This window comes from Oryx dammah, unplaced genomic scaffold (assembly GCF_014754425.2).
Source record: "Oryx dammah isolate SB20612 unplaced genomic scaffold, SCBI_Odam_1.1 HiC_scaffold_5, whole genome shotgun sequence".
Taxonomy (NCBI): domain Eukaryota; kingdom Metazoa; phylum Chordata; class Mammalia; order Artiodactyla; family Bovidae; genus Oryx; species Oryx dammah.
This window is the reverse complement of record NW_024070189.1, coordinates 96,291,255-96,561,014: the sequence shown is the minus strand read 5'-3', so window position 1 is coordinate 96,561,014 and position 269,760 is coordinate 96,291,255. Positions and strand designations below refer to the sequence as shown.

Sequence of the window (269,760 nt, the reverse complement as noted above, 5' to 3'; positions counted from 1 at the left end):
GGACACCGGCCTCATAGCTCCCCACGTGAAGGTGAACGGGTACCTCCCACTCACCCTTCTACATCCGATCCCCTGAGTGAGCCCCCCTCTGCGATCTTCCCTTCTGTTGTCCTCTAGACTGAGCTGATGGCAGCTCCGACCTGCCAGATACTAAGGCTCCAAACTTGGGAGCATATTTAACCTCAATTTGGTATGACGGCAGGTCCCATCCACTTCAGAATCTGTCCGGAATTCGCCCACTTCTCACTGCCTCCTCTGTCCCGCACTTGGACATGGTCTCCATCATCTCCCACCTGAACTTGAGCACCTGAACCCCAGCTCCCGCCTCCTTCCTCCCCCAAATCTGTTCCCCGTACAGCCCCCAGAGAGCGCCTGTGAGGACCTGAGGCGGGGCACGCCCTTCCTCTGCTCCTCCCCGTTCAGGGATCCCATCTCAATCAAGAACAGCAAAAATATTCTCCCTGCAGCCCTTCAGGCCTCTCCCTGTCTGCTCCCATCACCTCCCCACACACCTCCAACCCCCACTCCCCACCCCCCATCCCCTACCCTCACCCCACCCCTCACACCCATCTCTTCACACTCTCTCCCGGTTTCTCACTGCCTCCAGTCACGCGGTGCTGTGCTCAGCCGCTCAGTCATGTCTGACCCTTTGCAACCCCATGGACTCCTTTTTGCAACCTGGCAGCCTCTTCTGTCCATGGGATTCTACAGGCAAGGATACTGGAATGGGTTGCCATGCCCTCCTCCAGGGGATCTTCCCGACCTAGGAACAGAATCCTGTCTCTTGCGTCTCCTGCAGTGCAGGTGGATTCTTTAAGGCACTCCGGATCTCTTTACTATTCTCTAGACTCACCAGGCATAATCCCATAATCCCACACAGCTGTACAGGGCTGCAACACTCTTCAAAGTTTCAACATGGAAAGAGAGCATTAAAAAAAAAAATGAAGTTAAGAAAATTCCACAAGGTGCTAACCTTTTGGGGAAGGACATTAATTTGCAGGTATTTGCACAGTAAAAAGAGCAGCAGGATTTTCCTGTTGGGGATGGGCATGTAAATAAGCACGATGGGGGGGGGGGAGCTTCATTTTAGAGTTTAAAAATTCAATGCAAAAAAATGCAAAGACAAAGATAGAGAAATACATACACGAAAGCAGCGAATACCTTTGTTCTGCCCCTTGTGTTTTCGTTTTGCTTTGCTTTTTTTTTTTCCTGGCTGCACAGTGCCCCATGAGTAATCTCAGCTCCCCAACCAGGGATTGACCCCGTGTCCCTGCAGTGGAAGCTCAGAGTCTTAACCACTGGACAGCCAGGTAGTCCTGCCCCTTGTTTTTTAAGTGAAGTATTGATATTTTGGACATTCAAACAAGTATAGATAAAAATAGATAAAATACATTATAGATATAGATAAATACATGGTAATATGTATATAATATAGGTAATATAAAAATAGAGTATATAGGGACGCCCCTGGTGGTCCAGGGGTTTCCCTAGTGGCTCCGTGGTAAACAACCCACCTGCCAATGCAGGAGACTCCGGCTCAGGCCCTGGGTTGGGAAAATCCCCGGAGAAGGAAATGGCCACCTACTCCAGTACTCTTGCCTGGGAAATGCCATGGACAGAAGTTCCTTACTGGGCTACAGTCCATGGGGTCACAAAGAGATGTGACTTATCGACTAAACAACAACAACAGTTGGTGGTCCAGTGGCTAAGACTCCTAGTTTCCAAGGCAGGGGGGCTGAGTTCGATCCCAGCAGCCACTACTGAAAGATCCCTCATGCCTCAAGGAAGATCGAAGATCCCATGTGGGGCAGCTAAGACCCAGTGCAGCCAAGTAAATACCTTATATATGGGGGGAGGGGAGAGAAAGAGATAAAAATACACCACCACTGTACTCATTACCCTGTACTCATTCGTTGGATCATAGAAAAAGCTAGGGAATTAAAAAAAAAAAAATCTATTTCTGCCTCATTCACTACGGTAACCTTTGACTGTGTGGATCACAACAAAACTGGAAAATTCTTAAAGAGATGGGAATACCAGACCACCTTACCTGTCTCCTGAGAAATCTGTATGCAGGTCAAGAAGCAACAGTCAGAACCTTACATGGAGCAACTGATTAGCTCAAAATTGGGAAAGGAATATGTCAAGGCTGTATATTGTCACCCTGCTTAACTTATATGCAGAGTACATCATGCAAAATGCCAAATGCCAGGCTGGATGACTCACAACCTGGAATCAAGATTGTTGGGAGAAGTATCAATAACCTCAGATATGCAGATGACACCACCTTAGTGGCAGAAACGGAAGAGGAACTAAAGAGCCTCTTGATGAGGGTGAAAGAGGAGAGTGAAAAAGCTGGCTTAAAACTCAATATTCAAAAAACTAAGATCATGGCATTCAGTCCCATCACTTCATGGCAAATAGATGGGGGAAAAGTGGAAACAGTGACAGATTTTATTTTCTTGGGCTCCAAAAGCACTGCAGATGGTGACTACAGCCACAAAACTAAAAAAAAAAACAAACACTTGCTTCTTGGAAGAAAAGCTATGACAAACCTAGATAGCATATTAAAAAGCAGACACATCACCTTGCTGACAAAGATCTGTGTAGTCAGAGCTATGGTTTCTCCAGTAGTCGTGGATGGATGTTAAGTTGGACCGTAAAGAAGGCTGAGCACCAAAGAATTGATGCTTTCAAACTGTGGTGCTGGGGAAGACTCTTGAGAGTCCCTTGGACAGAAAGGAGATCAAACCAGTCAGTCCTAAAGGAAATCAACCCTGAATATTCAGGACTGATGCTGAAGCTGAAGCTCCAATACTTTGGCCACCTGTTTTGAAGAGCTCACTTATTGGAAAAGATCCTGATGTTGGGAAAGGTTGAAGGCAGGAGGAGAAGGGGGAGACAGAGGATAAGACGGTTGGAATGGCATCACCAACTCAATGAACATGAATTTGAGCAAACTCCAGGAGATAGTGAAAGACAGGGAAAGCTGGCATGTTGCAGTTCATGGAGTCACAAAGAGTGACTTAGTGACTGAACAACAATTCATTACCCCAATTGAGAAATAAAAGGTTACAAATATGAGAGAAACTGGCTTTATACTTGTCCTTAAACCTTGAATTTGCCAATTTTAATCCCCAGGACTGGTATTCACAGTTTTACTATGTACCTGTCCATTCAGAAAAGATACATAAGATTGCTTTGTATAAAACAAAATATATGGTATATTAATGTATCCTTTTAACCTTCATTTGTCCTCCCCTTCATGTGCCTTCATTTTCACTGCTTAAGAGTATTTCACTGCACATATATACTCCCCAATTTTTTTCTCCATTATCCATTTTTTTAACCGTCACAAACCATCTTGCAAAGAATATTCTCAAAAGTGGTTCTTCTGCACCGGGCTTTTTGCACTTACTCTATCTGCAAGTTTGCTCCTTATCAGTGGTTCAAGTTCCTGCCTGCATGTTAGAGACACTTGTCCAGACTGTGCTGCAAATCAGTTACTACATTGGATTCCCAGCTTACAACTCAGCATGCATGCGTGTGTTCAGTCGTGTCTGACTCTTTGAGACCCCATGGACTGTAGCCTGCCAGGCTCCTCTGTCCTTGGAATTTTCCAGGCAAGGATACTGGAGTGGGTTGCCATTTCCTGCTCCGGGGGATCTTCCCAAACTAGGGATCAACTCCTGTGTCTCTTGCATCTCGTGCACTGGCAGGCAGATTCTTTACCACTAGCACCACCTGGGAAGCCCCTGGTCCCCAAATTTCCTGGTCTGGTAGCAAATCAGCTCAGAAATCCACACCTGTCTGCCTATCAGCCCCATCCAGGAACTTTCTTCCTGCTTCATCTCCACTGTAATTATTTGTACGTCTCACCCACAAGACTGAGGTGTTTGAGGTCAGGGACTGACCCTACTTCATTTTGTATGTCTTCAAAGTTCCAAGGGCTTCCCAGGCAGCGCTAGTGGTAAAGAACCCACCTGCCAATGCAGGAGACACGGGTTCCATCCTTGGGATGGGAAGATCTCCTGGAGGAGGAAATGGCTACCCATTTCCACTATTCTTGTCTGGAAAATTCCATGGACACAGGAACCTGGCAGGCAGTCCATGGGGTCAGAGAGTCAGATACAAGTGACTTAGCATGAACAAAGTTCCAAGAAGCCAGGGAGGTGTCTGCTGAGTCAAACCTGAATAACAAGCAATAGCCTACCATGGGGGCTTCCTTAGTAGCTCAGACAGTAAAGTATTTGCCTGTAAAGCAGGAGACCCAAATTTTGATCCCTGGGTTGGGAAGATTCCCTGGAGAAGGAAATGGCAACCCACTCCAGTATTCTTGTATGGAGAATTTCATAGAGAAAGGAGGCTGGTGGGCTACAGTCCATGGGGTCTCAAACAGTCAGATATGACTGAGCAACTAACACACACACACCATGAGACTTCCCTGGTGGTCCAGTGGTTAAGACACCACACTTCCCCTGCAGGGGACTCAGGTTCAATCCTCAGGGAATTAAGAATCTGCATGCCTCGAGGCATGGCCAAAAAAAACAGAAGAAAAAAAAGAGCCCACCAGGTGTAGATCCTGGGAGACAGTTCTAAGCTTGGCAGCAGGAAAAGTAATGCAAATGCCCTGAGGCCAGTGCAGGTCAGAGACCACCCTGGTACCCCTAATGGGTACTTCTACCTCCTAAATGCCCCTTCTACCTCCGAATGGGTCTTCCTGCTTCTCTACATTTTGCTCCATCACTGTTTTTTCTCTTCAGAAGCCAGAGGAGAATCATAAGTCATATTCATTACTGCTCTGCTCAGAGACCTCCCGTTGCTCCCCATTGTCCTTGGAATAAAACCAGAAACTCTTGCCCTGGCTTATATTTCCTGCATGGCTGACCACTACCTAACACTATTCACTTCACCTCCTCCTTCAATCCACTTCATTCACTGGACTTCAGCCACGCTGGTTATCTGTCCCTCAGCAAACCTTGGGGACAGACTTGTTTGAGCACCTCAAAGAAAGTTCCCTGAGTGGGCACATGGGGGGGACACAGTAAGGGCAGTTTACTGAAGCACCATTTCTCCAGTCAAGAAAAATTGGAAACAAATGTCCATCAAAACAGCATGACAGAAAAATTATAGTTTATTCATACTATGGACAATATCGAGTAGATACTTTATTTCATTTTTTAAATTATTTTCTCCATGTGGCATGCGTTCTTAATTCCCTGACCAGGGACTGAACTTGTGCACCCTGCAGTGAAAGCATAGAGTCCTAATCACTGGGCCACCAGGGAAGCTCCTGAGCAGACTTTTTTTCCCAACCTTTTTTAAAAATCACGAAACACAGTAAGAAATACATTTTACATTATGAACCAGAGGTAGCAGACTGTAGTTTCCAAAAAGGCCTCAATAATATGCCCTGGGACTTCTCCAGTAGCCCAGTGGTTAAGAATCCGCCTTGCAATGCAGGGAATGTGGGTTTGGCCCCTGGTCAGGCCAGTAAGATCCCATATGCCATGAACCAACTAAGCCTGAGCATCACAACTACTGAGTTTGAGTGCCACAATGAACGATGCTGAATGACACAATGAATATCCCACATGGTACAACTAAGGCCAGATGCAGCCAAATACAATAAATAAATAAATACTTGAAAAAATATGTCCTATCCTACATGTTCTACATACAATCCTTTGTATGTAATTGTGACAATGTGACCCTGAGACTCCTTTGAATGAAGAGGTCTCTGACCCTACCCTTGAACCTAGACAATGTTGGTGACTGGTGGGACCAACAGAGAGACCACTGGTGGCTGTTCCAGCCAACACTTCAGCTGAATATCCAGCCAGAAGCCACTGTAAGTCATGAATGAATAAAGATGGTATCTGATGATTCTAGCTGCCAGGTGTTAAGTCACTCAGCTTTCAATTATTCCCCTTGGGGCTGCAGACAGCATAGAACAGAGACAACCATCCCCACTGTGCCCTGCACCACTGGGGCAGGGCAAATTCCTGATCTACACAATCAATAAGCATAACAAAACAGTTGTTTGGGGAAGGTTTGTTACCATTGACGACAACTGCATCGCCAGTATATATCCATACATGCATATGTGACAGAAATAAATGGTTTACCAAATAATACTTACCGTTAGTACATGTGATACAACCTGACATTTTAATATTCTGTATTTTTCATTAATAATAACTATTATACCCATGTCCACAGGAGCATTATTCACAATAGCCAAAAAGTAGAAGCAGCCCAAATGCCCGTCAGTGGATGAACAGAAAAACACACGGTGGTGAATATCTGCAACGAAATATTACTCAGCCTTTAAAACGAAGTAAATTCTGACCCTTGAGGACATTATGCTCAGTGAAATAAGCCAGTCACAAAAGGACAAATACCATATGATTCCACTTACATGAAGTCCCAAGAGTAGTCACATTCACAGAGACAGAAATTAGAATGGGGATTACCAGGAGCTGAGGGAAGTGGAGAATGGAGAGTTAGTTAGTTGCTTAATGGGGAAAGAGTTTCTGTTTTACGAGATGACAAACTCCTGGAAATGGATGGTGGTAATGGTTGCACAACAATGTGAATGTGCTTAATACCACTGGATAGTAGTGGACCTTAAAATGGTTATGAGAATTTCCTTACTGATCCAACGGTTAAGAGTCCACCTGTCAATGCAGGGGACACAGGTTCAATGCCTAGTCTGGGAAGATCCCACATGCTGTAAGGCCACCAAGCCTTTGTGCTACAACTACTGAGCCCGCATGCCCCAGAACTGGTGCTCTGCACAAGAGAAGCCACCACAATGAGAAGCCCAAGCACCCAGCGAGAGAGTAGCCCCAGCTAGCCCTAGCTAGAGAAAGCCCTCAAGCAGCAACAAAGAAGCAGCAGAGCCAAAAAAAGTTACAACAGTAAGTTTTATGTGTGTTACGTCATTTTAAAAAATAAATAATTTTTAAAAATTAAAAGAAGTTTTCTATGAATCATTCTTCCCTTAACTGTAAACCTAGAGATAAATGCTGGTTGGAACGCAGTTCCCTGACTTCCCGAATCAATAATGGGCCCTGTGACCCACACTGTGAAAAACACAGCTACTGCTGCTGCTAAGTCGCTTCAGTCATGTCCGATTCTGTGCGATCCCATAGATGGCAGCCCACCAGGCTCCCCCATCCCTGGGATTCTCCAGGCAAGAATACTGGAGTGGGTTGCCATTTCCTTCTCCAATGCGTGAAAGTAAAGTCGCTCAGTCGTGTCCGACTCGTAGCGACGCCATGGACTGCAGCCCACCAGGCTCCTCCGCCCATGGGATTTTTACAGGCAAGAAGAGTACTGGAGTGGGGTGCCATTGCCTTCTCTAGAAAAGCACAGCTACACAGTAGAAATCTACCTGAATCCACTTGGAGATATCTGGAAACCAAGAGGCTGAGGGAAAAAAGTTGCAAACTAATATATTCAGGATACCATTTATGTAAACTGTTTAAAATATATTAATGCATTAATATTGCTCTCACACACTCTAGATAAGTAATGAATGCATAAAGACTGGTCTTGGAAGAATAAGCTGATTTCAAAGTAACTGTTAGTCCTGAGAAGGGTGATGGGTGCAGGGGATAAAGGGTGGAGGGAAGCCTGGCATCTGTAGGCAGAGGCCTTACTGTCACTGGAAACTTTTGTAATAGGGCTCGTTTTATTTAAAGAAATTAAAAACACAGACACACACACACACCCTGAAGCAAGGGAGCCAAAGCATGAGTATTTGTTAAACCTGGGTGATGACACAATGACTAATCTCTGTCCTTGTGAAATAAATAATCCATTAGCACTGTCAATAAGAAAGTATAGGGACTTCCCTGGTGGTCCAGTGGTTAAGCCCTTGCCTTCCAATGCAGAGGTTGTGGGTTTGATCCCTCATCAGTCAGGGGGTTAAGATCCCACATGCCTCAGGGGCCAAAAAAACCAAAAATACAAAAAGAAGCAATATTGTTAACAAATTCAATAAAAATTCAAAAAAACAATGTATAAACCAACTCTAGGATACATAAGAAACTAACACAAGTGATGGTGGAAGGGCTCCAAGGAAGCAGAGGATGAGAGACAGGTGGGAGTAGGACTTCTCACTGAAATCCTTTTTGTTGCGTGTATTTTCATTTTTCTAAATTGCAAAATATAATAAAGCTACAGGAAAGTGTACAACCCACACATATACAATTATATCCAACTGAAAGAATAATTATAACTCAGGCATTACTAAAGCCCGGATCAAGAAATAACACTGAATATAGTCCACTTAGAGAAAAGCTAACAGAATGGGAATGCCCAGCTCAGTAATCTGTTACAAAGCAAACCCCTCCCACATCTGCCACCTGACCACCACCCGGCTGCCTCCTTATCCCCACCAGAGGTGTACCATCCTGACTTCCAGAATGGTCACTGTTTGGCTTTTCTTTATCTTTTACCTCTTAAAGAGTGCAGCCATAATAACACTAGGATTTTTCAACTTTATATGAAAAGGACAATTTGTGTAAACTTTGTTTCTGTTGTTGAGTTGCTAAGTCATGTCAGACTGAAAAAGCCCTTGGACTATAGCCTGCCAGGCTCCTCTGTCCATGGGGTTCTCCAAGCAAGAATACTGGAGTGGGTTGCCATGCCCTCCTCCAGGGGAGCTTCCTGACCCAGGGATTGAAACCGAGTGTCTTGCCTTGGCAGGTGAATTCTTTACCACTGAGCCACTGGGGAAGCCCTTACATGATCAAAAACATTCCTTTCCGAAAAAGAATCATTTGGGCCCCACTTCCTTTGGTGCATAAGATGTTGATGAGAATCATCCACAAGGCAGTGAGCAGCTGTGAATGGTGTGTGGTATTCTGTTGGCTGAAACATCAACATTCAGGGATCCACTCGACTGCAGACAGACTCAGGTGCGAACTGTTTTCAGCCTGAGATTAATATATATGAAATAGATAGTACTGCTATGAACTATGAACATTCTTGTCCAGGTTCCCTGGGCAAATGGCATTTTTAAAAATACTAAAATATACGTAACATAATATTTACATTTTAACCATTTTCAAGTGTACTGCTCAGTGGCATTAAGCACATTCACAATGTTGTGAAACCACCATCACCACCCATCTCCAGAACTTTTTCATCATCCCAAACAGAAATTCTATACCTGTTGAGCACCTGTACTCAATACAGTAAATATCCACTGTGCCTACTGAGCAGTAACTCCCACTCACCAGGCCCCTGCCTCTCCCAGGCGCACTCCTACTTGCTGACTCTATGAATCTGACTCCTTTAGGGACCTCATGTAAGTGAAATCATATACCTTATGTCCTTTTCTGACTGCCTTATTTCGCTCACTATAATGGCTTTCAATTTCATCCATGCTGTAGCATGGGTCAGAATTTCCTTCCTTTTTAAGGTGGAAATCCTTTTTCAAAAATAGTATTTAGTTTCTACACCAGGATTGAATGTTTTAAACATTTTAACATACAGAAAATTAAAAGGCATAAAGTAACTATTTACAATATGATGTAAAGTAAAATTTCTATATAAATACAGTAAATAATATTTACATTCAAATTCAAGTGTTTTAGACAGAAATGTTAGTGTTGGTCCCTCAGTCATGTCCAACTCTTTGCAACCCCATAGACTGTAGCCCACCAGGTTCCTCTGTCCATGGAATTCTCCAGGCAAGAATAATACTAGAATGGGTAGCCATTCTCCTCTGTAGGGCATCTTCCCCACCCAGGGATCAAACCCAGGTCTCCTGCATTGCAGGCAGATTGTTTACCATCTGAGCCACCAGGGAAGGCCCACAAAATGTAAACACTTAAATAAATGTTAAGGAAAGTTTTAAGTAATTATTCAAAATTAAAATTTAAATAAATATATTAAAATCAAATGAAAAAGCATCATATAAATAATGTTATGAACAATGTTTAAATAAGTGTTTATATAAAATTTAAATATTTAGGACTTCCGCGGTGGTGCTGTGAGTAAGAAATCGTCTGCCAACACGGGACACGGCTTGTTCCCTGGTCCCGAAGATTCCACACGCTGAAGGGCAACTGAGTCCCTGGGCCACAAGTACTGAGCCAGCGTGCGGCAACTATGGAAGCCCATGGACCTAGAAAATAGCCAGGGGTTGCTTTCCCCTTGGTTCAGCGGGTAAAGAATCCTCCTGTAATGCATGAGACGTAGAAGACACTGGTTCGATCCCTGGGTCAGGAAGATCCCCTGGAGGAGGAAATGGCAATCCACTCCAATATTACTGCCTGGATTTTTAAAAAATTAAATACGTTGCATAATTTAAAAGTTAAAATAGAAAATAATACGTAGATTGAACTTAAAACGAAAATATTTCAGTTTTAAATAAATATTTAAATGATTGTTTAAATTTAAAACATTTAAATGTTAATATTTAAAATAAATGCTATTTTAACATAAAATTAAATCTTAAATATGAACAAAAAACTAAGAAAAAATTTAAATGTAATTTTAATAAATTAACTGCTACAGGAAAATTTATAATTATACTTGAAGATGTGTAAAAAATAAGACTACTCCCCTCTTCTCCCTGCGCGGAACTGAGGCAGCCAGGAAGCTCCTTGCCTCCTCCCGGCCCCCAGCGGACCTCAAGCGCAGGCAGCGCCTTGGCCAGCCCGGCCTGCTCGCGAGGACCTCGCACGGCCAAGATGGCTGCGCCCATGCGGCAGGCTCGCAGCCTGCTCGGACGGGTTTCGACCCTGGGCCCGGGCTCCCGCGGCTACCGAGCGCCGCCGCCTCCGCGCCGCTCACGGGACCCCTGGTGGCCCGACCCGGATGACCCACTGACCCCGCGCTGGCAGCTGGGGCCGCGCTACGCAGCTAAGCAGTTCGCACGGCATGGCGCCGCCTCCGGTGTTGACCCCGGTTGTCTGTGGCCGTCGCGGGAGCAGCTGCTCGAGCTGGAGGCTGAGGAGCGAGAATGGTACCCGAGCCTGGCGGTCATGCAGGAATCGCTGCGGGTGCAGCAGCTGGCGGAAGAGCAGAAGCGACAAGCCAGGTGCGTGCGTGCGGTCGGGCGGGAGCGGGACTGCGGCCGACAGTGAACTGTGCAGCAACAGTGCTTACTCCATCGGGCGGTTTATCGCCGGTTTTGCATGCAGTATTTACGTGCACGCTCACCTGGATGCGAAAAGACTTCTGGCTAACTTCATTTAGTCATCGGTCAACAAATCTTTACCTAGCGCCTACTATGCGCAAGGCCATGTCCCGGGTGCTGAGGGCATAGTAGGGAACAAAATGAATTTCAGATGGTGACCCAGAGTCATTAGGAAGATAAAATTGGGTGGAGCCTGCAGGCCTGAGGGCGACTTCGCCTTGGTAGGCCCCAGGCTTCTCTGAGAACTTGACATTTAAAATGTTTAAGCAGAGATCTGTTGGGCTTCCCTTGTGGCTCAGCTGGTAAAGAATCCACCTGCAACGCGGGAAACCTAGGTTCGATCCCTGGGTTGGGAAGATACCCTGGAGAAGGAAGGCTACCCACGCCAATATTCTGGCCTGGAGAATTCCATGGACTCTATAGTCTATGGGGTCACAAAGAGTTGGACATGACTGAGCAACTTAAGAGAGAGATGAATGATCGGCGGTAGCCATGGAAAGATCTTAGGGAGAGTGTTCTTGGTAAAGGGAACAGCCGGTGCAAAGGCCCCGAGGTAGGTATGTGCTTTATGAAACAGTCTGGACATTAGTGTGGCTGGGGAGGTGTGAGAGGTGATGGAGCATGGGATCAAGGGTACAGATCGGACTTGGGAGGCAGGTCTGAAGGATTTAGAGGTAAGAATGGAAGCAAGAGCGAAGATATTGATTGTGCCACTTACTGAAGAGAGGGGGCAGTGAAGGCAGGCGAGTGTGTGTTCCTGGTGTTTACTGTTCTTGTCCTCACAGCAGCTCTAAGAGGAAGAGGGAATCACCCTTATTTGAGAGATAGGAAACTGAGGCCAGGGAGGGTGAAGTCACTTGTCCAGTCGCCCAGTGAACAAACAAAGCTGAGAAGTGAACCTATGTCAAGTAAACCCCGTTATCCCAGCTGGCTGACCCTACCATGGGGCTTTCAGTTTCATGTTTCTAATCCTTAAAATGGCAACAGTGACTCACACCTTGCACCTATTGGAGGGAAAGGTCCGATTCATTTCTTGCCTCCACTCCTGTAACAAGAAGTGGGCCTGGCATAGAGTGAGTACTCATTGATGTTTGTAGGATGAAGGAATGTGCTATGGGAATAACACGTGGCACTTGGATGGCTCAGAAGACAGCTCAGGGAAATGCTGGGTTGACTTGGGGTCTGCTCCTAGAGTGACTGGGGCTTGCTCAAGGTTAAATACATATTTATGTCCCTGGTGGTTCAGATGGTAAAGAATCTGCAATGCAGGAGACCGGGGTTTGATCCCTGGGTTGGGAAGATCCCCTGGAGAAGAAAATAGCTACTCACTCCAGTATTCTTGCCTGGAGAATTCCATGGATAGAGGAGCCTGGCAGCTAGTCCATGGAGTCTCAGAGTCAGACACAATGAGTGACTAACACTGTCACTTTCACACTAGTTCCTCTCTCCTGCCTCTTGCTTCACTTCTCAAGGACTTTTCTTGACAGTTTTAATGACCACCATAAGCCTTCTCAATCTTTCCTCTCGAAATATAGGGGAGCTGGAAGAGGCAGGCTGTGGGCAGAGGCTTGAGGGTGGGAGGTGGGTGGATGGGTACTGCTCTGGCTGGGTGGGGCTGCCCTCACCAACTACCCTCCTGCACCGGCAGGGAGCAGCTCATTGAAGAGTGCATGGCCAAGATGCCACAGATGATTGAGAACTGGCGGCGGCAGCAGCAGGCACGCAGGGAGAAGGCACAAGCAGACAAGGAGCGGAGGGCCCGGCTGCAGGCGGAGGCCCAGGAGCGCCTGGGATACCACGTGGACCCGAGGAGTGCCCGCTTCCAGGAGCTGCTGCAGGACTTGGAGAAGCAGCATCGCAAGCGCCTCAAGGAGGAGAAACAAAGAAAGAAGAAGGAGGCACGAGCTGCTGCGATGGCCGCTGTTGCGGCCCAGGATCCAGCAGACTCTGAAACACCTGACTCCTGAGCTGGGTTCTTTCCCAATAAAACTTGCCCCACCCCTGAAGAGCTATGTCCTCTCTTATCACACCCCTCCCTGGGCACATTGGTTCCTTCTCCAACACCTGGAGCCAGGGAATGCCCCACCTTTCCCTGGCTCTGCTCACTCAGGGGACTCAAGACCATGCTGACCAACTCTGGGGCTTCAGGGGGAAAAAGGGGGGGCACAATGGGGAAATAATGGAGGAGCAGATGGCAGAGGAGAAGAAGGCTTCTGTTTACCAACATTAATCTCCAGTAATTAGCCAATTACCAGGGGGGAAGTGTAGCCAAAACAGACTGTGGTGATGATGGGGGGGTAGAAAGAGCAGCAGCCCTTCCAAGGCTGGGGCCCACTGCCTGGGAATAACACAGCTTGGCGGTGGGGGCGGGGTACACTAGGAGCCACAATCTGCAGAGGCAAGCAGGCAGACCCCCTCTGCCCCTTTCATGGCATTCCCCCATCTCCTGTGCCCAACTAGCCCCTAGACCCAGACCAGCTGGAGTGGGAAGCCCCAGTAGGGATGAACCACAGGACTGGCTTTTAAAACTTTATTCACTTCAAAACCTTTATCAGAGACAACAGTTCTCTTCTGGGGTGGGGGGGCTTGCCTCAAACTCCAGAGCGACTCTGATGTTTCCCCTTCCCCAAGCAGGACAAACCAGACCTTCCCCCCGCAGCAAAGGGATGCAGGATGGAAGCCTAGGCCAGACCACAGAGGAGTCCTTGGGCCTCTTGAGCGTTCACCCCAGATGGAAAGATGTGAGACACTCCTATGGAGGATCAAAAGTTTGGAGCTCCAGCTTCCCCTCACCCTGGAAGAGGGCGGGGGAGGTCTCGGGGGCTCTCTGGGAGGGTGGGGAAGCAAGCAGCCGCCTCTCCATCTGGCTGCAGGGAGCTGGGACACAGGCCAAGAGGGGCCCATCTGTCACCTCCAGTTCTGCCAGCTCCTTAGAGCAGGCTGAGCTGGGCTGGGGGATGGGGAGGGGGGGACAGCTGTCTGGCCCAGGTCTTTTCAGGCCAAGATGGGAATGAGGGACCACTTTAGGAGAGTGGGAAGTTGGGTCGGAGTTTCTTTTTTTTAGTTTTTGATTTTTTTTTCCACTTCTTAAATAAACATGAATATATATATATATTTTTTTCTTTTATAAAACTTTTGTGGAGAGGGGGTGGGAGGGTGGGGAGGAGGGGGCGGTGGGCAGCCTGGCCTCCCAGCATCACTCGTCATCAAAGTTCTGACTCAGGAGGAAGTTGGCAGCCAAGTTCTCGTTTTTTTCACAAGCGAAGTAGGCCTGGATCACCAGGCTCTCTGGGAAGCCCAGGGCCTTCAACTGTGGGAAGACGGGCAGGTATAAGCAAGAGATGAGGGCCCTGCCCACCCACGAGGTCACAGTCCTCTTGGCCAGGCCTCTTACCCTCTCTATAGCTTCTTTCTCCTGCGGCGTCACCTGGATGTAGTTCATCTGCGGGGCCTCTTCACCTATGGCGCCCACCTCGCCCTCCACGTCTGAGATGTCCACCAGCTCCCCGGGGGGCTCATTCAACATCTGGATGAACTGCTCCTGATGCCGGCTGATTTGCTGTGGGAGATAGAGGGAAGGGTGACCCACAGCCTTTGTCCCCCCTCCCCCAGGTCCCTATCACAGCCCTCTTCACTCACTCAGCAAACATTTACTGGGTTACCTACTCTGACCAGCCACAGTGGTGGACACCGGCCCTGTCCTAGAGAAGCTAATGTTCCAGGATGGGGAGATAGGCCTTACGCACGCAAATAAGTTGGCTATTATTTACAATGTAAATACTGACCCTGCCATACATCAGAGCAGATAGACCTTGGGCTGGGAAAGACACTTTAAGCCAGGAGGGAGAGGCCTGTGATCCACAGGATGGAGAAGAAAGTTTCCTTCCACATAGAGCCAACAGCAAGTGCAAAGGCCCAGGGATGGGAGTGTATTTGGAAAACTCCAGAAACAAAAAAATCCATATGGCAAAACTATAAACAAGAAAGGGAAGGAGGAAGCAAAAGATGAGATCAGAGGAGGCAGCAAGGTCTAAACCCCTTTCTTCTAGTGCCTTCTGGCATGATGAGACACCACAGTGTTGAGAATCAACTAGGAAAAGACATCTGTGTACTTTTTAAAAAGGTGAATTCATCTGGGTGTTACATATCTGGGGGGTTTTGATATGCCCCTATTTTTATGTACATTTGACAATTTTCACATCAAAGGAAAAAGCGCTTTTTCAGGAATCTGGATTCTGGTGGAGAATAACTACAGGGAAAGTGCCGAAGCAGAGGCCTAGATAGTGGCTGCCTGGGGACCCAGTAGAAGATGAGGTGGCAGCCACAGAGGTGGAGTGCAGGGATGGGCTGAGTGTTCTGCAGACAGAGCAAACAGGACAGGTGGGGTATAAGCCCAGCAGGCCCCCAGTGCCTGGGGCTCAAGCAAGCCCAGGTTGGTCCTGGCAGGGTTAGGGAAGGCTGGGGAGAATCTGTTCTGGTCTTGGATATGTAGAAAGCATTTTCATGGAGGCACCAAGTCAGTCATGGAGAACATGGCATCCAGAGGGTCCGGGCTGATCATACAAATTTAAGGGGGGAGGAGATTCCCTGGTGGCTCAAATAGTAAAGAACCTGCCTGCAATACAGGAAACCCAGGTTCAATCCCTGGATCGGGAAGATTCCCTGGAGAAGGGCATGGTAACCCACTCCAGTATTCTTGCTGAGAGAATTCTATGGACAGAGAAGGCTGGCGGGCTACAGTCCATAGGACTGCAGAGTCGGACATAACTGAGTGACTCACACACACATACACAGATTAAAGGCCCCAGGACTGACAGCAGATAAAGAATGAAGATGTGCAGCCCGGGCCCTCCAGCATCTGGAGGAGGTGAGCAGCAGGCAGCACAGGAGACTGAAACGTCTGGGGTAGAAGCAGCAGATGCCTGAATCAGGAGAGGCAAGCTTCACAGAGGACCCAGAGGACCCTGTCACACTCAGGGGTCACTGCTCCTCTGCCTCGGAACCTTCAAGGGCAGGATGGAGCTTTACTGAGCTTGGTGGTCTCAGAACCAACCAGGGCACAGCAGTCCTGCAACTCTAGGGGCGTTTATGAAGCAACAGCTAAATGTGGAGCCAAGTCAAAGTGCAGGCCCCAGAGGCTGGAAGCAGATAAACACTCCACCAGTTGCCAGGCTGCTCCAAACCTCTGGCGCCTCCCTCTGCAGGAGTGACAACAGCACCTACACCTCACAGGTGGTTGGGAGCATCATGAGGTCACCTCACAGGTGGTTGGGAGCATCATGAGGTCATCGAGTCACAGGGACCAGCAGGTGACTATCGTATCAGTCGTGCCTTCCAAGCTCAGACTCCTCTATCCACCATGCTTGGCTGGGCTCTCTCTCTGGGGGCTGTGGTACCCACAGGTAAGGGAGATGGGGCCTGCACCGACTCCCTCTGCCCCCAGGCCTGTACCTGTAAGAGCTGGGGGTTCTCCTGGCCCAGCTGCTGGAGCAGGGCTGGCAGCAGTGCAGGGTTCTGCTGAATCACCTGCCGCATGTTCTGGAACTGAGGCTGGTCTCGCAGAAATTCCAAGGGGTTCTCTCCTGCTGGCAGGAGAAAGGGGTGTGGTCAGACACCACCCTGGGCTCCCAGAAGTACGGGGTGGGTGTGAGTCAGGTGCGGCAACAGCAGGCACCCCAAGCACTCACCTCCCGATCACTCACCTGCTTCTGTGGATGGCTGCTCTGAAACTTGGCTCTCCTGGACAGAACCATGTTCTGGCTCGGGGCTCCCAGGAATTCCCTGTCAGGTGTCCTTTTTAGTTCCAAGCACAGACTGCCCACTGCCGCCCCTCCTGCATACTCAGCCCTGGTGGGAGACACAGGAGGCCTCCGCTCTGCCCTCCCAGGCCCACCCCACCGCTCTCGTCCTGGCTCCTGCAGGAGTTCTTTCCTGGCTAGAACCCTAACCCAAAGGTTTTGGGGGACAGATCTTGACCACCCTTCAGAGCACCGAAGTCTGCATGCTCCCTTGAGAACCCCCCGGGAGGCAGCAGCCCCACCTCACCGTGAGTAGATACTCCACGGCTCGGTGGGGGTTGTTGTAGCTGGCTCTCAGGGCGGCCACGACCCGCTCTCGCTCGTAGCCCATGGACATGATCTCCGTCAGCATTGTCTCATACTCAGAGCCCGTCACTGTGGAGGGAGCAGCAAAGGCTGGGTCACCGAGGAGAAGGAAGGGCAGCTTCCCGGCCCTCCCATGCCCACAGGAGGCCAGCTGATGCCTGGGGCATCCAGCCATTTTCAATTGGGGGACCACCCACCCACCTAGCGTGGAGGCCGCGTCTTCCTCTCGCCCGCTGCTACCTGAAGAGGGAACAGAGCTGCAAATTCAAGAGAGAGAAATCGGACCCTGGCTTCTGGCGGCTTGCCCTCCCCCCAGGTGTGTGGAACCATGACAGTGGGCACTGAAAGGGGCAGGGAAGACAGGGCCCAAACTGGGGCTGCGGCTCCTTGCCTTACCCTGACACAGACTCCGGGGACGTCGTGGGGGCAGATTCCTCCGATGGGCTTTTGTCTTCTCTGGCAGTAGGTGGGGGGTGGGACATGCCTGAGGCAGGGGCTGACGGGAAGGATGTGGAAGACTCCGGGGTGGCAGTGGGTGAGGCCTCTGAGGGTACTGAGGTGCCTGGGCTGGTTTTGGCCTATGACACCCAGAAAAAGGGAGCAGGCATCAGTTCCCCTATCTAGCCCCGACAACCCTCCACAGCTCCGCTCCGCCCTGTCCATGGCTAATCTCTCTTCGGCACAGGCTGTTTGCCAGTTCCCCAGCCAATCCACCCACCCTCCCAACCAGCAGACATCACCCACCTTGGTCACCATGACGACCACGAAGTTCTTCTCGTCAATGCGATAGTCCCTGATGGGGACATCGTCACTCAGGATCTTGCCAGCATAGATGAGTTTCTGTCCAGCCACGGGGAAAGCATCACGACCCTTCTCAGCTTCTATCTTCTCCTTTAGCACCTTCACCTGGAGGAAGGGGTAGATGATCATTGCAAACCCCCCCGATTCTCTCTTCCCTTCTAGTTTGGGGGCAGGCTGCAAGCCCTGATGGCCGAATTGCTAAGCTTCGTAATCAAGCACACTAGACCATTCTACTATTCAACAAAATATTTACTCAACACTGAATATGTGCCAGGTGCAGTTTTAGGCAGATGACAGAGCACAGACTCAACACGTGTCCCTGTTCTCATAGAGGACATTCACGTGGGAGAATAAAAAAACTAATACATATTTCAAATGACGTAAACATGATGAAATGCAATTCAAAATAAAGGGGAGACCTAAGGTTGCTGACAGTGGTGTTTACTGAATCCTAAGTTGATAGTGCTAAATGTATACGTCACAGGTTTAAAGCCTTGTAATAACTGAGTGGAATAGGTACTATGAGCCTCATTTTGTATTGTTTAAAAGTTATTTACTTATTTGGCTGCACAGGATCTTAGTTTTGGCATATGGGATCTAGTTCCCTAACCAGGGATTGAACCCAGGCCCCCTGTATTGAAAGTGCAGTCTCAGCCACTGCACCAGGAAGCAAGCTCCATATCCTTATTTTATATTTGAGAAAAATAGAGGCACAGGGATTACCTAACTTGCCCAAACAGCTGGATTGGTAAAAAAAAATCTGAGTTTGTTTCCTTTTTACAAAAAATGAACTTCAATATCTCCCTCATAGGGGAAATTGTGCAAAAAGTGCCAAATACACGTTTTTTAGGTCCTAAGTCACTTTCCGGCCAAAAGCACAGCATCATCTTTAGACCATGGGCTCTCGAGACTTGCGGCAAATCCGAACTGAAATCAGCTCCGCCACGCCTTGCTGTATGCATGTGCGACTATAGCAAAGTTCTTCAAGCTCAAAGTTTCCACATCTGTTAAGTGAGGACACGCAAGAGTGCCCAAATGACAAGCCTACTTTGCAAAGTTAGTAAAACATCATGAAAACGCTCAGCGACTGGTGAAAAACAAACACGGACCACTGAAACTCAGACCTTTTATTATCATTATCATCATAGCTGCTGTCATCACCCGGCATCTCCTGATCACTACTCCCAGATTTGGCCACCAATGTCCCGAGGCAAAGCCTACAAAAGTGGGAACTCGGAGGACCCATTCCAGAGAAAGCAGCCCGGCGGGCAATCTGAGCCTGCGGATCCCGCGCCCCGCGAGGGCGCCGACATTGGAGCCAGGACCTGGCGGGAGCCCCGGAGGTGGGGCTTCGCCTGGAGATCGACCCAAGAGCGCCGCCCGAGCCACCAGGGGCAGAGCCGGGGACCATCAGGGTATCTGGGAAAGTCAGGCCCGTAGGGAGAATGGGCAGGGCGCGACCCTGCGCCGTCTTCCCCGCTTCTGTCGTCGGGATCCCGGCCTCCCCCCCCCCCCCCCCCCCCCCGCCCCCCGCCCCCCCCCCCCCCGGCCCCCGCCGGGTCTGCCCCCGGGATCCCGGCCTCCCCGCCCCCACCCCACCCGCTGCACCCGTCGCTCCCGCTCCGGAGCTCCGGCCTGGCTCGCACCGTCTCATCAGGCTCCATGCGGATCTTGAAGGTCTGCTGCTGCAGTGTTTTGAGCGTGATCGTGACGGCCATGGTGGGACCCGAGCGACACGGAGGCCCCGGAATCCTCACACGACATGCAACTCACGCCGCCGCCATCTTAGCGCCCAGCCGCGCCGCACGCCGACAGCTTCCGGGGCAGGCAGTGCGCGCGCCGACCACCACAACACGTGACATGAGCGCGCCCCCTTGGCCATCGCGAGCATGCGCACGAGCGCGGCCTCGAGCAAAGCATGCGCAGACTAAATTCTGTTCCGTGAGGGGAGGGGGACTTCTTGCTCTACCATCAAGTGGCTTCCTGCGAGTGACGCCATGCCCGTTAGCGGTGACGTCATAGGCCACAAAATGGCTCCGAGACCCCCGGGTTCACGCCCAGGAGTTTGTTGACGTTTAACAAGCAATGTACTTGCTAAATTTTCATTTCTTAAAATGAAATCTTAATGTCTTTTTGCTCGTTCCAAATGAGCCTTACTCTGGTCTGGCCACCTGACAGGAAGCCTATCAAGCCCTGAAAGAACTAGAAAGGATACTTGAAAGGTCACCAGCAGTTAAACACGGAAATTGACCACGAACGTGGGGACACAATGCCATTCTGTGGCCTCATTAATCTCTAAAGGAAGTGCTGGATTTTCGGAATGAATCTTGACAGCTCCCTCCCTCTCTGCTGCTCCTCCCCTGATCACTTTGTTCACCCAACTATCTCCATCTGACTCCATCAAGTACTCCATCTGAGTACTTGAGGAAGATGTAATGTTCAAGATACAACAAACACAAAATTCTCTCCTTAAAACTTTCCCCGGATATGCCAATTCTGGAGGCCTCCCAGAAGGGTGGGGCTAGGCCCATGGAACAAGGAGTGGAAGGGTTGGTTAGCCAAACCTGAAGGTGCTTTGGCAAACAGGATGGAGGTGATGTACTTGTTTTCCATTTAGTGGGTGGACTTTGCACCCTACCCCCATCCTGAACTGACCATTACCTGCCATCTAACCAGCTCTTCTTACCATTCACATCTGAGAAAACACCAGGCCGTGGCCTGCCACCTCACTCCTTACCCAACTATTACCAGGTCCTGCAGCTTCTCCCTTCACAGCATATCCTGTGCTAGTAAACTTGCACAAGCCTAGGTCAGACCCAGCTGAGGAATTCTTTCTCTCCTGCAGTTAGACATCAGTTCCCAACCACCCGCTGGACATTAATGGCAGCCTTGTGGGGTGCAACAAAGTGGGCCTATGCCAATCTTACAGGCCCACAGGCTCTTCTGACCCTTTCACTCCCTCCCTTGGGGCCACCCCTTTCCCTTCAAGAGTTCAAACCCTGACTTGGCCAGTGAAGGCTATTGGGGTAGATCACATCTCTCAATCTATTTCCCTGACTATAAAAGGAATTAATTGCTTTTAACAATGGCTAGTAGTCAGAAAATGTGTTTAAAGCTAATAGCTGTGTAGTCTTGCTCCTTCACCAGCAAGAGATGTGTATGCGGTTCAATGTGAAAGAGTTCACATGAATTGGTGGCTAAGGTATGGGTTCAAACCCCACCTCTTCCTAAATCTGTCTTGAACTCAACTGATACTAGAACGAAAACTCACCAGTTTGATGAAAGGACTCCACAAGCTAATAAATGGAGTGTATTTGTAATGGCACTGGAAATGGTTACTCTTTTTCATTCACCTGAGGTTCTGGAGATAAACAAGGGCTCCTGTAACCTTATGGGGACATTCAGCCAACAATTCTAGTGGCTAAAAAGCGAATCTCACTAAACAATTACCTCTCCCAGGAGACACAGGAGGAAGACACAAAACTTAATTTAATAGAAATTTTGTTTGTAGTTCTTACATTCTCAGCATGAGCTGAGCTAGAACCTGCTGCCCCACTCAGAAGTGGCCCAGTCCTGGGAGCAGGGAGAAAGGGGAAGGGATCAGAGCTAAGGCCTTAGGAGCCCCATTCTTCCTCAGTGCTGGAGGGCTGGGGATGCCACCCTCTTCTCCTCCCCCACCCTCTGGGATCCAGGAAGAATAGATGGAATTTTGGGGCCGGGTCTTCTCCACACCACATCCCACCCTGAGTCCCCAAGCTGGAAGGGAACTTAGGGATCTGGAGTGAAGGGGACAGAAGAAAGCAAAGATGTCAATCAAGACAGATGAAGGCCGGGGGGAGGGCTTTAGAGAATCAGAGACAAAATGCCAGTAAAAAAAAAAATTAAAAAAGGGGGGGAGGGGGGAGCCAAAAACAAAATCCACCCCAAATTGGAACCCGCCTGGAAAAAAATGAAAGTTCTCCAGTCTCATAGAGACATTATTTGGCGCAGCCGGCTCTGCGGCAGGAGCGCTCAGGCCTCAGTCCAGCCCTGGAAGCGGAGGTGGCCCCTACAGCTCATCCTTGGCCTGGCCAGCGGCAGCATCTTCTTCCTCCTCCTCTTCCTTCTCATCTTCATCCTCCTCATCCTCATCCTTGTCCTCCTCATCATCTTTGTCTGCCTCTTCTTCCTCCTTGCCTTTCTTCTCCTCCTCCTCCTCGTGTAGCCTCTGCTCTTCATCCTGCTTGTCCTTCATTTGCTTTTCTGCTGCCTGTGTACAAACCACATACACACCCCTCAGGCCTAGACTCCCCTGCCAGCCCTGCCCACCCCCAAACCCAGGCTGGACCTTGGTCTCACCTTTGTAACACCCCACGTCTCCTTGCCAAACTCCTCAGCATACGCTTCATCATTGGTGATAAGGAAGTTGTCAAAGATGGTGCCAGATTTGACCTGTATATGGCCAGAATGGGTGGTCAGAAGGGATACCTGTTGGCCTTGGCCTTGGAAAGGTCTCCTGCCCATGCTCACATAACCACTACACAATACTACAGTCTAACATTGCAGTTGAAAAACAGGCTGCCTGGATTCAAACCTCAGCTCTGCTATTTACTATATATGATCTTGAGCTGGTGACTTCATCCCTTTGCACCTCGGTATCTTCACCTATAAAATGGGGTCTCATTCTCTTCTTCAAACTATCTTTCTAGTACATTCTATGTGCCAAACAGCATACTAGATGCAGAAAGTACATTGGCAAACAGGACAAAAATTCGGTCCTTGTGAAGCCAAGTTCTAATGGGGTTATCTACCTGCCTTTCTAGGCTGTTGGATGCAATTAAGTGAGTTACTTTCCACAAAAATACTTGGAAGTAGTATCTGGAACATATTAAGTACAAGCCAAAGCAGATGCTGTAAGACCCCGTAATGACAAACCAGGAATTTCTTAAAAGTAAAGGGGGGGGAGCCGCACCATTTTGGAGTCTGCCCGCCCTTGTCCCCTTTTCTCCTGGGTTGACCCTGAGCACCTGAGGTCCCCTAGGGAGCTGCCTCTTCCCTCCATGTCTCACCTGCCAAAGATCCAAGCCTAAAACAGCAAAGTTTTCGTAGGCGTAGATGTTGCTATCAGGGGAATACTCAGGGTTGTCAATCTCTGGATGGATCCAAACGCCCTTGTACTCTGGGTTGTCGATCTGCCTGGGCTTCCACTCCCCCTGCAGAAGTAAACTGATGGGTGAGCGAAGATCACTGCCTTCCCCATTGTGCACCACCCTCCTCAGAGTGCCAGACTCACCTTGTACTCTGGGTTCTGAATAACAGGTGGTTCCCACTCTCCGTCCATCTCTTCATCCCAGTCCTCAGGTTTCTTAGCATCAGGGTCAGGAATGTGCTCAGGCTTGTCCCAATCCTGACGATACATTAGGAGGTCAGAGTAGGTGCAGCTGTCCTCCACACCCTCCACGGTGGGGAGCCCCTGCCCAAGCACCAACCTCAGGCTTGGAGTCTGTGGGGTCATCAATCTTGGCACGATCATCCCAGTCTTCAGGCTTAGCGGCATCAGGATCCTTTATCTTCTTGGGTGGCAAGAAATCCCAATCGTCCTCCAAGGAGCCTGACTCCACCTGGCTGTTATCAATCTTCACCTCATACGTATTATCAGGCCGCACAATCAGCGTGTACAGGTGGGTGAATTCATCGTCCTAAAGAGAATGAAAGATGAGTGGCCCCGCCCACCAGCCTGGGCTCAAAGCCTCCCCTCAGAGCCATTTGTCACCACCCCCAAGGCACACCTTGCAGCGAATATCCTTGTTGATCAGCACATTCTTGCCCTTGTAGTTGAAGATGACATGAACCTTCTTGGTGCCGGGTCCACAGATGTCCGGGCCTTGGTGAAAAGCAGATCTGGTCAGAACTACAGTCTGTCCACCATTACAAGCCCTTGCCCACCCCATTACAAAAAGACAACTTGGTTCTTAAACTCAGGACTGTCAAGCTGAAAAAACAAAATTCAGACCTTCTCTCTAAGGAACTGGGGGAGAACACTTAAAAAAAAAAAACCACACATCAATGCTCCAGAACTCAGAATCTTCACTTGCACAACTAGGAACGAGGAAATACCTATATAGTAAAATTGCACGAATTAGTGTTAAGTCGATGATAAAAATGCAGTAAGTCGTTCCTAACTATTCCCTCACCTTCCCTATCAAAGAAATGTCTAAAGCATTTAAGTGTTTTCTGTGCTCTCAACACCCCGGGTTTCAAACTCCCTCTAAGTGACCAGAAATCAGCACCAGGGTGGAGTCCCCTCACCAAACATGATGTTGTATTCGGAGTCCCCGTGCATGTCTGTCTGATCCAAACCAGCTGGAAACAGCTTCACATAGCCACCCCCACAGTCGATGTTCTGCTCGTGTTTCACCGTGAACTGCACCACCAGCGTCTGACCCTTGTTGCTGAAGGGCTCAAATCTCGCCGACAGAGCGTAGAACCGGGCATCCTGGCTAGTCTGCAGGCCTACCGAGAGACTATAGTCAGATCAGGGCTCAGCACCAACCCCCCGGGGAACCCTAAGGATGTAAAATACAGACCAGTCCTCTTTCCTTCACCTGCCCTACTCCTAGGGATACCCAAACTCTGTCCTCCTGGATCTGAATGCCCACTCCTAAGTTCTTACCTTTATCTTTCTCCTGGTCACCATAGAACTTGCCGGAACTGAGAACGAATTTGCCAAAATCCGGTTTGTGTTTGGATTCGATCCAGCGCTCGGTCCACCCGTCTAGAGGATCAAAGAGGCAGGTAAGCGCGGCGGTGCTGATCAACTGCCCACCAAACATCTACCAGGAGCCACAAACTGCTGGGAGCAAGGAAGGAGATTCCCCCCTTCCCCCAGACCGTCCCCACCTCAACCTCTAGTTTGACATCTCTGGTGACTTAAAAGATCCTCGGGCAAACCCTAACTCCCGCTTCGGAAAGCCGCTGCTCCCTCCATGCTCCCCAGGGACGCCGAAAGAAGGCTCGCCTTCGGCTCCAGTCCCTGAAGGAAACCGTGTTGGCCCTCTGAGCGGTAATTACAAGCAACACGCAGATACGGGCCGGGGGGCCAGCCGCGTCGTTAGGACGATCTCGAGCGGGACTAGCCGTTACCTCCGTCTAGAAACTGCTCCTTGAAGTAAACGGTGGGATCAGCGGCGGCCAGGCCGAGAAGGCCGAGCAGCAGCGGCACGGGTAGCAGCATGGCGGGCCGAGGGGGCGGTGGCGCGCGGGCCCTTTAAGTCACTCGTCCGGCAGCAGCTCTGCAGTGGGGACGGACGCCGCCGCCGGCCGTGCCCTTTTATACCCCGCCTGCTCTCAAACCAGCCTGGTCCGGCCTCTTGGTCCGCCTCCCTCACTTTATCATTGGTCTGTGGCCATAGCCCTGCCTTTCCATTGGACCCTTCTAGGCTCAGCATGTTAGGCTGTGCCTCGGAACGCTGGGTTCCCAGATGGCCGATTTCTATTGGCCGCACCACTGGCCAATGAAGGTCGACCACGCGTTGTGGGGGACGCCCACCGGTGAAGTCGGGGGGGGCCTCGAGCCCCTCAGGCCAGGTCATGTGACCAGACCTCGGCCCAGCCCCGCCCTCCCCTGCGCGCGGCATTGGGGATCTAGGCGTTTAAAGAACACGCGCGAGCTGTGGTGCCGCGTGAAACTAGGGTCCGGCTCCATTCTAGACTCCGCTCAACCCTTCCAGGGTTGAGTGGGCAAGGTTTTCGTAGCGTCTTTCTACTCTGAGTTTGGGGAACCCCACCATTCCCACCTTCTCTTTCTCTTCCTTCCCACTCCTCTTCCCGTCCTCCACCCGCCCCCCCGGCCCCCCGGCCCCCTCCCCGCCTTCTTCCCCCCCTACACACCCCCCCTCCCGGGATGGGGCAGAGGGCACCGAGCCCTGGGGCTTCACTTCCTCCCAGCGCCGGAGCCCTGCAGGCCTGGGGGAAGAGTTCCTGTTCTCTTCTCCGTACGGCCCTCGTAGTGGCCTGGCAGCCTGTCAGATTGCTTCTGTGTGAGCTGGGGCAAGTCATTCAGCCTCTTTGAAATCGCAGGATCTCTTGAAAGGCCAGGAGGAGCGACCCCGGCCAGCTGCTTGCTGTCCGGCAGAAATGCTTTTGAAGCTTTTAGGGATTTTCTGGGACAGAGGGAAGGACCCTGACGGCTCAAAAGATGCGACGATAGGTTGTGTTCCTCTCGTTGCAGCCTGTCCTTTACCTCCCTCCCATGCCCGCCCCCCAGCCGGTAAATGAAAGGGGTCGCCGCCTTGTGGTCTCCCGCAAACGGCCTGGTTTTGCAATTAAACGGCTGAATATGAGCTGGCAGGGGGTTCCGTTGGGGAGGAGAAAAAAAAACAGATGGTGAGGAAGATAAGGTCCAAGAGAGGTGGGCAGGACCCCTGAGACTAGAGCCTTCTTCTGAGGCCACAGTCACATGACCGACAGTGACTGACACCAGCTCCATACCCCTAGGCTGCAGGAAGGAGGAAGGAGAACGGGGACTTTCCCAAACTGAGCAAATAGGCTCTGGACTTGGGAAGTAGGAATAAACTGGCGAAGGAGTTGGGGGCGGATTCTGGCAAAAGAGTGGGGAGGGGGTGCTTCCCCTCCAGTGGTGGGGACTCGGAAAGGAAGGTATGACGAGTTTTGAAGAAGTTGGGGTTCTACTTCTGCAAAACAGTATGGCGTATAACCTAAAGTGTTCCTCACTGATGAAGCCCACACCCACCAAGTCTGGGATGACCACACTAGGCTTTGCACTGACGTTCCTCCCACCTTCCCTCTCTTCCACCATGTCATGGACACAGGGGCTTGGTGCTTCTTTCTGGATATTAGAATCTGTGCCTGTCCTGTTCACCTTACCATTCCACAGTGTCTCCTATAGCACGAGGCACAGAACAAGCTTAAAACCTACTTGATATTAAAAAAAAAAAAAGTACCTGATATGTGACAGAAAGAAGGGACAAAGGACTCTTGCTAGAATTAAAAAAGCAAACGTGGAGAAAGTGCTTTTTGGAGGGCAGTACAGAGTCTTCATATCTGTGCAGGGGCCGGGGGGAGGCTTCTCAAGTTGTGAGCAGGGGCTACTCTCTAGTTGTGGTGGGCAGGCTTCTCCTTGTGCTGGCTTCTCTTGTTGCAGAGCAGGGGTTCTAGGGTGCAAGGGCTTAGTTTCAGTTACTCTGCAGTATGTGGAATCTTCCCAAACCAGGAGTTGAACCCTGGTCCCTCAGCATTGACAGGTGAATTCTTTTTTATTTTTATTTTTTATTGAAGGATAATTGCTTTGCAGAATTTTGTTGTCGTCTGTCAAACCTCAACATGAATCAGCCATAAGTGAAAGTGAAAGAAAGTGCAGTTGCTCAGTCATGTCCGACTCTTTGCGACCCCGTGGACTGTAGCCTACCAGGCTTCTCCGTCCATGGGATTCTCCAGGCAAGAATACTGGAGTGGGTTACCATTTCCTTCCTTCTCCAGGGGATCTTCCCGACCCAGGGATCGAACCTGAGTCTCTCGCATTGGAGGCAGACGCTTTAACCTCTTAGCCACCAGGGAATCAGCCATAGGTATACATATATCCACTCCCTTTTTAACCTCCCTCCCATCTCCTTCCCCATCCCACCCCTCTAGGTTGATACAGAGTCCCTGTTTGAGTTTCCTGAGCCATACAGCAAATTCCTGTTGATTATTTTACATATGGTAATGTAAGTTTCCATGTTACTCTTTCCATACATATTACCCTCTCCCCATGTCCATAAGTCTATTCTCTACGTCTGTTTCTCCATCACTGCCCTGTAAATAAATTCTTCAGTACCATTTTTCTATATTCTGTATATGTGTGTTAGAATACGATATTTATCTTTGTCTTTCTGACTCACTTCACTCTGTATAATAGGTTCTAGGTTCATCCATCTCATCAGAACTGACTCAGATGCATTCTTTTTATGGCTGAGTAATATTCCATTGTGTATATGTACCACAACTTCTTTATCCATTCATCTGTCAATGGACATCTCGGTTGTTTCCATATTCTAGCTATTGTAAATAATGCTGCAATGAACAACGGGATACATGTGTCTTTTTCAACCCTGGATTCGCCAGGTTATATGCCTTAGGAATGGAACTGCTGGGTCATATGGTGGTTTTATTTCTAATTTTTTAAGGAATCTCCATACTGTCTTCCACAGTGGCTGTATCAATTTACTTACATTGCCTCCAACAGTACAGAGCGTTCCCTTTTCTCCACATCCTTTCCAGTATTTATTGTTTGTAGGCTTTTTGATGATGGCCATTCTGACTGGTGTGAGGTGATATCGTGTAGTTTTGATAGTTTTGATTTGCATTTCTCTAATAATGAGCAATATTGAGCATCTTTTTGTGTGACTGTTATTATGTCTTCTTTGAAGAAATGTCTATTTAGGTCTTTTCCCCAGTTTTTGATTGGGGCGTTTGTTTTTCTGGTATTCAGTTGGCAGGTGAATTCTTAATCACTGGACCACCAGGGAAGTCCTGGGGGAAGTGCTTTGAAACTAAGACGAGACTTTGAGGAATGCATTCTGAATTTTTGTCAGGACCTCACTATATGTCCAGAATTGGGGGTATTAGTAACCCCATTTTCCAGGCTCAAGTAACAATTATGATGGCTGAATGAGTAAATACTGCTTCCCAGGTGGCCCAGTGGTGAAGAATCCACCTGTCAGTGCTGGAGATGGGAAGATCTCCTGCAGAAGGAAATGGCAACCCCGTCCAGTATTCTTACCTGGAAAATTCCATGGACAGAGGAGCCGGGTGGGCTCCATGGCCGGGGGGGCGGGGCGCGGGTCACAAAAAGTTGGACACAACTGAGCCACTAAACAACAAATGAATAAATGCATGCTGCTTAGACTAGCACCTGACTCAGAGTTCACACTCAATACCAGCAAATACTGCATACATGTGTGTACCAGCAAATACTGCATTAAGTACTATTGTACCTAATTCTCAGTTACCTGGGCTCATATCATTTCCATCCAAGGGAGGAAACAGGCACAGAAAGATGAAGTGATTTTGCTGGGTGACAAAAATGGCAGATCTGGGATTAGACTCTACTTGTGCTGCCTAATGTAGTCTCCACTATTGACTATAGCCACGTGTGACTATTGCCTTTTGAAATGTAGCTGCTCTTAACCGAGATGAGCTGTAAGTGTAAAATATACATCAGAATTTAAAGACTTAATATGAAAAAAAGAATGTAAAATATTTCACTAGTATTAAATATTGAAATGAAAATTTGAACATCTCAAGTTCTATAAATTCCTCAAATTAATACCACCCCCTTTAAATTTGTATTTATTTTGTTTTTATTTATTTTTGGCTGTGCTGGGTCTATCATGTGGCACACAGGCTTTCTCTGGTTTCAACGAGCAGGGGCTACTGTCTAGTTACAGCACCTGGGCTTCTTGTTGAAGTGGCTTCTCTGGCTCAGTAGTTGTGGTACACTGGCTCCAGGGCACATGAGCTTCATTGTGCAGCACAAAGGATTTAGCTGCTCTTCAGCGTGTGGAATGTTGCTAACCACTGGACTACCAGGGAAGTCCTGACCCCTTTTGTTTTAAACATCGATAATTAGAAAGGGTAAAATTATATTTGTATCTCAAATTACATTTCTTTGTTTTGGCCAGGCCCGAGGCATGCCAACCAGGGATCAAACCCATGCATTCTGCAGTGGAATTGTGGAGTTCTAACCACTGGAACGGAAAAGGTAATGGCAACCCACTCCAGTACTCTTGCCTGGAAAATCCCATGGACAGAGGAGCCTGCTAGGCTTCAGTCCATGGGGTCGCTAACAGTCGTACATGACTGAGTAACTTCACTTTCAGTTTTCACTTTCATGCATTGGAGAAGGAAATGGCAACCCACTCCAGTGTTCTTGCCTGGAGAATCCCAGGGATGGCAGAGCCTGGTGGGCTGCCGTCTGTGGGGTCGCACAGAGTCGGACACGACTAAAGCAACTTAGCAGCAGCAGCAGCAGCAGCAGCAGCAGCCACTGGAAAGTGAAGGGTCTGACTTTTTGCGACCATGTGGACTGTACCCTGCCAGGTTCCTGTCCATAGAATTGTCCAGGCAAGAATACTGGAGTGGTTGCCATTTCCTTCTCCAGGGGCTGTTTCTGATGCAGGAATTGAACCCAGATTTCCTGCATTGCAGACAGATTCTTTACTGTCTAAGCCAGCAGGTCGGACTCCCTAACCACTGGACCACCAGGGAACTCCCAGTATCTTGAATTGCTGATCTGCACTACAAATGATTTCCCTGACATTGATCTTCTTAGAGTTGGGGTGTGGGGGAGGGAGGGCAGGCTCTAGAGCGTTTATGATTTCTGACACTATCTCCAGCAATTCCTTGCAGAACCCTTGCGCAAAGCGTATCACCCAGCTTCAGTTTTCAGCAGTGAAGTGTAGATTATATCGGTATGTACAGCACACAGTTTGGAGGAGCGTGAAGTAAAGACCCCTGAAGCGCATAGCACTGGCCCCGGGACAGGGGAGAATGACCATACAAGTTAGCAGCTACTTTGACAATAGCTAGTCTTCTCCCTGTTTTTATAGGGTTGGTCCCTCCCCAGTCTCCCTTTGAAAATTTGAAAGTAGTTTACATCAGCAGTTTGACTGTGTCTGGAGTCAACCATCCAGAGCCCTCCTGTGGGGTAAGAAAGAATTCCTCCAAGGGCGGACTGTCTCAGGCCGAGAGAGAGAGAAGTCCAAGGTCACACAGCCCACTGCAGGTGGAGCTGTGTGAAGTTTAAAACAATGCTCAGAGTCTGCCTTTGAGGGCATTAATTTGACCTCTCTGGTGAACCAGACACCACTAGGGGGTCCCTAACCCCTCTGAAGTGCTTGTGACACGCTCAAAATGGCGGCACCCCGAGCCCTGCAACATTGTCCGCCACATTCAAGATGGCGACGCAAGCGCGCCCCACCCCCCAATCCTCGGGGCCGATTCCGGTTCCGGTGGTTCTGGTAGCCGGCAGGGACACGCGGAGCGCACTGGGAGCAACCATGGCGGATGGTCCTGTGGCGGAGGTGCTGCTGCGGCGGCTGGAGGCGGCCGATGGCGGCCTGGACAGCGCGGAACTGGCGACCGAGCTGGGCGTGGAGCACCAGACTGTGGTGGGCGCCGTGAAGAGCCTGCAGGCGCTGGGTCAGGTGAGCCGGGCGAGTGATACTGGGCTTCCTCGCTTTTGCATCTGCAATTCCTTCGCCAGGAGGGCTCTGCCTCCCCACCAGATTCTCTCAGTCCTGGTTAGGGGTGATTGTATCCGTGTGCAGCCTAGAGTGCGCAGGCGGGGAGTCAGGAAAGAGTGAAGACCCAGGCACGCGGACGCTCTCATGCAGTAAATGTCCATTGATTAATTTTGAGGGGGTGGGGGAGGATGGGGGACGAGAAAGACGCAACCGCTGCCTTCGCGCAGGTTGCGGTGTGATGGATATACTCAAGTGACCAGAGTGATGGAGGAAGCACAGGGAATTCAGAGGTGTTAACTGCCACAGCCTTGAGGATCAGGGAGAGCATCCCAAAGATGACAGCTGTATCCGGTTTCTGCACCGAGTACGAAAGCCATGGCACTTTAGGGATCAATGGGGTGGGAGTGGGGGACAGGTGGTGAGAGAGACGCAGCAGAGCCAGATTTTGCAAGGCCTTCTAGGTCTTTATTTCACAGGGGTACTAGGGGGCCGTGGCAGGAGCTGAAATCAGTCAGACGTGCTTACTGCCTACATCTGTCCTGGCAGGGGCAGGACGGGAGGCAAAGGGACAAGGGCAGAAACTGGCATATCCCCAAACTAGAGGGTAGCTGGACTGGAGAAGGGGTTCAGGTGAAGGAATGAAATTGGGTTCATGGCAAGGTAGGGAGAGCCAGAACAAAGCCCAGCCTTCTGACTTGGACAAGTGAAGGGTGATGGATCCGGAAGGAGAGGATGCTGATGGACTCCTGGGCCACCCAGCAGCCTGGATCCGTGAAGTTAGGACTCAGAAAACATAGCTGGACTGTTTTTTTCATCAAAACCATATAATGTGCCCTTTCTGGCCTCAGCTTTTTTTGGACTGAGTCAGGTCTTAGTTGCTGCATGTGGGATCTTTCCTCGTGGCCTCCAGACTCTGGTTGTAGCCCTTGAGCTTACTTGTTTTGAGACATATGGGATCTTAGTTCTCCGACCAGGGATTGAATTTCAGGGATTGACTCTGTGGTCCCTGCACAGCAAGGAAGATTCTTAACCACTGGAGCACCAGGGAAGTCCCTGACCTCAGCTTTATTTTTCATTCAATCTTTGACGGAACCTTAGATTTACATAAGAGTAAGGGGATATGTGGAGACAGAAATAGTAACCCATCCAGTATTCTTGCCTGGAAATCCCATGGACAGAGGAGCCTGGCGGGCTAAGTCCATGTGGTCGCAAAAGAGGCGGACACAACTTAGCGACTGAACAAACAAACAAGGCGATACGTAAGATGTAACTCTTATTTATTCCCAGGTTGAAGATGGGACACCTTCTAAGCATTGGTCAGAATCTTAATCAGTGTCACCAGAAGGAACAGGCAAACCTGTATTAGCAGTTAGGCCCCCAGGCTGCAGAGCCTGAGGTTATCAGTGCAAAAAGGGAGTGAAGCTATGGTGTGTGGGATGACAGTACCTTGATTGATGTGAAACTGACATTTGTGTAGGCTACAGAGGGTTAAGTAGTGGCAGTTTAGTGTGGTTCATTGTAAGAATGATGATATTAATCGATAGGTTTCTACGGCACTTGCTGCATACTAAGTGTTCTGCATCCTTTCTTTGTTTTTGTTTATTTGTTTGGCCCCAGTGGGCGGCATGCGGGATCTTAGTTCCTGGATTTGGGATTGAACTTGTGCCCCTTCACTGGGAGCTTGAGCTCTTAACCACTGGACTGCCAGGGAAGCCCTCTGCATCTTTTCTGTTTAGTTACACCTCAGAACAACTCTCTGAGCTAAAACCCACCACACCTTTTTCTCACGTATAAGAAATTTTGCTCAGGGAGGTTAAGCCGTTTTCAGCAAGGTCACACAGTAGGTGAGGAGCAGGCCTAGAAATTAGAATGACATGGGAGCCTAGGATTTCTGTGTGTAATGTGGATCCCTGGGGTTTTTCTCTGACATCTGAGTACTGAGATGCAAACACATAAATCATTTCATCTGAGACTTTAAAAATCTTTCCAGTGTTCAAAAGTGGTGGTCCAGTGGCTAAGACTCCATGCTCCCAGTTCAGGGCACCTGGGTTCGATCCGTGGTCAAGGACCTAGGTCCCACATGCTGAAACTAAAAGATGCCACATACCACAAGGAAGGACTTCCCAGGTGGTACTGGTGGTAAAGAACCCACCCGCCAATGCAGGAGACACAGGAGAGGCAGGTTCTATCCTTGGGTCGGGAAAATCCCCTGGAGGAGGAAATGACAACCCACTCCAGTATTCTTGCCTGGAGAATCCCATTGACAGAGGAGCCTGGCGGGCTGCTGTCTATGGGGTCACAAAGAGTTGGCACACACACATGCAGCATGAAAATGCTGCGTGCAGCAACTAAGACCCAGCACAGTTGAATAAATAAGTACTTTTTTTTTTTTAAAGTGATGGAATTTGTTCTTTTTCAGGCAGATAATGCTCTTAGTACTCTACCCTGCTCTCAGAGGTGTGAATCAGTTTTGTCATTATCCTCATGTCACAAAAGATCAACCAAGAGTCAGCAAAGGCAGATCACTTTGCTCGGGAGTGGTACAGCTGGGATGCGAAGCTGGCTTCAGAGGCTGTGCACCCCCAGTGCTGTGGCAAGGGGGTACCTGGATCTGAGCCCTGTCCCTGCCGTGCTCCCCTATTTTTCTACAGATCGTCGAGACTGAGCTGCGCTCCACCAAGCGCTGGGAGCTCACCGCTGAGGGTGAGGAGATTGCCCAGGAGGGCAGCCATGAGGCCCGGGTGTTTCGCAGCATCCCCCCAGAGGGCCTGCCCCAGAGTGAGCTCATGGTAGGAGCCTGAGGGGGCTGGGGCCTCAGGAGCTGTGTTGGGGTGACGGCAGCCCTCATGCCCGTGCCCCCCTCACTGCAGCCTTGTTCCCCCAGCGACTGCCCAGTGGCAAGGTGGGCTTCAGCAAGGCGATGTCCAACAAGTGGATCCGGGTGGACAAGAGTGCTGCTGACGGGCCCCGGGTGTTCCGAGTGGTGAGTCCCTGCTGGAGGGCGATGGGCCAGGTGGTCGGGCAGGTGGGCCGCGGCCCTCAGGGTCTCTCACACCCACCCCTGTGGCAGGTGGACAGCGTGGAGGATGAGGTGCAGCGCCGGCTCCAGCTGGTCCGGGGTGGGCAGGCTGAGAAGCTGGGAGAAAAGGAGCGGAGTGAGCTCCGGAAGCGGAAGCTGCTGACTGAAGTGTGAGTGGGTGCCACCCCCAGGCTCACACCTGGGTCATTTGCCTGGCCCTGGAGTTGGGGAGGGGACAGGGAGGCGTTCTGCCCATACTGGGCTGGTGTGCTCTCGGGCTCCTCCCCGCCCCTCTTTACACTGGGGTGGTCAAGTGCACTTGCCACACTCGCCCCGACAGGGCCTTTAGCTATGCTCTGCTTCTGCCCAGAAAGATCCTCTCACTGTTCTTCAAGGCAAGTTCTGACATCATATCTCTGTTCACACGTCAGCTTAGAGAGGCCACCACCCTTACACGCTTTCCTCCCTTCGACTTCTATAAAAGTTCCACACTCCTGGTCTCCAGCCCTTTTGCCCTCCCTGTTTACTTCCTCTACAGTCCTAAGCACTGCCTGGAATTTAAATATTTGTTTATTTACTGGTTTTTGGCTGTGCCGCACGGCATGTGGGATCTCACTTCCCCAACCAGGAACCAGAGCCATGCCCCCTGCATTGGAAGAGTGAAGTCGTAACCACTGGATGGCCAGGGAAGTGCCAGCACTGTCTGGACTTGATTGGGCTCGGGGCTCTGCTGTCACAGGGCCGATGTCTCCTCAAGCAGATGGAGCAGTTACAAGAATGCAGACTGGAGTGGGGCTGCCCAGTTCACCTCCCAGCTCTGCCATATGTTAGCTCTGTGACCTTGACTGAATTACCTGATCTTTCCAGGCCTCTGTTTACGCATATGTGAAGTGGTCCCTTTTCACACATGGTTATGGGGTGACTTTATAGAACAGAGCCTAGTGTAGAATAAGCTCTCTCAACTTGATCTATCAGGGGGCTTACCTGGCGGTGCAGTGCTTAAGATTCCCAGGCTTCCAGTGCAGGAGGCATGGGTTTGATCCCTGGTCAGGGAACTTAGATTCCGATGCCATGCAGCAAGGCAGAAAAGTTTTTGTTTTAATTTTTCATTTTTAAAAAGGGCTTCCCTGGTGGCTCAGCTGGTGAAGAATCCGCCTGCAGTGTGGGAGACCTGGGTTCGATCCTAGGGTTATAGGAAGATCCCCTGGAGAAGGAAATGGCAACCCACTCCAGTACTCTTGAGTGGAAAATCCCATGGACTGAGGAGCCTGGTAGGCTACAGTCCATGGGGTTGCAAAGAGTCGGACATGACTGAGCGACTTCACCTTCCCTGGTGGTCTTTGCTTAAGAATCCGTGCTTCCACTGTAGGGGACATGAGTTCCATCCCCGGTCGGGTAACTAAGATCCCCCATGCCACACGGCACAGCCAGAAAATTAATAAATAGGCTCATTTGACCTATTATCACTCATAGCTTTATGGTTAGTACCTTGAACAGGCCCTGGCACACAGTAGGGTCTTAATAAGTGTTTGTTGAATGAGTACGTGCATGAACATAGGGATGTAGGTGGGGCTAAATAAGGGTTTCGGGAGACGGTTAGTGTTGGAGAAAATGGCAGCAGAGTTGCTTGGCGGGTGAAGTGGGGGTCAGCATCAGCTGGGGGGTCAAGGGAAACGAAGGAGGTAACAGTAATGTCCCCTGGCCTCAGGACCCTGAAGACTTACTGGGTGAGCAAAGGTAGTGCCTTCAGCACCAGCATCTCCAAGCAGGAAACAGAGCTGAGCCCAGAGATGATCTCCAGGTAGGGGGCAGCCCCAGGGTTGGAGACTGGTTGGGGGAAGGTGGTAGGCAGCCCCCACCATGCCCACGTAGCCTGCACCGTGCCCCTCCATAGCGGCTCCTGGCGGGACCGGCCCTTCAAGCCCTACAATTTCTCGGCCCATGGCGTCCTCCCCGACAGCGGCCACCTGCACCCGCTGCTCAAGGTCCGCTCCCAGTTCCGGCAGATCTTCCTGGAGATGGGGTGAGCATGGGCCCAGGGGCGGGTCTAGCCCAGGCCCGGGGCACAGGCAGGGCAGTCAGGCTGTGTCTCCCACCAGGTTCACCGAGATGCCGACTGACAACTACATTGAGAGCTCCTTCTGGAACTTCGACGCACTCTTCCAGCCCCAGCAGCACCCGGCACGCGACCAGCATGACACCTTCTTCCTGCAAGGTGGGTGCGCTCTGCTGCCCCGTGCCACCCGAGGGCCTGGGCCTGGGCAGAGCCTTTCGGGGTAACCTACCATCTTACAGGATAAACTCCATCCTTCTCAGGGTGGCCAGCAAAGCCTGTGTGAGCTACTGTCGTCAGCTGTGATCTTCCACCTCCCCTCCTGTCACCTCAGGGTCTTTGCTGTGCGTTCTGCTGAGAAGTGTCTTCTCCCAGGTCTTCATGGCCACCTTTGGAATCAAATCTCTGCTCACATGTCATCTCAGAGAGGCCCCTGCCGACATGCCCTTGTCCCCCCAGGTTCCTTTTTTTTTTTTGGCTGCACCAGGTTTTCTTTTAACTATTCATTTGGCTGTGTTGGGGCTTCGTTGTGACATGTGGGATCTTCAGTTTTTTTGCAGCATGTTGGATCTAGTTCCCTGACCTGGGATTGAACCCAGGCCCCCTGCACTGGAAGCACAAAGTCTTAGCCACTGGACCACCTGGGAAATCCCTGCATCCGGTCTTAGTTGCAGCACATGGGATCTTCATTGTGGCATGCAGGATATAGTTCCCTGACCAGGGATCGAACCCGGGCCTCCTACATTAGGAGTGTGGAGTCCTAACTACTGGACCACCAGGGAAGTTCCCCTCTGCAACCAAGCTCTAAAAAGCTTCTCACTGCTAGTCTTCAAGTTTAGTTCCCATTTCTTTCTTCGACAGTCCTCAATGCTTTCTAAATTGCATGACTTTTCGGAATAGTCATTGTCTCCACACCACCAGGCGAGCAGACAAGGCTGTTGTGTGCCTGTTATCCAGCCAGGAGCAAAATGTCATTGTCATCGTCACGGCATCCAGAACTTACCAAGGACATCCATAGTGGTCCAGTGGTTAAAGTTTCCAGACTTCCACTGCAGGGGGTGTGGGTTCGATCCCTGGTCAGGGAAGTTGCAACAGCCAGAAAAACAAAACAAAACTTACTGGGCTGCCACTCTCCTAATCTTCCTACCAACTACAGGAAGTAGACTTTCAGCCCCCTTTTGCAGATTAGGAAACTGGGGCCCAGAGAGGAGACATCACTTGCCCAGGGTCACAGCTTGTAAGAGGTGGAGCTGGGAATGGATGTGTGGCTTTTTGGGTATGGTAAAATTGTATTTCAGGAAGGGAATCGTAAGAACTTGCATATTCATGTGCCATAGGGTCACTGAGCTCCTGTGACTTCTCTGTTAAACCTCTGAGTCACAGCCACAAATGAGACAGAAGTCCTTGCCCTGAGACCATCATGTCCTCGTTGGGCAAGATGTGCCTTAAATCCTGAGTAAGGAAATGGCAACCTACTCCAGTGTTCTTGCCTGGAAAATCCCATGGACAGCCTATGGGGTTAAAAGAATCAGACGTGACTTAGTGACAAAACAACAACAAGCTGTAAACATGGCGATGCAAGATGGCAGTAAATGAGATGGAGGAACTGACATTGTGTTGGGGGGTGTACACGGTCAATTTAAAGACTGCTAGGATTTGGGCTTCTTTGGAAGTCTGTTGGTTAAGACTTTGTACACTGTGCAGGGGGTGTGAGTTCAGTCCCTGGTAGACGAACTAAGATCTCACATGCTGTACAGCATGACCAAAAATTGTTTTTTAAAGTCTGCTTAAGCAAACATAGAAGGAGGTGAGGGAGGGGGCTACATCTGTGGAAAGAAAGTTCCAGGCAAAGGGAATGGCCAGTGCAAAGGCCCTGAGGCTGGCACATGCCCGCTTACAGATTGGCAGGGAAGCCCTGTGGCTCGAAGAAGTGATCAGTTAGGAGTGGGAGGAGGGAATTCTCTGGTGGTTCAGTGGTTCGCACTCCATGCTTTCACTGCCATGGACATGGGTTCAATACCCGAGTTGGAGAACTAAGTCCCACAAGCCCTGCAGCATAGCCAGAAAAAAAAGGGGAGGCAGTAGGACCAGGGAAGGTTCTGGCAGAGGAGGGGTGTGAGTGACTGCCTCAGGTGTTCCCAGGTGCCCTCCAGCAGTTACAGAGGGCAAGCGAGGGAGCTGCCTAAGCCACTGTCTGTTTTCCTTGTGGTGGCTATTTGAGTAATGCTCATTATTTATTTATTTGGCTGCGCCAGGTTTTAACTGTGGCATGTAGGATTTTTAGTTGCGGCAGGTGGGATTTAGTTCCCTGACCAGGGATCAAACCCAGGCCCCCCGTGCATTGGGAACTCGGAATCTTAACCACTGGACCACCAAAGAAGTCCCAAGAAATGCTCCTTGACTGACCAGATGTTGCTCTGTCCTGCCCAGATCCAGCCCAGGCCCAGCAACTCCCAATGGACTACGTCCACCGCGTGAAGCGGACCCACTCTCAGGGTGGCTATGGCTCACAGGGGTAAGGAAGGACCAGGACTTTGGGTGGGGAAGAGGCTGGGGACTGAGAGCGGCATCATGGACTTCCTTGCATGTTCCCCTGAAGGTACAAATACAACTGGAAACTGGACGAGGCTCGGAAAAACCTGCTGCGCACACACACCACGGCAGCCAGTGCCCGCGCCCTCTACCGCCTGGCCCAGAAGGTGTGGCCAGGCTCCGGCAGCATTGGAGGGAGGGGCTGGGCTGTCATACTGACCTCCTCACCCATGCCCGGGCCTGGCCTGCCTGTCACCCCCAGAAGCCCTTCACTCCGGCCAAATACTTCTCCATCGATCGAGTGTTCCGGAATGAGACCCTGGATGCCACTCATCTGGCCGAGTTCCACCAGATTGAGGGCGTCGTGGCTGACCATGGCCTCACGCTGGGCCACCTCATGGGTGTCCTGCGGGAGTTCTTCACCAAGCTGGGTGAGCAGACGGGCCAGAGTGGGCGGTGTTGGTGGGTAACAGGAAGACACCTTGGTCATTAGCCCGATTCTCCCCCCAACTCTGTTTGCCTGCCTCCCCACCAGGTATCACCCAGCTGCGTTTCAAGCCGGCTTACAACCCCTACACCGAGCCCAGCATGGAAATATTCAGCTACCACCAAGGTCAGGTGGAACCCAGTACTGGGGCAGGGAGGGAGGTCTCAGGCTGCCCACAGCTCAGCCCAGCTTCCTGTTCCTGAGGACCCCACCTCCTGAGCTCATTGCCATGCCCAGTATCACCCACGCAAGCCGCCCCATCGTTTTCCTGCCTCCACAGGTCTGAAGAAGTGGGTGGAGGTCGGAAACTCTGGGATCTTCCGCCCTGAGATGTTGCTGCCCATGGGGCTCCCTGAGAATGTGTCGGTCATTGCCTGGGGTCTCTCATTGGAGCGGTGAGTACCCAAGCCACATAGGGTGTTGGCTGCCTCACTCGGGTGACTTGCCAGGCATGGGGGCCTGTAGACTTGCAGCCCCCTCCATTGATTCATTCATTTGAGAAATCCTTAGTGAGCACCTGCTGTATGCCCATTCTGTGCTGTGATTACAACACACATCTCTGCTCTATGAAGCTAGGGTGTTAATGGACCAAGGAGGATGAGAATTGATAAGGTAAATAAGTAAATTCAACAAACCAAGCTTAGAGTATGTCCAAAAGCAGTGTTATGGGGCTTCCCTGGTGGCTCAGTGGTAACGAATCTGCCTGCCAGTGCAAGAGACATGGGAGACTCAGATTCAATCCCTGGGTCAGGACCATCCCCTGGAGAAGTAAGTGGCAACCCACTCTAGTATTCTTGCCTGGGAAATCTCACGGGTAGAGGAGCCTGGCGGGCTACAGTCCATGGGGTCCCAAAAGGGTCGAACCTGATTGAGCAACCAAACAACCACAACCTCAGAAGTAATGTTAGAGCAGGAACACAGCAGGGAGAGCTAAGGAGATGTCAGGGAAGGCCTCTCGGAGGAGGTGACATCTGAGCAACGAATAGAGGTGACTGAATTGGTAAGCTGTGAAGATATCTGGGGAAGGATGGTCCAGGCAGAGGGAATAACCAGTGCAAAGGCTCTGAGGCTGGAGCAGGCCTGCTGTATATGGAGAACATTGAGGAGGCCATTGTGACTGGTGGGAGGAGGGAGTGAGTGAAGGGGGAGAGTGGGAAGAGATGGGGTGAGGGAGGTGACAGGGCAGATGGTGTGGGGCCTTCTGAGCCCAAGGGAGGGCTGGGGCTTTTACTTATGGGAAGGTAGCAAGAGAGGTTGTGATCAGAAGAGAGCATGACCTGACCTTGTATTAAACCCTGTCCCCGCCCCCCTCCAAGCCTGACGATGATCAAATATGGCATCAACAATATCCGGGAGCTGGTGGGCCACAAGGTGAACCTTCAGATGGTGTACGACAGTCCCCTGTGCCGCCTGGACGCTGAACGGGGGCCCCCTTCGACTCAAGAGGCTGCGTGACATGAGCTGCCCCCCATAGGCCACCTTCCCCAAGACCTTGCTGCCCCCTTGCATCCCTGCCGGTGACCCCCTTGTATTTACGAGGCCTCTGTGAGGCCCATCCCCCTGCCCCAGTATCTCTTCCTGATCAGCCCCAGGGTCCCGGGGTCAGGGGAGCGGGTAGCAGGTTCATTCTGTTGTCCACCTGTGAGGGTGGGCCTTGGGGAGCCCTGCAGGCCAGCTGTTGGCTAATAAAGTGGGCACATGCCCTCATCTGGTGCCTTTCCTTAGGGGTGGAAGGTGCTGGAGTCCCGGGTGTAAGACACGATGAGTTGGAGGTCTTGGATCTTGGGGACCTCCTTGGCCAGCCTGAGCCATATCCCCGTCAGGGAAGACTAGCTCCATCAAGCATTCACCAGTTTACTTCCTGGTGCCAGGTCTCTTCTAAGTGAAGGGAATAACCCCTACCGGCTGTGGAAGCGGGGGAGGCCAGGGTGGTGTTGGGTCCCTGGGAGCCAGGATTCCCACCAATTGGGAGTCAGGCATTGGTGGGATGGGGTGGATAGCCTTATTTATTTATTTTTGGCTGTGCTGGGTCTTTATTGTGGCCTGAGGGTTTAGTTGCCCCAGGGCATGTAGGATCCCTGACCAGGGATTGAACCTAGGTCCTCTGCATTGGAAGGCAGATTCTTAACCACTGGACCACAAGGGAAGTCCCAAGCTGAGCCTTTAAAACTGCTTTTTGTTGTTATTGTTAAAGAGCAGTTTAGTTTTAGATTCATAGCAAAATTAAGTGACAGGTACAGAGATTTCTCAAACCCCCTGCGTTGATGCATCATAATCATCCACGGTCCATAGTTGACATTTTGGTTGACTCCCCATGTTGTATGTGGCTTTGGATAAATGTATGATGACATGTGGGATTCCCTGGTGGCTTATTGGTAAAGAATCCATTTTCTTGCCAGTGCAGGAATGCAGGTTCGATCCTTGGGTCGGGAAAATCCCCTGGAGGAGGAAATGGCAACCCACTCCAGTATTCTTGCCTGGAGAAATCTGCAGAGGAGCCTTGCAGGCTACAGTCCAGAGGATCACAGGGTCAGACACAATAGTGACTGAGCACAAACGCATGATGACCTATATTATGATATCCTGATGTTCCATAAATTTCACTGCCCTAAAAGTCCCCTGTGCTACACGAATTCATCCCTTTGTCCTCACCCTAAAAAGCTACTCTTAAAAAAAAATCATAAGGATTTCAAATGAGCCCAGAATAGAAACATGAGTGAATAGGATAAAGTTCCGGGAGCCTACCACTCACACTGAGGAGTGAGCACACCTGTTTCTGTGAAAATATTTCAAAGCAAACCCTAGGACTTCCCTGGTGGTCCAGGGGTTAAGCCTTCAAGCTTCCAGTGCAGGGGGTGCAGGTTAGATCCCTAGTTACGGAACTAAGATCCTGTGTGCCAATAGGCTTGGAAATCCCAGCAATCTTGTCACCCACCCCAGAGCAGTGCACTTTGGGAAACATGGGTGGTTTTTTATGTACCCATGAGGTCACTTTTATGCCCAGTGCAGTTAGCAGTCAGCTGGGTTCTTTTTGGTCTCAGGGCCTGTGGGCACCAGTCTTACAAGGGCTCCTCACTCAAATCTTTTATTTCAAAGAAAATAATCCAGTCATATAGAAAAATATTTCTTCATTCAATAAAGGTGCATCTCTTTAAGTGCCAGCAGTGGGCAAAGTTGTTTTAGGTCCCTGCCTTTAAGAGCTGACACTTAACCTGTGGATGAACAGATAAATATAGAAGCCATGTAAAAAGTAAAGGTTAGTGAGGATGAAACATATAATACAAAGCATAATAAACACCCAAGGATCCACCCCTAGTTCTTTTGAATCTGAACAGGTATTTGCACTGGAGCTTTCACTTCGATCTCTGTGACTAATGTTTTGAAGACCCTTATGAGCTTGTTCTAGTTTCTTTTGCCCCCCACCCCACTAAGATTGCCCCCTCCTGAATCTTGTATTTATCACTCTCTTTGCTTTTAAACTTTTGCTATTTACATGTTACTTTAACAAGACATGGTTTCATTTTGCATGTTTTCAAAAAAGTTACACAAACTGTGTACCATAAAAATCATCCTGCACCTTCCATGTTGCCTGTTTTGTTTTCTTAATTTTTGGCCACATGTAGGATGTTAGTTCCCCAACCAGGGGTCAAACCCATGTCCCCTGAAGTGGAAGCTCGGAGTCTCAGCCACTCGACCACCAGGGAAGTCCCTGTGTTGCCTTTGTCTTGATTTGGTCCTTGTGTTTGCGTGCACATGTGTGTGCATGTTTAGAAGTTAAGCCTGAGATTTTTCTCCGTAGATAATACTGGAATCTTCAGATCTGATGCTACAGGAAGATGTAACATCTTGTAGCTAGCTCTGCTACAAGATACTAATGTTAGCTACTGTTCACTAAACTCTGAATGTGTTCCAGATGTTTACCCCTGAAACCCTTAAAACAGTCTCATGTTTTAGATTTTATCACCTTGGTAGTAGACAAAGATGAGTTTTGTGAGTGAGTGGCAGTTTAATGATCACCCCTGTTATTGGTAAGAGACAGCCCAGATTCAAACCCCTCAGGCTCTCCAGAACATAGGTGTAAAAGGGGTGTGCTCTATTGTGTGTGGCCAGGGACAGAGCCCTGAACAGAAGGGCTGAGCTTGTGTGTGTGTGTGTGTGGGGGGGGTGATTCCAGCTGTCTGCCCCTCGTGGACACTGACATAAACACTGAAATGAGGGGTAGAAGCCATGTAAAAAGTGAGGGTGAAGCATATATGATACAAAGCATAAGAAACACCCATCTCCTCTCCAATCAGGACAAAGTCCCAAACCTTGACCTTGACTCAGCCCATCCCCCTACCAAACTCTATCCTTCACCCACTGCTTTCGCCAATCCCTGCTCTCCCCATCAGACCCGACTGCTGCTCAAACACACTGAGCTTGCTCAGAACTCCGGGCCTTTGCACACACCGTTTCGAATCATCTGTCTCCCTCCCGCCGCCCCCTTTATTTTTTCTGCCTTACTGAGTTCCAAGAGGTCTTTGTAGATACTGGATACAAGTTCTTAAATATTTTCTCCTCGTGTGCCAATAATGACTACTGTTGTCACTATTCAATGTTATTACTATTATCATTGAAGGGTATGGGCTCAAGGGTAAGGACCAGCGACGCCATTTCAAGGAGCTTCTGGTTTTGGAGGGCTGATTACTGATTCAAGGTGGTAATTACCTCAGCTTCTTTCAGTAAGGGCAGCAGGTCGTTATCAAATGACAGCAAAAGTCAGAATTTTTTATTGGCAAGATTTCTTTGGGCTGGGCAGATGAAAAATGAACTGAAACATAAGAATGAACACACAGTACAAGGTATTCCGCCGCTCACCTTGTGCCCTGGTGCCTCCTCACACATGCGCACACGCGAGCACAGAAACCACCGGCTCCTCCCGGCTGTGCAGGCTGCGCGCGCAGCGCCTGGACAGCCCAACCGACACTTAACGGCCGCCCCTGCCGCGCTGCGCGCGCAAGTTCGCGCCGCTATGCATGCGTGGGGGCGGAGCGTTCCGGGGGCGGAGCCAGCGTGTGCGCAGAGGGCACGAACAAGAAGGCGGGAAAAGACGAAATGGAGCGACAGGGAGTACGCTGCACTTGTTTCCTTCGCGCGGGCGACGGGCTGACGGGCAGGGAACGGCAGCGATCTTGGGCTTCCCCGACGAACCCGAGACCGGCCGCTTGTCTCCTGCCATCCAGGCCGCTCCTCGCCCGGCTGGGCCCCGATTTCCTGACTGACCTCCGGGGCTCTGACTAACTGACAGCCCTGGCCAGAAGGACCTACTTCCACCCATGGCGCGTGGGCAGGAGTAGGGTAGAGAAAGACTCAGACACCCACGCACCGCACCCGTTTCTCTTCTTTTTGACCTACTTCTCTCTCCTCGAAGGACTCGAGCCGACTCACACACCAATTAGGAGCCCAGGCACCCTAGCACCCCAGCTGGAGACCCAGGCCTCACCCCGTCCCCTCCAGGTCTCCCCACCTCACTCCTCCTGTCCAGGCACAGGGTCCCCCCAGTCCACGCCCCCGTCCTCGTGGTGCCCATCCCAGCCCTGCCCGTCTCTCCTGCAGGTCCGCAACATGCTGCAGCAGCACACAGAGGTGCTCAGGGTTGAAGGGGAGGGAAGAGGGGGACTTGACCACTTCCTGCCTTCCCTCCCTCCCTCCTTTGACCTCTCAAGCGCTAGCTGTGCTCACAGGTGGACATGCCCCACGTAGAGTTCAAGGACCAGGAGCCACAGCTGCTGGGAGAGAACCAGGAACAGCAGCAGGGTGAGGAGACCCGCGATGAGGAGGCTTGTCAAGGGCCAGCTAGGTGAGGAAGAACCCGGTCCATCGGACCCAAACAGACCCTGAGTCCCTCATTTACCCTTTTCTTCCTCCAGACCCTTCCAGTGTCTGCTCTTGGTGCATTTGTTGCACATACTCATCCACAATCTCCCATGTGCCTGGGATGGAAACACTGGAGACACAGTGATTCCAAAATCTTGGCTCTCTGTGCACTGATGCTGAACAGAAATAGAGTTATGGAGGAGAAAGAGTGGCTTTATTTCTTTGCCAGACAAAGAGGGAACACAGTAGATTAGCACCTCAAGAACTCTGCCCCCCTCTTTGGGAAAGGTCTTATAGACAGGGTTTGTGGTCAGGGTAGGTGATAAGGATCAATGTAATCACAGGCTTTCATTGTTCTGAGGGGTTGATGGCGAGGGAAGGAGTCAGCATCAACCTTCAAGTCCAGCTGGTCTAGGGTCTACCTGTTTGTGGGCAGCCTACATTAATCATTCTCCCACCTGGAAGGGGTGTCAGTATCTGCAGAAATAGCTCAAAGATACTGTGTATATCTCCTGGTGGGGAAATAGGACTTTGCCCCAAGGCTACTTTTGACTGTTTCTCCAAGATCTCCCATCCCTTCCTTTCCGTAACAACTGTTTGAATCAGCCCATTGGAACTAAGGGAAGCATGGAGTCTGAGTGAATGTTGTTTCCCGTAATCAAAGAAACGGGGGGGCCACAGAAAGGTCTTAAGCCCAGGAGCCCCACAGGGCCCTGCATGGTATCAATAGCATTGAGCTGACATTCTAGGAGAAATCGTCTATAAACTCAAGAATATATGGTAGTCAGGGGATGCTGAGTGTACTGGGGGAAAAATAGGGAGAGTAGCCAGTTTAGATCAGAGGGTCAGGGAAGGCTTCATGGAGGAGATGATAAGAGAACCATGAGGGTAGGGAGGACTACATTCCAAGCCAAGAAACAGCAGCTGCAAAGGCCCCAAGGGAGGACTGTGCTGGAGCAAGCATGGGTAAGAGGGAAATAGTAGATACAGTTAGAGAGGTGATAGAACTTTGGGTGATAGTTACCCATGAAAAGAAGTGGAATTAGAGGAGTGATAGGAATTGACTACTGCAGGGTGAGGCGCTTTTTTTTTGGCAGGGGGGAATGGGCTGTGACATGTGGGATCTTAGTTCCCTCACCAGGGATGGGACCTGTGCCCCCTACAATGGAAGCATGGAGTCTTAACCACTGGACCACCAGGGAAGTTCCAGGATTATTGTTAATAAAGTTTTATTAGGACAGGGCTGCTTCTCCAGAAGCAACCCAGACCATATGGCCTGCAAAGTGGAAAAGTGTTCCTGTCTGGTCCTTTTTAGAAATATAGTCCATTGGACTTCCCTGTAGCTCAATGGTAAAGAGTCTGCCTGCAGTCCATGTAGACCTGGGGCCTGGGGTTCAATTCCTGGGTCAGGAAGATCCCCTGGAGAAGGAAATGGCAACCCAGTACAGTATTTTTGCTTGGAGAATCCCATGGATAGAGGAACCTGGCAGGCTACAGTCCATGGGGTCACAAGAGTTGGACATGACTTAGTGACTAAACCATCATAGTCTGTTGTCGCAGGCTGGATTGAAAGCAGGGAGGCCAGTGATAAGGCAACTGGAATAATTTAGGTGCAAAATGACTGTGACTTGACCTAGGGTAGATCCATGGAGGTGATGAGAAGTAGTCAAATTTTGGATAGATTTAAGAAGATAAAACTAACAGAAATTGTGATGTTGGAGCAAGAGAAAGAATAGTGTTACAGATTACTTTAAAAAGACATTCTTGTCTTGCACATTTATTCACCAGATATTTATCAAGGGTCTCCTTTACCCAAACCCTGTTTTAGATGCTGAGGATACAATAGTGAACAAATCAGAATTCCTGCTCTCTTGGAGCTGACTTCCTTTCACCTATTGAAGGACATCTGGGTTGCTTTTAAGTTTCAGCAATTATGCTTCCAAGTTTTATCAATTTAGTTGTTTATATAGTTACAGTAACCGTTCGTGTGCAAGTTTTGTGTAGATGTAAATTTTCAACGCCTTTGGGTAAATACCAAGGAGCACAATTGCTAGATCATACAGTAAGAGTATTTTTAGTTTTGCCAAAATGTCTTCCAAAGTGGCTGAACCATTCTGCATTCCTTTTTTCAATGAATGAGTGTTCCTGTTCTACATCCTCACCAGCATTTGGTGTTGTCAGTGTTTTAGGTTTCCCTCATTCTAACAGGCAATGGTGGTATCATTGTTATGTTGATTTGAAACTTCACTATGAAGTATGTAGTTAAACATCTTTCCATATGTTTATTTGACATCTGCACATCTTTGGGTATGGTGTCCAGATCTTTGACTGTTTTTTAAATTGGATGTTTCTTTTCTTTCTTTTAATTTGGATTTTTTTTTCTTTTTTTTTTTTTTTTGCTGAGTTTCATGAGTTCTTTGAATATTTTGGATGTCAGGCCTTTATCAGATTTGCAGGGGTTTTTTTTTTTAGGCTTTTTTTTGTCTTTAAAAAATAATTTTATTTATTTATTTAGGCTATACTGGGTCTTCTTTGCTATGCGGGCTTTTCTCTAGTTGTGGTGACCAGGCTTCTCATTGTGGTGACTTCTCTTGTTGTGGAGCATGGGCTTGAGGGCACGCAGACTTCAGTAGTTGCAGCATGTGGGCTCAGTAGTTGTGGTGTACAGGCTTAGTTGCCCCAAGGCATGTGGAATCTTCTCAGACCAGGGATCAAACCTATGTCTCCTACACCGGCAGGCAATTCTTTACCACTGAGCCACCAGGGAAGCGCCAGGTTTGTGTTCTGTAAAGATTTGCCCCAGTCTGTGACGGGTCTTTTCATTCTCTTAATGGTGTCTTTTATAGAGTAGAAGGTTTAAATTTTAATGAAGTCCAATTTACCAGTTCTTTCTTTTGATATTGTATCTAAGAAGTCACCACCAACCCCAAAGCCACTTATATTTTCCCCTATGATGTCTTCTAGGAGTTTTATAGCTTTGTGTTTTACATTTCAGTTCAGTTCAGTCACTTAGTCGTGTCCGACTCTTGCAGCACGCCAGGCTTCCCTGTCCATCACCAACTCCCGGAGTTTGCTCAAACTCATGTCCATAGAGTCAGTGATGCCATCCAACCATCTCATCCTCTGTCGTCCCCTTCTCCTCCCGCCTTCCATCTTTCCCAGCATCAGGGTCTTTTCAAATGAGTCAGTTCTTTGCATCAGGTGGCCAAAGTATTGGAGTTTCAGCTTCAGCATCAGTCCTTCCAATGAATAATCAGGACTGATCTCCTTTAGGATGGAATGGTTGGATCTCCTTGCAGTCCAAGGAACTCTCAAGAGTCTTCTCCAACACCACAGTTCAAAAGCATCAATTCTTCAGCGCTCAGCTTTCTTTATAGCCCAACTCTCACATCCATACATGACTACTGGAAAAACCATAACTTTGACTAGATGGACATTTGTTGGCAAAGTAATGTGTCTGCTTTTGAATATGCTGTCTAGGTTGGTCATAGCTTTTCTTCCAAGGAGCAAGTGTCTTACTTTCATGGCTGCGGTCACCATCTACAGTGATTTTGGAGCCCCCCAAAATAAAGTCTGTCACTGTTTCCATTGTTTCCCTATTTGTCATGAAGTGATGGGACCAGATGCCATGATCTTAGTTTCCTGAATGTTGAGTTTTAAGTCAACTTTTTCACTCTCCTCTTTCACTTTCATCAAGAGACTCTTTAGTTCTTCTTCACTTTCTGCCATAGTTTTACATTTAGGGCTGTGATATCTATTTTGAGAAAATTTTTGTGAAATGTGCAAGATCTGTGTCTAACTTCACTTTTTTTGCATGTGGATGTCTAATTGTTACAGCTACATTTGTTGAAAAGATTCTCCTCTCTCCACTGAATTTTCTTCGTTCCTTTGTCAAAGATAAGTCGACTACATGTGTGTGGGTCTATTTCTGGGCTCTATTCTGTCCCACTGGCTTATTTTATATTCTTTCACTGGTATCACATCAAGTAGCATCAGTCCTCCTAATTTCATTCTTCTTCAATATTGTGTTGACCATGCTGGGTCTATTGCCAAGCTGACTTTATAACAGTCATGACCAACCTAGACAGCATATTAAAAGAAGAAAAGCTATGACCAACCTAGACAGCATATTAAAAAGAGACATCACCTTGTTGACAAAGATTCATGTAGTCAAGCTATGGTTTTTCCTGTAGTCATGTATGGATATGAGAGTTGGACCACAAAGAAGGCTGAGCACCGAAGAATAGATGCTTTCAAACTGTGGTGCTGGAGAAGACTCTTGAGAGTCCCGTGGACAGAAAGGAGATCAAACTAGTCAGTCCTAAAGGAAATCAACCCTGAATATTCATTGGAAGGACTGATGCTGAAGCTGAAGCTCCAGTACTTTGGCCAGCTGATGTGAAGAACTGACTCATTGGAAAAGACCCTGATGTTGGGAAAGATTGAAGGCAAGAGGAGAAGGGGATGACAGAGGATGAGATGGTTGGATGGCATCACCGACTCTATGAACATGAGTTTGAGCAAGCTCCAGCAGTTGGTGATGGACAGGGAAGCCTGGCGTGCTGCAGTCCATGAGGTTGCAAACAGTCGGACATGACTGAGCAACTGAACTGAATTTTCTAAAAGATAAGATAATTTTTTTAACGTCATTTCAATTGGTGGCAAGTGCTGTAAAGAAACAAAACCGAGAAGGAGCAACTAGAGTGACGGAGTTTGGAATAGTTGATCTCTAAGGAGGTCACATAAGGAGGAGCCAGCCAGGAGGCGTCCAGAGGCCCAAACAGTCCAAGCAGAGGGAGCTGAAAGTCTGAGGCAGGGGCAGGGAAGGCCAGTGTGTCAGGCTTCGTGATTGGTGGTAGTGATACCCTGGTTACACTGGACAGACAGGCTCATACATTCTCAGTGCTTCCATCTGATAAGAAAGGCATGTATTGAACGAGCACCGACATGAAAGAGGTCAAGTTGCTGGGAAAACGTATTCTCTGTAATCATGCATGTGTGTGCTCATTCAGTCATGTCTGACTCTTTGAGACCCCATGGACTATAGCCCATCAGGCTCCTCTGTCCATGGGATTCTCCAGGCAATTATACTGGAGTGGGTTGCCACGTTCTCCTCCAAGAGATCTTCCTGAAACATGGATTGAGCCTGCATCTCTTATGTCTCCTGTATTGGCAGGTAGGTTCTTTACCACTAGTGCCACCTGGCAAGCCCACATCCTTCCTAGTCCCTGGCAACAATTCTACTTTCCCTCTCTACACTTTGCCTCTGCTGGATATTTCATATAAATGAAATCATACAATTGTGTGATCCTTTGTGACTGGCTTCTTCCACTGAGCATAATGTCTTCAGGGTTCATCCATGTTGTAACATGTATCAGAACTTCATTCCTCTATATAGCTGAATAATATTCTAAACTATGGATGTACCACGTTTTATTTATCCATTCAGCAGCTGTTGGAAATTTAGATTGTTTCTGCTCTTTGGTTCTTGTGAATAAGGCTGCTGTGAACATCCGTGTACAAGTTTTTGCTTCTGTTAGGTAGATACCAAGGCGAGGAACGGCTGAAATCAGAGAAGTGACATGCTCAGGTTCCTGTTATAAAAAGACACCAGCTGTTCTGTGAAGAATGGGTGGTAAGGGGTGGGAGTGGATCTGGGAGATAGGTGGGAGGCTTCTGCAGGATATCTAGCAGGGCAGATGGAGAGAAGATGCAGGGGGGCATTTATTTATTGAGGCATGAGAAAAAGGATGAGCTGACGAGGTCTCCCAGCTGCGGTGTGCTAGAGGTGTGCTAGAGCCTGGAGCTGGCTCCTACCAGCGGGAGCCAGTTCTATACATCTCTTCCCAACCTGGCATTTAGCGACTTCATGTTGGTAGTTTGAAATTGGCTATAGTGGGAGTCTGTGCACTATGGAAATTGACAAATACTACAAATCAAGGTTTCCCCTGCCACCACCTCCTCCACCCCTAGAGAGCCAGTTGCTAAATGCTTACCAGCACAGAAGGGGCTGCCCGCTTTCTGGCTCGAGATGGTTTGGTTTCTAACTGGCAGAGGCATGAGTTACATTCTGCCCTTGCTGCGTTCGAGGTGGCCAGAGACATACACAATCTTGGAATCAAGATTGCCAGGAGAAATATCAATAACCTCAGATATGCAGATGACACCACCCTTGTGGCAGAAAGCAAAGAACTAAAGAGCCTCTTGATGAAAGTGAGAGAGGAGAGTCAAAAAGTTGGTTTAAAACTCAACATTCAGAAAACTAAGGTCTTGGCATCCAGTCCCATCAGTTCATGATAAATAGATGGAGAATCAATGGAAACAGTGAGAGACATTATCTTTTTGGGCTCCAAGATCACTGCAGATGGTGACTGCAGCCATGAAATTAAGACACTTGCTCCTTGGAAGAAAAGCTATGACCAACCTGGATAGCATATTCAAAAGCAGAGATATTAACATTACTTTGCCAACAAAGGTCCATTTAGTCAAAGTTAATGGTTTTTCCAGTAGTCATGTCTGGATGTGAGAGTTGAACTATAAAGAAACCTGAGCGCCAAAGAATTGATGCTTTTGAACTATGGTGTTGGAGAAGACTCTTGAGAGTTCCTTGGACTGCAAGGAGATCCAACCATTCCATCCTAAAGGAGATCAGTCCTGAATATTCATTGGAAGGACTGATGCTAGATGCTAAAGGTGAAACTCCAATACTTTGACCACCTGATGTGAAGAACTGACTCATTTGAAAAGACCCTGATGCTGGGAAAGAATGAAAGCTGGAGGAGAAGGGGACAGAGGATGAGATGGTTGGATGGCATCACTGACTCTATGGACATGAGTTTGAGCAAGCTTCGGGAGTTGATGATGGACAGGCAAGCCTGGCATGCTGCAGTCCGTAGGGTCACAGAGTTGGACATGACTGAGCGACTGAACTAAACTGAGAGACATACTCATGAATAAGTCCAGGACAAGGTTGGACTTTCTGACTGAGCAGTCGGTCAGAGTGCTCAGGATGGATGGGGCCAGGGGCCAGAGAGATGGCGCTGTGGGAGTCATTTTCTGTGAAGGAGCTCACCTGGGAATAGAAGGAGGCTCAGGACAGGGCCGCTGAGGACTGCAGGCAGAAAGCCAGCTTCCTCTTGCCTCCCAGGGGCCTCAGTTGTAAAACAGAGCACAGGGTGGAATCGTTTCCAAGTGTGTGCTATTTATTGGAGACCAGAAAAAAAGAGAACTAAAGTAGTTTGTTTGATAACACCTTCCTGCAAATAGTATGTTTAGACGGTGATCTAAGTGGTGAGGAGACACAGACAATTGCAAATGATTGAGAGACTTTGAGGAGTTCTAAAAGAGCTTTGGGTCGAGAAACATGGATTAGAACCAACGCAAGGGCCAGTTAACAGATCCCTCAGCAGACTGTCAGTGACATGATTAAAATGTGAACACATTTCACGGAGATGAGCAGAGGGTGAAAGGAGTGGGCTCTGCAGCTTCAATTCAAACCTTCCCCTTTCCTGGCTGTACTTCAGCAAAACATCATTTTGCCCAGGCGCCAGAGATGCTGTTGTGTTCTTCCTTGAATGTTTGATTAGCTCGCCTCCCCTCCTGGGACCACCGCCTGCGGTGGTCGTAAGTGGCTGGCGAATTGTTTACTTGTGTATCTGTTAGAGGCCCTCGGAGGGAGGGCCCCCACCAGCGGGGGGCTCTGGCTCTCACGCCTGCCAATCACAGCTTTACCTGGAGCGAACAGATGGTCTCTTTGCTTAGACCCATTTCCTCCACTGTTCCTGGGCCTCCTGCCAGCCTGGGCCCTGCTCGGAAACTAGGTCCTAATCCTCGAAGCTGAATTAGGGACTCCTTGGGACAGACCATCATAGATGAGCATAGGGATGTATTCACACCCCCCACCCCAGCCCCCCACTGCCCCACCCTGAGCACAGGCAGCCTGCTCTGTTGGGCCCACTTCCAGTCCCTGGCCTCCATCCAGGGTTGGGCAACAGAAGCAGGCCTGAGAACCAGGGAAGCCAGTGGAGAGGACACGGTGTGTTTTGTTTATTAAAGTTAATTGGTGAATGCAGGCCCAGGGAAGCCTATGATTCATTAGCATCCTGATTAATATGCAGCTGCTGAGTATTAAGAAAAATGAAATGGAAAGGAATAAAACCCCAAAGGGGAGGTTGGGGAAAATCAAGATGCTCTCTGCAGACATCTGATGCAGGCCTTTGTCCCACCACGAAATTTGAATGAGCCGATTTCAAGTGATTTTTCACCATTTGTGTAACTGCCACGGAGACCGTTCCAGCTCCATCCCTTGAGCCTGAGAAAGGAGCGACTTTGAACACTTAGCAGCTCAAGCAGGTTGTGAGCAATGACACAAAAAAGAAACACCTGGTTCTCTCATAGATTTTAATTTCAGAGCCCTTATACAGTGGGGACAACAAAGCAACTGTGGGTACAAAGTGGCTTAAGAGCAAGAATGTTACATCCATCTCAGATGGTAATTCTTTCATTTATGTGTTCGGGGAACAGTGGTGATGCCTCTGGAATGAATACAATGCACCCTCTGCCCAGAGTGCGTAGGGCGCCTGGAGGGAGGGAATCCAGCGTACAGACTGGCAGTGTTGTGATTAGTAAGCGATGGTGAGGTAGGGGTGCTCTGAATGCTGTCTCATGAAGTTGACAGAAAAGAAAAGTCATTTCAGGCAAAGGCTAATGGATTTGGTGAAATTGTGGAAGGTTCCAAATTGCTGGGAGTGGAGGGTGAAAAGGGAAGATGGAGGCCTTTCAACAGCCCTGGAAAGCCTTGTGTGCTGTACTAGGGAATTTACTTGATCCTGCAGCTGGTGGGGGGGTCTTGAAGGCTGTGGAGCAGAAATGGGATGTCTGATTGTGATTCAAAGGGCCCTAAGACCCAGGTGGGAACAGTAGGTATGGGGTTGCGAATGGTTGGTGGGGAAGAGATGATAGATTTGGGAGAAATTGGGAGATGAAAATGAAAGGATTTTGTGACAGGATTCTTTTCAACTTAGTTCATTTTAGGTTGTGCTGGGTCTTTGTTGCTTCACATAGGCTTTCTCTAGTTGTGGAGAGCAGAGGCTTCTCTTCATGTGGTGCTTGGCCTTCTCTTGTGTTGGAGCATGGGCTCTAGGTGAGCGGACTTAGTAGTTGTGGCCCTGGGGCTTTGTTACCCCAGGGCAGGAGGGATCTTCCTGAACCAGGGATCAAACCCTTGTCCCTGCATTGGCAGGCAGATTCTTAGGCACTGGAGCACCAGGCTAGTCTGATTTTGTGATGGGATTTGTTTCTGTTGGGTTTGGTTTTTTTTTTAATCTTTTTGTTTTTAAGAAATTTTCTTTATTTTATTATGGCTGCACTGGGTCTTCAGTGCTGCGTGCAGGCTCTCTCTAGTTGCAGTGAGCAAGGGCTACTGTTCATGTGGCGCTCTGGCTTCTCTTGTGGATCACGGGCTCTTCAGGTACGTGGGCTTCCGTAGTCGAGGCGCAGGAGCTTACTCGCCCCACGGTGTGTGAGATCTTCCAGAACCAGGGGTCGAATTCGTGTCCCCTGCATTGGCAGATTCTTAACCACCTGACCACCAGAGAAGTCTGAATTTGTGAGGGGATTTGGAAGGACAGAGAAGCCAGGCTCCAGGGTGGCTGCCAAGTTTCTGGCTTGGGTACCAGGTGACTTTTGGTGTTCTTCAATGACAGGAGGAGGGTGGACAACTTTGAGTTGGTGTGCAAATTTAGAGGAGTTTGAAATGCCTCTGGGACAGCCAAGTGCAGAGGGCCTGGGGGTAGTCAGGTACCTTACTGGGAGCTCAGAGGAGAGGTGTGGGTTGGGGGTAAGTGTGGGGAAACAAGGGAGCGTGGATGGTAATGAACGCCCTTCCTAATCACTCATTCATTTATTCAATGCACTTTTATTATTCTTCCCATGAAAGGCAGGTCAAGAGGACAGCAAAACCTTTTTTTACAGGAATGCCCAGGGAGCCTTTAGTTGGTCTTTGTTTTCTATCAGTAAGGTTTTGCTATAAAATATCTGCCTTGATCAGAGGCACACCTTCTCTTGTGTGACAGAACACAGAGCATCTGTGACAGATGCTCTGAACACGAGCATCTGGCTCTGCAGGCAGATGAACTTGCACGCTTTGTGTAAAGCTAGAATAGGGAGGACTATATCAGTGTCCTTCATTCATTCGTTTGTTAACAGCAGAGGACTCAAAATGTGCTGGGTGCTGGGAACGCAGAGATAAATGGGGAGATAAGAGCGGCATCAGGGACAAGCGCACAGTGGTAGAGGTAGGCAGGGGGTCATAGGCGGCGCTTCAAAAGAGGCATCAGGGGCTTCCCTGGTACCTCACTGGTTAAGAATACACCTGCCAATGCAGGGGACACGGGTTCAATCCCTGGTCCCGGAAGATCCCATGTGTCAGGGAACAACTCAGCCCATGTGCCACAATTACTGAGCCCATGAACCGCAAGTGTTGAAGCCCAAGTGCCTAGAGCTTGTGCTCTGCAATAAGAGAAGCCACCACAATGGGAAACCCACACACCACAACTAGAGAGTAGCCCCTGCTCACTGCAACTAGAGAAAGTCTACATGCAGCAGCAAAGACCCAGCACAGCCAAAAATAAAATAAGTAAAATTTAAAAACAAAAGAGGTAGTAGCCTAGGCTAGGTCTCACTTCCAGAGAGCAAGTGCAAAGGCCCAAGGGCAAAAAACTCATCTGGTAAGGAGAACCCGAGAACCAGGACACAGCCAGGGTCTCAGGCCTGAGGACTTCTGTGTCAATGAGAGCCTGGCCACCCTGGCTGTCATGCACTCAAGTTTCCCTGTGGTTATATCCTGAGCCAGAAGAAAGAGCTCAAGCAGTTGGAGAAAAGCCAAGAAAAATATTTGTATGGAGGAAGCATCCAAAAATGAAGATGTGTTTTTCTCAGTAGCTGTGTCTGGCTTGCACTCATGGCTTTATGGTTGTGTGTGAACTGGTATGTGGAAGAGCTGCTGTGTTGGCACCTCTGAGTCTCAGCTACTCAGAGCTGGAAGCACCTCAAGGTGAGGAGGAAAATGAGAACTTCGGGGGAAGCAGGGCCCGGGCCGGGGGTCAGGCCAGCTGGGTGCCACACCCAGCTCTGCACAGACTAGGGATCCTGACAAAGTGACACAGTTGTGCTGAGCCTGTGTCCTCAGCGATGAGGTAAAGATGATGGGGACAGACCCCAAAGTCTGGTTGTGAAGGTGTAGCAAGATGAAGCGGGTAGCTTAGCATGGTGCAGGACAGATTAAAAAATGGCCAAAAAAAAAAAAAGCATCTTACCTTAAACCCTTTATCTTTCTTTTAAAAAAAGATTTATTTATTTTTTGGCTGTGGTGGGTCTTCATTGCTGCATGAAGCCTTTCTCTAGTTGCAGTGAGTAGGGGCTACTCTCTAGTTGTGGTGTGTGGGTTTCCCATTGCAGTGGCTTCTTTTGTAGCAAAGCACCGGCTCTTGGGTGCACGGGCCTCCATAGTTTCAGCTCTTGGACTCTAGAGCACAAGCTCAATAGTTGGGGCCCTCAGGCTTAGTTGTTTGACAACATATGTGATCAAACTGGTGTTCCCCAGCATTGCCAAACTGATAATTACTGGCCACCAGGGAAGCCCTTTAAACATTTTATCTTAATTTAAAACACCAATGGATCTGTTGATCAGATCACAACTTTTTTTTTTTTTTTTGCATAAACCTCATTCATATGCATTACTCACAATTTCCACTTTTGTGTTTTTATTTATTTTACCGTCTTTTCTTTTAACTGTGCCGGGTCTTCGTTGTGGCTCTCAGGATCTTTTGTTGCAGCATGTGGCATCTATCAATAGTTCCCTGACCAGGGATCAAACCCAGCAATGCAAGCATTGGGGGCACCGAGTCTTAAACACTGGGCCACCAGGAAAGTCCCCCACTTTTGTTTTTCTAAAGCAGAGCAAAAGCTTACAGGCCTTGACAAAGCAATCTGTATGCAAATACTTCTAAATTTTTATGCTCTTGGCCCTAATATATCGTTGTTTGCCCACACTTGATTTAATAGTTATATTTTATTAGGTTCACCTTTGTTCATTCTATTTAGCTTTTTTAGACAGCTGACCTTTTTTCACCATTTCACTAACTAAGCATTTAGTCCAATTGCATAATTATAGTCACACGTACAGTACTACTTCCTAAGTGGCACTAGTGGTAGAGAACTTGCCTGCCAAGGCAAGAGATATAGAGACAGGGGTTGGATCCCTGGAAGATCCCCTGGAGGAGGGCATGGCAACCTACTCCAGTATTCTTGCCTGGAGAATCCCACGGACAGAGGAGCCTGGCAGGCTACAGTCCATGGGTCACAAAGAGTCAGATGTGACTGAAGTGACTTAGCACACACAGTGTGGAACAAACTTCTGGGGGTATTTTTTTTTAATTTTAATTTTTTTATTAAAAAATTATTTTTGGCTACGCTGGGTGTTGGTTGCTGTGCACAGGCTTTCTCTAATTGTGGAGAGGGAGGGCTACTTTCTAGCTGTGGTTCGAGGACTTCTTATTATGGTGGCTTCTCTTGTTGCGGAGCTCAGGCTCTAGGGTGCGTGGGCTTCAGTCGTTGTGTGCACGGGCTCGAGCCCAGGCTCAGTAGTTGTGGTGCACAGACTTAGTTGCTCCACAGAACGTGGAATCCTCTCAGAGCAGTGTCCCCCCTGCATTGGCAGGCAGACTCTTAAGCTGTCCCTTCCCCTCAGGGGCAGGGGAGGGGAGGGGGTGTGGATGAAATAAACAAGTGTCACCAACAGGAAACACAAGACGCAGGTTCTTCTCCCACCGCAGAGCTAATTCAGATCAGCCACTCTCAGGAAAGTTTGGTGCTGATCTCAAGTTTCCTATACTTTCAGAAGTCAGGTTTCTAGCCCCTCTGTCGCCACCTCCAGTGCCAACCGCCAGCTGATGATGCTGGAAGGAAAGTCAGGATCCTGCTTTTCCTCTCTCGACTCGAGCATCGACATCCTGAAGAAGAGGGCCCAGGAGCTGATCGAAAACATCAACGAGAGCAGGCAGAAGGACCATGCCCTCATGACCAACTTCAGAGACAGCCTCAAGATCAAGGTGACTGATTCTCCCCACGTACTGCAGAAGCCCAGGGAAAGGGAGGGGGTGCTCCTTCTGTGAAACATAAAGGGGAGGCGATGAGCTGCTCTTAGGTTCCCCACGTGTTCTAGACAGTTTGTGTATGGTGCCTCATTTCACCCTTAGAGCAGTCCTGCAGAGAAGAGCTTGGACCCATATTGCAGATGGGTAAAGTAAGGTTTGGAAATCATTTGCCTGAGTGAGAGAGCCAGGATGAGAAGCCAAGATTCACCTGTATCGCAGACTAGCCCCTTCCGTCATGCTGGGCTAATGGCTGTGGCAGGAGGAGACTGAGGCATAACCTGAGTTATCACACCCACTTGTCCTCCAGAAACCACAGGATTTGGGAAGGTGGAAGCCCCTGGAAATGGCCGGGGGTTACATCTAACAAAACCGAATGTTATGTTCAGGTCTGTTATTAATAGTTGTCCCCGATGCTTCTTCAGAATGTGTCCTGTAAGTCAGACAACTTGTGAATTCCACACATCATCTCTCAATGACAGGCTGACTTCCTCCCTCAGCTGCATTCCTACCTACCTGGTACATAGCAAATTTAGAGAAAAATATAACAAAGCAGAAAGAAAAAAAAAAAATTCAGATGATACCATCACCCAGAGGCCACTGTTCTAGATAACTTTTCTCCTAACCTGGCTGAGCTTATGTACATACTTTTGCACCTTTCTTTTTAAGAAGAAAAATGATCTGGGATAAGGTTACACTAACATATATATAAGCAATATATAATTATATATGTAATATATGATTATAATATATAATTTAATATTTATATATAAATTATAAAATTTATAATTATATAATTATATATAATATAAAATGATATTTATAATTACAAATACATAATTATATAATTATTATAAATTATACATGTAATATATAATAATATATATATGTAATATCACTTTCATGCATTGGAGAAGGAAATGGCAACCCACTCCACTGTTCTTGCCTGGAGAATCCCAGGGACGGGGAAGCCTGATGGGCTGCCGTCTATGGGGTCGCACAGAGTCAGACACGACTGAAGCGACTTAGCAGCAGCAGCAGCAGGATATATATGTAAAGTCACATTCTTCAACTTTATTTGACATAAACTTTTACTGTCCCTTGAATCATGTTTTTAATCACTCTTTGGAGATGAATAAAGTTGAAAATATTTCTCATAAAAAAAAAGAAAAGAAAATTTTAACATATAGGCCTTTTCACCCCCAGTCACCAGAGTTGTTTTTACCACTTTTATAAGATAAACTGCAGAAATCTTAAAGAGTCAGTCAGAACAAATGTCTCGTGACGCCTCTTGTTTGATTTTCTAAGAGCACCTCTTATTCTTTCAAAGGTTTCAGACCTGACAGAGAAGCTCGAGGAGAGGATGTATCAGATTTATAATTACCACAACAAGATCATCCAGGAAAAGCTCCAAGAGTTTACCCAAAAGATGGCAAAGATCAGTCACCTGGAAACAGAGCTCAAACAAGTGTGCTACACCGTGGAGACCGTGTACAAAGACCTGTGTGTCCAGCCTGAGGTATGAGAGTTGCAGGGGCTAAGATGAAAGTAAATGTCAGCAGGGACTTCCCTGGCTGTCCAGTGGTTAAGACTCCATGATCCCAATGCAGGGGGCATGGGTTCAATCTCTGGTGGGGGAACTAAGATCCCACATGCCATGAGGTATGGCCAGAAAAAAAATTTTTTTTAAGTAAATATCAACAGAGAGCAAGGATTTTAGCATCGCCTGGCCCTAAACCCCACAGGAGCCACTGTCTGTGCAAAGGCCCTGGTGCTCTGGCCATCCTACTCATGGCCCCGTGCTCCCGTTATGTGGTGTGTCTGAGCTGAGAAGCCAGACTGCTGTTTCCTACAATGTGTGTTAGCTCTGTGGTGGGTGACAAAAAGAACAAAGTCCCCTTTGCCCTCAGCCCCGAGCCCTGGCAGTGCCCACCTGGGTTTATTTATAACAGCCAAGCCCAAGACTCTGACATGGCCCAGATCACTTCTGGGCTGGGGAAATCCCTGCTGGGTCCCAGCGTGCTTCACAGCCCTTTCACATGTTCCTTTTTCCTGTTACTGATTACCAGAAAATGTGATCCAACACGGTGGGGTCAGACATGCATACTCTTTATTATTCTCTCTCTTTACCCCTCATTCTGCTCCAGCGTCCAGCATAAGGCACTTGCCCCCAGATGGGAGGGTCAGAGGGTGTAGAGTGAATGCTTGCCATGTGGATGCAGCAGTTCACTTAGACACTGGTGGGTCTCACAAGTTGCTTCCATGTCACTCTCCTCCTCTCTCCCTGCTCCCCTGTCGAGGAGCTTATGTTCCAAGGCAGGTAGAGTCCATGCCTGTCCACGGTCAAAACTGGATTGAGACACTCAGTACAGAAAGTCCCATCTTCTCTTTAAGGAACACATTTGAATAACTTCAAAAGGGAAATTTTGATATTTAAAAATCAGTGTCTCTCACTTCCCACCAGAAGACCTGGCTCCATCTGCCACCTTTTCAACTAAGCTCCAAGCCCTGTGTCTCCCTGGAGAGGGGTTTGGTGCCATCTGGGCTCCCAGGTGAAGTGGGTTCACTTGCCGGCCACGAACGCCTGGATCCCTGTGATAGCCCTTCCGAGGATCAGAGCGTGGATGTCATGAGTACCTGGACAAATAAATGCAGAGTCAGTTTGCAGTCTTAACAGCTCACGATTTCCCTTTATTATTTTTTTTTAATTTTGCTTATTTATTTTGGATGTGCCACATGGCATGTGGGATCTTAGTTCCCCAACCAGGGATCTTAATTCCCTGTGTCCCTTGCAGTGGAAGCACAGAGTCCTAACCACTGGCCCACCAGGGAAATCCCCCACAAATTCCTTTTAAAGTCAATCTTCATGTCCCCCCACAGGCTACTACTCTGGAAGAAGAACAGATTCACAAAGATGGCGAATGCTGACAGCTACCAGGAGAGTCACTCTTAGTGACAGCCACCAAGGAAGGCCACCGTTTGGGCCACGCTGAGAAAATTGTTTTTTCAGAGTTCTGCAATGCTTCTTTGGCAAAAACAAGCAAACAAAACCCAACGAATGCTCTTTGTGCTGGGCCTCAAAGCACAGCAGGTCCAGCCCCCACTACGGGCCCAGCTTTGGTACCCTCCCAGATTCACCCCACCCCAACCCCACACAGTTGATTAAATGTTTGATTTTCAACCCAGCCATGCTTTCTTCCTGCAAAGATGGAAAGAGCTAATGAGCTCTGCGGGAAATGGATCAGGCCCTTTCTTACCCACAGGAGGGACAGGAAAGCAAACATCAGACAATTAATTGCCTGTCCCAGCTGATCCCTGCCACTCCTCATCCTGGAGCCACTGCCCCAAGCCACACATCCCACATCCCACCTGACATCCACGAAGGGAACACTCTACAGCCCTCCATGTTCTCATCTATTCTTCCTTAGCCACCCAAGGCAGAAACCAGAGATTATGCCCTCCCTTTCATGGAGCAAAATAATTCTCTTTTCTTCCTAAAGTGCAAATCTGATCCCACCCCTCCCCTGCATGAAACCATCTGGAGGTCCCCTCAGTTTGTCCTCAGGGTCCGTCATGCCTGTAGAATCCCCTCCCCCTCCCCTTTGCTGTCTGAAACGCCCCACCCAGACAGCACTGGACGCTACTTCCGTCTCTGCCCGGGGAACTCCTACACCTCCCTCGAGGCTTAATATGGTTCCATTTTCTCCCTCAGAGACTGAGTCTTGTTACAGCTCCCTCTAGTCTGTGTGGCTCACACTAGAATTATATATCTCTCCTCTTTTTTTGGCCACACCTTGGCTTGTGGGATCTTAGTTCCCCAGCCAAGGACTAAACCCAAGCCACCGCAGTGGAAGCACCAAGTCCTAACCACGGGACCATCAGGGAAGTCCCCACATCTTTTTTCTTTTTAATTATCTTTTTCTATGTCTGTCTTCCTACGAGGCAAGGGGTTCTGGGCCCCTCGGGAGTCACAACCAGTTACCAGGTGCAAACACCACAGCCTGCCATTGATTTACCGTTTCTCTCTCTTTTTCTCACATAAAATGGAGTGCTGATTCCTGTGTGTAGCTGCACACTCACCTCCTTGAATTCGCCAGCCCACTGGGCGTTATGCCCCCATCTGGGGATGCCCGAGGAAGCTGTAAGCAGGCTTAGGAACATCCCTCCTCGAGCATAACGGGGAAAGGACTGGGAGTGTGTACTTCCATGGTCCCTGTGGGCCACTCCAGATGCGAGACCGAGGGTGGGACTTGCCCACGTCATGCTGCCAACTGGTGCCAGACAGCTGACAGCAGGAGTTAAGCCTGCTGCCCCTGCCCCTCCTTGCTGTCCCCTTCCCCAAATGTGAGGCCACTGTGAAGCCCCCCTACAGCCCCCAGGAATCCAGCCCCCACCTTCATAGGTGTTCACAGACTCCAGGTTCATGACATGCCGGATCACGTGATACTCATCAGAAATCCCATTCCCCCCCAGCATGTCTCGGGCCTGGCGAGCGATGTCCAGGGCCTTCCCACAGTTATTCCTCTTCAGCAAAGAGACCATCTCCGGGGCGGCCCTGGAAACAGCACAGACATCACAAACACTGGGTTACAAAGAGCTGACCCTGCTCTGGGCACCCAGGCATCCCTACCCCCTGCAAAGCCAGCCAGGGAGGAGGGTTATGTCACAGCAGCGGACATGGCTCCCAGTGAGGGAGAGGTAGGCAGGGCGGGGTCCTCAGGGGCCACCAGGCAGGAAAGTCTTCTCTCTCTCCAGGCCCAACCACCACCATGCCTGGAAGAGGCACTGGGTCCTGTCATAGCTGCCTGCCCCTTCCCACACGCAGAGCCCCTACTTGTCTTGATCCTTCAAGCGGCCGAGCTGCAGGCAGGCATGAAGGCCCAATGTGATCTCCGTGAGCATGTCCGCCAGCTTTTTCTGAATCAGTTGGTTCTTGGCCAGTGGGACACCAAACTGGATCCTATGCAGGCAAGGTCAAGGCAAATCTTACAGGGTGGAGAGCACTCCCCAGACCCATCCCAGGGCCTTTCCAGGCTGTCCCAGAGTGAGCTGTGTCCCCACTCAGCTCACTCTGGCCCTGCTGTTGACTGAGCCCCTCACTGCTCAGAAGGACTTCTTCGGCCAGTTCACAGAGCAGGGAACTTAGGTCTAGTGGCTGGGTGCCAAGGGTGGAGGGGTAAGTGATGGAGCCTGAGCCTCCCACCCCACACCCCTGGGGGTTGTCATGGTAGCCCCCACACACCTGTCCAGAGTGTACTGCCGGGCTGTGTGCAAACAGAACTCAGCGGCTCCAAGCACACCCCATGTGATGCCATAGCGGGCATTGTTTAGGCAGCCGAAGGGACCCTGTAGGGTTGAGACAGGGCCTCAGCCCCACCAAGAGATGAGAGAACCTGTAGAGAACTAACTTTTAAGTGCCCCCTCCCCAGACCCCCCTGATATGCAGTCAGTGTAAACCAGGGAGACTCAGGACGACTGCTGAAGTCACGCACAGCCTTGGCATCAAAGCCAACAATGCACATAGGTTTCGCTTCTCGCCTGCTCACTCTTGGTTTTCACATAGTTCTCCCCAGTCCAAGATCTGGACGGGAGGCTCAGATCTAGGGCCTGAGATAAGGAGACAGGAAGATGCACGTGCAAGCAGAATTAAGTTCGTTCAGGCCTCTACGCGTCCCAGGCCAAGCCAGCTTGAGTGAGATGGCCACCAAAATGGGGCAGTTCTGGGTTTCCCTTGTGGCTCAGTGGTAAAGAATCCACCTGCCAATGCAGGAGACACAGGTTTGATCTCTGGTCCAGGAAGATCCCACATTCCACAGAGCAACAAGCCAGTGCACAACTATTGAACCTGTGCTCTAGAACCCGGGAACCACAACTACAGAAGCTTACACACCGCAACTAGAGTAGCCCTCGCTCAACACTCAGCACAGCTAAAAATTAAAAAGGAGAGGGGGCAGTTTCAGCACACATCAGTGAGCTAGGCAGAGCCTCTCCAAGTCACTACCGTTTGGGCTCCATGGGTATCTCTTCCCTAGCTGGGTCCCTAGCAAGGGGCCTGCCCAAGAAAAGAGAAGCAGCAGGTGACTTGATATCAGTTCCCAAGGTGGCTGCTGCTTACCGCCAGACCAGACACCCCGGGCAGCACATTCTCCTCTGGCACCTCCACATCATCCATAATAATCATCCCTGTGGATGATGCCCGCAGAGAGAACTTGCCCTCAATCCTGGGGGTTGAGAGGCCCCGCATCCCCTTCTCCAGCAGGAAGCCCCGAATGCAGCTATCCTCACACCGAGCCCATACTATCAGCAAGTCGGCCACAGGCGAGTTGGTGATCCTGGAGGCAGGACAGGCAGTGAGGGGTCTGGCCATCACCCACTGCCCCTGCCCACCTGCCTGAGGACTCCAGGCTCCCGCCTCACCAGGTCTTGGACCCGTTGAGGATGTAGCTCCTGCTGGATGGGTTGTGGCGGGCTCTGGTCTCCATGCCGCTAGGGTCACTGCCGTGGTTGGGCTCCGTGAGCCCAAAGCAGCCCAGCAGCTCCCCCTTGGCTGCAGGCATGAGACGAGATCATGAGGCTGCTGGTCCCCCATCCAATCCCTCTACTGAAAACTGCAGGCCTTTCCACTGAGCCAGGCCAAGGCAGACCTGGCCCTGTCCTCACGGCACTCCCAGGAGGTAGGGGGAACAGATATTTCACCCAGGTCATAGTCACATGCCATAATGGGGGAAGGTCTAAACAGGAGTCGGGAAGGGGTTGGCTAAACTGTCTTGAAGGGCATTGAAAAGGAGTTAAGCAGGAAGAGGTATGCAGAAGAGCAGTCCTGGCAGTGAGACCAGGATGTGCAAAAGTCCAGGGGTACAGCTGCCAAGCCGCTGAGTGAGTCCAACTGCAAAGGAGCAGTTAAGGGAGTAGTCAAAGATGAGCTGGAAAGATCAGCAGAGGCCTGCCCACGTGGGGTCTTGTGGATCCAGTTGGGAAGTTAAGACTTTAAACTTTGGGCTGCAATGGGGAGCAGAGAAAGCAAATCACAGGGGATATGATGGTGGTGAGAAAGGGGCAGAGTCAAGAGAGACCTAGGAGAATCAGATGTGGGGTGGGGTCCAGGGTCTGGCAGGGGGCCCGAGGGGCCATTGGCAATACCCTTAGGGTGAGAACACAAGGCAGGTCTGAGGGACAGCCCTGGCCCTGAGTTTCAGATCATTGGGACCATCTTCTGTCCACCAGGCTCCCCAGGCAGCTACTCACCCAGCCGGGGCAGGTACTTCTGCTTTTGCTCCTCGCTGCCATATGCATAGATAGGGTGCATGACAAGGGAAGACTGGACACTCATTGCTGACCTGTAGCCGCTGTCCACTCGCTCCAGCTCTCGGGCCAGGAGCCCATAGGCCACCGATGAGACTCCAGCACAGCTATACCCTGGGTGGAGGGGGCACGGGCCGGGGATGGGCCGGGGGTAGGGGGAGGGGAGAGAAATAAAATAATGTGCAACAAAGCCCTGCCCATTTGAGACCAGTGATTACTGTTGCCCAAGAGACAGAGCCCCATAGGAGCACCCAAGGAGAAGGCACCAAGCTGGCTCTAGCTTGAGGGTTTATTAATTTTATCCCCACAGCTGCTTCAGACAGAGACATAACAGCCTCTCTTTGCAGACTGGGAAACTAGGCTCAGGGAAAGAAAGGGGCTTTTTAAGACACAGTGGAGGGCTGCAGAGTATGGAGAGAAATGTGTCCTTACCTTGGATGGTGGGGCCCAGCATACCGAGCTCCCCCATCTCTGAGATGATCTCCCGGTGAAAAACTGCAAAGGGATAGATGCCCCAACTTCAGGCCCAGCCTTGGCCCTCTGGAGCACTAGCCCAGAGCCAGAGGTGCTCTAAGGCCCAGCTAGAGCAGGCAGAGCTGGTGTGCATGATGGAGCGTGCAGGTTCAGGTGGCCGTGGGAGCTCCAGAGCGCCCACCCGCCTGCCTGAGCACCTTCGTTGCGATTGGCCAGCAGGATACGGGGCATGAGGCGCTCCTGGCAGTAGGTGCGGAAGGTATCCCTGATGAGGATCTCATCTGCTGTCAGCTGCTCCTCCAGCAACAGTGGGTCCCTCCAGTCAAACTCAGGCCGCGAAGCTGGGCGGGGTTGGAGGGAGTGGGACTCTACTCAGCCCTGTCCACCCGACCACCACGCCTTCCTCTCTCCAAGAATCCTCAGCCCTACCCCTCAACCCTCAACTAATGTCGGCTGCAAACAGGACTGGCAAAGTGGTCTTTCTCGGGAAACTCACTGCCTCTGGCCCTGGCCACAGCCCTGCCTCCCCGCCTGGGCAGCCCTTGGATTCTGGGACAGAACCCATCGGGGACAGACAGACAGTTGGACGAGGGGACTGTTGGACGAGGGGCGCAACCAGGGGTCCTTACGCTTGGCCGATCGACCCTGGGTCTTCTCGCCTTTCTCTGCAAACATAGGACGGGAAAAATCACCCCGAGTTCCCGACCCTCAAGTTTCTCCCTCCCCATTCCACCCCAGGTCCAGCACTGACCGGTCTGCGCTGTCGCCGAGCTCCATGAACGAAAGACTTGTAGGCCGGGTCCGCGGTTCAGTAGCCGCGCGTAGACGCCTCTCAGGGCCATATGCTCAGCGAGAGGGCAAGCAGAACAATCACAGGCGACCTGGAGAATTGGAGGCGTCTGAGCAGAGCGGCTCCCACCAAGTGCCCTGGCCCTTTGCACTCTTCGCCCCTCTCGCGAATCCTCACCTGGAGCCTCCGGGTTCACTGCACAGGCCACAGGGCCATAGAATGAGACTTTTGACCTCCGGGGGGATGGGCGGGGCAGAGGCTAAATGGAGCTTGTCATTGGTTCGTCCTAGGACCTGCGCTTTCACGGCTCTGCCTTTTAAAGGGGCTACGGCAGCCTTGCAGGTGAACGCGGCGCGTCTAGCGGAGATACCTTAACCCCCTTTAAGGAGCGGAAGTACCGGTAAGCGTGGGGGGGGAAGGCGAGCGGGTCAATCCGATTGGCTCGCTGTATTTCTGCTCTGATTGGCCCTAGGAGGGGGCTCGGCCCACTCTTGGTTGGCCAGTTGTAGGGGGCGAGTGCAGAGAGATTCTGGAGTTAAAAGAGGCAGCTGAGGCTCGAGAAAATGAGTACTAGAAATCACGAGCGCAGATCTCGAGGTCTCCTTTAATGGGGTTCTGTGAGAGGAGGTGGGCTCAGGTGGACGATCTCAGCTCAAACTGTTTGCCAGTTTGTCCCAGAAAGCTTGCTAACCAAGTTACTGTATGTGCGTGCGTGCGTGCCAAGTCGCTTCAGTTGTGTCCGACTCTGTGAGACCCTATGGACTGTAGCCCGCCAGGCTTCTTTGTCCATGGGGAATCTCCAGGCAAGAATACTGGAGTGGGTTGCTATGCCCTCCTCCAGGGAATCTTCTCAACCCAGGGATCGAACCTTGGTCTCTTTGACTCCTGCATTGGCAGGTTGGTTCTTTACCACTAGCGCCACCTGGGAAGCCCTACTATATGTGATTTCCCATGCTTTGTGATTCTGTGCGGTTGACTGAGCCTGTTTGACTATGTATCTGTATGTGAGTGGAGCTGTTTCTGTGACGTTGTGGGGCTGTTGACTATGAGCAGTTGTGTGTCTGTGACTGTGTCTGTGTGGCTGAATGACTTTATGGTTTCTTGTCTAACTGTAAGCTTGTGTAACAGTATTCTGTGTAATCACGTGTCTGTGTGGTACTATGTGCATGACTGTTTTGATGGCTTTCTTTCTGGCTGTTATCTTCGTGAGAATGTGACTAGATATTTGTGTGTGTGCATGTGGGATTGTCTATATGTATATGTGTCAGTGTGATTTTGTCTATGTGTTGTATGTGTTTCTGAGCTTGAGTGTCTGCCTGAGTGAGTGGCCATGCTTACCTAGATCACTTTTATGAGCATACGTGTGGTGTGCTTTTGCATCTGGATGCATCGTGCCTGACCATCTCTGACTGAAAGCTACTCACCTACTATGACCTGACCATGTTCCAGCTGTGGAAAGTGAGGTCCGGAAAGCAGAATGGTCTTGCTTAAGATAAAAATAGCCCAAGTGCAGGGGCTTCCCTGATGCCTTAGTGGTAAAGAGTGCACCTGCCAATGCAGGAAGACCCCACATGCCGCAGAGCAGCTAGGCCCTGCACATGCCACAGCTATTGAGCTTGTGCTCTAGAGTCCAGGGAACCACAACTACCAAGCACATACGCAGCAACTACTGAAGCCAGCACCCTCTAGAAACCGTGCTCCTCAACAGGAGAGGCTGCCTCAATGAGAAGCCTACACACCACAACAAAGAAGAGCCCCACTCGCCGCAACTGGAGAAAAGCCCCCACAGCAATGAAAACCCAGCACAGCCACAAGTAAATACATAAAATTATATTTTTATTTTATCTTTTTATTTTCAAAGCAGCAGTGAAGAGAAAGGCAGAGGGGGATAGAGAGGAGAAGGAAGCGCTCAGTTGTGTCTGACTCTTTGCGATCCCTATGGACTGTAGCCCACCAGGCTCCTCTGTCCATGGAATTTTCCAGGTAAGAATACTGGAGTGGGTTGCTACTTCCTATTCCATAAAATTATATATATATTTTTTTTATTTTTTAAAAATGGACCAAGTGCAGAACAAGGACCAAGCCTGGGATCCGGTCTTCCTGCTTCCCAGGACAGGCCCTTCCCTGCCCACCCAGGAACACCCCTTCCTACATGTCTGTGTGTAGAATGCTGTGTCTCACACATTTTCTCTGACTCTGATGGGAGTAACTGAGACTGTGTCTGAGTCTGATCACTAGCCTGTATATCCCCAAGGGGCTTGGGTGTATCTGGGCCCTTCTGGGCTCTAATATCCATAATTTGAACCCTCCTCCCCACTCAGTAGGGAGTAAATCATCACCCTGAAATGTCTGGGATTCTGCATAGCTCTTATTCTTTTGGACACCCCCCTCCACCTGGAGCCAGTGGCCTCCCTCCTTCTATCCTGTCATTTAACCAGTACTCCCTGCCCTGGAGTCATTGTGAGCACTGGAGTTCTCTGACGCACAGGGGATGTAGAGGCTGATGACAGCATGCACACTAGGAAGCCCAAATCTACACTTAGGCCTTGTCACCCTGGGAAGTCTGTCATCTGTACTGGCTGCATGCTCCCAGAGGACTGGTCTCCCAGCCACACACACCCCAACTCCCACCCTGGCCCCTCACCCTTTTGCCTCGCCTTCCAGAGCCAAACATGCCTGTTAGTCCTTATCCTAAATCAAGGAGATGTCTCCTCAAGAGAGATTGCTCTCCTCTCCAGGAAACTGCTCCAGGAAACCACTCTAATTTCAACCATTTTGTTTGAATAAAATGAAATTCACATAACATAAAATGAATTTTTTTTTTTTTTTGCAGCTGTGCCACATAGCTTGCAGAGTCTTTGTTCCCTAACCAGGCATTGAACCAGGGCCACAGCAGTGAAAGTGCCAAGACCTAACCACTGGAGCCAGGGAGTTCTCTAAAACGAACAATTTAAAGTGTACAATTCAGACTTCCTTGGTGGTCCGATGGTTAAGAATCCACCTGTCAATGTTGGGGACAAGGGTTCAATTCCTGGTCTGGGAAGATCCCACATGCCATAGAGCAATTAAGCCCGTGTACTGCTACTACTGAGCCTGCATGCTTTACAGCCTGTGCTCTGCAACAAGAGAAGCCACTGCAATGAGAAACCCATGCACCAAATAGAGAGAGCAGCCCCCACTTGCTGAAACTAACAAAAGCCTGAGTGCAGCAAGGAAGACCCAGAGCAGTCAAAAAAAAAAAGTGCACAATTCAGTGGCTTTTAGTACGTTCATTGTGTTGTGCAACCACCACCTTTAGACAGTTCCAGAACCCTTCCATCACCCCCAAAAGGAGACCTTATACCCATTAAGCAGTCACTCCCCACTTCCTCCTCCCCCCAGCCCTTGGCAACCACTAATCTGTCTCTGTGGATATGCTTACTCTGGATATTTCATATAAGTGGAATCACATAACGTGACCTCTCTTAACTGGCTTCTTTAACATAGTGTGCTTTTGAGGATCATCCATCTTGTAACATGTATTAGCACTTTATTACTTTTCTGGCTGAATAATATTCCATCCCACAGATGGGCCACTTTTTGTTTATCCATCTACTCATTAATGGACATTTGGGTTGTTTCCACCTTTTGGTGGTTGTCACTAATGCTGCTGTGAACACTACTGTACAATTATTTGTTCATGAGTGTGTGGGACGTTGCTTCAGTCGTGTCTGACTCTGTGTGACCTGCGAACTATAACCTGTGAGGTGCCTCTGTCCACGGGGCTCTCCAGAATACTGGAGCGGGTTGCCATGGAGTCCTCCAGGGGGTTTTCCCAACTCAGGGATCGAACCTACATCTCTTATGTCTCCTACATTGGCAGATGAGTTCTTTGCCACTAGCACCACCTGGGAAGCCCACTTGTTTCAGTTCAGTTCAGTTCATTTCAGTCGTTCAGTCGGGTCCGACTCTTTGCGACCCCATGAATCGCAGCAGGCCAGGCCTCCCTGTCCATCACCAACTCCTGGAGTTCACTCAGACTCATGTCCATTGAGTCGGTGATGCCATCCAGCCATCTATCTCATCCTCGGTCGTCCCCTTCTCCTCCTGCCCCCAATCCTTCCCAGCATCAGGGTCTTCCAATGAGTCAACTCTTCTCATGAGGTGGCCATAGTATTGGAGTTTCAGCTTCAGCGTTGGTCCTTCCAATGAACTGATTTCCTTTAGGAATTGGTGTCATTATACAATTGCATAATGTCTGTGTGCGACTGTGAACTATATGTCTGTGTCATCGCCTGGAATCCCTGGGCACCATGGTGGAAGTCTCTGTTGCAGAACCTAGATCTCTCCCCACTGTGAGGTAGAAAGTGAAAGTTGCTCAGTCAAGTCCGACTCTTTGCAACCCCATGGACTATACAGTCCATGGAATTCTCCAGGCCAGAATACTGGAGTGGGTAGCCTTTCCCTTCTCCAGGGGATCTTCCCAACCCAGGGATCAAACCCAGGTCTCCCACATTGCAGGCAGATTTTTCACCAGCTGAGCCACAAGGGAAGCAGTAATTGGGTCACCTCCCAATCAAATACTTCCTATGGCCTGATGCAACAGTCCCATCCCCCCACCCCAGGCGAGTAGGTAGCCTCCTCGTCCCAAGCCCCCCCCCCCGCCCCATCTAGAGCAGTTGTAGTTGCACCAGCCTCAGCCTCCCCATACCCCCTGCAAGTCGCCTGGGGTGGGGGGTGGGGCTGTCCATGGTAGACAGTGACCACTGATTGGCAGGGGCCTCTCCTGCCACTGGGCTCAGACCTGGGGAGCTCACAACCCAGGAAATTGAAAACCAAGTTAATCCCCAGCCCCCGGCCCTCCCACTCACCGGGGACAGAGCCTTGGCTGTTCTGGGCCCCCACCTGATAGCAGCCTCCAACGTCTGGGGAGTCTGATAATGCTTGACTTGGCAGGGAGTTCATGCCAAGTCCCGCCATCAGCATGGTAGCTGCTGTTTATGGGGAAGGGGAGAGCTGCAAGGCCCCGGTCAGGGGCAAGGGGGTCTTGAAGCTCCTTCCTAGAATCCCCATTGTGCCCATCACCTCTCCTCCAGGAAAGTAGCTGAGAACAGGCCTCCAAGTTTCTCCTTCTTTGGGAACACATTGCCTCACACTGCCCAACCCCTGAACCCCCATCTCCTGAACCCCTATCCCCTGAACCCTCAGACCTTGAACATCTGATTGGCTTCAGATACACGGTCAGTCTTCAAGACTCAGCCCTGAACAGGCCTGGGGTGAAGTCTGTTCCCCAGAAACGGTGACCCCCGCCTTCGCCTGGCCCTTATCAGGGGCTGCAGCCAATCAGCTGAGGGCAGAGAGGAGCCCTCCAAGGGGCCATCAGAGCCTCAGAGCCCACGAGGCCGCCAAGGGAGAGGAGGCCTGAGCCCCAGGGTGGGCACCAGCCAGCCATGGCTGCAGCGGAGACCGCCTTGCCCTCCATCAGCACGCTGACCGCCCTGGGCCCCTTCTCGGACACACAAGAAGACATCCTCAAGGTGGGGTCAGGTGGGGGTCTAGATGGGCTGGCAGGGGTTCTGGGCCCTGGCCACAGAATTGGGGGACCGGGTCTGCATCTTGCCCTGGAATTCACATCTTGCCCTGCTCAGGACCGGGAGTCCTCAGTACAGGCCAGGGGTCTGAACTTGGTCTAAGGTCTTATTTCTGTCATGGAAGACAGGCTGGGAACAGAACAACACAGGGATCTAGGCTCAGTGAGACACCCCCAGATATAAGAGGGAAATGACAGCTGTGGCTAGGGGACACCCAGGAATTAATCTTGTTAGGGAACCTGGAAGGGGAGGAAGATTCTTGGGGGAAACTGAGGCAAGGCTGAGCCTCCCCTAGCCTTCCATTCTTGGTTCTGCCAACCCTTCCCCCATGCCTGAGCGAGGCAGGAGACTCTAGATAATATAAGCCTTATCTCCTGTCTCCAGCCTGACCCGATAGACCGTCTCTGGAGCTGGGGGGGGGGGGGCTGAGGGGAGAGACGGACAAGTGTGAGGGAGTGGGACAGACTGGCATGACAGAGAAGCAAACAAGACCCCTTTACGGAGCCTCTGGCCAGCCTGCCCCCATCAGGGCATCCGGCCCCCACCGTCTATGGGCAGGATACCTTGGTGTCCGCTGAATCTCCATGTTACCGGCTCCTTCCCCCAGTGGTGGCGCTCTGAAGACGTGCAGGACTTGGGCCCGGGCCCCCCCGACCATACTGGACCACCCCTCCACGTGAGGCCTGAGCTGGAGGACGCACCTGGGGAGGACGAAGAGGATGACAGGGATGCAGCTACCCCCTGGGACCTGGATCTCCTCTTCACCAACTTCCCGTGCTCAGAGCCCGGCGGTGCGCCCCAGACCTGCGCGCCTCAGGCTTGCGCTCTGGCGCCCGCCGAGGGCTCCGGAGCGCAATTCCCACCGCCGCCCGAGACTCTGGGCGCGTATGCGGGCGGCCCGGGGCTGGTGGCTGGGCTCTTGGGCCCTGAGGAGCACCTGGGCTGGGCTCGCCCGGCCCCACGAACCCCGGCTCCCGATACCTTCGTGGGCCCATCCCTGATCCCGACCCCCGAGCCCAAAGCGCTGCCGTTGCAGTCGTTGTACCCGGGACCGGGCGCGGGTTCCTCCGGCAGCTACTTCCCGAGGACCGGGCTTTCAGTGCCTGCAGCGCCGGGCGCCCCCTACGGGCTGCTGTCCGGGTACCCCGCGCTGTACCCGATGCCGCAGTACCAAGGGCATTTCCAGCTCTTCCGCGGGCTCCAGGCGCCGGCACCTGGCCCCGCCTCGCCCCACTCCTTCCTGAGTTGTCTAGGGCCCGGGACGACGGGTGCAGGACTCGGGGGGACTACAGGAGACCCAGGAGGGACCGCGGAGGCCGCGCCATCCAAGCGCAGCCGGCGATCGTGGGCACGCAAGAGGCAGGCTGCGCACACGTGCACGCACCCGGGGTGCGGCAAGAGCTACACCAAAAGCTCGCACCTGAAGGCGCATCTACGCACGCACACTGGTGAGGGGCCGGCCCCGGTGCAGGGGCTGGGCGGGCTGGGCGGGGCCTTGGGAGCTGGGAGCTGTCGAGGAGCTAGAAACTGGAGCAAAGGGAGGGGCTAAAGCAAAGTCTCGAAGCAAAGGGCTACCCCGAGGGAGCTGGGGTGCTTGGAACTTCAGGAGTCGGCCGAAGAGCAGAGGGGAGGGCCGGTGGGGACAGAGAGAGAACCCGGAAAACATTTCAGGAAACCAACGGCTAAGACCTGGACCAAGGAAGTGCCGAAAAGCAGAGAGCCCTGCAAGCTGTGTAGGGGCGGGGCTAGAGGAGGGGCCGCAGGAGAGAAAGCCGGAATACCAAGGGCGGGGCCAAAGACGCAGGGTTCAGGTTTGGGGCAAGTGGGAGTAAGGGGTTCAGGGGCCGCAGTGCTCAGACGTATCCGACTCTTTGCCACCCAATGGACTGTACTCTCTGCGGGGGGGTCTCCCAGATCCAGGGATCGAACTCGCCTTTCCTGCGTCTCCTGCATCCGCAGGCGGATTCTTTACCACTGCGCCGCTTGGGGCTCGGTTGGTAAAGAATCTGCCTGCAATGCAGGAGACCCGGATTCGATCCCTGGCTCGGGAAGATCCCCTGGAGAAGGAAATGGCAACCCACTGCAATACTCCTGCCTGGAGAATTCCATGGACAGAGGAGCTGGGCAAGCTACAGTCCAGGGGACCGCAAAGACAAAAAGTGTGCCACTAACTCACTTTTCACCTGGGAAGCCATTCAGCGGCCGTAGCCAGGAATATAAAGAGGGAGTGGCTTAGCCAGACTGTAGGGGGCGTGCTGGAGCTCAGGAGGTTTAGTTTGAGCGGCCCAGATGCAGAGGCAGTTCCTGGAGTTTGAAGATAAATAGCTTGGAAACAGAGGAGGGTGGGCACAGGAGGAAAAGCCGGGGACCCAAGGAGCCAAAGAAGGGCGGGGACATGGAATAGAGGGCCAGGAGGAGGAGGAAGGAGGCCTGTGCCTAGGGGGATGGAGCCACGTGTACAGACCTATCCAGGAACGTAGGGAGGAGGGGCCAAATCTAGCTGAGGGAAAAAAGTACCCGGGAAAGGGCGTGGAACACGAATTGGATTTCGGGGCTCAAGGATCAAGGCCAACAACAGGACTGAACAGCAGCTGGAGGGTCCCCTGGTACAGTAAAGAGCCTGGAACACAGGGAGCAGTGCCAAAGGACAAAAACTGGGAGGGCATTAGTACGCTGGGGCAGGACGTGAGGACACAGGGAGCAGGGCCAGCAGCATAGACAGCGCGACTTGTGCCCGGGAAATGAAAAGGAGCCTGGTGCCAGCAGGTACAGAAGAGGTACAGAGGTCGCAGATGTCGGTTCTGGGTGTAGATTCAGGCCGTCCCTGAGAGTGAAAGCCTTCTTAAATTTCATGATCTTGGCGCCTCACGGGCCTCACCCTAGGCGCTAGTGATAAAGAACCTGCCTGCCAATGCAGACATAAGAGACTCAGGTTCAGTCCCTGGGTGGGGAAGATTCCCTGGAGGAGGGCATGGCAACCCACTCCACTATTCTTGCCTGGAGTATCCCATGGACAGAGGAACCTGGCAGGCTCCATGGGGTCGCAAAGAGTCCGACACAACTGAAGCGACTTAGCATGCACGCAGTCCCGGCCTAGGCTAGGAGGGAAGACCCTGGGACCAAGTATGGTGGATAGTGGCGCTCAAGGCTTCCTCATCTCCGCAGGGGAGAAGCCGTACGCCTGCACGTGGGACGGCTGTGGCTGGCGGTTCGCGCGCTCCGATGAGCTGACCCGTCACTACCGAAAACACACAGGACAGCGCCCCTTCCGCTGCCAGCTCTGTTCGCGTGCTTTTTCGCGCTCCGATCATCTGGCCTTGCACATGAAGCGTCATCTTTGAGCCCTGCCTCTGGCACTTGGACCTTCCTGGGGACTGGGGTTGGAACAAGAGTGGATCCACGCAGAGTGGCTTTCCCTCGGATGAATCCTCATCTGGACTCTAGGCCCCACGGATCCAGCAAAAGATCAAGGACTGACCCATAGACGCACCTGGGAGAGCCTCCAACATAAGCTCCCACAGGTCCTCAGCCACAGACAGCCACGATCATGTAGACCCAGCAAGACAGACCTCCAAATAAACGGACTCAAATGGATACTCAGATACTTCTGACAAAGAGACAGACTCTCAGAGAGCTGGACCATCAAACCAGCTCATAGGTGACCCTAGACAGTGAGCGGGTGAGGCATCCCAGAGACCCTGATTCTTGAAGGCTTCACACTGTGACACCTGAAACTCCACATAGAGGCTGGCATTGCTGTGAATGGTTATGGGTCCTGTAAAAATGCCCCTCCCAGATAAAACTTGTGTTGGCCTGAATTTGTGGATTTTGGCTGTGGTAGTTGGGAAGAAGCTGTAACCCCAGAACTGATATTGGGGGGCCATACACAAGACTTAGCGATTGAACAACACACATTTACACACTCATCTCCTAAAACTGGGCAACCTTCCTTGGGCACTGACTGCCTTGCAGCCCCCCTCCTTCCCCCACCCCAAGGTCAGGGTATATTGTCCTTGCTTCCTGTCTTGAAGCCCAGGGACATTCACAGGGGCCTTCTTTTCTACTTAAGAATCTTCTTCCTCCACCAAGAATCCTAAGGGAATTCCCTGATGGTCCGGTGGTTAGGACTCTGGGCTTCCATTGCAGGGAGCACGGATTCGATCTCTGGGGAACTAAGATCCCATATGCCCTGTGGAGTGGCCCAAATAAATACATAAATTTTTTTTTTTAAAGGAATCTTCAGCTCGGTCCCAGAGCCCCAGCATCCTTCGCCCTACCATGATCCAAAGTGACCCCTTGGCTAGCTCTTGTACGGTGGCGGAGTGGGGGTGGGGGGACATGCAGAATGAAAACGGGGAGGACCAACAGCACAAGCTCCCTGTAAAGGAGCAAATCACACGAGGTGGACCTCAGGCTGTAAGGCAGGAAAGGATAAAGTCCAAAATTGTCTCTGACGGGTAAACCGGGGAAAGAGTGCCGTTAAATAGAAGAGTGTTCATTGGGATTAGCCAGTAATGGGGCTTCCCTGGTGGCTTAGATGGTAAAGAATTCGCCTGCAATGCGGGAAACCTGGGTTCAATCCTGGGGTTCCATCCCTGGAGGAGGACATGGCAACCCACTCCAGTATTCTTGCCTGGAGAATCCTCATGGACAGAGGAGCCTGGCGGACTACAGTCCACGGAGTCTCAAAGCATCGGACACGCCTGAGCGACGAAGCACACACAGCCTGAATTGAAAGAGACGGAGGCAGGGCCTAGCAGAAGGACGTGAGCTGTGGTTGGTCAGGAGCAGAGTCGGAGGCAGGCGCTGGAAATCGCTTAGCCTTGAGAGGGCGTGTCTGGGCCGAGCCAGAGGGTGGAGCCTATCAGAGACTAGTCGGCCGGAAGCAGGAGGAGGCCCCAGGCTGGCCGGATCCGGGGCGGACTCAGGTGGGGCGGGGGCGGACTCCGATGGGTGTGACGGCCGGAAAGAAAGTCCAGCCCCTGGGAGGATCCTGGACTGCCTTTTAAAATCTCTGCTTCTCACCTCGCGGGCGGGGTCTCCATCCTCTTGATGTCTGGGGTTGGGTTCCCAGGCGGATTTGGGGAAGTGAAAGTCACCAGGGGCCGGGCCTGTCCCAGCTCGTGACCCCGCGCCTCGCCCTCTTGATACAAATTTCTAGACCCCAGCTCGATGGCCACGCTGAGCTCGCTGCTATTGACCGCGCTGCTCTGGGTCCCTGTAGGAACCCTGACCTGCTACGGGGACTCGGGGAAGCCTGTGGACTGGTGAGTGCGCGGGCGCCCACTATTCCTCAGAGCCGCACTGGGGCTTCCTGCACTCCTAGGAGAAAACAGGTGCCTTCCCGTCTTCCTCCATTCTGTCCGTCCCCCAACCTATAGGTTCGTCGTTTACAAGCTGCCAGCCCACACAGGGTCGGGAGATGCGACGCAGAACGGGCTGCGGTACAAGTACTTTGACGAACACTCAGAGGACTGGCAGGACGGCGTGGGGTTCATCAGTAGCACCACCGGCGCCGTGGGCCGCAGCCTGCTGCCGCTGTACCGAAACAACAGCCAGGTGATGACGCCTCCGGCCGAACCTGGGGTGGGACTCTAGGGTTGGGCCTGACCTGAGGGAACCTTCACGTTGTCCCTGTCCATCTTCCCCAGCTTGCCTTTGTGCTCTACAATGACCAACCGCCTAAATCCCGCGAGTCTAAGGACTCTTCCAGTCGTGGGCACACGAAGGGTGAGGCCACATTGGGGCCTGGGGGAGGGTTCTGGTTTCCCTATGCGTCTTCAGCTAATTCCTGTGTCTGAGGGTGAGCTGCTCTGGCAGGCCCTGGATATCTGTTTCCCTATCTTAAATCAACATGGTCCTTCTTCTGAACTATAAGAACTGATGGCTGTGGAAACTGAGCTCAGCAGTGGTCCAGACACTCACTGTCCACTGCCCGCTGGTCCTGCAGTCCGGGCCCCCTACAGACTGAGAGTGTTCCTGGTTACACATGTGCTTGTTGTGATGGCTCAAGCAGTCCCCTCCCCCCATCAACTCCAATTTCTGTTCAGGTGTGCTGCTCCTGGACCAAGAAGGGGGCTTCTGGTTGATCCACAGCGTTCCGAACTTCCCTCCACATGCCTCCTCTGCTGCGTACAGCTGGCCTCCTGGTGCCCAAAAATATGGGCAGACCCTGATCTGTGTATCTTTTCCTCTCACCCAGTTTCCGGATATCAGTGAGTAAAGACAGGGAGACAGGGTGAGTCCCTGATTCCCAGATCAGAATCTTAGAACAATCCCTCAGTTTCTTCTCCCTTGCTCTCCAGGCAAACAGCTGACCTATACCTACCCGCTGGTGTATGACCACAAGCTGGAAGGGGACTTCGCCCAGAAATTCCCCTACCTGGAGGAGGTAGTCAAGGGCCATCATGTTCTCCAGGGACCGTGGAACAGCAGTGTAACACTCACATCAAAGAAAGGAGCCACATTCCAGAGCTTTGCCAAATTTGGAAACTTTGGAGATGGTGAGGCCTGAGGCTGATGATTGGAGAACTCTTTCTCTGCAGAGGGACTGTCTGGTGTGTCCATGGCTATGGGCAGGTCATGGGTAGGGACTGGGACACATCTGAGTCATAATCACATGCGAGGTAAACAACCAACATACCTGTGTTCAAGTATTGGTTTCTGGCTGTGTGATACATGATTTAATCAGGGTTTCAACTTACCTGTCTGAAAAATGGGAATAGTAATGGTATCTGCTTGAAAGGGCTGCTGTGTGCAAAGTGATACATATAAAGCATTTAGTAAGGGCTATTACTCTTAATGTTATAATCCTCCACATCGCCAGGAACTGACAACTGAGGAAACAGCTCAGAGAGGGGAAGTGACCTAGGGAATCCCTAGCATTGATCCTGACCCTGTCCGTGCCCTCTTTCCATCTTCTGCAGACCTGTACTCTGGCTGGCTGGCGGAAGCCCTTGGCAGTACCCTGCAGGTACAATTCTGGCAAAGATCTTCCGGTATCCTGCCCTCCAACTGCTCTGGGGCCCAGCATGTATTTGACGTGACTCAGACAGCCTTCCCTGGGCCAGCTGGGCCAGCCTTCAATGCCACAGAAGACCATTCCAAGTGGTGTGTAACCCCAAAAGGGCCCTGGGCCTGTGTGGGTGACATGAATCGGAACCAAAGAGAGGAGCACCGGGGTGGGGGCACTCTGTGTGCCCAGATGCTCTGGAAGGCCTTCAAGCCTCTGGTGAAGGCCTGGGAGCCCTGTGAAAGCAAGAGCAGGGCCTTCTCTCTAGGAAGCCCAGCAGGACATATAAGAGCTAAGGTTCAGGGGCCAATGTGGACTTGAGTTTGAATCTATTTTGTCCCTTCCTATTTGTTTGGCCTTAATCATGCACCTTAATCTGTGACTCATCTGTACAATGGGAATCATAGTAATACAAAGAAATTGGTAAATGAGACAGTTATTCTTTCTTCAGCTGAGCACTGGGACTCTGAACAGCATTGCAACTTGCTCAGGGTCGGGGGGCAGCTGGCACATAGGTGAGACACAGAATAGGACCCCAAGTAAGGGTCCACCCAAGGCCTACCTCCCCTCTTTATGGTAACTAGGACTGGAGGAAGTTTCACCCCTTAACAAGCACACAGGCAAGGGGGTGGAAACAGGATGTCCTGCCTTGCTAGGGGAGGAGGGGCGAGCTCCAGAAAGCTCACACGGCAGGGGCGCACTTTATTTATATGTGTACATATGTATACAGGAGGCTGTACAGCACGGGGCCAGCGGCTCCCACTGCTATGGGCCTGGGGGCATGGGACAGGGCGCCCCTTTTTTGGTCGGGCCTACTGAGGGCACAGCTTCAGCAGGGCACCGAGAGGTTGGCCCCACCTCAGGCTTGGTGGTCGGGCCCGGCAGGGAAGCAGGTGGGGCTGGGGGCCCAGCACTGCTGGGCACATTTTTTGTTGAGGCTTGGGAGGGGGTCTGAGGGTCTGGGGAGAGCTTGGGAGAGGCAGGTTTGGAACGAGGCCCGCTCAGCGTGGTCCGCTCCTCTACCACCTCCAGCACCCAGCGCTCCCGGCCCCGGAGGGCCTCAGGTTGGGGAGGCGCCAGGGGTGCAGATTCGGGCAATGCCTTGGAGTCCGCACTCGGGGTATGCACACTCGGGGGCTGAGACACCTCGGCTTTCGCCCCAGGCCGTACGGGCTCTACGACAATGGGCACCGGGGGCGTTCCTGCTTCGCCGGAGCTGCTGCGCCGGCCGGTCTCGTGTTCCTGCACCGGGCTCAGCGCGGACTTGGCCACGGCCCTGGCCGTCCCGCCCGTACCGTCTTCGGTCTGCACGCTCTGGTGTCGCGCGCCGCTGGCGTCCCGCTCCAGGGTCCGACCCCCAGGGGTCGTCGCACGGGGCGGGGTGCAGGCCTCGGCGCCGCCCGGGGACTCTTTCTCCTTACTTGATGCCAGCGGCCTGGGGGCGCCCTCGGGCAGCAGCGGGTCCGCGCCCAGGCTCAGGGGCGACTCCTGGCGGCCCAGGCGGCGGACGGCGACCTGCCGGGGCGCGCCGGGACCCTCGATAGGGGGTGTCTCGCCGTCCGACTCTGCGAGGCTATGCAGTGCTAGCTCGCCGTGGAAGTCCTTGCGGAAATCCGGGTGGCCCACCTCGAGACTGTGTTTGCGTAGCGCGCCCTTCTTGTCGGCGCCCAGCGAGGCTCCCAGCTTCTCCGCCGACTGCACCCGTTTGAGGAGTGGGGAGCGCGGGGGCTCGGCACTTTTCGGGCGCGGGCGCACCACCGGCGGCGACGAGTGCAGCTTGGCCGGGAAGCTCTGCGTGGTGTGCGAGCTGCCCACCGTGTGGCCCGGCAGCGGCGGCGGCGACGCCTGTGTCGGGGACGGCGTGTGCGCCAGCGGCGACAGCGGGATGTTGCCTGCCGACTTGCAGCGCGCAGAGCGGTACTGGCGGTGCAGCTTCGGCGACAGGCCGTGCAGCGTGCTGGGCCGGATGTGGTGCGACGCTGACGACGCCGGCGAGTTGGGCGTGCTCGAGGCGGGCGAGCTACTCTGGGACGAGGCGCCTGCGGGCGGGCGAGAGAGGGCAAAGAACTGGGTGGGCGCCGCCAGGGCACTGCCCCGCCCGCACATACCGCCCGCCCCGCGCAGGCGCAGGGTCTACCTAGGTAGGCGGAGTCGGGCGTGGAGCGGTAGCTGTGGGTGGGCGAGCGCGCCGGCAGGCCGTGCGTGGGAGAGCCGGGCAAGCTGTCGCTGGACGACAGCGAGCGGTTCAACGACGACAGCGAGCGGCTAGTGTGCAGCAGGTTCGACTGCTTCGTGATCTTGCGGAAGAGGGAGCTGCGCTTCTTGCTAGAGGACAAGGAGGGAACCAGTTTCCCTGGACCAGACTCTAGAGCTTCAGGGCCTCAAGGCACCTCCTGGAACCACCCACCCAATCTGGACCCTCCCTCTTCAAAAACAACACTGTTGGAGACTGGAGACTCTCCTTATGGCTGACCCACTTGGCCTCTCCCACCAGGCCTACCCATTGCTTTTTGACCACTCACACTCCAAGCTAGAAACATCCTTCCAAACAGAACCAACCTATCCTGGCCCCGTCCACCTTTCTAGCCACCCCCTCTTCAGCTAAACCCACCTATTAGGGCAGGAAGAATTTCACTGGCCTCAGCCTGACGCATCTCACTCCAATCCCCACTCACTCTTTGTCCAGGCCAAACCCGCTGATCAAAACAGAAAACTCTCCTGGCTCCACCCACCTCTCCTAATTCTGCATTATTTGTAAGGGAAGAAATTATTTCTACTGGCCTGGTATGCTCCTCCCAGGTAGAAGTCTCTTCTCCTGGCCCCTCCCAGTCTCTTAAATGCATCCAGCAAAGCAGGGTCATCTCTTGGATGGTGCCCTCTTGGTCTGTATCCGCTGGCTCTGCTCTACTCCGAGTTTTGGAGCTTGGTATATCTTCTTTTCCCAACTCCTCCCACTTTCTCAGCACCCCCTTCTCTGTCCTCTCATTATTGCTCTTCATTCGGTGGCCCCCAGGTGGCGCGAGTGGTAAAGAACCCGCCTGCCAATGCAGGAGACGTGAGACTGGAGTTCTCTTATGTCTTCCTGATCCCTGGGTCGGGAAGATCCCCTTGAGAAGGGCATGGCAACCAACTCCAGTATTCTTGCCTGGAGAATCCCATGGACAGAGGAGCCTGGCGGGCTACAGTCCATAGGGTCCCAAAGAGTCAGACAAGACTGAAGCGACCTAGCACACACGCACAGTGGCCACGGCCACCTTTCCTGTGCACAACTTCCATTCCTGTGAATAGGCCTTCTCCTGTCCTCTCCTATCCCACATAATCCCTGGCCATGGCTCAAAAACGGGAATGCTCCAGAGGGCCTGCTGTTTATAGCCCCGCCCACTGCACTCGGCCCCACCCACCTCTCCTGACCCTCCTTGGCAGAGGGCCTCTTGTTCCTCCGAGCCATTTTGGCCTTGTAGCTGCTGCGCCGTGCAGGGCCGATTCGGATGGAGGTATTTTCGAAGGGCGTTGTGGTAACGGCCACTTTATTGCCACTCTAGGGTTAGAAAGGGGGAAAGTTCTCTGCTGGAGGCTGTTCTGGCAACTCCAGCTCCCCGGGACCTCCCTCACCCTTCACTCCCTTCCACTCCCCCGACAGTTCGCTTTTCCCCCATAGACTCACCTTAAGGATCAGCTCAACGACCTCAGGATGTACCATGCCATGCACCGGCTCCCCGTTCACGTGGGTGATGAGGTCCCCGGCACAGAGCCCTGCCTCCTGGGCTGGGCCCCCCTCCTCCACGTGCTGGGGACAGGTCACCCCACAGGGGCAGGATTAACAGGACTGGTAACAAGGAAGTCTCCCTAACCTTCTGTTCCAGACACCTAACTCTGTAGGCACAGTAATTAATCATAACACCGAGCAAAACAACAATCATTCTCGCCAGTTTACAAATGAAGAAACTGAGAGTCAGAGAGGAAAGTGACGGGGTGCGGGGGTGTCACAGAGGAGTCTCATTCAGGCTGCCTAGTTCCAGAGTTTGAGATGTCCCTCATCCCTTTGAGCGGGGTGAGGGGTGGCGGGGAGGGTGTGGAACTCTCTCTCCCCATCCCCACCGTAGAATACAGGCTCATCCATGACTGCTCACCCAGACAATGTGGTGTACACTGTAGACATCTGAGTCACCCATGTAGACGCGGATGGCACGCAGTGTGAAGCCATACTTCTTGCCCGAGCGTTGGATGGTGATAGGGGAGCGAAGCCCACTGACAGCCGGCGAGTAGTCCCGGCTGGGTGAGGAGTCCCGTGAGGATGGGTTGGAGGAGAGAGATCGCGGGGACATGGGGCTAGCCAAAGGTGAGCTCCCATGTGGGTCCACTGCAGACACAGACCCATGGTCAGAGGTCAGGGCGGACAGACACAGCTCTACCTGTATCTGCTCCTCCCTCCTCCCAAGTTTAAGTCCCAGGGCTCTCATTGGCCCATCCCAGAGCAAATCACGGTGGACCGGGAAAACGCACCAATGGGGGCAGCCCATCCCCTGCCAGGTTGGACCCAGCGTCACCTGCAGGGATCATGACGGACAAGGCAGTGGCCGAGGCTGACTTGATGACTTTGCCCCCGGTTCGAGAAGGCCGCTTCTCTACCGCGGGATCTCCTGATAGCTGCTGGTGCCGCGCTCGGCGCAAAACCAGGTCATTGGTGGCTCTGGGGCCTGATGGGTCCCCATCCTTAGAGGGTGGGCAGAGGTCGCCTGGGCGGTCAGCTGCAACATAGCAGGGGGGTTAGGGGGTCAGTTCAAGGTTATAATCCTCTTAAATGGTGTTCCCTCTGCATGCAATGCTCTTCCCACCTCTCTCCCTTGCTGGATTGTGAATTTCATAAGAGCAGGTACCCTATACATCTGGAACAGCTCCTGACACAGAGAAGTGCTTAAACACATTTGCTGACTGACTGAGCATGGAATAGGGGTCATTCTCATGTTGATGAGAATCCCAGGTTGGAGTGTGAAGAGTACAGGAGAACTTACATAAGCAGTAACCAGGCTCATTGAACGCTCATATATGGCCCCTGGGGAATTGGGGAAGGCGGCAGGAGGGGGCACTTACTAGCCTCCGAGTCCCCGGTGCTAGGGGTGCCATCCCCTGGAGGTGTCTCTTTGGCGGCCCGCGCATCCAGTGAGCCTGGGGGGTCGGAGCTGGGCCGGGGAGGCCTGCGCAGCCGAGCCTCATCCTCTTCCTCTTGCGGGGTACTGAAGCGGCTGGGCTCCAGCAGCGCCGAGAAACGGCGGCGGGCGCCCAACGGGGGACTGGCCTCCCCCTCCAAGAAGCTGGCCTCAGATGCCGAGAAGCGCTTGCTACACAAAGGGGGCGTTGTCAGAGGAGTTACTCCCCTTCGGGCCCCGCCCCCACCCAAACCCAGCTCTGCCCTTGCTCACATCTCCGGGGAGCCCCCTCTCCAGGTCTTCTCGCGCAGGGTCAGGCCACCCAGGCCCTCCCGCTTGCTGGTCACCTTCTCCTCTGGGCCCTTGGCGCTCGGCTCCCTCTTGCTGGTCCCCGCTGCGGCCACGGGGGTCTTGGGCTCGTGCTGCGACAGCTGCTCCATACTGCTGTACACCTGCAAGTGGTAGTGGAGGGAAGTCCAGCCCCCGGGTTCTGCCTTCCCTCCTGAACCAGTAAACTTCCCACCACTGTTGTTCAGTCGCTCAGTCGTGTCCAAGTATTTGCGACCCCATGGACTGCAGCACGCTAGGCTTCCCTGTCTCCTGGAGTTTGCTCAGACTCATGTTCATTGAGTCGATGATGCCAACCAACCATCTCATTCTCTACCTCGCTACTGGAGCCTGCCAAACTAAGCTCCACCCTAGTAAAGCTGGGTCCTGCCCATTCCTGGACCGAGCCCGACCACCCACAATTCTTCAGTTCTGGCCTCACCCCCACGAAATGAGGGTCTGATATATTCTAGATCCCGCCCTGCCCAAGCCGTAAAGAATCTCACCTCTCCAAGTCTCATGCAGTTATGCGTACCCTCTCCCAAGCTAGGTCGTGCACCCCCCTACATTGTATGTGTGCTCAGTCGTGTCCAACTCTTTGTGACCCCCGCCACATGCTGTTCCTCAAAATGAAATAGTGCCCAACCTCGCCACGGCCTAGCTCCACCCTCACTGCTCAATCTCTCCATTCCCAGGTCCTGACCCTGCCTGGTCCAGATTAGTCCGCTCCTCCTGTCGGTCATTTCCATACTGTTCAGGTTCCACTCAATGCCGAAGGCGTCCTCCCTGGTAGCTCAGACGGTAAAGCGTCTGCTTATAATGCGGGAGACCAGGAGATCCGGAAGATCTCCTGGAGAAGAAACCCACTCCAGTATTCTTGCCTGGAAAATCCCATGGGCGGAGGAACCTGGAAGGCTACAGTCCATGGGGTCGCAAAGAGTCGGACACGACTGAGCGACTTCACTCACTTTAATGCCAAAGGCCACTTCCAAGACTATGCTGCTTCCCCCCACCCCATCCCCTCTGCCACTAGCCTTATCACTCAGATCCTCACTCCCTCTGTAAATTCTCTCGTCTGAGACTTTAGGTCTGTGTGCCTGCTCCCCACAGCCTCCTGAGCCCCTGCCCACTTCAAGCCCACCTCCATTCCCTCCCTCAACACCTGCCCCGCCCTCCCCCGGACTCACCCCATCCCTGCCCCCCAGTTTGTCCCACCTTGCTGAAGCGCGGGGAGCAGGAGGAAAACTGACGGATCTCCACAGGCTCCTCCTCCGTGGTGTCATCCTCATCGTAGGAGTTCACGTGGTGATACCTGTCTGAGCGGGCTGGGGTGGAGGTGTGGATAGTGACCGCGCGCACGTCCACTCCTCAAATCACAACCCCACAAAAGTCAGGTCTAGGTCCTACAAGCCTGGCCACGCACGCCCCTTCTAACTAGTAACTGATTCAGACCCCGCCCCGACGCTGAGTCCCAGACCCACGTTCTCCAAGGCTACATGTAGCCCCGCCTCCATAAAGCCACACCCCCAGAGTCCACCTAAGGTGCTCTCCACCCTGGCTCCGCCTCCGCCAGCCAGGGCTCTTGCCTTGTTCTGGGTCCTAGCACCGCCTGGTAATCCAGGCTCACTCCCAGTTTTAGAGTTTACTCCGGTCCAGGCTCCATCCCTAGGAGAAGGCAATGGCACCCCACTCCAGTACTCTTGCCTGGAAAATCCCATGGACGGAGGAGCCTGGTAGGCAGCAGTCCATGAGGTCGCTAAGAGTCGGACCGACTGAGCGACTTCACGTTGACTTTTCACTTTCATGCATTGGAGAAGGAAATGGCAACCCACTCCAGTGTTCTTGCCTGGAGAATCCCAGGGACAGAGGAGCCTGGTGGGCTGCCGTCTATGGGGTTGCACAGAGTCGGACATGACTGAAGCGACTTAGCAGCAGCAGCAGCAGGCTCCATCCCTACCCCAACCTTCTTTCTTCTCTGAGCCCCGCCCCTCTGCCAAGCCACACCCCCGGCACGACCTCAGCCCTCTTCTCTGTTCTAGCGGGCTAGAACTGGGTTCCAGCCCAGGCCATACCCAAGGGCCCCCTCAAAGGATTCCACCCGCTGTCCCCGCTCACTGTCGAAGTAGCTGGTATCATCTTCGGACTCCAGATGGGGGATGAACTCGGCCTTCTGCCTCAGCAATCCTGTCCAATCCAGGTCTCGAAAGAAACTGTGCTGCTTCACCTCAAAGGCACCGCCTGGGGAGGACGAGGGGGCTGGATCAAGGAAGGAATTTAAGCGACAGCTATGGCTAGCTCAGGCTTCACTGGTGACTCAGACTGTAAAGAATCTGCCTGCAATGCAGGAGACCCAGGTTCAATCCCTGGATCGAGAAGATCTCCTGGAGAAGGGCATAGCTGCCCACTCCAGTATTCTTGCCTGGAGAATTCCATGAACAGAGGAGCCTGATGGGCCACAGTCCATGGGGTCGCAAAGAGTCGGACACGACTGCACAGCTAACACTTAAGGCTAGCCCAGTAGCCTAACAGCCCAGCTCACCCATTTTCCCGCCCAGGGACACAGCGCTGGAAGCCCTGCTACGGACAACAGACACCACTACCCACCCACCCCTGCCTCAACTCATATTCTCTGCACAGCAGATCCTCCCCTACCTGCACCTAGACGGATCAAGGGATTAGTCTGCAGGAGGCTGGATATCAGGTGCTGGGCATCCGTGGGTAGGGCCTCCTCCCCTTCGGGCCACAGGATGTCGTCTGCAGAGCAAGGTGTAGGGTAGGGTTCGCTTTTAGGTCCACGAGGCATTGGGCCCTCCCTCGTTTCCGTGCCCCCTGCCTGCCCACCGCGGAGGCACGCACCACTGATGACCTGTCCAAAGAGCTCTTCGGGAGTGTCTCCAAAGAAGGGCACACAGCCCACCAGGAACTCGTAGAGAATGATGCCCATGGCCCACCAGTCCACCGGCTTGCCGTATCCCTGACGCAGGATGACCTCGGGTGCGATGTACTCTGGGGTCCCACACACCTGGGGGCAGGTGGTCAGCCCATGCCCTGGCCACAGAAGGGGCCTCCTGGGGGAGCAGTGCCCCCCCCATGCCAGGCCCAGGGCCCACACAGTTCTGCTGGGTCACTCCACCCGTGGTGACCCCCACTCCCGCACACACACCTGTTTGTCCAGGAACTCCCGGGCATCCTTCTCGATGTGGCCTTCATAGAGGTTGGTGGTGAGGCTCATGAGCCCCATCTTTGAGAGGCCAAAATCCGTGAGTTTGATGTGCCCCATGGAGGTGATAAGGAGGCTGCAGAAGCAAACTGGGGTCTTAGAGGTGAGGACGGTCCTCCTCAATCCTGGCCCTTCTGTGCCAGGGCTCCCCCAACCCCTGAGGGACAGGGAAGGAGTGATGGCAGAGGTCAAGGCTCACTTGTCAGGCTTGAGGTCGCGGTGCACGATGCCGTAGTTATGCAAGTACTCCAGCGCCAGCACTGTCTCAGCAAAGTACATGCGAGCCATCTCCACAGGCAGTGCCCCAATGTTCTTCAGCAGGGTGGCGCAGTCCCCCCCTGGGAGTGAAGGAATGGATGCATGTGAAGAGGGAGGCAACCCTGGCCCAGAGCTGAGCACTCAGCAGGCAGCATAGCACCAAGTTCTCTTCTCACATGGCCCCCATTTTATAGCTAAGGAAAACTGAGGCTCAGAGAGGGGCCTTCCTCTCCCAGCTTCTGCTGGGAGTGCCCTCTGCCAGGCTTCTCTTGTTTTCTTAGCCATCCTCCAAAGTCAGCACAATCAGTTGATTTTACACAGGAAGGGACTGGTTTGCACCCAACCTCAGAGAGAGGTTGGGTCAGGCAGGGAGTTGATGGTGGAGGTAAAGTTTGGTTGGCACTGAAGCTGCCTGCTTATGAACTGAGTCTGGGAGAATGGACCCTAGTTTGCAGTCTGAACTTTGAGAGTCTGAGGTTTTAAAATGTAAATGACTTTGCCCCACCAGCTTTACTGTCAGCAGCATTCATATTTTAGTTCCTCAGCTTCCATTTCTCCTTTTTCTCACAAGGGTCAGATTTCCTTCCAGGTTTAGCTGCTGGGTCAGCATGTAGCCCAAGTTCAGTCAATGACTTTTCCCTTTTTTCACAAAGATTGCTAAGCTCATAGGATGTAAACTGGGATCTATTGGATGGTAACCTCACTATATCAAGGCCTGTTTCATTTTATTTATTTTTGGCTATGCCATGTGGCTTGTGAGATCTTAGTTCCCCCAGCAGGCACAAAGCCCATGCTGCTTGCAGTAGAAGTGTGGAGTCCTAACCATGGACGATCAGGGAATTCCCTATCAAGCCCTGTTTAGTGGGATGTCCACATGTGGGAGAATAGACCCAAGAGATGGAGAGACTACTAATGACATAATTTGAGCACCTAGATAAAGCCATTCCTGAAGTTTTTTTTTTTTTTTTAACCACAAGTTGATAAATTTCTCTCTTTCCTAATTTTCCCTGAAGCTAGATTTATCTCAGGGTCAGAAACTGATTAATCAGACTTTCTGAGGGTGGGCCCAGGAATCTGAATCTGGCCATAACCCCAGACAATCCCTACACACATTACGCGGGAAACAGAGTGTCCGTGGCCTCCTTGAGCTCTCTGTCCCTTGTTGCCATCCTCACTATATGAAACCACCTTTTCGCTTTTAGCTTATTTTTCTTGTTTATTGTATGTCTATACCATTTTATTGTATGTCTATTCCCTCTGTGAGGGAAAGGTGTATCTGTCCAGGTCTCCACTATGTCACCAGAAAAGCATGTGACATGAAGGAGATGATGAAGGGATATCTGTTGAGTGACTTAATGGTCAATTAAGACTTGGAGGTGGCACAGCTATAGCTCACAGAAGTACTATGGTTATACACAGGGTCTCAGAGTGATCATGTGTGTAACCATAGTACTTCTGTGTTTGGAAGATGGATGGATTAATATTTGGGATGGTTAGATAAACAGATGAAAAACATATATATTGGTGGTTGGATGCTTGGATGGATGGTAAAGGGATGGATAAACTGACGCATTAATTGTGAATAAGTAGACGGAGTTAGACTGCTAACTAGATAAAATGAGATAGCTGCTAGAGTGGAGGTTTGGATGAATGAATACAAATAAGAATAGTAAATAGATGGATGGAAAGAGGGATGGATGAATGACAGATTAATAAATGGGTAAATAGATATTGGTGGATAGATGGATGTCAAGTAGGTAGGTGAATAAACAGATGGATGAATGAATGCCTAGATATAGAAAAAGAGGGATGGATGGAAAACAGATGAACAACACAGTGAACCCTAATATAATTTAGTTAACAATAATGCAAAGTATTTGTTCTTCAATTGTAACCAATGTGTCACAAGATGTAAATAGCAGAGGAAACAGAGCAGGAGGGGAGTGAAGAGCTGGGAACTCTCTGAGCTTTCCATCACTTTTTCTATAAACCTAAAACTGCTCTAAAAAATGAAGTCTATTACTTTTTTTAAATAGATGTGGGGGCTTCCCTGGTGGTCCAGTGGTTAGGAGTCTGTCTGCCAATGCAGGGGACACGGGTTCAATCCTTGGTCTGGGAAAATCCCACATGCCATGGGGCAACTAAGCTGGTGTTCCACAACTACTGAGGCAGCGCTCTAGAGACCTCAAGCTGAAACTGCTGAAACCCAAATGCCACTGCTGAGACCCTAGTGCCTACAGCCCGTGCTCCGGAGAAGCGGCCCTGCAACGAGGAGCCAAAGCACTGCAGTAAGGAGTAGTCCCCACTTGCCCCAACCAGAGCAAGCCCACAGCCACGAAGACCAGCACAGAGACCCATAGGGAAGTCTTTAAAAATAAATGCGAGACAATATTATAAATCAACCACACTTGAATAAAATACATAAAGCTGTAATGTATAAACAGATACATGATGGACAAATAGACGGGTAACTGGATGGATAGATGGAGAGATGGCATGTAGGTATATGGATAGAAAAGTGGAAGGATTAGCAAATGAACAGATGAAAGGAAGGAGGATAGATGGATGGATAATGGGATGGATGTACCCATACTGAGAGAAATTAAAACAGATAAATCGGGCTTCCCTGGTGGTCCAGTGGTTAAAAATTCGCCTGCCAACGCAGGGGATGCATGTTTGAGCCCTGCAGGGAAGATCCCACATGGCAAAGAGCAACTAAGCTGGTGTGCCATAACTACTGAGCCTAGGCGCTCTAGAGTCTGTACCCCGCAAAAAAAGAAGCCACTCCAGTGAGAAGGTCATGCACTGCAACTAGAGAGTAGTCCCTGCTTGCTACAACTAGAGAAAACCCACACTCAGCAATGCAGAACCAGCCCAGCCACAAATAAGTAAAAATTTAAAAAAGAAAACAGATAAATCAATAGATGACTGGGTAGAAATAAACAGATGGAATGTTTGAACAATGGCTGGATGAATAAATGGGTGGATAAACTAAACACACAGGTGGATAGCCAACATGGTGGCTGGGGTTCGGGCAGGCTACCCCTAGCGGCCATACCCTCATCTTCCCCACAGCCCTGCAGGCACCCACACCTTCCACATATTCCATGACCATGCAGAGGTGGCGCCGGGTCTCGAACGAGCAGAACATCCCGACCACAAAGGGGTTCTCGGCAAACGTGAGAATGTCACGCTCCACGAAGGCCTGCTGGATTTGGTTGCGCAGGATCAGGTTTTGCTTGTTGATCTTCTTCATTGCGAAGCGCTGCCTCGTTTCCCGGTGCCGCACCAGGTAGACGGCGCTGCAGGGGGAGAGAGCGAGGACCGGCCGTCACCTCCGAGACACCCGGCCTCCGCCGCCCTCCCCCCGCCAGAGCCCCGGGTGGCTCACCCGTAGGCACCATTGCTTATGAGCTTTATGGTCTCAAAGTCATTCTCTCCAGGTGGTTTCTTAGCCTTGGTGCTGCGGCCCTGCAGAGGAAAGATGGAGACCAGGGCATCATCATCACCATCATGAGACTGAGACTCTTGGTATTCCACTTAACACATAGGGAAGTTGAGGCACAAAGTCGGTGAATGAGTCCTTCATCCAAGTGCCACAATGAGGGAGTAACAAAGTCAGAACTTAAACTCAAGACTGGCTGACAGTGAAGTCATATAACAAACTTCTCTTCATTAGGAAAGAAACCTACAAAATGGCTAGTCATCCTAATATATAAAGAGCTCCCAGAAATCAACAATAACATTAACAACTGAAGAGAAGTATGCAAGATATGTAAACTAGACTTAGAGCTGTTAACCATGTGAAAAAAATGTTGAAAATTACAAATAATGACAGATAGGCAAGCTAAAACTACTCCAAGATACCATTTTTCACACAGTAGATTGGCAGAAAAAATAATCCAAAAGCCTGGCACACTCTGTGGGCAAAGCTGTGCAGAAACAGATACTTCTATACCTTGCTGTTGGGAGTATAAATTGGTACAGTCTAAATTAAAGGTACTTGGTGTATATCAGAATTACAAATGCATGCTTCCTTTAATCCAGCAATTTTCACTTTAAAAAAGTTTTTTTTACACTTTTGAATTCATGCTATAGATATGCTTTCACATGTGAAAAATGACATACAGGTGCAGGGGCTGGAACGGGGAGCTCTGCTTCCGGTGGCAGGGTCTGGGGAAGGGGTGCAGGTGCCATGTCAGGCCGCAAAAGTGGCAAGAAGAAGCAGCCCAAGAAGCAAGCCAAGGAGATGGAGGAGGAAGATAAGGCATTCAGGCAGAAGCAGAAGGAAGAGCAGAAGAAACTTGGGGAGCTAAAAGCAAAGGCCGCAAGGAAAGGGCCCCTGGCCACCGGTGGAACTAAGAAATCTGGCAAAAAGCTGTTCTTTGTGCCTGAGGCAACGATGACCCTTAGCTCCATTCCTGTTTAAACACCTAGATTCCCTGCCATAATATCTATTGCCACCTATAGCAATAGGTGGCATTCTATAGCTAGAACGAAGTGTTGTCTTGGAACCTATTGTACATTTAAGAATAAATTTTTGTAAAAAAAAAAAATGACAGACACATATTTTCTTACTCATTATAAGACTGGAAATAATCCATACATAGGAAATTGGTTAAATAAAATATGAAGGGATATAATATAAAGGAATATTTTATTACTATTTTCTTATTTTTGGCCATACTGTGTGGCACACAGGATCTTAGTTCCTGAACCAGGGATTGAACCCATGCTCCCTGCAGTGGAAGCAGAGTGTTAACCACTGGACTGCCAGGGAAGTCCTTTACCACTGTTTTTTCTTTCTTTTTTTTAATGAAAAATATTTCTGTACACTTATTCAGAAAGTTCTCCAAAGTATTTTATTAAATGGGGAAAAAAACAAGGAGCAATATTTACTGTATGATTTTATGTAAAAAGAGGGGCAAAATATATTTGAGGCAATATGGGTATGGGGGACAAGAGTGGGTATAAGATTTTCCGCTGTATACCAGTTTTGAAAATAATTTTTATTTTTTATCGGGACAAGAGATTTATTACATTAACAGTTCACAAAAAGATCTATGAAGTTTAAAAATATTGAACTTCTATGTTCCTTAGAATGTAGCCCAAAAAAGTTGATAGAAATGTTGGCAGAACTATAAAGAGAAATTACTCAAGACAAACTTAACACATCTCTCTCAGAAACTATCAAATCAATCTGGCAAAAAAAGAAAAATGAATAGGAAGATGGAAGATTTGAATCACTCAATTAACAAGTTTGATTGAATGGCATTACAAAGGATCCTACAAACAACAATTAAAGATAAATACCTTTTTAGAGTTTTAGACTTTTGAGTGATGTCATTCCATTACCTATTCAAAAAATTAAATGGCATATAATGGTATGAGATTTTTTAAAATACAGGACAAATGTGTGTGTGTATGTATGTGAATTCATAGACATAATCTGAAACAAAGGACACAAACCCAAATGCTTTCAGGGACCAGGCATACCAGATGACAGTCAGGTGACCGGGGTGTAGGTAACCCCATATCATAGGCCAGCCCGCATTCAATGCCAGCTGGTTCCATCACAGTGTTGTTAGAACTTTTGATTCTTTTTAAAAAGGCACAAACCCAGATTTTAATTTTAATCTTCTGACTTCTATATTTTGTTTCACACTTTTGAAAACACTAGGCAGCTCAGAGAAAACACATGTATGGCCATTATGGTGGGTAACCTCCACCAGACAGGTGGAACATCTACCAGTGTGGTTGGCCTGTGGGTGGAATTCAGTAATTTTCTGTGTGAGTTGTTAACACACAGACACACTCAACCCATTCAAAAGTCCATACAGATTTCTTCAAGAAATTAAATATAGAGTTACCATGTGACCCAGAAATTCCACTCCTAGGTATATACCTAAAAGAACTGAGACAGTTGTTCAAACAAATACTTGTACACAAATATTCATAGCAGCACTATTACACAATAGCTAACAGATGTGGACCTAAAGGTCCATCGGTGAACAATGGATAAGCAAAACATGGCATATATTATTCAGCCACGAAAAGGAACGAAGCACTGATTCATCCATAGCATGGGTAAGCCTTGAAAACATTATGCCAGGCACCAAAGGCCACAGAGTGAATAATTCCATTTATATGAAATATCCAGACCCAGCAAATCCATAGAGACAGAAAGATCTGGAAAGCAGATCAGTGGTTGCCAGGGGCTGTGGGGGAGGAAGGGGACGGAGAGAAACTGCTTCATGGGTACAAGGTTTCCTTTTGGTATGATGAAAATGTTTAGGGGCTAGATGGTGGAAATGGCCTCACAAGAAATAACAATGAATTGTTCATTTAAAATTTGTTTTATGTTATGTGTATTTAATCATGAAAAGAAAACCTGCCTGTGGAGGAAGAGCTATTATTAACCCATTTTACAGGTGGGGAAAGTGAGGCTCAGAGCGGGGACCAAGAGATTTGCTCAGCCTGAGGGCAAAGAGGCCGGCGGTGAGCCCTGACCAGCAGGGCCGGACCAGCACGTTGCCCACGGGGCCTCTGGGCCTCACCTCAGAAAGGTCGTCCTGCTCAGACGTGTTAGAGCCGCCGCTGTCTTGCTCCTCCAGGTGCACCACATCTAGGAGGGGAACGGGATGAGTCAAGGCCTGGGTCCCAGTCCGCTCACCCAGAGCCCCCTGCACCGACCAGTCCGCACCTGGAAAGGGGTCACGGGTGAGGCCCAGCTGGCGGATGATGTAGCGGGGGATGTCTGTCTTGACAAGGTGGCCCTCCTTAGCATGGCCCTCAGCCGCCTCCAGCAAGTGGTAGAACTCCTCGGGGTTGAATTCCTAAGGCAAGGCAGGGTGAGTTCGGGGTGACCTCCAAGGGGCCCTAGCCAGCCCCCCACCCCAGCACCTCCTCCCCTGCCCATGCCCAGCCCCCTCACCAGGCATTCCAGCAGCCTGGCTGGACGTGAGATGATAATAAGCAGCTTCTTCACCAGCTGAGTGACGAAGGCCACCTCTAAGCTCTCGGAACGCTCATAGGCCTGGGATGTGGGCATAGTGCGGGTGGGGTTCACAGGCGCCTTTCCCGGCCAGGCTCCTCTTCCATCCCCACAGGAAAGGACAGTACTGCTGCTACTGTCCCATTTCACAGGTGAGAAAACTCAGGCCACATGGTAAAAATCATCATGATTGTGGTTATAGCAAACATGCTCCTAAAATGTTCAGTCATTCAATCTATCTTCAAAGCAACTCTACAATCCAGGCCAAGTTAAAAATCCCTCTGCCTAGCATCCTCTCTCCTCGAATCTCCCCATGGCTCCCTACTTCTCTTTTAAGTCTCTGCTCAGCTATCAACTCCTCGTGGAGGCTTGCCCTGACCCCCTCCAATTCAAAACTGCACCCTACCTACTGCTAGGACCCTCAATCGCCATTACTCTATGCTCATGTTCTCGTTTTCTATCGACAGGCGAGAAGACTCTACACATGGACATCACCAGATGGTCAACACCGAAATCAGATTGATTATATTCTTTGCAGCCAAAGACGGAGAAGCTCTATACAGTCAGCAAAAACAAGACCAGGAGCTGACTGTGGCTCAGATCATGAACTCCTTATTGTCAAATTCAGACTTAAATTGAAGAAAGTAGGGAAAACCGCTAGACCATTCAGATATGACCTAAATCAAATCCCTTATGATTATACAGTGGAAGTGAGAAATAGATTTAAGGGCCTAGATCTGATAGACAGAGTGCCTGATGAACTATGGAATGAGGCTCATGACATTGTACAGGAGACAGGGATCAAGACCATCCCCATGGAAAAGAAATGCAAAAAAGCAAAATGGCTGTCTGCGGAGGCCTTACAAATAGCTGTGAAAAGAAGAGAGGCGAAAAGCAAAGGAGAAAAGGAAAGATATAAGCATCTGAATGCAGAGTTCGAAAGAATAGCAAGAAGAGATAAGAAAGCCTTCTTCAGCGAACAATGCAAAGAAATAGAGGAAAACAACAGAATGGGAAAGACTAGAGATCTCTTCAAGAAAATTAGAGATACCAAGGGAACATTTCATGCAAAGATGGGCTCGATAAAGGACAGAAATGGTATGGACCTAACAGAAGCAGAAGATATTAAGAAGTGGTGGCAAGAATACATGGAAGAACTGTACAAAAAAGATCTTCACGACCCAAATAATCATGATGATGTGATCACTCATCTAGAGCCAGACATCTTGGAATGTGAAGTCAAGTGGGCCTTAGAAAGCATCACTACAAAGCTAGTGGAGGTGATGGCATTCCAGTTGAGCTGTTTCAAATCCTGAAAGATGATGCTGTGAAAGTGCTGCACTCAATATGCCAGCAAATTTAGAAAACTCAGCAGTGGCCACAGGACTGGAAAAGGTCAGTTTCCATTCCAATTCCAAAAAATGGCAATGCAAAAAAATGCTCAAACTACCGCACAATTGCACTCACCTCACATGCTAGTAAAGTAATGCTCAAAATTCTCCAAGCCAGGCTTCAGCAATACGTGAACTGTGAACTCCCTGATGTTCAAGCTGGTTTTAGAAAAGGCAGAGGAACCAGAGATCAAATTGCCAACATCCGCTGGATCATGGAAAAAGCAAGAGAGTTCCAGAAAAACATCTATTTCTGCTTTATTGACTAGGCCAAAGCCTTTGACTGTGTGGATCACAATAAACTGTGGAAAATTCTGAAAGAGATGGGAATACCAGACCACCTAACGTGCCTCTTGAGAAATCTGTATGCAGGTCAGGAAGCAATAGTTAGAACTGGCCATGGAACAACAGACTGGTTCCAAATAGGAAAAGGAGTACGTCAAGGCTGTATACTGTCACCCTGCTTATTTAACTTACATGCAGAGTACATCATGAGAAACTCTGGACTGGAAGAAAAACAAGCTGGAATCAAGATTGCCGGGAGAAATATCAATAACCTCAGATATGCAGATGACACCACCCTTATGGCAGAAAGTGAAGAGGAGCTAAAAAGCCTCTTGATGAAAGTGAAAGAGGAGATTGAAAAAGTTGGCTTAAAACTCAACATTCAGAAAATGAAGATCATGGCATCTGGTCCCATCACTTCATGGGAAATAGATGGGGAAACAGTGGAAACAGTGTCAGACTTTATTTTTTTGGGTTCCAAAATCACTGCAGATGGTGATTGCAGCCATGAAATTAAAAGATGCTTACTCCTTGGAAGAAAAGTTATGACCAACCGAGATAGTATATTCGGAAGCAGAGACATTACTTTGCGACTAAGGTCCGTATAGTCAAGGCTATGGTTTTTCCTGTGGTCATGTATGGATGTGAGAGTTGGACTGTGAAGAAGGCTGAGCGCCAAAGAATTGATGCTTTTGAACTGTGGTGTTGGAGAAGACTCTTGAGAGTCCCTTGGACTGCGAGGAGATCCAACCAGTCCATTCTGAAGGAGATCAACCCTGGGATTTCTTTGGAAGGAATGATGCTAAAGCTGAAATTCCAGTACTTTGGCCACCTCATGCGAAGAGTTGACTCATTGGAAAAGACTCTGATGCTGGGAGGGATTGGGGGCAGGAGGAGAGGGGGATGACAGAGGATGAGATGGCTGGATGGCATCACTGACTCAATGGACGTGAGTCTGAGTGAACTCTGGGAGATGGTGATGGACAGGGAGGCCTGGCGTGCTGCGATTCATGGGGTCGCACGACTGAGCGACTGAACTGAACTGAACTGAACTGAACTGAACCTACTGCTAGGACCCTCAATCGCCATTACTCTACGCTCATGTTCTCGTTTTCTATCGACAGGCCATATATTAATTTATCTATCATGACCATCAAAGTCAATACTACAACCAGAGATTGAACCCAGCTGGGTTCCAGCAGTGAACTTGGCGAGTTCTAACCACTGGCCTGCCAGGGAAGTCTCAGTAAAATTTAAATAAGGACAGGATCCCAGAGGGCTAAGCCAAGCCATACTGGAAACTGAATCAAAAGAAAGGGTTGGGGAACTAAGATCTCTCAAGCTGTGTGGTACAGCCAAAAAAAAAAAAAAAGGAAAAAGTGGGGCAATCTTTATGTGTTTTTATGGTTTTCAAATGATTAATGGTTTTAATAAAAATACTATTGATTAGCTTGTTTCCATTAAAACCAGGAAAGTAAAATTATAGAAAATTTTGGTTTAATTATATAAGTTTTAACGTATTTTCTTTTCGATTTATTCAATCATTAATGTTCTAAAGGGAAAAAAAAAATCACCTGCTTCATCGTACTCTCAGTAGGATGTCACCCAAGCAGGCAGCATTTGAGTAAAGAGCTGACAGAGGTGAGCAAAGTTAAATTCCTGCTTCCTGGGGGTGGGGTAGGGATAAATTGGGAGACTGGTACTGATGTGCTTGCTGTATGCTAGGTCACTTCAGTCGTGTCCAACTCTCTGCAACCCTGTGAACTGCAGCCCACCAGGATCCTCTGTCCATGGGATTCTCCAACCAAGAATGGTGGAATGGGTTGGCATGCCCTTCTCCATGGGATCCTCCCAACCCAGGGATAGAACTCGTCTCTTATGTCTGTTGCATTGGCAAGCAGGTTCTTTACCACTAGCGCCACCGGGGAAACCCCATATATAAAACAGATAACTAATAAGAACCTACTGTAGAGCACAGGGAACTCTACTCAATACTCTGTAATCACCTATATGGGAAAAGAATCTAAGAGTGTATATATGTATATGTATAACACATTCAACTTGCTGTACACCTGAAACTAACACAACATTGCAAATCAACTATACTCCAATAAAAATTAATTAAAACAGTGAGGAAAAAAAAAAATGAAAGAAACTTTGTTTGGCCGAGCCAAGCTGCCTGTGAGATCTTAATTCCCCAACCAGGGATCGAACCTGTGTCCCCTGCATTGGAAGCGGAGTCTTAACCACTGGACCGCCAGAGAAGTTCCAAGAAACTTAAATTATTAATAGTACTGTCAATATCACCATGTGATATTGTGAAAATGATGGTATAACAATATAGTGATTTTGATAAAGGCAAAAGGTGCATTTTGTGGGGAAAAAAAATAATTCCTACTTCCTCCATCAGATCTAGAGTCGGGATTTAGTCTTTCTCCTCCACTCTTCAGTCCTCGGCTCCACACCATCCATTTGGCACATGTTAGGCGCCCCGTGAATGGATGTGGCGTGAAGGAAAGGATATGGACATTGGGCCAGATTTGGGGGTTCAGAGCCCGACGTGGGGTTGGCCCCTCGGGGTACTCACGTCCTGCAGCAGCTTCTCCAGGTTTTCCTGCAGTTCGTAGAAGTAGACGGTGGTAATGAGGCCGTCGCGGGACTTGGTCAGGCAGTCTCGAGCCAGCTCGATGATCTGGTGGTGGATGAAGCTGAGAACGCCGTCGGCCAGCGGCAACACGCTGTCAGGTTCGTAGGCGCGGGCGAAGTCGCGCAGCTTCTCTTCCATCTGCGCGGTGGCCTGAGGGAGGGAGGGAGGCAAGGCGGGGATGCCCGCGCGGGGCTCGGCCCGGAGGTTGTTTCTGCCAAGAGCCTGCACGCCGCGACGCCGGCCACCAGGGGGCGCGCGGAGCTAAGGTGAGCGAGGGCTCCGGCCGCCCCGCTTCCCTGCGGCCGCCCCCGGCCCCGCCTCACCTTCGGAAACCTCTCCTTGTAGACATGGTTCATCATCACGATTTCGTTGTCGTAGGAGGAGGGGGATCGCCCGGGACTGCGGAGAAAGAAGCCCATTGCGTCCAGCTCCTTCCCTCCCAAACTGCAGACGAGCGTCTCGCAGGGCACCAGCCTCCAGATCCACCAGGTTGTTCACGGAGAGGGAGGCAGACCCACCTGAGACTCCGCGAGCGAGGCCGCACGGCAGGAGAGCGGCGGCCGCCATCCTCGTCTGTGATGCTCTCGGTGCTGCCGAAGTGTTTGGAGAGGAAATGGAGCTCATCCACAGTGGGCTGGTAGGGCAGCTGGTGCAGACGCTCCTGGGAGGAGCAGGAAGACTGGGGAGAGGGGCAGGGCCGGGGTCAGGTCACCACGGTCCCCCCACAGCTCGGGACCCTGGCCTGGGACTCCCGCGGCTGGCGGGCCACTGAGCAAGGCCAGAATCTGGACCTGGCTTATGATCCTTGGATCCCAAGGCTCAGCTTGGGATTCCTGGCGACAGACGGGAGCAGGGACACAGACATGAGTATGGCCCGAGAGAGCCTGTGAAAACCCAAGTCAAGTCACATACGCCTCCTCTGTTCAGAACTCTCCATGGCTCCCACCTTACTCCTGGTGAATGCCTAAGTCCTCTCCATAGCCCACAAGGTCTTGCAAGATCTAAACCCTGTCTGCCATCACCTCCTCCCACTCTCGCCACCCCGCCCGCTCCCCCCCCTTCCTCACACACACAGCCAACCTGCTCTGCTCCAGCTGCACAAGCCTCCTTGATGGTCTTTGAACAAGCAAGGCACAGTCCTGCTTCCAGGCCTTTGCACTGACTGTTCCCTCTGTCTCTCCCACATCTACTATGGATCACTCCTCCAAGTCTTTGCTTTAAAATCACATTTTAGGCATCCTCCTCTGACCACACCCATCATTCTCTCTCGTTTCCCCACCTTGCTTCTTGCTGACTTCTTGTCTCCTGACTTACTACTGTACATCTTATGACTTATTTGTTATTAATTTCTGCTCCTCCGGAGCAGGACCTTGGTTCTGCTTAGTCCCTGGTCTGGGCACAGCATGCAGTTGGGGCAATCACAGACCCAGACATCAGTGGAGAAACACAAGGACAGACACCTGATTCTGCTGGCAGAATAATATTTTTCCACATGACATCACTCACTTTCCTGCTTAAAACTCCCCATCCCATCATTACCTATTAAAATAATCTTCTCAGCGCATGACATAATCTATGACATGCGTGCCTGTGTGCTAGGCCACTTCAGTCGTGTCTGACTCTTTGTGACCCTATGGACTGTAGCCCACCTGGCTCCTCTGTCTTTGGGATTCTCCAGGCAAGAATACTGGAGTGGGTTGCTGTGCCCTCCTCCAGGGGATCTTCCTGTCCCAGGGATGGATTGCATCTCCAACACTGCAGGCAGATTCTTTATTGCCAAGCCACCGGGGAAGCCCAATATTTGACATTCAGAATCATAATTTCAAATATTAATAGTTCAGACTAAAAAACCTTTCTCTGGCTTCCCACCACATTTAGAATAAAATCCACCTTGCCATCCTGGCTAAGAACACAGCATGAGTGTTGCTGCCTGCGTCACCTCCAACCCAAAGCTCCAGTCACACAGGCTGTTTTCAACTTCCCCAGTGTGTGAAGTTCTCTGTTCCCGCTAAGAGTTTGCACATGCTGTTCCCCCTTCCTGGAACACTCTTCCCTCCCTTCTTCCATCTGCCAAACCCCTGCTGATCCTTTGTCTTGGCTTTAATGCCACCTCTTCCAGGAAACCTTCCTTGACCCTCCCTCCAGCGTAGTCAGGTGCCTCCCCTCTGCTGTCCTCACCTTGCCTTATGCTACCCTCATCACAGCTCTGCCCACCCCAGCATCCCAAGTTGTGAATGCCATCTTACATATCTGACTCCTCCCATGAGGGCTCTGTGAATCTTTGGGCCCTGGTCCAGCTTGTAGAGCCCCACCTGCCACATGAAAGTCATGTGATAAATGTCTGCTGAGCATCATATCAATGTATAGACAAGCGAACCAGAGAGACAGGTCTGAAAGGAGGCAGATGGAGAGAGAGACTTTGCATACTGCGGTGGATGAGCAAATGGTTCCAGGTGAAGGATGTGGCCTGGCCCTAGCCAGCTGCAGACACTTGGCCAACTGGCTTAACACGTGACCCTTAATGTCATTTATCTGTAAACTGAGTCCACAGTGAGTAGGATCCCCAAAAAGATATATTGAAGGTGGAGAACAGGACCTTGGAAGAGAGTTGGAACATGAAGAAATGGACAGGTGACACCTTTGGAAAACTAGAGAAACCCAAAGCTCTTCCTAAAGCCTGTCCAGTAGGCCCTCTGCAGCTCCCACCCACCGGCCCCGCCTGCCACACTCACCGAGACAGTGGAGCTGGGTGTGTTGGTGCCATAGCCAGATGAAGGGAGTGAAGCCAGAGACCAACGGCGTCCGTCTGCCCTGGAAACCAGCCAACTTGCTCAGAGGCTGCCAGGCCCCATCAGTGCCCCCACTCCTCAAGGTGTGAGAGAAGCCTCTGACCATGGCCAGGGTTGGGGGGCGGGAGGATACATCTATGCTCTGAGATTGCTGAAGGCCCTCAGGGTTAAGGAGGTAAAGAAGAAATCTACCAGCCAGGCACCCGGGACCTGGAGCAAAGATCAGTCTCCTCTGCTCCTTCCCATGACCCTCATCCTCAAGCCAAACAAGCCCCCAAAGTAAAAAGTCCACTCAAGAAAATCATCCCAGAGGGACCCCAAAAGATGACCCCTAGAGGATTCCCTCTGAGAAAATTCTCAGAGGAAGATCATTTGAGTCTTTTCAGAGAAGAAAGTTCCCTTCCTCATAAGCACTTACACACTGACACGGGATCCCATAGACACAATCACTCTTATGGCCACATCCAATCCTGTTACTAGTACGGCTGAGTTCACACACTGAAAGTCACACACATTCACCCCACATGACTCTTCAGCATAGATACTCACAGGCATTCACTAGCTTGTGTATGTGTGTGTGCGCGCGCGCTAAGTCGCTTCAGTCATGTCCAACTCTTTGCAGCCCCATGGGCTGTAGCCTGCCAGGCTCCTCTGTCCATGGGATTCTCTGGGCAGGAATACTGGCGGGGGTTGCCATTCTCTTCTCCAGGGGACCTTCCAGACCCAGGGATTGAATCTGGGTCTCTGGCATTGCAGGCAGATCTCTTACCGTCTGAGCCACCAGGGCAGCCCCTCACTGTCCCGTTTGTGGACCCAAATATCCCGTTTCCAGGCTAACACACAATCACACATGCAAAATGTGACATATACTCACAAAGACACAAACAGAAAGACCTGGTACTCACACTCTGACATATGCAGACACACTCCCCCACACACTCTAGTCTGTCACATTGACATGACACACGTTGAAGACACCCTCACACATTCAAATTCTCACAGAGCTACACACTCATTCACACTCCCACACAAATTACACATTCACATGGAGTCACGCATGGAGGTACATGTTTCCTCAGCTATTCACACACACATTTACAAACCTACCAGTACACAGTCACACACGTTCGCTCTCACACCCATGGATCCATGTGCAGGCGTGGGCTGCCTCACATATTCATGACCTCACAAACACACACACATCCACATCAGCACACAGATCACACCTTCACAGGGACACACACTCCCAGGCACTGGACTCCTCTCCTCAGGCAGTGTCCTGGCTCAGCTCACCCTCCATGTAGGTGACCACATCCGGTCCAATACTGGAACCCTATTCTGACTCCCCATTGCCCTCAGCTGAATTCCATGGTCGAGGGGAAACCCCCACCCTCCCAAAGGAAGCACCCTTTGTCCCCACAGTCTCCTGTGACTCCCCCCCACCACAACTGTCACCAGCCTTTGCAGTGATCTGTGTTGCCTGCCCAAACTCAACTCCGAGGATACAGAAGGGATGCGGTTCACCCCATACCCCAGTTCCCAGAACACAGTAGCTATTCAGACGTTTTTAGAATGAATAAATTTCGATGAAAAAGAGATCTGTAAAACACCCTGGTGAATCCTAGACGTTTCCCCCTCAAAATCAAAGATTCTCTCTTCCTCCCCCGATTTTGCCAAAGCTCCTCAGAAAATTCATCTCAGGGACGCTCCAGAAACCCACAGGACCTCCGGAGGGAAATCTGAGATTCCTCCTCTTGGGTCTTCGGGGGAAATAGCCCTAGGCGCCCTCCCCCACATCATGGACCTAGTCGTTCGATGGGTAGCAAGCAGTCTGAGCTTGCGCACTTCATCCCTGCTACCCTGTCCTGTTACTATGGGAACGCCTGGCCTGGAGAGCCAGGCTTGGGAGACTAAGACCCCGGGACCATAGCGCAAGCGCTTTCGCTCCGCGGCAATGGAAGCCCCACCCCTTCCCCATTCCGACCAGGCGGCTGGCCCCGCCTCCTTGTGGTTCCGCCCCTAATGCTGGGCGCCTGTTCCCGCCAGGACTTTGGGGGCACTCTGCCGGTCCTTCAGGCTCTGACTCAGATGCAGTGATGAGGGGAACAGATGGTGGCCCAGACGGTGGCTGGGGAGGGTATGGCCAGGGTTCTGGGGCCCTGGGGAGAGGGACTCACCTTCGGGAAGAGGCAAAGGAGAAATGGGCTGGGGTGCTGGGGGAGAAGTTGCGGGGGCTGTCCAAGGGGCTGCTACCTGTAGCAGAAAGAGGGGGATCTTCAGGCCTGGCGTGGGAGGCAATCCCGTCAGACCTCCTGATCCTCAAAGCGGGTTCCAAACAGCAGCTTGTCTCCTCCCTAGTCTAATCTCAGCCGTGATGAGTGGGCCACTTCCCTTAGCTGTGGCCCCTCCCCCAAAAATGTTTCGGCTACCAAGTCAGCCCAACCCCTCCCCGGGTCGATCCCGCCTTTTTCTGGGGAGCCCCGCCCCTTAAGGATGGCTCCTCCTTTCTGCCCCATCCCCTTTCCAAACAAGCTCCTCCTGGGTCTCCGCACACAAACGCCCGTCCCTTTGCGGAACCGCCAAGCCCACCCAAGGATGGCCCCGCCCCTTGTCCAGTCCAGGTCCTGTATCCAGACTCTGGGCCACCCTTCCTGTGGGTGGACACACTCCTCTCCTATGGCCCCGCCTCCGCTAGTCTGGCCGCAAACACATCACCTGTCTTACCCAGGTGTCCTGGCAGAGGGGAGTGGGGTCGCGGCAGCGTGGGCGAAGTGCTGGTCAGGATGAGGCTTTTCCGGTTACTGGTGCGGCAGCTGCGGGGAAGGCGAGGCAGGGAGCCGGACCCGGCCGTAGCCCAGTGAGTTTGAGGGTTCGACCCATCACCTTCCCATCTCAGATCCCTCCCACCTGTCTCCCAACCGAGTGGGTGCTCGAATGTGCCCCCAAAGGACTGCTCAGAGGAGGAGGCAGTGGAGGACTGTGTATGGGAGAGGATGCACATGTGATGTGTTGTTGGTGCAAGCCTCCTCGTGTGGACGGATCACGTGTGACCATGTATGGGGTGACGGTCATGTCCACGCGATGCCAATGGAGATTCTCGTGTCTACGTGTCTTTGGGTCTTTGCGTGACATGTGCTGTGTGGATCCAGGCGTGGCACCGGCTATGTGAGTTCAGCCCTGGGACCACTCGAGTGTGACATCATGTGTGACAGTCCTTGAGCTTATCTTGTGTGGCGTGACCTGTGGCTTTGTGTGTCTGTCTGGCAGTCTGTCTAGCCACTTGTCCATGACTAGATGTGCCACTGTGGGCTGTAAGTGTGCCTCATGCATGATTTCTGCTGCGTCTATTCTTCTGTGTAGCGATCTGAGTCTGTATGAGACACTGTCCTTGTGTCCGAGCGTGATACTCACCATGTGTGGCCACGTATGGCATCTATACGAGTGCGATACATCATATACCTCTATATGTGTGTGAGGTTAACATCCTGCGACACTGGGCACGTCTGAGCATGCCACCGTGTGGGATACAGATGAAAATGTGTGGAAACCTGTGGCACTGTGTGTGTCTCCGACTCTCGGGGTCATTCGGTCATCTGTGTGGCACAGCACGTGACATGTTAGGTGATATTGTATATTGTGACGTTGCACAGATGTCATTACCACATGTGTGTCTCTGTGCATCTCAGACGGCACAGTGATGTGTGTGTGTATCACCACACAAGTGACACCTTCCTGGGTGTACGCTGCACTGTGCCTGCAGACGTACTTGTCTGCGTGATTTGGGGAGTGTCCCTGTGTGTCTGTGCATGCCTCTGACCTATGGCCACTGTATGGCTGGGAACTCGCGGCGATTCCGGGGTGTATCTGGGACACTAGGGCTGTTGTGTGTGTATGTGTGTGTGACATCATGTCCTGCGTGACGCTGTGTGTCACTATTTTTCATATGAGGCTGTGTTCTTTGGGAGGGGCGGTTGGGCTATAATAAAAGCCCCCCCCCTTTCATTCTGCACCTCAGGATCCCAGCTTCCAAAGAGGGACCCTTCAGCCCCTCCACTCCCTTCACCCCCCCGCCCAGAGCAGTGACTGAGCATATTTGCGCGGCCAGAGCACGCGGCATGGCGGTGGGGGGAGGCCAGGCTGGGGCTATTGTTCTGAGGGTGCTAAGCCCCCCACCCTCCCCTTCTTCCCCTACTTTCGCCCTCCGGCTGCAGGAGCCCGCAGCACCCGCAGACAAAGGCGCGGCAATCCCCCACCAGGCGCAGCCCCCTCCCCCCGCGGCGGTCCTTTCTAGCGTGCAGTCCCCCCCAGTCTCGGCCCACACTGCCCCCCATTTAGCCTCAACCCCGGCAGGAAGGCTCAGCGCGGGCACCTCTGGCGCAGCTGGACCGGGTGCAGCATCCCGGGCCCCGCCCTGCACCAGCAGCAGGAGGGCGGCTTTGGGGGAAGGGCCGGGTCAGGGTCTGAGGGATCGGGGGTCTACCTCTTGGTCCGGCGGAACATACTGCCGCCAGGGAAGGAGGGCATCGAGAAATTGGAAAGCGCGATCCAGAGAGAGTCAGACATGACCCGGCGGCGGCGACATGGTGGCAGGTGCGGCAGCGGCAGCGGCGGCGCGGGGAGAGAGCGCGCGGGGCGGAGGCTGGAGCCGCAGCGGGCAGGGGAGGGCGGGGGAGGGGAAAGGCCTGCGGCTGCCGCCCGCCAGGAGGGGGCGCTGCTGGGCACCAACTCGCCTGGCCCCGCCCGCGCGCGCGCCTGGCGCCCCAACCCGAGCTGGAGAAAGGGCCATCAGCCCCGCGCATCTCTCCCCCAGGGCTCACCTGCTGCTTTTCCGGGGCAGGGGCAAATCTTTCTGGAAGGCAAAGGAGCAAAAGGATAGAGGTCAGCGAGGACCGACAGCCACTGCCCAAAAGCCCTGTCAGCCCCTTGGAGGGATAGAAGTCGGGTGGGACAGGTCCTTCATCAGCATCGTCACCAGCACCTCGGCCTTGGGTTGAGGGATGGGGTCCTGGGCAAAAAGTGCCAGGGTGATTCCTCTCCTGACCCCGAGAGACCAGCACAGGAGCGCCATATAGGACTCCTGAGTTGGCGTCTCAATGTGTGTTTGTGCAAATGAAACAGGAGTCGTTATCTGAAAAACATTCCTTGAGCACCTACTGTATGGCAGACCCTGGTGCTAGGCACTGGGGACACAGCAGTACATGAGACAAATAAAAACTTCTGCCCTTTTGGGACCAGTATTTAAAGGAGAGAAGCAGACAACATTAATGTAGAAGTGAATGAAATAATTTTAGACAGAAATAAATGTTATGAATAAAATTAAGCAAGGTGGAATTTCCCTGGTGTTCCAGTGGCTAAGACTCCACCCTCCCAATGCAGGGGGCCCAGGTTTGATCCCTGGCCAGAGAGAACTAGATCCCATGTTCCACAACTAAGACCCGGTGCAGCCAAATAAAATAATTTTTATTTTATTTTTTTAGTTAAGCAAGGTGATGTGATGGGAAATGGCTAGGAGGGGAACATGAGGGCTAGAGGGCTGCTCTGTAGAGGTGACTTTTAAGTTGGTTGCTGAAAAAATAAGTCAGTCATGGGAGGATCTGTGGAGAGAGCATTCCAAGTAGAGGCAGTTGCAAAGCCCTCGAGGCAGGAATAAACTTGGCATGCTCGAGCAGGAAAGGTTGAATGACTGGATGAATGAATGACCCCTCCGCATCTCAGTAGCTCTACCCCACTCTCAACCAGATTCACAGAGTTGGGGTGGGGGTCATTAGCGGGGCTCAAAACTGAGATCTGACATGGCATCAGGGGATTTCCCTGGTGGTCAGGCGGTTAAGGCTCCAGGCTTCCACTGCAGGAGATGCGGGTTTAATTCCTGATTGGGGAACTAAGATCCCACATGCCATGTGGTGAACAAAAAAAAAAAAAGGGAGGGGGAAATCAGGTGATGGCTGGGTAGTCTTTTTCAGTAATGGCAGTGATAAACATGATAACCATGGGTAGGTTTTAGCTCTGTCCACATTAGAAGACATTTGCATTCTGTTTGTCAAGCACACAGGAAGCCACCACTGGGACCAGAAATTAGAGATCTGGACCCTTTTCTGAGAGCACTGAAGAACAGAAGGGAGAAGCAACATCGTCTTCCAGCCAGTTCTGTGTCCACAGGCTATGGTGAATAGAAAGGACTGGGTAGGGCTTTAAGTAGAAAGATTCAGATGAGGGTTTCAAAACCTCTTTAGTGGGGACGCCAGCCAGGGATCTGCCTGGTGGCACAGACAGTAAAGAATCTGCCCACAGTGTGGGAGACCTGGTTTTGATCCCTGGGTCGGGAAGATACCCTGGAGAAGGGCACAGCAACCCACTCCAGTATTCCTGCGTGGAGAATCCCATGGACAGAGGAGTCTGGCGGGCTACAGTCCATAGGTCGCAAGGAGTCGAATGCAACTGAAGCCCACCAACCAGAGAGAATTGAGGAATGTTCTAGGATCTTTCTAGGATCTCTGATAGCAGAAAGTCCTGAGTTCGAATCCCAGCTTTACCACTTAAAACCTTGGCAAACGACCTTTCAAGAGTTCATGCCTTCTAGAGGATTCTGCAGATGATGCAGGTGCCTAGCACCTTAGTATGCTGCCTAGCACACATAGTAATTGCTCAGTAAATATTAGATCATAGGAACATTGTGGATGTATATGCTGTATGGCAGAAGATGAGCCAGAGGGACCTCGCAGTCCCAAGTACAGAGGACAGATGGATGGTTGGGGTCAAAGGGCACACTGTCCAGATTGGTAGCTCTGCCATCCCGAGCCAGGGATGACCAAAATTCTGTACCAGATTTTCCTTCTGTCTTTGCAGAATTAGCTTGAATGAGCCGCCCCTTGGACCAGCCTTGCCAGGCGACTGCAATGGCCCAGTCAAAACCAAGATCTGGATTTTCTGGCCATGGAGTCCGGCACTCAAAACTCAGAGACCCTGTGGCCTATGAGGCTGAGCCCCAGGGCTCTAGGTGCTCTAAGTGCCACCTAGGGAAGTTGTCGACTCCAGCCCCATCTACTGAGCATCCCTAAACATTTTAGCGTCGAGGAAAGGGAAAATGTGGAGAAGCAGAGGATTTGGACCTCGGTGTCAGTGTAAATAGAGGCCACTTCCATCGCTAGTTACAGAACTGCTTTGCCCAGCGGATTCTGCATCTCCTTGGGATTAAAGAAAGGAGGGCCCTGCGGACAGGGCATTTGAACTTAGATTGCTGCACGATCCGAATTCACACGCGGGAAACTTGGGCGCTCTACAGTTGTGGGACAGCTCCTAAGGGGTTGCACCAATGTGTGAGAGTGTAGTCAGGCTGCACAGTGGTTAACCGTGCCAGAAGGGAAGCGGTTTGGGCAGGATCTCGGCAGAGTACCTCGGCCAAGACAAGCTTTGGAAAGGATGGGTGGGTGAATGGGAGGATCCCGGGACAGGGGCGTGGTCTTGGCGGGGAGAACGAAATCCCGCGTGGCACTGAGCCAATGGGAGTCGGCGCCGACCCAGGGGGCGGGACACCTTAGGAAGGCTCCTCCCCTTTCCCCCTTATTCCAGGACCCGACGGCGCGGACCCTATCTGGCTGCTTCAGTACTTGTTCGGTCTTCGCGGCATCTCCCTTCCTTTTATTAGAACCCATTCTCCTAACCCAACCCAGGGATAAGAAGGGAATCAGAGGAAGACCTGAAGAGTCCATCTGGGCTGTGGTTAAAACTCAGGACTGGTTCCAGCATCATCCAGACGCCTGAGAAGTCCTTGCCCTCTGAAATGGCCCCTTCCAAAAATGGAAGAGGGCCCTGGGTGAGGGTTTGAATTCTCTCCTCATCCCAAGCTCCAGGCTAGGGATGCAGCCTGAGACTGGGCTCATTCTAGGCTTTACATAAACTCTTCCAGATTACCTAGCTCGGGGCTGTGCGTCAAGGAGACTCAGAAGAACCAGATGCCAGGCAGGCCTTAGGGTGAAGTGTTGATCAATTTTCGCTCTGGAGTTAGTTTGGAGGTAACACCGACCCCCCATATTAACCCTTAAAAGTGCATGCTGCGGACCAAATAGAACCCTTCTCAACTTCAGAATCCCCACCCATCTAGGAGGTGGGAGTTCCCCACACACCACAGCAAGCCTCAGTATCCCACTCCGTGCAGTGGACCCACATTTCCTGCGCCTGCGCAGCCTGGAGACCAACATCTAAGGCTGCAAGGAGCTAAAAATCGCTCCCGCCCACCCACAAGCTGGGCTGGACTTGAGAATCGCGGAGTGGGGGCGGGGGTAGGGTAGTGTTGTAGTGAAGAGGGGTGGAATGAAGGGTGAGGAGGAAGACTGTCTAGATCCCTGTCCAATTAGGGCAGTAGGAAGAATCTCGGTGGCCAAGCAGGTGCGTGCAGGTCGTAGGGGGTCCCCATGACTCAGAAAGGGACTCCTGGGGTAATGAGGGGCGAGGCTGCAACACAAACATGTTTACCGCTGCTGCGGCGCCTGCAGCCCCGGGGGGCGCGAGCCCTGGGGCAATAACTTTGCCCTGCACCCCCTCACCCCGAGCCTGGCCGAGCACCAGGGCAAAGATCTCAATCCCAGCCCCCTATCTCCGCTGAAGGGTCAGGCGCCCCTGGGCTATTCTCGAGGGGGAGCGCTAGGCTGCATGCCCCTCCGTTAGATCCCTGGGTCCCCGGGCAGAGCCTGAGGGGCGGGGTCCCCAGCGCGGCGGGACGCGCGGCCACCGCGTTCCCCCCGGGTAGCTTCCCGAGGCCGTGGGAGGGGTGCCTGGGCCCACCCCGGCGTTAAGTTCTCCCGCCTCCTGCCGGGCTCCGCCCCAGGGCGCCGACCCCTTCCCATCCACCCGGGGCCGCCGCATACCTGCAGCCTCCGGCGACGAATCAGGCCGGAATCGTCCATGGCGGCGGCGGCAGCGGCTTCGGCCCCCGGGAGGGAGGTGGGAGGCGGCGGTAGCGGCGGGAGGAGGGAGGCGGGAGGGAGTGAGAAGCCGCGGGGACCGCGGCGGCGGCGGCTGGGGCGGGGGGGCGGGGGGAGAACCGGAGGGAGGTGGCGGGGGCGGAGCAAAGTGGGGCGGACCCGGCACCGTCACTGCGTCTGGGCGCCCTAGCCCGGCCTTGGCCGAGGCTGCCCGCGCCGGGGGAAAGGGGGTAAGCGTGGGGGAGGAGCCTCCAGATGCCCCCAGTGAAGTCAAGCTACCGTGAGACCCCCGTAAGGAAAGACGTGCCAGGGGAGAGACATGCTCGTGGGTAGGCTCCCAACGCAAGAAACACCCCAAGGGAGACAAGCTCACTAAGATACATTCCCTATGCAGACAACTCCCTCCCCGCAGTGATCCCCTCAGAGAGACACATTCCCACGGGGAGGTAGTCCCCGCAGGGAGGTCCTCTCCAATCAGGAACTCCTTTCACCCTGACAATCATTTCTGAAACAGATGGTCTCTGAGAGGTGACACTTCCTTTCAAAAGCCCACCCTCCAAAGAAGAGACATTTCCGTAGAGAAGGATCCGCGGCAGGATATTTCACTTGGGGAGCCTGGTGAGGGTACCCTCAATGAAAGACCCCATAAAAGCCATAGTCTCTATGAGAAATTGCCCCTATCCATGAGACTTCATATCCCAAGGAGAGTCTCTTAGAGTCTATCTGCACTGAGGAGACCTGTCCTCATAGGAGATGCCCCCTCAGAAAAACATTTATAGGCATATACGAACCCCCTTCCCAAGCAGAGACTCCTCGGGGAACCCTGCCGCCCCCTCCCCCAGCGATCCCCTCCCTCATCGTCAGGATTAAGAAGCCAGGCTAGGCTGGGCTGTATTTATAGGAACGATTAGCTGGTAGTTGGGAAGGGGGGCAGCGGGAGCGATTTTCACCACTCCCCCGCAGTGTTCCTACTGCCGAGGCCAAGCCAACAACGCTTCCCAGAGTTGGAGTGGAAGCCCCCACCCCCAACGTTGACATTGGAGGGCATGGCGGGGTGGCGGCTTCCCAAGGGTCTCAGGCCAAAACTTTCTCGAAGGCCCTGGAGGGCGCGGTCACTGGGCCGGAGCGACCCCTGACAGTCAAAGGGAGCCACTTCGAAGTCTACTTCTTGGTGTTCCCCAGGCGCTTCTCTACTCATCTCTGCGCCTTTGCCTGAGTTGTCTTGATCTGTTTCTGTCTCTGTCGGCATGTTTGTGTTGCCATCTCGCCGAGTCTGTTCCTCGCACTTCTCTGTCCAAGGTCGGGACATTTCTCTTGCCCCGGATTCAGCCTGCAGCCTAGGGAACTCTCCGTGGTGCTGATCTGGAGCACTCCTGTCCGTCGTGCTGAAATATGAGCGCAGGGTTGAGGGCGAAGGTCAGGGGAAAGGAAGGGTTATCGGGAGGCACAGCTTAGAAGATGGACAGATATGACCCACGAACACCCTGGACTACCCCAAGATGGAGCGGGTGAGGGCTAAGTCCACTGGATACTGGTTGCTGAAGTCAACAGCGTGTACCCATGCAGCGGCCAGGAGACAGTGCCTCTTGATTCATTTATTCAACAGGTATTGAGCACCTACTGTGTGCAAAGAAGTGGTTTGGATTTTGGGAGTACATCTGTAAAAGAGACAGACAAAAACTCTGCACTAGTCTGAGACGAGAGGGAGAGAGATTGTGGTAGTGGTCATTGCTCACAAAAACACATGCACACTCTATGAGCACAGGCAAACACACACACACACACTGCAAACTTACACATGAACATAAACATACCAACGCATGTTCAACAAACAGACTCACATACACCTATTAACCCATTCTGGAAACACTCCACGAAACATACATTCTACAAACACACACACACACAAACATATATGAAGCAAACTCAGAAACACATATACAGACAAACTGACATTCTGCAAACATACATCCAAACACGTACTTAGAAAACACAGACATACACACACTCAGCAGTGCAGACACACACAACACATACAAACACAAGCATATGCAGGCATACACACAACCATAATCCAAACCAAGGGAAGCTCAGCTACACACTAAATACAGTATGCAAAATACAGACACATTATCCTCCCAGTACAAAACATGGACATGCATACACGTACTCATGCGCTCACTGGAAGGTTGTTTTTCTTTCTTTCTTTTAGTTTTAGTTTATTTTGGAGGGCTGTTTTACTTGCTGGACACTGCCACTAAACTGTCAGCTCTACGAGGATTGAGATTTTCATGTCTTAGTCAAAACATTGCATCCTCAGAAGCTGGTATACCATAAGTGCTCAATAAATGTTTGTTGAATGAATTGAGGGAATGTTTGCAGGGGACAAAAATTCACAGAAACTTCAGAGGGGGCGTGCACACACACATTTTACAGGGAGACACACACCATCTCCACACATGGTACCTTATTCACTCATCGTCAACATTCATAGTCAACAACTTTTATCCACCGACCTATTCACAGTATTTCTGCAGGATACCTACCCTCTTCCTACATCCCTCTCCCCAGCATTTATTATCTGACTCTTACTCAACTGGACACACTAGGCCTGGAACATTTACAGACACCTCCTTACCCAGATTTTGAACATACACACACACATGCACACAAACCCAAGAGATTTGCATAAGCATACCCTCACACAACAAACACATATAAACCCTCAGTACATACATACACACACACACACACACACACACACACACACACACTCTTCACACATTAGAGTTTGAGTCACAAGCTCCAGGTAAAGACGAACACAAGGATGTGTACACACCAGCCCCAGATCCTCTGGTCTTTGGTCCCCTGAGCAGAAGGAGGGGTTAGGGAAAACCACTCCCCTGCATCAAACCACGCCCCTTTCAGCCGTCGTTGTTTCCTGGATTTGAGCCTGAGGTGTCTCAGCAGCGGCCTAGACTCCAGTTCGACTAACAGGTGAGAGGTGGCCAGAAGTGGCCAGAGGAAGAAGAGAGGGGGAGAAAATTGCCTTGACTTCACAGACTCCCAGTTTCCCCTGTCCTGGGGACTTTGGATCCCAGGGGCAGAACCAGAGTCCTGCCACAGTCAAGGTTGGCTCCAAAGGTCTAGCCCTGGGTGGCAGTTCCTAAGCCGATTGTAGGCCGAGAGAGAGAAGGTGACCATGAAAGGGGCCAGCAGGGATCAAGTGGGAAGGAGGGAGGAGACTGGGCAGAGGAGAGGATGGAATTACTGGACAGAAGAGGGGACTGGAAAATCTGGGACGTCCCCTTAGAGAATGGAGGAGGTTACCTGGGGTCCTGTAGAGTGGGAGATTGTTTCAGGGGAGGGAGATGGGGAACCATGGTCAAACAGGAGTGAGGTCACTTGCACCTGAAGGGATGGCGGGGACATAAGCCCCCCATGGGGAGCTCCGGGGTCAGAGGCAGGCCTTGGTGGCCCCTGGGGAATTTAGAGTGTTTGGCTATTGCTTCCTCATCATCTGCCCATTCTTTTGTCTGCCTGACACTGTCTCCTGGCTGTGCATCAGGACAGTGCCACCCTGAGCTACCAGAAAGGGACAACTGAACCTCACCCGGCATCCCAGCTACCTCTCATCTCAGGCGGACATGGCCTGCAGGGGTCGCACTCGACCCAGGGCCTTGGCCTGGGCCCTGCAGCTGACCCTGGCATGGATGCTGCTGGGGGCTTGTGGAGGGAGCCACCCACTCCCAGCTAGATCACAGAGACACCGTAGGCTGGTGACCAATCTGGGCACAGACCAGCTGCACCTGGAAGGTAAGCATTCCAGATTATGCCTAAACTCTAACATCCAAAAACCTCAACTCAACCACAACAATGCCAGAATTTCCTTACCAGAGGGATTTAGGGTGACCAAAGGAGGCACGTGGGTCCAGTGGTGATTAAAGAGCACGGATTGCCTAGGTTCAAATCCCAACTGCCACTTCATAGCTGTGTGACCCTGGGCAAGTCACTCAAACTTTCTGAGCCTCATGTGGACCATTAAGAAAGGAGAAGAAATAACAGATCTACCTCATAGGGATGTTGTAAAGGAGTATATGTAACCATATGAGAACTTACATTGCTGCCAGGAATGTAATAAATGACAAGTTGATTTTGATTTGTGGTTATTACTAATTGAATACATCCTGCATTTACATCCCAAGCGAAGTGTCTTTAATTTTTATGTTTGGGAGGACTTACATAATTAGGGTTTCCCAGTTCGGAGGGACCCCAAGCCTTGGTTCGTCAGCTCTGAGGACACAAGACTGGAACTCTCTGGAGTCCCTTTCTCTGTGGCCCTCTTTTCCCTCAGAGATGAACCCACCAGAGGCATCGGATTCTGGGCTCGTCCCAGTGCGCTGTGGGGAGCTGAGCCCCAGGTGAGTACACCCACCTCGGGCGTGTCTCTCTGTGTTCTTTGCTCCGGTTGCCCAACTAGGGGCCAAAGCCCTTGCGCATCCTGACCTATCCGTCCTGTCTCTCTCGATGTCCAGGTGCGAATCCTTCCTGGTACACCTCCAGGCTGCCCTTCGCAGTCGTTTCCACCTGCTGCTCTTGGGGGTACGCCAGACGCAGCCGCTCTGCTCTGAGCTCTGCGATGCCTGGTAGGAGAGGCGGTGTCTGAGGGACGTGGCCTATAGTTTGGGCGGGGCCAAACGAGGGATCTGCCTCTTGATCCTCCGGGCACCTGAAGGGGCGTGGCCTGAGTCCAAAGCCTCCAAGTCTAAAGGACGAGGCATTCTAAGCCCTCTATGGGGTCGCACAGAGTCGGACACGACTGAAGCGACTTAGCAGCAGCAGCAGCAGCAGCAGCAGAAAGCGGCAGAGCTTGTGGAAACCCTGGCTTCTATAACTGGCAGTACGGAGGAGTAGCCGTCCGTGGAGCAAGACTTTTTTTTTTTTTTTTAAGGGTAGGGCCTCTTGATTGAGAAGAGGAGCCAAAAGGGTGGGACTGGCCTGGAACAGATAGTCTGAGGTGGGCAAGAATGAGTTCTCAAGTGACAGGGTCCTGGGTAAATGCAGAGAATATGGGGCGGGTTGAAATCTAGGGAATGGTTTTTGTAGGAGCGTGGTTCTAAGAGGCGGGGCCTGGATCTGGTAAGGGACATATGGGGCAAAGCCTTGAAGAGCAGGAATCCCACTAGCCTTTCTCCACCTTCTTCTCTCCACACACCATTCCCAGGTTTGCCACTTGCGAAAGTGATGTCATCTGCAGCCCGACTTGGCTCCCACTCCTAGAAAAGAGGGGCTGCGAGCCTGGCTGCACTACTTATGGGCAGGTGAGCATGAGGCAGAGGAACCAGGGAAGAGACTGACACCTACCCTTACTGTGTCCGGGGTCAACACGTCTAGGTCCCAGAGTCTGGACTGGCATGGCACACCGAAAACCCCCACTCCCACCCCTTCCCCTCCCACAGCCCAATCTCCGTAGCAGGATATATCTGTAGCATCCCTAAGGTCCACTGAGTCCAGATTTGCCCTCTCCCTAACCTCTGCTTATTTTGTGGCTCAGATGGTAAAGAAACAGCCTGTCAATATACGATACCTGGGTTCGATCCCTGGGTTGGGAAGATCCCCTGAAGAAGGGAATGGCAACCCACTCTAGTATTCTTGCCTGGAGAATTCCATGAGATAGAGGAGCCTGGCGGATCGCAGTCCGAGGGGTCACAAAAAGTCGGACATGACTAACGTGCAGCGACTAACACACACACACACACACACACACACACACACACAGAGGATGGTCTCTGCTCTAGGCCCATCCACAGTCCAGGGGAAGGGCCAGAAATCAGAGTCTCCTTCCCCAAGGCCTCAGTCTTAATCTGGTTCTCCTCCCTCTCAGGAGCCCCTTGAGACCCCCGTAAGAGCTCGTCCTCCCCATGGCCTCACCCCTCTATGGTCCTGCCCCCTAGACTCCCGGGAGGACCCAGCAGTGAGAATAGCCTGCCCTAAGATCTCGCCACAGCCCCCTGGGTCTCTGGACTCCACCCACTCAGGTCCTGAGTCCATTCCTTCGCCCCAGACTTTTGCAGACGGAGCGGAGCTTTGCCGCTCGCTTCTGGGCGACGCGCTACCAGTGGCGGATCCCGGCTCTGGTCACTGCCTCAACATTTCCGTGTCGATGTTGCCGCGTCCCAGACGTGCACGAAGGGCCCGGGGAACCATTGTCCGGCGCTCGCGCCGCTCTCGCACCGGGATCCTGGACTCCGCGAGCAGCGGGAGTGGCAGTGGAAGCGGCAGCGGCCCCTAGGGGGCGCCCGGCCCTAAACGGAAGATACGCTTCCTCTGCCCCATCCCCGACCCCGCCCCTCAAGACAGCCAGCGTCCCACCCTTGTCCCTCTCTGCCTTCTAGTTTCCAGAGTCCCATCCTTCCTCCCTAGGTCCCCAAAGACTCTCCCTTCCCGAGATTATTTGAGAAATAACCCAACTGTATTAATAGTTCATTTTTTCCCTCTACCCCCTAAATAAACTTTCCAGTTAGAGCACGTGATGTGGCTGCTTCTTGGGGGAAATGGGTGGGATAGTTGCCAGAAAGCGTCTCTTGAATCCTCAGGTCCTAAAGTTAGAGCGACTGATTCGTGCGAGCATGTAAGTGAGGGCTGGTCTATACCCTAGAGCATCTCACAACTTGGAATATTCGGATGCCAGAAATCGGGAGGGGTCCAGAAGGACTGACAGAAGAGGTGTGCTCGCCCGCCGGGTGCCACCAGTCCCACCAAGCTTCTTGATTTGTACAGACCTCCAGACACCCTTTTATGGTATTCACCTCTGATTAAGCAGCCCAAGAGGTGTCTTCGTTCCTTCCTCCATTTCTCCCAAATGCCATTCCTGGGGACTTCTCTCGTGGTGCAGTGGTTAAGACTCTGAGCTTCCATTGCAGGGGGGTCCACCCCTGGTCCGGGAACTAAGATCCTGCACGCTTGAGGTTCAGCCAAAACAAATGCAATTCCTGGCCCTAAAGCAAAGGACTGGACTCAAGACTCGGGGTTTGGGTTGTAAGCATTAGTCTTTAATCCTCCTCCTTATCCACAGGAGAGTTTCCTCATCTGGAAAATAGGGGCAATATCCCTTTTGTTGCTGTTCAGTCACCAGGATCCTGTTCAGTTGCATCTGACGCTTTTCGACCTTGTGGACTGTAGGTTGCCAGGCTCCACGGTTCTATCTCCCAGAGTTTGCTCAGATTCATGTCCATGGAGTCAGTGATGCTGTGTAACCATCTCATCTTCTGCCCCCACCTTCTCCTTTTGTCTTCAGTCTTTCCTAGTATCAGGGTCTTCTCCACTGAGTCTCTGCACCAGGTGAACAAAGTATTGGAGCTTCAGTTTCAGTTCTTCCAATGAATATTCAGGGTTGATTTCCTTTAGGATTGATATCCCTTTAGGTTATCTCTTTTACTTCTGTTCAATAGCACAGATTGGTGGATGCCTCGTGTGTCCAGGCACTGTGCTAAGATATATCAGGCCCATTCCTTGCCCTCAAGGAAGATGAAATAACGTAAGAAGCAAAGTGTCCTACTGAGAGAGTAGCATATTAGCATCTTTCAGATGCCAGAGACAAACTCAGTTCAAAGTGCCTTTAGGGACTTCCCTGGCCATCCAGTGGTTAAGACTCTGCACTTCCACTGCAGAAGGCACAGGTTTGATCCGATTGGGGAACTAAGATCCTGAGGCACGGCCAAAAACAAAACAAAAATCAAAGCCTTTAGCCAAGACAGTGATAAGTTTCAGGAATGGCTGTATCTGGCTTCTTAAATGATGTTAGGAATCTGTTTTTTTTTTTTTTTTCTTGGCTGTACTCTGAGATAGGATCTCCTCACATTAGCAAAGAGGGACCAGCAACTCCGTGATTTTAGTGAAAAATAAAAGGGGGGCTATCTCTCTGTAAAACCAACAAAGTTTCCAGGGCTGGCTCTCATTGATCCAATCTCCTCATAAGCCCATCACTAAAGTCAATAATTGCATCAGGAGAGGTGCTGTGCTCTCATTGGCCTGACCTGTTTTGTTTGTACCTAAAGTCTATGGTGAGATGAGTTCCATCTGAGCCACATGAACTGATGGATGGGGGAGCAGTTGCCTCCCCACTAAAGAAATTTATGGGCTAGAACCAGGAGAAGGGGAAGGAGTGCTGGTCAGGGAGTCATGGTATACTGACCACAGAGAATGGTGCCTATGACCTTGACTCTGTGTAGTATATTCATCTGGGTTCAAACCTCAGTTCTACCATTTACTCATTTTGTAACTTTGGGCATATTGCCCAGCATTTATGAGCCTCAGTTTCTTCATCTGTAAAATGGGGATCATAATTGTTCCTCTAATAGGGTTATTGGGAGAACTGAATGAGTTAAAACAAGTTGTTATGGTACACAATACTGTGTAACAAATAACTCCAAACTTAGTGGTGTAAAACAACATTATTATCTTTCATGATTCTGGACTTTCCCTGGGTTCAGCTGGGTGGCTCTCTCATTCAAGTTCTCTCATGCAACCTCAGATCGTGGATGGGACTGGAATCATATTCACACATCTGGTGGTTGGTGCTGGCCCTTGCCTTGAACCTCAGCTGGGGCTGTTAGCCAGAATAACTACACACGGTCCATCGCAGTGGCTTGGGCTTCCTCATAACAAGCCATTGGGTTCTACAGGTACATGTCCCAAGAAAGAGAGTCATGTGGAAGTTGTCTCACTTTTGATCAGCAAGTTGTAGAAGTCAGTGTTGGAATTCCCTGGCTGTCCAGTGGTTAGGACTCGGCACTTTTTCTGCCAGGGCCTGGGTTCGACCCCTGGTCAGGGAACTAAGATCTCAGAAGTCATGTAGTGTGGCAAAAAAAAAAAAAAAAAAGCCACACACTGTCACCTCTGCTTTCTATTCACTGAGTCACTAAAGACAGCTCTTATTTAAAAGGGAGGTGTTCTACGCTCCATCTCCTAATGGTAGGGATGTCAAACAAAATGCTTAGAAAATGCCTGGCATGTAATTAACACTCAATAAATGTAGACATCATCCATAATCACTGTTGTTGCTGATGTTTTATATATACTGCTATTGTGACAAAGAAGAGAAACAGGCATTTAAGGGAGGAGTGAGGTAAACCTTGGAAGGAGTGCCAGCCAGGCCATGGGGAAGAACATTTCAAGGAGGCCTCAGGGTTTCAGGTTCTGGGAACTCCCAGCTGCTCAGAAAGCCTGGAACAGAGCATGGAAGTTGAGGTCAGAACATGGAAGGCCCTGAAAGCTAGGCAAAGGCACTTGGACCAGTTAATGAGGGGGGTGACAGCCACAGAAGGTTTAAGTGGGGTGTTGGCGGGGGTGGGTGGGGAGTGACCCATCTGACTGACACTCTTGTGGGCCACCAGCAAGCAAGCCAGGGGGAGGGTGAGATTGGAGGACCTTGGGACAGGAACTGAAAAATGGGCAGAAGGGGATGAATGAGAGGGAATCAGAGGAAAAACCCACAAGGCTGTACTGAGGAGTGTGGGAGCAATCATCTGAAACTTTCAAGAAGCAAACATTGTTGTCAACTTCAGTTTAAATAAAACCTTGGGGATCTTAGGCAGGTCTGATGTGGGAACCTGAACTCCACATTTCTTTTTTTTTTTTTTTACTCACATATTTATTCTTTATTTTCCACCCAATTCCATCTTCTTTGTGATTCTCCTGGTTCTCTATCATGGTCTTAGGAAGGTTGTCTCAGTTCCAAACAGCTGGACTCCACATTTATAACTGCCTGGTGAACTTGATGCTGCTGGCCTTCCTCATGGGACACAGGCTTCTCAAGTTACGGTGCATGGGCTCTGGAGCTCACGGACTCAGTAGTTGTGATGCAAGGGTCTTAGTTGCGGCATGTGGGATCTTAGTTCCCCTGACCGGGGATCAAACCCGAGCTCCCTGCATTGGTAGCGTGGAGTCTTATCCCCTGGATCACCAGGGAAGTCCTACTAGACTTTTGTTAGAAGAAATATTTGTGAGTTACAGCTTGACAGTACCCCCTAGTTTCTGCTTGTCACCAGCTGGGAGGAAAAAGGGTAACAGTTTCTCCTTCTTAAGGGAAGTCGTGTCCAACTCTTTGGGACCCCATGGACTGTAGCCTACCAGGCTCCTCTGTCCATGGGATTTTCCAGGCAATAGTACTGGAGTGGATTGCCATTTCCTTCTCCAGCGGATCTTCCTGACCCAGGGATCGAACCAGGGTCTCCTGCATTGTAGATAGACGCTTTACCATCCGAGCCACCAGGGAAGTCTTTACGAGTCCATGGAATTCTCCAGGCCAGAATACTGGAGTTGGGTAGCCATTCCCTTCTCCAGGGGATCTTCCCGATCCAGGAATCGAACCATGGGCTCCTGCATTGCAGGCGGATTCTTTACCAATTGAGCTATCAGGGAAGCCATCAGAGGTCCAATAATTTCAAGATGAACTGTACTTTTAGTAATTCTGAGAGGGAAGGAGGCAAGTCTGAGATACTCAACATTTATGGCATAGAAAAGGGCAGAGTTACAAATGGAATCAGGTTGGGACTTCCCTGGTGGTCCAGTGGTTAAGATCCTGCGCTTCCACTGCAGAGGGCGTGGGTTTGATCCTTGGTCGGGGAACTAAAATCCCACAAGCCTTGCAGGTGAATTAAAACAAACAAAAAAAAAACCACACACAAACAAAAACAAATGGAATCAGGTTTTATATTTTGCAACTATAGTGATAGCCACAGGCAGAGGAGTAAACAGATGTCTTTAGGCAGAAAAACAGGTTGGTCACGGCTCTTCCCAAGGTCTGGCCTCATCACCTCTCCTCTGGGACCTTCTTGCAGCCAGGTCCTCTCATCTCAGGTCTCTGCACTTGCCACTCCCACTGCCCAGAACCACCTTTGCATGCACGTGTGCTTAGTCGCTCAGTCGGGTGCAACTCTGCGACCCCATGGACTGTAGCCCGCCAGGCTCCTCTGTCCATGGGATTCTCCAGGCAAGAATACTGGGGGGGGTGGCCACTCCCTTCTCCAGGGGATCTTCCCGACCCAGGGGATCGAACCTGGGTCTCCTGCATTGTGGGTGGATTCTTTATCACCTGCGCCACCAGAGAAGCCCAGAACCACTTTTACCCTTCTGTTATCTGTTTCATCCCTCTCACACTTCAGATCTCAGCCAGTCAGGTCTTCAGGCTCTAGGCCAGGAGCTCCAGGCTGGAGTTGGCCTCCCCATGTGCACTCCGGGAGCTCTCAGATCCTCAGTGGAGGCTTGTGACTGTGACTGGTCAGCCCTGGCTTCCCCATGTCCAGCTCAGGACTCACAGAGTGCAGGGGTGTTCTCTCAAGAACTGAATTGCACCCATCCGCCTGCAAAAATCATGCTGAAGCCCTAAGACTTGGTACCTCGGAATGTAAATATGTTTATAGATAAACCCTAAAAGAGGCAGTTAAGGGGTTTCCCTGATGGTCCAGTGGTTAAGAATCCACCTGCCAATGCAGGGGACACAGGTTCAATCCCTGCTTTGGGAAGATCCCACACACCATAAGGCAACTAAGCCCCTGAAACACAACTACTGAGCCAGTGCTCCACAACCCTCGAGCCACAACCGCTGAAGCCTGTACGTCCCAGAGCCCATGCTCTGCACCAAGAGAGTCCTGCAGACTGCAACTAGAGTAGCTCTTCTGTGCAGTGGCAGACACAGTGCAGCCAAAAATAAAATAAACCAACAAATAAACTTTAAAAAAAAAGAGACAGTTAGGTAAACTGAAGTCCTATGAGTGGGCCCTAATCTCATACAACTGGAGTCCTTTTAAGTAGAGATTAGGACACACACAGAGGGAGGGGATGACAGGGAAGAAGATGGCCGTCTACAAGTCAAGGAGAGAGATCTCAGAAGAAATCAACCCTGCCGATACTTTCATCCTGGATTCTGCCTCCAGACTGTGAGAAAATTAATTTCTGTTGGTTAAGTGTCCCAGTGTGAGATACTTTCCTATGGCAGCCTTGGCGGACGAATAATACACACTCCATAAATAATATTCCCACAATGCCCTGGTTTTTCTTTTTTTTGCCATCAGAGCATTTACTAAAAAGTGAAGAGCTGGGACTTGGCTGGTGGTCCATTGGCTAAGACTCCATACTCCCAATGCAGGAGGTCCGGGTATGACCCCTGGTCAAGGAACTAGATCTCACATGTCACAATCAAGAGTTCTCATGCTGGGACTAAAGATCCCACACGCTGGGACTTCCCTGAGGTCTAGTGGTTAAGAATCTGCCTGCCAATGCAGGGGGTGTGAGTTCGATGCCTGGTCATGGCTTGTGGGGTCTCAGTTCTCCGACCAGGGGGAGCTAAGATTCCACAGGCCATGGGGTAACTAAGCCCATGCACCACAACTACAGAAGTCCATATACTGTCAGATCTAGCACAGCCCTCCCAAAAAAGATCCCACACGCCACAACACAGAACTGGCACAGCAAAATATTCTCTCTCCTTCTCCGCTAAGATCTCACTGTTCAGGAGTCCCCTGGTGGTCTAGTAGTTGGGACTTGGTGCCTGCACTGCTGTGGCCTGGGTTCAATCGCTAGTCAGGGAACTGAGATCACACAGGCCATGTACCGCCCCACCCCCCAAAAAAAAACCCAAAAAGGTGAAATTAAAAAAGAGGGTGAAATAAAATCCTACTGTTCTAGTCATGGTGTGTGTCTGGGGATCAAGAGTTGGGGGAATGGGCAGATATGGAGTCTCTTCCTACCCCCAGGTATCAGTATTTAATCCTTTACCCCAGATATTCCATTCCCCTTGTAACAGATTGCTTCAGGGATAGACGTGTCCTACTTTCAGCCAGGAAGAGAAAAGGTGGCTGCTTGTAGATGAGGCCTTTGAAGGTTGGGATGTGATACCTTGAGCTGTGGCAGCCATCCTGGGATCATGAGAGGCAAAACCCACCTAAATTGGCAAAATAGAAGATGGACTAAAAGAACAGTATCTTTGCATCTTCCCTGGTGGTCCACTGGTCAAAAATATGCCTTCAAATGCAAGGTACATGGGTTCAATTCCTGGTCGGGGAACTAGGGTCCCACATACTGCACTCTAGGCCTGCACACTGCAGCCCTGTGCCACAGTGGGAGAAGCCTATGGGCCTCAGTAAAAGATCCCGCATGTCACAAGTAGGACCTGATGCAACAAAATAAATATTAAAAAAAAAAAAAAAAAAAACAGAAAAAACAAAGATAGTATTTAATGTTGGGCTCCTGACTTCCAAATTTCTCATGGTGTGAGATAAACCTATCCTGGTGCTGCTGGCACAGCTGTGAGGGAAACTAATGCTCACTTACATTGTTTGTGGGAGTGCCAATGAGCACAAGCCTTCACAGAGGGAATCTGGATATATCTCTTCAAATTAGATAATCCCTTTAACCCAGGAAACCTACCCCCAGAAATTTGTTCTTACAAACACAACAATGTGAGAAAATGATGGCAAACCTGTCATTCCCTGCTGTACAAGTTTAACCGAAAGCTGGGGTACAACTCAAGGTCTATTCAAGGTATTAAATAAACAACAGGACAGTCACACCACAGAGGAATCTGCAGCTATTATCAGAACAAGGAAGGCTTCTGGACACGTAGTTGAATTATCCTAAGATATATGTGGTAAAAAGAGCTATGCCTGAACTTCCCTGGTCGTCCACTGGTTAAGAATTCAGCTGCCAACGTGGGGGACATGGATCGATCCCTGGTGTGTGACGATTCCACACACCGCAGGGCAACTGGGCCCGAGAGCAGCAACTACCAAAGTCTATGTGTCCTAGAGTCTGTGCTCCACAACAAAAGAAGTCACTGCAATGAGAAGCACAAGCACTGTGACTAGAGAGCACCCTCTGATTGCCCCAACTAGAGAAAACCACAGTAAGGAAGACCCAGCCGCAGCTGAAACATAAATAGACAATTTATTTTAAAAACAGCTATGCAGACTATCTAAGGTATACTTTGTTTTCATTTGTTTAAAAAAGGGAACCTCAGTTACAATGTATCTGTGTATATACCTCTAACATGCCAGGGTATCTCCAGAAGGGCCTAAGAGGCACCTGCTATGGTCCAAATGTTTGTACAGTCCCCAAAAGACTCAGGCTGAAATCCTAACCCCCAAAGATGGTCTTAGGTGTAAGGAGGACACCTTACACCTTGGGAGGGGACAAGGTCACATGGGTGGAGCTCTCTCATGGGTGGGATTAGTGCCCTCATAAAAGGGACCCTGCAGAGATTCCTCACCCCTTCACGTGAGAACCCAGGAAGATGGCAGTCTGTGATCTGGATGAGGGCCTTCCCCGAAGCCAACTGGGTTGGTACCCTGATCTTGGATTTCCGGCCTCCAGAACTGTTAAATATAAGTATCTATTGTTTATAAAGCGCCCAGCCTGTGGTATTTTGTTACAACAGGCCACAAAGGACTGAGACACCCCATTAAGTTGACCAGGGTGCTGGGGGGTAGTATGGAAGGGGAGCTTCTCAGTGTGGTATGTGATGGGACCCTCAGTCACTTCAGTTGTGTCCAACTCCTTGTGACCTTATAGACTGTAGCCTACCAGGCTTCTCTGTCTATGGGATTTTCCAGGCAAGAACACTGGTGTGGGTTGCCATACCCTCTTCCAGGGGATCTTCCCGACCCAGGGATCGAACCCGTGTCTCTTATGTTGTCTTCACTGGCAGGCGGGTTCTTTGCCACTAGTGCCACCTGGGAAGCCCTTAGCTTCTCAGCGTACTGGTTCCTAATTCTGCATCAAACAAATCTACTAGGCATTTAAAAAATCAAATTAAATCAACCAATACCCATCCTGTTTAGGTTCCAGAAGTCAGTGACTGGGTCCAGATGCAGACAGAACATACTTCTATCCCAAAGTAGAATCCCCACACTTAGCTTTCCTTGAAGAATTTTAATCACAAACTGAGGGGGGACGGGTGTTGGGGCACAGGTAAATGGGGTCCAGGCTGGCTCCTAGAGGACAGTGGCTGACTCCAGGCCCCGCTCCTGGAAGTACCGATGGGGAAGGCGGGGGCAGGTTTGGGGGCTTTCACTGAAGTAGGACTTGATCTTCCCAGGCCCCTCCTGATCCCCAGTGTCCGAGTCCTCCCTGTGAGAGAGAGGTGGTGACTCCAATTTCTGGGAGATTGGTCCTCCAAGGCAGGGAGGAGCCCTGGCTTCTCACCCTCGCTTCCAGACACCTACCACTTCACGTCTTCCGCCTCAGTCTCCAGGATGCTCTGGGCTGTGCGCCAGCTGAAGCGGACAAACTGGGGAAAGCCGAACACAGGGTCCACATGCTTCCTCAACCAGGCTTTCGTCTTGGGATCTAGGGGCAGGGTAGGGTGGACAGTGGGAGAGCCCTGCCGTGATGTCTCAGCTTCTCAGCTTGGCATCTGAGGGCCCACCACCTCATCTCAGGCCTCTTCCTGAGTACCCGAGGGACTCATCACTGTCTGAGACATCTTCCTGTCTCCGGACCATTGCACAGGCTGTTCCCACTGATCCTCTGCCTGAGAACAGTTGCTCAAGGTGAAGTTCAGGGAGACTGCCTCTGGGTCATCTCACTTACCTCCCCAAGGACAACAGGCACTGAACTAGCATTTGTAGACCATTAGGTTAACACCCATTTTTCCCATGCAACCTCCAACTTAGTGGGCACAGGGAGGTCCCTGCTTGCCTTGCTCATGGCTAAATCCCCAGGGCTTGGCTCTGCAAGGCACATACGAAGTGCCCAGTAAGCAATGAACACTGCTCAAACTGTGTTTGGCCTAGACTTGGTTTTCCTCCCTTTGGCCTCACCTAAGTCCAGTTCCAGACTTGCTAGGTTGCCCCACCCTACTGCCAAAGGGTTCCTGGTACCCAGGCACTGAATCATCGCCTCTGGCCTTGTGTGTCTTCAGCAGAGTTTACTGGGGATAGGGCACAGTCATTTCCACCTTACAAACAGGGAGACTGAGCCTCCTAATGAAGAGAAACAATGAATTCAAGCTGGGATCACTGGACAGGAACTGGTATCCCTCACTCTGCCCCTTAGGTCCACCACGAGCCTCTGTGCTTCACTGGAGCTCCAGAGAGACAGCAGGGAGGGAGGGAGAAGGGAGGAGGGGCCTGCCAGCTGGAATACAGCGCTACCACACATAAGCAGGTGGCCCCCCTATCTGAGCCTCAGCCTCTTCTGCTGCAGAGTAGGCTGAGAGGAACAACTTAGAAAACCTCAGAAGCACGCCAAGCCCGCCTTGGTAGTTTACTGCGGCTGCCATCTGCTCACCATTAGGGTAGCCTGAGCCATAATCAGTATCCAGGTCCTGCAGTTTCTCCACAAACTTCCAGTTCTTCACGGCCTGGTCTCGGGCCACCTGTGGGCAAAACAGGCACGTGGGATCTCCAACAGGCACCGTGAAGCAGCCACGCCTGCCTCCTTGCCCAGGGGGATGCTGGGAGCTGGCCATGGCCAATGGGGCCCTAACCTTGGCACAGATACTGGCAGCACTGACCACGGGGTACAGGGCATCTGCCTTGGCCTTGACTGTCACCTCAATGCCAGGAAAGTGCTGCTGCAGTCGTTCCTGGTATGTCTCTGGGAGCCCCACGGTGTCCACAAACACCTGCCATGGTGAGAGCAATGTACTCAGTCAACAAACACCCAGAAAAAACAACTGGGCCAATGGCCCAGCTTCATGGTCCTGGCATTTGCTGCTCCCACTGCCTGGAATATTCTTCTCTCAGCTCATGACCAGGCCCAGGCTGCATCTTTCTCTCAGGGGTCTCAGCTCAAACATCACCTCCCAAAGAGGCTTTCCCTGATCACACTATATCCATTCTACATTTACGGAGCACCTACTGCATGCCACAGGCTGCTCTAGGTGTTGGAGACACAGCAGTGAACATGCCAAAGTAGACAATCTGATGAGGACCACAGGCAGGGAAGAAGATAAATAATAAATGATCGGGGAGACTGAGAAGAGGTTATAATTTTCAACAGTTCAGGGGTATTTTAGGAAAAGTCACTCTGATGTGGTGACAGCTGAATAAAGGCCTGAAGGAAATGAGGGAATGAGCCATGGGGAGATCAGAGAAAGAGTGTTCTAGGCAGAGGGAACAGCCAGTGCAAAGGTCCTGAGGCCAGAACATGCCAAGTACTCTGGACAGCAGTAGAGACCACATGGCTAGAACAGAAATACGGTCAGAAAAGTAACAGAACAAGGGATCACCATAGCTGTTATTATTCTCAAAACCACCTTTATTATTTGCTTACCAGCTGCCCATCCGTCTCCCCTGACTTGGTCATGAACCCCTGAGGGTAGGGTCCTTGTCTGTTTTCAGCATTGCATAGGCAGCTCCACATTCTTTGCATAGGCAAAGGTCCTTGTTTGTCTCCAAGGCATTGCACAGAGTCCTGGACCTGAGCCACCTCCTCAGCAAGGCCTCTCTTATTACATTCCCTATCTCAAGTGTACTTGCCCTTCTGATTCTCTCAAAACAGTCTGTTCTTTGCCTCAGAGCACTGGCTGCAATGCCAACTTCTATTTCTCTCTGGTGATTTAATCTGATTTCTCCACTTGCCTGTGAGTTTTCCTAATTCCCACGGTGCTCAGAAAATTAAATGTCAAGATTTACATTCCAAAAATATAAATGACTGTCTGCTGGTAGGGGAGGGGGCTGAGGGAGGATGGAGGCAAACATGTGGGATTTGTTCTAGACACTGAACTGTTAGGATAGAGACAGAGATTAGATGGGGGTGAGGCTGGGGGCTCCACAATGGTCTTCAGTGGAGCACACATTTGGGGTAGAAGAAACAGTTGGGGGAACTTCCCTAGTAGTCCAGTGGTTAAGACTCCATGCTTCCAAAGCAGGGGTGGGTGTGGGTTCAATCCCTGGTGGGAGAACTAAGATCCCACATGCCATGCAATGTGGCCAAAAAAAAAAAGAAAGACAATACAATAAAATAAAAACAGTAGGACATCAGCAGCAGTAACACACGTTTCTGATATTCTAGGTATGTCTGATGCAGAGTCACCCACTGCACTTCTACACTCCTATTTTATCCTGAGATGATCAAATGGGGGCAATCCAACAGTTAGCTCACCTGGGCCACGTTCACACCCTGGTCCAACGCAAACTGCACTAGCCCTGTGGCTGTATCATGAGAGAGGGCGTTCAGGTTGTATTTGACCCTGTGGTGGTGGACGGAAGCCAGTCAACTTCGTTCCAGCCACCCATCCTTTCCAACCCACTCTGGTTGCCCCTCCTTCCGGCCCCCTCCCCCACCCTCCGGGACCCCTCACCGCCCAAGCATGCTGGTAGAGATGAGGTTTGGAGACAGCACGTCCAGTGCCCAGCCCACAAAGTCCCCGTCCTCCTCCATTTTCGCAAAGAGCCTGTCCCGCTCGCTCTCCGACAGAGTCTTTGAGTCTGGGAGGAGGGTTGGGAGAGAAGGGGAGGGGCTGGATCCCGCAGTTCCTGCTTTCCCCCTCCAGTCTGCACCCACCAGTGCCCATGCCCAGGAACCCCCTCCCTAGACGCACCTCAGTGCTCACCTGCCACTTTCAGGGCCTCCAGATCCTCCAGGCGGGACAGAGGACAATAGCAGATAGCATAGACCATGGGGCCTGGGGAAGAGGGAGTCCAGTGAGCCCGTGAAAGCCGCCACCTCTAGTCCACCATCACCGCTTTTTTTTTCGGTGCCATCACCAGTCACCCCCCTCCTCGAATCTGGTGCAACCCCAGCTCCGGTTCCACTGCAACTTGCATCCCCCTTATCATGCCCCTCCCCCACCCAGCCCTGGGGGGCGCACCAAGCACCGGGCCCCGGCCCGCTTCATCAACGCCTAGGACGCAGGGCTCCTTGAGGCACACAGGAGGCACAGGCGAACTCAGGCGACAGCGGCCCGTATTGTCTCTTTCCAGCTCGCTGAGATCCATGCCGCCTCGGCCGCCGCCACCAGCCGTAGTAAGGAAGTCTGCAAGGAAAGGTCTCCCCCGGCGTTTTCCGCGGGCTCCGCAACAGTGCCAGCTCTCGACCTATCGGCACACAGGACACGCCCCCAACACGCCAGCCGCCGTTGACGTTTGCGCAGCCTTCGCCGACGCCGCTGCCGTGTGGCTTCCTGGGAATTGTAGTTTCCGAGGCTGACAAGCGAGCTCCGCGTTTGGGTAACCGGGTGGGCGGTGTCGCTTTCCAAGCTCCGCCCCGGTGTCTCTGGAGCTCCTCCCGCTGCGGCTAGTGGGCAGACAAGGGGAAATTGAGGGGGAGCCTTGAAGGACTCGACCTCATCAAAGCTTGCGCTGTACTTAGTCGCTCAGTCGTATCCGACTCTTTGCGACCCTTTGGACTGTAGGCTCTTCTGCCCACGGGATTCTCCAGGCAAGAATACTGGAGTGGGTTGCCACGCCCTCCTCCAGGGGATCTTCCCAACCCAGGGATCGAACCCAAGTCTCCCGCATTGCGGGAGGATTCTTTACCGTCTGAGCCACCTGGGAAGCCCCGTCAAAGCCCAGAAGGTCAAATACCACTAGACTCCGAGAATTCGGTGTCCGCGTCACTGAGTTCCCGGCCTCCATCTGGTTCCAGGCCCTCCTGTGTTCGAGGTCCCTGGAGCGCCACACAGTCTAAGCCCCCTATACTAGGAATTCTGGCTCCCACTGGACTCAAACCTTCGGACTTGGAACCCCCAACTCCCTTGTAGCTCACCGGAAGCGCCTCCCCCCCTACCGCCGCCCGCTTCGTATCCTCTTTCGGGCTAAGCCTCCTCTACCCCTGAACAGAGATCCCAGACTTCTTCAGAATCCGGCGTAAAGTCTTCATCCATCACGCAGGCTCCCTCCCCCTGCCAAACTCAGGGTTCAAGCCCTCGCCCTCTCCTCTGCTCTTTTCCCTCTTTTTCTCACGTCTTAGCGAGGAGCACGCCTCCTAGATTTGTTCCAACGAACGCATCTCTTTCTATGTTCTGCTTTCATCAGGGCTCACGCCCTCAGCTTGCGGGTTTCTGTTCCTCCATTTCCGTTTTCCCCTTCCCCACCCCCACCGTCTATCTTCCTTTCTCATCGGATCTCAGCGGGTCTCACATCTCCTAACTCAGCTCTCCCTTCCCACGCTCTGCTCAAGCCCCAGATTTAGTGTTCCTTTTCCCAATGCCCGCTTCGTACCCGCGCTCCCACGTCCAGCCCTTTCTCTCTCCCCTCCCATCCTGGGGACTCAGGGCCCCGGACAAGCCAGCCCCCCGAGGGTTGCGGGGTGCGGGGGGGGGCGCCTCCTCCACGCCCGCTGCTCACCCGGGCTCAGAGCCTCCAGTCGCAGTCGTTCGGCTCGCAGGATGAACAGTCCCGTTGCCGGCAGGGTCGCACCTGCACCAGATTCTCGCGGTCCATGAACACCGGGCCCGGCGACGTGCCCACCACCTCGCGGCTGCGCTCCTGCTTGCCCAGGTCGCAGAAACAGCGCCACTTTCCCCAAGGGCCAAGGACAGAGTCTTCCAATTCTAGGGATGGAAGGCCAGGTCGAGGGGGAACCTATATCTCCCCATTCTAAGGAGGGCGGAGGAGAAAGATACTAACAAATAACAGTTCCAGACTCCGGGAGATGGTGAAGAACAGGGAAGCCTGGAGTACTGCAGCCCATGGGTTCGCAAGGAGTCGGACACGACTGAGCGACTGAACAACAGCATATTCGCTCAGCTGTGTTTCTCTGCCACCTAGCCCGACACAGATGGTCTCTAATCTTCCCATTAGTCCCAGGTGGGGAAACTGAGACCTAAGAAGAGCAACCCACCTTTCCAAGCTCACACATCTGGTGAGTGGCCCAGAGGGGCTGCAAAATGATACATCCCATCTGTGCCTGCCTGTCCAGTTGGGGGTGTGGTACAACACACTTGGTGGCCACCGTCTAAAGGTGACTCCTCTCTACAAGGCTGTGATCACAAGCTGGTCCAACAAGTCCAGTGTCACCTGACCAGCGGCGTTACCAGGTGGCAAATTGAAGGACATAATTAGCATAATGAAGGTACTTAAAGCCCCTGGCTATGCACGGAATACAAAAACAATTATCTTGACCACTTTTAAAGCAGCTGCATTTATCAGACGCCCTCTACAACTGTTCTTTTACAGACTTCCCTACGGCCCTAGTTGACAGATCTTAGCTCAAGTCTGGGGCTCAGAAAGTCCTGACACCTCATGCCCTCATGAAGCCTCTGCCAGACAACACTGGCCTCTTTCCATCTTGGCACTTGCTGTTCTGACTCACTGGCGCGCTCCTCCCCTTAAATTTTCGCATTTGGGGCTTTTTGCTTGTTATTCCGGCTGCACTGGTTACCTATCTTCAGCCAGGAGGCCTTCTCTGACTTTCGAAGTTTACATGCGCCCTGCCTTCTCTATCTCTGCCTTTCTCAGCACTTATCCATGAATTTGTGGACACGTCTGCATTGCTATTTATTGCCTATCCACTCCCCTCTCCCCGTGTATACTGCTTAAAGACATTATCTTAATTTACAGATGAGAAAACTAAGCCAAAGTAACCAGCCCAAGAGGTAGCCCCAGGGCTCAGCAAGGCAGAAATTTGAAGTCCGTGGAGGAGGGTCTATCTGCAGCCAGATGGTGAGGTGGAGGCAAATGAGGCCCCTTTCTGCACTGTCATATCCGCGGCCTGCAGTTACCTTTCTCCTGATGCTGCAGCCGCAGCTGCTCCCAGGTGTCCCCTTCGCCCTGCTGGCCGAAGTACTGGTAGTCGGGGGAGACTTGGGAAGGGGTCACCACCAGCAGGAGCATCAGAGACGGCAGTAGTAGTGCCGCCCGGCTCCGGGCCATGCCGGACTCCAACCGACCCCGGCGCGCTCCAAAGAGGAGGCCCCGAGCATCACCCCCCGCGGTCGGGTGCAGTGGTCTGGGCCGGAGACTGCGCGTCTCCCCCCGCCACTCGCGGGCGCGTGGTCGCGGCCGGCTCTGCTTCCCCTCCCCTGCGCTTCTTGCAGTGGACCCGACCGTTCCGTAAGTCCGCCCACCTCCCCGCGCCCTAGGCTTCATGGTTCGGGCCGACTATAAAAGGCGCCGCTGGCCTGGGCTCGCTTGGCCCTGCGAAATCAAGTCCGTGCATCCGAGAGTCCGTGCGTCCCGCCCTTACTCACGCAGGTATGGACACCGAGAGTGCATCGGGCTGCGGGATGGGCCCCCTTGGAGCAGCTCAGGCCCAATCCAGACCTCAGCGCCGGCCGCCTTTGTTTTCTGCGCGCCGTAGCGGCTGCCTTTGTCCTTGCGGGAGTGGGAGTGGGGGTGGGGGGCGGGAAACCGAGGCCAGAACCTTGGAGTACCGGCCGCATCCCCATGCTTCCCGTCCCCAACTCGCGACATCTTCTGGGCGGGTGGGCTTGCGCGATCGCGCTACGGCCGACACGCTAGCTGGGGACCGGGCGGCCGCAGCCCGGCCGCCCTAGCTGTCCAGGTGGGCGGGTCTCCTAAAGTCTCCCGGCCGCGCCGACCTGGTCCCGGACAAGGTGCGGGGCAGGGCTGCAAGTGTCTCCGTCGCTCTGACTCGGTAACTCGGCCGGATATGCAGCGTGACCTTGGGAAGTGAAGACAAAGGGTCGTCCAGAGCACACTGACCCGGCATGGGTGGGGCGGGGGTGGCTCTCAGCTTTCAGTCATGGCCTGCGGCAAGGCGCACCTCGGAAAGCCCGCCCCGGAGTTCCAGGCCACCGCGGTTGTGGATGGCGCCTTCAAGGAGGTGAAGCTTTCCGACTACAAAGGTGAGGGCCTAGATGGGGGCCGCGGTGGGGGCGGGGCACAGGCCTTAGAGGGCCCGAGCGCCAACTCCTCGTCTCTTCCCATCCCTTTCCCTAGGGAAGTACGTGGTCCTCTTTTTCTACCCGCTGGACTTTACCTTTGTGTGCCCCACGGAGATCGTAGCTTTCAGCGACCGTGCTGCGGAGTTCCACAAGCTGAACTGCGAGGTGCTGGGCGTCTCCGTCGACTCTCAGTTCACCCACCTGGCTTGGTAGGAATGGAGATCACCAGCAAGGAGGGAGGGTACAGCTAAACCTACACCTCTCTAGGGCCCCAACTGTGTGTTCTCCTGGTCAGTGGGCAACCTCTGCGTATGCCTTTCCCAGCAAGAAAATAATGGAGAGGGTGATTCCCAAGTCCTTTACGATGATGACAGTAATTAGCCTTTGGAAAGTAGTTTCTGTGGCATAGGGCGTTGATAAATGTTTTATCTCAGTTAGGGCAATGCAGCCTCCCTCCCAAGAACTGTTTGAGCCAGGTGGAAACTCCAGTTTAAGAGTTCGAAAGAGGAGGATGAGGACTTCAGGGCAGGTTCTCTGCCTCCCGTTGCTGCTGCACACGTGAAGTTACTTTGCTAGAGTATTAACTTAGTCTTCCCAGTTGTGGGAAGCAGCCTCTGCACCCACTTCAGGGTGGGGTGGGTGGGGCTCCCTGAGACTTGCTTTCAGGCTGCTTATCTCTCACCTCCAGCACCCCCTTCTCCAGCCCTCATCGCACCCAGGCCCTTATCACAGGGTAAGGACCCTGCTGCACTGGCCATCCTGAGGTCCCAACTTTTTCTCCCCCACCCCCAGGATCAACACTCCCCGGAAGGAGGGAGGCTTGGGCCCACTGAACATCCCCCTGCTGGCTGATGTAACCAGAAAGTTGTCCAGTGATTATGGCGTGCTGAAGGAAGATGAGGGGGTCGCCTACAGGTACTGTGGGAACCTCGGGAAGCCCCTGTCCTCAGGGTGAGGGGACCACTCTCACCCTGTGGCTAGCAGGGAGTCTGTGCTCCCTCCCTGGGTCCTGACAGTGGGAGCCCCGGCTCCTCACTGTGAACTCCAATATCTCAGGGGCCTCTTTGTCATCGACGGCAAGGGTGTCCTTCGCCAGGTCACCGTCAATGACTTGCCTGTGGGACGCTCCGTGGATGAGGCTCTGAGGCTGGTCCAGGCTTTCCAGTACACAGATGAGCATGGGGAAGGTGAGCAGACACACCCATTCACATGTGTCCACATGTGGGTACATATGCAGCCCCTGTGTCATGCACACATATGTTCATGGCCTGCTCTATTGCTTGTGTGGAGTGGATGTGAGGGCCCTAGAGAAGATTCAGCTCAAGGTCTGCAAGAAATTTCTAGTCCGGTGGGGGAGATACTACCCCAATATAAGGGCAGACAACTGGGAAGGTAATAGAACTCCATAGAAGATATTTGAGAAGGCCTGTACCAAGGCAGGCTTGAATGTTAATTGGATCAGAGTTATCTTCTCCTGTGAAGGCCACTGGCCCTTCAAGTCCACTGGGACGGGGGCTAAGAGAGAAAGATATGATTAAAGGAGTCGGAAAGAAATTAAAATATCAGCCAGGGAATTTGCTGGCTGTCCAGTGCTTTCCAAACTTTTACTGCTAAGGGCCCAAGTTCAGTCCCTGATCAGGGAACTAAGATTCCATAAGCCACATGGCATGACCAAAAAATAAAATAGGGACTTCCCTGGCAGTCCAGTGGTTGAAACTTCCACTACAAGGGACACAGGTTCAAATCCCTGGTCGGAAAACTAAGATCCCACATGCCTTGAGGCACAGCCCCCCCAAAATGTCAGACGATCCTGCAGCTGAGCGTGGAGGGCTTCTTTCGTCATGTGGCATAGTCTTAGGCCTGGAGCACTTGGCTCTAGGCTTTTTCTTCTGCACCTCATGCTCTTGTGCCTCTCTTTGTCCCCTCACTACCGCTCTCCCTTGAACATGCACTCTAGCCTCTCCTGTGCATCCCTGTGTTTCCACAGTCTGCCCCGCCGGCTGGACACCAGGCAGTGATACAATCAAGCCCAATGTGGATGACAGCAAGGAATATTTCTCCAAACACAACTAGGCTGGCAGATGGTGGCAAGCCTGGGCTCTTGGCCTGCCTCTGGGCCCCTACCTGTGTGCCCTGTACTGACCCAGGAAATGCCAGACCTGCTCCTTCAGACTCCACAGTCCATGACCTCAGAAGGTTAGGCCAAGTCCTTCTCAAGCTCCCAGCTGCGAGCTGGTGAATGGTGACCCCCTCCTTGGAGCCCACATAACTGGGAACAGGCCTATAGGTGACTAATAAAGTATTAGGGACAGATCTAAGTCTTGTGTTTGTGTGGTTTGTCCTGGGGTGGTACCACCCGCGGCTGCTTTCTCCAGGCTGTGGCCTGGGAAACTGACACTCTGGTTACCAATCTCCACCACAAGGTGGCAGCCTTGCCTCATGCTCACTGCTTGCTTTCTCCGTGGCCTGAAGGGGGAGGTGGTTGGTGCTGTTGCCCCTTGCAGGGAGCAAGTCACAGGCTGCCTTATCACCTGAAACCTGGCCAGGCAGGGCAGCGCCTACACCTTAACAGCAGCCAGCCTGGGTTAAAAAGCCGCTTAGGAGCTGTGGTCTTCCCTGGGTCTTTTCAATAGCAAAACGGGAATAAAGACGACCAATGGGAATGAAGACAATACATGTTAAAAGAGATAAGTATGTGAAGATCAGGATTCTATTAATGGTTAATAGGACCAGGTTCCTGGGACTGGAAGAAGGTGGGGACCCAATCCTGAAAGTAGAACCAAGAGTGGGATGAGGTACATGCATAGTTCTGCTGCAAGTTCTGTACCACCAGAGGTTGGAAAGTCTGTCTTGCCCCTGAAATGGAAGGGTGAGGGTTAGACAAGAAGGCAAGTGTTAGGAGCAACACAGTGTTCTAAGGTGCAAAGTTTGATGCTGTACTTTTTCAGGCAAGTGGTGTTGCCATTCGTAGCCCTCATTTCCTTCCACAGCACTGACATGCTCATTTAATCCATAGACTCATTATTAAATTAAGCTTCCCTAGTGGCTTAGTAAAGAATTTGCCTACAATGCAGGAGTTGCAGGTTCGATCCCTGAGTCAAGAAGATCCCCTGGAGGAGGGAATGGCAACCCACTCCAGTATTCTTGGCCTGGAAAATCCCATGGACGGAGGATCCTGGCAGGCTACAGTCCATGGGGTCACTTAAGAGTCAGACACAGCTTAGTGACTAAACCACCACCACCATTAGTAGTACTCCCGCCTAATGCCCTCCAAAGTCACTCATCTCAGCCTTGGAGTTTTTATTCTATTGTTTTTAAATTTTTAAATTATTTTGACTGCACTAAGCCTTCATTGCTGAGTGGTGGCTTTCTCTAGTCACAGTGAATGGGGGCTGCTCTAGCTGCAGGGCAGGGGCTTCTCTGAAGCAGGAGCCCTGGAGCACTGGCTTGATCAGCAGTTGTGGCATACCACACTGGCTTAGTTGCTCCGCAGCATGTGGAATCTTCCCAAACCAGGAATCAAACTCGAGTCCCCTGCACCAGCAGGCGGATTCTTGGCCACTGGACCACAAGAGAAGTCCTCGGCCTTGGAATTTTATCTATACTCCTCCACAAGGCCCTACATGGTCTTCCCTGACCTCATCTCCACCTCGGTGGGTTCACTCCACTGAAGCATAGTGGCTTCTTGGTGTTCTTTAACAGGCTGATCTTGTTCTGGCCACAGAAACGTTGCCTATACTATTCTCTCTGGCAGAACTCTGTTACTGAGGATTTTCTCAGGGGTCAGCTGAAAAATCTCCTCATTAAAGTTCCGTGTTCCCAATTCATTCTCCAAAGCAGCTCACCTCCCCTGCTCCATCACGACCATTGTGACCAGTTTTTTTTTTTTCTCTCTCTTCCTGGCACTAACCACCATCTCCAAATCATGTTTGCTTGTTTATAGTCTGTCTGCCCTGGTCTAGCTAGTGACTCCAGGACCGGGTCGTTCAGTATTTTATAAACAAATTAATGGAGCGTCTGTTCTACCGCACCTAGGCCCTGTGGCCTGGTTTCTCAGTCTGTGTTTTTCTCTGCTGTTCGGGGGCTTCCAGCTCCGAAGCCTGCCAGATCCCCATCGGGGCTCGCCAGCCGCCCTCCCACCCGTCCTAGCTGCGGGGGAGGCAGCCCCGTGCGAGGGCGGCGGCGGCGCCCGGCGGCCCGAGCAGCCGCCCCGGCAGGACCAGACCTGGCAGTCGCCCCGCTCCCGGCCTGGCACCCGGGAGGGGAAACTGGCAGGCGGGCACCGCCCTTCCTGGCGGGGGTGGGGAGGGGATCGCGGTGGCAACGACGCGGAGGCAACTGCATCCCCCCGCCCGGGTCAGGTCAAATGCAGCGGGCGTGGGCTGGGCAGGACCCAGGGGCCAGCCCGATGGGGGAAACTCTGGGGTAGCTCTTGGGGCTCTGGAGCGCGGCCCGCTCACCGCGGACGCTCTGGACCCAGGCCTGGGGCTTTCCGGGCCTCGGTAGCCGCCAGCCTGGGAAAATCCCGGCCCCCTTCCCGGCGCCGCAGCCCTGCCCGGCAGAGCGGGGGAGGGGATTCCCGGAATCTGCCCGGAGACCGCCGTCGCGTCACTGGGCAGAATCAGCCCATGTTTGGACAGCGCTTCCGCATCGTCAGCGGGGAAAGCCCCTGCGCGCGCGGCTGGGCGGTGCCGCGCCTGCGCGCTGAGCGTTTCGCCCAAGGCATCCTGTCCCCTGGCCCTGGGCGGGCGGGGGGGGGGGGGGGGGGGGGGGGGGTGGCAGGACTGTGTACACACCCTGGACCTTCCAATCCGGGAGATCAGGAGACGCGAGAAGGGTTGGACACCCGGCTGAGGGCGCAAGATGCCTGAACAGAACTGGCGAGGTTGACACAGTTACAGGAGCAAGCCACAAACAGCCGTGGGGTGGGGGCTGCCCAGTACTCCCCTCCCTCCCCCCCGGCCGGCTTGAAAAAAAGACAACAGAAATTAATAAAGAACTTTTTTTTTTTTACTTAAATAGATTCAATAAAAAGTAAGGACAATAAACGAACTCACACATAAACACAGCTTAAAATAAATCCCTTAGAAACCGACTGGGTGTTTCTTCTCCACAGTACGGTGCAGAGGAGGGAGGGCAGGGGGCGGGGGTCCCCTCCCCAGTATCCCCGAGGGCTAGAGTACCGGGCGGCGGGGCCAGCTCCGCCGCAATCGCCCCCTCCTCCCCTCCCTGTTAAATACACAAATATATTATATTCAATATGAATTGAGTTCTGCAGGAAAAAAATAAAAAAAAATAGTGGAAGGGGGGCTTGTAAACGCTGAGGTGGAAGGACTGGGCGCAGAGCGGGCGGGCAGGAGTCCAGTGTGGTTTGTTGCGCCCTCAGGCCCCGGGGCCAGTGCCCACCGCCTGCCCCCTCGCCCCATGGGAGGCGTGCGCCCAGCCGTCCAGGTTGGGGAAATGTCCGTACGGGGGATAAGGGGGCGCTCAGAAGGCGTGTCCCTTGACCCCAAGCAGCAGTTGGCAGCCGTTGCTGACGTGGGTCATGACCTTCTGTTTGAGCTGGGCCACCTGCTCCCGGAGGAGGCCGGCAGTGTTGGACAGCCCGGCGTTCTCGGCCTTGAGTGTCTTCACCTTGTCCTCCAGGCGCGCGATGCGCTCCAGCTTCCGCTTCCGGCACTTGGTGGCCGCCAGCCGGTTTCGCAGCCGCTTGCGCTCTACTTTGATGCGCTCCTGGTCTTCCATGTTGATGGGGGACACCGGCGGCGTGGCATCGCGGCTGCGCGCCTCAGGCACGGTCTGCGGTTCCTCCTTGAAGGCGGAGGCGCCACGGCCCAGGCCCAGCTGCGCCGGGTGGCCGCCGGCGAAGGGCGGCGCGTGTGGGAGGTAGCTGATGGTGGCCGTCGGATACGAGCTGCCTGTCCCGACGGCGGCCCCGGCTCCTCCGGAGGGCGCAGAGGCCGGAGAATAGCTGCTGAGGTTGGTGTAGACTGGAGGAGGCTCCGGGCCGGCGTAGACGCCCCCGGGCCCGGCTGGGGGCCCCCCGCTGGCGCCCAGGGACACGTTGGGGGGCGTCACGTGGTTCATCTTGTGCAGGTCGTCCAGCGCTTTTACAAAGCCGTCGGCGAAGCCTTCCTGCTCCTCAGTGACGCCGCCCCCTGCGCCCCCCGCACCTCCACCGCTGCCACCCCCGCGGGGGTAAAAGTACTGTCCCGGGGGCGTGGGCGTCGTCGTGATCACGCCGTTGCTGTTGGGGACGATCAGGCGCTCCAGCTCCGATGAGGCGAGCTTGAGTGACGCGCCTGTGTCCGAACCCTGGCTAGAAAAGTAGCTGCCTCCGCCGTTGCCCTCTGGGCCGGGACCCCGCGCACCAGGTGCTTTGAGATTTCGGTAGGGGTCGGCCAGGTTGAGCGCCAGGCTGGGTTTCAGGAGTTTGTAGTCGTGTAGAGAGAGGCCGCCCGGGGTCCGGCCGTATCCCGCTGTTCCGTATGATTCGTCGTGGTAGAAGGGCTGTTCCATTTTAGTGCACATCCGGGCGGCCCGGGCGGTCTGAGGGGGTCCCTACGGGGCCGCCCCGGGCCTCGCTGCAGCGAGCCGCGCGCAGTCCGCGGCTGTGCCTGTATCTGGTGTCTGGACGAACGTTCCTGAGGGCTGGCACTGGTCGGGAGAGGTCGGTCGAAGGCTGTGCGAGGAAGCTCTGTGCGGCTTCTCGAGCCCCTTTGCCCCTCTCTAGCGCGCTCGTTTTCTTGGTGTCGCTTCCCCCTTGCTCCCTGCTCCCTGCTGGCTCCGGTGCTGGCCTGGCCGTGCTCAAGGTCCCGGCCGCTCCGCCAGAGCCACAAGCCTTTATACCGCGGTTGTCAGCCGCGGAAGTGCGCTCTGATTGGCTGTCGCCGGAGCCAGGCCCCCGCGCCCCCCTTCTGGAGCGTGGGGAAGGGGAGGAGGCGGCTCGCGTCATTGTCAGGAAGCGCGTGTCCTTGTAAACAGCGGCCACGGGCTGGGTGGCTCGGAGCGCCTGCAGGGGGAGGGGCCAGAGGACCCTAGGCTGCCTGAGGAAGGGGGTGCTGGGGCGATCCGAGGCATGCCGGGAGAGGTTTCGGGGAGGGTGATGATTTCCCTGGAGTACGCGATAAGGGATACGAGGAATTGGTACTGAGCAAGTGTGTGCGTGTTGGGGGGAGGGGGTGGTCCCGGGATGCACACGGAAAGGCCTGAGTGATCTGGAGTCTTTCAGAGGTGCTGGAGGGCTGAGAATACACTGAGAGACCCCGCAAAGGAGAGACAGGAAGGTTAAGCAAGGTAGATGGGGAAGCGGGAGAGGAGACATCTGACTCAGAAACTGAGTGGGGGTCCTGGGTACAGAAGGGTTGAGGGACTGGAATTTTCCCGGGAGGAGCTGAACCCAGGTAAAATAAGGAGGAGAGATCAAAAGTGTACCCGGGAGAGTTTGGAGGGTCCACTATGCAAAAAATGAGTCGGGGTCCTGGAGCCCACCGGAGAGAGACAGAGTCCCCCACAAGCGGGAAGGGGAAGGCATTGAAAGAAACTAGAAATGCATAAAGTGAGTGAGGGTCCTGGGGTACACTGAGGCAAGGAAAATACGTGGGGTAGAAGATTGGGATACTGTCAGAGGTTGGGGGTCACTGGGGTCATCTGCGAAGCCTCAATGAAGGAGAGAATTAGAAGGGTCGAGGCACCCTTTCAGAATTGAGATAACATTGATAGGGTCCCCTGTTGAGACCTGAGAGAAGGAGGGGTCTTTGAGGATCCCGGGGACCTTCCACGATCGGCTCCCTTCTCGTGGGTGCCTGTATACTCCCCACCCCAAAGCCCTCTCCTAGTGACCCTGAGGTTGACCGACACCGTGTCGGCTCCTAGACCCAGCCCGACGGCTGGGGCGCGGTCGCCCAACCCCACTCCTTCCTTAGAAACAGGCTGGGGAAAGAGCGCCGCGGCAGGAAGTGTGGCAACAGCCCCGGGGGACGGAGCCCGGCCCTGCCTCCGTCACTCGAATCCTAAGGGACCAGGGGCCCCGCCCTGTGTCCGGCGGGGTTCAGCGCCTCGGAAGAGGAACCTGAGCAGGCGACCCCCGAGGAAGCCAGGGGCGCTGAATAAGCCCAGCTGCCGAGGTCTCCAGTCACCGATCCCCACCCCAGTAATGGTTCAGTCCTCGGAGCCCGCTGGCAATGGCGGAGGCTGGCGGTCCCGGACGATTCCACTAGCCCGAGGAAGGGGGACCCACTGGGGAGCGGGGCCTGGTCGCCATGGCAACAGGCGGGAGTCCGCGGGCCGGACTGGGGGCGGGGCGGCCCCCGGAGTCTCGCCCCGACGCCCATATAAGGGCACAGGAAGGGGTGGGTCTAGCGCTGTCCCGGGGCCGAGGGCCCCGGTATCTGCCAGGTCCCAGGGCACGCCCGGGCCCCCGGACGGCTAGTCCCGACCAGCCCCGGCCGCCGCCCCCGGGGCCCCCACGGCCGCCTGGCCCGGCCCCACCCAGCCTCTCTGAGGCCGCGTCCTGCCAGGCCCTGCCTGGCCCGACCCAGCCTGGCAGGTCCCCGCCTGCCCGCGGGCCTGGTTCGGACTTCGCCCCCAGCCCGACGGCGAAGAGGGGGTGGGCCAATGCCTCCAGGCGACCCCGGCGCCTGGGCGGGCTGACACGGCTGCCTCTTACCTCGAGCTGGGTGCCCTTACTTTCTGCCAGAAGGTCTGGCACATCCATCCGTAAGGGCTGCGGTGCCCTCTTCTTCACTCATGTGGGTGAGGGGCCCTACTCCTGTTTTAGTATGGGGACGCCTCACCATCCAGAATACCTAAAGGGGGATCCATTCCCTCACCCTACGTGTCTCCTTCATCTGAGGGAACCCCTCCAGAGCCCCTTCCCCAGGAATAAGTGAAGGTTTAGATGGCGAGGCTTCGATTTAGACTTAAAGTGGAACTTCCAAGCAGATAGGATACCAGCCACTAGAACCAAAGTCTCTCAGAAAGTGAAGCCTCTATCTTTGGGGAGATAGGTTGAAGTTTCTTTAGGGCAGAGAGAGGCTGGGGGAGAGGAGCTAGCCAGCCTTTACAGGTCAAGCACAGAGTTCACCAAGTGTGGAGGAGAGAAGTAAAACGAAAGAAGGCAAAAGAGAAACTGAGCTCTGCGGGGGCTGGGGAAGTCCAGCAGAGCAGTGGCGCGTTGGGGAGGAAGGTCCCCTGAGAAGCTGGGGGTGTCCCCATCTTTGGAGGGTCCTTGTGACCCCTGGGTACCCCTCCCCTCCTCCCTTGCTTGAACTGCTCCCCTCCCCCGCCCTAGGCTCAAGGGAGATTCCAGTGGCCGCTGAGTCTGGCAGGCACGCTGCCAGGTCTGTGTCTCCCGCCCATGCTAATAACTGCAGCTGACATCTGGCTGGGCCCTGCGGGGGTGCATCGGGCAGCGTTGGGGGGCTGGGCAGGTCTGACCAGAGGGCAGCATCTCAGGAAGCCAACCTGCAGGTCCCACGGGCCAGGAGGCCACAGTGAGTCAGCCCTGACCAATGCTGAGGCTGGCCATGCCAGGGGAGTCCTGGAGAGAGGTGAGACTGTCCCAGTGAGGGTAGAGATGGAGGCCAAGGACCCAGCAAAGAAAAATGGATGTATGGGGGTGGGGGTTAGGGCAGGGAGAGCTGCAGGGTTGGAGTCATGCAGACAGACAGCACGACTCAGAGACACTTAAGACAAGCAGACAGAGAAATAATTACTATTTTAATAGCTAACACTTATATGGCTCTTCCCAGGAGAAGGAAATGGCAACCCACTCCAGTATTCTTGCCTGGAGAATTCCATGGACAGAGGAGCCTGGCCCAAAGAATCAGATACCACTGAGTGACTAACACACACACATATAGCTCTTACCATAGGCCAGGCACTCTTCTAAGTGGTTTACCTAGAATAACTCATTGCCTGCTTCCAACAACCCAGTGAAATGTATGCTATTTGCTATTAGCCCCCTTTAAGAGACCAGGCACAGCAAGATAAGGAACTTGCCTCCTGTCCCATAGCTCAAAGCCCTGGGGTTGACCTAAAACCTGAGCTGTCTGGCTCTAGAGTGTTAGCCAATTTTGCGTAGATAATCACAATCACAGAGGCATATATGCAGTACCAACTGCATGCTAAGCTCTGCAAGCCCTTTCATAAAGGGTCTCCTTTATGGGGGTTGGGGACAGGACAGAGGGGTGCTGGTGTGTTTGGGGGCAAGACCAGCATGCTCTCTGCACGAGTGTTTGAGCAGGGGGTGGGGACTGGGCCAGGAGGGAGGGTGGGGGCCCAGCTGAGCTGGTACAGCCGGTTCCAGGCCCCTGCCAGTCTCACCCTTGTGGCCTGGGCACCACCCCCTCATGCCGCCCCACTGGCGCCAAGGCCAGCCCCGTGAGGAGGGTGTGAGGAAAGCCCCCTCCTCTGTGCTGAGTGCCCAGACTAGCAGCCGGGTACTGCCCAGGCCATGGGCTTCAAACAAGCATCTAGCTAAGGAGACTGTGCCCAGGCTTTCCTCATGCCCAGGGGCCCGGGACCTGGGGGACTGGATAAGGAGGAAGTTTACCCACCCCCACCCATGGGTCTCTCTGGGGCTTTTGGCCTTGGCAGGAGGGACTTCTCCTTCTTATAAATAGCCTGGTGACCCCCCTCCACCCTGGCCCCACTGGCCGGCAGGGCCCTCACCAGGAAACTGGGCTGGGGGCTGCCTGTGAGTCAGCTAGTGGGCAGGCCAGGGCGAGAACCCGCAAGTCATAGCACCCAGGCTCCCTTGTCCCTGCCCCTGGGTGTGGACAGGCAGCTGGCAGGAAGAGGCTGAGAATCACGGAGGCCCTCCCCCAGGAACCCCTAGTTTGCCAGCTGCATCCCTCCCTCACCTCTGTGGTTTGGGGGTCCCTATCCCTCTCCTGGGGAGGAAGCGGCTCGGTTTTCTTGGAAGCAGGAAGGAGAGTCTGTCCTCAGGCTGACTAAGCTGGGCATGAGGGGAGTTTCCCACAAGACTGTTTCAGGTCCTGCCCCCCGCACTGCTGGAGAGGTCTTGGGGGGCCTGAGCATGGCTGAGATCCCGGGTGCCCCATTTATAGCGGATGTGCTGAGAAAACAGGCCCACACCCCACCAGGGACCTAGGCTGCTGAGCTGGGCCTCCTAGGGGAAGTGACAAAGAGCAGTCTGGGAGGGAGGTGGGGGGAGGTGTTTGGAGAGAGTAAGCACCAGGATCTCTGGGTGGGGGCAGAGAAGGGCTGGCCAGCCCAGAACCCCACAGTACCTCATCATGGTCCAGGGGCGCGCGCATGTCTGGCTGTCTGTGGGTTTGTGTGTGGCTGGCCTGTCAGGGCGTGTGAGAGTGTGTGTGAAGCCTGTCTTCTCAAGGCATGTGTCTGTGTGCTGGCCCAACCCTGCAGGGGTGTGTAGGGCCTGTCTGCTTTGGAGGGGGGTGAGTGTGTCTGTGTGTATGTGTACGGTCTATATGATATGTTGTATTGTGGCTGGCCTGTATACAAGAGTCTAGGGTGTACTGGAGTTCTTACTGCTAATCTATTCATGTCTGGTCTGTACGTGTATGTGTGTCTGTGTGTGAGGTCCATGGCTTGCCTGTGTGAGGTCTGTGTGTGACGTCCGTGGCTGGTGTGTGTCTGTGACTGTGTTTGTGTCCATGTGGGCTCTGTGGCTGGTGTGTATGTGTGCATGTGTTAGCCAACAGGTTCTGTCAGGGTGTCCTTGTGCCAGCGTGTTAATGAATATCCGACTGGGGCCTGTCCATGCTTCTCTGGGTTGGGTGTGACCATCTGGCCAGACCATGTCTGTGAATATGTCAGTCTGTCCACTTTCATATGCCCAGTCTGTCAGAGGGTCTGACGTGTGTGTTATCAGTGAGGCAGTGTGTATCTATAAGGCTGATTTCTGGTGTCCTCAGAGCTTGTCTGAGTATGTATGCAACTGTGTGTGTGTGCTGTTGGGGGGTGGCGGCTGGGGCTGTCTGTCATGGTCTGTATGTGTCCCTCCTGTCCTTCTCTCCATACATTTATGATTGTCTCTGTCACCTCTGAGCTATCTTTTCGAATTGATCTTGCTAGTGTGTGCGTGCGCGTGTATGCCTTTGTGGCCTTCTCCGGTGTGTCAGGATCTAACACTGTGTCTGAACATATCTTGTGCACCTCTTGGGGCACTTGCAGTGAAAGTGACCGTCCCTTATCTCTGAGTCTATCCACATGCCTGTGTTGCCCACTTGCATCTGTGTGTCCGTCTTGCCTGTTTCTGGCCTGTCACATTTGTCTCAGGGTGTCTGTGGACATGCGACTGTCTGCCAGGCTGTGCACTTCTCACCTGAACGTCAATATCCTTGTGTTTGTGCCTGTCAGTGTGTCCATCTTGCTTGTACGCTGAGTTCACCTATCTGTGTTACCTTTATGCTTCTGGCCTTTCAGTATCTTCATGTGTTTGGCAGCATTTCGGTCTTCCTCTTTGGCCTACCCTGTCACCTTTGACAGCTGTCTTTACCCAGATTTGTGTCTGACCCTGTCAGTGTGTCCCCGTTTGGCAATCCGTCTGTGGCCAGGGTGACAGGAGTTTTGTGTGTGTAGACTGGCTTTCTCTCGGGGTGACTGTATATGTGTATGCTCCTTGCCGCCCCTCCAAGTCTGGCTGCTCTGGGCCGTGTTTACTCTGCCCCCAGCCGACTGCTGTCCTGCCCGGGGAGGGGCTGACTCTCCCGTCTGTCCAGCCAGGAGTCCACAGGATGTTCCCGAGACGCTGTCTCCGCCGACATCCCCTCCCTTGGGCCACCCTCGGGTCAGGACCCAGGCATCCACGACGGTGGGGGTGGGGCTACAGCTTATGTTGGGGGGGCATGTCAGGGCCCCGGAATGAGGGTGGGGGGTGGGGTGGGGAGGCGACGGGCCCAACAGGTTCCGCCTCATTCCTGCCCCGCCTCTCACTTCCTGGGTGCCTGCCCCGGGCAGGGGGTGGACGGACGGGATGAACCCTATGGCCTCAGAGATCCTGGGTGGGGCATGGACTGCCCCACAAGGACTCACTTCTGCTGGGCACCCGGCACCCAGGCCTGGGAGACAGGAGGAGCCTGGGTCCTTTTTCCGACCAAGCTCCCTTCTCTGCTCCTGTGCCCAGCTCTGGAAACAAAGTGTCCCATCTATTACTCAGCTAATCTCACAATGCCACAATAAACTGCTCAAAATTATCCCCCATTTTCAGATGGGGAAACTTGAGAACCAGAGAGCAATGAGGGCAGAGGCAGGATTTGAACCCAACTCTGTACATGCCACCCAAGACCCTCCCCCCAGTCAGCTCACCAACAGCCTTCCCTCCCCTCTCTAAAAATGGTACGTGTGGGGAGTATGAACCCAGGTCCCCACGAGGCCCGGCTCAAGGGGGCGCCTGGCTCGCTCTGAGTCAAAAGGGGCCCCTGGATGAAATGAATAAGAAAACGGCTTTAACCGTTTCATCGCCAACGGGCTCTGCCAAAACTTCCTGTGGGCTTGAGGGGGAGGGGCTGGGGACTTGGTTCCCGGAGGGTTTTGAGGGGGTAGATACTGACAATTCAGGGGTGGGGGAAAACGCCTCTAGTGACCTTGATGAGAGATGGCTAAGCGAAAACACTAGACACCGACCCTCGCAGGAGGGAGAGCCCCACCCTTCGAGCTTCAGGTCCCCAGTACTGGGTTCTCAGCCCCCACTGCCTGGAAGGGGGTCTCAGAGTCCACAGCCCCCTCCCCAAGGGCTTGAGTCACGCACGGGGAAAAGCCGCGAGGGGTGAGTCACGGGGTGGAGAATGGGGAGCGAGGTCTGCTGTGGCCAGGGGACCCTCAAGCTGACCTGAGTCACGCACGCCCCGGGCTCGCTGACCCCAGCCCCTTCCCCGGAGATTAGGAGCGGGAAGCCCATTATCGGTGGACTGTGGAATTCAAGGAAGAGCTGGGAGGGGGAGGAAGCACGCGCCCAGCAGCGCGGGAAGCTCCGGTTCCCATGGTAACTGGAGGGGGGGGGGTCTGTCAGCTCGATGGCGGGGTTCCTCCCTCGTCAGGGACGGTCCCCGAGCACTGGGGAAGCCCCCGTGCGCTCTGTCGAGGGGCCACAAGTTTCAGGTCAGGCAGGAAGGGGTTAACGGCGCTGCGTCCCGCCCCACCTCCCCTGCCAGGGTTTCACCCGCGCCCAACTGTCCCGGGCAGGGTGGGGCTGCGCCCAGCGCTCCCCCGCGCGCCCAACCCCCGCGGCTGCCCACGCACGCACGCACGCACACACGCACGCACGCATGCACGCACGCAGCTAGCCTATTTCCACCCTCTCCCGGCGCTCGCAGGCACGACCGCGTCGGGCTCCACGCAGGCAGCGATCGCCGTCGTGCCTCACGTCACGCACGACGCACGCGCCCCCGCAGCGCAGGGAGCGGGGCCCAGCGGGGCCCAGAGCAGCAGAGCTCGGGGGTTTTTGACACCCCCGGAGCCTGTCACTGCCTCTGCCTCCGCTAAGTACGCTGTCTTGTGTGACTTTAACACCTCCCCACAAGGTCACAAACTCTGGATCTACAGTGGCACACGGACACAAGATAAACCTGCCACACGTTGGCACAAACCTTCACTAATCCAGCCAGCCCCGCAGCGAATGCGGGCAGGGTCACACTGTCACACACCGTTTGTGGTAGGGACACAGACAGAGCCATCTTCATATACAGGTGACATATACAGACACTGCTATAAAGCCACACCAACAACACAAAGTAAGACGCAAACAGATAAAGTCTTGGACCTCAGGAATCCAGTTGTCAAGCAGCCACTCCCCTCACATGGAGACTAGAGTTACAGACACATTGTGGGGACAGACTCGATGGTTATACTGTCCGCGTACATCACAGGGCACAGAAAGTAAGACAAACCCACAAGGCTGCATACAGGGACACCAGATTGTCTCGGGGACATGGGCAAACCAAGGCCACCCATGACAGCCTCATGCTATCCCAGGAAAACACATGACATAAAGTAGGACACGGTCACAGAAACAAAGGCATACTGAAGTACTGATTATCAGTCATTCACTACTTACACAAAGAATGACATAGGGATATAGACACAAAGGGTTTCCCTGGTAGCTCAGCTGGTAAAGAATCTGCCTGCAGTGCAGGAGACCCCAGTTCGATCCCTAGGTCAGGAAGAATCCCCTAGAGAAGGAAATGGCAACCCACTCCAGTATTCTTGTCTGGAAAAGCGTATGGACAGAGGAGCTTGGCGGGCTACAGTCCATGGGGGTCCCAAGAGCCCCACACGACTTAGCGACTAAACCAGTACCAAGGTCCCATAAAGAAAAACACGTGCCCTAGTCTCTGACAGCACACCCCTCCTCCAAAAAACCCCCACCAAATCACACACACAGCCTGTTGTGTAAATTCCCAGGGCCTCAAGACTCACCAAGACACAGGTCGAGGTAGACACAGGCCTGTGCACACACAATCACAGACCCACCATCTCTCAACATAGATATGAACACATTTCACATGGACTCAGAGATATATACACAGATACGAGGAGGAGAGGGGGTCAGGATGCGAGTCCTGGCAGAATGTCAGTGTCTGCAGTGTAGAAAACATGCCAGAGTCCCTCATGATATGGGGTGGGGCATGGTGTCCACCCTGAGGCTGTGATCACTTTCCTAGGGGAGCGGCACCATCTCCAAAAGTGTGAACTTAAGGGTCCCCATCCCAGCTCTCATGATTGGGTCTCTGCCCAGATGTGAAGGCCAGAGGGGGCGGGCGGGGGTCCAGCTGTGGCCACAGGGAGGGGTTGACTCACCCGCTTCCCAGCAGTACAGCCCAGGCTGGGCCCAGCTGTTCCTGGAAACAGAGGGGAAAGGAGGGGGTGGGGTCCCCAAACCGGCTGGGGGCTGCTGGCCCAGACCAGCATCTCTGTCCTTAATGGAGGCCTTCAGATCATTCCCCGATCTTTGGGGTTCTCTCCATCAAAATGGAGGCTTGAATCTTTTCTCCAAATAAAAGATCCCTGCTTCAGAATGAAGGTTTGTAACCGGTCTCCTTGGAGGGCACACGGATGCCTTCAACAGCGGGGTTCCGTGTCCCATTATTAGGGATTGCTGCTCTTCACCACCGTAGGGAACTCCCTCTCCCCTCCATGAGATTCCTTGTCGCCCCAAATGGAGGGTTGTGACTCCTTCAAAGTGAGGGTACCCAGACATTCCTTTAAATCTGGGGACTTTGGGGTCCCTGAATATCTATAACGCCTATAATATCACGGCAACGTTAAAACAATTCAAGTCCATGCTCCAGATATTTAGATCCCTCCTAAACATCAAGATCCCTGCAGATCTTGCAAATATTGGGGACCCCACTCCCAAATATTTGGCGGTCCCAGCACGTCCCCCGACATTGGGTGACTACATCCTCTCACAAATATTCCCAGCCTTGTCACAGCCGTGGTTCCAGGTCACCTTCCATTTCTGCCAGGTGGCAGCCCGCCCGACTCGTCCCCCCCGCCCCCCGTTTCTCCCTATTGGCAGCACCCTCTCCCTGACGGGTGCGGGATAGCGAATAAATGGCAGTTGTTCTCACGCCCGCCGGAAGAATCCCAGTCTGGAAGCCCGCACTGCCGGCCCTTGTCCCCTTCCTCCCTACTTCTTCCCTCGGCTCTGCTCCCAAGGGATGGAGACTGAAAACAACTCGGGAAGGGGATGTGGGTGTGTAGACGAGCCTCCAAGGTCCCTGCGTGTGTGCGGTCGCGCGTCTGAGTGGGCTGTAAGCTGGAGTCTGTGCTAGAGTGATTGTGTTCCTGCGATGCTGCGGGAAGACGGAATGCAGGGAGGGGGTGTTAAGAGGGAAGCTGTTATCATCCTGCCCAAACTGCTGGGGTCGGGCGGGGCGCGGGTAGGGGTCGCCAGAACCAGACTCTAGGTTGCAGGGAGCAGCTCTCCTTTCAGACCTAGACCCACCCCCAAAGCAGAGCCCGCGCCTCCCTCTGGGTACAGCTAATAACCTCTAATTACCACTCATTACCTCTCCCGTCCCGTGGGGGAGGGACTGCAGGGGAACTCAGGCGTCAGAGGACGCCGGCCGGGGCTTTACCCGCCTCCCAGCCCCCTAAGCCGGATCCGCCCAGAACCTCTTTCCTCGCCTGCGCACAGGGAATTACGAGAGCCCTTGCTACCTAGAGTCGTGGAGATTCCAACCAACTATATATTTAAATCGCTTAGCGCAGACCTGCATTCTGTAGGCACTCCATAAATAGTGACTGCGAGTTTATTGTTACGTAGTACTGTTAGCACTTTCCTTTTAAGCCTTCTTCACTGCCCAGGGGTCTCAGAGTAGGCCTGTCGTTTCCCCTCTAGGCTGCGTTCCTGCGGTCCGGGCGCCCCCTGGTGGGCCGAGGCGACCAGGCCGGCCCGGTAAGGGTTCTGAGGCGCAGGGCTCAGAGAGGGGAAAGGGCTGGGAAAGCTTAGTGAAGGACAGATCCAGGGTAGGCAAATATGTCTGTTCATTACCCAGGACTAACTGTCCTGCCGTTGACTTAGGACCCGAATCCCCTTGTCTACCCTTGGTCAAGAGTATCAAATCCCCTCCACTGGGAAGAAACTTTAGTGTTGCCTAAGTCCATAGAATATGTTATGGCCTGCCCTTCTCCCGCGCAAAGGCTCCGATCATAATGTGGTTAGATAGCAGAATTTCTTTCAGCTGAAGGGAAGGGACGTGAATGCGCCTGTATAACAGGGTGGGGCAACTCCACCTCGGTTGAGGAAAGACGGCGAGGTCTCCACTACCTCAAAAAGAGCTCGGGGAGGAAAAGGGGCGAGGCCACCCTTGGGATGCGCAAGGTTGGCCCAGACTGACCCCTAGCGGCAGTACAGGCGCCCAAACGGCTTCCCGGATCCAACATGGCGGGTCTGAAGGCCTGAGCTGGAGCCTGGAGGAGATCACGTGTCTAGGGCGGGGCCTGCGCCTAGGGGGCGGGGCGGCGCTCTAGGCCGAGCGGGAGGTCCGGGCTGCTGGCGCTCGCTGTTGGCTGATCTGGACGCCGCTGCGGTGGCGGGGCTGCACGGCCGGGGTCGAATCCGATCGGGAGCCATGAGCATGGACAAGGCCGAACTATGCGGGTCTCTGCTCACCTGGGTAGGTCGGGGGCGGGGCCAGGGACAGGTGTACGCCAACTTGGCTCTGTCCACCCCCTCCGTCCTGGGGCTGGGAGGAGGGGGTCGTCGGCCTGCTAGGTAGTTGGACTCTGGCCTGAGCACCTGCCCCGTCACGTGGCAGTTTTGCTGGAAAGAACAGGTGAGGCCACGCCCCTTTGTGGCTGGGTCTTGTAGAGGGGGAGGGCCCAGGTGAGCTGGCCTGGTCACGTGGTGCCTATGGGGACCAGGTGACTTGTGATTCTGCCCTCGCTTGGTTGCGCGGAGTTTGTTGGGCAGTGGTAGAGTGAGGCCACGCCCCCTCTGGTCGGTCCAGGTGAGCAGAGGCCACACCCCCACGGAGCTGGCTTGCTGGAGCAATTGGCCAGCAACTTCCGCCCAACCTTGCGAGGGTCCTGCTGACCGGAAAAATCTGCGAAAGGGGCGTGGTTCCTTGGTCCCGGCCCCTGATTCTGCTTGTTGTACTTTCCTCTCTTCCCTCAGCTGCAGACGTTCAATGTCCCGCCCCCCTGTACCAGCCCCCAGGACCTGAGCAGTGGCCTGGCAGTAGCCTTTGTGCTGAACCAGATGTGAGTGAGGCTGAGGGGGAGGGTCCCAAAGGAGTCCTCCAGTAGCTCATCCCACCTTCTCACCCCCAGAGACCCTTCCTGGTTCAACGAAGCGTGGCTCCAGGACATTTCAGAGGACCCAGGTCCCAACCGGAGGCTGAAGGTGACAGGTGGTCTCAGGAATGGGGGACAGACTGGTGAAGAGTTGATCAGGGACCAGTCAGTTAGACATATCCTGGGTGATGGACAGGAAGAGGGACAGATGTATGGGGACCAGCTAACTATGTATTTGTTCATTCGTTCTTGTATTAAGCAGGCCTGGGTGTGCAGCAAGGAGTAACACAGACAAAAAACTGCATACACAAGCATTAACATTGACTTCCAATAGCAGTTAGCTCTATGAAGCCAATAAAAGCTGGGTCGTGAGAGACAGCCAACTGAGAGTGGGTGGACAGCCAACTGAGAGTGGGTGGGTGGTTACTCTAGACGGGCTGATCTCCAATGTGAGATTTGGAGGAATGGGATTCCAGACCCCAGGAACAGCAAATGGAAAGGCTGTTGGGAAGAAACTTGGTGTGATCGAGGAATGGATGGCACGGAGGTTAGAACAGAAAGCAGGGGTGTAGGAATGGTAGATGAGGTCATCAGGGACCTGGCAGGCTGGAGCAGGGAGGTAGATTCTATTTTAAGCTGTGTAAAGTCAAGAAAGGATTTTAGTAGAGGAAAGACACAAACCTGGCTGGGGCTTTGAAAAGCTCCCCCTGGCTGTTTGTAGAGGAATGGAGGGAAAGCAGCAAGACTGGAAGCTGTTGTAACCATTCACGTGAAAGAAGATGATGGTTAGGGTCAAAGGGTAGTGGGGCAGGTGGTGAGAAGTGACTGGATCTCTGGGACATGTAAATAATATGGGCAGGTGGAGAAGAAGAGCAGGCAGTCAGACAGGTCAGTCCTAGGAGGGCAGACATTCAGACAGAGAATGGGACCAAACAGGATGAGACGACCAAGGATTAGGAGGTGAGGCAGAGAAGAAGAGGATGAGCTAGACACGTTCAGGGTGGGGTCTGACTGGCCCCTTCTGGGGGGCTTTCAGACCCTGGACACAACTCCTTTCCCTCCCCAGGTCAGCAATCTGAAGGCGATCTTACAGAGCCTAGTGGAGTACTCCCAGGATGTGAGTAACTGTAAAGGGACTTAGGTTAGGTTGGGAGGAGGTGGGGGGAAATCCTTGAGCCCCTGATACCCCTTCATCCCCCCATCCTCAGGTCCTGGGACATCCCATTTTGGAGCAGCACCTTCCAGATGTGAGCCTCATTGGCGAGTTCTCAGACCCAGAAGAGCTTGGCAAGCTGCTTCAGCTGGTTCTGGGCTGTGCCATCAGTTGCGAGAAAAAGCAGGGTATGGGAGGTTAGAGGTGGTCCCTAATGGGAAGACCCGAGAAAACCCTCATTGCCCCTCCGACCCTCGCCTCAGTCTCCCCCACCTTGACCCTCAGAGCACATCCAGAGAATCATGACACTAGAGGAATCCGTTCAGCATGTGGTGATGGAAGCCATCCAGGAGGTAGGTGGGGGTGCCCACTGTGGCAAGGAGCTTGAGGGCAGGGGACATTTCCAGGGCAGAGGCAGCTGGGCACAGGCTCTGCCCTGGTAAGGCCTGGGCTCTGTGTGGAACTCAATTGGCCAGATTTCTTTGTCTCATGTGTCTGCCAGGTCCTCCCAGCTCGAAGTCACAACCTACCATGCTAAAATGGCCAGGCCTCAGGAATTCTCAGGCGGTCCAGTAGTTAGGAATGAATGCTTCCACTGCCATGGCCTGGGTTCAGTTCCTTCTCTGGATCTAGGATCCCAAATACTTTGCAGTGCAGCTGGGGGCTGGGGGGAGGAAGGACCAGGACTCCCTGTTTGTTGGACACATGGGGCAGCCTCTGGACTGGGGTTGTTTTGAAGGACGAGAATTCTTAGGCTGGATTGTAGAAACTTTGGAGGCTGCCCTCAGAGGCCCCAGCTCATCTCAGTGTTCTCCCACTGCCCTCTCCCCTTCCTCCAGCTCATGACCAAAGACACCTCTGACTCCCTGTCACCAGAGACGTATGGGAACTTTGATAGCCAGGTAAGGGGTGGGGACCTTGTTAAAGTCCACCCCTATTACTGATTTTCCAGGGCTGCCTAAGGAGGAGGGGCTTGACCTTAAGCCTCTAAACCACTCCCATCCCCCAGGATCCTAGTCTCTTGCAGGTCCCCAGGGCTCTCGAATTGCCTTTCCTCCAGTCCCCTCAGGTCCCAGCTCTCTCTTAGACCCTGAGGGTTTGTCAGCTCCCTCCGCTCTGTCCCTGGAGATCCCAGCCTCCCTTTCCGCAACCTCCTCCCCTGGATCCCTGAGTTTTTTGCTTCTCCCCGTCCCTCCACTCCTCTCATCAGTCCCGCAGGTACTACTTCCTGAGTGAGGAGGCTGATGAGGGGGACGAGCTGCGGCAGCGCTGTTTGGATCTGGAGCGGCAGGTGGGGCCGAGATGGGGGTTCTCAGGTGCTCCCAGGGTAGGGTTGCCCGCACAGCCTCCCCTCCCAGCTCCAGCTTATCTGTATGCCCTGCCTGCCCGCAGCTGGTTCTTCTGTCAGAGGAGAAGCAGAGCCTGGCTCAGGAAAATTCACTTCTAAGGGAGCGGGTGGGCAGGCCCGAGGATGAGGGCGCCAGTGGCCTCACTGCCAAGAAGCTGCTGCTGCTGCAGACCCAGTTGGAGCAGCTGCAGGAAGAGAACTTCAGGTATGGCCAGGCAGGGACAGGGCCAGCAGACCAGGGGCCTGGGGCAGGTACAGACCCTTCATGTGACGCTTCTGCCATTCCTCAGGCTGGAGAGCGGCAGGGAGGACGAGCGCATGCGCTGCGTGGAGCTGGAGCGGGAGGTTGCAGAGCTGCAGCAGCGGAACCAAGCGCTGACCAGCCTGGCCCAGGAGGCGCAGGCTCTGAAGGATGAGATGGATGAGCTACGGTGAGTGGCAGGTCCCCACTGCCAGACTGCCCCTCTGACGTCACTGTACCTCTGTAACCCCCAAATTCCTAGTGAGCCCTCACAATGCCCCATAGACTCTAAAGTACTGTCCTGAACACTGCAACACTATCCTGGAACCCATCATGTCCTCTGGAGAACACCAAAGTCCCTGGATCCATGATGGCCCCCCAGGACCCCACGATGCAATAACTTTGCCCTTGGTGACACCTCTGACCCCCCATCACATGACTGTCCCTTCTTATGATGCCACAGCATCCCTGAAACCACAAACTGCATGTGGGCCCCCATAGCACCCACCCCTGAACCTCAGTGTGCCTTCTGTAGCCTCAAAGAGCTCCCTTGTGACCCCCATGACACCTCTGTATATGTTAAAAGTTCCTAGTGAGCCCCTACCATATCTTCAAGAACCCCATATTGCTGTGCCTCAAAGATCCCCCATGACCTCTCTATGGCCCCTGCACCCACAATGCCTTTATTGACCCCACAGCCATCTCATGAGCCCAGAGTGTCCAAGGAGGCTCCTCAGACCCTCTGGGCCCCATCATTCCTTCTGTAACCCCAGTCATTTTGTATCTCCCAGAAAACCCCTGATTTTGATCTTGGGGTAATCATTGATGTTTGGGGCTTCCCAGGTGGCTCGGTGGTAAAGAATCTGCCTGCCAATGTGGGAGACACATGAGATGTGGGTTCCATCCCTAGGTTGGGAAGATCCCCTGGAGAAGGAAATGGCAACCCACTCCAGTATTCTTGCCTAGAAAAATCGCATGGACAGAGGAGCCGTGGGGTCCCAAAGAATCAGACACGACTGGGCCACCGAGCACGAACACAACCGTTTATGTTTAGGTCTTTCTTTATGCTCCCTAATGATCCCCCAACATCACCAGGCCCCGCTGACCCTTGACCTTGGTGAACCAAATGCCCAAGGCTGACCTGACACCTTCCCCTGCCCTGAGGGCCTCGCATCCAAGCTGAACCCTTGCAGACCCAAGGAGAACCCCACCTCCTCTTCCCACTTGCCCCGGCCCCCCAGGCAGTCCTCCGAGCGCGCCGGGCAGCTGGAAGCCACGCTGAACAGCTGCAGGCGCCGCCTGGGCGAGCTGCGGGAGCTTCGGAGACAGGTGCGGCAGCTGGAGGAGTGCAACGCCGGCCACGCGGAGCGCACACGACAGCTGGAGGAAGAACTGCGCCGGGCCGGATCCCTGCGTGCCCAGCTAGAGGCGCAGAGGCGACAGGTGCGGGTGGGAGCCTGGACCCGGACTAGGGTGGGGGCTCCTCTCGGCTGGCTACTGACTTTGGCCTACCCTCAGCAAAGTGCTGAGCCCTTCCACCCAGAGCCCGCCCCCTCCTTTAGGTAGAGGCCATACCCTCTAGACAGGACAGCTCTGCTCTAGCTTTGCAAGCCCCGCCTTTTCACTTAAGCCCCTCCTCTTCCAAGTCTCTTTCTGCTGGTCCCTCTGGCCCCGCCCTTTCACCTTGTACTCAGTCCCTGTCCCTCCCTCCCACCCTGTAGTCCTCTTCCCTCGCCTCTGTTCAGGTTCAGGAACTGCAGGGCCAACGGCAAGAGGAGGCCATGAAGGCTGAGAAATGGCTATTTGAGTGCCACAATCTGGAGGAAAAGTATGAGTTGGTGACAAAGGAAAAGGAGGTGAGGCTGAGGTCCTACTGCCCAAGCCCCACCCTGCCCATCAAGGCAAAGCGCATTTCCTAGGAGGCCGATCCTGCCTCGAGTGGCCTGTTGCACCCTGTCCCTCCAGCGGCTGTTGGCAGAGCGGGACTCCCTGCGGGAGGCCAATGAGGAGCTGCGCTGCGCCCAGATGCAGCCTCGGGGGCTGGCCCAGGCCGGTGAGTTGGAGGTTCATCCCAGGGCCTGGGAGAGCGCTGACCTGGAGCCTTACCTGGCCGCATGTGCTGTTAGGGCAAGCAGAAAAGGCAGTGCCCAGGGCTTGTCTAGTTTGGGGTCGTAGAGTGAGGCCATACTGGAGGGAGTCTCAAGTGGAAAGAGGTGACGTGGGCCAATGAAAAGCAGCAAGAGCTGTCCTTCGGGGCTCTAAGAGGGTGAGCAAAGGCAAACTCAGGCCAAATATCATGGCTCCCTTTCAAGCTGGGTATGGGGTTTGTGTCAAGTCAGGCATTGGCCAAACTTGAGTCCCCAAAGATGCTTCATCCAAGGATCCTAGGGATGGGGACAGGAACTGTGGCACCACCTGAAGACTTTTCTCACATTCTCCAGACCCCTCACTGGATCCCACCTCACCGGCTGTGGGAAACTTAGCAGCCGAGATCCTACCTGCAGAGCTCAGGTATCCAGGGGTCAGTCACTCAGAGCTCTGGTCCCACTGGAGCCTGCCAGTTCCCACCCTCAACCCCATCCCCAAAGCAGGTTCTTACCACTAGCCAGATCTCAGCTTGGTTCCCAAGTCCTAGCCGAGCTTTTTTTCCCCGACCCTATGGACTGTAGTCCACCAGGCTTCTCCATCCATGGAATTCTCCAGGCAAGAATACTGGAATGGGTTGCCATTCCCTTCTCCAGGGGAATCTTCCTGACCCAGGGATCCAACCCATTGCAAGCAGATTCTTTACCATCTGAGCCACCAGGGAAGTCCTTTATGCTCACCCACTTCTAATTCTGCTTTTACCTGGCCGGGACTCTAGCCCTGTTGGTGGCTCACCTCACCTCTTTGGGATCCACCCTCATTGCACCAGTTAGGTCCAACTCATTTGTCTCCACTGCCCAGGCAAAAATCCTTTGCCCAGCGCCGCCCACATCGGGTTCTGCCCCCAGGACACAGCCCTGTTCTCAGTGTATTCCCTGCTGGGACCAGTGTCCTGTATCCTGCCCACATGAACTCCCAGTCCAGCTTTTCTCTTTGCAGTGTTTTCCTTTCCCGGAGCCCCATCTCAGTGTTCTAACTCTCTCGTGTAGCCCTGCCCTTCCCCGAATCCACCCCTAGACTGTACTCATGGCTCCGCCCACTTAGTGCCACCCCACCAGCGTTCCGCCCACCCACTCCTAGGCTCAGTCCCGGGTACTCTAACCCTAACCCAGGGTCTGACTGGGCCTTTCCCCTGGGCCCTGTCCCTCTCCCGGCCCCGTCTGCCCAGTTTCCCTCCTGGAGACCTGTAGGCCTGAGTGGTGACCCATCCCCAGTTCTGCTTACTCCTTCCCGGTCCGGTCCGCAGGGAAACACTCCTGCGACTTCAATTGGAGAACAAGCGCCTGTGCCAGCAGGAGGCGGCCGACAGGGAACGGCAGGAGGAGCTGCAGCGCCACCTGGAGGAGGCCAACCGTGCGCGCCACGGCCTGGAGACGCAGCACCGGTGAGGACCCACCCTGCCGAGGGGGGCCTCCCCCTTAAGCTTGGAGGGGGAGTGAGGAAGGGCGCAGGCACTGAGCGGGGCCCCCACCTCCGCAGGCTGAACCAGCAGCAGCTATCGGAGCTGAGGGCCCAGGTGGAGGACCTTCAGAAGGCCCTGCAGGAGCAGGGGGGCAAGACTGAGGACGTGAGTGCCCACCTCCTCCCTGCCTGGCCCTCCCCTGTGCCCACCACTAACCCTCCTTTCTCTCCCCCCTGCTGCCTGATGCCCCGTGAAGTCCATAGTAAGTACCTTGGGCTCAGAGTGCCACTCCTGACCCTCACCCGTCAAGAAGGTTGGGATCTCTGGACACCTCATCCCCACACTCACCCAGCGCCTCTTCTCTCCTCCAGTCAATCCTGCTGAAGAGGAAGTTGGAGGAACATCTGTGAGTCCGGTGGGGGGAAAGATTGGGGCAAAGGTGTAGGGGATGGATCTGGTGTCCATGGGGAGTTGTTTATGAGGCCAGGGGGTCAGCTGACACTCAGACTAAAGTGTCAGCTCACCTGGGGTCTTATAGACCAAAGGAAGATGTGTGGACTATTTTGGGGGAACAATTGGGAGTCACTCAGGGAATTTCAGCAAGGTTGTGTGACAAAGTGATAGTCACCTTTTATTACTTTTTTGCATGGCTAAAAAAAATAAGCTTTTTTTTTTTTTTTTTTCATTTTTGAAAACACAGCTCAGCTTGTGGGACCTTAGTTCCCCAACCAAAGATAAAACCTGGGCCCACAGCTGTGAAAGCTCCAAGTCCTAACCACTGGACTGCTAGGGAATTCCCCCAAAATAAAGTTCTTTATTAAAAAGAACTTTCTTAAAGAAAGAAAGAAAGAAACTATTTTAGATAGCTATCACAATTATAATTTAAAAACCAAAAGGTATACCAACTTATACAGAAATAAAGGGTAAACATGTCAGGCTTCCCTCATTAACTCAGTTTCTGCCCCATTCCACCCTCATTTCTATTAGTTCATTATGGAAATTTTTCTAGAATTTTTAAAGCAAATTCAAATGAATATGAATATAGATTTTTTGCTCTTATTCCTTATTTACAGAAAAGGTAGTATAATACGTATACTTTGCTTTCCCTACTTAACCAGTTAACTGGGGAAATTTCTTTGTATGAATAGATAAAGGGAGACCTTATTATTAATTTCTTGATATAACAGTCTTTGTCAGCTGGGGTTCCATGGGGAAACTGGACCTTACAGAAAATGATTTTCATGACTATTCTCTCAGTTCTGCCAAGACTGGAATGTACCTAATGCCAGCCTAGAGCACAGAAAGCTATTTCCTTATAGAGGATGAATACCTGGAGGCATTAGGGCTTAATTCTGTAGAATTCTGGTCTAGAAGGGCTGATATATACCATTTTTTTGGTAATATCGTAATTGATTTAATTCATTCTTTCTAGGCATTTGCAATTTCAATCTGTGCAACAAAGTAAAATCTTATATATGTATCATTTTGCTTGTGTGCAAATATATCACACACACACAAAAAGGAATGAGTGGCTCCCAGGACATATGGGTTTGTAATTTTAGTAGATACAGCCAAAGGTTCACTATTAGATGTTATACCATGTTCCAAGTCCATGATACATGGTATTAGTCTCACAGGGATCTTTGGGGTTTTGCTCCAGGTGGCAGAATGCAAACTATTAGCTTGTATTGCCTTTCATTAGAAGAGATTTGCATTCTAGAGAGATCCCTGGCTGCTGGGTGGAGAACAGAACTGAGGAGTTGAGAGTAGAAGGCTGGCAAGGGATGATGGTGCCTGGACCAGCATGTGGGCTGTGGAATGGAGAGAAGTGGATAGATGGGGGAGGAGGGCTGGTTCAGGGGCCACCTGATAAGGGTCATGGAGGGTTGTGGCTCTGATGGCTGAAGAGATGGTGGTGCCGGGACATATAGCCCCCAGGCTTGGAGTCAGGCGGAGAGGTCTGCAGGAACACTTCTGGGAAGCAGAGAAATGGGCCGGGAACTGAGGCTGCCTCTGGCTCCCCACCTGCAGGCAGAAGCTGCATGAAGCAGATCTGGAGCTGCAGCAGAAGCGCGAGTACATCGAGGAACTGGAGCCCCCCGCCGACAGCAGCAGTGAGGGGGGCGGCTCAGCAGCCTGGATGGGTGTGGGGAGCCCCCAAGCTCAGCACAGAGCTTAGGGCCCACCTTGTCCCCCCAGCAGCCCGGCGTATCGAGGAGCTTCAGCACAGCCTGCAAAAGAAGGACGGGGACTTACGGGCCATGGAAGAGCGCTACCGTCGCTATGTGGACAGGGCGCGTGCGGTGAGGATGCTGGGCGCCCTGCTGGCCTCCTGCCCCGGCCACTGCTGCCCACCTGGCGACTCTCTGCCTCCTGGCCCCACTCCTATCCTACTGCATCACGCCACAGACTTCTGCATCATGGTCGGTGGGGCCAAGGTCACCTTGACTGTGTCTTTCCCCAACCCTAGGTCATACAGACCCTGGAACCCAAGCAGCAGCCACCTGGGGGGGCTTCCCTAGATCTCCACGCCCTGAGGACACAGCTCCGGGAGCGGGACGTCCGAATTCGGCACCTGGAGGTGGGTGTCCTAACCCCTTCTCACTGCCCCCAGTATATCCAGTCCCTTGACTGTTCCCTCCTTAGCAGATGGACTTTGACAAGAGTCGAAGTCAGCGGGAGCAGGAAGAAAAGCTGCTCATCAGGGCCTGGTATAATATGGTGAGTGCACCATCACCTGCTTGAAGTACTGGAAGCTTGGGGGGCGCTGGTGTCCTGGAGGCTCATCTGACCCCAGTTATGCCTCTCCCTCCCTCTAGGGCATGGCTCTGCAGCAGCGAGCTGGGGAAGAGCGGGCCCCTGCCCATGCCCAGTCGTTCCTGGCACAGCAGCGGTTGGCCACCAATGCTCGCCGTGGACCCCTGGGACGCCTAGCAACCCTGAACATGCGCCCTGCCGACAAGCACTGATGGATCGCAGGATCCTGCCACCTGCCCAGCTTAATCCACCCTGGGCCCAGAATTATGCCTCACTTGGTTGCTTGAGAATCTTGAAGTCACAGTCTCTGCCCCTTTCTCTCCCAGCTGGGACAAGAGTGTAGGAGGCAGGTGGGAGGCAGGAATGGGCCTACTCTTTTAGCAATGTGATTCTTATTCTTGATTTTCTCCCTGGGGTTAGTGAGCTACCAGGGGATAGAATGATTTTATATTTGAGAAGAAAAATAATAAAGACTTTTAATCTGACCTGGCTGGACTCTGTGGCATTGAGGGCAGGGGGAGATGGTGGACAAGGGGCTAAGATCATTGCTTTTAAGAAAAGCCTGGCTTATATTATTTGTTGGTTGTTTTTTTTTTTGGCTGAGCTGGGTCTTCATTTTGGCGCAGGCTTTCTTTAGTTGCAGTGAGTGGGAGCTATTTTTGTTGTGGAGCACAGGCTCTAGAGTGTGTGGGCTCAGTAGTTGTGGCCCAGGGGCTTAGTTGCTCTGCAGTATGAGATCTTAGTTCCTCAACCAGAGATCAAACCCAAGTCTCCTGAATTGCAAGGCAGATTCTTAACCACTGGACTACCAGGGAAGTCCACCTTAGCTTTTATTCTAAGTGAAGTGGGAAACACAGATGGTTCTGAGCAAAGGAGGCATGTGACCTGATTCAAGTGTTCATAGGCTCCTTTTGGTCCTGTGGGAGGAACAGACTCTGGAGGTGTTAGGGTCAGAGCTGAGAGACCGAGTCACTATCCATGTGGGTGGTTGGATGACAGAGGGCTCTGGCCAGAATGGGAATCCTAAAGGAATGGGAAATGGTTGGATTCTGGATACAACTGGAAGGTTAAGTTGATGGTATTTGCTACTGGGTTGATAAGGAGAAGGGATGAAAGAGAAAGAAAGAACCTAGGGACTCCCCTGGCAGTCCAGTGGTTAACACTGTGCTTCCACTACTGGGGGCCTGGGTTTGATCCCTGGTTGGGGAACTAAGACACCACTTGTAGCTCTGTGTGGCCAAAACATATATATATATATATTTTTTTTTAAGGGACTTCTCTAGTGGTCAGTGGTTAAGAATCCACCTTGCAATTCATGAAACACAGGTTGGATCCCTGGTTAGGGTACTAAGATGCCACATGCTGTAGAGGAACTAAGCCTGCACCAAACCAAAAGATCCTGCATGACCCAACGAAGATCTCGTGTGCCACAACTAAGATCCAATGCAGCCACATAAATAAAATGTTTTTTAACAAATAAATTAATTAAAAAAAAAAGTTGAAGATGACTCCCAGGTTTTGTCCTCAGGAAGAACAAAGATGATAGAAGATAAACAAATGGGAAGTCGACAGGGAGCTGGTTTGGGGAGCATGTTATGTTCAAGGTGCCTATGAGATCCATACATAGAGATGTTGAGTAGACAGGTGGCTCTCTGCATCTAGAGTGTGGGAAGGGACCCTGACTGGACTTCCAAATTCAGGAGTCGTCTACATACGATTGATGTAAGACCTAGAACATTGAAGAGGCAGAGGGGTCACTTGCAGAAGCAAGCCTGCCAGGAGAATTCCCTGGTGGTTCCGTGGTTAGGACTTCTCACTCCATTGCAACGGGTCCAGATTTAATCCTTGATTGGGGAACTAGGATCCCTGCAACTAAGCTGCAGGGTATGGCCAAAAATAAAAGGTTGGGGGGAGAAAGCATGATCCTGGGACCTGTGGATCCTATACTGATGAACTGAATGGGGCCATTTCAGAGAGCAGAATTTGGAAGTAGACAGGACATCATCAAATAATCCTTAAAGCTTACCTAGCATAATGCCTGTCAGGAGTTGGGTTTTTAGGAAAACAACAACAACAACAAAAAAAACCCTACAATTTTATTGAGCACCTATTATGTACCAAACATTTTTTTTAAAGCTGCTTCCATTTCATCCACACAGCTCAGGAGATGGGCACTCACTGATATGTCCAGTCTAAAGAAAGAAGAAAGGTAGGTCGCAGAGATAAAAGCTTCTCACGCAGTGGCGGGAAGTAGAGCTGGTGGTAAGGCCCAGCTGTTCAAAGAAGCTGGAAGGATATCCCCGCCTCAGTGCAGCCCTCGGCCCACAGGAGGCGCTCCAATGCTCTGTGCCAAACGTAAAGTTGGGGCGCAGGCAGGTAAGAAGGGGGCTGGCCGAGTCCACACGCAGCTTATGCAGACCCAAACTGCTGCAGGCAGGCTTGTTTCCCTGTCCTTGGGAATTCAGGGTCCAAAGGTCTCAGGCTAGACTCTCCTCCTCCTCGCCAATGGGGCTGGGCAGCCAGGGCGGAGCCGGGACCCGGGTCCCAGGCAACGGCACCACGGTGAAGGGCTCAGCGGGTGCCCTGAGAGCGGAGACAGGGGCAGGCGACTCGGGGCCGGTGAGGGGCTCAGACTCCGGCTCCGGCTGGCCTAAGTCAAGCAGCGGGCCTTCGCAGCCACATTCCGGGACCGCGCCGTCGGGAGCGCCCGCGCACGCGCAGCTAGCAGCCATGGATTCCTCCGACACGCCGCTGTTCTTGCGGCGCAGCAAGGGCACGCGCCGGCCCAGCAGGCCACCTGTGCCCATGCTCGCGCCCACTGGCAGGAGGCGCTGCAGGAAGTCGCCGTGTGGTTCGTTTGGCTGCGTGTCCAAGCCGTCCTGACGCTGGAACTGCATGTCCTCCTTGGCCAGCCTGCAGGAGATACAGAGGGTCAGCGCTGCCGCCTCTCCAGTCTCCATCAACAGAGCTGAGACCGAGGCACGCTACTTTTCGTGCCTCCAACCAACTCATTGTTCCACTTCCCCCAGAAGTCTTGGCTTGCCCCCCAGAGCCTGGCCTTATCCTCTGGCTCTGGCTATAAGCAAACTTAGGCCTTAAAAGGCTTAGTTGGGGCTGTGCCTCGTGTTGCTGTGCTGCTTCTGGTCTGCCCAATCCTCATAGACTGTAGCCTTTAGTGTCCGGGCCCCAGACCTTGACCCGGATCCCTGACACTTCATCCTAGTTCTACTGACTGTAGCTTTTAGCTCCGAATCTCCACGGTGTAGCCTTTAGCCCCGTTCTGGTCACCCACCGCCCCTTCAATTAGACACAGCCCACAGTCAGAGGATGAGATGCGTTCAGAGGATGAGATGGTTGGATGGCATCACCAACTCAATGAGTTTGAGCATGAGTGGGACATGAGTTTGAGCAAACTCCAGGAGACGGTGAAGGACAAGGAAGCCTGTTGTGCTGCAGTTCATGGGGTCCCTAAGAGTTGGACAATACTGAGCGACTGAACAACGACACAGTCATGAGTCCCCGCCCAAGAGGCCCTGTCCACCCCCTCTGGCTCACGTGATGTCGAAGGTAGAGCCCTGGAAGGAGGGTTGCTGCATCAGGAAGGCGGTGGCCGCGGTGTAGGGAGCGCGAGCCTCAGCCGTGTCCCAGTACAGGTCCTTCTCCAGCATGGCCAGGTCATCATACATCTCGTCCACAGCCAGCATTGACACCTGCGGGCGAGGATATGCAGGGAAGAAAGAGTGAGGCATGGAAAAGCGCTGGCACCACAGGGTGGACCCCTCAGGATGGGTAGGAAGGTGGCTATCAAAGAGAGAAGGATGGTTCAGGAGTGATGTGTGGAAGAGTCTTGGCAGGGCTGGGGCCAGGGTCCCTTTAGGAGTCTAGGGATGGTCTCAACTGAGAGAATCTCACCTGGAAGCATCGATCGATCAAAAAGTTGGTCTCAAAGTCATCGTCGTCCTCTCCGAAGGGGTTGATGAGCTGCTCAGCTACCTGAGTGAGGAGAGGGGAGGTAAGCAGAACCCTGAGAACCCTTGCCCACTTTGCTCTTGTAGTCCTGGCCTTGGACCCCCACCCACCTTGAGCCAACCAGCATAGAAGAAGAACTGCAGCAGGGTGAAGATTGGCACGCACAGGTCCAGGTCGTGGTCTTTGTAGCCCTGTGCTGGGTCCAGGAACTGGCGGCCGATGAGGCAAGCCAGGAAGTAGCTGTACACAGCAATGGTCACCACCTTGGAGAGGGACAGAACGGAGTGCAAGTCAGGTCTTGAAAGTCATGGAGAGACCAGAGCTAGGACCACTAGTCACTGTGACAGAGTCTCAGCTAGTCCTTAGTTTTTCCTTGAGACCAATGCTCCAGAGCCTATGACACAGGATATAAAAAGGCAGAACCAGGTTACCTGGGTGTAGACAAGGGGCACACTAATCCAGTCATAGTGAAAGAGCATCCCACACTTGCTCCGAAACACATTCAGCTCCTGGTGGGGCAAATATAGGTCATGAGGGGGCTGAAATGTGAGCTCACACATGGGGATCAAGTAGGGGGGTTACCTGGAATGGAGGTGAGTGGTCACCTAGTGGGAGGCGGGCGTGTGCTTCCAGGGACTAGAGTATTTAGTGTTGAGTGTGTACCTAGGGGCATTATTCACCTAGAAACCGCCCCATAGAGATACGTGTACACCTCGGGGCTCTAGATAAGGGTGTTTGGAATCCGCCCTGTGAAAGGCACGTGGCAAGTTATGATATGACACAACCTCAGGGTGGGTGGGGTACAACTTTTTTTAATTTTTTTTAATGAATGACCACCTGGATAACCCACCTCCAGCAGCAGCTTAAAGGCGCCGTTGTCGCGGATGCGGCCCTCGCGCCGAGCCTGCGCCGCCAGGTTGCAGAACCAGACGCAGGGCACCCAGTACTTGTTGTAGGAAGAGTTTAGGTTCTCGAACTTCTTGCGCTCCTCGCGGGTCATAAATCCTGCGCGGGCGAGGTCGGGAGTTATCTGCCCCGCCCCCTTCCCTGCCCTGCCGCCTGCGTCCCGTTTTGGCCGGAGACTCACCTGCTTCCACTACGTGATCTATGGTGGGGAAGCGCTTGAAGACCGCGGTGCTGACCGAGCGCAGGATAAGCACCCCGGAGAGCCCTGCGTAGCGCATGAGCGTGCGTCGGTAGAGGCGGCCGCGCTCATCGCGTCCGTGCACTGTGCCGACCACGACGCACATGAGCCCGTCTGTCAGGGGCATGGATAGGTACTGGTTCCACCAACGGTGCACCACCAGCGTCACGTAGAAGCCTGCGGGAGAGCCGGGGATGGGGGAGAGGGGCTCAGTTGGGAAACTAGGGTCAGGGGGTTGGGAGCCCAGATCAAGGGAAGAGGAGCCGACCTGGGTCTTGCATCAGGAGCACGGGGTAACTGGACACCCAGACCATGTGAGGCCACGTGGGCTGGGAATCTGGGGATCTAGCCCTGAGGTTAGAGGTTGGTGCAGGCTGAATCACCCTGGCTGCTTGGATGTCATCTGGGATGGGAGACTAGGATCTCTGTATAGAGGTGAAGGACTTCCCTGGTGGCTCAGACGGTAAAGTTTCTGCCTACAATGCAAGAGACCCGGGTCCAATCCCTGGGTCGGGAAGATCTCCCGGAGAAGGAAATGGCAACCCACTTCAGTATTCCTGCCTGGAAAATCCCATGGACAGAGGAGCCTGGTAGGCTACAGTCCATGGGGTCTCAAAGAGTCACACACGACTGAGCGACTTCACTCACTCATAGAAGTGAAGGAGGGCTTCCCAGGTGCCGCTAGTGGTAAAGAATCCGCCTGCCAATTGGATCCCTGGGTGGGGAAGATCTCCGGGAGTAGGAAATGGCTATCCATTTCAGTATTCTCGCCTGGAAAATCCCATGGACAGAGGAGCCTCGTGGGGTACCGTCCGAGGGATCGTAAGAGTCAGACACGACTGAGCACACACATCGAGGTGAAGACATGGAGCCCACAGGTAAGTTGTCACCAAGGCCATAGGGAGCCCCTGAGCCAGGGGTGTGTGAAGGGGTTGGCACACGACAGGGTCTAAATTAGGAAACCTAGGGCAAGCTGGTCACCCCATCCTTATGAGCCCAGAATGGTGGGAGGAAGGCTGATATTATGCGAAATCATTGAGGACAGGGAGCCGGGACTTGTCAGAGAGATGCCCCTCGGGATGGACTTGAAATGAGCGAGCGAGTCCTATGAGATCTTTGGAGGGGGTCTCTGGGATGGCTCGGATGATAAAGAATCTGCCTGCAGTGCAAGAGACCTGGGTTTGATCCCTGGGTCTGGATCCCTCAGAGAAGAGAGTAGCAACCCACTCCAGTATTCTTGCCTGGAGAATTCCATGGTCAGAGGAGCCTCAAAGTGTCATACATGACCGAGTGACTAACACACCCTGGGGAACAGAACATGTGAGGGGAGGCACTGGTAAGCCCATGCAGACACAGATGGGAGTCCCTGAGGTGACCAGGGATAAGCCTGTAGATGACACGGAGCTCTCTCATGGGGGAACTTCAGGGGAGACACTGATTAGGTGACCTCCAAGGTCCTGGGAGTCGATGCCATACCTGGCGTAAAGGATGCAGAAATGGGGATGTGCGGGGAAGGCTCTGAGGAAGGGCCTCAGAAAGCAGGAATGGCTATGGTTTTCTTGGGATGAAGAGAATGGGAAACTCCGGAGCGCGAACCCACCCAGCACGAAGGAGACCGGGATGAGACTGGCGTACCGGTCGCAGTAAAGGACGAGCTTTTCGAAGTAGCGTTTCTGCTCTTCGGTCAGCACGAAGCTGCGAGGGAGAGGGGCACCGGGTTACCGGCGAGATCCCGTCCCCAGCAGCCGGTCTCTCTTCCGCCCCGGAGCCCCTCCCCAGACCTCCCTCAGGCACTGCACTCCCCATCCCTTCCCCACCCTACCCACCCCCGGGGCCGCCTCACCGATAGGCGGCACTCAGCACCAAGTAGAGTCCGAGGAAACAGAGCAGCTCGCGCCACAGAAGTTTATAGATGCTCCCGCGCCACAGCAGCAGCAGCTTCGAGAAGCCGCCGAAGCGCGCGTTCGCCACGCGCGCCGTGTACGTGACGGTCATCGCGGGGCCCGGGCCGGTCGAGCCAAAGGAGAGGGGGCACTGGATCGGACCTAGGCTTGGGGGCCGAGGAGTCGGGGGCCGGGCGGGGGCCGGGCTGGAGGCTATGGGCGGGGGTGGAGAGGTGCGGGCCCGTCTCAAGTCTGCGCGCTGTTCCGCGCCCTACCACCTTACCAGCTCCTGGGTTCTGGCTCTTGCTCGGGTTCCCGTCTCCTCCCACCTGCTCTGCCCTACCTAGCCCCCAGCCCTCCTCTCCAAGGCCCCCTCTTCCAGGTCACTCCCTTCCTTGGACTCTCGGTCCCAGCGTCTTGTACAGACCTTCCCTGGCCCTCTCCGTCTATCCCCCACCCTCAAGACCCTTAGGTTTTATCCCTCTCGGATCCCATACCCCTTACCTGGACGCCATCTACACTTTCCTCTGCTCCCTGAGTCCTGAACCCTTTAGTTTCTAAGTTCCCAGGGCTCCAACTGAGTTTCGTCCCCAGTTCTCTTTCCTCAAGTTCCACTTCGACCTTTCCTCTCCTCCTCCCCTAACCCAATCTGGGCCCATTCTCCGCCCTGCGCTTTCTTTTGAAGTCCTCCAAAGCCTGGCCCCCAAGCCTCCTGGCCCCCAGGTCCCTTCCCACAGTTCCCCTGGCCTCAGACTGGCTCCCTCTGCTGCACAGCAGCCCCAGTCTATCCCCCTCCCACTTAATCGCCCTGGCTCTGCTCCCTCCCCCTGGCCCTGGATCCACCTGGACATTTCCTGTGTCTTTTCCTTGCTCACCTTCCACACCCTACCCTGAGGATTCAGATAGATTCTTCCTCGCAGACCGACTTGTCCTCAGGGTTCCTGGTTCCCCCAGGCCTGGGTCCTTCTCACCTGATGGCTGGTTCAGGGACACTTGGGACAAGGACAGGATGGGCTGGGCGGGTGGCTTCAGTGTTGGGTGGGGCTTAAGCCAGATTCTGTGAGGGAGGGGGCTGGGGAGTGGACTTGGGTGGCCCTTCCCTGGCCCTCCCCCCCGTCAGTTGCACAGTTACAGCCTAAGAACTTTGTTTGAAGTCTCCTCAGTTTGTTACCTGGGGCGGAGGGTGGAGAATTCACCCTGACCTCCCTAGCCCCTCCCTGTCCTGTCTCCCAGTCAGTCAGTAACTGGCAGGTCCCAGAAACTTTAGTGCTAGAGCTGGAGGAGGGGGCAGGAACCCTGTCTTTACCCAACCCAGTTGTACACACACTGCTCAGTGAGGCTGGGTCACTCGAAACTTACCTGTAAATTAACCATAAAGATGCACATGGAAACATACCATAGATCCAGACACAAATTCAACTTTCCTCAACATAGCCTCCCACAATCACCATGACCCAGAAAGAAGTTACACAGTCACAAAGATTTCCAGAGTCACACAAGAGACACTTAGCCGTACCCCACCCCCACTAACATGCAGATATAAAGCCAATGGACCCTAACCCAAACCCACCAGGTTCTCAGCTCTCAGGCACCCACACAGTGCTCCAAACAGCCACCCAGGAACACAAGGGCAGAGACCCAAGCACTGAATTCCTTCATAATTGTACTAGGTAATAAAGACACACACAACGTCACACAACCAGCCAAGTGCAGACCACAGCCCAACCCCAGAACACCATCACAAAGGCGACCATCACACAGAGGGAGGTAGCCTACATTTATTCCTGATCTCCCCCGTACAAAAACACACCTGTGACCACATGAGTTTGAGCATGCTCTGGGAGTTGGTGATGGACAGGGAAGTCTGGCATGTGGCAGTCCATGAGGTCACAAAGAGTCGGACATGACTGAGGGACTGAACTGAACTGACCACACATCAGATGCAGGCGCACTAGCCCTCAACACAGCAGCCTACAGTTCTGGCATCAGATCTATGTCTGGTGGTCCCTTAGATTTGCCCATGTTGCAAAGACACATATGTGCAACACTGACCCCTCCCAACAGTCCCACAGACCCAGAGGGTCACATCCAGGAGTCAGGCCATAATCCTTCATGAAATTCACCTGCATTTATTTGTACATCAATCCGTAAGACACACCCTCCCCAACACCCCCTCACTTTGGGTGGTGACAGGCAGGCTCGTACACACACCCTGGGTTGCAGTCACTTTCGTCATTGTCATGAACACACAAGCTTAGGGACACAAAACTTTGTCCCCACACTTGGCACGGATACAGGACACATGTTCTCCCTTCAGAGGCACACCTACACAGGGGGCACTCTAGCCTGGTACAGACAGCCCTCCATCCTCAACTTGTGGGAGGGGCAGAGGCTCAGGGCTCCAGGCTCAAGAGGGGCATCCTGGAGTGCCCCTCAGACTCTCCAGTCCACCCTGGCTACAGAAGTGCACATAGCTCCACTCGACCCCACCCTGAGGTCTGGCCAGCCAGGACGCTGTGTTCCTAACCCAGCAGGTGTCTGCCCCACCCGGGGTAATTAGGAACCAGCCCGGACTGTCTGTCCTCGGACCCATGCCTCCGCTGTCCAGCTGCTGGACAGCTCATAAAAGAGGGTGAGGGGTGATGCTGCCAGCTAAGGCAACTGGGGAGGGGACAGGCTTCAGGTTGATGGGCTCCATACTCAACGGGCTTCCCTTGTAGCTCAGCTGGTAAAGAATCCACCTGCAATGCAGGAGACCTGGGTTCGATCTCTGGGTTGGGAAGATCCCCTGAAGCAGAGAAAGGCTACCCACTCCAGGATTCTGGCCTAGAGAATTCCATGGACTGTATAGTCCGTGGGATCGCAATCGGACATGACTGAGCAACTTTCACTTCATTTCATACCTGACCTGAGGCCCCTATTTCCTTGGCTGTATCCTTACACACAGCTACCAGCACTGCCCGCCCCCCCACTCCCCCACCCCCGTGCTCATCTCCCGTCCTCCAGCTCCCAGTATCCCCACACACTTTTGACTGCTGGACCCCTGCTGGGGCGGAGGCAGGTTGCCCAGGCTAGTTCACATGCTTACTAATTGTAACAGCGAATATTAACAAACACTCCTTGGCAGGTACATGCCTGGGGCTATTGTAAAGGCGTTACCTATTTCATCTCTTTGTGTCTTTATATGCAGGAAATGTGAACTTGGTGAGTTTGTTATTCCCGCTAAACTGAGGCCCAGATGACAGACAGCCCTTTCATGACACACCTGGGATTTGAACCCCGAGCAGTTTGGTTAGGTTATAAGCACTTCCCTGACATGGACCTGCCTATACTGGCTTGGGTACAACCCGATGGAGTTGGGAGGGGGGACACGTCTAGGCTCGTGGCTGGGTTCCCCTTACACATGCACACCCTGGCACACCTAGATCCTGGATGTGCGCTGTCTAAACACTACTTCCTGACTCATGTGTCCCCAAGCACCCCTTTTGCCCCCACCCACATTTAGCTCCAGCTTGGAACTTGCAAATGCCTAAGATCATGCCAGTCTTGGGTCTCTCAAGCAGGGTGTGACAACGACTGTCCAGGGAGTGGCAGAGGGAAGCGTGAAGGGGAGAAGGCGGACTGTTAGGCGTCTTTCAGGCTGGTGTGCTGACCCTTCCAAGGTCAGGTGAATTTGTGCCAGGGGCCCTATGAACGGCCCCCTTCTGTCTCCATTTTAGGAATAGGGGACTGGTGCTCAAACTGCAGGAAGCATGCTAGAGGCCACTGAGACTGCTCTGGGGGCACGATGGGACTTCAGGCCCCTCTAGCCTGAGTTTTTTGTCATCTTGTCCCCTAAACTGCCCCCCTGCTGCAGTCCTGTGCTGGGACAGGCTGATGCCATGCCATTCCATAGAATAGGAATTGGTTGTGGGGGGGAGGTGGGTGGAGACTGTTAATCCCCAGTCTGGCAAGCCCAGCCTCTGCCCAGGGCGCCCACTAATTCCCAAACCAAACAGCAGGCAGTGCTGGGCCCGCTGCCGGCCTAATCCGCTCCCCACCAGCCTGGGGCTGGCCAAGGGGCCTCTTGGTTCCCACGCTCTGAGCTCTGAAGGATGTGGGCAGATGCAACTTCTTCTATTCCAGGCTTTACAGCCCAGAAAGATACCCTGACCCACAAAGACCAAGAAAACAGCACTCCTTTACCAAAGAACCCTCCTTCTAAAATTGCCACAATAAACATGCATCTCTATTAGATCTCTGTTGTGACAGTGCCTCTCTGGATGTGACATCTTTGTGCAGTGTACAACCTGTGCAACCGTACATGAAGGTACTAAGCCCCAACTCCTACCTCATATCAATATCCACAGAAGTTTAAGATCATTTTATTGAGGGAGGAGAGGTGGGGAGAGGTGGGGGTGCAGCTATAGCTCCCCCAGCCCCACCAGGGGGAAAAGACCCCCTCCCCGCCTCCCATCCCCCAAGTGGTTCCCCTGTATTAGAGGGGGAACTTTGTGCAAACTCTGCCCCGGTGGGTGGCGGGTGGGTGTGAAATGGCAGCTGGGGCTGGTGGAGGTGCTATTGCGCACTGGGGGGCTTGTAGGGCTCCAAGAGGAGAGCAGAGAAGGTGTTGACCTTGTCCGCTCCCCGAACCTCATGGGGCAGCAGCGGCAGCTTCACAATGTGGAAGTCTTCGTATAGGTCCTCCATCTGTGGCAGGGGCAGAAGGCAGCAGTCAGGGGGCCCCAGGGCAGGGACAGGATGTGATTGGTGTAAAGGGTCAGGCTGGGGGGGGTCTCAGGGTCAGGGAGAGAATATGAGCAAGGACTTTACAGGGTCATGGGTGGGAGTGGCACCAGTGAGGTCAGAGATCCCGGGCCTGGACCTCCCACTCCCCAGGATCAAAGATACCCAGGCCAGCTAGTCTACAAAGGCCAGAATCAGGTCTGAAGCAGGAGGTGAAGGGCAGGGGATTAGGCAGATGAACAGAGAGTGAGATGGAGCAAAAGATCAGAGAACACAGTAAAAGATCAGCTGGGCCGGCTGGGCTGGGCCAGACCGCAGCTTCTGGGGGTCAAAGTGTGAGACTGGGCGGGAGGGTGGGTGTGCACACCTGATCCAGGTACTTGGCTTGGATCTTGTGGCGGGCCTCACACATCTTACAGGGCTTCTCGGGATCAGGGAAGACGAGCTGGTTGACAATGATATTGTGCGTGTCAATCTTGCACTTGGCCAGCTCCTGGATCAGCCGTTCGGTTTCATACAGGGACAGGAACTCCGCGATGCACACACAGATGAAGGTTGTTTGCTCCTGTGGGAGGCAAGAGAGGACAGGGAGGGGCAGGTCTCAGCCCTGTCCCCATGGTTCCCGGAGCCTCTCACCGCCCACCTGGATCTGAACTCACAGGGTCTTTGAACTGCTCGCTGACGGAGCGGATGACAGGCAGCGTTTCTTCCAGCTTGGAGGCCAGCTGGTCTGCGTTCATGTCGCCGAGGCCCAGCATGTTGCACATCTATGGGGATGGGAGAGCGCTCACGGTTTACTTGGTGCCCATTACACTCCCTGGGTCCAGCTCACTAGACACTTGGTTGGGGAGGGCAGGGCGGGTGCGGGGAGGAAACGAATCCCAACACCTCCCAGTGGTTTCAGATGTGGCCCCTTGAGCAGATCATACGGGTCCATCCCGAGCTCTGCCCATTTTTGTGGGACCGTGGGCAGGTTAGTGCCTCGGTTTCCCCATGTGTAGAGCTGCTGTCCTATACAACACACTGTCACACACTCAGAAGGGTGCCTGGCACACAGGAAATGCTCCACGAATTTTACTACCTGAGGGGGGCTTCCCTGATGGCTCAGTGGTTAAGAATCCACCTGCCAAAGTGGGAGACATGGGTTCGATCCCTGATCCCAGAAGATCCCACATGCTGAGGAGCAATAAGCCCGTGTGCTGCAACCCCCAAAGCCCATGCACCTAGAGACTGTGCTCTGAAACGAAGAGAAGCCACTGCAGTGTAGGAGCCCAGGCACTGCAGCTAGAGAGTAATCTCCGCTTGCTGGAACTAGAGAAAAGCCCTCACAGAAATGGAGACCCAGAGCAACCACCAATAGAAAAAAAAAGTTACTACCTGAGATTCAAGTCCTCACCAGGGGACCATCCATAACCAGGGAGGTGGGAGTGGTGTGCAGAAGCGTGGGGTCATTAGGGTTGTCATGTCGTGCTAATAACAACCCATGGTGGGGAGACCCGCACGCTCTCCATTTGACAGACATGGCCCAGAGAGGGGAACTGACTTGAGGTCACAGAGCAGTATCACACCAGAGTGCAGTGCATTTGAACCTGGGCTACCTGGCTCTGGATACAGGAAGTCCCCTACATAGGAACCTTCAAGCTGTGAACTTCTGAAGATACAAACATACATCTGGTTTCAGCCAGAAGCCAGAACTTGTGCTATTAATGTCAGGCGCGACTGAAACTGCAGCTTGCCCTCCGTCTCCTATTGCTGACGATCCTTCAGCTCTGCCACCTCTAACCTCTCCCTCCTCCAGTCAGTAACTCTTCTTGCCCGATCTGTATGCCAACTGTTGTACTGCACTAGTGTACTTTTTAAGGTACTGTCCTGTGAGTTTAAAAATGCTTTATTTTTTGTGTTTTTTTAATGTATTATTTGTGCAAGAAGTATTATAAACTCATTACAGTATGGTATGGGCTTTCCTGGGCACTCAGCGGTAAAGAACCCGCCTGCTGATGCAGGAGACTCAGGTCCAATCCCTGGGTTGGGAAGATCCCCTGGTGAAGGAAATGACAACCAACTCCCGAATTCTTGCCTGGGAAATCCCATGGACAGAGGAGCCTGGTGGGCTACAGTTCATGGGTTCACAAAAAAGTCAGAAGTGACTGAGCAGCTAAACAACAACAGTACAGTACAGAACTACAAAGACAATTGTGTTCTTTGGGATCCCAGGTTAACTCTGTTGAACTTACGGACAAACTGGACTTACAAACTTGATCTCAGGATGGGACTCGTTCATATGTAATGGACTTACTGTATGTGGTTTCAAGCTCTGTCTGGGGCACTCAAGAGGTGGAGGCAGGGACACAGAGGTGGAGGCAGGGACTCCGAGGTGGAGGAGGGCGGACAGTGAAGACCCAACCCCCTCACTGGGAAGCGCTGACTGACAGGGCACGTGGTAAAGGCCTTTGTTATGGTGCAACTGGGAGCCCTGTTCTGACTCAGGGGATTCCTGGCTGCCCGGGGGGCCCCTGCCTGCCTGTGAGATGAAGGGGCTGATCTGGTTCTTGATCTGCATGAGGCGGCCAAGCCCCCGCTCGACGATGGTGGGGAAGTTGAGCAGCCTCAGCGTGTGGCCTGTGGGCGCCGTGTCGAACACCACCACGGAGAAGTTCATGCCCTTCACCAGCCTGCAGGGAGAAGAGGGTCAGGCCCACTCTGCCCTTTCTTCTGCCCCCAGCCCCAGGCAGCACCCAGTACCCCTGGCCGTGCCTGACCTCATCACCTCTGCGTAGCTCATGGCCTCATCGATGCCTGGGAATGCGCTCATAGCTTCTTGCATCATTTTTTTGCCCATGCTCAGCATGTTGTCCTCTTCAAAGAACTCGTCCGGCAGCTCCGCCACGCCCAGGCTGGGGTCAATCTCCTTCGGGCCGAGGGGGTCAAGATTCAGGCTGCTGTGGCTGGGGCCTTGGCACCGAGGCACAGAACCTGAGGGAGCCTGGGGGGCGCCTGAGCACAGCCCATCATCGGATCACAGCTGAGGAGACCCCCGAGGTGCCACGGCCCCTCCCTTAGGCGCTTCGAGTATTCAGCGACCGCAGATTGTCAAACAAGCAGATGGAAGATCGTCAACTGTCCTCAGTGCCCAGATGGAAGCCAGAGCCCACTGCAAGGCCTTTTCTTTTTACCTGGCCACATCACGCAATGTGTGGGATCTGAGTTCCCTGAATAGGGATCAAACCCATGCCGCCTGCAGTGGAAGCACGGAGTCTTAACCACTGGACTGCTGGAGAAGTCCCTGCAGGGACATTTCACTGGCTGTTCCCCCACCCAGCCCAGGACCTCTTCCAGATCAGTCCTGTAACATGAGTCTTCCTTGAATGCCCGAGCTAACAGTGCAGCCCTAGACCCGCAGCCCTCTTTTCCTTTCTCCTTAACATCTAGCCTCCTGAAGATCCCCTGGAGAAGGAAACAGCAATCCACTCCAGTGTTCTTGCCTGGGAAATCCCATGGAGAGAGGAACCTGGAGTGCTACAGTCCATGGGGCCATAAAGGAGTCGGACACAACTTAGCAACTAAGCACACACGCACATGGTGTCTACTTATCATGTCTATCACCTGTCTCCACACCACAGTGCCGGCCCCATGAGGGTAGGGGTTTTGATTGTCTTGTTCACTGTGGTGTCCCCAATACCTGGGAAGTGTGTGGCAGAGTAGGTCCTCAACTTGGATGTAGGATCCATGAAAGGATAACCAAGCCTGGGGTCCCTGTCCTGTCCTGCACTCAATGCCTCTTTATCTTCTGCCTGTGTTCCCTCTTTTTTTTTCTTCTTTTTCTTTTTTATAATAATTTTATGTATTTTTGGCAATGCTGAGTTTTCTTTTGCTGCAAGGGCTTTTCTCTAATTGCGGTGTGCAGGCTTCTCATCGCGGTGGCTTCTCTTTTTGTGGAGCACAAGCTCTAGGGTTCTCGGGCTTCAGCAGTTGCAGCGCCCAGGCTCTAGAGCACAGGTTCAACGGTTGCGGCACACGGGCTTAGTTGCTCTTCGGCACGTGGGATATTCCTGCATCAAGGGGGATTGAACCTGTGTCTCCAGCATTGCAGGTGGATTCTTTACCACTGAGCCACCAGGGAAGCCCCTACCTCTTCTTTTTGACTTCATGGTTTCTGTGGTGAATCCCTCAACTCCCTGGACTCAGAGATCACTTCCCTGTGGGGAGCTTATCCGCATATCACCCCCCCCAGTCACACCTTTGATGGGTTATTCCTAGCTACTGGCCCACTCTTTGACCCTAGCTCTCTCAACTCCTGTTATTCTAGATCTCTCTGGGCCACTTCATCCTCACCTCTCTGCCCCTTTGTTCACTGTCGGTGTTCCTCTTAGCTGGCACCCTTATCCAGCCCAGTTTCCAGAGGATGCCTCTGCACACACACTCTTTTCCCTCTACAGTTGGCAAAAGCCCCATTCTCATTATTTGCAGCTCGCTGGCATGGCTGCACCAAGGTAAACATCCGAGGAACATGCCTGACAAACAGCTTCACCTTGCTCCCCACTGCTGATCGCAAATCTCCAATGGGCATTTGATGAGCCAGACAATCCACCAGTGGGAGTATTAATGCCACATCTCCTTCCTCCTCAAACACTTTCTTTCCCAAGTGGCCCACTGTCTCTGCTGGGGCTTGTGCCTCAGTGAGAAAGTGAAGCCACTGGCCACTAACACCCTCATTTCACCCTAGAAAATGCCCCAGTCCTTCCTTCCAAGTCCCTGGTCCTGGCAGAGTGCAAGTCCTGGGTCTGTGCACTGGAGCAAGCAGTCGCACACCTGAGGCCCCTCCTCGGCTAGCATCCTTATTCCCTCCTGTAGCATCACTTGTCCCTTCCAGTTGAAGCATTTTTTTTTTTTGGTTTTTGGCCACACTGATCAGCTTTTGGGACCTTAGCTCCCAAATCAGGGGCTGAACCTGGTCCTCAGTAAAGAGAGAGCCCAGAGTTCTAACCACTGGACTGCCAGAGAATTCTCTGAAGCATTTGCATCAGCAAACACACGTGCTCTTAAAATCTCCTTTCTCAGAAAAGCCTTCCTTAACTCTCATTCCCATTCCCCTCCAGGGATGGCCACGCTCATTTCTCTCCTCCCATCATGGTGATCCCTGTCTCCACTGTGGTTCACCCACTCCAGGCAGGCTTTTGCGCCCATTCCCAGGGTGATCTGCTTAAAATGGATGTGCCTGCCAGAGCCAACAATCTTTCTGCCCAAGTCCCTTTGTCCTCCTCGAGTTTAGGAGCCCATACTATCTTGCTTCCCTCCCACCTCACCTGGGGCTCCTCCTTGGCCTCTTTCACTGATTCTTCCTCTTCCTCTGCTGGACCCTAAATGTTGATATGCCCCTAGAGTTGTTTCTGGGCCTCTCTATTCTCTCACTCTTTCCTCCATTCACACAACTTTAAATAAATATCACCCTTGGGACAATGACTCTCAATGCTAACCTCTTCCTCTAGGCTCATATAACTAAGCCACTGCTCTGATGTCTCCATTTGGATGACCAATGGGCACCTTGATCTCACTAAGCCAAATAAAATTCCCCATTTTTGCCTTTTACACTTGCTCCTCTCCCAGTCTTCTCCATCTCAGTTGCCCAGGGAGTCAACTAAGAGATGTACTGAATTCATTTCTTTTCCTCATGCATTATAACCAAGCAGTCAAATTGCTTTAATTCCAAAATACACCCCAGGGATTTCCCTGATGGTCCAGTGGTTAAGAATCCACCTTCCAATGCAGGGGATGCAGACGCAATCCCCGGTCAGGGAACTAAGATCCCAATGCCATGGGGCAACTAAGCCCACATACTGCAACAGAAGCCCCTGTGTACGACAATGAAGACCCACCGAAGCCAAACAAATGAAAATAAATCCCAAATTTTACCACTTTCCACCTCCCTCCCCACCAAGTTTTGGCTGCCACCATTTCTAGCCTGGTCACTGTCCCAGTTCTCTTTGCTTCCATTCTTGACTTTATAGTCCAATCTCTTCATGAAAGCTACAGGGAACTTTTTGAAAAACGATGTGTCCCATGACATTATTCTGCTTAAAACAAACAGGTTCCCATTAAACTTGGAATCAGGGACTTCCCTAGTGGTCCAGTGCCTAAGACTCCATCCTCCCAATGCAGGGGACCTGTATTCAACACCTGGTTGGAAAACTAGATCCCACATGCTGAAACTAAAGATTCTGTGTGCTGCAACTAAGACCTGGCACTAAGATCCAGAGCAACCAAATACATAATTAAAATAAATATAAAAATATATATAAACTTGGAAACAAAGCTTAACTACTCCCAGTGGCCTGCTAGGTCCTATTATTGATGTCTCCCTCCCCTCCCCTTGCTCACTCCAGCTACTCTGGTTTCCTTTCTGATCCACAAATGTCTCTCACCCAGTCCCCTGTGGGTATGCTGAAGAGGGGAAAGTGGAAAGACAAGAGGCTGGAGAACCTGCAGGACACGGTAGCTAATGGTGGGTGTTCACAGGAAAGGCCTGAAGGTGCCTTTGACAGAGCTGGGGGGGGGGGGTGGGGTGGGGCGTGGGGTAGGCCTGAGCCCTATTGCACTCACCATGGCAAAGAGGTTGTCATAGCCTTTGACCTTGGTAGGCACCTTGGAGAACTTCTGGTCAAATGCATCGGAGATGTTGTGGGCTGGGTCGGTGGAGATGATCAGAACACTCTCCCGCCCCTTGGACAGCTGGACTGCTAGGCTGCAGCTGGGCAAAAGAAAGGTCAAAAGGTTGGGGGAGGGGTGAAGAGTCAGGCTCTGCTCCCTAGGTCTGCAAGGGGAGATGAAGGGTCGCAGGAGCAGAGGACCTGGATCAGTAAGGGCCTTGAGAGAAGAGTATGGAGGACTGTGGGATCAGGCCTCAATCTCTGCAGTGGGACCCTCTCAGATCTCATCTACTGAACCGTCCATCTGGCTAGAGTGGTAAGATTCGGCTGAGTGGGTCAGTCTGGTGTGATGCCTGCTTCTTCGCTGGCACAGAGTGGCATCACGATCCGGCTGTCCAGTCAGCACAGCCTGACCCTGTGTCCGCTCCCTCAACGCTAAGCTAAGGGGTCCTTTGCACCTCTTGCTAAACTCGGTGGTTCGGTCCATTTGTCCAGGGTAATCTGCCCGGGGGATCCCTTCCCCTCCTCCCAGCTGACTGGGATAGCCTGATCATGTGCCCTCCCTCCCGCCTTCCACCCCCACGTGGGCAGGGAACGACAAGGTTCACCAGATTAGGATAGTTCGCTCAGGTGCCCCTCCCCTTCTTGGGCACACTCTGGTACAGTCTACCTGATGGGGACATCTAAGTGCTCTCCCGGACCCCGTGCGCTGGATTCAACGTGGTTCAGCCCTTGAGCCCCAACAGGGATGGTCCAATTCAGAGGGTGCCCGGCCGGCTTTCAGGAGGTATCTTCCATTTGCTCCAGATAACTTCTGGAGAGTACAATCCAGAAGACCCCGCCCCAGCCCTCTTGCCCGGCTGGTGCTGGAAGACCCGGTCTTTCGATTCCCCTTCACCCTGTGGTACATCCCACCCGTTTTCCCGGCCCCCACCGCAGCCTCTTTACCTGCAGGTTGTCTTGCCAACTCCACCCTTGCCCCCAACGAAGATCCACTTAAGGCTGCGCTGCTCGATGATGTTGCTAAGCGTGGGCTCCAGCGGCTCCACATCAGGGGCATCCTCGAACTCCTCTGCCTCAACCCCCCACCCGGCCACCCCTGCCGCCATCTTGGAACCGGATCACGTGATCAAGCCGAGCGCACCATGCAAAGCACCTGCAGGGGAAATTTCCTATCATATTCCCATCAAGGCTAGAAGGCTGAACTGATTTTCTCATAGCTTAACTTCTAGGAGCTAATAGAAGCTATATGTCCAATGTCTTCCCTTCCAAGCTTCACCATGTTAGCCTCTTGTCTACATTTTCTTCAAAGACTCCCCCTGTCTAATTAATGCATTGGTACATCCCAGGATACTCCCCTTTACTGATTGGCCTCTAAGTCTAGCAGCACTCCTTTCATTGGCTACATCTTTTCTTACTTTCACCAATCATTCTCACGTCCCGGTAGGGCCAACCTCCCCTTAGCAACCGACCAAACACCATTCCATGCCCTTTTCAAGAAGTTAGTTCCGAGGTCCACCCTGACCTGACTCCATAGGCTCAACTTCTTGTCGATCATTTCCCGCCCCTATTCTCCGAACTAGGTCCCAGAACCCCTCAGGTCCGTCTCTTCTGTTATTCAATTGGCTGGGAGCCATTGGGCTCCTGACGCAAACCAATCACAGACGAACCGATTAGTTGGCTGGAGACAGTTTCGGCGCTGCGAGTGGGTTAGAGAGAGAATTACTCCAGTTGGGGGCGAGGTCCACAGATCCTTGTCCAGTGAGCCCTGAGCTCCTTTGCGGGCTTGCATCCTTTTTGTAGAAGGCATCCGATTCCCCAAAACCTGCTTCCACTTTACCCTAGGTTCGAGGGGAAACTTCAGTTCAGCCAATTCTGTTTGAAACTCTGCCCTGGGCAGGAATACATGCTTGGTCCCAGGCCCTTTTGCGGACACTATACCTTAGTTGGAGACTCCAACCTAGAAATATCCGTGGCTTCATTTCAGTACCCTAGCACATAAAGAACTTCACAATCACTTTTCACTTTAATGCATTGGAGAAGGAAATGGCAACCCACTCCAGTGTTCTTGCTTGGAGAATCCCAGGGATGGGGGAGCCTGGTGGGCTTCCGTCTATGGGGTCGCACAGAGTCGGACACGACTGCAGCGACTTAGCAGCAGCAGCAGCAGCAGCACATAAAGTCATACCCTGATTTGCAGATATGAACCTCTCAGCTCCTTGGAGTGAGCTGTGTCTCTATTTCCAAATGAAAGCTCCATCCCAGAGATAGGTACCTAATCCAGAGACACCCCCATTTCTGTTCTCGGGGACCAGGCTAGATATGCCCTCTAGCTAGTTTTAGTTAGGGACCCAGGTTCCGAGGTATCAGCTGAGCACACAGCCAGGCCACGTCTCTCCCTGAGATTACCCCTGGTGTCAGAAGGAGATTCTAGCCCCGAAAAGCTAGTACACCACCGAGTCCCAAGCAGGAACCTCACTCCGAGAGCCAGCTACACACCCAGAACCAAACAATAGTCTCATTCCGGAAGAGACCATCTCTGCGTAACGCCAGCAGGAGCCTAGCAGGGATATAATGTTCCGCCGGACCCAGCGGTGCGGGCCGGGGCGGGCCAGGGCCGGCCTGGGCAGCTGCTTGAGGGCGCGCCGCTTCAGGCCTTATTCCTCATTCGTCCCGCCCCTCATGCCCCGCCCCCACTGCGGTCGCCTAAGCACCAGACGGGTCTTCCCGGCATGCATTGCCCGGGACCAGGCTCGTCGGGCGCCAAGCGCGGGGCCGGGAGCGGCCTTCCCGGAGTCCTTTGCGCGGCACCTGGTGACAAAATGGCTGCCCGAGGGAGACGGGCGGAGCCTCCCGGTCGGGAGGCGCCGGGCCCCGCGGGTGGCGGCGGCGGGGGCGGAAGCCGATGGGCTGAGTCCGGACCCGGGACGTCGCCCGAGAGCGGGGATGATGAAGTGTCGGGTGCGGGTTCGAGCCCAGTGTCGGGCGGCGTGAACTTGTTCGCCAACGACGGCAGCTTCCTGGAGCTGTTCAAGCGGAAGATGGAGGAGGAGCAGCGGCAGCGGCAGGAGGAGCCGCCCCCGGGCCCGCAGCGACCCGATCAGCCAGCCACCGCTGCCGCCGCGGGTCCCGGGGATCCGAAGAGGAAGGGCGGTCCGGGCCCCACGCTCAGCTTCGTAAGGAGCCGCGGGGGTGGGGGCGGGCGCCAGGGTCTTCCTTGGCCTGGGGAATCGGGACCGAGAAAGGGGATCGGGATCCAGGTCCACCCTCCGACTCCGATCAAGGGGCCGTCCGGGTCATCCGCTGAGGATTCAGAACCTGGATTCCCTACAAGAGAGGTCTGGGGGTGGAGATGGGGACCCCAGGAGTCTGCCCGCAGGAACTGGGAGCTGGGGGGGGATTCCATTGGAAACAGCGTTCCGAGGATCGGGAGACCAGGGTACTAGAATTCCTGTTTGAGTGGTACCCACCCGAACTTTGGATTTGGGGACCATCTCCCACTATGAGAATGGGTGTCATATTCAAGTCTGGAGTCTGAGCTGTGTGAATGAAAGACTCAGAGTGCTTGCTGTGTGACCTAGGAGATTTGCTTGAGTTCCATGATTTTCCTTCGTCCGGTGTCCATTTATTGAGCACCTTACCTTGTGCTGGGCACTGTGCTAGGTGATGGATATGCTGTGCTGAACATGACAGGCATCACTGCTCTCCCGGAGCATCTGAGATGGCCTAACCTCATTTTCCCTGCTTGCAAAAATGGGCATCTTATGTGATTACCATTGGGCAAGCCTTCTAGGAAGGGCTAAACCAGTGGTTCTCAACTGGGGACGATTTCCACCTACCCCGTCTCCACACTTGACGAAGTCTGGGGACATCTGTGGTCGTCAGGACGGACATTCATGAGCAGAGGGCAGGGCTGCTGCTCAACATCCTGAAACAGAACAACTCTCTCCTCCCCCTCTCCAGCAAACATGATCCAGTTCAAAATGTCATTAGTGCCTAAGATTGAGAAACTCTAGGCTCAAAAAAGGGCACCTATATTGATTGTAAACCCTGAGCTAGCTTTGTTTCTTGTGTTGAGAGCAAGTTCCTGTGGTGTGGAGAAAAAAAGTGTTGACTTAAGAGTAATGGACTTGGGTGGGGGTGCGTCAAGTTTCTTCATCTGTCAAAAATGAGTGTGAGAATAGTCTCAGCAGCTCAGGTCACTTAACACCTGGTTGAGGGCTAGGGACAGGATGTCTGTAAAGCCTGTCACGGCCCTTGGTGCACAAGAAGCCCTCAGTTTGTGGGAGAAAATAGAGGACCGGGAAAGTTCAGGCTAAATCTTACATTTGAAGAATGGGAAGTGACCGAGCCTGGGCTGGTGTGAGAACTGGGTGGCAGCCGAGTGCCCCCCTGTGAATGAGAGTAGCAGTAGTTGTTACTGCCTTTTCTGTTTGGGCATGGGGGAGCCATTTGCGGGAGTGCCCTCACAGAGGCCAGGCCAGGTTAGGTGTCAGGGAACAGCATCAGGCGGTGGCCAAGATTGGTGCTCCCTGGACTCAACACACCTGACCCTGAATCCAGCTCCACTGTCTGCTGTCCGCGTGATCCAGGGGACAGGCTTCTCCTTTTCAAAGGTGTTTCCTCATCTGTCCAATGGACGGTTATGACCTTCATCTTAAGGTAGCTGTGAAAGTTGAAGGAGATGATATGTCCAAAGCCACTTGGCACAGGGCTTAGTATACAGTAAGCGCTCAATAAAGGGAGCGGTTGCTGCCTGTGTGGTCTGTACTAGGGGATAGTGAGGACAGAGCTCATCCCCCTCATGTGGGGATTCTTCTCTCTCCCTGGGAAGACAGCTGGGGGGCCCAGGACTGCTTGGGCATCTGGGCCCAGGGCAGGCGCTGAGTCGCGTGTGCTCCTCTCTGATTGCTGCGCAGGTCGGCCGGCTGGTGGAGCTGGGCGCGGCGTCGGGACGGGCCACCGGGCCGGGCTAGGAAGGTGTAGTGGGCCTCAGCACCGCCAAGGGCGGGCCCCGGCTCCTGTAACCGTTGCAGTCTTCTGTCCCTTCACCCAGGTGGGCAAGCGCAGAGGCGGGAACAAACTAGCCCTCAAGACGGGAATAGTAGCCAAGAAGCAGAAGACGGAGGATGAGGTGAGCAGACTGGTTGTGGCAGGGACTGCCTCTGTTGCCTTTTCCTTCTAGCCTCAGCGCCTGGCCGAGGTGCCCCATCCCTCCCTCTTCAGTATCCGGCCCTTGGATGGATGTACTGGGTGGGGGAGGAGGGCTTTCAACCCAGCTCCTAGATAACTTGCCTCTGCTTATCTTTATCTCAGACCCAATACGCTGTGGGTGGGTCAGCTGTCTCAGGACAGTCCTGACCCTGGTTCCTGGCATCCCCTTCCCAACCCTCTGTGTATCCCTCCTCCCCCCCAACAGGTATTAACAAGTAAAGGTGATGCATGGGCCAAGTACATGGCAGAGGTGAAAAAGTACAAAGCCCACCAGTGCGGTGATGATGATAAAACGCGGCCCCTGGTGAAATGACCCCCCTCCCTGCCTGCCCACGGCCTGGGACTCTCTGCGATGTACATAACTATTTAATGCAGTGGCAGCGCGGCAGCCTTTCCCCCCAAGGACTTATACACAGAAGGAAACCGAGATGCTTCCCGCAGCTGCGGATGATTCTCCAGGACTCTTTTTTACCTTGAGCACTTGCCTCCTGAGACTTCGTAGAACAGTGTTTTACTGTCCCCTCTCCTCCCTCCCCCTGGCTCTTTCTGTCTTCCTTTTCTCACCCCCCCTCCCACCCTTTAGCCATCACTTCTGGGAAGTAAAGAACATGACTTAGTGCTGGAGTTGTGTGCTTGGTTTGCTTTTTTGCTCTCTCCAACTTAAGCCCTTCCCTCTTGGCTGGTTGCACACCTACCAAAGGCTGGGTCTGCCCCAGTGATGTGGGGGTGTCGGGGATAACGGGGGTGTAACCCCTCCTGGGGTTGAACTCTCCTCAGAATTCACGCCTGAGACTTACACCCCACGCCCTGTTGCTGCTCTTGTTCAGTGTCTGCACAGTCCCATCTGGGCTGGGCCAAAGCTGTCAGTTCAGATCCGAAGACAAGGAGCACTTACCGGGTGCCTGGGTTTGTCTAGGCCCTGTGGCCACCGCAGTGAACAAAACAGACCACGTGTGCTTCCTGCCTTTGTGGAAGGAAACAGACACAGATTAAAAGGGGAACCCATTTGGGGAGATGACTGCAAAGAAGTACAGGAGAGAGGCTGTAGGGAGACATCTGATCAGAGTCCTGAGGGAGGTGAGGAAGCGTGTCTGTGGGGTAATGAACAGCCAGTATACAGACAGGGAGGGTGCCTGGCCTTTACAGGGAGCTTTGAGGAGGCCACTGTGAATGGAACTGGCTGAGTGAGAAGCCTGGGTGTGTTATATGCAGAGTCTCATGTGCTAGGGTGAGAATTTGGGACTTTATTGGTAAGAAGAAACCTTTGGGGGGCTGTGGTAAGGAGCAGCATGGTATGTTTTATATCTTAACAGGATCCCTCTGGCTGAAAGGGTCTGGGCAGAGCCTGGGAGATGGAGACCAGGCTGTGATCAGGCAAGAGGAGCTAATAGGGTGTTGGCCGTGGAGGAAGTAAAGAGGACCAGGATCTGGGTTCCACTGGGGTTGGTCTGTCCTGCCAGCGACTTGTAGCCCTTCCAGGGAAGGTGTGTTTTTTTATATGATCAGGAGAAAGAATGCAAAAGGGCTTATTTGTCCCACCTTGCAGAACAGGACAACTGCTATACTAGGGGACAAGATGTCCTGAAGGAAGCCTGATGCCCCTAGTCCCCCACTAGTGTTCCTTGTAATTCTGTGTTTTCCTGGCCCCATTGCTCATCCTATTTAAGCTGAAGGCTCCCTGGGTGCCTGCTATCCGTGGAGCCAACCAAGGTGTTAAGATGACTGTGCCTCCTAACTCAAATCTATCATGGAGCAACATCGAAGCATCCTAGCTGTGGGTCCATCTCCCAGGCCTTCCCAGGCATGAATGCTGAGCCTCTTGGCACTCGTGCCCATGCTATGGCCAGGCTCCAGTCCCTCTTCTATTAGGGGAGCATCATGATTCCAAAGACCATGGTGGTCACCACATGCCTGGGACCTGTAGAGGCAGAAGGATGAAGGCTGAGTTAGCACCTGTCCATGGGGCCTCCCAGGTGGCCCAGTGGTGAAGAACCTGCCTGCCAATGTGGCAGACACAAGAGACATGGGTTCCATCCCTAGTTCGGGAAGATTCCTTGGAGGAGAACATGGCAACCCAATCCAGTATTCTTGCCTGGGAAATCCCATGGATAGAAGAGCCTGGTGGGCTACAGTCCACGGGGTCGCAAAGAGACACAACTGAGTGTCACCCCCCCCCCACCAACACACACACGCACAGCTTCACACTGCAAGATTCAGACTGTGGGGGGTGGGGAATTGCAAGTATCAACACAGTCCAAATTCCCTGTCCTAGTGTAGCTAACATTGTGGTTGTGGGGGAAACATGAAACAAAATACACACCACCATTATACATTCTATGCTGGGGCCGGGGGGCAGTATGAAAGAGGATCTGTGATGAGAGGGGGAAAGATGGCAACTGTAAACTGGTCAAGAATGGTCATACCATCTGTTGCAAGTCCTGAAGGAGGTGGGACAGGCAGTGAGGATGGTCCTTGCAAGAGTGTTGCAGGCTTGAGGAACAGCAAGTGCAAAGACTCTGAGCTGAATCATGCCCAGCTTGAAGAGTGAGCAAATAGACTTTGAAATAGGTGACATGCCTCCTTACTTCCTGCTAACACACAGTAAGGCTTGCCTGGTTATTTCCCACATGAGGCGAAAGGTATCCCTCCTTTCATGGTGCTGAGCTGGCCCAGGTGTGATGTTAGCCTTGGAGATGTAGTATGGGGGAGGGGATATAGGAAGCCCATGGAGCCATCTCTACCTCCTCCTCCCTCAAAGCCACCAAAAGCCGCTGGATCTTTAAAAAGAAACAAGTGGGAGAAGTAGGTCGCCCCTGCAGCAGCTCAGCCTCTATTCTGGAGTGTCAGCACTTCCTTTCACTGAGCTCACCTGCCCTGACCTGGGAAAAGTGAAGAGGGCGGAGAATCAAATTCAGGTTTTGGTGAGTCACACAGTCCCAGTTTCAAACTTTTCTGGTGTCTGTTAGCTGTGTGATCTTGGGTAAGTTATTTATTTAGCTTTTCTGTGGTTCAGGTTATTCATCTATAAAATAAGGATAACATACTGAAACATCTAGAGTGAAGTTCTAAAGTAAGAACAATGCTCATATAGTCAACATTAAGCTTAACGTTCAAAGGGGCTGTTGTTTCTCAAGGTGGAGCAGTTGCTTTGTGTCTGGCGACCTTGTTTGAGAAATATCTTGAAATGTGGGTGCAGTGTGATGTGCTCAGGCAGGGCGGCTGTTGTTAACTGAGATGTGTTTGTCTCGTATCTCAGTTTCCTGTTTGAGCTCCAGTTTTTTGAGTTCTTTTTTGCACTGAGCTCTTCTAGTTGAAGTTTGCTGTGTATAGGGCTGTCGTGAGAATACCATTTATACACTGAAAGGCAGTAGGTGCATAAGAAGTCAGGGGGCTTTTTTTTTTTTTTTTCCTTTCCGATTTTTCGATTCAGTACTGAAACTCACCATCTGGGGAAGAGAAAAAGACCCGTGATCATATGAGGGCCGTTACTGTGGATCATACTGGCAGCAGCGCTCACGTTCTTCTTCTCGGACTCCTCCCCACAAAGCCTGCGCAGAGCCGCTGGAAACTTGACGTATCAAAAGTAGGGGGAGGGGCATTTTCTTGGAGGTCCAGTGGTTAACACTTCGCACTTCCACTGCAGGCGGCACAGGATGAATCCCTGGTCAGAGAACTGAGACTCCCCGATGCCACACTCTGCGGGCAAAAAAAAAAAAAAAAAAAAAAGGAAAGTAAAAAGCGGGGGGGGTGAGCATTAACAAATTCTCTCCTGCATCTCCAACTCGCTCCCTACCCGACCCTTTCTGAGGCAACCCCTAACCCTGAATAGAAAACTGATTTGCACCCTCTCCCTCAACCTCGTTCGTCCTGCTCAACATACAACTCCAGAAAGTCCCTAGACCCCTCAGGTTTGAGTCGCAGCCAGAGTTCGTAAGCTCGGCGACGCCTGCGCAAGGCAGGATGGGATTCGTAGTTCTAGGCCCGCAGGTCGCACGAGGGAAGACCATTGCGCATGCGTAGGCGGCTTTCGGCGCGTGTCTCTCAAACCCGGTTCCTGTTCAGCGGAGCCGGCTGAGGTGGGACTTGTCTGCTTCTTTAGGATCGTGACTCTTGGAGTGGAGTGTGGCTTCAACTGACTCGTCCCAAATCCTGGCGGCCTCGGTTTTCGTCAAGAGAGGCCTTAGGTATCTATTTTTCATGAATGAACAGAGCCAGGACTGACTTTGCCAAGGGCAAGTGGACTGAGAAATCTGTCTCCTTCCAGTCTGGGGCTAGAGTTAACCTGTGCCTCCCCGCAGGCCAAAACGGCCTTCAGGGCAGGACTGGGTTGTCCTTTGGGATTAGAGCCCTAGTTGATTCGGTAAATATTGGTTTAGGGAGGGTCCAAATGCAGTGAAAGGACCACCTTGAACCTCGGGGAGTAAAAACCACGTTTTTGAGGAACAATTTACTGCAGGTTTTGTAATGCTTAACTTGGATTATCTCTAACCCAGCAAACTAGTCTTGTATCTGTTCGACAAATGGAGAAACTAAAGTTGGAGTGGCAGAAGGTCGCCCACCTCTTTTGTCAGCAGGGTGGAGACGTGGATGGGGGTGGGGTGGGAGAGGAGAGAACCGGGACTCTCCTGCTCCTGGAAAAGAGGTGCCCTACTTTGTCCTCAGATGGTGCAAGAATCACGGAATGTCTTTTTTTTTTTTTTTTTCATCTTCCTGTCCTTAAATTTCCTGAATTGTTTCACCTCATTCTGATTCAGGTAGAGAAAGGAGTTAGGTCTTTTGCTCTAGTCTTTATTATTTCACTTCGTTTAAAATTTTATGTCCTCCTAGAGTGCCTTATATATTTGTCAAATAGCAATGTAAATAGATAACCCAAAATATGGCAGAGGCTTCTTTAGGAACCCAGCCAGTCTCAGGCACTCCCTTTGTTTGGCTTTCCCTCCTTTGTCTATGGGGTATAAAGTCCACCCTAGGCTCTGTCCCCTCAACTCTTTGGTCGCACAGTACTTCTGCTAAGTACTCTCAAAATGGGGGAGGAAGGCACAGTTCAGTTATTGGGGGTGGTTGGGTGACAAAGTGAAGATGGTTCTGGCTGAGGGGAGTTATACCTAAAAGTCCCGCGCGCCACCAAACTCCTGTTTGCAGCAAAGAGCTCCTGTCAAGCCAGCGAGCGAGGCTGAGAAAACGAGACGGTGGGAGGACCAGCTGGCCAGAGAGGCCTAGAGGGCCGCCGGCTCTTTGGTCACGTGACCCGACCTCGGCGGGGCCTAGGTCTCCCTGGTGCCAGGCCACGTGCGACCGCTGCTTCTCGCGATTGGGTCATTTAGGCCTATTTGAACGGCCTACGGAAGCCGCCGCGGTTCATATACAGCCGCGTTTTCTTTTTCTTTCTTTCTTTCTTTCTTTTTTTTTTTTTTTTTTTTATTACTCCCTCTCTTTGGCTCCCTCCTTCCGCGCGAGTCTCAGGAGAAGCCGCAGCTTAAGGCCTCGCTGCTGCCGCCCGAGGCCGGGTAAGTGAGCCTCACCCGGACCCCGACCGGCTTGGCCCTGGCTTTCGTCGACCCCCGCCGGGCTCCGGGCTTGCGCTGCGCGCGGCCTGGGCGTCGGGGCCGCGCCTGACCGGGAAAGGCCGAGAACCTAGTTGGGCCCAATTGGAGAGGCAGCGAGAATGGGCCGGGGCGGGGGATGGGGGAACCAAGCCTGGCTTAGGGGGTGGGGCCTCGGAGCCGGGCCAGGTCCGGGTGCCGCTAAAATTGGGCCACTGGGGCGGCTGGGGTCGGGCTGGAGGGGCTCTGATTGGGGAAGTGTATGGGGACTGCTTAGGGCCTGATTAGGGGACGTCGCGAGGATCGGGTGTGTGTGGGGGTCTGTTTCGGAGGGGCTTGGTTGGGTCTGACTGTGGGAGGCCGCGTTGAAAAGTTGGGGGCGGCGGTTTTGGGCCCTGATAGGGAGGGGCGTGAGGCTTCGGCCTAGAGGGCTTTGCTGGCTCTGACTGCGAGGCGTAGCTGGGTGCAGTTGGGGGAAATGCCTCGGGGGTATTTGGCCAGGCCTAACGGGGGAGCTGCAGGGCTCGGAGGAAGACGTTTTCCGGCTAGAGGTGGTGGGGAGCTTGGTACAACTTGATTATGGGAAGCAGTAGTGATCCATCAGTGGGAGTTAGTGCTGACTGGGGTGTGGGGTTGCTGGAACTGTGTGAGGGGAGGCTTAGCCAGACCTGATTGGGGAAGCGACAGGGACTCGTCCAGGGGGCTTCTGTTGCCGAATAGGCGGGCCTTTGCTGACTCTCATTTGGAGAGGCATCGGGGGCCTATCTGCCGACTGCTCTGGGTCTGATTAGGGGAATCGCTGGACTGCGTGCCGGCACGGGAAAAACCACAGGGGCTGGGGCGCTGTCGTGTTCTGGGGCAGGGCTCCTGAATGGGGAGGTGGCTGGGTCCTCGCCGAGCAGCCTCGAGGGAAGTGGAAGCCTTAGGGCCCGCAGCCGAGCGCGGCGGCATGGGCCGAGGTGGGACGAAGGCCCGGCTTTGGGTGGGATGAGGATTCTCCGGGTCCCGCCGCCGCCTCGCATGGCCTGCTTCCACATACTCCCGCCCGCGCTCCCGAGCCCGCTACTGCGTGGCCGTGGATGGCGCAGCTGGCGGGGACCCCGCACTTGGGCGGGCTTGGATCGGCGGCCTCCGCCTGTCCGCCGAGGACGCTCCAGTCCTGCTACAGCCGCCGCCGCCATCACCTCAGCGGGGGCTCAGCCTGGGACTGCCACAGAGCCTCCGAGATCCGGTGCTGATCCCGGCCCCTACCCCCGCAGTTCGCCTTGCGCAATGGACTGGCAGCCAGACGAGCAAGGCCTCCAGCAGGTCCTTCAGCTGCTCAAAGACTCGCAATCGCCTAACACAGCCACGCAGCGCATCGTGCAGGATGTATCCTTCCTTCCGCGTCTGGGGGACCGGGCGGACAAGTGCATCTCCCGGAGAGGAAGGGGTCGAATCCCTAGTTCCCATACTCTTTCTGCTGAGGCATGAGCGAACTTCGGCAAAGAATTAAGGATTAGAATTCTTGGGTCCCTTTCCCAGCAGAGAGGGAGACACTTTTTGCTGGTGCTTGGCTTTAGATTCGTGAGTAAAATTTCCTTTTTTCAGTTGGTCGTTTAAAATACTCTTAAACTTTTAATCTATTTATGTATACCGTAAGCAAGTTTCACTTGAAAGTGTGAGGTCCCTTTAAGAAAAAAAAGTATGCTGTGTTGAATTGCTAGTGAGCAGAGCTGAGTATCGGAGAAGGCAATGGCACCCCACTCCAGCACTCTTGCCTGGAAAATGCCATGGACAGAAGAGCCTGGTGGGCCGCAGTCCATGGGGTCGTTAAGAGTCGGACACGACTGAGCGACTTCACTTTCACTTTTCAATTTCTTGCATTGGAGAAGGAAATGGCAACCCACTCCAGTGTTCTTACCTGGAGAATCCCAGGGACGGGGGAGCCTCATGGGCTGCCGTCTATGGGGTTGCACAGAGTGGGACACGACTGAAGCGACTTAGCAGCAGCAGCACAGCTGAGTAGCCTCTGCTAGTTTTCAGATAGAGCAGAGTTTGTTCACCCTCTCCTGCTCTGGCCAGATCTTCAGGAGTGGTGGGAAGCTGAGGCATCTTCCCCTATCTGCTGTATGAATCTCATGTGTCTGAAATGCTTCCTTACTCTGGGCATGGGGGTTAACACGTGGGGTCCCAGGAGCTGGTTGCCCAATCCCAGCAGTCAGGTTATATGGCAGTAAGAGTGGCAGTCCCACCCGGGGAAGGCCCTTGTCTGCCAAGACCCTTAACAACCTCGCAGAAACTCAAACAACTGAACCAGTTTCCTGACTTCAACAACTACCTGATATTCGTCCTGACGAGACTCAAGTCGGAAGGTATGTCCTTGGCGCCCCTGCACCCAAGGCAGACCTCAGTTTCTCCCCTGTGGTCTCCTGAGCCCCAGCCCTCTTCCCACAGATGAGCCGACTCGCTCTCTCAGTGGCCTCATCCTCAAGAACAACGTGAAGGCACATTACCAGAGCTTTCCACCGCCTGTGGCCGACTTCATCAAACAGGAATGTCTCAACAACATTGGCGACGCCTCCTCGCTCATCCGGGCCACTATAGGTGAGAGAGCTCAGCGGCAGTTGGCATCTGATGATGCTCTGAGCTGGCACTCTTGGCCAAGAACCTTCGAAATATGTTAATGATGTTGATTCACTGAATGTTTCAGCACCATCAGTTGGTGGTACTGTTACTGCTCCCATTTTACAGATGAGAAAACTGAGGCACATAGATGTGAAGAGTCTTTGCCTGGCCAGTAACAGAGCTCAGAAGTGATCAGGTCCATGCTCTGAACCATTCTCTCCTGAAACAGCTGTTCTTACTTCTTAGGCAGTCACTCAGCATCCAGAATTTTCTGTTAGCTCCAAGGATATAGCAGACTAAAATATGAGGGCTCTCTGCTAACTCACCAATGATAACTTAGGAGAAGTGTGGGTTAGGTTTGTGTTGGAATCTTCCTGTCTCCAAAAGACTGCCTGAGGAAGTTATAGGAGGAGGACTAAGAACTTTCAAGCAATTTTACCTTAAGCCTTTTCACTACTGATAAACACCAGCCCTACTATTTGTTCCCAACTTACTTCCCCCCCTCCGCAGATTTGCTGATACGTAATTTTTATTTCATTAGTAATTCATTAATTTTAATTAATTAATAAGTTCCTTTACCAGCGATTGAACCTATGCCCTTAGCAATGAAAATGTGATTCTAACCACCACTAGATAGCCAGAGAATTCCTGAGATATAATTGACATATAACTGAAAAATTTAAAATATAATTCTATATCAACTTTAAATATTACTTTAAAGTGGAAATTGTTTATAATTATTTAAAACAAGACAGTGGTTAGGATTCTTACTGCAGGGTTCTGGAGTTCAGTCCCTGGTCAGGAGCCTTAAGATCCTGCAAACCATGCAGCATGGCAATAAAAAAGGTGGGAAGGGGAGACAGATTTGCTTGCTCTGTACAGCAGGGTAGACTTTCCTGGTGGCTCAGATAGTTTTGGGAGATGCAGGTTTGATTCCTGGGTCGGAAAGATCCCCTGGAGAAGGGAATGGCAGTCCACTCCAGTATTCTTTTCTGGAGAATTACATAGACAGAGGAGCCTCATGAACTACACAGAGTCAGAGATAACTGAGCCTTGGACATTTTCACTTTCAAAGGGAAGGTAGCCTTAATCATAAATGAAATGAAGACAAAAAGATAGTATTAAAAATTTGAGCTAGCTACTGGACCTGCTGGAAGTGCTGATCTTGGGGCCTGTTGTCTTTGTTCGAAGTGACCCTTGGCCTTCTCGGAGGCCGCCAGGAGGAACTGGACTTACCAAACTCATTCTCGGCGCCAGTTTCTGCTCTTAAGTACTTCAGTTAAATCATTGAAGCCTCCCAATCACCCTAAGCTTGTGGGATCTTTGTTTTCCAACCAGGAGATGAACCCCGGGCAGTGAAATTGTGGAATCTAACTACTGGACTGCCAGGGAAGTCCCAGGAGGGTGGTGTTCCTTATTTCCATTGAGTCATAGAGCCCTTAGGTAATGTGGCCAAGGTCACACAGACAGGGATGGGCCTGGGGACTCCATTGCCAGTCTGCCCACTGCAGGGAACACCTTTCCCAGCAGACATGTGAACCAGGGTCATCTGGCATGTTGGCGATGGCAGCTTCCCCCACCTTGGGAAACACTGCTACCTCTTGGCTCTAAATATACTATCTCTGCACTGACATCACCCATATTCAGCTCAATTGCCAGACTGCTCCAGAGTCTGTGCACTTTACATGCCTACTGCAGGTCGCACTTGGGTCTCTAATAAGCAGGACACGGTCCTCCCTGAGGCCACTGTGGCCCTGCACAACATGCCTCCTCCCCCTCCTAGCCCTCATCTCTTGCCACTCTCCCCATCATCCTCTGCTCAGCCCCACTGGCTCCTTACCGTCTGTCTTGGAGCACACCAATTCTGTTCATGACCCTGGACTTCTTATACCTGCAGATCCCTCTGCCTAAGTTGTTCTTTCCCCAGGGACCTAGATGGCTTCTCCCCCACCTCCTCAGGTCCTTGCTCAGATAGCAAGGTGTCACCCAACAAGGCCTTCTTGAGCCACCAAATTAAAAACTGTTACATTCACCCTGAGTCCTTGCTAACTATTTTCTCAGTTCCATTTCCTCCCTCAGCTCTTGGCATCTTGCCTCCCAGGACTTTTACTGATTTATCTTTATTCCAGGCAGCCTCCCTCACTAGAGAGATCCGCTCCTAAAGGCAGGGATTTTGTGTTTAGTTCTGTGCTGTATCTCAGGGCCTGAGACAGGCCTGGCGTACAGAAAGACAAAGAGAATCTCAAAAATGTGTAGGGGACTTCCCTGGCAGTCCAGTGGTTAAGACTGTGCTTCCAATGCAGGGGGCAGGGGTTTGATTCCTGGTCTGGGAACTAGGATCGACCAAAAAAAAAAAAAAAAAGAAAAAAGTGTGTGTAGGGCTTACAGCATGTGTGCTGGTGGAATGATCGCACAATAGGAGGGCCGGGGCGCCAGGCAGGCCTGCACCTAGCCTGAGGCAGCCTCCTTTCCCGGCCGCCCCAGGCATTCTCATCACCACCATCGCTTCCAAGGGTGAGCTGCAGATGTGGCCCGAGCTGCTGCCCCAGCTGTGCAACCTTCTCAACTCGGAGGATTACAATACTTGTGAGGTAGGCGACCAGCCATGGCCTGCCTGCCTAAGCGGGAGCTGGGCTCCGACTGGGACTCTTCCCCATGTGTCTGCTGCTCTCCATTCAGGGAGCTTTCGGAGCCCTGCAGAAGATCTGTGAGGACTCGTCCGAACTGCTGGACAGCGATGCCCTCAACAGGCCCCTCAACATCATGATCCCCAAGTTCCTCCAGTTCTTCAAGCACTGTAGCCCCAAGATCCGGTGGGTGGGGGTCTGCAGGGGGTTGGGAGGGGGCAGGATTGGTGGGGTTGGGGTGACCCATGTGCTGACCCACTCCCTGCCAGGTCCCATGCCATCGCCTGTGTGAATCAGTTCATCATGGACCGGGCCCAGGCGCTGATGGACAACATTGACACCTTCATCGAGGTAGGCCATGGGCTGGGGAGTGTAGGGGGAGGGCTGAGGGCCCAGCTGCAGCTGACCCCGGCTCCCCTGCAGCATTTGTTTGCCCTGGCTGTGGACGATGACCCTGAGGTGCGGAAGAACGTGTGCCGTGCACTAGTGATGCTGCTGGAAGTGCGGATTGACAGGCTCATCCCCCACATGCATAGCATCATCCAGGTACACCTGGCCAAGGCCAGCCCGTGCAGGTGCTGTGGGGTGGGAGGCTCGTGGGGAGCCACCCCTCACCGGGCCTGGCCTTAGTCTTTTCTCCTATCCCACCCCAGTACATGCTGCAGAGGACCCAGGACCACGATGAGAACGTGGCCCTCGAGGCCTGTGAGTTCTGGCTGACGCTGGCCGAGCAGCCCATCTGCAAGGAAGTCCTGGCCTCCCACTTGGTCCAGTGAGTGCTGCTCCTGCCCTCTGTCCACCCCAGACTCCACCCCTCTGTCTTCCCTCCACCCCTCTGTCTTCCCTTCTGTGCTAGCCTGTCCCAATCAACTGTCTTGGTTTGTTTTTATTCCTGTGTGCATTTATTTTGCAAATGGTAGGTATGTAGCTTTAATGGATTAAAAATTAGGTTAAGTTATAGGTGGAAAAGATGAAATCAACAGAGAGGGACTTCGCTGGTGGTCCAGTGGTTAAAATTCCTTGCTCCCAATGCAGGAGGCCCACGTTTAGGTCCCTAGTCAGGGAACTAGATCCCACATGCCTCAACTAAAAACCCCTCATGTCACAATGAAGATCCTGTGTGCTCCAACTAAGACCTGGCACAGCCAAAGGGGAAAAAAAGGCAGCAGAGGCTTCAGGCATAGCTGGATCCAGGTGCTCAAAGGATGTGAACGGCAGACCATCTGGGCTCAGATCTACTTCCTCTGTGTCTACTTTGTTCTCAGGCACAGCCTGCCCTCATGGTAGTACTTTCTGCAGCCTTCTAGCTTGGGAACCTCAGAGTAAAGACAGTCTCTCTTTACATTACTCTTTCATAGTGTCTCTGTAAAAGTTCTAAGGCTGATCCTCTTTGATCAACTTGAATCACCTGTCTGTCCCCGACTCAGTGAAGTCTCTAGTCAAAATCTCTGATCCTGAGGTGCATGGGTTCCAGCGGAGTTGGGGAGGCTGCCCTGCCTGTTAGCTCCCCAACCTGGCCCCATGCCAGGAAGTGCCTGGTGATAGGGCAGGGCCATGTGTCACTGCTTTATGGCATGTTAGGGATCAGGCTTCCCTGGTGGCTCAGTGGTAAAGAACCTGCCTACCAGTGCAGGAGACAGGTGTGATCCCTTGGTCAGGAAGATTCCCTGGAGAAGGAAATGGCAACCCAGTCTAGTGTTTTTCCCTGGAGAATCCCATGAACAGAGGAGCCTGATGGGCTATAGTCCATGGGGTTGCAAAAGAGTTGGACAGGATTTAGCGACTAAACAACAAGGGGTCAGGCACTATTCCAAGCTTCTCAGCATGTGTGGGGGTCTGGAATTCACTGAGTGGCCAGGGGTCTGGATCAAGAGCATTCCTGTAGAGCTAGGAGTAGTGTCAGCTCTGACCCAGTCACAGTGGCTGAGACTCGGTTGGGAATAGTATCCACTAAGAGAAATTGATGGATGCAGGACAAATGGAATCGGCATGTACGGTCTACCTCTTGGCTCCTTGATGCTCCTGACTGCAACTCTTCTCCACTTCCCTCTTCCCCAGGCTGTAAGCTGTCTCTAGGGCTCCTGCATCCTGATTAACAGCCTCTCTCCCAACAGGCTGATCCCCATCCTGGTAAAAGGGATGAAGTACTCGGAAATCGACATCATCCTGCTGAAGGTTAGCTAGGGCTGACCACCAGTCACTGGCAGGGTGAAGGAAGGCTGGGGCGCTGGGGGCCTCTGGGGGTCTCAGCCATCTGCCTGACTCCACAGGGGGATGTTGAGGAGGACGAGGCTGTCCCTGACAGTGAACAGGACATCAAGCCACGTTTCCACAAGTCGCGCACGGTGACGCTGCCCCATGAGGCCGAGCGGCCTGACGGCTCAGAGGACGCGGAGGACGATGATGACGACGACGCTTTGTCTGACTGGAATCTGAGTGAGTGGCCTGGCCTGCAGTATGAATGAGGAGTAGGGGACAGCAGGCCCTGGGCTCCCTCTCAGAGGGAGGGAGCCTATGCAGAGCAAATCACAAAGATTCAAATCATGACCTCGGATCCCAGGGGTCACAGAAAGGAGGGCTGGTGGCCTGCCCCACGTGCCTCCCTGAGCCCGGCCCCCGATTTCCCCTCCCACCCCAGGGAAGTGCTCGGCGGCTGCACTGGATGTCCTGGCCAACGTCTTCCGGGAGGAACTGCTGCCCCACTTGCTCCCCCTGCTCAAGGACCTCCTCTTCCACCCCGAGTGGGTGGTCAAGGAGTCAGGCATCCTGGTGCTGGGTGCCATTGCTGAGGGTAAGTGACCCTCCAGCCTGACTATGTGTGACCTCTGAGCCTCATGCTGGTGTGAGATGGGGCTGGGCCAGGGAGGGCTGGTGGGGGCGAGGCTATCCCCAGGTTCTCTCCAGCGGCCTGCTCACCCCACTCCAAGCAGCTCTGGGATTTGAATCTTTCCCTCAGCCCAAGATCAGGCTTCCCAGGTGGCTCAGTTGTAAAGAATCCACCTGTCAATGCCGGACACGCAGGCACGATCCATGGGTTGGGAAGATCCCTTGGAGGAGGAAATGGCAACTCACTCCAGTATTCTTGCCTGGGAAATCCTATGGACAGAGGAGCCTGGCGGGCTATAGACCATGGGGTCGCAAAGAGTCGGACAAGACTTGGTGACTAAACAACCACCTGAGCCCAAAGGCCTGAAAGAGACCCCCAAATGCAAGTCCTCTCCTTAATTCTCAAAGAAAGGCAGTTCCACGAGGTCTTAAGCGTAGTTCCAGCAACAGTAATAACAGGCAGCCCTGTCCTGGGGGCTTAGTGCCACCCAAGGAGGTAGGTTTCTTGAAACTCAGTTGCAAAGAAAATTACACCACTTCTCTTGTCACCTGGGATGAAGCTGGGCCTCAAACCTGCTCTGACTGCGAGGCTGGCCTGCCAGGATCAAAAGTGTGCAGAGGTGCTGTTTCCTTCACTTTTCTGGCTCCCTTTGTCCTGATAGTGTGCACAGGGTGAATTACCAGAGGGCTTTCCAGATCTGTGATAGGAGACACACATGACTACCTCAGCACCCAGGTCTGCTGTAACATGTGAAGTGTTCTTCATTTTAATGAGAAAGATCTCAAGGAATTGACCCTGAACTGGTAAAAATAGTTCTCAGGGCTGGGATGATCAAGGGGTATGCTGTGATCTGCAGTGAAAAGAGAGACAGACACATTCAGAATTTTTGTTTTTTAGAAAGGGAAGATGAAAAGTAAGAAAGAAAAAAGTCACAGACATCTAAGAAAGGTTTCAAAAGAAAGGTGCTTTCTGTCCACCTGGGTTGCTGCTGCCCATAAAGGCTGAGTTAACTCTGTAGCCCAGCCATCTGTGAACTAGTGAGCAGGTAGCTTCCCAGGTGTCTCAGTGGTAGAGAATCCACCTGCCAATGCAGGAGATGGAAGAGACGTGGGTTTGATCCCTGGGTTGGGAAGATCCCCTGAAGGAAGAAATGGCTACCCACTAGTATTCTTGTCTAGAGAATCCAATGGACAGAGGAGCCTGGTAGGCTACAATCCATGGGGTCGCGAGGAGTTGAACACGACTGAGCACACACATAGAGTAACCAGATGGCAGCACAAGCCCTGGGATGGGGTGGGGCTGATGGAAAGGGAAGTATTTACTTAGGTATTTTGGCTGTGCTGGGTCTCTGTTGCTGCGAAGGCTTTCTGTAGTTGTTGCGAGCAGAGCCTACTCGTTGACGCAGGGGCCTCTCACTGAGGTGGCTTCTTGTGTTGCGGCGCACAGGCTCTAGGGTGCATGGGCTTCAGTAGTTGTGGCATGTGGGTTTAATTGCTCCACGAGACATGTGGGATCTTGTCAGACCAGGGATCAAACCCGTATCTTCTGCATTGGCAGGCAGATTCTTATCCACTGGACCACCAAGGAAGTCTGATGTCATTTCCCATCCCCACCCTGCCTTTCACTGACTCTGTGCCTTTGAGACAGTTATTAACCTCCATGCCTCAGTTTCCCCCTCTGCCCAGAAGGGTGGATGTGGCCTGGCCCAGTTGGCTCAGCCTTGCCCCTGTGCCCGGTCCTTTCAGGCTGCATGCAGGGCATGGTGCCCTACCTGCCCGAGCTGATCCCGCACCTCATCCAGTGCCTGTCGGACAAGAAGGCCCTGGTCCGCTCCATCGCCTGCTGGACCCTGAGCCGCTATGCCCACTGGGTGGTTAGCCAGCCCCCCGACATGCACCTGAAGCCTCTGATGACGGAGCTGCTCAAGCGAATCCTGGACGGCAACAAGAGGGTACAGGAGGCGGCCTGCAGGTGACCCTTGACCCCTGGCCCCACAGACCTCACCTCACCTGCCCCACTGGCTGCCCTCCGGGAAGTGATGATACTTATGACTCCTGACAGTGCTCTGATTTCTCATTGTATTCGTACTGGCTGATCCCGAGTGTCCCCTTCCTGAACCCCACCCAGAGCCCAGTCCCACCGGTGGTGGCCCACTGAACACTTCTGCCCCTTCCAGTGCCTTCGCCACCCTGGAGGAGGAGGCCTGCACGGAGCTGGTGCCTTACCTCAGCTACATCCTAGACACCCTCGTCTTTGCCTTCGGCAAGTACCAGCACAAGAATCTGCTCATCCTCTACGACGCCATTGGCACCCTGGCTGACTCTGTGGGCCACCACCTCAACCAGCCGGTGAGACCCCACAGCAGCTCCTTCCTCCTGATCTCCCCTGTCCCCATCCCTGGCATCGTGACCTGGTGGCGACCCTTGTCGCACGCCAGGGACGTGGCCATGACCTCGACAGGCAGGCAGACAGACCCGGCCCCTGCCCTCGCCCTGCTCCCAGTCTAGTAGGGGAGACAGACAGTTATGAGACAGCGTGGTAAGTGCCGGGCGAGGGGAGCTCAGGGGCCCGTGGGAAGCAGGAAGCACCAACGCAGGGGTGGGGCTCAGGATGGGTGAGAAGGGAATGAACTAGAAGGGCCTGGAGGTCTGGCTACTTGGCGAGGACCCCAGGAGCCAAAGAAAAGCACCTAGACCTCACGGTTCAGACGATGAGCGCCTCTTGAGTCAGAGGGAGTCGTGTTGGTTCCCAGGCGGCCACCTGTATCCAGGGATCCCAACTTCCTGCTCCCTCTCCAGGAATACATCCAGAAGCTGATGCCTCCGCTGATTCAGAAGTGGAACGAGCTCAAAGATGAAGACAAGGACCTCTTCCCCCTGCTGGAGGTGAGTCCGCTCCAGGCCCTCTCCCGTGGCCTGTCCACTCACCCAGCTCACCTCTCCTGCCCTTCTCTCGGCAGTGCCTGTCATCAGTGGCCACTGCCCTGCAGAGCGGCTTCCTGCCCTACTGCGAGCCGGTCTACCAGCGCTGCGTCACCCTGGTGCAGAAGACGCTGGCCCAGGCCATGGTGAGCAGCCCGCCGCCATCACCCCTCCATCCGGCCCTCTGCTGCTGCCCCAGCCTGAGCTCACTCCCCTCACCCTGCCCTCCCCCTTCTGTGCCCAGATGTACACCCAGCACCCTGAGCAGTATGAGGCTCCTGACAAGGACTTCATGATTGTGGCACTAGACCTACTCAGTGGCCTGGCTGAGGGCCTGGGTGGACACGTGGAGCAGCTGGTCGCCCGTAGCAACATCATGACACTGCTGTTTCAATGCATGCAGGTGGGTGGACCCCTCATAGGCCTCTCAGTGGACAGTGGTGACCCCCAGCAACCTTTGTGGGCTCCCTGGGGTGGACTTAGGGCCTTGGTTATGCCCTGAGGATATTAGAAGGGACTCGTTAAAAGAGCTGGTGATTATTTTAGAAAGTGATTCAAATGAGACATGAGTAAAATCTCACTGAAAAAGTCAACAGAGTAGGAAATTAAAAAGCAGAAAATAGGAAATGTGAAAGCACAAGCGCCTCCAGCATCACTTCCCCACCCCCAGCGTATCAGTATGGGCAGCAGTTCTAAGTGGTACCCTGCGCAGGGCACTCATTCATGTGCCCCTGAGTCCTGGGTCTTCAAATGGGCCTGCAGCCTTGGTGCTAGGAAGAGGCAGTGTCAGCTCATGTTCTAAGAACTGCGCCCCTAGCTGGTTTGCAGAAGGGGAGCCCTGCCACACTGACCCTCTGACCCCCAGGACTCGATGCCTGAGGTCCGGCAGAGCTCCTTCGCCCTCCTGGGAGACCTCACCAAAGCCTGCTTCATCCATGTCAAGCCCTGTATCGGTATGACACCCATTGTGTCCCCACCCATGATCCCAGCCCTGGCCTCAAGTGATGGAGAAGATGACCTGGGAGTACTGTGACCGAACTGGGATGTATTCGTACTGTCTGATGGGGCCTGCCCCTCGGGTTTCCAGAGGCTTCACCCTGGCTGGCCCCCCTGCTCAGCACCCCTCTTTCTCCCCACCAGCTGAGTTCATGCCCATTCTGGGCACCAACCTGAACCCCGAGTTCATCTCTGTCTGCAACAATGCCACCTGGGCCATTGGTGAGATCTGCATGCAGATGGGTAAGTGCCCATAGGTGGGCACGTCCTTTCCCTTCCCGTTGGCTTGTTCCCAGCCTGGTGGCAGGACCCTGATCAACAGGTTCCCTCTAGAGCAGGGGTCTCCAGCTTCTGGCATCTAATGCCTAATGATGTGAGGTGGAGCTGCTGTAATAATAATAGAAGTAAAGTGCACAGTAAATGTAATGTGCTTGAATCATCCTGAAACCATCCCATTCTCGTCCCTGGAAAAATTGTCTTCCATGCAACCAGTCCCTGGTAATCAAAAAGGTTGGGGACCACTGCTCTTGAGTACCCTAGTGCCCCTTGAGGTAGGTGCCAATTGGCCAGGGATGAGGTGACACCTCTGAACATTTTCATCTGAGATGGGGACAGATGGCTGAAAGACCATGTGTAACTGTCTTCTCCAAAGAGGCATGGGGACAGGAGGCCTGTTTTTATTAGACTCACCATCACCTCCTTCCTCTCCAAGCAACTGATTGAAAGCCCCACTGGGATTCGTTGGGAGACTTTCTCTGAAGGTTCCCCTGGCCCTGCCTACCCCTTAGGGAGATTGGGTGGTGTAGTCTCACCCTGGTGTCCAGCAGTGACTCCAGGGAGGCTTCTGGTGTTAGGCGGGTGGGGCCTGTCTCTGGTTGGCCACGGATCCTGGACTGCAGACGTCTAGAGATGGCTTTTTGCCCGCTCACTGGCCGGCCAGTGTCTGGACGCAACTAGGGTCGGTGTGGGTGCTGTGGGCTATGCAGGGCTCTGACTCTTCTGTTCTCTAGGGGCAGAGATGCAGCCCTATGTGCAGATGGTCCTCAACAATCTGGTGGAGATCATCAACCGGCCCAACACGCCCAAGACACTACTGGAAAACACAGGTGGGCACCAGGCCTGAGCCACTGGCCGCCTCCCGGGGGTGGGGCTTCCCAGCCAGGAGGGTATCTGACAAAGAGATCTTGGGAAAGAACCAGGGACGGTAACGGGAATAGGGCAATGGGTGGAGGCCTGGGAAGGATGTTGGCCTAAGGGTAGACCTGGGAGAGACCCAAGTTGGATGGGGAGGAGACCCTGACTGGGTCAAGCTTGGGGACCCAAGCAGCTGGCAGGAGCTGTTCCCTTGGGGCCCGTGGGGTGGGGCTGGCGCCTTGTGCTGGAGGCCCCGCCACGTACCCGGGCCGCTCGGGGTTGCAGGTCGCCTGACGAGTCCCTCTGCCATTCCAGCCATCACCATCGGCCGCCTGGGCTACGTGTGCCCGCAGGAGGTGGCCCCCATGCTGCAGCAGTTCATCCGGCCTTGGTGTGTGCCTCCCTGGGTGGGGCCCCACCCCATCCCTCACCAATACCCACCCAGCCCTGCCCTTGCCCAGCCATGGATACACAATCCAGCCCTACCGAGCCCTGACCTCCTGCTTCCCCCAGCCCAGCCCCACCACCCACCGACCTGCCGCCGCTCCCCAGTGTCCCCCATAGATGTCCTCGGTGCCCCAGCCCCAAGGGCTGATTCCCCACCGCTTACCTCCCCCCACCAAACCAGGTGCACGTCCCTCAGGAACATCAGGGACAACGAGGAGAAGGACTCGGCCTTCCGTGGGATCTGCATGATGATAGGCGTCAACCCCGGGGGCGTCGTGCAGGTTGGGGCAGCTGGGCTCGGAGGGAAGGCGCTGGGGCTGGGCTTGGACGGACCCTCACACGGGATCCGTCATGTTTCAGGACTTTATTTTCTTCTGCGATGCCGTAGCCTCCTGGGTGAGCCCAAAGGATGACCTTCGGGACATGTTTTATAAGGTGAGGCCCCGCAGCTGGGCCCTAATCTAGTCTTGGGAGGTGGCGGGTGGGGAGAGACTGAGATCACCCTCCTCTTGCCCTGCTTGGGGCGCCGCTCACCACACCTCCCTCACCGCAGATCCTCCATGGCTTCAAAGACCAAGTTGGGGAGGAAAACTGGCAGCAGTTCTCGGAGCAGTTCCCGCCACTGCTGAAGGAGAGGCTAGCCGCCTTCTACGGGGTCTAGACGAGCATCACGACTGCCAGGTGTGGGGCCCGTGTTCACAGAGGGCTGGCGCTGTCACAGGAGCCCTGATGGCACAGGCCCTAACGCCCTCTTCTCCCCACAGGTTTCTGTCTGCGTCGTCGTCAGAGGGGTTGCTGGGGAGCGTGCTGCGTCCAGAAGTCGCTGTGCCCTGGTCGAGGGGGGTTAGGGAGGAGTTAGCGGGACCCAAATCCAGACGCCTTCCCTGTCCATCTACCTGCCATGGCTGGCTGGAGGTTGGTCAGAGGGTGGGCAGGTGGGTGGGGCCTCCACGCTCATCCTAGAAATGGGAGGGGGGTGGGACTTCTTGGCAGCAAGGACCCCTTGCTCTAATTGGGGTCACCTCAGGCAGCCTACTTGGGCCAGCCACGTGGGAGGGAGGCATCAACACGGCCGACCAAATCCGGCTTAGGATGAGGCAAGGGAAAAGCAGGCGGGGAGGGGGGTCCTTGTAGAGACACGTACACTCACATGTACACACATGGCTACACGCATGTGCGGGTGCTGTCGCCAGCCAGGCTGGGCCAGCCGCCCCACCATTTCCCCGACTGCATGGAGACAGTAGAATTAGTGAACCCCTGAGTTAACTCGTAAGGCCTTCCGTGTAACCTGCATCTAGAGTTTAAGAAGCTTCTGCTGTTTTGCCGGAATTGGCAGTGATTAGGGAGGGCTGGGTGGGTTGGGGACCTCCACTGGGACCCTGGGGTGGGGGTGAGGGGAAGAGGATGGCCACCTTGGGGCCACTCAGTCAGCACGCGCACGCTTTGGACCTGCTCCGCACACTCCTTGCCAGCTCTGTGGCAGCCTCAGCCAGTGTGTCCCCCTTCCTTCTCCTATCCCAGCCAGAAAAGTTGGGACCACCAAAGTGGCCAGGGCTGGCCAGAGGTCACCTTTGTTTCCCTCCCCTGAGCCCCAGTGACTTACGAAGATGCTGGGCTGGATAGAACCTTTTCCACTGAAGAGAGCTGGGAGCAGCCAGAGCTGCTGACACCTACCCTGCTATAAGCAAGTCCATTTCAAAGGCAGTTCATTTCTCTGCTTCCAAGAGGACTCTTTCAGGCCTGACTTTTAACACAAGGGCCAGGCTAGGGCATTTAATTCATGGTGACAGAAGACAAAGGTTTAGGCTTTGCCAGCCAGAAAGAAACTGAAGACTTGGAGGAAGGGAAGGGTGGTATACTCCCTTACCGCCTCTGGTCCTGGGACTTCCTGACCACAGTTCCCAGCAAACCCTAAGCCCCACCAGACTGGGACAGTGACACTTGTGGGATTGTTTGGGGATTCCTTCACAGTGGGAGAAGCTCCCCTAAGGTGGAGGGATGGTTACTTCCCATTTGGCCTAGAAACTGAAACCAAGCCTTGCAACCCCCTTACTGGGGTTTTCTTTTCTCTTTTCCCTGCTTTCTATTTCTTTGGGGGCCTCTTTGCGATTTGCTGGGGTGAGGGTTGACTGGATTCCTGCATCCTGGGGCCTGCTCCATCCATCCCTCTGGGGCCCTGCCAGAGGGGCACTGGTGCACATTCCATAAACCCAGCTGGTTCCCCGCTGTGAAACTCCAGCAGGTCTCTGGAAGCCATTTGTAAAAAAAGAAAAGAAAAAAAAAATTAACCATTTATTTTCTGGTAATTCCAGTGCTTTGGAGAATCCTCTGCTGGGTCTTGGGGTGTGTGGATTGGCTGCCTGATGGGATTGGTAACCCCTTCTCATCCAAGATGGGGGGGCCTGCTTCTAGTTGTTCTTTTTTTTTTAAAGAAGACTATTTAATTTTTTAATTTATTTTGGTTGGTTTTTGCACAACGAAGTTTCAGCTTCTCAACCTTTTTCCCCTGCCCAGGGCTGCAGACCCTGACTGGCCTCGATCTGCAGTCCCTCTCGTTCCCACATCCCCCCTTCCCCTCATCCTTTTCTTCCTGCGGGCTCCAGGGTCTGTCCATTTGTTACTGTGCTGTGCTGGGGACTGGCGCCAAGGTGCCGTGAGATTCCACTTGTGTAGAACTTTGTTGAGTAAAGATCAGTTTCTTGTGAAATCCTTGGTCTCCATCTGGCCTCTTGTGTCCTTGGGTTTTGGCGGTAGAGAAGAGGTGCAGAGGGGGTCCTGGAAAGGTTTAGAAATGGGATGTACAGGAATCAGGTCAGGAAATAACTGGGGGAGTGGGGAAGTAAGATTAAACATTCAGTGTGGTAACATACCACCTCATGGGAAGAGTTGACTCATTGGAAAAGACTCTGATGCTGGGAGGGATTGGGGGCAGGAGGTGAAGGGGACGACTGGATGGCATCACTGACTCGATGGACATGAATCTGAGTGAACTCCGGGAGTTGGTGATGGACAGGGAGGCCTAGTGTACTGCCATTCATGGGGTTGCAGAGTCGGACACGACTGAGCAACTGAACTGAACACATGCAACATAGTCTCTGGGACATAATTACAGTGTGGGAGCTCACTAGAACCTGAGCTCGCTACAGCATAGATTCAAAATCACCATTGGCTAAAAACTAAACTGAGTGGCAAGGAGCAAGACCTTGCAGCACTCTTTGGCTGGTTTCACGACTCTGGATTTGTAGAATGCTCAGCCCAACGTCAAGGCTGTGGGACCCAGGAAAACATGCATGACAGTTAAAGGCAAATAAAAAATCTCTTATCTGGAAATGCAGAGGCCTCAGGATTAAATCTTGCAACCTCTGTACAACCCAACGATCACCTGCATCAACTTGGAAGAAATTTAAAAATGCTGACATGACCAATTTTCATTCAACAAGTGTGTGCATTTTAGTGAGAAGAAATAAAGCTAACCAGTGAAACAGCGGTATGTCCCATAGAGAAAATATAGTAGGGGGAGGGGAGAAAGTACGTTTTGGAAAATGATCAGTCTTACAGTACTCTGGGTACTTAGGGTACTCTGCTAAGGTGACTGAGCAAAGAGCCACGTGGATATCAGAAGAGGGAACGGGCTAGTGCTGCTTAGAGTTTGTGAGTTAACACTACCTGGCTCAAAAGAGGATATCGGTAAATGAAATGCTGTTTTCATCAGTAGGATTTTAGGTAGTTCAGTTAACTTTCACCGAGGGCTCTGCAGTGTGTTTCTGGGTCGCTAAGAAAAGACAGGAATCACTAGCATGCCTAAGACTTCGAACCAGGAAAGGAAATTTCTTTCTGAGGTTCCGTGTCTGTGAGAAACCAGAGTCCAATGGCTCTCTGCATCAGCAACATCAGACATGCTAGTTTAATAAACGCAGGGATCGGGATTTTCTAGTTCAAGGCCGACGAAGCTAAAGAACTAGACCTTTCCGAGGAGCCCGCATCCAGCACGCGGCCCGTTTCCACGCGGGTTGCTCGGTTCCGGCTGGCGCCTAACGTCATCAGGCAGCGCCGGAAGTGCCCTCGTGCTGCCTAGGAGACAGGACGCGCGGGCTCTGAGGCTGACAGGGCAGGGCCAGCCGCGCCCACCCGTCGCCATGGAGCTACCTCCAGGGCCGCGCGACGATCCCCACACCTGGGACGATGACTCGGACCTGGAGCTGGAGCCTGACCCCGACGCGCAGGCCGAGGCTTACGTGGCCCGTGTGCTCAGTCCTCCGAAACTCGGGCTGGCACCTCCACGCGCCCCTCCTTTGCCCGCGCCTACGGTGTCCCTTGGTGCTCTGGAACCGCGGGCCGCGTCCAAGGGCCCGACTGTGGCGGTTCCGGGCCTGCTGAGCCTACCCCCGGAGTTGCTTCTCGAGATCTGCGCCTACCTCGACGCGCGCCTCGTGTTCCATGTCCTGCCACGCGTTTGCCACGCGCTGCGGGACCTCGTGCGTGACCGTGTCACCTGGAGGCTACGCGCGCAGCGCCGCATACGGGCGCCCTACCCAGTGGTGGAAGGTGCGCGCGCCCGGGGGTCGCCTGCCCAAGTCAGGCCTGGGGCGAGGGGGAAGGGGTCCAGGGTGTCGTGAGCACAGCCACTGGAGAAAACTCCCTGGCTGTCCTGGCTCAGGGTGGCTAAGGAAGTTACTGGTAGTACCAAAGCCCCTGACCTCTGGGTGGACCATGAGGCAGATCCTTGGGATCCTGAGGCTATAGAAATCTACCTGGATAACTGGGGTCCCTGAACTCAAGATCCAGGGATTCTCAGGCTGGGGGTTGCCACAGCGACTTAAAGTCTCAGGCTGTCAGAATCTGCTTGGTGCTCAAAGTAAGACCAAGAATTCCCAGGTTCTGGGTGTAGATGTTAAGGCAGCAACTGGTGATGTCAAAATCCCTTACCCCTAGAGTCTTGGCCTAGGTGAGGGTGAGACAGGGACACAGGTCCAGAGCCTACAACCCTTGAACCTAAGCTATGGTTTAGAGGTTGGGATCCCTGATACCAGCAGTCACAGACCCTCAAGTTCAGGGTCTAACCTGTGGTCTCAGACAGGGCTGGTGATCATTCCTTCTGCCACCAAAGTCTTTGGTCCCTAGAGGATAATGCAGCCTGGTGATCTTGAATTAATGGGGCTTTACTGAACAGCTTGATTAAAATATAGATGTTTGGGTCAAGGGCTTGGGTTCTGCGCCTTGACAAGGGTCCCAGGTTTGGGATACTGATTTTGGGAAACACTTCCATGGGTCTGGTTCAGGTGGCCAAAACAGGAAGGGTTAGTTATATAGTCCTAACTCTTGTGCCCAGCCTAAGGGTTAGGGAGGGTGAAGCTGAGGTTGGACCACAGCCAGGGGTGAGGCAGGACCTTAACATCCTGAGGTTGGAGAATGAGGCCTGGGAAGGTGATCCTGGGGCTCCAGTTACCCAATTTCTGGAAACGGTAAGGAGCAGCCTTAGACATGCATGGCAGATGGGTGGGCTGGTGGTCTCGAAGCTAGAGCCTGGGCTTCCTTGGGTGGGGTAAGGGATCCAAGTGGGATTCTCTCCAAGTCTTCTGCTCCCCGGAAGCCAGTGGTGAGCTTGGACAGCTGGAGTGGGTGGCAGGGTTCCTGCCCACTGGGGACCCTGGTATTGCATCCCACAGAGGAGGACTTTGACTGGCCGACAGCCTGCATTGAGTTGGAGCAGCACCTGTCGCGCTGGGCAGAGGATGGGCGCAGGGCTGAGTACTTCTGCCTGGCCGATGGGCACTTTGCTTCCATTGACTCGGTGCTGCTGCTTCAGGTGAGACAGGGGTTGGTGGAGGGCCCTGCAGTGGGAGTCCAGGGTGACCCCAACCACACCACCTCACTCCTCTCCCAGGGTGGAACACTCTGCCTGTCTGGCTCCCGAGATCGCAATGTCAACCTGTGGGACCTGCAGCAGCTGGGGGTGGAGCCCAGCCGGGTTCTGGTCAAGACCCTGGGGACCCAGAAGAATAGCACTCACAAGGTGAGGGAATAGGAGATCAGGCAAAGGTAGGAGCTAGGAGGCCTGGGTAGGACACTGGCTGAGGGCATGGGTTTTGGCACCAGAACTTTTTGGTTATTCTGGGTCTTCATTGCTGCACTCTGGCCTTTTTCTAGTTGTGGCGAGCAGGGGCTACTCTTTGTTGAAGTGCTCGGGCTTCTCACTGCAGTGGCTTGAGAAGGTGCCGGCTTGTTGCGGGACACAGGCTCTAGGTGAGAGCAGGTTTATTTAGTAGTCGCAGCACATGGGCTCAGTAGTTGCATTGTGAGACTTTAGGGCGTATGGGCTTCAGTAGTTGTGGTGCATGGGTTTAGTTGCTCCTTGACATGTGGAATCTTCCCAGACCAGGGATTGAACCTGTGTCCCTTGCATTCGTAGGTGGATTTCTATCCACTGTGCTCCCAGGAAAGTCCCAGACCTCATAGATTTCAATCTTGGTCTGCTATTGTTTGTGTGACCTTGGGTAAAGTCAAAGTCATATATGACTTCTCTGGGCCTCACTTACTGCTTCTGTCCAGTGTCAATTAGGATGAGGTTGAACGAGGTGACTATGCATTAAGAGCTTCACTCAGGCTCAAATAGAGTAGATGCTCAGATGTCAGGTTTACAGATACGTGGAATCTAGTTCCCTGACCAGGGATCAAACCCAGGCCGCCTGCATTGGGAGCCTTAGACATTGGACCACCACAGAATTTCTGTGGAGGTCCTATTCTTAATCACATTGTTATGTGGCCTCAAACCTGTGCTGGTGCTAAGGCTCTGCAGTACTTGATTTAGGAACATTATTAGGTGGGGGTGTACATGTTTTGGGCTTCCCTGGTAGCTCAGCAATAAAGAATCTGCCTGCAATGAAGGAGCCATGGGTTCGATCCCTGGGTCTGGAAGATCCCCTGGAGAAAGAATGGCAATCCATTTAGTATTCTTGCCTGGAGAATTCCATGGACAGAGGAGCCTGGTAGGCTACAGTCCACGGGATTGCAAAGAGTTGGACATGATTTAGCAACTAAACCACAACAACAACGTGCAGGTCTTCGGTTCTGAAGTCAGACCCGCAGACCTGAGCTCTAATCTCTCCTCAGTGCTGACTCACTCTGGGTTCTGTGAAATGGGGAAGATCACAGGACATGGGTTTGGTCCCACAGGGCTGGGTGTGGTCACTGGCAGCGCTGGACCACCGAGTGTGCTCCGGTTCCTGGGACAGCACAGTGAAGCTCTGGGACATGGCGGCTGACGGGCAGCAGTTTGGCGAGATAAAGTGTGAGGGGACCTGGGCAGGGGGGCCTGGGTGGTCAGGGCTATGTCTGGCCCCTGCCCCAGCTCTGTGATCTGTGTATCCCCAGGGGCAAGGCAGCTGTTCTGTGCCTGTCCTACCGGCCAGATATCCTGGTGACTGGCACCTATGACAAGAAGGTGACCATCTACGATCCCAGAGGTGGGCCCTGGGGCCTAGGTGGGGAGAGTAGGGCTGCCTGGGGTCTCCAGGGTCATTTTGGGAAAAGAAACACTTGGTCCTCACAGTCTGACTGGGGTAACAATCACACAACCAGAGGCTGGCCATTCCAAGTGGCCTGTGTTGTGCTGGGGGCCACAAAGGTGACTGCTGCGTGGGATACTAGGGGCAGAGGAAGCCCTGTCTCCATGTGGGATGGGGTGATGGACTGGAGGGCCCCCAGAGGAAGCCACGGAGGATGGAGATCCAGGGCCCAGGGGGGCCTCCAAGGGGCTCTGATGTCGCCCTCCTCCCTGGCCCCTCACCTGCAAAGTTGGTCCAGCCCTGCTGAAGAGCCGGCGGCTGCACTCCAGCGCCGTGCTGGCACTGCTGGCAGATGACCGGCACATCATCTCAGGCAGCGAGGACCACACGCTCGTAGTGTTCGACCGCCGGGCCAACAGCGTCCTGCAGCGGCTGCAGGTGGGCCATCCCCCGAGGGCCCAGAGGGCCAGGGCTGCGTGGAGTGGCCTGGACCAGCCTGAGCCACTCCATCCCCTGTCCCTCCTGCAGCTGGACTCCTACCTGCTCTGCATGTCCTACCAGGAACCTCAGCTCTGGGCCGGCGATAACCAGGGCCTACTGCACGTCTTTGCCAACCGCAGTGGCTGCTTCCAGCTTGTCCGGGTCTGCCGAGGCCCTCGCCCCTGCCCGACTCTCCCTGGGCTGCCTCCCTGCCTCTTAACCCCTGGGGGAGCAGGGGGGCACTGGCCTAGGGAGAGCCACACCTGAGTGTCACCTGTCCCTCCCTCCCCCAGTCCTTTGACGTGGGCCACAGGTCTCAGATCACGGGGATCAAGCACTCCCTGGGGACCTTGTACACCACGTCCACTGACAAGACCATCCGGGTGAGGGCCCAGGATGGTGCCTCTTCTCTACCCACCCTCACCTGCCAGGGACACGTCCCATGACCTTTGCCCACTGCCCCTCACCAGGTACACGTGCCCACAGATCCGCCAAGGACCATCTGCACTCGAAGCCACCACAATGTGCTGAATGGGGTAAGGCCCTGTCCCACGCGCCCCCCGCTACTGCCCACCGAGAGCACCCCTGACTCCTCCTGTCCCTGTCCTCACAGATCTGTGCCGAAGGCAACCTGGTGGTGGCCGCCTCCGGGGGCCTGTCGCTGGAGGTCTGGAGGCTGCAGGCCTGAGCAGGTGGATATGGATGTGTGTCTGCCTGCCGGCAGGCGGGGCCATGACCTCTGTTCTTGGGGGCGGGGACCTTCCCCCATGCTGGTGCTGTCTCTGCCCTGCCACACAAGCCTATGGGACAAGGGGTCCTGGCCATGGCCATGTGGGGTCCCTGGGCTGGGCCCCACGCCAGGGGAGGTGAGCTATGTGTTCTGGCCCACACAAGGGGGCTGGTCCCCACCCTCAGGCCCTGTTTTTGTTATGATTTGGATGCTGGCTCTGCCTTGAGAGCAAAGGAGAAATAAACCTGCTGTACTGGTGCTCCGGCCTGCAGTGTGAGCCTAGTGTCACCTGAGGGCTCTGTCCCTCCCTACTTGGGGCCGGGGTAGCAGAGGTGGGTGTGTGTCTGTGAGATGGGGCCTGAAAGCCTGGATGACAGCCACTGCTGTGTGTGTGTGTTTGTTGCGGGGTTGTTCTGGGTGCGCCTGTGCCTGCCCGGGTGCATTTCAGGGATCATGTGTGCCCAAATGTCCCCAGGGAGGCCAGTCAGGCTGTGTATGTGGTTTGCTCTTGTTTAGTTGCTCAGTCATGTCCGACTGTTTGCCACCCCATGGGCTGTAGCCCTGCAGGCTCCTCTGTCTATGGGATTTCCCAGGCAAGAATACTGGATTGGGTTGCCATTTCCTTCTTCAGGGGATCTTCCCGACCAGGGATCGAGACCGCGTCTCCTGTGCTTTCTGTGAGGGAGAGGTAGACACTTGAGAAGTGGCACTTGTCTGTATGATGGTACCTGAATGTGTGAACTGTGTGGGTGTGGGTGTGTGTGTGGCATGTGATATGTAGATCAGGACTCTAACCATGGGTGTTTGCCCAGTGGTACCGGGCATCTGCTAATGCTACCCCTGGGCCGTGGGGAGGCGGGCAGTCAGGGAAGGGGTAGGTGAGGGAGGGGCATGCTCCTCTATTCAGGGTCCAGGGTGTGCCTCTGTGGCTGTGACCCTGGCGTGGGCGAGGAGGGAGGCTGGGCCAGGTACACCCCACACCTGGCCCCTACAAACCCAAAGTCTACCACGGAAGCTTGGCCAAGCCATGCCCTGAGGAGCACTCACTTCATCTTTATTGAGGCCCCTGGGTGGTCCAGGCTACAGGGTTCACAGGATGGCACAGGGCTTCTTCTCCTTGAAGGGGTTGGTGGCGGCTGGGATGCCCACGAGAAAGGGGTCACTCTTGGCCTGCTCTGTGCAGAACTGCAGCAGGTCGGCAGCTGCCTTGGATACCTGCAGACCAGCCTGGTTAGCCCGACCTGGGCTGGGCCGTCCACTTGCCCCGCTCACTCAGACACGCCCGCCTCACCCTGGTCCTCACCTTCATGCGGTCAATGCCCGCCTCCATCCGCAGCTGCTCCACAGCCCGGCGGGCTTGCCCAATGTCACTGCCAATGGTCACCTTGCTGGACATCTGAGGGAGGGTGAGCAGAGCCACAGGCAGCAGGCTGCACCACAAACCCCAAGCTCCTGCCTCCTCCTATGTCCCTGGTGCCTGAGGCATGGGGGTGGCTGCTCCCCAACCCATCAGGACCATGTACCTCAGCTGAAGACTCCGGCTGACTCCTGGCTGCTCGGTCCTCCTCCTGCGGCCCCACTCTGGAGCCCTCCCCAAGCCCAGCCTCTCCAACACCCCCCACCCCCATAATGCCTGCAGAGACTTTGAAGCCAGGACACTCACGGAGTGAAATGTCACCAGCAGCAACAGCAGCTGCCGAGGCCAAAGGGGTCCCTGCCCAGGAGGCCCAGTGGCTGCTCTGCCATGTGTCACCTTTACTGGGGGAGTGTAGGGGCCCTGGGCTCTCACAAATCTGTTTGATCCCCTGCTAAGTGGCTCCTTCTCTGATGTGAGGAGGCACAGCGTGAACCCTGATTCAGGCGCAGCCCTGCCTCTCCTGTGTCTGTCTATACTCATGACCCAGGGTCCTTATCCATAGATGACTCAATTCACTCACTTATACTGATGGCTTCCCCTGCGTCCCAGCCCCTTCCCTGACTTCTGACCCGCATGAGGACCCTCCTCCCTCCTCGGTCCATCACCCCCACCTCTCAGTTGTCTCTCACCTAACCTGGCCAAAGTTGGACTCCGGATCCTCTCCCCCAACCCCAAACCTCCATCCCCCAAATTCACCACCATCCACCCAACTGCCCTGGTTCCAATCTTTAACTCCTTCATTCCTTTCTTCCAGTATTCCCACATTTAATCCTTCATCAAGAGCCGTCAGAACAACTTTCTTTGTTTTTAATTAATAATTTTTTATTGGAATAGTTGATTTACAATGCTGGGTCACTTTCTGCGCAGCAAAGTGAACCTGTAATACATACACATATATCCACTTTTTTTTTTTAAATTTTTTAACATTCTCTTACCATATAGGTCATTACAGGGTATTGAACAGAGCTCACTGTGCTGTTTACAGATGAACTTTCAAATTAGGTTGTCAGACTGGTCACTTCTCCCCACCCGGTTGGCAGCACTGGGGTCCTGGCCCCCATCTCAGTTTGCCTGGACCAGTGCAGTCGTCTGGTCTCCCCTGCCCTGCACACCCTGACCCCATTTTACTCCAGTAAGTCAGTCAGTGGGATCTGTTAAATAAATCACATTACAACATGGATGAAACTTGACGACATTCTGCTAAGTGAGATAAGCCAGTCACAAAATGACAGCTAATGCATGATTCCCCTTATGTGAGATAGGAGTCGTCAAATCCCAGAAAGCAGAATGCCAGTTGCTGAGGAGAAAGGGGGATGGGGAGTTGTGTTTAATGGGTACGAAGTTTCAGTTTGGGAAGATGAAAGAGTTCTTGAGATGAATGGAGGTGATGGTTGTATAACAATGTAAAGGTACTTAATGCTTCTGAACTGTGGACTTAAACATGGTTACAGTGGGAGACTTCCCTGTGGTCCAGTGGCTAAGACTCCACATTCTCAATGCAGGGGGCCTGGGTTCAATCCCAGGGAACTAGAACCCTCCGAGCCATGACTAAGATACAACATGCTGCAAGTAAGACCCAGTGCAGTCAAATAAGTATCTTTTAAAGAAGAGACAGACTACAGAGCTTTCTCTCTTAAAAAAAAAAAAAAAAAGTTACAATGTTAATTTCATGTTATGTGTATTCTACCACAGTTTTAGAAACTGGAAAAAATAAATCAGTCTTTCATTAAAAAAACTCTCCTATGGTTTCCCAGCCGGAGAATAAAACCCACCCTCCTTACCACAGCCCACAGGGCCCTGCCTGGTCTGGCACCTTTTGTCCCCTCTGAATCCTTTTCAACCCCTCCTTCATTCTTCTCGGATCACCCCGACGTCTTTGTGTGTGTTTCATCCATTTTTGCTGAGATCCCAATGTGTGCCCAGCACTGCACAGAGTGAAGAGAACAGTAGTGAAACCAGACAAGATCCTGCCTTCACAGAGCTGCTGTTCTAGTCAGGGAGGGATGAACAACAGCAAACAGAATATATCGTGTACTGTGAAAAATAAAAGCAAGGTAAGAAAAAGAGCGGGTGGTCAGGGCAGGCCTCTTGGAGGAGGTAACATTTGGATTGAGGCCTAGAGGAGGAGGAGCTGGGGAAGCAGGTGTTCCAGGCAGAGAGAGCAGCAAGTGCACTGCCCCTTGGTCAGGAAAGAGCTTGTTGGGCTCTAGAACAGTCAGATCAGTGGAGCTGGAGAAAAGTGAGTGGGGACAAGTGGTAGGGGATGAGGGTAGGTAAGTCAGTGCCTTCTTAGGCCACAGGGAAGAGCCCGAGTATTACTCTTACTGGGAAGCCACAATAAGAGGGTTTTTCTAAAAAAATTATTTATTACTTTTGGCTGTGCTGGGATATTTCTAACTCATTGCTACCCGGCCTCTGGGTACTCTTCATTGTGGTGTGCAGGCTTCTCATTTTGGTGGCTTCTCTTCTTGCAACGCATGAGCTCTAGGGCACGTGGGTTTCAGTAGTTGGCGGCTCTCAGGCTCTAGAGCACAGGCTCAATAATTGTGGCACATGGGCTTAGTTGCTCGGAGGCATGTGGCATCTTTCCGACCCAGGTGTCAAACCCGTGTCTCCTGCATTGGCAGATGAATTCTTTACCACTGAGGCACCAGGGAAACACCCAGTATATAGTGCAGACTCCATAAATTGTAGAGTGAGTGATTACAGGGGTCTCACTGGACTAAACCCTATGCATGGTTAGGAGGACCCATGAGATTATAGACCCCGCCCTCCAGCATCTCACAGGCTCGCTAGAGGGAAAGAGATGTCAGCCCTGGATCCCACAGGAGATCCCTTACCCAGAGGAAGGTCAAGGAAGATTTCTCAGAGGATATGGCAGCTCAGCTGCCAGAGACAGAAGACCAGGGGTTATGCCGCATATGGAGGCTCCGGAGACTTGCAAGACACGAACAGCGATCACGGTTCCATTTGACGCGAGACTCTCCGAGGCAGAAACTGTCTGATAACTCCTGGTGATTCGAATTCCGTCTAACGGCAACGTCTGAGAAACCATTCTGAGAGGGTAGACACGAACCGGCAAGCTCCACGCAACGCGGTGGGTTTCCAGCAGGCGGCAGTAAAAGTAAAAATCATTCATCGGCGGCTGGGAACACACGGAATATAAATAATGGCTCCTCGCGGCTTCCGTATTACGGACTGTACAAGACAAGATGGCCGCGCCCTGGATTCCGGGCGCGGCGAGTCATGTGATTACACAACTTCCGGCCCTCCCCAGGTTTTCCCCAGGCCTTGAGTCTCCTACAGAAGTGCGTGCCGGGGCCTAGCGCAGTTCGAGGCCGCCAGAGGGCTGGCCTGGGGCGGCTCTGACTTGAGAGTGCAGCTGCAGGACCATGGAGGGTCCCCCGGAGAGGGAGGCGCCCGCGGCGGCGCTGGCCGCCGTGCTGAAGCACAGTTCGGCACTGCCGTTCGAGAGTGCGCAGGTCCGGGGCTACGACTTCAACCGCGGCGTGGACTATCGCGCACTGCTAGAGGCTTTCAGCACCACTGGTTTCCAAGCCACCAACTTCGGGCGCGCGGTACAGCAAGTCAACGCCATGGTGAGGCCTGGGTGAGACTTCCTGGGTTGAGGGGGAGTGGCCTCCAGTAGCACCCTGCCGTAGCTGGGGGCGGGACTTTTCTGGGAGGTGTGTTCTTCGTCCAATAGTGGGAGAGAATATGAGGCCCGGGAGTTTCTGTTCTGGGGAGTGGTTGGGACTGATTCTGGGGCGGGGCGGGGGCGGGGAGCGGGCGTTATAGGTAACAGGTGAAAGTATTATGGAAGGGGCGGAGCCTGGGCTAGAGAGTCCATTGGAGCGAGGAATTGGAGGAGGACCCTTACACCCGCCCGGACCTGAGCTTGCGTTTGCTTTTCCCGGTGGGGAGAGGGGTCGGGCCTGAAAAAGTGATGCTCTTGGATTCCTGAAAAGGGGCAAAGCCTAAGCATGTGACCTGAAACTTGGGCTAACAGGGCGGAGCCTACACAGGGGTGTTCCTTCCCCTGTTCCAGGTAGAAGTGGTTCTCTGTCCTTGAGTGGGCAGATCTTGGGCGGGAAGTCTGACATCAAAACCCACCGCGGGTCCTTGGGGTGGAATTTGGGGCCAGAGGTTAACTCAACTCTGCCCTTACCTAGATAGAGAAGAAACTCGAGCCGCTATCCGAGGATGAAGACCAACATGCAGACCTGACCCAGAGCCGACGCCCACTCACCGGCTGCACCATTTTTCTGGGCTACACATCCAACCTCATCAGTTCAGGCATCCGTGAGACTATCCGTTACCTCGTGCAGCACAACATGGTGGGACCTGTTGGGGTGTGGCCTTGGGCACTCCGGATCTTAATGGGCAGTAAGGTTACTGGTCATTTAAGTGAGATGATATGGGTCAGTTTTGTTTTGCAGCAGAGCTCCCCACAGGGGTCATTGGATGAGAGTTGGGAGTTTGGAGTTCTGCTTGGAATAACTTCACTGCCTTGTGGCTGCAGGTGGACGTCTTGGTGACCACAGCTGGGGGTGTGGAGGAGGATTTCATCAAGTGCTTGGCGCCCACATACCTGGGCGAGTTCAGCCTCAGGGGGAAGGAGCTACGTGAGAATGGCATCAACAGGTGGGTGGGTGGGGGCTGAGTGGTGCTGGGTAAGGGAGGCAGGCTGAGGGTCCTGGGCCCTGATGCCCATACACCTTCTGTCCCCAGGATTGGAAACCTGCTGGTGCCCAATGACAATTACTGCAAGTTTGAAGATTGGTTGATGCCCATTCTGGACCAGATGGTGCTGGAGCAGAACACAGAGGTGAGGCTGGAGCAACCTGGGGCTGGGGGAGGGTGCTGATGGCATGGTGGGTGTCAGGGGAGGCGCCGCTGCCTGAAGCCAATGTTTCCTAGGGTGTGAAGTGGACACCGTCCAAGATGATCGCCCGGCTTGGCAAGGAGATAAACAACCCAGAGTCCGTGTATTACTGGGCCCAGAAGGTGAGGGACTGGTGGGGGCAAAGATGCCAGGCTTTTGGCATGTGTTGTTTCATTTTCACAGCCACCTGGGTAGTTGGTGCTAGTCTCCTCATCCCTGCTCCTACATAAGAAGCCTCAGAAACAGAGAAGTTAGGCAGTTTGTCTGAGGTCCTACAGCTACTGACTGTGGATCTGGTATTCTGGCTCTACTCCTAGACTGTGGGAAGCAGTTGGACAATACTCTGCAGCTCCCATAGGGACTCTTGGAGGGCTCCATGCTCCTCAGAGGCTCTGGGGTCCAGCAATCAGAAAAACAAAACTACCATTCTTCATGTGCCAGGCCCAAGTGAAGTTAAGCACCCTACCCAGAATCGGGCAGAGAGGAGCAAACGCCTGCAGGCTGCCCCTACAGGGCTTAGATCCGGCCCCCCTCCTGTCTTGCTCTTTCCTAGAACCATATTCCTGTGTTGAGCCCGGCACTCACAGATGGCTCGCTGGGTGACATGATCTTCTTCCACTCCTATAAGAACCCAGGCCTGGTCCTGGACATTGTTGAGGGTAAGATGTTGGGGCCCCAGAGGAGCAAGGGAGGAGGGCTGCCTGGGCCTGCGGTGGCCTGACTCAGCCCTCTCCCCCAGACCTCAGGCTCATCAACACACAGGCCATCTTCGCCAAGCGCACGGGGATGATCATCCTGGGTGGTGGCATGGTCAAGCACCACATCGCCAATGCCAACCTCATGGTGAGCAGGGATGCAGGCTGTGTGGCCCCTAGTGGGGGGTGGCACTCGTGCCTGCTATGCAGACAGGCCTGTGTACTAGGCCCACGCTATGTGCTGGGAAACAGTTGTGGACTAGACAGGCCAAGATACCTGCCCTCCTGGAACTGATGTTCTAGTGGGCGAGATGAAGAGCAAACCAGTGACAAGGTGATATGTACATGAGGTGGCAGTACTGGCTACAAAGAAAAACCAGGGATGACGACGAGAGGGCAGGAGAAAGGCATGCTATTCAGAAAAGGGAACGCTTCCTGGGAAGTGTGACCTGTGAGCAGACGTTCTTCAGGGGCTGCTCCCATGAACCATGTGGTTATCTTAGGGAGTGGGCGTGAGCTGAGTTTCTGGCAAGACTGGCCAGTGCAAAGGTTTTGAGGTGCCTGATGTAGGCACATCTTGGAGGCCAGTGAAGGGGAGAGTGAGAGGAGGTGAGGCCAGAAGTGACAGGCACAAAGTGCAAGGCCTTGAGGGCCACTCAGGTGCTTACAGGCACCCTCTGGCTGCTGTGTGGGGAACAAACAGTGGGACTTGGGTGGGGACCACAGAAAGGGAAGAGGTGCGGAGGTCTTCTCTAGAGTTGGTGGCAGATGTGGGTGGGCTCTTGGTACCTAGGAGGTGAGTCTGGAGCAAAGTTGCCCACTGCCCAGCATCCCATGACACCCCCACTTGGCCCAGGTGTTGACATGGAGCCCTTCCCTTGGAGTGAAGGCCACCAAGGGCTTCCTGTATCTGGGACACATACAGTGCCTTTAGCTACAGTGTCCTGCCCTGGAGTCTGTCTGGCTGACTAGTCCATTCTATCCCTCTCCACAGCGGAACGGTGCTGACTATGCTGTCTACATCAATACTGCCCAGGAGTTTGATGGCTCTGACTCAGGTGCCCGGCCGGATGAAGCTGTCTCATGGGGCAAGATCCGGATGGATGCACAGCCTGTCAAGGTGAGGGTCGGCCAGCCAGCTGGAACACAGGGTCTCCTAGGCTGCAGCTGTATATCCCCTGGCTCAATTGGGTTCCCTTCATAGGTCTATGCTGACGCCTCCTTGGTTTTCCCGCTGCTTGTGGCTGAAACCTTTGCCCAGAAGGTAGATGCCTTCATGCCCGAGAAGAATGAGGACTGAACACTGGACGGTGCAGCCCCAGGGAGGCCTCGCCGCCCCCCTCTATTTATTAGTTTGCAGACCCAGCCCCTCCCTACTGCTTGGTCAGCAGCATGTCTAGAATAAATGATCTCAGTGGTTCTCCTTAGGCTGTGTCTCTGTCCTTGCCAGTGGGTCCCCTAGCTTCAGCCTGGGGCACCTTCAGCCTCGTAGGTCTCTTCCCGCCAGCACTGGATGCTGCCCTCCATGGCAGTCAACAGGCAGGGCTCCATGGGGTGGTAGGCCAGCGACTGCACCACACCAGGACCTACAGGGAGGGCCAGCACCAGGGCACCCTGTGGAGTGAGGGGGTTGGTAGGGGTCATCAGTGTGTCTCCCTCCTCTTGGCTGCCTCTCCCCTGGTTTCCATTATAATGCTTCTAATTGCTTCTCAGATATTGCAAACTTAATCAGTCCCAAATTGAGCCCGTCAGTCAGTTGTCCTTTCAGGTGCTCAGGTCAGACACCTTGGAACTTCCTCTTACATCTCAAATCCTTTTGTCAGTAAATCCTCTTGGCTCTGCCTTTAGACTATGCCCAGAGATTGCCCTCTGGGCTCCACCAGCCCACCTGAAAGCCTCAATTACTACACTCAGTTATTACCCTGCAGTCAAGTCTCAACACATAGGGTTCCTCTCTCCACCCGTAAAATAACCTTTCACGTGCCCTCCCTTGCAGGATGACTGCCAGTCTACTGGACCCTCGAGAAGTAGGCAAAACGTTGGTGCCTTCTGAGTTCCCAAAGGGAGAGCTGGCTCCTCAACTCTCCAGGGCCCTCCAGTTCCTTCATCCCCTAAGGGGCTTACTTCTGTAGCCAAGCCCCAGCCCTGACCCCATGAAGCCTGGCTGGTCAGTTCCCATTCTGACACTCCCACCAGGCTGAGACACATCAGGACAGAGCTTACAGGGCTCGAGGCGGGAAACCATGGGGATGCTCAGACGTGGCTCAGATTTCCTGAACAAGTACAGCCCCATCTCACCTGGGGTGAGATGCCACCATCAGCCCTCTTCCCTGAGGGTCAGTCCCAGTGGCCCCACCTGACCTGGATCCTGCTGCCACCACTGCCATCCACAGCACTTCCATTTCCTGACTGATGCATGGGCACCACACCTCCAAGCTTTGGCATGTGCTGTGCCCTTTGCCAGGACTGCCCTTCTTTGTTCATTCTCTCATTCCTTCTAGCCCCTAGTTCTAACAGAACACTCCCCTCCCCCTTTTCAGGCCTGAGAGTGACTCAGGTAAGGACAGAGCAGGCACCCCAGTGTGGAGTGGGAGTGGGAAGGCTCACTTCCACCAGGTCCCAGAAGAACACCTTCCCGTCCTCAGAGCAGCTGACCACATGTGTGTCACGCTCGCTCAGGCAGCAGTCCAGCTTATACTCCTTGTTCTTATGGCCCGTGTACCTGGGGGTGAGTGGAGTCAGAACGTGGGTTAGGCGCGGGCTTTACTGGGGGTGGGGGAGGGGCCCCACGCCCCAGAGGACTCACTCGCCCAGCAGCTCCCCTGTGTCCTTGTCCAGAAGCCGCAAGGTGGAGTCTAGGCTGGACACCAGGATGCACTGGCCATCCCGGCTGAAGCAGATGCAGGTGATGGGGCCTGGGGGGAAGAGAGGGCAGGCCTGTCAGGCTGGGTCCCCTGGGCTGTCCCCACCTCCCCTGTCTGCCCCCCAGCACCAGCCACACTCACTGCCCACGTAGTCTGAGAAGAGCTGCCCCATCCTCAGGTCATAGCGCCTCACCCGGCCATCTACGGAACTGCAAGACAGGGCGGCTGCGGCTGAAGCACTGCAGGGGCCAGTAGGTGGAGGGCGCCAGCTTTGGTGTCCCTGTACCCTCTTCACCTGGCCAGGGCCCTGAGGGCAAGGCTAGCACCTGTCCTTCCCAGTACCCTTCACCGTCACGTCATGCTTAGGATCGGCCACGGAAAACATACACTGAAGTGAACTCGAGTGGAATTCTGGGACTTTCCAGGTGGTCCAGTGGCTAAGACTCTCATTAAGAGTTCACAATGCAGGGGGCCTGGGTTCAATCCCTGGTCAGGGAACTATATCCAACATGCTGCAACTAAGACCCAATGCAGCCAAGTAAGTAAATTAAAAATAAATATTAAAAAAAAAAAGTGGAATTCAGAGGCAGTGGCTTTAAGACTCAGACCCAAGGGCCAATCAAGTCCCATTCCATCTGTTTCTGCTTTCTACTGAGCTCCCTCTCTGGGCCAGACCCTGTGCGGAGACTTGGAACACAGCTGCTACCAGGCCAGGAGCACTCGCTGCCAACGCGGAACCTCACTGACTGAGGGGCATCAGCTCCCAGGAGGGGACATTGGAATTGAGACTTGAGACTGGGAAAGGAGCCAACCATGTTCAGTTCAAGGGGGGACGTGTGGGAACTGGGTGGGATGACAAGCCAAGCAGTCCAAACATCCCGAGGTGGGATTACCACTCCCGCAGGTTGTGGCAACACTTGGGCAGCCCTGCATGGGAATTTTTTTTTTAATTGTCTCCTGCAGCTAGACTGTCAAATCTATGTAGGCAGGGGTTTTCCTTGTTTTTCTGTCTTGTTCACTGCTGTATGCCCACTGACTAAAAATGGGACCTGGAGGAGGTGCTCAGACACACTCTAAGTAGTATAGGAATGGTCCAGGTGGAGAAAGGGCAATTGCATGTCAGTCCCAGAATGGAAGCATGTGTGGCATATTTAACAGAAATTAGCTGCAATACTTTGGTCACCTGATGCCAAGAGCTGACTCATTGCAAAAGACCCTGATGCTGGGAAAGACTGAGGGCAAGAGAAGGGTGCGACAGAGAATGAGATGGTTGGATGGCATCACTGACTCAACGGACGTGAGTTTGAGCAAACTCCAGAAGATAGTGAAGGACAGGGAAGCCTGGAGTGCCACAGTGCATGGGGTCGAAAAGAGCTGGACACAACTTAAGTGTCTGAACAACAACCACATAAAAGCTGAGAGCACAACAGAGACCAGACCATGCAGGGCGTTATGAGCACAATGAGGAGAGTAGATTTTCCAATCTAAGTACAGAGACAGCTGTGAACCTCAGTGGTACCTGGTGAGCGACAGGGTCCTGGTCCCACTCACCCTGCGAGGACCTCATGGTCTGACACCTTCACGCTGGATATACCATCTCTGGCTTCGTCCAGTGTCTGTATTGGCTCAGGTTTCCGAGAGCGACAGTCCCAGCAGCGGATGGTGGAATCGATAGAGCCTGTAAGGCCAGCATGAAGGTGGATCAGGTTTAGGGGTCAGAGGCAGTCTCCTGGGCCCACCTGCCAAGGCCCTGGACTCACCAGACAGGATAACTGTGGCCTCTTCATTAAACTGCACTGTGTTCACCTTCTGCGAAACAGGAACTGCCGCTTAGAGGATGAGGACAAAAGCAAGGTTCCCAGTGCAAGTTAAAGCAAAGGAAAAAGGTTAAGGGTGGCGGAGATCAAAGAGTTAGGGGGAACTGCAAGGATGGGGCTTGATGAAGTGGGGGCCACTGGGAAGGATACTTGCGCTGTAATTGCGGGGGGGCGGCGGTGGGGCGGATCCCTGTTACCACCCACATGCAAATCAGATTTGCTTTAATGAGACCCCTTCTTGCTTGCACTCACCCCCGCGTGGCCCCGGAATTTCCGCACGACTTGCCCTGACGCCACATCCCACAGCACCACCGCCTTGTCCCCACCTCCAGAGCAAAGACTGCTGTTATCAAAGGAGCTAGAAGGCAGAGCACAGAAAATTTAGCATCTACTTCTGTTCCTGGCCTCAGCGCCCCGATCCCGCCTTGGCCCCCCGGCTCACCCAGCCGCATCCAGCACCTCGTAGCCGTGACCGCTGTACGTCCGCAGTAACGTCCCCCGTAGCGGGTTCCACAGCTTCAGGGTCTTGTCGCTGCCGCAAGTCAGACAGTAATTGCCATCCACTGGGGAACACCAGGCGGGGGTTACTGGGCCGCCGACCTTAGGAGGCGGGAGGAGGACTCGGAAAGATCAGGGCGCTCACCATTAAATCGCACAGCTCGAACCGCCCCCTGCCCGCAGTCCAACGTCTTCAACCGTTTCTGCGGCAGCTCGGGGCCCCGCGGTTTTGGCTCAGGGAAAGCCATCCTTCGGCTTTCCCTTTCTCGCCACCTCACACGCGCCGGCACGGAAGCATTCCTTGCCCTGGGAGGGTGTAACCTTATTATTGTCCTCCAGAGTCTACTTCCTACTTCTCACTTCCGGGTTCTACATTTAGGCTCTTTGGAGATAGTGTTGGAAACACTGAAACTTGTCTCCAGCTTCCCAGTTTCTTTCCCCACTTCTGGTCTTCTAGGAGCATTTTTGGCTTCTCCGAATTCTCTGTCCCCTGGCTGGGGGTAGTTCCTGTAACCGTCGCTAGGAACGGAAGCGCGAGGGCTGAGAGTGTTACTCTAAAAACTATCCTGTGTTTCCAAGCTGGAAGCTGCCGGAAGCTGCGATTCCCGCAGCGGAAGAGGCGGGACTTCTGACTCGCTATGTCCGCGAACAATATGTCGGACCCACGGAGGCCCAACAAAGTGCTGAGGTGAGGCTCCTAGTTGTCATGGTGTTAAAAAAAAGGAAAAGATTCAGCTGTAAATTTAAACGATATAATTGGCTTTACCAAATTGGACAACATCCCATCTAGCAAGTAGAGGGGAACGCTAAAGAGCTACAGAAAGGAAAAGGTTATTTAAAGGCAGGACAAGGAAGTCATAAACAGAAAAAAGAATGATTTCAGATTATATTAGTTTCCTTTTGGGGAGAAAAGTGTCTTATTAGGTGGGGGTTACCTCATTTTCCTTTTGAAGGATGGAGAGGGGAGAGAACCCAAGTGACTGCCTCATTGGTGCTGACGAGAAAATTCGTGACTGACCGATTAAGACTGCATTTCTGGAGAAAGTTGAAGCTTCTATTAGGTTAGATATTAAGCCCCGATTTGGTAGCTTGGCCAAGTACAAATTTTTGGACCTGTGGTATTCTTTTTAACAATCTTCCTCTCTTCCCTCCTCCCCACTCCCAATCAGACTCTAACTGAGAGATGTGATCAAAACTTAAGGCATGAGCGCCAGTCTCAGCTGCTACTCTGAGGTCTCAGTTTTTGTTGTTCTTTTGCATGCTATCCATAGTTAACCCCTGTGATAGTCACAGGTCCTTGCTGGCTTCAGGTTCACAGTCTCTGAGTTGGTTATTCTCTTGTTATTTTTCTGATGTTCTAGTCATAGGGAGACCTTTTGCTTGATGATTAGTGGCTGTGATTATGCATTTAAAGCTTTTGAGAGAATACAGTGCATTCAGTTCAATTGCTCAGTTGTGTTCAACTCTTTGTGACCTCGTGGGTTGCAACACACCAGGCTTCCCTGTCCGTCACCAACTCCCAGAGCTTGCTCAAACTCACGTCCATCTAGTCGGTGATGTCATCCAACTATTTCATCCTCTGTTGTCCCCTTCTCCTCCCGCCTTCAGTCTTTCTCACCATCAGGGTCTTGTGCAATGAGTCAGTTCTTTGCATCAGGTGGCCAAAGTATTGGAGTTTCAGCTTTAGCACCAGTCCTTCCAATGAATATTCGGGACTGATTTCCTTTAGGATGGACTGGTTGGATCTCCTTACAGTCCAAGGGGCTCTCAAGAGTCTTCTCCAACACCAGAGTTCAAAAGCATCAGTTCTTTGGCTCTCAGCTTTCTTTATGGTCCAACTCTGACATCCATATATGACCACTGGAAAAACCATAGCTTTGACTAGAAGTAAACAATTAATTTGCTGGACCTCTGTTGAAAAAGTAATGTTTCTGCTTTTTAATATGCTGCCTAATGCAGTGCATTAAGGAGATTATTATGATTATAATAAGCAGGATAATTAGCAATGTTTGGAGTGCACTTTGGAGCCATCTCTCCAGGATTAAAACTAGGCAAAATCAAATACATGAAAGAAAGTTCCCACTGGGACTTCCCTGGTGGTGCGCTGGTTAGGACTTGGTGCTACCAGTGCAGTGAGCAAGGGTTTAATCCCTGGTTTAGAAAAGAAAAAATTCCCCTTGAAGGAGTTACCTTCTTATGCCAGCTGGCTTGCTCAGTGATCTTATGTAATTGAGTTTCAGCTTCCCCAGAAGGAGTAATCCAGTGTAGCAGCTGGTGTTGACCACAGCATAGATACTCCTTGCTCAGCTAAAAGATAAACAAAGACTGTGTGTTAGTTGCTCAGTCGTGTCTGACTCTTTGCAACTCCATGGTCTGTCCATGGAATTCTTGAGGCAAGAATACTGGAATGGGTTGCCATTCTCTTCTCCAGGGGATCTTCCCGACCCAGGAATTGAACTGGGTCTCCTGCGTTGCAGGCAGATTCTTTACTGTCTGAGCTACCAGGTAAGCCCCTAATTAAGGGCTGTTCTGTTATAAAAGAACAACTTTGGCCAGAGAATCTAAGGATCTTTCTTGGGCTGATGGCCTTGCCAAAGGACACAAATCCTGAGTCACGAAATCCTCATCATTCTTTTTAACTTCATGATGTAAATCCAGGGGACTTGACCAATGAGGTGTCTTAGTTCCCTTGTGGAAAGTTAGGAGCCCAGTTCAATAACCTAAGGGGCATTGCCCTCTGTGCACTGGCTGTCTAGGCATTCAGAGGCTGAAGGAGAATGATAACCATTATGGACAAAGACAGACACTATGGGGGCACAGACCATTTCCATTAGTGGGGTACTGTTAATGGATTCATTCACAAGGATTACTGCATTTACCCATTCAAGCCAGATGTCAGTCAGGTTTTCAGCACATTTGGGAATAGATTCTCCCAGCCTGAAATATAAAGTGTTGCTCCAAACACCTTGCAAAGATAGGTGCAGTTGGTGAGAGCTCTTAATGAGTGGGGGCAGATCTGATCTAGATTATCATGAGAATGTGGGGTGCAAGTGCAGTGAGATTTACCAGTTAATTGTGTCTAATTGAGTATGTATGGTTATGATGGGAGAAAGGAAAAAACAAGGTATAGGTTGTTCTGGCTGTGAAAGTAGAATTGCATAAGAAATTTTTAGGGGGTTTGATTGTAGTTTCCTGTGACATTGAGAATAGAAGGAAAAGCTGGTCACAAGGAGGACCAGGAGGTCTCTAGCATCATGGATAGATTGGAGTTTTTGTGTTTTTGTTTTTGACTGTGCAATGTGGCATGCGAGATCTTAGTTCCCCGGCCAGAGATCGAACCCACTGCTCCTCGCATTGGTAGCACACAGTCTTAACCACTGGACTGCCAGGGAAATCTCAGACTGGAATATTTATTTATTTGTGGCTGTGCTGGGTCTTTGTTGCTGTGTGGGCTTTTCTCTAGTTGCCGCAAGTGGGGGCTCCTCTTGGTTGCAGTGCAAGGGCTATTCATTGCAGTGACTTTTCCTGTTGTGAAGCACAGGCTCTAGGCATGCGGACTTCAGTAGTTGGGGTTCCTGGGCTCTAGAGCCCAGGCTCATTAATTGTGGTCCATGGGCTTAGCTGCTCTGTGGTGTGTGCAGATCTTCCTGGATCAGGGATTGGACCTGTGTGCCCCGCATTGGCAGGCGGATTCTTTACCACTGAGCCACCAGGGACACCCCTAGATTGGAATATTTAATAGCAAATCCAGCGGTCTAAAAGCTTACTTTCCTCAGCAATGGCCTGGGAGGTAAGGGTGGGAACATCATCTTTGCAGGTGAAAACCAGAGTAAAAAAAGAAAAAGGAAGAAGGGTTTCAGTCTAGTTAATGTATGGTCTTGATCCGGTGTCTGGGACAGAAGCAGTCCACCTTGACGCCAACTATTCTGTTCCTCGTCAGTTTGATTCAGAGGTCTCCAGTGTCTGTTTAGGACTGAATGTCTGGCGGAGCTTTCCTTAGCTGTGGGACGTGTACCCAAGGCTCAGTGTCTTCTCGTTTTACAGTCTTTGTCAGTGGTCAGGAGCACTTGGTAAGGTCCCTTCCCATGGGGCTTGAGGGCTGTCTTCCTCTGATGATGTTTTCAGAATACCCAGTCAGTAGGCTCCAGTCTGTTACCAACAGGATCCTTTGAGTTTGGATCTGGCAAGGCTTCTTAAACCTGTTAATGATAGCATAAGACATGAAAGACTTATAGTAGCTGGTTCTATTAATGTTAGATAGCAAGAGATCAGCAGAAATTTGTACATCAATGGACATTGGTCTACTGGTGAGTGTTCCATGTGGAGTGAGTGTGTGTTTTCAGAGAGGGTACTGGGAACAGTTGGCATGGCTAGAGGCAATACCTTAGGCCAAGGGAGTTAGTAGTTGAAGCAGTTTAGAGGTTTTCGAGGATCCCATTAGTTCTCTCTACCTTGCCTGATGATAAGTGAAAAGGAGAGTGGTAATTCCAAGGAGTCTGCAAGGTTTTCATTAAGGCTTGTACGATTTGCCCAGTGAAGTGGGTGCCTTAGTCCCTGAAGATTGTGGAAGGTAGACCCTGAGTTGGAACCACATCTTCTAACAGTTTCCTTGCTGTTGTGAGGGCATTAGCCTTGTGGCAAGGGAAGACTTCAGCCCATTAGAAAAGCATGTGTAGAGTGACAAGATAACCCATACTGGGTGGCGGTTGGATAAAGTCCAGCAGTAGGTGCTCAGAAGGTCCGGGGTCGGGGGAGGTCTGAGGCCTCTGGGAACACAGATAGTTTTTCCAGGATTACAGGCCTGACAGGTCAGACATTGGTGGTAAACTGCTTCTGTGATTTTCTCTCCCCACCCATGTCTATTTGTCATTTGAGTCATCTTAAAATGCACTATGATGGGTGAAGGAATGCAAAAACTGAAAAATGAGATTTGTCAGGGAGCTGGGAAGAACCACGTGGCCATCTTGGGTTTCCCATAGCCCTGAATGTTTATCTAATTTACAGCCATTGTTTGCCCATCTTAATTTCTCTGTTCAGGAGCAGACTGATGTTACAAGGGCATCAAGATGGCCAGGGTCTGGCAATGAGAGGTCGTGTTTTGCTGAGGCAGAATGGTCTTCATCCATCTGTGCCATAATATTTATTTACTTTTCCTGCTCTATAAGCCAGATCTTAGTTCCCCAACCAGGGATTGAACCCAGGTCACCACAGGGAAAGTGCTGAGTCTTAACCACTGGGCCGCCAGGGAATTCTCAATGCCATGATATTTATAGATTTCGTTGCTGCTGTCTTTGCATGAAACGTAACTAGGGCATTTCCTGAACTCTGGTTCAGTCCTTTTAGTGTGAGTCTCAATTTTAATGACAGGTAATTTCTTACTTTCAGAAAGTAAGACAGTAGTTTACTTGTTGCCTTAAAAAAAAATTTTTTTTTTTTTTTTAATTTATATTTTTGGCTGCCCTGGATCTTCCTTGCTGTGCACAGGCTTTCTCTAGTGTGGTGAGCAGAGGCTGCTCTCTAGTTGCTGTGCTCAGGTTCTTACTGTGGTGGCTTCTCTTGTTGTGGAGCATGGGCTCTAGAGTGTGGGCTTAGAGTTGTGGTGCACGGGCTTAGTTGCCCTATAGCATGTGGCATCTTCCAGGACCAGGGGTCCAACCCATGTCCCCTGCATTGGCAGGTAGATTCTTAACCGCTGGATCATGAGGGAAGTCCCTGTTGCCCATTTTTGATGGGGGCCTGAGAGTACTTCAGAAAACCCCTTTGTTTCCATAACATCTCCAAATCATGGATGATCCTGAAGGCATACTGATTCTTGGTAAAAATATTAACAAGCCCTCTGTTAAGGGCTTGTTGGGCCACTTTGATTTATGGGAAGTTTCCTTTTCAAGTAATTCATAATGGTTAGTAATAGCATAATCAGTTTGGGAACAAGGTGTCCCTTTTCCATTTTCGAGTATGGCCCATCAGCAAACAAGATTATATCAGGATGTTCTTACCTGACAGTTAAGGGGCTCATCTTTGTCAGTAGGGGTAGTGATGTAGCAAGTTAAAGGCGTTGCAACATTTAACATGTTGCGTAAGTGGAGGAAGTAAAAGGATCTCATAGAAAGTTAATATGCTGGCAGAGAAATGTTGAGTCAATTCAGAGTTAAGAAGACCGCTTTTTGGTTGTTTGCCTTTTTAATACATTTGGGAGACCAGGAGATGCCCCCTCTGCATATATTTATTTATTTATTTACTTATTTATTTGGCTACTCCAAGTCTTAGTTGCAGCATACAGGATCTTTTAGTTTTGGCATGTGGGATCTAGTTCCTTGACCAAGGATTGAACCCAGGCTGCTTGCAGTGGGCCCACAGAGTCGTACTGGATCACCAGAGAAGTCCCAAGAGTTAAGAAGACTTTGGACAGAGTGCTGCTGCTGCTAAGTCACTTCAGTCGTGTCCGACTCTGTGTGACCCCATAGACGGCAGCCCACCAGGCTCCCCTGTCCCTGGGATTCTCCAGGCAAGAACACTGGAGTGGGTTGCCATTTCCTTCTCCAATGCATGAAAGTGAAAAGTGAAAGGGAAGTCGCTCAGTCGTGTCCGACTCTTAGCGACCCCATGGACCGCAGCCTACCAGGCTCCTCCATCCATGGGATTTTCCAGGCAAGAGTACTGGAGTGGGGTGCCATCGCCTTCTCCGTTGGACTGCGTGAGGAGTCTATAAATAAATGCTGTTACCTCAGATTAGATCTGCTGAAGCTTCTACTAACTTTGTCGTTGCAGCTGTAACCCAAGACAGTTGGTATAGGCACTGGCAACTGAATCCAGTTAAATGCTGTGATAAGAAACAAACTGTGTTTATTGCTACGCTCTTGTGTGAGCATTCCCAGGGCTTGGTTATTTCTTTCATGCACAATAAAGTGAAAGGTCTTGAATAATTAGGTAGGTCTAGGGCTGGTGGTTCTTATAGCACTTTTTTTACTCTTCAGAAAAGCCTACTTATGTTTATCTTCCCTAGAAAGGGACTCAGGGACTAGAAGTTTAGTAAGGTCATTGGGTGGGGAAACGAAGAGAGAAAAATTAGGAGCCTGTAGTCTACAGCAGCCAATCAAGTCTAGAAATCCACATAGCTGTCACTTAGTTGTAGGCCTAGGAAATTCTTGGATTAGCCTAATCCTTGTTGGAGATAGCTGAAGGGTTCCTTCAGCACTAGGTAATGAACATTATCTAGAGATAATTGTTAATTTTCCCTTGGAGAGTTTATGTTCCTTTTGTCAACTGAAATAATAACCAACCTATAATAAGAATTTTATCTAAGCCAAACGGAGACCTATGGCCCAGGAAACACAGATTCAAAAGCACTTGAATTGTGTTTTGCTGGACTACAGTATGGCAGAGGGCCTATTCAGGCAAAAACTGCAGTTACATGACTTGTTTGTCAAGAATTATAATTGGAGCCTCCCTGGTGGTCCAGTGGTTAAGACTGTGCTTCCACTGCAGGGGGCATGTGTTCTCTCCCTGGTCAGGGAAGTTCTGTATGCCTGCAGGTATGGTCTAAAAAAAAAAAGGAATATAATTAGAGCTGGCAAGATATAAGGGTGCTTGTTAAGCAAGGATTCATTGGCGTCTGAAGTGACTGTGTAGTCACAAGGGGAGATGTTGAGACCGTAAGGTTGCAGTTAGCAGCTGCTAGCAGACACTGGCTTGAGAATAGCTGGTGGTGTGGTTAAATTTGATACAGTTCAGAAAATTCAAAGTCCTCACTGATGCATTAACATGGCCACCTGGCTCCATTTGGATGCCTGAAGCACAGTTCTGTCTTGTCTGAACAAAGAACAAACATCAGATACAGTGGGTACATTGCTTTAGGGTTTCAAGAGACAGATTAGCACATACACAGTAAGACAGCATGAACTTAGGTCAGGAAAGAGAACCTCATATTCAAAGGAATTGGTACGTTGGTATTGTGGGGATAAGGTGAAAGAACATTTATCCCCTCTTCAAAGTGGACATTCTGCATGGTCTGATAACTGCATTATTTTTTTTTTTTTGGTCTGTTTAATGGTTAAAGCAGATGTCTGTCTGAGAGGCCACGAGACTGTCTGCTCTAATGAGCATAAAGTTTAAGCCCAGTCATGTCTTAGCTAGGATGACTTCTCCATACCACAGTATGTGAAAAGTTCTTCTATCACTTTTCAGCAGATAAATGGAATCTTTTATGGATGCCTCTTTGGTTACTGAGCACAGCAAGCAGTCATCCACCTGTTGTGAAAGAGCTCCTTTCCTGGGGACTGGTGGGTTCTTACATCTTGATGGAGCACTTGGGAGAAATCAGAAGGGGCCTCAGTGAACCCTTGGGGCACGAGTGTCCAGGCTTACTGCTGATTATTCCAAGTTAAGGCAGATGGACTTTCAGCTGTTGGAATCTATAGGGATACTGCAAAAGGCTGAAAAAGATCCACAACAGTGTTTTGGGCCTGCTGGAATTTATGACAAAATGGTATTCCAGGTTTGGGCCAACTGGGAAGGGGGAAATAACTTTGCTAATAACCCTTGAGTCCTGGTTGTTGTTTAGTTACTCAGTCTGGTCCAACTCCTTGTGTCCCGTGGACACATGTGTCCCATAGCTTGCTAGACTTCTCTGTCCATGGGGTTTCCCAGGCAAGAGTGCTGGAGTGGGTTGCCATTGCCTTCTCCAGGGGATCTTCCCGACCCAGGGATTGAACCTGGGTCTCCTGCATTGCAGGTGAATTTTTTACTGCTGAGCCTGCAGAAGCTCCTGAGGGAAGGGATGAACCAGGAGATTGGGACTGACACACACACACTGCTATATATAAAATATGTAACTAAGAAGGACCTACTGTGTAGCCCAGGAAATTCTACTCAGTGCTCTGTAAAGACCTATATGGGAAAAGAATCGAAAGAAGAGTGGATATATGAACATGTATAACTGATTGACTTTGCTATACACCTGAAATAACACAGCATTGTAAATCAACTATACTCCCTATAAAAATTAAAACAAAAACAAAAACAAAAATCCTTCCCCTGGGGCTGGAGTGGGGGAAAGCTCTTAAGTTATGGACAAATCACCATCCTCACCCACTAGGTTTCCAGACTGGCAGGATTTGCACGTTGTGGCTACTATAGGGCGTGGCTAATTATCCCTGGGACATTAGGTCTTCTCTTGTGGGTGTGCGGTTTTGTGTGGCTTTAGGCTTCAGAGGATATTGTTGTAATTGAGGGAGAGGTTTAGTTATGTGTCTCTGAATCTTTATAAGCTCTGTATTTTTTATTCTTCCAATGTCAATATTAGAAATAACGCACAGAGGATTTCCCTGGTGGTCCAGGATTTCGATTCCTGGTCCAGGAAGATTCCAAATGCTGCAGGGCAACTAAGCCCATGTACCGCAACTACCGAGCTGGAGCTGTAGAGCCTGAGCTCTGCAACAAGAGAAGCCGCCGAAACTAGAGAGTAGTCCCGGCTTGCTGCAACTAGAGAAAGCCCGTGTGCAGCAGTGAAGATCTGGTGCAGCCTGAAAGAAAGAAAGAAAACCCAGAGATTTTGAGATACCTCAATTAAATTCAGGGACTTTTGTTGGAATTCTTCCTCCTCTCTGTCAAGGACAGATTGTAAGAACATAAAAGATATGGTTCACGTTGGTCAGGAAATTTTAAGGTGAAGTCCCCATTGGAAACAAAATGTCTTAGCCCTTTTAACTTAGAAAGGAGAGCTCTACCTAAATAGATTGACTGGGGCTATGTCACATAGTGAAAAAAAAACGTTTTTCAGTCAGAAGTCCCAGAGTCATTTGTATTGGTTGAGGTAGAAATTCTCTCTGAACTTTTGTTAGATTCTTCCAGTTAGGAAACCTCTTTTTCACTCTGAGGCAGTTGTCATCCCAAGGGAATGGAGTGAAAACATAGCTCCAGACTGCACAGAGATCAAACCAGTCAATCCCAAAGGAGATCAACCCTGAATTCATTGGAAGGACTGTCGCTGAAGCTCCATTCCTGTGGCCACCTGATACAAAGAGCCAACTCATTGGAAAAGTCCCTGATGCTGGGAAAGATTGAAGGCAGAAGAAGGGGGTGGCAGAGGATGAGATGGTTAGATAGCATCACCGACTCAATGGACATGGATTTGAGTAAACTGGGTGATGGTGAAGGACAAGTGAGGCTGGTATGCTGCAGTCCATGAGGTCACAAGGAGTCAGACACGACTTAGTGACTGAGCAACAACATCTCAGGAAAACACGTGAGGGTCTTAGCACATAGCTTGGCTCTGAGGGACCAAAGGAAGGCCTATAATCTTGAGAATTCCTGCTGAAGAGGGAGCAAGCGGTGTGAGGCAGGTGCATTCAGAGATAAGGTCTGACAGAGTCACAGAACTGAACAAGTATCAACGAGAACTTGGCAGGGTTTCCCATTAGATTTAATTTTATTTACCCCTTGAGTGTCTGTCTACAATGTGAGAGGCCAGGGTTCAATCCCTGGTTTGGGAAGATCTCCTGGAGAAGGAAATGGCAATCCACTCCAGTACTATTGCCTGGAAAATCCCATGGACAGAGGAGCCTGGTAGGGTACAGTCCATGGGGTCGCAAAGAGTCAGACACGACTGAGCGACTTCACTTTGGCTGTTTAAGGGGATTACAGATAACAGCTTACCAGAGAATCCCTTGGAATACTGAGGAGATAGATATGGGGGCACTCGAGTTGAAGAATTTGCATAAGACCTTTGAGGACGATCTTTTTTCCAGTGTCCCAGTTGATTACATTCAAGACATTGGTCCTTGGCCCAGTTGTGTTGGTGGACCCCTAGGAGGGCATTATTTTAGCTCTCTGGTCTTGGAGCTGTTGTAACTGTAAGACCAACAACTTGGAGAATTTTTGCTTGTGGTCTTACTCTCGGGTCGTTTCAAAGTGCTCAGCTGTGGTCATTGGTTCCATCAGCCTGGTGGTCTCCTGTCCTCTCTTCTGTATTTTTATCCATCCACAGGAGATACTCTGTGAGCAAACAGGGCCACTAGAGCAGGTTAGGTGACTCACATGGAACTGAGACACCACGGGAGGAGGGCTTCCGAGCAGGCACGCCTTACAGTCGGGCAGGTTCATCTTTCTTTGTTTTGCATGTTTGAATAATAGACCAGTCATTAGGGGTAGGGAAGATTCTAGGAATGGTTTATAAAAGGTCTGTTGCTTTTCAAAAAAATTTTTATTTATTTATGGTTGTGTTGGGTCTTCGTTGCTTTGTGCAGGCTTTCACTAGTTGCAGTGAGCAGGGGCTACTCTTCGCAGACTTTTCGTTGCAGTGGCTTCCCTTGTTGCGGAGCACAGGCTCTAGGCATATGGGCTTCAGTAGTTGCAGCATGCAGGCTTGGTGCTCAGAGGTGGTGGTACACAGGTTTAGTTGCTCCACAGCACGTAGAATCTTCCCAGACCAGAGATGGAATCCGTGTTCTTTGCATTGACGGGTGGGTTCTTACCCACTGCAGCATCAGGGAAGTACAGTTGCTGTTTTGCAAGCTTTGTCTGGTTGAGGATTTTTTTTTTTTTTTTGGCTGTGCCCCACGGAATGTAGGCTCTTAGTTCTCCAACCAGGGATAGAACCCGAGACCCCTGCAGTAGAAGCTTGGAGACTTAAACCACTGGACCGCCAGGGAAGTCCTGAAACCCTCACTTGCAAGGGCAGTCTTGTCTCAGGGAAGCCTTCCCCATGACACCCATTGTAATTCTAGGTTGTTTTTAGTCATACTTTGCCATTTTTGTAGATATTTACAGCTTCTGAGATTATAGTTCTTGGTCATAAAAATAAGCAGGTGTGCCAACAGGTAGACTCATTAAAGGACATGGTGGGGTCAGAGATGCTCCCATCTCTCTTGGCTGGCCTTTATCTACACAAATGAAGACAGACAGACATGAATACTGTAACACTCCAGTCATAACCAGTTACTGTGGCCTGGCCAAGAAAAAGGCCCTGTGCACACCATCACTGACTGCCTACGTGGAACCTGGGGCTGGAGAAAGGCTTGAACCAGGAGTGGACCCTACATGGGGACTGTGGACTGATTCCAAACAAATGGGGAACTGCAGACCAAACCGCCAGCATGTCCCAACAAGGAATCTGGGAACAGAACCAAGGGCCTGGGGTTTCCAGCCAAATGAGGAACTGTAGTCAGAACCACCAGCAGCTCCTAGCATGGAACTAGTGATTCTAGACAAATGAGGAACTGGCTGGAAAGCCAGTTAGGTCGGGAGCATGGCACAAAGAGAGCAGAGCTCAGAACTGAGAGGAACTTACCCATGGCCTCCAGATCCAGCGAGAAAGACGGTGAACTCAGAAGAGGATTCACGGGTACCCCTCCTTGTGTTCCTTGTTGTCCCTGAATGTCAGAGGTTCACTTTGGATCCTGTTGCTGCTACCAAACCTCTTGAAAAACAAAATTCACCTGAGTAAATTCTAAAGGTCTAATTGGCTTTATTGAAGGATTCATGAATCTGGCAACATCTTGTCTAACAAGTAGAGGGGAGCGTTAAAAGGCTATAGAAATGGAAAGGTTTTTAAAGGTAGAACAAGGAAGTCATAAACAGAAAAAAGGATGATTACAATGTCAGAGACTGTGTTTCTGGAGGAGGCTGATGCTCCATTCAGGCTAGGTAGTAAGCCCCAGTTTAGTGGCACGGCTTAGCATAAATGACTCCGTTTTGGACCTGTGGTTTTATTTTTAACAATGGGGATGGGTCTCAGATGGTGGGTTGGAGGCCCAGGGAAGCATCTGCCCACCCTAGGGGCAGTAGTCGAGTGCCCCTGACCCTGAGCCTGCCACAGGTACAAGCCCCCACCGAGCGAGTGTAACCCAGCCCTGGACGATCCGACACCGGACTACATGAACCTGCTCGGCATGATCTTCAGCATGTGCGGCCTCATGCTCAAGGTGGGCAGGGCTAGGGTGATGCTAAGTGGAGAAAGCCAGAGCTGTCGTGAAGCCAGAGGTCCGGGTCAGGGTGGGCACACTGGCCGTTGGTCTGAGGCTTTAAGGCAACTTGGGGTCCTTAGGGTGATGGGGGATGTCAAGGGCCAGGCTTCTTAGGCTCGAGGGGACATGGTCAGAGACGCAGTTCAGGGATTAGGACCAGAACTTGGGTACCTAGAGTTCACTCTGGGAGGCCGAGACAGAGGGACTCCTGGGGATCAAGGCTAGAGCTGCACCAGGCGAAACAGGGAGTGGAACTGGTGGGGGAATGGCTTGCTGGGGTGTCTCTCACTGGCCTAACCCACCCATCCACTCCCCTCTTCCAGTTGAAGTGGTGCGCCTGGGTCGCTGTCTACTGCTCCTTCATCAGCTTTGCCAACTCCCGGAGCTCTGAGGACACGAAGCAGATGATGAGTAGCTTCATGTGAGGCTGGGTCTGGGGAGGGAGGGACTCCTGCGGGAGGGGAGGGAGGCTCCCCCCCTCCTCTCCATCCTGGACTGACACCTCTCTCCTATCTCAGGCTATCCATCTCTGCCGTGGTGATGTCATATCTGCAGAACCCTCAGCCCATGACGCCCCCCTGGTGATGTCAGCCTAGAGGGGTCACGTCCTGGGCCTCTCTAGCCACCTTGCCCTAGGCCTCACCCGTGGTTGCTCAGCCTCCTGCCATCAGCTGCGGTGCTGGGCTTCCCTGGGCGAGGCAGTCTCTGGGTCTGCAGCTGGACGGAGGGAACCTGGCCCTGACCCTGGGATCTCACGGCTGCTGGAGCAGAGAGAGGAATCCCCTCGGCCTAACCACCCACCCCCACCTTCTTTTCCTACCCTGCCTGCTCCCAGGGGAGACGCTGTCCATGTTTCTAGGTGTACCCACTCATTTTCTTGTTGAAACCCGTTAATAAAGTTTTGCATTCTGGCTGTTCTCTGCGACCCCTCTCTCCTGTGCATGGTGGCTGTTTGTCCTAATAGAGGGAAGGGCTCCACCTTCCCACTCGTCAGGCCTGGGGTGGGGCCCCAGTATGGAGCCTTTTGGTTAGTTTATTTGCTTATTTCGCAAGACTGATGCCTTAAGCCAGCTGCCAGAGACTAAACAGTGATCTCTGCCCTCTGACAACGCAGAAGATAGCTCTGCTGATCTCAGGAATCTGGGCTTTGGTTTTCTCAAATGTATGAGGGTAATGTCAGGACATCGGATGGACTGGTAGGGACTGGGGAAGGTAGGCAGTTCTCCCCTACCTGTCAGGTTCTCACTGCTCACCAGAGGACACGGGTATCGCTTGAACAAGGCTGGGGGTCTCCCCTCCCCAGCACTGTAAGGGTAATTCCTTTATTTAACGTCTCAATCCATAGGACAAAACAGCCCCCATTAACCTCAGCTCCTAGCCAAGCTAGGTCCTTTGCAAACCATAGCCCTGAAGGTCGATGGAATACCCTAGAATCCTAGGCAATACCTCCAAGGCAAACAACATCCGCGGGAAAATCTGAGACTTACGCATCGGTGGTGGGGAGGGCGACACTATAGGGCACCCCAGTCACATAGAGGCCACAAGACGCTAAAGGCTTCACTGGCCAAAGCAGCACCCCGAGGACGTGACGCGCCACGGCCTGCTTTCGCTGCTCGAGCCCCGAGCTGTACCCAGAGCTACCGCATTGGTCTCGTGATGGACCTGGTCACGCCTCGGGCACGCCCCCGCCTGTGCCCATTGGCCAAGTCGGGTTCTGGAGGCGGAGCATATACCCGGCCTCAGCCTGGCCCAAGAACCCCGGGAGGCGGAGGCCGAGGCAGCGGCGGCTGCAGAGCCATGGTTGGTGACGCGCGGCCTTCAGGGCTTCGCCCTGGCGGCTGCCGGGGCGCGGTAGAATCCCGGACGGGCTCCCGCGCGCCGCGGCCACCGCTCCCGCCTCTCTCCTTCCTCTTTGTGTTGTTCCTAGCGGCGCCCTGCGCTTGGGCGGCGGGATACAAGGTGAGCGCGGCCCGCTAGCGGAAATGTACAAGAGCCATAATGAAGCTTCCAGTAGAGTCCGGAGGTGTGGGTGGGTCTGTTTTGTGGGTGCCCAGTGAATGGTTGCTAATATGACAGTGTGATCTGGTTCATGCCTTGTGTTACTGAGAAGACTGGCTGTGTTAGTTTGAGAACGGAGCTGTCTGTGTCTGTCTCTTGCTTCTGTGGGTTGGCTTACCTGGACTTTGCGAGCATTTACATGAGTGGGCTGTAAGTGTGATGGGGACGGGTTGAGAGTTGGGAGTCAGCTGCCTGAAGTTCTGATCTGGTTTCACCTGCTGGCTGTGTGACCTTGGCCAAGTCACTTCACTTCTCTGACCCTCTGTATTCTCATCTGGAAACGAGATAATGTTGCCCTCAGGTCCCAGGGCGGCTGCTTGGTATTAACAAATTATTAATAAACATTAGCTACTACTAGTATTTCTCCAGGGCATGCACGAGAGGTGCTCTGAGAAGTTCTGTCAATTGGGAAGCACATCTATGACACAACTATGTGTGTCCTTGGGGGGAGCCCATCCCCACCTAAGTCACTTGCTTCTAGATCAAGACTTGCCTGATATCCTCCCAACCCCCCACTGCAGCCTGCCTCTTAACCTTGGGGTTACTGACAGAGTGAGGTGTGTTTGGGGTCCCTGTGCAGACATGCCCGAAGGTGAAGCCAGACATGCTGAATGTACACTTGCTGCCTCACACACACGATGATGTCGGCTGGCTCAAGACGGTGGACCAGTACTTTTATGGCAGTGAGTAGAGGAGGGTGGGGAGTGACCCCTGGGACTCCCATGGTCCCGTAGAGCCCTTCAAATTCCTTTTCAGGCCTGGACAATCAGGGTGGGGCAACACCCAGCTTGGGCTCCTGTGTCTAAGAATGTTTCCCTTGGCTTGCTGATTCCTGATTGCCTGACCCCTGTGCCCACAGTCTACAATAACATCCAGCAGGCGGGTGTACAGTACATCCTAGACTCCGTCATCTCTTCTTTGCTGGCGGATCCCACCCGCCGCTTCGTCTATGTGGAAATCGCCTTCTTCTCGCGTTGGTGGCACCAGCAGACAAATGCGACACAGAAAATCGTGCGGGACCTGGTGCGCCAGGGTGAGCCTCCCCTCAGGAAGTGAAAAGAGGAAGCCCAGCCCAGCTTCTATCTCTGGCACCCTGGCTTCTGAGATTTTATCATGCCATGTGCAGCCTCTATGTGGCTGCACCTGCCTGGAATTTCCCTTTTTTGGAGAACTCCTAAACATCCTGTAAGGCCCCACCTCCAGTGAATCCTCTAGAAAGCCTACTGTGCAAGGGGGCCTGTTCCATAGCTCACTTACACTGGCCTGAGAGTGACCCCTGATACTTCTCCTCTCAGGCCTGGTCATTTAGGCAGGTCTTCTCCTCCCTGGCATCACCAACCCTGGCCCCACTCCTGGCCCTGACAACTGACTCGGACTTTGCCCCTCCCGGCACAGGACGCCTAGAGTTTGCCAACGGTGGCTGGGTGATGAACGATGAGGCGACCACCCACTACGGAGCCATCATCGACCAGATGACACTCGGGCTGCGCTTCCTGGAGGAGACGTTCGGCAGCGACGGGCGCCCCCGTGTGGCCTGGCACATCGACCCATTCGGCCACTCTCGGGAGCAAGCCTCACTGTTCGCTCAGGTTTTCAGATCTCTTGGGCCCGCCCCTTCATTCTTTCTGACTCCTCCTCTGTCATCCAAGTCCCGCCCCTTTCTGCAAGTTCACCGGAACCAGGCCCTACCCCTGGCCCTCTCGCCGCTTAAGACCCTGCCTCGTGGGTGACCTGTGAATTCCATTCTTTTTTCGCTCCAGCCTTGGCTCTGCTCTGTCCTAGCCTAGGTTGACCCTCATCACCTATCCCCATACACCCCGGCCTCCCTTGTCCAGCTGAGTCTTCCCCCTCCCCTGATTCCACCCAGTTTGTTCTGATCCTGGCTCTTGGCCAAGCTGGGTGGCTGGTTAGGGCCTGCGGTTTTTCAGCCGGCTTCATGACCTGTGCCATGACCATCCCCCTTCCCTTGCTAGGCTGTGGAAGGGGGAATGGCTCCTAGACCTGGGGAAGGTGGAGGTGGGTTGTAGCGTTGGACTTGCTCTCTCCCGGCGCTCCTGCAGGGCTTCTGACCTTCCCCAACATTTGAAATGAACTGGAGGGCCTCCCTGGTCTTTGACCTGGTTTTTCTCCCTGTGCTTGAGAGGTTGGTGGTTGGTGATGAAAGGGCTGGTCCCTTACTCCTCCTGTCCTCTCTTGTTCTCCCATCCCGCTCCTCATCCCGCCCCATCTCCAGATGGGTTTTGACGGCTTCTTCTTTGGACGCCTGGATTATCAAGACAAGAGGGTGCGGAAAAAGGAGCTGAAGATGGAGCAGGTGTGGCGGGCCAGCGCCAGCCTGAAGCCTCCCACTGCCGACCTCTTCACCAGTAAGGTGGTAGAGTGGAAAGAGGGCCGCCCCCATGCTCAGAAGGGCCCTGGGCTTGGTTTATAGTCTGCTATCATTGTCTTAAAATTCTTAGTAGTTTATGAACATGGGCCCACCATTTGCAGTTTGCACTGGGCCTGGCAAATTCTGAAATCCATCCCTGGTGAGGCCTGGCAGGTCTAGGGCCCATGACCACCCCCTGAGCCTAATGTGGTCCGCAGGTGTGCTCCCCAACATGTACAGCCCGCCAGAAGGTCTGTGCTGGGACATGCTGTGTGCCGACAAGCCCTTTGTGGAGGACATGCGCAGCCCGGAGTACAACGCAAAGGAGCTGGTTCATTACTTCCTGAAGTTGGCCACTGACCAGGTAACCGGGTGTCCAGAACCTATGTGCCTCTAGTGTACACGCACTGGGCCCTTCCATCAGCCCAGACAGTCCCCAGCATTTCCTCACCTTCATTGGGGGAAGGTAAAATTCCATTCACCATCACCATACCTTGTTCCTGGATTTGTGTGCATTTCTGATTGGAAAGGTGGACCCCTTCGCCAGAGCACATCCCCACCATGTTTGCTAGACAGCATGGCACAGGACCTCAGTACCCATGTCTGGGTGGTAGGCCCAAGAGAATTCCTCAGCCGCTTGTGGCTCTTTTTCTGTGAGTCCTTCTGCTCCCATGTGACACACTTGCACTCCTACCTGCCATGCTTCTGTGCACTCACATTCTTTTCATTTTTTAAAAAATAATTTCATGCATTTATTTTTGGCTGTTCTGGGTCTTCGTTGCTGTGCGGACATTTTTCTAGTCTCGGCGAGTGGGGGCTACTCTCCATTTGTGATACTTGGGCTTCTCATTACGGTGGCTTCTTTTGTTGTGGAGCACAGGCTCTAAGGCTCTTGGGCTTCAGTAGTTGCGTGCCCAGGCTCTAGAGCACAGGCTCAATAGTTGTGGTGCAGCGCTTAGTTGCTCTGAGGCATGTGGGTTCTTCCCAGATCAGGGATTGAACCCACGTCTCCTGCATTGTCAGGCAGAGTCTTTACCACTGAGCCACCAGGGAAGCCCTGTGCATACCACATATATACCAAGACACAGCTGTCCACAGGGTGGCCCAGGACACCCTAGCCTGAGGATACCCCCATCTTGCTTGCAGGGTAAGCTCTACCGTACCAAACACACTGTGATGACCATGGGCTCAGACTTCCAGTACGAGAATGCCAACATGTGGTTCAAAAATCTTGACAAGCTCATCCAGTTGGTCAATGCCCAGGTGAGTGTGCCTGCCCCGTGGGCACCTGTATTTGTATCCCAGGGCCTTGGGTCACATACATTATCTATAGGTGCTATCTTAGTTTTCTATACTTTAATAAGCTATCACAAACTTAGTGGCTTAAAACAACAGCAAGCATATTACCTTACAATTCTGTAGGTCACAAGTCTGACATGGGTCTCACTGGGCTAAAATCAAGATGTTAGCAGGGCTGTGTTCTTCTGGAAGCTCTAGGGGAAAGTCTGTTTGCCTCATCCTTCTAGAGGCTGTCCATATTCCTTGGTTCACAGCATCCTCCTCCATCTTCAAAGCCAGCAAGGTAGTAGCTGTCTGCCTCTGTTATCATATCTTTTTTTTCTCACTCTCACTTCTTTATCCTCCCTCTTCTACTTTAAGATAATTTTGTGATTACATTGGGCCCACTAGATAATCCAGGATAATGTTTTAAAGTCAGCTGATTAGCCGGCCTTAATTCTGCAGTTTTAATTCCCTTTTACCATGTAACCTAACAGTCACAGGTTCTGGGGAGCAGGACGTGGACATCTTTGGGTGGCCATTATTCTGCCTACCAAGGAGGTGTTGTTGTGGTCCCTGTAAATGGCCTGTGGCAGTGTGGGCAGGCAGTCCCTCTCTCGTTAGCACAGAACCTCATCTCCCCTCTCCCATCACTTCCATCCCCAGAATTGTCTACTGGCACCATCTTTAATGTCTTCACTTTTTACCACCCGCTGCACTGCTGTTTCACCAAAAACAGTTCTCAGCTATGTCACCAAAGGCCTTCCAGACGACATTTCCCAGTCCTCCCCAAGCCCCTGGTCTCCGAGGAGCTTTCAACATCTTGACCACTTCCTCCTGCAAATACCTATGTTCCTAGGCTACCAGGAGTTCATACTGTCATACTTGGTTTTTCTCCTGCTTACTTGTTCACACACTTCATTAACATCTTCATTACTGGAGATGAAGTTCCTTTGTTCAAAGCCTGGCTTGGCCACTTACTGACTCTGTGACCTTGAGGAATGTTTTTCAGCACTCAGTGCCTCAATTTTCTTATCTAGGAAATGAGCACAGTGGTGGTTCCCACCTGATAGGGCTTTTTTCTTTTTTAAAAATTTTTATTGGAGTAGAGTTGATTTATAATGTTGTGTTAATTTCAGGTGTACAGCAAAGTGAATCAGTTTTACATATACATATCCACATTTAAAAATTTTTTTATTTTTGAGGCAAGGAATACAACTTTATTCAGAAAGCCATCTGACTGAGAAGATGGCAGACTAATGTCTCAAAATAACCTTCTTGTCGAGGGCTGGATGCCAGTTTCTTTTAGAGTCAGAGAGAGAAGCAATAAGGAACTAAAATCAAAGGCAGAATAGAGAGGAGTAGCAGTATATCCACTCTGTTTTAGATTCTTTTCCCATATAGGTCACTACAGAGTATTGAATAGAGTTCCCTGTGCTGTACAGTAGGTCCTTATTAGTTATCTATTTTACATATAGTAGTTATGATGAAAGTTTAATGAGCTTGCATAGACCAATAGAACAGCGTCAGGTAAATAATAAGTGTTAGGATTGTTTATTATTATTACTTGGGGCTGAAAAACTTCTGTTTGTTCTTTAAGACACCAGTTGCAATGTCTTTTTCTCCAGGAAGCCTTCACTAGGCCCTAGCTGGAGAGCTTGCTTTTTCCTCTGGGCTCACAGGAGTGCCCACAAATATCTGTGATGTTACATCTAGACTGAATGTAGTCAACTGACCAATCTCTTCCTCTGCCCTTGGCTATGAATTCCATGAGGGCAGGGCTGGCTGCTGGTTATAGATTGTGTCCACAATCTTGAGCATATTAAGGAATTGTTTGTTGAGTGAACATTGTGTGTAAATGTGTATATGAGTGTTTGTTCAGCGATGTATTAATAGAAATGTGTTTGCATATAAAGTCATGAAGTCCTGTGCATTTCCCTCATTCACTCAAATGTTTATTTTTTAAATTGAAGTGTAGTTGATTTACAGGGCTTCTCAGGTGGCAGGCTAGTGGTAAAGAATCCACCTGCCAGTGCAGGAGACGTAAGAGACATGGGTTCTATCCCTGGGTCGGGACGATCCCTTGGAGGAGGACATGGCAACCCACTCTAGTATTCTTGCTCAGAGAATCCCATGGACAGAGGAGCCTGGTGGGCTACAGTCCATAGCATCAGAAAGAGTTGGACATGAGTGAAGTGACTTAGCAAGCACATATTGATTCACAATATTAATATTGTGTTAGCTTCACGTATACAGCAAAATGATTCGGTTATATCTATATATTGTTTCAGATTATTTTCTGCTATAGGTTATTATAAGACACTAAATACAGTAAATCCTTGTTGCTTATCTATTGTATGTATAGTTTGTATCTGATAATCCCATACTCCTAGTTTATCCCTTCCCCCCTTCCTTTCCTGTTAGGTAAACATAAATTGTTTTCTATACCTTTGAGGCTGTTTTCTGTATAGATTCCCTTGTATTATTTTTTAGAGTCCACATATAAGTGATATCATATGGTATCTGTCTTTCTCTGACTTACCTCACTAAGTATAATGTTCTCTAGGTCATTCAAGTGTTTACTGAGCACCTACTGGGTACAAGGCACTGGGGACACAACTTGAGCAGAACAAACATCCTTTAACTCATGGAGGTCACCTTGTTCCTCTACCTCCCTCAGTTGAAAGTGAGCCTTCATTCATTATAACAGTTGTGTCATTTGGCAATAATCTTGCAGTGCTGATAAATTATTATTCCTGCCCTAGAATGTCATATGTTTCATTTCTCCATGCAAGTTTTAAGTAATAAAATTGGAATTATTGAAAGTTTAGTAAAATCTCAGGTTTATTCTTGCATCCCTGAATTTCTTTCCAGGCCAGGCTGGTAATTAGCTTCGGTCAACGTTCATTTTCACACTTAGCCGTTGGTTTGTACTCAAACTGTGTATTAAAAAAAAGAGAGAAACTTGGAACCAACCGGGGGCCTGAATGTGTGTGCCTGTGTTTGTGTGCATGTGCACACCTGCGGCCCGCCCGGGAAGGGCTCCCGAGGGCTCACATAGGCACACCTCCCCTCAGCAACAGGCCAACGGGAGCCGCGTCAATGTTCTCTACTCCACTCCGGCCTGTTACCTCTGGGAGCTGAACAAGGCCAAACTCAACTGGTATTTGGGGGGACTGGGGAGCCTCGGGGGGTTGGCATGCCCTGTGGGTCGTGGCCCTGCCCCAATGTCTCTGCTGCTGCAGGTCAGTGAAAAAGGATGACTTCTTCCCCTACGCTGATGGCCCCCACATGTTCTGGACCGGTTACTTTTCCAGCCGGCCTGCCCTCAAACGCTACGAGCGCCTCAGCTACAATTTCCTGCAGGTAGGGGGACGCCAGGCTCCAGGGGCTGGCCCAGGGGTCCTGACAGGACTGGTGCCCCAACATACCACCTGCTCCACAGGTGTGCAACCAGCTGGAGGCGCTGGCGGGTCCGGCAGCCAACGTGGGACCCTATGGCTCCGGGGACAGTGCACCCCTCAGTAGGTGTCCGGCGGGCGAGGGGACAGCGGGGTGGAACTGAAGCTGGACTCCAGACTTCTGCTGCCCCTCGCTTGAAGCCTTTAAGAACCCAGCCTGCCCGCGCAAGACTTTTCGCGTGTCCTTGGGGTCTGGGCCGAGAGTCCTGCGGAGACCTCACTCAGGCTCACCGTCTGCCTACAGATGAGGCAATGGCGGTGCTCCAGCACCACGATGCAGTCAGTGGTACCTCCCGGCAGCACGTGGCTGACGACTATGCCCGCCAGCTTTCAGAAGGCTGGAGGCCTTGTCAGGTGCGAGGGTGGAGCCTGGGGGAGGCGGAGACAGGAAGGGATGGCCTGGAAACGGGGTGGGGTGGGTGCGGACCTAGGAAGGGGCGTGGTCGAAAACCAACAGAGTGGCCGCCAGAAGGGCTCGTGGGGCGGGGCTTGTGGAAGGAGGGACTGAGAGAGGCAGGGTCGGGGCTGAGAGCGGAATCGCGAGGAGAACGGCAGGGGCGTCCAGAGTGGACCTTTTGCTTTACACGCCTCCCCAGGTTCTCATGAGCAATGCGCTGGCGCATCTCAGCGGCTTGAAGGAGGACTTCGTCTTTTGTCGCAAGCTCAACATCAGCATTTGTCCGCTCACCCAGACAGCAGAGAGAGTGAGCCGGCCTGGAGTGGGAGAGGCGGGGCCGGGGGCAGATCGCGTGGGTGGTGGGTGGAACGAGAACCAGAGAAACCTCTGGGCCTGGTGAAAAGGAGGAGGGGCTGATGGGCTCAGCTGGTTACTGAGCACTCGGGGGCAAGATATTTGAGGGCTCAGTGAAGCTGGGGCAGGACGGGGACCAGTGCACCACTTGGAGGCTTGACTCACCCAGGGACCTTGCTGCACACGTGGGTGGGTTTGCAGAAGGCCTGTTGTGACCCGTGTCTGCTCTGAACATCCCACCCCAGTTCCAGGTGATCGTTTATAACCCCCTAGGGCGGAAAGTGGACTGGATGGTGCGGCTGCCTGTCAGCAAACACGTTTACCTCGTGACGGACCCTGGTGGCAAAACTGTGCCCAGCGATGTGAGCCCATTTCCACAAATATTCCTTCCTGTATAGCACACTTGATGATACCTACCCCCTTGGAAACCTCCTGCCGTCGGCATTTCTCCTTTTCCCCCATGGACATTTCCCCTGAGATTATCTCCCTCCAAGGATGTCTTCTCCCATGGACCCCTCCCTTTCTGGGATATCTCCTCCTCCATGAATATCATCTGCCCATTACTGTCTCTTCGTCTAAATACTTTTCCCCTCTGCCCCTTTAAATCATACCCCCTTGGGAACATCCCCCCCCCCCCCCTTGCCTATGAGTATCTCCCCCTTGTTAATATCTCCCTGTGAAAAAATTTCCTGTTTATGAATATTCTCCTCATCCTGAGGACCTCTCCCTCCTAACCACTTCCTCCCCCCAGAATGTTTTTCCCTCCTTCCCCTGTCTCAAGAGTCTCTTCCCACACTTACTCCCTCACTTCTCCCACCTCCTACAGTAGGTCCACTCTCCTAGTAGGTTTCCCACCTTCTGAATCTTGGAATCTTTTTCTCCTTTTTTTGACCATGCACCTGGCAAGATCTTAGTTCCCCCACCAGGGATCAAACTCGTGTCCCTTGCAGTGGATGTGGAGTCTAACCACTGGACTGCCAGGGAATTCCCTCTTTGCAATCTTTAACTCAGCATTTCTGACACTCCCACCCTGCCTGACAGGTGTGACTCCTTGCCCTCCTCAAGTTTGACCCCTTCCTGTTTGTGTGGTGTGGCTTCATGCGTGTCCTCCCAGCTTCTTGACTTGGTTTCCTTCCTCCCTTACCTGAGGTGGTGACCATTCCCAGCTCAGACAGTCAGGAGCTGCTTTTCTCAGCCTTAGTGCCTGCCCTGGGCTTCAGCATCTACTCAGTATCCCAGATGCCTGACCAAAGCCCTCAGAAGTCCTGGTCCCGTGACTTGGTCATCCAGAATGAGGTGAGACCCTATTCAGACCCCGTTCCATTTCTGGGTGAGTTTTGAGACGTGGCAGTAAGCCACAGACTGTGGGTCAGTGGGTCTGAAGTTTATGGCTTTGTGTCATCAGGCTTCCATTGTATGTTCTCAGTGTCCTCTCTTGGGGCTCTTATGAGGACCCTTGGGTGACATTTGATAGAAATGTCAGAGCTGATGGAGGTAGGGGTTTGCAAATTCAGTGAGGCATGTCAGAGACATGGAGGAGGTAGCTGTGTGGCCATTTGGGGTAAGAGAGATCCAGGCAGGCAGGGGGCACCCTCGAGTAGAAGGGTGTTGGGTGTTCAGGGAACACTCATTGTGACTGAAGCCAGGTGTTGGGGAATGGGGGGAGGTGACAAGTCAGATCGTGTGGGCCTTAAGGGCCGGCAGAGGGGAGAACTCTTTTACTGTGAAGGAATCACAGGAGAAACGGTTGTATTAAGGCTGTTGGGGGTCCTAGCATTAGCCTTTGTGGGTCCCTCCTTCCATAGAAAAATGCTAAAAATTATATTTCATGATAGTATGGATATGAATATGAATAGTAACCATGAGACTTCGACCTGATGTATTGTTACTTCATTCAAGTTTTCTTCTGATCCTAAAAGAAATTGAGATTTATACATTTCCATGGGCCCTAAAAATCTTGGGTCCTGGCCTTGTGGTTCCTCTTTCAGTTGCACAAGCAGCCTGGGTCCCAAGCAGATGGGGAAGGAAAGGCCATGGAGGCGGGGAGAAGTGGTCAGATTGAGGATAAGGTAGAAAATGGAGCTGTTAGAATTTGCTAACAGTGATGCAGAAAGAGAGAGAGAGAGGAGGGAAGGGTGGGTGAATCTTATTTTCCCCACCAGGGATTGAACACTCTCCCTCTACCATGCAAGTTGGGAGTCTAAATCATCCGTCTGCCAGAGAATTCCCACTTTGCAGTCTTTAATTCAGCATTTCAGAAACGCGATCCTTCCTGCCCAACACCAGTGTTTGCTCCTGAGCTCTGGGAAGAGCCATTAGCTGAAGTGATGGTCATTAATGCCTGTCTACCCTTTTCTGCCCAGTACCTCCGGGCTAGGTTTGACCCTGACACAGGGCTCTTGATGGAGTTGGAGAACCTGGAGCAGAATCTCTTGCTGCCTGTTCGCCAAGCCTTCTATTGGTGAGAGAGGACCACCAGGTTGGGGGAGGGGGTGGTGTGAGCAGAGCTGAGGTCCCTTGTCTGACTCTCACCTGCCCTGGCCCCAGGTACAACGCCAGTATAGGTAACAATCTAAGCTCCCAGGCCTCCGGTGCCTACATCTTCAGACCCAACCAGAACAAACCACTGTTTGTGAGCCGCTGGGCTCAGACCCACCTTGTGAAGGTCAGGGGGCCGTGAGTGGGCACTTGGGGCAGGGCGGGTGGGGTGGGGTGCATGTGGAGGGTGATGTGCCTTATGAGGGGTGGTGGGGAGGATTTACATCTCCAGTAGATAAGAAGGCTAAGAGCAGAGGGGAATACTTGAGGATTTTCACACAGGGTTGGTAGTCATAGCTGGTTGTATGACAGTTACGCCATGGAGGCCTATAGAAAGGCATTTCACATCTGTCGTGGGGATTAAGATTGTACTTAGCTTTGAAATTGGTGGTAGGCTGTTCCTGTTTGGCCCCTGAATGTGCAGAGTCAGGTGTAACTGCCTGAAAATTTCATCAGGGATCTGTGATAGGAAGGGATTTTATCTAGGGTGATTTGAGGGTTCACACTTGGATAGGGTTTGGGTGATTCTCATTTAGAATGGGTATCTGAGGGTACATCTAGTTGGAATCAGGGGCTCAGGCTTGCAGGTTTCCTGAGGCCTCTCACTGATGTTTCCTCTTAGGGAGGGAGTGGGGCAGGTAATGGCAAGTCTCACATGAGTGAATACCCGCATACCTGGGTCACTGTGTTAGGATACAGTTTTGCCTGTTGTAACAGTTACTCAAATAACCATGCCTAAAACAAGATGGAAGTTTCTTTTCATCTAATAGAAAGTCTAGGCAGGTGGGATGATCCAATAATCATCTAGGTCCCTTCTGTCTTATTTTTTATTATTTTGGCTGAGCTGCACATGGCATGTGGGATATTAGTTACCCAACCAGAGATTGAACCTGTGCCCCCTGCAGCGGAAGTACAGAGTCTTAACCTCTGAACTGCCAGCAAAGTCCTCCTTTCTAACTTACTGCTCTGCCTTCTGTACATTCACCTTCCACTTCATGGCCTAAGATGGCTGCTCAAGCTCCAGCCATCACATTTACATTTGAGCCAGTGGAAGAGGGGAAGGGGCAAGGAAGTTTGTTCGTAACACTTTGATCAGTTTCCAGTAGGCAAACATGGTCACACAGCTACTGCAAGCCTCAGGGAAGACTGAAAAATATAGTCTATTCCAGGAAGCCATGTGCAAAGCTAGAAGCCTACTCTAAGGAGGGGAGATAGGGTAATGGTGGGGCTTCCCGGGTGGCACTAGTGGTAAAGAACCCACCTGCTAATGCAGGAAACGTAAGAGATGTGGGTTTGATCCCTGGGTTGGGAAGATCCCCCGGAGGAGGGCATGGCTACCCACTCCAGTATTCTTGCCTAGAGAATCCCATGGACAGAGGAGCCTAGTGGGCTATAGTCCGTAGGGTTGCAAAGAGTTTATATACGACTGAAACGACTTAGCACACATGCACGGGCAGCAAGAATGTGTGCCAAACTCAAAAAAAACTTACATGGCAATGACTGAAGTATAAAGTGTGGGCATCATACCTAGGCAGGTAGGGAAGGTGGGTCGGGCTCCGAAGCTATTAGGGGGGTTGACCCTGACGTAGGCCTTTGTGATCTTCACAGCTGGGGTGGACATTTGCAGGGCTCACCTCTGCTCAGGTGCACGCTTACACCTGCTCCCACTCCCATGTGCCCACAGGCATCCTTGGTGCAGGAAGTACACCAGAACTTCTCAGCCTGGTGTTCCCAGGTGGTTCGCCTGTATCCCAGACAACGGCACCTGGAGCTGGAGTGGACAGTGGGGCCAATACCTGTGGGGTGAGCGGGGTTGGGGGCTGGGGGAAGGGCAAAGTGAGGTTAAAATGAAGCTCACCACCTTGCCATCCCATCGGGTATAGAGACGGCTGGGGGAAGGAGGTCATCAGTCGCTTTGACACTGGATTGGCGACAGGCGGACTCTTCTACACTGACAGCAATGGCCGGGAGATCCTGGAGAGGAGGTGGAGAGACTGGGGGCATCGAGGGGTGGTCTGTGGTATGCTGGGGCCCAGGGCGGTGAGGGGGCATCTGCTGACCCTAATGACTGTGGGAGGGAGAGGATGGAGGAGGAGTGGGTGAGTAGGGGGAGGGGAGCCAGACTCCAGGCCTGATCAAATCCCACCCCACCCCAGGCGGGATTATAGACCTACCTGGAAGCTGAACCAGACTGAACCCGTGGCTGGAAATTACTATCCAGTCAACAGCCGCATTTACATCACGGTACCCATCCCCCACCCTGCTCCCCACCTCTTCCTGACACCCTTTTACAGAGTGGAGTTCACCTGTTCTTGACATCTCCCAACCGTCCTCAGCAGTCTCCACTGTCCCTGTGGGGCCTGCCTGGGAGCTGGGGCTGGCCAGCAGTGCAGCCCCTCACTCACCCTTTACCCCCCAGGATGGGAACATGCAGCTGACTGTGCTGACTGACCGGTCCCAGGGGGGCAGTAGCCTGACAGATGGCTCCTTGGAACTCATGGTTAGTGGCCTGAGCCCCCATCTAAGTCAGGGTCCTTCCACCAGTTCCCTTCCTGCCCTCTACAGCACCTCGAAGCCAGTTTCTTTTGCTAGGTGCACCCCTCTGTTTGTGGTCCCCGCTAAGCTGAACTCTCCATTCCTCTGTGAGACATTCACTACGTGCTTTTATCCAATCCCTACCCAAACCTCCCCTCCAGGCCCTGATTTGCCCTATGCCCGCCCCCATTAGATCCTTACCGCCCTCTGCCCTAGCCCGTCGTTAGGTCGGATCCCCACGTTTACGTGGGATCCCCTATGTTCCCTTCGTCCTCATCTGTTCCCCCCAATGTTCTTTTTTTCCCCCTTGAAATCCCTACATATTTTCACCCGGTTTCCGGGCCAGAAATTGGCTACAGGAACCCTCACTGTCTCTTGGTCACTCTCCCCGCAGGTGCACCGAAGGCTGCTGAAGGACGATGCACGCGGAGTTGGGGAGCCGCTGAACAAGGAGGGGTCGGGGCTTTGGGTGCGAGGACGTCACCTCGTGCTGTTGGATAAGAAGGGGACTGCGACCGCCAGCCACCGGTTACAGGCGGAGATGGAGGTCCTGGCCCCGCAGGTGGTGCTGGCTCCAGGTGGCGGGGCGCGGTATCACCTCGAGAGAGCCCCACGCACGCAGGTGAGGAGCTGCGGGGCTGGCAGAAAGAGGACCCTAAGGAAGCCTGCGGAGGGAGGGGCGGGGTTGAGGGCGGGTTTTTCTAGGTTTAACTGAGACCCACCTCGCCAGTTCCTACTCGTCCTGGGGAGGATGTAAGCGAATCCTGTTCGCTTAGCTCAGCGCGGTCACCCCAGCAGTCTCGGCCCAACCCTCTCACCCACTCACCTTCTCCAACAACGTCTCTCTCCCGGCTTCATCCCAGTCCTAACTGTCAGGGAAGAGAACCTTTCTGCCGCTAACCCGGCACCGCCCGGTCCCCTCATTGGCTCAGTCTTCCCAGTCCTGGCTGAGCCCCGCCTCCTGAGCGCGGCCAAGACCCGCCCCTCCGCGCCGAATCTCCGCCTCCTGAAGCCTCTCAGCCCCGCCCCGCCCAGCTCAGCCCCGCCTCGCCCCGCGCTTTGCTTCAGTTCTCAGGGCTCCGCCGCGAGCTGCCACCCTCGGTACGTCTGCTCACATTGGCCCGCTGGGACCGGGAGACGCTGCTGCTGCGCTTAGAGCACCAGTTCGCTGTAGGGGAGGACTCGGGCCGCAACTTGAGCTCCCCGGTGACCCTGGACTTGACGGTGAGGACAGAGGTGGGAAGGCGACTGGGGAGAGGAGGGAGGGGGAACCCCGCTTTGTCTCAACTCATCTGGGCCCCTTCACTGCCCGCAGAACTTGTTCTCCGCCTTCACCATCACCCACCTGCGGGAGACCACGCTGGCGGCCAACCAGCTCCTGGCCTACGCCTCCAGGCTCCAGTGGACAACAGACACGGGTAGGAGCCTGCCTGGAGGGGCGCGGGGAAGGGTGGGAGGCACTGTGGGAGGTGCGAGAATGTTGACCGGGTCCAGGTATAGAGCTTGGAGGGTCTGAGTCAGTCGGTGTTCAGATTTAGGTAAGGGAGTGATGTGGCTTGACGGTCCTTGGGGGTGGGACTTGTGGGTGTGAGGACAGTGCCCAGACACTGGGGAGAGATTTGAGCATCTGGGGGTGGTATCTAGGCTCTGGGAAACAGTTGAAGGGTCTGGGAGTGAGGGCCTGGGGAAAGATTTAAGGCGGTATGTTTGTGTTCAGGGGAGGGCGCAGAGAGGATGTTAAGGTGGAGGAAGTCTGCATCCCTCACTTCTCCCCTCCACCTCCCCAGGCCCCACACCCTATCCTTCTCCTTCCCGTCTGGTCTCCGCCACCATCACGCTGCATCCCATGGAAATCCGTACCTTCTTGGCTTCGGTCCAATGGGAGGAGGACGGCTAGACCCAAGATACAAGATACAAGATTCCCCGCTGCGAGCCTGAGTTCTCTCTCCTCCGGGGACGGAGCTAACTCTCCCCCTTCTCCTGTTGCTGTTGCTACCACCAATGAAAGCCATTAAAATGTCACTACCAAGACTCAAGTCAAGGTGTGACTGAGTGTGGGTTTCCTTTTTTTTTTTGAAGGCAATGGAATTTATGATCCAGAAAGGTCAGCAGGGGCTTCCCAGGTGGCACAGTGGTAAGAATCTGCCTGCCAATGCAGGAGACATGGGTTCGATCCTGGGTCGGGAAGATCCCTGGAGTAGGAAATGGTAACCTGCTCTAGTAGTCTTGTCTGGAAAATTCCATGGACAGAGGACCCCAGCTGGGTACAGTCCATGGGGTCACAAAGAGTTGGACATGACTGAGTGACTAAACACAAAAACACAAGGTCAGCAAATCCTAGCTGACCCTTGACTCCAGTCCTTTCAGGAAGGCCATTTGCTGGCCTGAATTCTCAGACCGTAGTCTACACAGTTCACATCCCACCCCACCACCACTCCATCCTCCACTCCTGCTTCATTCTTCTTCCATCCCCTAGGGCTGTGACACATCTGTGTTTTTGTTTATTTTTTCCGCCCCTTGTGCCTTGTGGGGTCTTAGTTCCCAGATCAGGGATTGAACCCCAGGGCCATGGCAGTGAAAGCGCTGAAATCCTAACCACTGGACTGCCAAGGAGATCCCTGGCACAGCTGTTTTGACAAGCCACTGAGGACAGGTTTGTATTGGCTTGTCCTGGGCCCAGAAAGCCAGACATACCCTGCAGGCCTCCCAAACTCTACCTTGGGGCCCTGAAGGTGGGGAATCTCAGAGGTCCTTGCCAGGGCGGGGTGTGAAAGAAGAATCAGAGGCAGGTTCCAAAGCTAGGCCTTGGACAGGTGGGCTGGAGACGAGGGCCTCCCAGGAGACAGGCAGAGAGCCTGGCAGGCCCTGGTTCTGGTGTTCTGGAGTATTCTGGAGTCTGTTTCAGAGGAAGGAGACCTGAGGCTTAGAATTGAAAGGAACTCAGTACAGTTTTGTGTGGGTCCCTTGAAGGCGGTCTGGAGGCTGGGAAGGCATTGCCATGCCCACCTGCAGCCCACATAGAGACCAGTGTTTGGATGCTTAGGCCCCTGATTGTCAGATGTGCCTCCAGAAGGTATGTCTACAACCTCCTTGGGCGGGTAACAGGCATGGACCTGGGCCAGCTTGGAGCCCCTGGGCAGATCACAGATGGGATCTGGGTGCCAGATGCACCTCTTGAAAAGTTTTCTAAGTCTCCCTGTAGACAGATAAACCAGAGAGGCCCCAGGAGGGCATCCAAGTCTAATTGCCATCCTGCATGTGGTCCAGTCACTGGATATACCATCTCCAGATGGATGTACCTTCTCCAGACTTTTTTTTTTTTAGTTTGGCTGTTCCAGGTCTTATTTGCAACTTGCAAGATCTTTATTATTAAGTATTTAAAAAATTATTTATTTTTGGCTCTGCGGGGTCTTCACTGCTCTGTGCGGGCTTTCTCTAGCTGAGGTGTGAGGACTACTGTTGTTTCAGTGCAGGGGCTCCTTTCTCTGGTGGCTTCTCGTGTGGAGCACGGGCTCTAGAACGCGTGGGCTTCACTAGTTGCAGCATCGGGCTCAGTAGTTGTGGCACACGTGTTTAGTTGCCCCGTGGCATGTGATATCTTCCTGAACTAGGGGTCAAACTCATGTTCTCTGTACTGGCAGGTGGATTCTTATCTACTGTGCCACCAGGGGAGTCCGTGTAGGATCTTTAGTTGTGGCATGTGAACTCCCAGTTGAGGTATGTGGGATCCACTTCCCTGACCAGGGATCAAAACGGGGCCCCCTGTGTTGGTAGCACAGAGCCCTACCCATTGGCTTACCGGGGAAGTTCATGTTTCCCAGACTTGAATTCCCCTGGATTGAATCCAGGGCCATGACAGTGAAGGCGCCAAGTCCTAATCACTGGGCCACCAGGGAATAGCCATCCCCAGGATTTTTAAAGTTTCCTTCCAGGAGAGGAAGAGCTGGCCAGCACAGGCTGGGGGCACGTGCCCCAGGGCTATCTGCTGTCCTGCATCAGGCCCTATCATAAGAAGCGCCCACCAAAACTTCTTGTAAGTATTCCTCTGGAGGCAGGGATCCATCTGGGCCAGGGTGTTTGCCCCAGGGATAGCATTTCGTGTCTGATTATCCATTTGCCTTCTAAAAATGTATCCAAATCCCGGGCGACCTGGGTCCAGGGAGACCCATGGGGGTCACCCTGGGTCCTTCCTCAGTCCTGCCTGGAGCCCAATCCCTGATGCCTTCCTGCAAACCTCCCCAAGGTGTCCTTGGTGGTGGGGACAGGCACAGGCCAGCCAGAGAGGCTCAGGATGGGCGTCTGGGCCACGCTGTGGTTCTGCATGCGTCCTGATATTGGACCCATGGCACCTGGTGGTGCCTCCTGAAAACATCCATGTCCCCATTCAAAGAGGCAACAACCTGGGCTTCCCTGGTGGGTCAGTGATAAAGAATCTGCCTGCCAATGCAGGAGACATGGGTTTGATCCCTGGTTTAGGAAGATCCCACATGCCAAGGAGCAGTCACAACTACTGAGCCCACGTGCTGCAACTACTTAAGCCCGAGTGCCTGTGCTCCACAGCAAGAGAAGCCACTGCAGTGAGAAGCCTGTGCACTGCAGCTGGAGAGCAGCCCCTGCTTGCCACAACTAGAGAAAAGCTTGCAAGGCAATGAAGACCCAGCATAGCCAAATAAATGAATAAAAATAATAAAAAAAATAGAGGCAGTGGCCTGCGCTGAACATTCTAGCCCATAGTCATGGGCTCAGGCGCTGTCATTCTTTGGTCTTGGTCACTGAGACCACTTCCTGAAAAGTTTATGTGACCTTTCGTGGAGGCGAGCTCTGGCCTGGGCCAGACAGGGAGGCCCAAGGGCACAGCAACACAGCTGCTGTCCAGTGTGGGTCCCTGTTGGCAGAAACCTACCCCTGCAACATTTCTAAGTCCTGATCTAGTGTGAACAGGCTCCAGGCTAGTCAGGGAGTTCTGGGTGGGGGCCTTGGCATGCCAGTGGTTGTGTGTGGGACCCGATCTTAAGACGTGCCCAGCCAAAATGTGTCTAGTCCTCTCTGGTGGTGTAGACCGGACTGGATGACCCGTGTGTTCTGTGGAGTGGGACCATTGCGCCCTGGTCATTGCATCCTTCCATCCCGAGCAAGGGCACAGACCCAGAGAGGCTGGGTGAGGGCACACCAGCCCGTGGTGGTTCTGTGTGGGTGCCAACCTTCAAGACTGCCTTTTGAAAAGATCTCTAAGTCTTCCTCACTAGACTGGGCCCAACAGTCTGTATAGGAATGCCCATGGCCTGTCTGGGGCCTGGACCAACCAGGGAGGGTGCCCCAGGTCCACCTAAGGACCCACTTGAGGCCTGGTCACTGGAGTGTGTGCATGCTCAGTCATGTCTGACTCTTTTGTGACCCCATGGACTGTAGCCCACCAGGCTCCTCTGTCCATGGGACTTCCCAGGCAAGAATACTGGAGTGGATTGCCATTTCCTTCTCCAGGGGATCTTCCCGACCCAGGGATTGGACCCGGGTCTCCCGCATTGTAGGCAGACGCTTTACCGTCTGAGCCACCGGGGAAGTCCTGAATGAAGGCCACTGGCTTCGGCTTTGAGGGCTCCCTCTTCACTTGCAGATACCTGTGTGGCCCAGTTGCTGGAGGCACTCTCCACAGACCCCTCCATTTTTCTAAACCTTCCTCTGGAGGAGACAGCTGATCCTAGCCATCAGGGAGGCCTCAGGAGGACATTCTGGGCCCAGCCAAGGTCACTGATGGGCCATGTTCATCACATGTGTTTCCAACTCCTCCTCTGGAGAGAGGCAGGGACCAGAAGGGCTAGGGGCCTCCTTGGTGGGTGTCCAGGGTTTGGGGGAAGTCCTGTGTGGGGTTGGGTCACCAGGGGTGCCCCCCTAAATATTTTTAAGCCCTCCTGAGAGGGGAAGACAGAACTGAGGTGGTCTGGGAGGCCCTGGAGAAAGCTGAGTCACAGGTTTGTCATAGCTTACCTTCCAAGGGGCAAGCGTCTTTGAATTTCATGGCTGCAGTCACTGTCTGCAGTGATTTTGGAGCCCAGGAAAATAAAATCTGTCACTGCTTTCACTTTTTCCCCTTCTATTTGCCCGTGAGGCGAGAGACCACATGCCATGGTCTTTTTTTTTGTTTATTTTTTTTTGATACAGGGATGCCTCCTCAAAAATGACTAAACCTCCCTTTGGTGGTGATCAGTCTCGGCCGTCTAAGGAGTTCCATGGATGGGGTCCCAGTCCCACCAGGTCACCCTCGGGCTGCTGAGCTGAGGTACACTGTTCCAGTGAGACCCAGGAGAGGTGATATCTGGGGTGCAGGTCTGTCCAGGTTGCTCTGGTTGTCGGGCGCCACCTGGCGGCCATTTTTATATCGTCCCGGGAGCTTGGCTGAAGTGGGATGAATGCCTAGCCCAAGGGCGAGTTCCATGAGGCCGCCCGCGCAGTTAAACGAACCCTCTGACTCCGAACAAGGGCTCCTCTGAGTCTGTCACTGCAGTATAAAGGAGAGGGGCACCTGGGAACTGCATGGGCAAGGTGACTGGCGCACGGTTGTCCCCATCACCAGGGAGGACCGACTTGAGGCGTTTCAGGTGACCAGGATTTGGGAGCCCTGGGCTTGGCCGCATTCCCACCTGGTGCTGGACTGTTGGGAGTGCCTGCTGAGAATTTTCTAGGTCCTCCTCTTGGCACCAGTATCGCGCAGGGCACTGTTGCTGGATGTGCGTCCAGAAAATTTTTCCTCTTGAAGAGGAAACTGGGAGGTGGAGATAGGGCACCCAGTGTCCATCTGGAGTTGACCTCATGGACTGCAGCCGGCCAGGGTCCTCTGTCCATGGGATTTTCCAGGCAAGAATACTGGAGTGGGTTGCCTATTCTTGGACACTCCCCCCAAACCTTTGCAAGCCTCCTTCCAGTGGCAGAGACCATTCCAGGTCAACCAGGAGATGCTTGATCATCTGAAGTAGCAGTTGAAATCATTTCCAATTCGCCCTGGGGTGAGGGTGTAGCCCTGGCCCCCAGAAGGTCAAGGAGGGTCCAAAAATTTTCCCTGGGGACTTCATTTCCATGTAAGCTTTCCAAAAACTTTCTTTTTAAAATAATTAATTTATTTGGCTACAACAGGGTCTTAGTTGTGGGAGGCAGATCTTCTTTAGTTGTGGCATGCAAAATGTTTTTAAAATTAATTTTTATTACAGTAGCATGTGGAATGTTTTGCTGAGCCATGCAAACCCTTAGTTGTGGTATATGGGATCTAGTTCCCTGACCAGGGATTGAACCCAGCCTCCAGCATTGGGAGTGTGGAGTCTTAGACACTGAACCACCAGGGAGGTGATAGCATATGGTGAACAATGTCAGATTCATGATCTCTGAAGAAGATTTAGCTTTGGGACTAGGGACCAGGCTTGATCAGTCAAGAGCTTCTGTGTAGCAGAGTTTTATTAAAGTATAAAAAGGGGCAGAGAAAGCTTCTGACATAGACATCAGAAGGGGGAAGGAGAGTGCCCCACTAGCTAGCTAGTCTTATCAAGGCCTTATATATTTTTACCAGACCCACTCCCACAATAAACATCTTAAATTAACAAGATTAGAGCTAACAATAGAAAGGTCTTACCAGACCTTCTCCCACAACAAGATAATCTTATTATTTTAAGATAACAAGATTAGTCAGAAGGGTCTTGTTAAGGAGATAAATGTCCTCAGCAAGATACATCATTATATTGATTAAGACAAAACAATGTAGAAAAACAGTTTGTCCTTTTCTCCTCCTTGAGAGCCCTGGACCCCATTCTCCTCCTTGGGGACCCCAGACTTATCAACCTACCTAAGAGTTGACTCTTTCAGAAGTTCCACCAAAGTTTCTAAGTCTCCCTCAGAAGGCTGAATCTTTAGGGGGCTGCAACAGAGGAATGGGGTGGGGGTGGGCGTGGGGTGGTTCCTGGCAGGCAACTGTCCTCAGTGAGACCCAAACATCTTGAAAATGTTTTCTGAGGGCAGGAAGGCCCTGGGTCAGCTTCCTACATCAGAACTACAGTCACATGTGTGTCCTGTTTGTTGAATCCGGCACCTGAAACGTTTTCAAAGTCTCTCTGTAGTAACTAGTCATCGAGCCATAGAGGCCCTCCAGCTGCTGTAGCAGAGTGCCCGGGTCCTGTCCACAGCCCAGGTCAGGCCTGGTAGTTAGGGGACATTCCTCCAAACATTTCTAAGTTCCCCTCCCCAGGCTGTGATCAGCTCTGACTGGCCCTGGAGGCCGGAGAGACCATCCCATGAGGCTATGGGCTCATGTAGTTCCAGTTGTCATATTTGTCCCTTGAAAATGTTTCCAAGTTCCCCTCAAGAAGGGGTCACCATGGGACTTCTCTGGCAGTCCAGTGGTTAAGAGTCTGCACTTGCCCTCCAGGGAGCGTGAGTTCTTTCCCTGGTGGGGGAACTAAGACCTCAGATGTCCTATGGTGTGGCCAAAAAAAGAAAAAGCAAAAAAAAACCTGCCTGGTATTATTATAACAACACTTTGTAGCTCCACTTTTTATTTCCTACATGATTTATGAGACTAATACATTAAAAATTAGTGTAGGTTTGACAGGAAACAACAAAATTCTGTAAAGCAATTATCCTGCAATTAAAAAAATAAATAACAAATAAAAATAAAAGTTAGTGTAGAAGCTAATGTTGTAGCTTTGGTTTGTAACACCTTGTGGTATTTTCTATATAATTAAAAAAACTAATAAGTTTTTAAAATTATTAGTTTATATTTTTGGACACAAAGTATATAAAGATATAATTTTGGGACTCAGACAACTGAAAGAATTAGGGATAGAAATATAAGGAAGAGTTTTTGCATGTTATTAAACTGGTGTAAATTCAAATTAGCATCGTAACATAAAGATTTAAATGTAATCTCCATGGTAACTACAAAAAATAACTATAGAATATACACAAAACGCAATGAGGGAGGGACTTAAACATTTCACTACAAACAACAACAAAAAACTAAACACACAGGAAGACAGTAATGTGGTAAATGTGGGACAAGACACCTATAAGGTATATAGAAGACAAAAAGCAAAATGACAACAATAAGTCCCATCTTATTAGCTTTAAAAGAGTAAGGGAATTCAGATATATGCTGCACAGTGGATCAACCTTGAGGATAGTATGCTAAGTGAAAGAAGCCAGTAACAAAAGGACAAATACTGAATGATTTCACTTACACGAGGTACTTAGAATAGTCAGAATCATACAGATAAAAGGTAGAATGGGTATTGCCGAAGGCAGAGAAAGCAGGAAATGGGGAGTTACTGGTTATAATGGATACAGAATTTCATTTTTGCAAGATGAACAGTTCTGTACATAGACAGGTGGTGATGGTTTTACAACAATGTAAATGGACTTAAAAGCACTGAAATGTTACTTAACCACCATAGAAAAATTATTTTAAAGAATCAGTTATTGATACATGCTACCCCATGACTGCCCCTTAAGATATGATGCTAAGTGACTTGTTGATCACAAAGACCACATTATATAATTCCATTCACATAAAAATCCAGAATAGGGAAATCTTTAGAAACAGAAAGTGTATTAGCAATTGCCTGGGGCTGAGACTTAGAGGAGGAAGGTGGGAAGTTAGGAAAGTGATAGCTAAAGAGAAGAGGATTTTCTTAAAGGTGATGACACTGTTGTAAAATTGACTGTGGTGATGATTGCATGTATCTGTGAATATACTAAACCACTGAATTGTAAACTTTAAAGGAGTCTATTGTGTTATATATATATTTATATATATATGTAATGATCCTTCCTTGGTGGCTCAGAGGATAAAGCATCTGCCTGCAATGCAGGAGACCTGGGTTTGATCCCTGGGTTGGGAAGATCCCCTGGAGAAGGAAATGGCAACCCACTGCAGTATTCTTACCTGGAGAATCCCTTGGATGGAGGAGCCTGGCGTGCTACAGTCCACAGGGTTGCAAAGAGTTGGACACGACTGAGCGACTTCACACACACATATATAATATCTCAATAAAGTTCTTTTTTTAAAAAAATAACAATATTTATTTGGCTGTTCCAGGTCTTAGTTACGGCATATAGGATCTAGTTCCCTGACCAGGGATAGAACCTGGGCCCCCTGGATTGGAAGCTCAGAATCTTAGCCACTGGAACACCACGGAAGTCCCTCAATAAAGCTGTTTAAACAAATAAATGCATTAGCTTTGATCCAATCTGTTAAACATATTGAGAGTTTGCAGGTACATCCTATATTTACATAACCTTGATTTTATATCAATACAAATAAGAAATTCAGTTGCCTTAGGGATGTGATAGCTACTTGCATTTCAAAGTTCTCTAGGGAAACACTAAAACACGGAGGTAAACTTCCTTCCAGTGTAAAATGTGAGAGCTTTATTGAACAAATCTCAGTTTGTGGTTGGTCTTAGAAGAGTGTCTATGCTCAGGCTAGGCCTGTGTTCAGACTTTCCACCAGAGCTAATTTCATTAAAGGCCATGGGTATCTTTATCTAAAGTAACAAATATGTGGGAGTGGGGAAGGAATGGGTGGAAGCCTCAGCGCTGTCAGCAGTCAAAGATGCAAATGGAGCCAGACTATACTACATTTGGTCATTAAAAAAATATTTTATTTGGCTGTGCCTGGTCTTAGTTGTTGCACAGGTTCTTTGATCTTCCTTGCGGCACGCGGTATCTTTAGTTGCCGCATGCAAAGTCTTCACAAGGGTCACAGTTCCACGTGTGATCTCAAAGCATTATCCCAAGACCCTGACTCTTGCAGGACATCACGCTGTCCTGTTCTAACCTGACTTGGATTGGGTGTTCCTCCTTCTGAAAACTGACGCTGAAATTCCCTGGTGCACAACCGTTTCTGCTTTCAGAAGAAGCTGCAGTGACCGATCAGGCGGTGAGGTTACCTATTTACAAACAGCATTGGCGGGAACATATGGGCCCACAGATGCTTAGGCGCAAAGGGGCGGAGCCTTAAGAAACGTCCAATTAGGGGCGCCTCTGGGGAAGGTGGGTGGGAGGACGCTCCCTTAACGTAAACGGTGTGGCCGACCCTCACGCCATGCTCCGGGTGGCCTGGCGTCGCTTTCGACCGCGAGGGCCCCCGATGGCTGTGTCGCTACGTTTGTCACGCTGTGACCTACACCAGTCGTGGGACCGGACGTGGGGGCCCTAGTGACGACTCTGGAGGGACGCCGGAAGCCACAAAATGGTGAATACGCGAGACAAGAGCTGGACATAACTGGCCATGGCTGGACTCGGCCCTTCCCGCTGTCCGTTCGAGTTTGCGGAGCCGAGCCGTCTGGGGCGCCGCTCGGACCTCAGTCCTGTCTGGTTCACAGCGTGGTGCTTGGGCTGGCAGCTGGTACCCCGAGCGTCTGGCGCAGTCACGGCAGCCGGCAGCATTGCCTCCAGGACTGGAGCCTCTCTGTGCCCGCAGCCTGCCTGTTGTCTGTCCCATATCGTGCGGTGACCACGGGGAAGGTCAACCAAGGACAGTCTGGACTCAGTCACCGTGGGTTCTTGCGTGGGAGGCGCTGTGGTCTCTGGGGCGGTGGGGAGGGGGGTGGTGTCCGCAGTCCTGTTTTCTCCTGCGTTTTCCAAATGTTTGGGAAGCAGGGCTCAAATTCATGGCCCTACCCCCCCACCCCTCGGGCGCCCGGGTCTGGCTGTTCCCAGGGCTGGCAATAAATGCCTGAATGTCCAGAACCCATCTCACTTTTTCAAACGTAAGCGTTCGACCTCCAGTCGTGATGTCATTATCATCCAATAGTGGTTTTCTCGGTGCATTCAAGTGGACGCAGTACTTTATTTTATTTTAATGTTTATTTATTTGGTTGTGTTGGGCCTTAATTGCAGCACGTGGAATCTTCCATCTTTGTTGTGCAAGCGGAATCTTTAGTTGTAGCATGCGAACTCTTAGTTTCGGCTTGTGGGATCTTGTTCCCTGATGGGGGCTGGAACTCCGGCCCCTTGCATTGGGAGTACAGAGTCTTAGCCACTGGGCCACCAGGGAAGTCCCAGATGCAGGGTTTTAATTATCATTTTTCCCACAGAGCCAAGGACGTATGCTTATTTTACAGATTTATTTCTTCTCTGTGGTTATTTTTACATGAGAGAAAGCCGAGAATAACTAGAACTTCATTACATGGAATCCTTGTGCCTCTCTGGTTATCTTTCCTACGGGAAGTCCTTTGGTTGGAAGTTCGTATTGGTAAACTTTCATGGCTGATCTGTCCTGTCAGCACTGCCCCTCCCTGGCTTTGTCTCCTGAAAAGTTTTCCAACAGGACTTTGAGGCTAGTTTTACCATGCGTGTGCATTGTGCGTGTCCATTATTTCACAGAAAACTAAAGATGCAATCACGCGATCAATAGTTTCAAGTTGTTTAGATGTCATTATCTTAGTAGGAGTAGGAAATACATAGCACAGAAGGCAAGAAACAGCCACTTTATAACTTATACAAATGATAATCAAAATCATGAGTAGGAGTAACAATGTCACCAGTAAAGATTTAAACCAGGATCCTCCGGAACTAAACTGTTGTCCTAGTAGTTTCCCTAAAATTGGGAAGAGGATCATTCAGAGCAGAAATCTGATTCTTCATGTGTGTTATAACACAGGTTATATTAGAAAACTCATCAAAACATAGGTATCAAAACATAGTTTGATAGTTGAAGTTCCCCATTGGAAAGCAGTTAGAATATCCGGAGATGAATGATTCTGTAGGACTGCTTTTTTCATCATGGAAACTTCCAAGTTGAGCACACCAATAGCTTGATTACTGTTATTCAAGGCTTGCTGGGTACATTTTGTTAAAGCCTTTATGTGAGTAAAGGCTTCCCTTGTGGCTCACCTGGTAAAGAATCCGGCAGCAATGTGGGAGACCTGGGTTTGATCCCTGGGTTTGGAAGATCCCCTGGAGAAGGGAATGGCTGTCCACTCTAGTATTCTGGCCTGGAGAATTCCATAGACTGTATAGTCCATGGGGTCTCAAAGAGTTGGACATGACTGAGTGACTTTCACTTCACTGTGATGGAAGCATGGAGTCCCAACTAGTGGACTGCTATGGGAGTCTTGAATCACTGTTTTTTGTTTTTAAATTTAATTGGCTGTGCTGGGTCTTAGTTGCAGCATGTGGGCTCTTAGTTGTGGCATATGGGATCTAGTTCTCGGACCAGGGATCAAACCTGGGCCCCCTAAGTTGGGAACTCAGAGTCTTAACCACTAGACCACCAGGGAAGTCCCAAATCACTGGTTCTTAAAGTTATAGTATGTTGACAATTTTCAGGCGATATTCACCCTATTTTACTCATATTGTTGAGTTGATTGTCTTTGGTATATTTGGTTTGTTCCCAGCAAAGAGAGGCCTTCATATTTAGGTGGCCTTATCCTGGGATTGTTGAATAAATTCATCCCCTAACTGGGGAATAACACCACCAAAAAGATGGGTTACATTTTTAGGTTTAACTCTAGCACATTGTTCTGACTGGGGCCAAGTAACATCTAGTGAAAAGGGATATTTATGGTCAGGTTTAAAACAGGTGTGACTTCCCTGGTGGCTCAGACTGTAAAGCCTCTGACTACAATGCTGGAGACCCAGGTTCGATCCCTGGGTTGGGAAGATCCTCTGGAGAAGGAAATGGCACCCCACTCCAGTACTCTTGCCTGGAAAATCCCTTGGACGAAGGAGCCTGGTAGGCCGCAGTCCATGGGGTCGAAAAGAGGTGGACACAACTGAGTGACTTCACTTTCACTTTCAGAACAGGCGTCACTAGTTGGCCACATAAGAGGGCCCTACTGAGTGATACTAATAGCTTACATGATCTCCAAAGAAGATTTAGCTTCAGGACCAAGGACCAGACTTGATCACTTGAGAGCTTTGTGTAGCAAAGTTTTATTGAAGTATAAAAAGGGCCAGAGAAAGCTTCTGACACGGATATCAGAAGGGGGATGGAGAGTGCCCCCCACAACTAGTCTTATTAATGCCTTATATACTATTACCAGACTCACTCCCACAGCATGCATCTTAAATTAACAAGATTAGAACTAACAATGGAAAGGTCTCACCAGACCCACTCCCACAGTACCTGTTGAGATAACAGGATTAGTCAGAAGGTTCTTGTTAAGGAGAAATGTGTCCTCAAGCAAGATATATTGTTATACTGACTAAGACAAAGCAATGTAGAAAAAGAATGTTTGTCCTTTTCTCTTCCTTGAGAGCCTTGGACCCCTTTCTCCTGCTCGGGACCCTGGACTTCTTATTAGTCTTCCTAGGAATTGACTCTCTCAATACTAGCTGTAGCTTGCCTGGTACTAGAGGTTCTGGTAAGATAAAGTCCCTAAGGACTAGCCAGTCTGAACCCCAGAGAGGTAAAATCCATCAGGGTAATTTAGAAGTGCTGGATATAAGTAACTGGCCAAAAACCCAGCAGTTGGATTGATTTTGATGCTTGCATCTGATTGAACCCAAGGAAAATACATTTGGCTCATAAGCAGAAATGTAAGAAATCAAGGTAATCATTAGACAGGCCTTGTCTAGCATCTTGGATCAACTGTCTACTTCAGGTGTCATCTTCTCATTCTGGTCTGCTAGCGCTGGTGAGTAGAAGCTGGGTGTCAGGAAGGGACACTTAAGTTGTATCCATTCAGGAGAGGTCTTTTTATTTTTTTAAACTAAAAACATTTTGTCTATTTGGCTGCATCAGGTCTTAGTTGTGGCTCAAGAGGTCTTCATAGCATCCTGTGGGATCTTTTGTTGCAGCATAGAGGCTTCAGTAGTGGCAGCATGGGCTCAGTTGCTCTCAGAACATGGGATCTTAGTTCCGTGACCAGGGATTGAACTCATATCACCTGAATTGCAAGGCAGATTCTTAGCCACTGGACCACCAGGGAAGTCCTGGGAGAAGTCTTTTTAAGGTGATAAATATGAATCCAAGGGCTTACTCCTTTAAGATTTGGACCACCAGAATTTGTTAGTAATACCTGATGTGGCCCCTGATACAGTTAACTTTAGGCAGGTTGATAAGGGGTCTAAGGCCCTCTTAAGAAGGAGGTGTAATGTACATTTTTTGTCTTAGTCAGATAGGCTCCATGTTAATGACTAAATAACAGCAATGTATCTTTCTCGAGGACATGAACCCTGTTCCTTCTGGCTAATCTGTACTGATGTTATCTCAAGATGTGTGTTGCAGGAGAGGGTCTGATGAGACCTTTATGACCTTGAGATATTCTTTTGATCTATTACTAGTAACCAATTGAAAATGTATATAATGCTCTGCTTAAATCAACCATGGTGGGTACTCTTTCTACCCTGTTCTGGTGTCTATGTCAGAAGCTTTCACTGTCCTTTCACTTTAATAAAATCTCTGCTGCACAAAGCTGTGAGTGACTGACTGTGTTTTTGGTTCCGGAGTGAAATCTTCTCCTTTGGAGGTCATGAACCTGACGCTGACGATCATAAGCTATCTCCCCTTTCAGTGTGGCTGTAGAGAGTTCTTTGTTGTTGGTTTAGTCTCTAAGTTGTGTCTTACTCTTTCGCGACCCCAGGGACTGTAGGTCAGCAGGCTCCTCTGTCCATGGGATTTCCCAGGCAAGAATACTGGAGTGAGTTGCCATTGCCGTCTTCAGGCTATCTTCCCAACCCAGGGATCGAACCTGTTGTCTCCCGCATCAGCAGGCAGATTCTTTACCACTGAGCCGCTAGGGAAACACAGAGTCCTTTATTTTGTGTCCTTTCCAGTAGACAAAATCTCCAGGTAGTAGCCTGTGGTCCTTAAGGTCTTTGTCTCCCAGGTGCTCACTGTGAAAATAGTTCCTAGTTTTTCATTTTCTTTCCATTGCTTTAATGAGCCCTTGACAGTAATGTATCACCTTTAAGTAATACTAGTTCATACATGCCTTCATCTAAGCACGTAGATTGCCCAGTGATTATTTCAAAAGGAGACAATTGATGTTTTACCCAAAAGAGTGGACCTAAGTTTGAGAGGAACCAAAGGGAGAGCTTTTGGCCATGAAAGTCTGTGAGAGTTTTGACAATTGAGTTTTGATGGTATTGTTAGTTCTTTCCACCAGTCCTAAAGTTTGGGGAATATAAGTACACTGAACATGCTGTATCATTGGCCAAATATTAGAAA

The 269,760-nt window shown here is 52.4% G+C and overlaps 26 protein-coding genes and 2 non-coding genes across 54 annotated transcripts; 16 read left to right on the top strand and 12 right to left on the bottom strand.

Moving 5' to 3' along the window:
* Positions 1-10,673: 10,673 nt before the first annotated feature.
* GADD45GIP1 (GADD45G interacting protein 1) lies at positions 10,674-14,269 on the top strand. Its single transcript, XM_040240857.1, has 2 exons — positions 10,674-11,062; positions 12,810-14,269. Exons 1-2 carry the CDS (start codon positions 10,713-10,715, stop codon positions 13,126-13,128), a joined length of 669 nt encoding a protein of 222 aa, XP_040096791.1. The 5' UTR covers positions 10,674-10,712; the 3' UTR covers positions 13,129-14,269.
* Positions 13,678-19,924, bottom strand: RAD23A (RAD23 homolog A, nucleotide excision repair protein). Of its 2 annotated transcripts, none has more exons than XM_040240847.1 (9): positions 19,713-19,924; positions 18,010-18,171; positions 17,662-17,843; positions 17,467-17,522; positions 17,207-17,334; positions 16,864-16,942; positions 16,613-16,743; positions 14,556-14,720; positions 13,678-14,471 (listed from the first exon to the last, which is right to left on the bottom strand). In XM_040240847.1, the coding sequence occupies exons 1-9, from the start codon at positions 19,782-19,784 to the stop codon at positions 14,358-14,360; spliced, it is 1,089 nt and encodes a 362-aa protein (XP_040096781.1). In that variant the 5' UTR covers positions 19,785-19,924; the 3' UTR covers positions 13,678-14,357. The 2 variants fall into 2 exon arrangements, with proteins under 2 accessions (XP_040096781.1, XP_040096780.1); XM_040240846.1 differs by having other exon boundaries at positions 16,613-16,746; positions 19,713-19,895.
* Positions 19,925-21,537: 1,613 nt separating this feature from the next.
* On the bottom strand, positions 21,538-25,369 carry CALR (calreticulin). Its single transcript, XM_040240842.1, has 9 exons — positions 25,189-25,369; positions 24,719-24,820; positions 24,355-24,558; positions 23,835-23,929; positions 23,535-23,744; positions 23,339-23,452; positions 23,115-23,258; positions 22,405-22,497; positions 21,538-22,315 (listed from the first exon to the last, which is right to left on the bottom strand). The coding sequence occupies exons 1-9, from the start codon at positions 25,277-25,279 to the stop codon at positions 22,115-22,117; spliced, it is 1,254 nt and encodes a 417-aa protein (XP_040096776.1). The 5' UTR covers positions 25,280-25,369; the 3' UTR covers positions 21,538-22,114.
* Positions 25,370-30,247: 4,878 nt separating this feature from the next.
* Positions 30,248-42,961, top strand: FARSA (phenylalanyl-tRNA synthetase subunit alpha). 2 transcript variants are annotated; one of them, XM_040240828.1, is made up of 13 exons: positions 30,248-31,250; positions 33,941-34,078; positions 34,174-34,272; positions 34,360-34,478; positions 36,017-36,109; positions 36,203-36,331; positions 36,408-36,523; positions 38,792-38,876; positions 38,961-39,060; positions 39,156-39,324; positions 39,429-39,506; positions 39,661-39,775; positions 40,697-42,961. In XM_040240828.1, the coding sequence occupies exons 1-13, from the start codon at positions 31,002-31,004 to the stop codon at positions 40,833-40,835; spliced, it is 1,629 nt and encodes a 542-aa protein (XP_040096762.1). In that variant the 5' UTR covers positions 30,248-31,001; the 3' UTR covers positions 40,836-42,961. The 2 variants fall into 2 exon arrangements, with proteins under 2 accessions (XP_040096762.1, XP_040096761.1); XM_040240827.1 differs by having other exon boundaries at positions 34,174-34,478.
* Positions 37,071-37,143, bottom strand: TRNAR-CCU. The gene has a single exon. It is a non-coding gene; the product is annotated as a tRNA-Arg (tRNA).
* A 1,424-nt stretch (positions 42,962-44,385) lies between the features above and the next one.
* SYCE2 (synaptonemal complex central element protein 2) lies at positions 44,386-61,831 on the top strand. Of its 4 annotated transcripts, none has more exons than XM_040240861.1 (5): positions 44,408-44,489; positions 45,104-45,219; positions 58,135-58,345; positions 59,718-59,906; positions 61,268-61,831. In XM_040240861.1, the coding sequence occupies exons 1-5, from the start codon at positions 44,475-44,477 to the stop codon at positions 61,313-61,315; spliced, it is 579 nt and encodes a 192-aa protein (XP_040096795.1). In that variant the 5' UTR covers positions 44,408-44,474; the 3' UTR covers positions 61,316-61,831. The 4 variants fall into 4 exon arrangements, with proteins under 4 accessions (XP_040096797.1, XP_040096795.1, XP_040096798.1 ...); XM_040240864.1 differs by having other exon boundaries at positions 44,415-44,489; positions 58,171-58,345; positions 61,268-61,568; XM_040240862.1 differs by having other exon boundaries at positions 44,423-44,489; positions 45,086-45,219; positions 61,268-61,568.
* Positions 60,481-67,237, bottom strand: GCDH (glutaryl-CoA dehydrogenase). Its single transcript, XM_040240841.1, has 12 exons — positions 67,131-67,237; positions 66,915-67,044; positions 66,793-66,828; positions 66,361-66,504; positions 66,122-66,184; positions 65,633-65,803; positions 64,805-64,934; positions 64,503-64,719; positions 63,630-63,733; positions 63,222-63,347; positions 62,782-62,942; positions 60,481-61,024 (listed from the first exon to the last, which is right to left on the bottom strand). Exons 2-12 carry the CDS (start codon positions 67,003-67,005, stop codon positions 60,951-60,953), a joined length of 1,317 nt encoding a protein of 438 aa, XP_040096775.1. The 5' UTR covers positions 67,006-67,044; positions 67,131-67,237; the 3' UTR covers positions 60,481-60,950.
* A 5,086-nt stretch (positions 67,238-72,323) lies between these two features.
* Positions 72,324-76,341, top strand: KLF1 (Kruppel like factor 1). Of its 2 annotated transcripts, XM_040240848.1 has the most exons (3): positions 72,324-72,469; positions 73,131-73,971; positions 75,689-76,341. In XM_040240848.1, exons 1-3 carry the CDS (start codon positions 72,383-72,385, stop codon positions 75,862-75,864), a joined length of 1,104 nt encoding a protein of 367 aa, XP_040096782.1. In that variant the 5' UTR covers positions 72,324-72,382; the 3' UTR covers positions 75,865-76,341. The 2 variants fall into 2 exon arrangements, 1 of the variants encoding a protein (XP_040096782.1); XR_005721120.1 differs by lacking the exons at positions 72,324-72,469; positions 73,131-73,971 and adding an exon at positions 74,664-75,289 and having other exon boundaries at positions 75,689-75,774.
* Positions 76,342-77,404: 1,063 nt separating this feature from the next.
* Positions 77,405-79,966, top strand: DNASE2 (deoxyribonuclease 2, lysosomal). The gene is made up of 6 exons (XM_040240843.1): positions 77,405-77,790; positions 77,905-78,082; positions 78,175-78,253; positions 78,574-78,738; positions 78,829-79,026; positions 79,450-79,966. Exons 1-6 carry the CDS (start codon positions 77,696-77,698, stop codon positions 79,854-79,856), a joined length of 1,122 nt encoding a protein of 373 aa, XP_040096777.1. The 5' UTR covers positions 77,405-77,695; the 3' UTR covers positions 79,857-79,966.
* MAST1 (microtubule associated serine/threonine kinase 1) lies at positions 79,960-107,219 on the bottom strand. The gene is made up of 26 exons (XM_040240798.1): positions 107,074-107,219; positions 105,318-105,406; positions 104,771-104,846; positions 102,537-102,615; positions 100,323-100,483; positions 100,128-100,203; positions 99,745-99,954; positions 95,422-95,523; positions 95,191-95,323; positions 95,045-95,112; positions 91,879-91,958; positions 91,581-91,789; positions 88,429-88,567; positions 88,173-88,305; positions 87,866-88,031; positions 87,662-87,763; positions 87,125-87,247; positions 86,225-86,334; positions 84,956-85,134; positions 84,627-84,874; positions 84,083-84,283; positions 83,666-83,895; positions 83,200-83,322; positions 82,937-83,073; positions 81,673-81,860; positions 79,960-81,574 (listed from the first exon to the last, which is right to left on the bottom strand). The coding sequence occupies exons 1-26, from the start codon at positions 107,154-107,156 to the stop codon at positions 80,301-80,303; spliced, it is 4,719 nt and encodes a 1,572-aa protein (XP_040096732.1). The 5' UTR covers positions 107,157-107,219; the 3' UTR covers positions 79,960-80,300.
* Positions 92,626-92,916, top strand: LOC120863280 (translation machinery-associated protein 7-like). The gene has a single exon (XM_040239401.1). It carries the CDS (start codon positions 92,683-92,685, stop codon positions 92,914-92,916), a length of 234 nt encoding a protein of 77 aa, XP_040095335.1. The 5' UTR covers positions 92,626-92,682.
* Positions 107,220-114,745: 7,526 nt separating the features above from the next.
* Positions 114,746-117,806, top strand: RTBDN (retbindin). Its single transcript, XM_040240860.1, has 5 exons — positions 114,746-115,330; positions 115,869-115,935; positions 116,050-116,160; positions 116,739-116,835; positions 117,579-117,806. The coding sequence occupies exons 1-5, from the start codon at positions 115,162-115,164 to the stop codon at positions 117,804-117,806; spliced, it is 672 nt and encodes a 223-aa protein (XP_040096794.1). The 5' UTR covers positions 114,746-115,161.
* An 8,621-nt stretch (positions 117,807-126,427) lies between these two features.
* Positions 126,428-130,753, bottom strand: RNASEH2A (ribonuclease H2 subunit A). The gene is made up of 8 exons (XM_040240856.1): positions 130,329-130,753; positions 130,071-130,142; positions 129,819-129,945; positions 129,620-129,707; positions 128,001-128,138; positions 127,802-127,889; positions 126,736-126,859; positions 126,428-126,640 (listed from the first exon to the last, which is right to left on the bottom strand). The coding sequence occupies exons 1-8, from the start codon at positions 130,453-130,455 to the stop codon at positions 126,505-126,507; spliced, it is 900 nt and encodes a 299-aa protein (XP_040096790.1). The 5' UTR covers positions 130,456-130,753; the 3' UTR covers positions 126,428-126,504.
* THSD8 (thrombospondin type 1 domain containing 8) lies at positions 126,428-133,456 on the bottom strand. Of its 2 annotated transcripts, XM_040240865.1 has the most exons (9): positions 133,182-133,456; positions 131,806-132,011; positions 130,329-130,753; positions 130,071-130,142; positions 129,620-129,945; positions 128,001-128,138; positions 127,802-127,889; positions 126,736-126,859; positions 126,428-126,640 (listed from the first exon to the last, which is right to left on the bottom strand). In XM_040240865.1, the coding sequence occupies exons 1-2, from the start codon at positions 133,330-133,332 to the stop codon at positions 131,812-131,814; spliced, it is 351 nt and encodes a 116-aa protein (XP_040096799.1). In that variant the 5' UTR covers positions 133,333-133,456; the 3' UTR covers positions 126,428-126,640; positions 126,736-126,859; positions 127,802-127,889; positions 128,001-128,138; positions 129,620-129,945; positions 130,071-130,142; positions 130,329-130,753; positions 131,806-131,811. The 2 variants fall into 2 exon arrangements, with proteins under 2 accessions (XP_040096799.1, XP_040096800.1); XM_040240866.1 differs by having other exon boundaries at positions 128,001-129,707.
* Positions 133,457-133,499: 43 nt separating this feature from the next.
* PRDX2 (peroxiredoxin 2) lies at positions 133,500-136,624 on the top strand. Of its 2 annotated transcripts, none has more exons than XM_040240858.1 (6): positions 133,500-133,653; positions 134,156-134,267; positions 134,362-134,515; positions 135,099-135,221; positions 135,363-135,493; positions 136,294-136,624. In XM_040240858.1, the coding sequence occupies exons 2-6, from the start codon at positions 134,165-134,167 to the stop codon at positions 136,377-136,379; spliced, it is 597 nt and encodes a 198-aa protein (XP_040096792.1). In that variant the 5' UTR covers positions 133,500-133,653; positions 134,156-134,164; the 3' UTR covers positions 136,380-136,624. The 2 variants fall into 2 exon arrangements, with proteins under 2 accessions (XP_040096792.1, XP_040096793.1); XM_040240859.1 differs by having other exon boundaries at positions 133,588-133,653; positions 134,078-134,267.
* A 2,670-nt stretch (positions 136,625-139,294) lies between these two features.
* Positions 139,295-141,276, bottom strand: JUNB (JunB proto-oncogene, AP-1 transcription factor subunit). The gene has a single exon (XM_040240850.1). The coding sequence runs from the start codon at positions 140,835-140,837 to the stop codon at positions 139,794-139,796; it is 1,044 nt and encodes a 347-aa protein (XP_040096784.1). The 5' UTR covers positions 140,838-141,276; the 3' UTR covers positions 139,295-139,793.
* A 9,651-nt stretch (positions 141,277-150,927) lies between these two features.
* On the top strand, positions 150,928-162,566 carry HOOK2 (hook microtubule tethering protein 2). Of its 10 annotated transcripts, none has more exons than XM_040240817.1 (22): positions 150,928-150,990; positions 152,917-153,002; positions 153,072-153,144; positions 154,102-154,152; positions 154,244-154,385; positions 154,474-154,541; positions 155,028-155,090; positions 155,399-155,479; positions 155,581-155,741; positions 155,827-155,967; positions 157,019-157,220; positions 157,523-157,633; positions 157,743-157,830; positions 158,219-158,288; positions 159,169-159,306; positions 159,402-159,489; positions 159,696-159,730; positions 161,356-161,438; positions 161,524-161,627; positions 161,795-161,905; positions 161,971-162,045; positions 162,144-162,566. In XM_040240817.1, the coding sequence occupies exons 1-22, from the start codon at positions 150,985-150,987 to the stop codon at positions 162,291-162,293; spliced, it is 2,127 nt and encodes a 708-aa protein (XP_040096751.1). In that variant the 5' UTR covers positions 150,928-150,984; the 3' UTR covers positions 162,294-162,566. The 10 variants fall into 10 exon arrangements, with proteins under 10 accessions (XP_040096751.1, XP_040096750.1, XP_040096748.1 ...); XM_040240816.1 differs by lacking the exon at positions 150,928-150,990 and adding an exon at positions 152,257-152,416 and having other exon boundaries at positions 154,244-154,376; positions 161,527-161,627; positions 161,974-162,045; XM_040240814.1 differs by lacking the exon at positions 150,928-150,990 and adding an exon at positions 152,257-152,416 and having other exon boundaries at positions 154,244-154,376; positions 161,974-162,045.
* Positions 162,567-164,162: 1,596 nt separating this feature from the next.
* On the bottom strand, positions 164,163-169,189 carry BEST2 (bestrophin 2). The gene is made up of 9 exons (XM_040240838.1): positions 169,038-169,189; positions 168,795-168,889; positions 167,138-167,371; positions 166,901-167,055; positions 166,482-166,559; positions 166,161-166,313; positions 165,994-166,074; positions 165,637-165,791; positions 164,163-164,994 (listed from the first exon to the last, which is right to left on the bottom strand). The coding sequence occupies exons 1-9, from the start codon at positions 169,187-169,189 to the stop codon at positions 164,559-164,561; spliced, it is 1,539 nt and encodes a 512-aa protein (XP_040096772.1). The 3' UTR covers positions 164,163-164,558.
* A 4,236-nt stretch (positions 169,190-173,425) lies between these two features.
* On the bottom strand, positions 173,426-182,703 carry GET3 (guided entry of tail-anchored proteins factor 3, ATPase). The gene is made up of 8 exons (XM_040240849.1): positions 181,936-182,703; positions 181,395-181,602; positions 180,400-180,547; positions 176,562-176,710; positions 176,324-176,474; positions 174,462-174,569; positions 174,170-174,367; positions 173,426-173,766 (listed from the first exon to the last, which is right to left on the bottom strand). The coding sequence occupies exons 2-8, from the start codon at positions 181,553-181,555 to the stop codon at positions 173,635-173,637; spliced, it is 1,047 nt and encodes a 348-aa protein (XP_040096783.1). The 5' UTR covers positions 181,556-181,602; positions 181,936-182,703; the 3' UTR covers positions 173,426-173,634.
* Positions 182,704-183,193: 490 nt separating this feature from the next.
* Positions 183,194-186,284, top strand: TRIR (telomerase RNA component interacting RNase). Of its 2 annotated transcripts, XM_040240867.1 has the most exons (3): positions 183,201-183,622; positions 185,503-185,580; positions 185,866-186,284. In XM_040240867.1, the coding sequence occupies exons 1-3, from the start codon at positions 183,269-183,271 to the stop codon at positions 185,971-185,973; spliced, it is 540 nt and encodes a 179-aa protein (XP_040096801.1). In that variant the 5' UTR covers positions 183,201-183,268; the 3' UTR covers positions 185,974-186,284. The 2 variants fall into 2 exon arrangements, with proteins under 2 accessions (XP_040096802.1, XP_040096801.1); XM_040240868.1 differs by lacking the exon at positions 185,866-186,284 and having other exon boundaries at positions 183,194-183,599; positions 185,503-185,579.
* A 2,732-nt stretch (positions 186,285-189,016) lies between these two features.
* On the top strand, positions 189,017-207,469 carry TNPO2 (transportin 2). Of its 8 annotated transcripts, XM_040240801.1 has the most exons (26): positions 189,017-189,844; positions 191,124-191,167; positions 192,463-192,574; positions 193,482-193,557; positions 193,640-193,789; positions 196,295-196,401; positions 196,490-196,623; positions 196,707-196,788; positions 196,861-196,983; positions 197,091-197,209; positions 198,552-198,612; positions 198,708-198,873; positions 199,076-199,228; positions 201,010-201,235; positions 201,441-201,612; positions 202,063-202,149; positions 202,224-202,331; positions 202,430-202,588; positions 203,051-203,138; positions 203,326-203,424; positions 204,192-204,287; positions 204,601-204,706; positions 204,944-205,043; positions 205,123-205,197; positions 205,316-205,443; positions 205,527-207,469. In XM_040240801.1, exons 3-25 carry the CDS (start codon positions 192,476-192,478, stop codon positions 205,421-205,423), a joined length of 2,694 nt encoding a protein of 897 aa, XP_040096735.1. In that variant the 5' UTR covers positions 189,017-189,844; positions 191,124-191,167; positions 192,463-192,475; the 3' UTR covers positions 205,424-205,443; positions 205,527-207,469. The 8 variants fall into 8 exon arrangements, with proteins under 8 accessions (XP_040096735.1, XP_040096737.1, XP_040096738.1 ...); XM_040240803.1 differs by lacking the exon at positions 191,124-191,167; XM_040240804.1 differs by lacking the exons at positions 189,017-189,844; positions 191,124-191,167 and adding an exon at positions 189,865-190,020.
* On the top strand, positions 201,294-201,364 carry LOC120864943. Its single transcript, XR_005721284.1, has one exon. It is a non-coding gene; the product is annotated as a small nucleolar RNA SNORD41 (small nucleolar RNA).
* Positions 207,470-208,826: 1,357 nt separating the features above from the next.
* FBXW9 (F-box and WD repeat domain containing 9) lies at positions 208,827-213,742 on the top strand. Its single transcript, XM_040240840.1, has 10 exons — positions 208,827-209,307; positions 210,429-210,568; positions 210,647-210,775; positions 211,936-212,048; positions 212,134-212,225; positions 212,557-212,705; positions 212,796-212,909; positions 213,041-213,130; positions 213,218-213,283; positions 213,361-213,742. Exons 1-10 carry the CDS (start codon positions 208,899-208,901, stop codon positions 213,433-213,435), a joined length of 1,377 nt encoding a protein of 458 aa, XP_040096774.1. The 5' UTR covers positions 208,827-208,898; the 3' UTR covers positions 213,436-213,742.
* Positions 213,743-214,116: 374 nt separating this feature from the next.
* On the top strand, positions 214,117-221,901 carry DHPS (deoxyhypusine synthase). 2 transcript variants are annotated; one of them, XM_040240844.1, is made up of 9 exons: positions 214,117-218,493; positions 219,067-219,231; positions 219,417-219,538; positions 219,626-219,722; positions 219,815-219,901; positions 220,333-220,438; positions 220,519-220,622; positions 221,469-221,594; positions 221,679-221,901. In XM_040240844.1, exons 1-9 carry the CDS (start codon positions 218,287-218,289, stop codon positions 221,772-221,774), a joined length of 1,110 nt encoding a protein of 369 aa, XP_040096778.1. In that variant the 5' UTR covers positions 214,117-218,286; the 3' UTR covers positions 221,775-221,901. The 2 variants fall into 2 exon arrangements, with proteins under 2 accessions (XP_040096778.1, XP_040096779.1); XM_040240845.1 differs by lacking the exon at positions 214,117-218,493 and adding an exon at positions 218,752-218,942.
* GNG14 (G protein subunit gamma 14) lies at positions 214,567-214,873 on the bottom strand. Its single transcript, XM_040240870.1, has 2 exons — positions 214,750-214,873; positions 214,567-214,718 (listed from the first exon to the last, which is right to left on the bottom strand). Exons 1-2 carry the CDS (start codon positions 214,871-214,873, stop codon positions 214,567-214,569), a joined length of 276 nt encoding a protein of 91 aa, XP_040096804.1.
* WDR83 (WD repeat domain 83) lies at positions 221,785-226,036 on the bottom strand. Its single transcript, XM_040240854.1, has 9 exons — positions 225,799-226,036; positions 225,598-225,718; positions 225,408-225,513; positions 225,099-225,147; positions 224,890-225,016; positions 223,480-223,547; positions 223,281-223,389; positions 223,082-223,196; positions 221,785-222,088 (listed from the first exon to the last, which is right to left on the bottom strand). Exons 1-9 carry the CDS (start codon positions 225,899-225,901, stop codon positions 221,939-221,941), a joined length of 948 nt encoding a protein of 315 aa, XP_040096788.1. The 5' UTR covers positions 225,902-226,036; the 3' UTR covers positions 221,785-221,938.
* On the top strand, positions 226,027-239,540 carry WDR83OS (WD repeat domain 83 opposite strand). Its single transcript, XM_040240869.1, has 4 exons — positions 226,027-226,341; positions 238,468-238,573; positions 238,939-239,036; positions 239,134-239,540. The coding sequence occupies exons 1-4, from the start codon at positions 226,292-226,294 to the stop codon at positions 239,198-239,200; spliced, it is 321 nt and encodes a 106-aa protein (XP_040096803.1). The 5' UTR covers positions 226,027-226,291; the 3' UTR covers positions 239,201-239,540.
* A 785-nt stretch (positions 239,541-240,325) lies between these two features.
* MAN2B1 (mannosidase alpha class 2B member 1) lies at positions 240,326-255,645 on the top strand. Its single transcript, XM_040240799.1, has 24 exons — positions 240,326-240,574; positions 241,254-241,356; positions 241,533-241,706; positions 242,069-242,262; positions 242,907-243,039; positions 243,260-243,405; positions 244,188-244,304; positions 247,397-247,482; positions 247,565-247,685; positions 247,765-247,843; positions 248,025-248,134; positions 248,377-248,484; positions 248,777-248,893; positions 249,681-249,827; positions 250,895-250,992; positions 251,079-251,196; positions 252,754-252,872; positions 252,953-253,054; positions 253,226-253,313; positions 253,489-253,569; positions 253,999-254,226; positions 254,673-254,828; positions 254,920-255,022; positions 255,392-255,645. Exons 1-24 carry the CDS (start codon positions 240,413-240,415, stop codon positions 255,499-255,501), a joined length of 3,000 nt encoding a protein of 999 aa, XP_040096733.1. The 5' UTR covers positions 240,326-240,412; the 3' UTR covers positions 255,502-255,645.
* The last annotated feature ends 14,115 nt before the right edge of the window (positions 255,646-269,760 follow it).

Coding starts and splice junctions, on each gene's coding strand:
- PRDX2 (XM_040240858.1), top strand. CDS start 134,165: ATGGCCTGCGGCAAGGCGCACCTCGGAAAGCCCGCCCCGGAGTTCCAG. Junction 134,516..135,098: donor CAGTTCACCCACCTGGCTTG/GTAGGAATGGAG, acceptor CCCCACCCCCAG/GATCAACACTCCCCGGAAGG. Junction 135,222..135,362: donor GATGAGGGGGTCGCCTACAG/GTACTGTGGGAA, acceptor CCAATATCTCAG/GGGCCTCTTTGTCATCGACG.
- GET3 (XM_040240849.1), bottom strand. CDS start 181,555: ATGGCGGCAGGGGTGGCCGGGTGGGGGGTTGAGGCAGAGGAGTTCGAG. Junction 180,548..181,394: donor GTTGGCAAGACAACCTGCAG/GTAAAGAGGCTG, acceptor TCTTTTGCCCAG/CTGCAGCCTAGCAGTCCAGC. Junction 174,368..174,461: donor GCGAGCAGTTCAAAGACCCT/GTGAGTTCAGAT, acceptor TGCCTCCCACAG/GAGCAAACAACCTTCATCTG.
- JUNB (XM_040240850.1), bottom strand. CDS start 140,837: ATGTGCACTAAAATGGAACAGCCCTTCTACCACGACGAATCATACGGA.
- DNASE2 (XM_040240843.1), top strand. CDS start 77,696: ATGGCCACGCTGAGCTCGCTGCTATTGACCGCGCTGCTCTGGGTCCCT. Junction 78,083..78,174: donor TGTACCGAAACAACAGCCAG/GTGATGACGCCT, acceptor CATCTTCCCCAG/CTTGCCTTTGTGCTCTACAA. Junction 79,027..79,449: donor ATTTGGAAACTTTGGAGATG/GTGAGGCCTGAG, acceptor CATCTTCTGCAG/ACCTGTACTCTGGCTGGCTG.
- BEST2 (XM_040240838.1), bottom strand. CDS start 169,189: ATGACCGTCACGTACACGGCGCGCGTGGCGAACGCGCGCTTCGGCGGC. Junction 168,890..169,037: donor GTGCTGAGTGCCGCCTATCG/GTGAGGCGGCCC, acceptor TCTCCCTCGCAG/CTTCGTGCTGACCGAAGAGC. Junction 164,995..165,636: donor GGCTCTACCTTCGACATCAC/GTGAGCCAGAGG, acceptor TATCTCCTGCAG/GCTGGCCAAGGAGGACATGC.
- FBXW9 (XM_040240840.1), top strand. CDS start 208,899: ATGGAGCTACCTCCAGGGCCGCGCGACGATCCCCACACCTGGGACGAT. Junction 210,569..210,646: donor ACTCGGTGCTGCTGCTTCAG/GTGAGACAGGGG, acceptor CTCCTCTCCCAG/GGTGGAACACTCTGCCTGTC. Junction 212,910..213,040: donor GCTGCTTCCAGCTTGTCCGG/GTCTGCCGAGGC, acceptor TCCCTCCCCCAG/TCCTTTGACGTGGGCCACAG.
- TRIR (XM_040240867.1), top strand. CDS start 183,269: ATGGCTGCCCGAGGGAGACGGGCGGAGCCTCCCGGTCGGGAGGCGCCG. Junction 183,623..185,502: donor CGGGCCCCACGCTCAGCTTC/GTAAGGAGCCGC, acceptor CCCTTCACCCAG/GTGGGCAAGCGCAGAGGCGG. Junction 185,581..185,865: donor AGCAGAAGACGGAGGATGAG/GTGAGCAGACTG, acceptor CCCCCCCAACAG/GTATTAACAAGTAAAGGTGA.
- GNG14 (XM_040240870.1), bottom strand. CDS start 214,873: ATGTCCAGCAAGGTGACCATTGGCAGTGACATTGGGCAAGCCCGCCGG. Junction 214,719..214,749: donor GGTGAGGCGGGCGTGTCTGA/GTGAGCGGGGCA, acceptor GGCCCAGCCCAG/GTCGGGCTAACCAGGCTGGT.
- GCDH (XM_040240841.1), bottom strand. CDS start 67,005: ATGGCCCTGAGAGGCGTCTACGCGCGGCTACTGAACCGCGGACCCGGC. Junction 66,185..66,360: donor GCTGGCCAATCGCAACGAAG/GTGCTCAGGCAG, acceptor ATCCCTTTGCAG/TTTTTCACCGGGAGATCATC. Junction 61,025..62,781: donor GTCTGTGAACACCTATGAAG/GTGGGGGCTGGA, acceptor TTATTTGTCCAG/GTACTCATGACATCCACGCT.
- TNPO2 (XM_040240808.1), top strand. CDS start 192,476: ATGGACTGGCAGCCAGACGAGCAAGGCCTCCAGCAGGTCCTTCAGCTG. Junction 196,789..196,860: donor ACATTGACACCTTCATCGAG/GTAGGCCATGGG, acceptor GCTCCCCTGCAG/CATTTGTTTGCCCTGGCTGT. Junction 198,874..199,075: donor TTTGTCTGACTGGAATCTGA/GTGAGTGGCCTG, acceptor CTCCCACCCCAG/GGAAGTGCTCGGCGGCTGCA.
- LOC120863280 (XM_040239401.1), top strand. CDS start 92,683: ATGTCAGGCCGCAAAAGTGGCAAGAAGAAGCAGCCCAAGAAGCAAGCC.
- SYCE2 (XM_040240861.1), top strand. Junction 58,346..59,717: donor GAGACAGCCTCAAGATCAAG/GTGACTGATTCT, acceptor ATTCTTTCAAAG/GTTTCAGACCTGACAGAGAA. Junction 59,907..61,267: donor ACCTGTGTGTCCAGCCTGAG/GTATGAGAGTTG, acceptor GTCCCCCCACAG/GCTACTACTCTGGAAGAAGA.
- MAN2B1 (XM_040240799.1), top strand. CDS start 240,413: ATGGTTGGTGACGCGCGGCCTTCAGGGCTTCGCCCTGGCGGCTGCCGG. Junction 248,485..248,776: donor TCACCCAGACAGCAGAGAGA/GTGAGCCGGCCT, acceptor ATCCCACCCCAG/TTCCAGGTGATCGTTTATAA. Junction 248,894..249,680: donor GCAAAACTGTGCCCAGCGAT/GTGAGCCCATTT, acceptor CCCTTACCTGAG/GTGGTGACCATTCCCAGCTC.
- WDR83OS (XM_040240869.1), top strand. CDS start 226,292: ATGTCCGCGAACAATATGTCGGACCCACGGAGGCCCAACAAAGTGCTG. Junction 226,342..238,467: donor AGGCCCAACAAAGTGCTGAG/GTGAGGCTCCTA, acceptor AGCCTGCCACAG/GTACAAGCCCCCACCGAGCG. Junction 238,574..238,938: donor TGTGCGGCCTCATGCTCAAG/GTGGGCAGGGCT, acceptor CCCCTCTTCCAG/TTGAAGTGGTGCGCCTGGGT.
- RAD23A (XM_040240846.1), bottom strand. CDS start 19,784: ATGGCCGTCACGATCACGCTCAAAACACTGCAGCAGCAGACCTTCAAG. Junction 18,172..19,712: donor GCATGGAGCCTGATGAGACG/GTGCGAGCCAGG, acceptor CCCTTCCTCCAG/GTGAAGGTGCTAAAGGAGAA. Junction 16,747..16,863: donor GCAGCCATCCACAGAAGCAG/GTGAGTGATCGG, acceptor TTCTCCTGCCAG/CAGGAGAGAACCCCTTGGAA.
- THSD8 (XM_040240865.1), bottom strand. CDS start 133,332: ATGGCCCGGAGCCGGGCGGCACTACTACTGCCGTCTCTGATGCTCCTG. Junction 132,012..133,181: donor GCTGCAGCATCAGGAGAAAG/GTAACTGCAGGC, acceptor TTCCATCCCTAG/AATTGGAAGACTCTGTCCTT.
- FARSA (XM_040240827.1), top strand. CDS start 31,002: ATGGCGACGCAAGCGCGCCCCACCCCCCAATCCTCGGGGCCGATTCCG. Junction 39,325..39,428: donor GGAGTTCTTCACCAAGCTGG/GTGAGCAGACGG, acceptor CCTCCCCACCAG/GTATCACCCAGCTGCGTTTC. Junction 39,507..39,660: donor AATATTCAGCTACCACCAAG/GTCAGGTGGAAC, acceptor CTGCCTCCACAG/GTCTGAAGAAGTGGGTGGAG.
- WDR83 (XM_040240854.1), bottom strand. CDS start 225,901: ATGGCTTTCCCTGAGCCAAAACCGCGGGGCCCCGAGCTGCCGCAGAAA. Junction 225,148..225,407: donor AATTCCGGGGCCACGCGGGG/GTGAGTGCAAGC, acceptor CCTGTTTCGCAG/AAGGTGAACACAGTGCAGTT. Junction 225,017..225,098: donor GGCCACAGTTATCCTGTCTG/GTGAGTCCAGGG, acceptor CTGGCCTTACAG/GCTCTATCGATTCCACCATC.
- RNASEH2A (XM_040240856.1), bottom strand. CDS start 130,455: ATGGATCTCAGCGAGCTGGAAAGAGACAATACGGGCCGCTGTCGCCTG. Junction 129,708..129,818: donor TCTACCAGCATGCTTGGGCG/GTGAGGGGTCCC, acceptor CCACCACCACAG/GGTCAAATACAACCTGAACG. Junction 128,139..129,619: donor AGGGTGTGAACGTGGCCCAG/GTGAGCTAACTG, acceptor TCACCATGGCAG/GTGTTTGTGGACACCGTGGG.
- DHPS (XM_040240844.1), top strand. CDS start 218,287: ATGGAGGGTCCCCCGGAGAGGGAGGCGCCCGCGGCGGCGCTGGCCGCC. Junction 219,232..219,416: donor ACCTCGTGCAGCACAACATG/GTGGGACCTGTT, acceptor TTGTGGCTGCAG/GTGGACGTCTTGGTGACCAC. Junction 220,439..220,518: donor GGTCCTGGACATTGTTGAGG/GTAAGATGTTGG, acceptor CCTCTCCCCCAG/ACCTCAGGCTCATCAACACA.
- CALR (XM_040240842.1), bottom strand. CDS start 25,279: ATGCTGCTACCCGTGCCGCTGCTGCTCGGCCTTCTCGGCCTGGCCGCC. Junction 24,821..25,188: donor GGAGCAGTTTCTAGACGGAG/GTAACGGCTAGT, acceptor TTGATCCTCTAG/ACGGGTGGACCGAGCGCTGG. Junction 23,259..23,338: donor TTCAGAACCCAGAGTACAAG/GTGAGTCTGGCA, acceptor TTACTTCTGCAG/GGGGAGTGGAAGCCCAGGCA.
- RTBDN (XM_040240860.1), top strand. CDS start 115,162: ATGGCCTGCAGGGGTCGCACTCGACCCAGGGCCTTGGCCTGGGCCCTG. Junction 115,331..115,868: donor AGACCAGCTGCACCTGGAAG/GTAAGCATTCCA, acceptor CTTTTCCCTCAG/AGATGAACCCACCAGAGGCA. Junction 116,836..117,578: donor GCTGCACTACTTATGGGCAG/GTGAGCATGAGG, acceptor CCTTCGCCCCAG/ACTTTTGCAGACGGAGCGGA.
- GADD45GIP1 (XM_040240857.1), top strand. CDS start 10,713: ATGGCTGCGCCCATGCGGCAGGCTCGCAGCCTGCTCGGACGGGTTTCG. Junction 11,063..12,809: donor GAGCAGAAGCGACAAGCCAG/GTGCGTGCGTGC, acceptor CTGCACCGGCAG/GGAGCAGCTCATTGAAGAGT.
- KLF1 (XM_040240848.1), top strand. CDS start 72,383: ATGGCTGCAGCGGAGACCGCCTTGCCCTCCATCAGCACGCTGACCGCC. Junction 72,470..73,130: donor CACAAGAAGACATCCTCAAG/GTGGGGTCAGGT, acceptor TCCTTCCCCCAG/TGGTGGCGCTCTGAAGACGT. Junction 73,972..75,688: donor GCATCTACGCACGCACACTG/GTGAGGGGCCGG, acceptor TCATCTCCGCAG/GGGAGAAGCCGTACGCCTGC.
- HOOK2 (XM_040240809.1), top strand. CDS start 152,372: ATGAGCATGGACAAGGCCGAACTATGCGGGTCTCTGCTCACCTGG. Junction 157,221..157,522: donor TAGAGGCGCAGAGGCGACAG/GTGCGGGTGGGA, acceptor GCCTCTGTTCAG/GTTCAGGAACTGCAGGGCCA. Junction 161,439..161,523: donor GCCCCCCGCCGACAGCAGCA/GTGAGGGGGGCG, acceptor TTGTCCCCCCAG/CAGCCCGGCGTATCGAGGAG.
- MAST1 (XM_040240798.1), bottom strand. CDS start 107,156: ATGTCTGACTCTCTCTGGATCGCGCTTTCCAATTTCTCGATGCCCTCC. Junction 95,524..99,744: donor TGGAGAAGCTGCTGCAGGAC/GTGAGTACCCCG, acceptor CCCACATCCCAG/GCCTATGAGCGTTCCGAGAG. Junction 87,248..87,661: donor CTTGATCCGTCTAGGTGCAG/GTAGGGGAGGAT, acceptor CGTCCTCCCCAG/GCGGTGCCTTTGAGGTGAAG.